Source organism: Ooceraea biroi, chromosome 9, assembly GCF_003672135.1.
Source record: "Ooceraea biroi isolate clonal line C1 chromosome 9, Obir_v5.4, whole genome shotgun sequence".
Lineage (NCBI taxonomy): Eukaryota > Metazoa > Arthropoda > Insecta > Hymenoptera > Formicidae > Ooceraea > Ooceraea biroi.
The window spans coordinates 1,514,793-1,801,794 of record NC_039514.1 but is presented as its reverse complement, the minus strand read 5'-3'; the positions used below and the strand labels follow the sequence as shown (position 1 = coordinate 1,801,794).

The 287,002-nt window shown below is 39.8% G+C and overlaps 17 protein-coding genes and 1 long non-coding RNA gene across 33 annotated transcripts; 12 read left to right on the top strand and 6 right to left on the bottom strand.

The window, feature by feature from the left end:
- Window positions 1-2,630: 2,630 nt before the first annotated feature.
- Window positions 2,631-23,813, bottom strand: LOC105276262 (sphingomyelin phosphodiesterase). 2 transcript variants are annotated; one of them, XM_011333757.3, is made up of 11 exons: window positions 23,436-23,813; window positions 16,644-16,756; window positions 15,769-15,977; window positions 13,924-14,220; window positions 13,257-13,649; window positions 12,755-12,927; window positions 12,076-12,438; window positions 11,782-11,974; window positions 11,161-11,345; window positions 10,754-10,939; window positions 2,631-7,751 (listed from the first exon to the last, which is right to left on the bottom strand). In XM_011333757.3, the coding sequence occupies exons 2-11, from the start codon at window positions 16,726-16,728 to the stop codon at window positions 7,682-7,684; spliced, it is 2,154 nt and encodes a 717-aa protein (XP_011332059.1). In that variant the 5' UTR covers window positions 16,729-16,756; window positions 23,436-23,813; the 3' UTR covers window positions 2,631-7,681. The 2 variants fall into 2 exon arrangements, 1 of the variants encoding a protein (XP_011332059.1); XR_002193057.2 differs by lacking the exon at window positions 2,631-7,751 and adding an exon at window positions 8,766-9,835 and having other exon boundaries at window positions 10,247-10,939.
- A 2,905-nt stretch (window positions 23,814-26,718) lies between these two features.
- LOC105276261 (larval cuticle protein 65Ag1) lies at window positions 26,719-30,496 on the top strand. The gene is made up of 2 exons (XM_011333756.3): window positions 26,719-29,285; window positions 29,985-30,496. The coding sequence occupies exons 1-2, from the start codon at window positions 29,112-29,114 to the stop codon at window positions 30,357-30,359; spliced, it is 549 nt and encodes a 182-aa protein (XP_011332058.1). The 5' UTR covers window positions 26,719-29,111; the 3' UTR covers window positions 30,360-30,496.
- Window positions 30,497-36,084: 5,588 nt separating this feature from the next.
- Window positions 36,085-40,062, top strand: LOC105276260 (endocuticle structural glycoprotein SgAbd-2). Its single transcript, XM_011333755.2, has 3 exons — window positions 36,085-36,249; window positions 37,728-37,894; window positions 39,477-40,062. The coding sequence occupies exons 1-3, from the start codon at window positions 36,238-36,240 to the stop codon at window positions 39,742-39,744; spliced, it is 447 nt and encodes a 148-aa protein (XP_011332057.1). The 5' UTR covers window positions 36,085-36,237; the 3' UTR covers window positions 39,745-40,062.
- Window positions 40,063-46,838: 6,776 nt separating this feature from the next.
- Window positions 46,839-48,938, top strand: LOC105276259 (endocuticle structural glycoprotein SgAbd-2). Its single transcript, XM_011333754.3, is given in 5 exon segments — window positions 46,839-46,962; window positions 46,964-47,009; window positions 47,544-47,674; window positions 48,036-48,183; window positions 48,418-48,938. Coding segments are annotated over 5 exon segments (627 nt in total). The 5' UTR covers window positions 46,839-46,909; the 3' UTR covers window positions 48,667-48,938.
- A 2,275-nt stretch (window positions 48,939-51,213) lies between these two features.
- Window positions 51,214-53,276, top strand: LOC105276253 (26S proteasome regulatory subunit 7). Its single transcript, XM_011333748.3, has 6 exons — window positions 51,214-51,458; window positions 51,578-51,615; window positions 51,697-52,179; window positions 52,286-52,450; window positions 52,531-52,697; window positions 52,770-53,276. Exons 1-6 carry the CDS (start codon window positions 51,386-51,388, stop codon window positions 53,146-53,148), a joined length of 1,305 nt encoding a protein of 434 aa, XP_011332050.1. The 5' UTR covers window positions 51,214-51,385; the 3' UTR covers window positions 53,149-53,276.
- LOC105276254 (cytochrome P450 302a1, mitochondrial) lies at window positions 53,190-55,861 on the bottom strand. The gene is made up of 8 exons (XM_011333750.3): window positions 55,661-55,861; window positions 55,269-55,509; window positions 54,893-55,071; window positions 54,611-54,815; window positions 54,354-54,504; window positions 54,033-54,281; window positions 53,718-53,951; window positions 53,190-53,467 (listed from the first exon to the last, which is right to left on the bottom strand). Exons 1-8 carry the CDS (start codon window positions 55,839-55,841, stop codon window positions 53,348-53,350), a joined length of 1,560 nt encoding a protein of 519 aa, XP_011332052.1. The 5' UTR covers window positions 55,842-55,861; the 3' UTR covers window positions 53,190-53,347.
- A 1,000-nt stretch (window positions 55,862-56,861) lies between these two features.
- LOC105276256 (zinc finger BED domain-containing protein 1) lies at window positions 56,862-58,590 on the top strand. Its single transcript, XM_026972542.1, has one exon. The coding sequence runs from the start codon at window positions 56,885-56,887 to the stop codon at window positions 58,418-58,420; it is 1,536 nt and encodes a 511-aa protein (XP_026828343.1). The 5' UTR covers window positions 56,862-56,884; the 3' UTR covers window positions 58,421-58,590.
- A 163-nt stretch (window positions 58,591-58,753) lies between these two features.
- On the top strand, window positions 58,754-64,875 carry LOC105276257 (retinol dehydrogenase 11). 2 transcript variants are annotated; one of them, XM_026972548.1, is made up of 7 exons: window positions 58,754-59,029; window positions 62,138-62,311; window positions 62,704-62,785; window positions 63,298-63,602; window positions 63,819-63,935; window positions 64,088-64,310; window positions 64,451-64,875. In XM_026972548.1, the coding sequence occupies exons 2-7, from the start codon at window positions 62,194-62,196 to the stop codon at window positions 64,599-64,601; spliced, it is 996 nt and encodes a 331-aa protein (XP_026828349.1). In that variant the 5' UTR covers window positions 58,754-59,029; window positions 62,138-62,193; the 3' UTR covers window positions 64,602-64,875. The 2 variants fall into 2 exon arrangements, with proteins under 2 accessions (XP_026828349.1, XP_019886240.2); XM_020030681.2 differs by lacking the exon at window positions 58,754-59,029 and having other exon boundaries at window positions 62,028-62,311.
- Window positions 64,876-65,656: 781 nt separating this feature from the next.
- Window positions 65,657-71,064, top strand: LOC105276258 (retinol dehydrogenase 11-like). Of its 5 annotated transcripts, none has more exons than XM_026972543.1 (7): window positions 65,657-66,280; window positions 67,514-67,644; window positions 67,764-67,845; window positions 69,096-69,394; window positions 69,483-69,611; window positions 69,795-70,011; window positions 70,089-71,064. In XM_026972543.1, the coding sequence occupies exons 1-7, from the start codon at window positions 65,991-65,993 to the stop codon at window positions 70,255-70,257; spliced, it is 1,317 nt and encodes a 438-aa protein (XP_026828344.1). In that variant the 5' UTR covers window positions 65,657-65,990; the 3' UTR covers window positions 70,258-71,064. The 5 variants fall into 5 exon arrangements, with proteins under 5 accessions (XP_026828344.1, XP_026828347.1, XP_026828348.1 ...); XM_026972546.1 differs by having other exon boundaries at window positions 67,438-67,644; XM_026972547.1 differs by having other exon boundaries at window positions 67,432-67,644.
- A 2,784-nt stretch (window positions 71,065-73,848) lies between these two features.
- LOC105276251 lies at window positions 73,849-86,120 on the top strand. Of its 3 annotated transcripts, none has more exons than XM_011333745.3 (4): window positions 73,849-73,903; window positions 82,423-82,682; window positions 82,777-82,896; window positions 83,059-86,120. In XM_011333745.3, exons 1-4 carry the CDS (start codon window positions 73,868-73,870, stop codon window positions 83,669-83,671), a joined length of 1,029 nt encoding a protein of 342 aa, XP_011332047.1. In that variant the 5' UTR covers window positions 73,849-73,867; the 3' UTR covers window positions 83,672-86,120. The 3 variants fall into 3 exon arrangements, with proteins under 3 accessions (XP_011332047.1, XP_019886228.1, XP_011332046.1); XM_020030669.2 differs by lacking the exon at window positions 73,849-73,903 and adding an exon at window positions 76,679-79,669; XM_011333744.3 differs by lacking the exon at window positions 73,849-73,903 and adding an exon at window positions 76,681-77,239.
- Window positions 85,690-94,981, bottom strand: LOC105276245. The gene is made up of 14 exons (XM_026972318.1): window positions 94,932-94,981; window positions 94,789-94,840; window positions 94,500-94,649; window positions 94,236-94,425; window positions 93,924-94,078; window positions 93,370-93,657; window positions 93,024-93,213; window positions 92,619-92,856; window positions 92,366-92,485; window positions 91,041-91,120; window positions 90,019-90,401; window positions 88,504-88,679; window positions 87,860-88,121; window positions 85,690-87,055 (listed from the first exon to the last, which is right to left on the bottom strand). The coding sequence occupies exons 1-14, from the start codon at window positions 94,979-94,981 to the stop codon at window positions 86,966-86,968; spliced, it is 2,424 nt and encodes an 807-aa protein (XP_026828119.1). The 3' UTR covers window positions 85,690-86,965.
- Window positions 94,982-95,674: 693 nt separating this feature from the next.
- On the bottom strand, window positions 95,675-101,618 carry LOC105276247 (folliculin-interacting protein 1). 2 transcript variants are annotated; one of them, XM_026972539.1, is made up of 12 exons: window positions 101,521-101,618; window positions 100,514-100,718; window positions 100,171-100,260; window positions 99,952-100,031; window positions 99,767-99,846; window positions 99,385-99,504; window positions 99,058-99,298; window positions 98,617-98,937; window positions 98,453-98,537; window positions 96,997-98,336; window positions 96,319-96,772; window positions 95,675-96,229 (listed from the first exon to the last, which is right to left on the bottom strand). In XM_026972539.1, exons 1-12 carry the CDS (start codon window positions 101,616-101,618, stop codon window positions 96,017-96,019), a joined length of 3,327 nt encoding a protein of 1,108 aa, XP_026828340.1. In that variant the 3' UTR covers window positions 95,675-96,016. The 2 variants fall into 2 exon arrangements, with proteins under 2 accessions (XP_026828340.1, XP_026828341.1); XM_026972540.1 differs by having other exon boundaries at window positions 100,514-100,857; window positions 101,521-101,539.
- Window positions 101,619-101,930: 312 nt separating this feature from the next.
- On the bottom strand, window positions 101,931-104,935 carry LOC105276249 (dnaJ homolog subfamily B member 13). Its single transcript, XM_020030670.2, is given in 7 exon segments — window positions 101,931-102,652; window positions 102,654-102,813; window positions 102,994-103,165; window positions 103,325-103,502; window positions 103,808-103,952; window positions 104,152-104,373; window positions 104,509-104,935. Coding segments are annotated over 7 exon segments (1,212 nt in total). The 5' UTR covers window positions 104,646-104,935; the 3' UTR covers window positions 101,931-102,454.
- Window positions 104,935-109,969, top strand: LOC113562624. Its single transcript, XM_026972550.1, has one exon. It carries the CDS (start codon window positions 104,960-104,962, stop codon window positions 105,731-105,733), a length of 774 nt encoding a protein of 257 aa, XP_026828351.1. The 5' UTR covers window positions 104,935-104,959; the 3' UTR covers window positions 105,734-109,969.
- Window positions 109,970-110,136: 167 nt separating this feature from the next.
- LOC113562623 lies at window positions 110,137-116,240 on the top strand. Its single transcript, XM_026972541.1, has 6 exons — window positions 110,137-111,308; window positions 111,560-112,101; window positions 112,395-112,539; window positions 112,706-112,923; window positions 112,998-113,336; window positions 113,436-116,240. Exons 1-6 carry the CDS (start codon window positions 111,095-111,097, stop codon window positions 113,946-113,948), a joined length of 1,971 nt encoding a protein of 656 aa, XP_026828342.1. The 5' UTR covers window positions 110,137-111,094; the 3' UTR covers window positions 113,949-116,240.
- Window positions 116,241-117,174: 934 nt separating this feature from the next.
- On the top strand, window positions 117,175-124,145 carry LOC105276250 (T-box transcription factor T homolog). Its single transcript, XM_011333739.2, has 6 exons — window positions 117,175-120,064; window positions 120,852-120,947; window positions 121,649-121,892; window positions 122,044-122,197; window positions 122,311-122,505; window positions 122,718-124,145. Exons 1-6 carry the CDS (start codon window positions 119,742-119,744, stop codon window positions 123,692-123,694), a joined length of 1,989 nt encoding a protein of 662 aa, XP_011332041.2. The 5' UTR covers window positions 117,175-119,741; the 3' UTR covers window positions 123,695-124,145.
- A 5,336-nt stretch (window positions 124,146-129,481) lies between these two features.
- On the top strand, window positions 129,482-286,559 carry LOC105276243 (putative polypeptide N-acetylgalactosaminyltransferase 9). 7 transcript variants are annotated; one of them, XM_011333723.3, is made up of 15 exons: window positions 129,483-129,844; window positions 144,740-144,907; window positions 160,771-160,980; window positions 204,139-204,209; window positions 214,347-214,457; window positions 227,817-228,808; window positions 230,593-230,791; window positions 267,477-267,646; window positions 271,263-271,576; window positions 271,747-271,945; window positions 272,176-272,345; window positions 273,295-273,423; window positions 279,215-279,325; window positions 283,057-283,185; window positions 283,358-286,559. In XM_011333723.3, the coding sequence occupies exons 6-15, from the start codon at window positions 228,550-228,552 to the stop codon at window positions 283,496-283,498; spliced, it is 1,821 nt and encodes a 606-aa protein (XP_011332025.1). In that variant the 5' UTR covers window positions 129,483-129,844; window positions 144,740-144,907; window positions 160,771-160,980; window positions 204,139-204,209; window positions 214,347-214,457; window positions 227,817-228,549; the 3' UTR covers window positions 283,499-286,559. The 7 variants fall into 7 exon arrangements, with proteins under 7 accessions (XP_026828129.1, XP_011332025.1, XP_011332028.1 ...); XM_026972328.1 differs by lacking the exons at window positions 144,740-144,907; window positions 279,215-279,325 and adding an exon at window positions 280,217-280,321 and having other exon boundaries at window positions 129,482-129,844; XM_011333724.3 differs by lacking the exon at window positions 144,740-144,907 and having other exon boundaries at window positions 129,485-129,844.
- Window positions 161,516-170,200, bottom strand: LOC105276242. Its single transcript, XR_893369.3, has 2 exons — window positions 164,963-170,200; window positions 161,516-162,108 (listed from the first exon to the last, which is right to left on the bottom strand). It is a non-coding gene; the product is annotated as an uncharacterized LOC105276242 (long non-coding RNA).
- Window positions 286,560-287,002: the final 443 nt, after the last annotated feature.

Genomic DNA, 287,002 nt, shown 5'->3' with positions numbered 1-287,002 from the left:
AATTTTAATTAAAAGTCTACTGCTTAAGAATGTTATTAACATAATTACTTTATTATAACTCTCTTTATTATAACTCTTATATCTATTATTAATGTCTACAATTATTATTACTAATTACTATCACTACTATTACTATTACTATTACTATTACTGCTACTACTACTACTACTGTACTACTACTACTAATATCACTACTGCTGCTATCATCATCATCACTATCACTACTGGTACTATTGTCATTATTACTATTATTAACACTACCATTATTACTATTATTACTACTACTACTACTACTACTACTACTACTACTACTACTACTACTACTACTACTACTACTACTACTACTATACTACTACTACTACTACTACTACTACTACTACTACTACTATTACTACTACTAGTACTAGTACTACTACCATTTCTAATATGACTATTGCAACAGCAAAAACAACAATTATCACTATTATTTCCACTAATACTACTATTACTACTACTACTACTACTACTACTACTACTACTACTACTACTACTACTACTACTACTACTACTACTACTACTACTACTACTACTACTACTACTACTACTACTACTACTACTACTACTACTACTACTACTACTACTACTACTACTACTACTACTACTACTGCTACTACTACTACTACTACTACTACTACTGCTACTGCTACTACTACTACTACTGCTACTGCTACTACTACTACTACTACTACTACTACTACTACTACTACTACTACTACTGCTGCTGCTGCTGCTGCTGCTGCTGCTGCTGCTGCTGCTACGACTACTACTACTATTGCTACTACTATTACTATTATTATTACTATTACTACTAATACTATACTACCATCATTGGTATAATTATTATTATTTCTATTTTTACTGTTGCTGGTGCTACTTCTATTATTATTATTGTTGTTGTTATTATTATTTTATTATTAGTATTATTATTAATTGATAGTGTGATTATTATTTGTATTATAATGTCTCATTAATATCATCAATGCCTTTAATATTGTTTAGCATTATTAATAATTTTGCTGTTGCGTAGTATTACATTTGAGATTAATTGTTATTTATTATATATCAATATATATTATTGCTGTAATTTTTATTTTAACTTATTATTATTAACGTCGCATTGTCAGTATTAATATATAAAATAATTGCTATTTCTTAAAATATTTAAAGCTTATTATGATAATGGAAAAGTGAAAAGAATAAATATTGAAAGTACATTTAAACCATTAGGATTAAATCATCTGAGAATGTGCATGTGACGACGCGAAATTAGCGCGGATGTGCATGTATGTTAATGTAGTATTAATAAATTGGTATTGGTATTAATAAATCGTAACGTTACACATTTTCTAAAAACAATAACGATAATTTGATATTACTATAATAAAACAGAAAATGATTCTAAAATTGAACATGTTCACATACATTTATGTATTAAAAATTATGAACTTTTTTAGGAAATGTGGCGTTCATAGTGGTTCGGGATATCTAAAATCTAGTGAAAGTTATCTTATTTCTCCCACGCGCGAAATGCATTACGGATAATGTGCATTTCCGTAAAATAATCTTTTAATATATATCTTATAACATATTGAACTATCGACCTCAATTAATTAAGTAAAAAAATGGAAAGTTTGCGATTGTAGACGAATATGATAATGTTTTTTTACGGAGTTCATTAATAACATATGTTTTGAAACGACATAATGCTCTCTCAACGCATGAATAGAATAACATTGTTTATTGACTTGCTAAAGATATATATTTATCAAGGTAAAATAAAATTTTAATCTAGTACGTCAATTATTACTCCTCCTTCTCATGTATTAATATATTATTGTTCTAAAACTTTTGCATTTTATTACCACAATCTAAAATATCGTTTACGGGTGATATTTATGTATGTCGCAAATTTCTCCATATTTTTTTTATTTTTAAAAATTCTGAAGAATTTTTGTGATACATGTGATACAAATATCACAATTAGCGCGCTGCTTTTAAAGCGTGAATGTTAAAATAATGTGCCAACTATTACAATAATGCACTTAGATATAGTGATTTAAGATATATTCATCCGAAACAGTCGCGCGCGTATAGAGTATACGGAAACAAATACATAAAAATGGATTATATAATAAGTAAGAATTAGATCTAACGTAATGTATAAAATAAAGTGAGCAGTTAAGTAAGCACTAATTTTAATGGTACAATCGACATAACACGTATATCTGTGTAACTAATATGCGTGGAAAAAATGTTATCGATGGTGTCTCGGATGTATTTCAGGATATTTTAATGTACTAAGGTACATATACGTACACACATAATTTAAACTTATATTCTTTTTATATAGCCATTGATCTCTACATTCAGTGAGCATTGTTCTTTTCGACAAAGAAATATAAGTTGTCTATTTATATTTATCAATTATATGTAACAAGAACAATTTGCGTCATAATAGCTGGGATATCTAAAAGTGTTTTACAAAAATAGCGTATCAAGTTGCCTTGAACCGAAAGTGCATTAAAAAATCGTTTGCTCTTCAGTTATTTAGAGAGTAGGTGCGGGGTTATATAATACAAATTCTACGGCAATTCGATAAATGGTTTTTATTCAAAATAGGAAGAAAGTGTAATTATCAAAGTTATTACGATTATGACTAGTGTACCATCTATTTACAATAAGTAAACAATTGCTTATAAAACATGTTACCTTAGTACCTATTGTCTAAATAATAAAACATGTATCATCATTAATATCCATTTAGATACGTATATGCATCTTTGTCAAGCATGTAAATAACAATTTGCAGTTGTTCCACATTTTGTTACACATTTGTATCGTAATTGTCTTGTGAGCAATTTTTGTAGCTCTTTAATAATCAGCTAAGGAACACGATTCCTCTCAATGTGCCTAGATACGATTGCTTCCGTATAAGAATAGTTTTATCTTAGTGAAATAAATTCTTTATTTGTCAAATCAAATTGTATAAATGATGGATTTTTAATAATATTAATATATCAAGATGAGAGAGAGAGAGAGAAGGAGAGAAAGAGAGGAAGAGTAAAGTTACACACGATTATAGCAGATTACTTATATAAAAACAATTAAGCAATTGTAATTCCTGTATAAATAGAACACAAATCATCGTTATCCCGAACCACTTATACATTATGCAAAAAAACAAATATACTTGCTTAAGATTTAGAAAAGAGCTATTATACATATAAAACAATTCATAAGATGTACTTGAAGAAAAACAAAAAGTGTGAGGAGACAATAGAAACAAATAGGAATTAAATCTAAAACTTTTGGATATTTTTAATGTAACTGGCATTTCCAATATAAACATAAAAAATTGCGATACAAGAATTGGCAAAAAATTGTTTGTACTGGTATCTGATAAAATAAAAATAACTGATTGATTATTATAAATCACAGATACATGAAGATATACAATAGATGTACCTCCTATCATAATGATATAACAATTCAGAATTTTACACGCCATATATTGTATTTAACAGAAGATAAAATTTCTAAATAAAAAAGAATAAAATATGCTTACATGTATTTATCAAATTCGCAAAAAGAAGGGGTAAGAGAAAAATGAAGACAAAGTAACGAAAGAAATTAAACTAAAATTTAACCAACGTTACAATGTTCTTTCAAAGATATGTTAATGACAGCTGTAACTTGTAACAATAGTAAAAAGTTATGCGTGGATGATTTCATTTACAAAAAATGCTATTAAAAACATATGTACTATACATATTTATAAGGATAATATAAGGATAATATAGATTTATTAATATAACAATATATTGAAAAGAGACAGAGACGGAGAGAGAGAATAGGAACACAAGACAGAGAAAGAGAGAGAGAGTAAAGGTGGGAGGGGGGGAGAGGGGGAGAGGGAGAGAGGGAAGGAAAAAGGAGTGACAAAGGGAAGCATAAGCAACAATTAAAAAATATTTTGCATCAATTGTACTCGTAATATTAATAAAGCCAATAATAATAATAATGTTAATAATAACGATATTAATAATAACAATAATATAATAATAGTAATAATAATAACTACAACGAAGGTAACAACAACAAACTAATATTACTCTTGTTGTTGTTATTGTTATACGTGTTACATATTTATTAAATATTTATTTAGAAAGTGGACACTACGCGTACGCTATATAGCATAGTATTGTTATAAAACGACGTGCATATGAATGGCATATAGAGAAATAAGCTAATTTGCTAAATGAAAGCGAGTGAACGAGAGAGAGAGAGAGAGAGAGAGAGAGAGAGAGAGAGAGAGAGAGAGAGAGAGAAGAGATAGAAAGGAGAGAAAATGGTGAGAGTAAAATATACATGAGAAACATGAGAAAATATAATAGATAAGAATTACTTTATGGTACACGATAAAGTCTCGATATGGTTGCTTCATTTTTCAAGGCTATAACTAAATAGGAAGATTTATATATAAAATAGCAAATAAATGAAAAAGCGTAAAATGTATAACATTAACGATAGTTTCTAATTGGTGCTAGCAGAATATTATGATGCAAGTATACACTACACGCATAAGGATATAATAAAATTTAATGTTTGGCATTTCTAGCACATTATATATATATATATATATATATATATATATATATATATATGCTTTAAGTAAACTTTAAGAATTAGTAAGATATCCATAACGTTTATTGGAAGAAGAAACAACCTTGCACACACATTATTTATATACTTTAAGTTAAACCTTTTGCTTGATACCTATGAATACTGGAAAATTATTTTACAAGAGTTTACTCGATAGAGTATAAAATGAATAATATATACAATACACGATATTTCTTCTAAGAATAAGCGAGAAAAAAAAAGAAATAAATCTATGAATGACGACTGCAAAGTAACGTGTTACATGTATATTTTAAACATTAAGGGAAAACCAAACAGTATTGTAAGATGAAAAAGTACATTTCTTTAATTGCGTATACTTTGTATGTATTATATCTTATACACACGCTTTTGTGGCTAAAAAAGAGACTAGTTATATTCTTCATATTTTCAAGCATTATTTCACTAACATTTACGCGTGCATACATTGCATTAAAAGAAAGAAAAGAAGCAATTGTTTTTGAAGACAAAGAAATTTCTTTAATATTTTCATTCTTTAAGTAAATATTTAAATGTCAGTTATACTTTTCAAGAGAATGATTAATCTTTGTTCTCTCTTGTTTATTTTGCGAAAGTATTGCTTGAGATCATACTTGATTACGCGATACAAGTTATAATTTGATGGTTGCAAAGCTCGTTATGATATAAGAATAGGAGAATTGCATGTAACAAATGTTGAAGAGACGCATTTCTTTATTGTGTTTTTTTATTATTTTCATCATTATTTTCGTTTTCTCACTATTACTCAATGTTTGAAAATCAATTATATCAATTCAACTCATCAGATGGTCATATTAAATATGTAAAAGTAGATATAGCATTCAAAAAAATAATTTTAAAGTACAATGTTCTTTTAATGAAAAATCTATAATTGTCATATGTATGTGCGTGCGCCTATGCAAGTCCCCCCCCCCCTTGATACATCTTATATTTCCGCATATTTTTATTATCTGACGATCTTTTTGTTTTCTTTACAACTGCAAACAATGTTCATGTTATATATCAGGGATTAAATTAATTAGCGTAATATGCTATTCGAAATGAGAGTAATAAATTTTGTAGTGTATGTGTGTATGTGCGTGTGTGTGAAAAAAAAAGATCACGGAGAGAAACATCAAGAGAAATAAAAAATGCTCACGGTGGTGATAGTGATGTAAATAATGCTTGAAAGAGAATAATATTACGTCGATATCCATAGATATTGTCGCTCCTGAGGTAAGCTATTCTCCTATGAAAAAAAGAGAAAAAAGGTAACACAGCTCCTAAAGTTAATACTACTGATAGCCGTAAAAGTAATAGTAAAAGTCAGTATTCATTCGGCACACAATATAAATTTAAGGAAAAACGCGATTTCGTTGTAATCTCATTAAGCCCTAATTACGCGTTGTGTCCATATACATACACACACACTATTATATCTCGATTAATATATTATGTATTATATATTCAAAATAGTAATTGATTATTAAAATTCTTGATACTATAAAAATATGTCGTCTTTCTCAACATCCTACAATAATGTATAAATCCTACCAACGCAGAATACGCTATATGTTATGCTATATTAAAACATTAGAGATAAGACTTGAACGTTAACGAAATCGTATGGTTACGACACTTGCTTGATTCTGCATGCAATACTATGCACGCATACATAAATACTGCATCATCGTATACAAGCGATTCAGTGATAATGAGAGATGTTATGGTGACTTTTTATCAAAGCGTCTTATCAAAGATACATATGTTATCTACCAATAAGTCTAAATACCCGCTAGAAAAAGATTCTTGACAATTTCAAACATCTATGAACAATTAAAACTGTTCAAGGACATAAGGATAAAGAGAGTAAGACTGAATATGTAAAAATAAATTTAATACAAGATAACAATGGTAATATTTTAGTTCGCTTGTGAATAAATTTCCCCTTTATATATAATAAACTTATCGAGACGTACATGAATTTCATTCTGTGCACAAATTTCACAATATCATTATTTATTCTATATTCTTGTCCACTCTTTCTCTCGAACGTCATATAAAAAAATTCTATTTATGTTTTTAATATATCCTTGTCCGTATTAGTACTAATAATTTGTAATTTCTCAATTTAAAATGATACACTTATTTCTAGGATTCCTCAGTTAGTCTATGAGAGATAATAATGCACGTTGATACACCATGATAATAAACTGCATACAATATATTATACAAAGAAATGGAGTAGTCAACGGTATCAGTACGCTTTAAGACTAGCTTGCAAATTAAGCAAAATATTAGGAACACACGGGCAACACTTGCGCTTTCCGACCTATTGAATGCATCTTTACATATTTTGGATGTTTCATCGCACAAATGACGAGGTCCATAATCACGTGCGTATATACACATGTATACATTCCACATTTAACTTGTATAAAACTTAACTGTAGATCTATTTGTCTTATATGAAAATCGCGTACTATATGTATATGTACAAGGTGTTGACAAACTTTATTAACAGAAAAAGAAAAGAAAAAGAGACTTATTTATTCATAAATATTCAATGGTGGAAATTTCAGATACTTTGCAAAGTTACAAGCTCTTTAAAATCTGATATCTCATCGAATTTCGCTGTAGAAAAATATTATGAAAAAAATTCGGAAAAGATCTCAATAGATTAATAATTCTATTTCATAAAATAAATTAATAGCTTATTGTATTATAATAATAGTTTGTTTTGTCTATTAATTTTTTCACAAAAATAGATAATTTTCTTCTTAATTCGTCTATTTCTTTAGAAAATCATTATTACTTTTGAAGGATTTATATGCTAAATTTTACAAAACTGGATATACCTACTTTGTTATCGACGCGAAAATATGCATCTTGAATGCAACGTGAAATGAGAAATGCAAATATTTTAATAATTTAACATCACAAGTTGAGTCACACATTTGTATTTGGCATCCGGTTCTTCGTTTTAACCCAGTCCTAGCACGTACTTTGGTAGATTGTACGCGAATCTAGGAATAGCCATGACCACGGACATTCTGCAAATTCGAGAAATTGTATTATCTTTTATTATTATCTTATTATTATCTTAGTTGCCAAGTATAGTAATATAGTAATATATATTTATAATTTAAAAGTTTTTCAAGATTGCGCGCGCGCGTGTGTGTGTGTACGTACACATGCATGCATGCACAGAGAGATGCGCTGCACTGAATATTTAGATTATAATTTTTCATATTCCTTATGTTAAATGTATAATTGTAAAGTGCAGATAAAAAATGAAAGAATAGAAAAACTGATTGTTACAGCTCATAAATAGCAGGATACATTGAAGCAACTAATAATCATTTCACACAGACTAAAATATTCAATATAAAATATTCAATATTATAACTTGGCAACTAAGAAAGCATATTTGTACCAGCCGCATATAAAAGCTACATCTCAATGATATATTAATATCATGACAATTAGTTTACCAATATTTCTATTACGAATTTGCTCGTTATTAATTTACTTTAACGTCCACTAATGAGCAAATAGATTAATTTGCAGTACTGTATGTGGAGATAATCTCTCTATTTTATCGAAATTTTTAATAAAATCTATATGACATACGTGACGTAATATGTCTGTCATTGAAATTAATAAATACGTCAACAAATCTTTTAGTTTACAATAATAAGTACCTCATAAGTTTAATATCTTAAAGAGATTACAGAGGAGGGAGAAAGGGTTATGCAGCTGATGCAAGTGTCATAAACGTAAGATTTTCTTGCAAATACTCTCGTACTACTTACTACAGTACGCAGTATCAGCTGTTACGTTCCGCCACCAACCAAGCTTATCACAGCTTCTGTTTTAAACATGTAACAATTTGCTTGGTGCTTCCGACGAGGAAAAAGCTAGCTGCAGTGTAGCGCTTACGAGATTAAATGCACCTAGAGATAACTTATATACATTTTCGCGAGATAAGTAATTAAAAGCTGCAAGGAAGTATTTAGAGCATGAAATTGTAGTTGTAGATTGATCAATAAATCTGCAATCCCAGCACCGTTTCATATTATTTATTTTATTGAAAGAATTTTTATATTAGGAAAGAATATGTACAAACAGCATATATTTCGATCCATGAGGCACACAATTAATTACAACGTAATCTTTCTACCTTGTATAGCATGCATTCCTTCTCTCTTTCTTTTTTTTTCTTTTTTATAATTCTAACTTCGTTGTGTGTAGAAGCCTAAACGGTAAAGTATAAAGGAACATAAATTTATAATGCCACATTGCAAAGAAACCTCTGAAACATACGAAGAATTGGAGATCTTATCATTATGTTTCTTACTCAAAAAAAGCTCGTTCGAGTGTGATGGAAATATTCGCATACATGTGTATACATTTCTAAATAAGTTGACAATAGATGTTACCGAATTGATGATTTGTTTGTTAAGCTTTTCGAGAGATCGAATAGAAATTGTATGTTGATTTCTAACAAGCTGCAATTCTCGAATGACATGAAAAGAATATAACTGCTACATACTAAACGTTGAATCGATTTTATCATGCGTTTTATCAAGGTTTGACATTGTGTGTGTGTACGTGCGCGTATAATAACATATATAAACTCTGAACGATTATAGAAAGACGGGATATGTCACATTAATTAATAGATGATGCACATATTGAATATGCATATGTATATGAATTGTGCTTAATTCTTACACAAAATATGCACGTATTAATGTATTAATTGTTAATATATATGTATATACAGGGTGTCTCTGAACTCAGTGCCAAAATTGATACAGCGGCTTTAGGACATGAAAACAAGTTGAAAATGTTAATAAACATATGTCCGAATTCTAACGAGTTTTTCGAGTATTAAGTTATTTAATGCCTCTCCTACGTTGTGCACATAACATATTTACTAAGGTCACACAAACATAACACATTAATGATAATGGAAGTGTATCGAAGTCGACGGAAGAATTTTTGAACATGTTTTGTAAAGCTTTAAACAAAATAAAGAACATTAAAAACATTTATTTCAATTTATATTGTCTTAAGAAAGCAACTTTATTACCTAAAGCCACTGTATCAATTTTGGCACTGACAAGGGAACCTTCACAACTGTCCCTCACCGATTTTGAGTGGCTTTGGATATGTTGTAGAGCATCGAAAAATATTAGACCCCTATTTTTTTAGCGGCGTATCTCAACATTTAGAGGCAACAATAAGGGGTGGGGGTAAATTAAAAAATTTGACATTTTCGAAAAATGTCAATACACCGTTGTAAAGAGTATAAAATACTATAAAACTTTTGTATAAAACATTTTTTCATATATCTTATATTTTCAAAGATATTCGCTAACAATGAAAAAATTCATTATCTTCGAGGGGCTGTTCAACCCCTAAACGTTGAGATACGCCGCTAAAAAAAAATAGGGGTCTAATATTTTTCGATGCTCTACAACATATCCAAAGCCCATCAAAATCGGTGAGGGACAGTTGTGAAGGTTCCCTTGTGAGAGACACTCTCTATACATGTATGTATGTATGCATGCACAAATTGATCAACAAGTTATTCAACTGACAATTGCAACAAATTAAATTGCTGTTATTGACATGTACATTTTTGTTAATTACGTATTACTATGGTGCGTAGTATCTTTACTTAATTAATCGTACTCAAACCGGAATTATCGTGTTAACACGAACACGTTCGATTATAATGTTACTACTACAATGCTATCTGATTTGTTAGTTAATTCTATTGTTTAATTGTAACTGTTCAAATTATCAAAGTTTTGGATTGAAACGCTCTTTCGCGTCATCATATGAGCCGTAATATCCTCCGTTCCCTATTCTTACGTCGAATATATTATCTATTAAATTATTGCGAATGAAGAACGCGTATAATAATGAATCACAGCATGGAGAAATTCTCCAAATGAGTAGCTACTACTATTTAATTGATTAATCGACTTCGTTAGTCTCAGTGTTGCCAGAATAAAGATGCAGCCACATATCCTTTACGTACGATAGTGCGAGTCCCTTGTAAATCCACGCTCGCCATCCAGTTCTCGTCTCGATGTCGATCCTCGCTTCGAGGCTTTGACACAGAGCCTTGCGATCGTGGCTACGCCCGCTGCGCAAGTCGCACAGCAACCTCTTACGACACTCATCGTTACACGCTGGTCGTACCGGTGAGTTCTTGTAGTAATGTCTGTAAAGATTTCAAGCAGGAATATGCAATAAACGTATATATTAGGTATTACTTTCAAGGAGACGACATCACGTTCATCTTATTTTCGTTAATCTTATCTTCCTATGTCCGTGTCAATCATTATGTTCCTGTGTCCGTGTCAATCATTATGTGACGTATGTATAAGATAATAAGGTTGCATTGACTGTTATACAAATAAACTGTAATACAAATGGAATTACTTGTAATAGAGATCAAAAAGGGCTGGCTCGTTGGTCATCTTATCGATCAGGGAGTCCCAGTCCTTTGGTAAAAGTGACGCCATTTGATAAGCTTGCCGCGCACTGTACAACTTGTGCCAGATCGGATAGTCGTACAAATTCGCTTCCTTGAGGTTCATCACCCAACTCTCGTGATCGACAACCATCTAGCATACGCGTGTTAGTCAGAAAACAATGAAAAATGATGAAGAACAGCAGGATAAAATAGGATAAAATAGGGTAAAATAAATATATTGATATCGTATAAAAATATTCAGTCGAGTTGGACGTTACGTACGTTGTACGTAATAGTTTGTTAATCTAAATCTAAAGTTAGCAAAAATGTTGGACAAATACAGATTTCCTTTAGGAACATGTGTGTATACTATATTGTACGCGTCACGTTACGTATCATTTCTCAAGAGTTTCGACAAACACAAGATTCTAATCATGAGTGAATTTGATAAATTCGAAATATACTACACTATACTAATAAAGCTACGATAAATGGCATATTGACTTATTATTAATTGAAAATTGTGATAACTGCAAGGTGGCAATACTAGGAGAGAAACTGATCGTTTACAGTTATTCTCGACTTACTCGCGTGGTCTTTGCATGATCCCCATCGACGTAGTATATCCTGTAGCCGGGATTAAGATCGTAGTAAGGTGAGACCGAGGGTCCGACATAGGCAATGCTGAGAGCTCTGCCGAGGTCCGATGTGTCATAGAATATCTGGAATTCGTCATAATGCGTGTGTCCGAAGAATTGGGCCGTGATCGTTGATTCGTAACTAAAAATGCATAAAAGTGCAACGTGTAAAAGAAAAAACGTTCGTGTGTGCGTTGTTGTATCAATCAGACAGCAATTTATTCAGACGATTCGAGTACGAACCGATTGATGATGTGGTAGTAATTCCTCGACCACACCTTAAGGCAGTCGGAATGTCCTGGTGGGATATGACCAATTATGTGTACCTTCTCGCCGTTGATCTCAGCGCCTTGCAACTCGTATACGAGCCACTGTAGCTCGCTGACTGGGTCCGTGCTGTTGATCAACAACCACCAGTTCTTGTTGTTGCAGTAATTCATATTAACCGAGAGAATCCTGAAGCCAGGACGCACCAAGACCGAATAAAAGGCGCCACGGCGGACGGTGTGCGATACACCGGCCGGTAGCCAGCGTCGCCAATGCTTGTCGAGCTCGTCGTACAGCCACGAGATGCTGTTCTCTTCAGGCACAAAAGGAGGTGGAAAGCTACAAATGGTGCATCTTATTCAAACTCTCAATTTCAACATCTCAATTTAGGCGAGAATTTTATGCATACTGAATCTTGGAATATCCACACACGAGTATACGTGGTGTGTGTGTGTGTGTGTGTGCGCGCGCGCGCGCGCGTGTGTATATATATATATGGTAATCAGAATGGAAGCCTTTTTTCTTTCAAGGGAAAACGCGATTGTTTAAACCACTGTAAATATAAGTAACCAGATGTCTTGGAAATAATATTCTTCGGAAAAGTGAAAGTAACAAGACGCTCGGATGAAACATGATAGATCATGTATGAATGTACCTGTTGACCGGCGCTGATTCGTGATTTCCCAAGGCTGGAAATATGGGTATACCAGGAAACATCTCTACCATTTGCGTGACCGTGTCACGCAATATTTTTAAATTCTCTTCTCGAGTTTGATTCCACACGTCGTGAGGCGGCAAATCACCCGTCCACAAGATGTAATCAATGTCCTGGAGATGTACCGGTCGATCAGAGTTAGAATTTTCATCAAGCTTTTGCGCACAGTAAATGTATATGAGAATTAATGATACTATAATATAATATGATATAATAAATTCCATCTCCTTTATAGGTGAAAAAGATCAATAAATATTAATTAGTCAAATTTGTAAAGTGATGACATTTTAGTTCCCTTGATAATGCCCCATTGTTTAATCGGCATTGCCAGATATATTCTTTCCAAGTAACAAGCAAGATTAGCTCGAAGAAAATAACAAAATCTTTCGTTTCGTTTCTTCCTTTCTGTGAAAGGAAAAACAATATTCCGATCTCTGCTCACCGAATGCGTGTCCACGATGTGTTTGAGCATATGGTCGATCGTTCTCTTGGGCGTGTCGCATTTCCTGTAATCGCCCCATCGTCCAGCGCCGGCCGAACCGGTCAACGGGGCACCGTTGGTCAGTCGACAACAGAGCGGCTCGTTGCACTCGGCGTTCGCACCCTCCTGATAATACGGATCGTAGTGCGTGTCGGAGATGTGCAACACCTTGAAGGTCGGCGCACCTTCCTGCGGCGGTATTGGCGGCTTGATTGGCGGTTTCTTTACTGGAGGGAAGGCCACTTCCCACTCGTGCAACGGATTGAACGCATCGTCGCATGCATCACCGATCACGAAGCTGCAAATCTGCGCCGGACCCATATTCACCTGCTTCAACACGTAGATCACCTCACCCTACGACAGATTCATCGATTTCGTCATTTCGACTGTTAACGTTGCTTTAAGCTCTTTAATGATAGAAAGTCTGATACAATATACATGCAGAATTAAAAGATCAAGTTTTTAATGTGTGAGAAACATTGAAGAATGAATCGCGAGTTCGCATTAATTGTTTCGCATTAATTCCAGAATCATTTCCCATCGATTCCAACTTTTATTTTTGATAATATACAATTATGCAAGTAGTTATTGCAAATCAGATTATAGTTTGCCGTTTTTTACAATTTACCCCGAAGAGCAAAGTGACTCCGTGACAAACTCGGGCACTCTGTATGTTAAGCGACACGCAGAACTGGTAGATGCTAGCCATGATCTCCTTGTCGCTCTTGCCGATCTTTATGTAGTGCTGCAGCAAACCGGCTCCGACTTTGCAAGCGGTGCAGGAGACTTTGGACATGACGGAGGTTTCCACCTCCATCATTACCTGTCTCAAGTCTAGGAGCTTGAGAGCTTTGTCTACGAATCCGGACAGATGCCCACTTGGTTGAACTGTTTCCATGTCCCACAGCATCCGCGAGTAATTTAACTGCAATGAAATATACAATTAACCATTCCATAAATAAAAAAAGAAAAAGAAAAAGAAAAATCATGCGCAAATTCCTTGTATTGTCTCCTTGTATGCATCTTCATTTGGTATTCACTCTACTTGTTTATGTGGCAATTTTTCTAAATATACGCTCGGAATACCTCAATTGAAACGTGGCTAGACTAGATATTCATGGAGATTCCACTGTGTGTAACGAATTGATAAAAATACTAAGTAGAAAACGATACGTACAGTCGACTGCGCAATGTCGCGGTTTTCCCTATCTCTTTGTAAAACAAATTACCATGCAAAATTACCATGCAAATTACCACGATGAATCAATTGTCGAGAGAGGGATGAGTATTAAGAAGATAATAATAAGGAGATACATGTAAGGATCTCGACAACAACGAGGTGGAAATCAGCGAGCTTATGTTATAATACGGATCTCCTCTTCGCTTTCGTCGCTTTCCGCCCTTCGATCGTGCACAACTTTCCTTGTTCGATCGCGGTTCCGCGAGATAATGAAACGTACTTGCTTTTTCCGAGACTCTAGGGAGTGAATGTTGCATACACTGAGCGATTTCTTTTACCGCGAGTGATGACGAATCGTATCGATGATCTCGCGCTCGCGCGAAAGTTGTGCGCGCGAAAGTCATTGACACCGTATTATGTGCACGTAAACACATGAATAGGAAGGATAGAAGGTACATACGGGTAATTGCACTTGCCAACGGTGTCCGTCACCTTGGTGAAAGTATTTCGGCACTAAAAGTGAGAGCCGTGCGGTACCACGGAAAAGAAAAAACGAAAGAATAAAAGAAAAAAGGAATGAAAGAAGAAAGAAAAAAAGTAGAATAGAAAGAAGGGAGGTAATAATATTCTTTTGCTTCGCAGCTCGAACAAATGATCGCCGCGGCTGTAACTCAACCGGCAAATCATTTCTTCGAGAGTACAATATTAAATATAATATTATAGAAAGTTGCAGTGTGATATTCTCTGTTTATTACGCGGAAGGAAGGCCGCTCGCGAGTCGCGAATCAAAGTGGTTGTGGTACAAAGAGTGCGACAGATGCTCTATCTGCACTTATTTCTTCTGAATCGTCAAATGTGTGCTCTCACCGGCTTGATAAGACCAACGACGACATACTGGCAAAATTTTCCAGCACCGAAGGAGATATTTCAAATTTAATCCGACCGATTAAGTGAGAGCATCGGTTTTAGATATTGTCGAAAAAGAAAAGGAAAAAGAAAAACACTTGCGATAAAATACAAATTGTGTGTCCTATATCGTGTCCAAGTGATTTGTGTCATTTTACATGAAAAATAACATGAAAAATTAACATAAATTCCTCGTATTCCGCGTGTACCACTCTCCAGAGAAAGTTTCCGATTGGTCACCAACGAGAAAGATGTTACGCAATCAACGCAATGACAGTGCAGATTTCCGGCTGAAAGATGGATGCTGCAAACATTGCTTGCGTGCATTCCGGGGGTAAAAAATCTAGAAGAAAAAAGAAAGAGGTCCTCCCTCTCTCTCTCTCTTACCCGTTCCATCTGTTCCGCACTCGTGCCGTTAACGACAAAAGTCTCAGCTGTAGGGGGTAGTTCCCGGAATCTCTCGTTGAACGGCAATATGGCAATGTCCATCCTTTCGGCGGCCCTGGCCTTCGCCGCGATCCATTCGTCGGCCAACGCGGTCCAGTTGGTCGACGCTACCTCCGCTTCGCGTCTCGTTCTGTATCGGACGGGACTTCCTGTAGAAACCGGAAGAACGTTATCTGATTCAGCCGCGATCAATCGAAAGCGAATGCCATCGTTTCCGCTCGTGCAGCCGGAAGTACGATGATGTTCATTTCTCGCAAATTGCTTTACCTCTACCGTTCGTGAAAAAATAAATACTAATTTTTCGTTTGTCGTCAGAAGAAACGCAATGAATGTAAGCGTTATAATGCATGCGTTATGAATGTAAGCCTTACAAATCGAAGAGAACCTTTTGGCGGACGATAATCGTACGTTATGTCGCAACTATTGGACTATCGCTCACGATTCCGAAAAATTGTTTCCAGTACGATACAAAGTATGTCAATTTTCCCGATAAAACACCGCTACGGCCATCAAAGGCATCGTGCGCCACGCATCGTGCGCCCTGCCTGAAGAAAACGTACAATTTCTCCGATACGCTCGAGATCATCTATAACTCGCATATAATTTCTCGTGGATATAATCGATCGAATCGCATGCAAATCCTAAATACTTTCTCGAAAAAAATAGGTTACGAGGCTGCGCGCTCGATGAGTCGCGCTCTGTTTTCCGACTTGAATCACGATCCGCCCGCGCCGCAAGCAGATTTGACATTGTCACCGAATTCGATTTATTTTATTCGCATTTCTCTTGCATAATATTCATGTAGTATTACATACCGACAACACTCCATATCGAGCTAATCAAAAAGACGCATAATAGGAAGAAGCAGCTCGACGATATCTTGCCCTTTTGATTTGGCATGCTATTTTGTACTCTTTGGTATCGTTACCTGTAATCACAAAGAACACAAAGGATTAAGGGAGACGAGAAGATCTCTGTTTCCCCTATCGACGCTCGCTACGCGATAAGAATCCACGCGACTATTATCAACGACAGCGATATCCGCGTACGGAAAGTCTGTCGCAATTGCCGAGGAAAATATTTGCATTCGACGAAGCGTAACTTGCACTTTCCTCGGAAGCAAACGAGGCGTCGAAAATCGCGTTACCGCGGAAATCAATGGACAGTCTATTACTACCACCAAGTTTTTTCGATCGCGTGGTACATACACGGCATATTCCATCCAATGTGATGAACCGATCGGTTCCGATCGATGTTACTCGTGTGAAGAATATCATTAGATTCGAAATATTATCAGCGAAACATGGTCAACATCGAAACGTTGTACGGGATTCAAAACCGATCAAAATACGCTTCCGCAATAAACACGCGTATTTGTTAGAATGGGCTATATAAGGAGGTACCAGGCTCGAGACGATAGAGAGACTATTGTGAAAGCTGAGGGACAATTAGATACGAGGGATATTGTTCGTGGTTCGGTCCGGATCTATTTTCGCTCTCTCCTCGTGTCCAGCCTGGTGCACATTTGTATTGTTTCAATAAATTCCGTGGTTAATTTAATTTGGAGCCTCTCAATCTGTTATTTCAAACCGCCTCTTACACTCGAGATCTTTTAGCATGGATCGGTCTACGTTTCTTATTGTTGCTACCAAGTGTGCCACAGACGGAAGAATGCTGCTCCACGCGTCGCAGGCCTCCCCTTATATAATATAAGTGAAAAATAATGTGACGACTCTCATCTCTATCGCGAACGCGCGACGAGAAACGCAATCTAATGGAACCCCTTCGATTGTTCGAGTGATGGTGAATCGTTTACAACGTATTGGTCACGTATTTTTATAAAACGTCAAAGGCATTCTTAAATTCACTATTATTATTATTATTATTATTATTATTAGTAGTAGTAGTAGTAGTTAATTAGAAGTGAGACTATTCAATTGATTTAGCTTATTCGTTTATACGTTTATACAACACGTATACATCGAGTAATTTACCGTTTCTGATTTATTACGCGACTTGGTGAATCATCCATTTCAGTATTTGGAATTCCCATTGAAAGTAGCTAAAACGGAAATGAGTTGTAGCCGACGAGGACATTTGAAATAAATTGACCAGATGAGTGGTACCGCGCTTGCGTGCTAAACGACAAAGCGAGCACGCTCATGCTCAAGGCTAGACGCGATTCAGCGCGAGATATGTACATCTCGGCAATTGCCGACTCACAAGCTGAGACTCTCTTTCCGTAAAGACCATAAATATAATCGTTCGAACGAGTAACGTTCGCACACTTTTATCCTTTGTAGTTTGAATGAGCAGCCTGCTGATCGATCAAACGAGCTGCACATCAGTGGGTCAGTGGAATCAATTTCGGTGAAAGTACGGCGTGCCGCAACTGCACTCGGAACGCGATGGACGGCGTGACGGTTACACTTCCGGATATCGCCGCTTTCCGTTTTGTACATTCCGTTTTATTTATCTACGTACATTCCGCCTGACAGCCAACTATCCAAGATAAAACAAAGAAGATAATAAAACGAATCTTTATCCTCTTTAGAAAGAGTGTAATAACCGTTTGAGCAATAAACGCTTTTAGGCTCGATCGAAGATAGCGACTCGCCGCTTGTTAGGCAAAACACTTTTGAACATGTTGAGACTTACTTCCAGGCTTTCTAAAGCAGATGTTATGCGATCAGGTTTCTAGTGTCGCTAATTTACCACTTTCTAGATTCAGGTACTGGCGATATTAATTTTACTCTGAGAAGACCATTGCGCGTTAGTCTATAGAATGTGCACGTAACTTTTGGCTGTCGTTTGCTCAACCATGTAACATCGCGTGTCTTTTTGGCTGGAAAACCTTCTCCTTTCTTTTCGCGAACGATTACGCGTCTGTGAGGTATTCTCTTAGATTTCCATCGGTGTTAAAATTACGCGCCAAGGCACGGTGAATCGAGGCACGAGCAGACCAAGTGGAATATGCGGCTGACCGTTATTTGACCCACCACGGCGCTCAACGAAAGAAGACTCACTCAAGTTCGCCGTACAAATTTACGTAAGAACGAACATGGTGAACAAACTAGTACCCAGATTAACGAAACGTCCAGGAAAAGATGCGCAAACTAATTATTCCTTTCTCCATCTTATTAATAATAAATTACTCGTTACTTGCTTCTTTGTAACAAGTTTTACAGTTTAGATTTTATAAGCCATCTTAGAAAATAGTTTTAAACGATTCGAAACGCGTTACTTTCTCAAGGCAGGCGATCGCGACGACAGCGACGATAAGAGATAAACGCTCGCACACTTCCTAGCATCTTTTCTCGGATGTTAATGATTGCGAATACACGACCTTCTCCCTCAATGTTACGCCGAACGAAAGTTGCCACAAACAGTGCACGCAAATTGCGCACAACAGTGCACGTAACAGACTCGTAATTTCCTCTTTCCGCAAAGGCACTAGCAAGGTGCATGCGTGATGCTTGATCGGACTTTAGGGAAGAAAGGCGCGCATTGCCTTCGCATGAATGGCCGTGCACATATAATTTGCGAGATAATTTACAGCGCGTGAAACTACGATCTTGTGTGCCACATATGCCGCCCCGTCTCTCCTTCTTGATCGGAGGATGAAAGTCGGCAGAATCGAAAAATTTGTCGGAACAACGTGTATAGTTAACGTGTAAAACAGCTGTGACAGCTGTGACTCTCGGTGACTTTGATCGATGATGTTTGGTCGTATCCCTGGAGTATCTGGTTCGTATCATTGTTCTGGTCATCTTCTCTGTTTTCTCCATTTATTTGACCATGATCCATTTTCGTTACCGATGATAATAAGAAATCATAAGAAAAGCTTTATGTAAATTGCAATTTTTCATAGTGAGATAGATTTTTTGCTGATTTATTATATCTAACGAAAAATCATTCAACAGTAAATATAACAATGAACATATTACATTTGCAAAATTTAGGAACGTCACCGTTATCGCAAATCAGACAAAGAAAATTTTCTCTCGAGTAGTTTCTTTCAGCCGAATTCACGAGCATTACGATACACAAAAAGGTCTTGGTGTGTAGGAGAAATTTCCATACTGAAAGAAAGGAGGAGAAACGGCAGCTTTATAGAAAGAATCATGCAGGAAAGATCACGAATGGAGACATTGAGTCGGTAGAACGCGAGAAACTATGCTCCCGGCTAGAAAACGCGCTTAATAATATATTGCATTCGCATCGGATCGATCATCGTTGTTGGTTGCTGTCGCGATAATTTGCATGTGCATCCCTCATCTCGCTAAACATTAATTGACAACAGATAATTTTGCGTTTCTTAAGTATAGTAGTTCCATTCGGACGCAGAGCAGTGGTACTTTCTTCGATGCAAGTTATGATTGATTGCATCGCTCATGATGCTGGCAAATGGTTTGCAAGATGCAAGGTGTCTATACTATGTTATGTCAGAAACAGATTTTTCATGTTCAACAATTTACGATTTTACAATTCATGCGACGTCACTAATTGATTCCGAACATATATATAATAAAGAAGAAGCCGTATTGTAAAAGTACTTTGAAGCCACGTTGCTGCTAAGCCGAAATTAATAAGTCGTGTAACGATAAAGAATACCAAACATATTATAGAAAACACACCCGCGCAAAAAGAAATTCACAGAAAGTAGAACGTTTTGCAACTTTGAATTCAATATTCAACATATTATCTCTGTTTCACCATGATATTTTTCGATCGATAATCTGCATGCATTAACAATGGGTATATTATGCATGCATGGTTTAGCGGCCTATTATCGTCGCAGCACACAGTTAGCACACTTGAAACTAAATTACTATCTGTATAAATGCGACATTATCTGCACGGAACTTGATCCTTCAGTTTACTACTGTAGTAGTTGAGAATTTTTGTAGTTCAAATTTCGATGATGTACATACGCACGTATTAGTAGCCTTAGAAGTTTGTACCTGCAAAGGTGTTCGAGGCTTGCGTTATTGCTCATGGTATGAACGCCTTGAATCTTAACGCGCGAAGCATACAAAGAGAGAGAGAGGGCGAGTGACCTAAAAATTTACGTAAACAGACATAAACTTGGGACCTCTTTCTCGTTCTTCGTAAGCCATCGAGTAAACTTGATTCGACGATTCGTTCATGACCATGTTCTGTGACCAATGGCCAATCGTCTTTCGTGTCCGTGCAGCGGGCATCTGGCCTACTTAAAAGCCTCGCTCTCTCTCAATGTGACGTCGGCCAGTGCCATCGTCATCGATAACTTAAATAACATCCTCGGAATCGTTTTCGACACTGTATATTTAGAGTATTTAATTAATAAACGAATGTTTCATTAAAAAATCAAAAGTAACTTGGTGTAGCCTCAAAAGATTTAACATAGAATATTCCATTTTTATCTGTAGAATGTGTAGACGGAAATCAAGTACTGACAGACTCGAGTTTCCGATAGAATTTTATCAAATGAACGAAATCACGTCGCACTTATTATGGATTATTTCAAATAATTGAGCTCGTAGATGAGAAGTAAAGAGTTAATTAATTAACACAAATTCGACATTTCGTGACACGACGAGTAGTCTGAAGGATTAACTGGCTCCTGGCAACAACAGTTCTGTCACCAGTCGTTCAATTGTTCAATCAAACGTGATTGCATCTCCCAGATACACGAAATAATCGTACATTGCTATTATATTATTGTCGTTCATCTCATCTCGTAAGTATTGAGTTTTTCCTTTTTTCATTTTTATCTCAACGATTTCAAAACAATTCGCGATATATGTAACAGTCTCTTTTGAGAGAATCTGTTTCTATAACACAGCAGAGAATCGTGGTATCATTTGCTATCGTTGTAATTGCACTTGCGCACGTAGCTGTTCTCACGAGTAGGGTTCTGCTAAGAGCTTACGTTATATCGTGCAAGCCGACAACCACGTGTGCGTATACACATGGCGAAATCGTAAAATCAAATTATTTCACTCATTCTTTTTTTCTTTCTTTCTCTCTGATGACGGAAACGTGCCAACGAAATTGATTCAAGCAGAAATAGATTGTTGATAATTGAACGATTCCCGTGTATTGTGTATTGGATGCAATCAATTACATTAGTAGAAAACGTCAAGTTAACAAGAAATTATTTATGTTTTAAAATATTTCGATAAAACCATTGAAGAAATAAAACTCATTTTATCACAAGTTTAGCCAATTGTTTTCGAACAAGAGCTCCGTTATTTTCTCCGCAGAAGATTCCGTTGAATTTATTTGCTGAACAGACCGGAACAACGCACAAAGCTCACAACTTGTCGAGTACTTGTCGAGAGAGAGAAAGAAAGAGAGAGAGAGAGAGAGAGAGAGAGAGAGAGAGAGAGAGAGAGAGAGCAATCATGATGGGAAAAATATCAAATCACAATAAAGCATAATACAGTAAAGAGTAAAATGAGTTAGTTAATTTACGGAAAACGACTTGTCTCGACTTTAGATTCCTAGGAACTAACTTAGGATCTAGACAACAAACGATATAGATGATAAAAGACTAAGACGAGTAAAAGAGTCACAGACCCATAGTGTCGTATCACGAAAAAAGATACAGCCGGATCAGAATCATACGTATACGCATAATCTTTCAGAGCGCATACTGTATCAGAGAATATCATCAGTGTTGTCGTAATGACATTTGTATACGGACGATAAACGAAACATTATCGTTTGAATTTTGTCATCGAAGATATGCTAATCGCGATGTTTTTTACTAATTAATCAAGAATCAAGAATAAAGAATAATCGAATTTAAACAAATAACACGCAAAACTTGCAACATGCACACATTATGTGAAAATAAATACAATATATTGATGTAAAAATTTCAGCACATCTTATCGGAGCTTATTGGACGTAATGGATGTATTGGATGTAACAAATAAATAAAACTGAACTTAATTGACATCTCCGGAATAAATAATCGCGCTTCTAAAAGTTCTCGACGCGCGAAACGCGAAACTGGATACAGCTTTCGGTAAGTTCGTTGTCCTCTTGTCCTCAACCAACTATTGTAAGCTGAACGAATCAGAGAACACGAAACGTTCACATCGTTCGTGTCGTCTGTACTCTATTCAAGTTCCGTTCACGGTTTAACACATTGTGGACGCGGGAGACATTGTAAATCGGCGTCTTTCATTTTCGGTATTTACATATATATATATATTCGGTATATATATATATATATATATATATATATACCGAAAATATGCGGGAACTGAGGCTCGATTCGTTTCGCCATCACAGTATACCGTCAACAATGTTGACGTTAATTAGACCGTTCTCGTATTGTCATCGTGTTATCATCTTTGTTACCGTCATATCATATTTTATTTAATGAACCAAATAGATAGGCATTGCTTCATACAACGTTTTCATTTACAAAAGCAGCTTTACAAAAACAAAAAAAAACAAGTTTGTGGCAACAAGTGGGCAGCTGATAACGATAATTGCCTTTGTCTTGGAGCTTCATCGCTAAGAGACACATGGATCGTCCGTCGTCACGCGATGACGACAGACCTATCTTACGAGTCTCGCGTCGTAGTGTCGAGTGATAAGATACTTACGAATTTCGCGTTTTCTTAAACTATGGCGAGTTCACGACGGCCAAATATCAGGCTGTAATTGTGTTCGATGATGTGGACGGTGATTAAAACTATCCCAGGCGTTTCACCGGCCGACAGTTAATCCGTCAGTATCAAGTTCCGCAACATTCCGCAGAATTTCTATGGATGATTCGTTCGCGCGTTGGCACGTCTTCTTGATTATAGATGGTGAAAAGAGATTCAAGTTACTTTTGACGCGACATACATACACACTCACACACACTCACGCATATACCGCGCGATATGTCAGTCTCTCGTTCGCGTATCACGCGCTACTACCTTCCAAACACACCTCTCGCACCAAACGCACGATGTAAACTGAACTGAACTGAACCGAATGTTGTCGCCGTTACGGCGTCGCGTCAGTCGCGTGCGTGCTGTGCTGGTGTGTGTACGCGTGGCTGCTCGCTCATGCGCAATTCCCGCTAGCCACCCACGCGAGCTCGATGATTGGAGGTCGGTGCATCGGACAATCGGCCAATCGGCAAATTACGCGGCAAAGATTGAAAACTACTGGAACCTCGTGCGCTTTCCTTAGAAGGATAGACGCTTGTGTACGTTGTACATATTATCATGCAACGTGGATATGATTTTCTTTCCGAGTAACTTTGACTACTTTCACACAATAATGATTTGTTGCAGAAATGCAATAGTTTTTCTCATTTTTTTACACACGTGATATATATCACAAGATGGATAGATTAAAATTTATGCAGAGCATTATAAGAACATTATACACAGTAAGTTGATTTAAAACAAAATGTTACTCTCTCGTGAGAGTGTACAGATCCTTGGGGAATTTGTCAGTCACGACGGAGATTCTTCGCCTGCTTCGTTCGTTTCGGAGAAACAGTTTGTTACTCGCAAACTGCTATTTATTGAACAGATTTTTAACATGTAACTTTGTAACACACAATATTTATATTTATTTGACAGTTATACAATTCATTATATTGGAGCTTGTAATTTCAATCCAGCATAAAGATAGCCGAAAAGAAAAATTCAGACAACGAAAACAGAAATTCGAATTAGGTTTCAAGATATTTTCTTACCATTATACATTAACGAGTTAATTATACGTAAACGAGTTTTCACATCTGTCGATGCCAGTTTTGTGCTATTCCATCGGAATCGTGATGATTCTCAAACGTCTCGCGAACCTCTCCTGTTTCTATGTAACCAGATCATGACGCTTGTATTAAGAGTTTATTGCATATTGATGCTATAATATGTTACACGAAATATGGTGATTTTATGATAGTTTGGAAATTTTTTAGCAACTTTTTAAGAATACATAAGGAGAAAGAGATAAGATTATTTTGTATCCCGTTACGTATGACGAAACTAGACAGAATACTGTCTGTCGGTAATTTAGCCATCTATCTTATCATCGAGTCAACTAAAAATGACGTTTAGTTTCGATTCATCGCCATAGCAACGCTGCAGAATAGAGACCCTGTTATAGGGTTTCTAGTTTCGAAATATTTCATTGATAATTTGATAAATGGATACGCGCGCGCGAAACATCCGAGATGTGATCTTTTCACATATTTCTATGATATGTATTTTTCGTTTCAGTAACCAATTATTCGAATATACTCCTTTTTTGATTATTTCTATTCTAGTTTTCCTTCTCTTTTTCTGGCTTTTTGTTTTCATATTTTATTTTCCGGAATTAAAGCAAAAAGTAAATGTACCTCAGTAGCCAGAAAGCACAAACGTGCATTTTTGTGAATTATATGTAAATGAGGATGAAATTGCGAGGCTGATTTCTGATGAGAGGTCTATCATTTAATAATTAAGGCTATCATATATATCTTGCATATGGAATCGTGAAATCTATGGATTTTATACAAATATATATTTTACAAATGTATAATTGGTGGTTCAATTATTGCGTGCCATATCACGCGAGTCTACGCTAATACGTTCGTTGATTGACATCCGATAATGTTTCAAAGTCCAATTATAATACGATCATCCTGAACAATTTCTTCAGGTTGAGCGTGTGCGTATACACACACACACACACAACTGTTTTATTAAATTACGATAATAGTAAATATTTAATTATAGACAGTATTACATAATTCCGTTAGTTTTCCGGCATAGTACGATCATGGTACAACATGGAACGGAACGAGGTCTAGAATATTATTTAAATTGTGTTTTATCTTTAAATTTATATTAAAGATACGTTGAGATATGTTATGCTTTGGTTAATATGTAAAGTATTGATATCGTAATTCAGAGATCACACGAAAGCGTGTCGTTTTGCGTGATAGAAGGTCCGTGAATTCCATCTTTTAACGGCCTTCAAGAAACTGGTCGCAAGGATAACAAGCTTGATAAGATTAGTATTAATAAAGCAAAAAATTCGGGAAGATTTGATTACTGACCGAACTTGACGACTTCTTGATAAAAAGTCTGCGCATAAAATAATATTATAGATTGAAATATGCGTATAGAGGTGGGTTATAGAGATTGCGTTATATACACGGTAGTAATTCATAAATTCCCATCTAATGAGGATTGTTGTTTAGTTAGGATATTATAGGATATAGTTTGGAGAAGAATAATTCTATCATCGTTTTATTATACAAATGTTTAACGCCGTGTTTATCGCAATCTCGTTACACGAATAATTATTTCATCATGTTGTAGCTCTTATTTTGTTTTGTTTATACCGCATACACGTAGATTTACTGCGATTAAACCATTTCCGTAAATTGTATCTATTGTAAATTGTAGGTTGCACAGAAAAGTGAACATGTAGATCCTAGATGAGGATGCGGGAAATTCAGCTTTACACAAATATCTGTAACATGATAGGATGTAAAGACCAAACAAAGACGTTCAAACTAATTACCACTTTATTAATAATTACCACTTGTTCTCTATATATACAGTCAGCGACTATGTTATATATTTTTCTATCGAAAACAATATATATGTTACATCTATGATTAATATTCTACATATTTGATTTTAACATTGAATCAGGTAACAATCAGATAACCGCTTTATCTCTTGTTATTTAGCAAGTATTTGATGCTCGATATATGTACATGTATTTGGAGAGTTCTTACAAGAAATCAAATCAAAATAATATAAAGTAAAGTAATTTTTCAAATATTATGTATCAAATATTGCGTTTTATTTCTATCACTGGTAAAAGCATCAATTTCTAGCAGCAGTAGTATCGTACAACTATCATAGTAAAGAAACTTGTGAGCGACAGTACGCACGAGGAAAACGAGACGGTTGAAGAAAATTAAAATTGCGCCGTCGCTACGCATCAGCACGGTGTGTCAAGTTGAGTACGAACGCTTAAAACGTTGATTGGCGTCGCTTCTCATCAAAAATGAATTATCAGCGTATCACGTAGACAGTTTACAAGATAGAGATTGATTCAAGGAATTTTGTGATATTGTAGCAATCTGTCATCGCATTGCAATTAAATCGTCATAATGGTAAACGTTTGTTCACATCACATCGTCTAACGTTGTCTAGCTCAACGGAAGAATTAATTCTCTCACGGTAACGAATACACAGACTTGTACGTATCGATATACCTGTGCCTGTTGCCTGTGCGAAACACCGTCGCGAAACGATGATATTTTCAAGCTTTAAGGTAATGCCGACGCGTTCCTGAGAGATGTGTTATTCAGTAAAAATGCGTACATGTTCGATAATCAATAACGCGAAGTAATAACGCACAAGATGGATTTGATCGAATCGCGTCGATAGTAGGTAGGAGCCAGTGAAAACTGGAGATGTAGGATAGGAAAGGTGACAGAGCGAGATATTGGTACGAAACCGAGATAGAGTAGCGTCATACGAAATCGAAACTAAATCGAGATTCTTCATTCGAACAATGCTACCGCAGGAAAATGCCGCCGAGCATGATACAGAAGTAATTTGTTTGAATGACGCGTTAGCCCCATTAGCGAAAAGGCTAAGAAGCATGGAATGCCGTCGTAGGAACAAACGTCTTAATTGTATTTTATCTACATTTTTCGCTTTGACGGTGCGCATCGAGCATCGTATCCTCCGCAATCGCGATTAATTGTTCTCGAGCGCTGTGAGAAATTCATCTCTTCCTTTCGTGTTGGAAAAGAAGAGGGCTGGCGGGCTGGCCTTCCGTGCTCAGAGACATTCTGTGCTTATAAGACACTCGTTCTTAGGCAAGGTCGATGTCGCAACGTTGGCTCGTGCGGACGCACCTCGCCGCGTGCGCATCTTTCTCCCGTACGAATTATCGAGCAACGGCGGATTTCCAAATCTAGACGAACAAACCTGTCAAATATTTAAAAAAGAAATGCTCATAAAATCGAAAGCAAACTTATCGCTTAACGATCGATAAAAGGAATACTTAATCTTTTGCCTTTTATTTTTATCCTTGTTACATATACACGTGTGCGTATCCTTCTGTAATGCGTGTCTGTACATACGCACGTGTGTGTATGCGTTTTGTCGTTTGTCCACACAATCTCAGATGAGATGAGAGAGATAAATAGATAATTGCGTTTAATGGATAAAATTTAAAATTGTTGTTTCCTTTGCTCGTCGAGTTTCTTGTTTGCATATCGTCCTCCTCTTCCTTCATAATTATTAACGCAATCGTGCTCACGCGAGTTTCGCTGAAAAGCAGGTAAATATACGTAATGGGAGGAGCCGTGGCCATGTGTCGAGAAAAACAGGAACAGAAAGAGAAGGAGAGAGCGCGATCGGCCATTAAAGTCTCTCGCAGCTTCCGTTAATGTGTCTTCTCTTGCGATCTTAACCGTAACTGCTTCTGGATTATACGAAATGTTTATATGAAATGTTTCGAAATCGAAGAATAGTAGTCTGAATGAAGGATAAAGCACGTAGATGTAAAGCGATCGATTCGCAAGCGACTCATGTACGAATCGTGGAGCGCATTTCGTCTTTGTCTCGTAGAACGATATAATGTGTCTAGATTTATCGAGATGCTAAGAGAAGGAAGATGTTGCACGCGCGATCATGCGTATGTGCGTTCGTTTCGCAAACGTTTCTTTCTCCTCGAGGAGAGTGATCGATCCTAGAGTATTTTGCGAAAATTTACAAGCAATCCAATTCCGTGGATTGGCAGATCCAAACAGGAAGAGGAGATAGATCGATATTTCTAAAGGAGACAACTTTTACATACTTTGAGATTCCGGGTGAATCAACGAATGTTCAATCATATCGTGTTCAGTAAAGTCAAAGCCTTTAATAATCTTTGCCAGGCTTTGCTCGAGTGAGATTTAGAAATTTGAAGAAATATCTGGATTTCCAAATCATAGAACGACATTCCGTCGTAGGCGCACTTTCTAACTTGTGATGCACGCTTGAGGCATTGTTGTTATCGAGATTTGTTTGCATCTAGCTGCTATTGCAAGCTACGTCGCGTGCATCATGAACCCTTGAGGACACACCGTGCTAGCATATAAGTCAATGCCAACGGGTTTCTCGACGATTATGCAACCGATCGATTTAGGCGACGCGACGCGTCAAAAGGTCAAATCGACACCTGGATAACTTTTGGCAGAAGATTCTGTTCGAACACCTATACTCTGTCACTCCCCCTCTTTCTCTCATCTTTCTCTCTGTCCTTCTCCCTGGCATAGTCAAATGAGATCCAGGCTTTTTCTCGTTTTCGAGTACCATTACGATCAGGGAAAGTGGGGTCTACGATTTCGTATAAAAGCGCATTCGGGTCTCATAGCAATCATATTCGAAATCTCATCGCACTCCTCCATTGGATCGGCAGATTCGAACCACTCGCACAACAAAATGAAATTCCTCGTGAGTCCATCATTTATCTTTGCATTATTTTCGATTCTGTTATTTCAATATTCTCTCTCTCTCTAATCAAACTCTGCTTGGTTCTTTGTCTTCTCTTCTAGAGATTAGCCTTTTCGATCTTTGAAATCTCTGTTAAATTCATAACTAATTTGAGCGTAATCGATATTTGTGAATTCACACTCGAGACGTTCCCAGATTCCAAATAGATCTACCAGTACATACGAGAGATTTTTTTGTATATTTTTTTCATATTTTTTTCTTACTTATATTCTTACTTATATTCTTCATTCTAGTTAATTTAATCCAGAAACGGAATCAATAATATAATAATAATATAATCTATAATATAATAATAGACCAAACGCAACAGATTAACGATTGGACTTGGTCGCGGAAAGCGGCGGGGTAGGCTTCAATTATTTGCCTGTAAATACGTGCGCATCGACAATTGATTCGTCCTCGGACTATTTAATGCTTTGGTAATATCTAATCTCGTTCCTCTTTTTGCAATTTTTTTATAATGCACAATGTTGCGCGCAAGATATAAGTCTTTTGCCTTCTGTATTTCTCAGCTACACGATGAATTTTATACAATCGGCGTTAACGTTTATAACGATGTTCGAACAAGGCAAATTAGTATTTTTTGCATTAATCCTAACCACGTTCGTTTCACTGGATGCGATGCAATTTCCGTTTCAGATCGTATCCCTCGCTCTAGTCGCGGTCGCTGTTGCTCAGCACCAACAACAGCCGGTGGCCATTCTGAGACAAGCGCAGGACATCTCGCCTGAAGGATCGTACAACTACGCCTACGAGACCGAGGATGGAATCGCCGTTTCTGAGCAAGGCTCGCCGCAGCCCCTGGGACCTAAGGGTGAAGCCGTGGTAACCGCTCAAGGTCAATTCCAGTACACCGCTCCTGACGGCACCCCCATCGCCGTCCAGTACTCTGCCGATGAGACCGGCTTCCACCCACAAGGTGCTCATCTCCCGGTCGCTCCAGCTGTACCCGAACAAATCCAGAGAGCCATCAACTACGTTCTGGCACACCCAGAGCCACAGTACCAGCAATAAACGATCGATGACATTTCGCGATATTTCTGGACAAAGCGCATACCTCACGAGTCACCAAATGTAGATGTATATATAGGTTTCTTAATACAAACGGAAACATTTCTTTAAAAAAAAAGAAAAAAAACAAACAAAGAAAATTATTGTTTATGCATTTATATTCAATTACCCGATAAAATCCGATAAAGCCTCTTGTTGGATTTCGGCGCTCCATTTTTAATTTGTTTCTTTCTAAATCAATCCTGACATTTGTAGCGGATTGCTGATCTTGCGCAATACGATGTAATCGCGTTACGTCAGCAAGTTTGTCCATTTCAGTGACACACGTGATAACACGTGGATATCCGTGTTAGCTTCCATCCGCGAAGAGGGGAAACAGGTAGATGTAATGCCATGCGACCAGGTAAAGGATACGGTCTTTCGCACGATCTTTTCAAGACTTGTACTTAAAAAAGGGAAAAGAACGTTTCTTCCGAGGAAACGTTCTTTTTGACGTTTTTCAAGGAACTGGTGTTACATTTTGCGTATGACGCGATTGCCTTGGAGTCGAGACAAAGAAACGTAAAAAGTCGTAGAAAATGAAGATGCAGGAAAAAACGTAGGCGAGAACGATAAATATTAATATGATCGAGACGATGACGGCAAAATTTATTATTGTCCGAAATTAGTATCAAGGCTAGAATGTCATTCCGAATGTCGTTCCATGAATTATCGTATGTAATTATCATGTATCCATTGTTAGGCACCAGTTGAACCCAATCAGCTGCTACAAATAAGAATTACAACGTATTCACGTTTCGACAGAAAAATTTCAAAAGTTTGTCGCGTAAGAAAACATTTTCGTGATCTCCGGAAATGTAGAGGAAATAGCGTAACTAATTGTAATAGGATCGTTTATACAACAGCCACGTTTATTGTTCTCGCGTAAAGAGCGCAATCAACGCTGATTAACGTCGATCAGACAATTAAGATGTAATTTTCGAATGCGACGTAATAAAACTCTGTAAATCCTGGAGCTTATCGCTCGGCATTATCTCAATCAACTTGGAAGATGTTTCCTAAGAAATCTCACGACTATTACGATATGCACCGTTCGCCAATAATCAGTAGCAGCGATTTTTCGCACTTACTTGCCTGCAACGGTGTAAGACTAGATAGGAAACGCAAAAATCGATAACATCCGGTTTTCCGGCGATACGATGGCTTTACGATAGAAGATGGAAGAAATCATCCATTGAGATCCTTATCCCAATCCGATCATGGCGGCAACTCGCTGCAGCGTAAGGTGAGCGCAAACTGTAATACATCGGTTGTAATATGGCTGTTTAGAGTTTGCGATCACTGGTAGATTTACATTATTTTCAGTGATCTTACATAAAATCATCTTTAGCGCATTTACATTTTCATTATTCTCGACTTGTAAAGTTATTTCAATTATTATTCCATTTACGGTAGAATATAAAGTGCAAATGTAGTGCTATACTGCGACTACATTCGGAAACTTATAAAAATATTAATCAATAAAATGTAAAATTAATTGACTCATTTCGAAATGTCATATTCCTATCGCGTATCACGATTAACCGACGCTGCTTGGCACAACAAGCGTTAATTAACAGATACGGGCGATCTTTTCCGAGAGCGAGTTGGTCTCTCAGATTCTCGCGAGAGAGAACAAAAGTGATTGGCAATAACAAGCTGGCTAGTATGGAAGGAGAGGAATTCCCTGCCCGTTCTCGCGCGCGTCTTTAATCGTTGGATCCCCCAGTGGGCGGTCCTGGTAGACACGGACCGCGGGAATAGGTAAAGATGTATGTCGGTGGGCGAAGATGCATCGCGATGCGATGCATTGCCGTGCGATGCAGAGAAAAACGATGCAGGGAAATTCACGATGAGAGAGATTATGCTGCTCGAGCTAATTCCGTTGAGTAATCCCTTCCCGACGAGTTGTTATTTATCAGGTCGTCACGTACGGAGGCTTATGGTTCCTATCAAGATCGGTGAACGTGATCGTTTGCATCCTATCCTTATTGGAACCTCTTCGACTCGATTAATACCTTGTTTTATGGCAGCACTTTAATATGTACTTGAATAAATCAACATTGACCATGTACAGTCTGATAAAATTGATCGTGAACGTGTATATTTAAAAACTAAACATTTTTCAAATTAAATTTGCTTTCTTCCTCAGTGATACGTTGTATCTTGTAAGAGATAAAAAAAGAAGAACGAAAAGAAAAAGAAGTTTTGTTTTAAATATAAATTTGAATTAAAAAGTATATGATTCAATCAATCTGACAGTTTAGTTGCATTGCAACTTCGTGAAACGCATTTGTACGAGTGCGTCAAAGAGCACGCGTTAATTACTGACGACAGTCAAAGTGAGTGTGCCTTCTGTAAAAACAAATCTTAAACTCCTCATCCCGGTTAACAAACGAGTCATCTCATAATGGTAATATGGAGGAGAGGGAAGATTCTCAAACGATTCTCGAAGATTATTACGAGAGCCTTTGGTAAAACCCCTCGCATAGGAAGAGTAGAAGGATTACAATTACTTCTTAGCGGCAAGATTATATCGAGGGCGGATTATAGATACCTTTCCTTAACGGCCAGGTACAGATTTGCAAATGCGCTGTTACACAATTATATATCTATAAAATATATTGGGCGTGACTATTACGGTGGCAAACTTTATAAATCCAAACCGAAAAATTACAATGTAATTAAGTATCCATATAAATTTGTCTACTAAACAAGAAAAACAAACTGTAATGATGCAACGCGTTTATGATCTCATGCCCGATAGCAAAAAGATGAGCGCAGAGACATTTCGGGCTCTTGAAAAAACCTGCCTCTTCGAGGAATCGAACTCTATGAACGATGTAAATCTCGGGGCGATTTATCCTCTCATTAGGTAACCCTCGCGTAGCAGTATAACTAGTGGGTGGTATTCTTTTCCGAGTTCCAACTCGGAGCTCGTGCACCCGGTGCACATCATCGCTCGCATCGTTTGCCCGCGATCGTACAATAAGGTGTTTCTCGCGAGAAGAGCAGTTTTTAATGTCAAGGCATCGCCTTTTGCCGAGATTCTCTTTGTGCCTAGCACCTTACTTCATTTTCGGGCCAGAGTTAGACAAGGAAGGAGACACACACACACACACACATATATATCATCGCAAATATATACATATTATCGAGGTAAATTCCGCAATCACCTACCCTACGAAACTCTATTAAACTCCAGAAATGCCAGAAACGCGTAACTGAAATATTTTGCAAATATTTATATAAAAATAAATACACGGTTTTATTTTTTTATTAATAATAATTGTATACGATATAATGGGACGCAAACATTTCACACGTTTTTCATTTATTTACAGAGACACAAATTGATTTATTTACGCAAAAGCCGGTGCTGTGTAATCCGTGGAGTTTATCGCGAGCGTAATTCTCTTCACGTGGTACACGAAACAATGCAACGATTCCAACTCGCAGAATGCTAAGCACCAAGACAAAAGAAAGGGTGGGTTCGTTCAATGTACGATAAAATCCTAGATATGTTGGTGTTAGTAGATAAAAAGACCATCATTGTATCGCCGGAATTACCCTAGAATGCAATAGATAATGGAGATGTAAAAGAACCACTAGATGTAGATAATAACGGTTAAGAATTCAAATAATTCTGTTTAAAGGAAAACACGCTTTAGTATAAAAATCGGCTGATATAATCACGCAAATAAATTATCAAGAATCAAAAGATTAGAAATATTTCAATTATTTTCAAGTCAAGTTCGATCAAAATGATTTCATCCATTTTCTCATTTATAATAAAGCAAACGGACGATTAATTGTTGCAATCTATTTTACGAAATTTTATCCACAGATATTTATGATAATCCAGAGATATTTTGTTTTTCGCGGAAAACGTCAATGTTGATAATCCCGCGAGCTCGCCTACGTTCGATGAACATTTATGTCCGCGGCCAGCATCACGTGCAATTAGAGATATCGCTGATAAAAGAGTTAACAGTCACACAGATCTACATCTCGTACATACACTAACGTACACACACGTAACGATGTCTCCGTTAGTCCCACGCGCACGTTTATTACATATTTAACGATAAGAATCAGTGACGAAACTACAAATACCAACGTGTTTGGGAAATATGAATGTATGAGGAGGATGCCCTCCTTGCATCAGCAATTCTGATTTAAATGCCATCTGTCAAACGTGCAGCATCAGCGTATTATCCTAGTCGCCATTTTGTACTCATCGTTTCTTCTATTGTCCTTTTCTTGATCTCGATCTTTCACGTTGATTCACGTAAAAGATGGAAAAAAATCTCCCACATGTTCCCTATATGTACCTATATGCATTTTAATTGCTCGGACAAGCAAAAGCTCTGATGCCGAAGAGGCACACTTTGAATGAACTGAACGATATACGTATGAAGCACTTTGTGTCATTTCCGTTATTTTTCAAATGTACGACGTATGTACACACGTATCTCTTCGTATAATAGCGATATCTCTTCTATTATTGACAATACATTGCAGAAATCACGCATGAAATATTTATAGGCAATTATTTTCTTATAATTATTTATTAGTTACACGCGCGCCTCTATATTCAATCGCAAGATACCCACGCATAACCAACGAGATCTCTAGAGAATGCAGAACAAATGCATAATCCCGTCTTTTGTCTTGTTTTCACAATCTTTTAGAGTTGTTTCTCTTTTATACAAGCTGGAGTGTGTTGAACTTTACTTGTGACGTTACGGTCCGAGTGCCAATGTCCCTCGTTTCAGCCTCGACGTTGGCGCGTTGGTGCGATCGACGAGAATGCGTACGAGAAAGCGTAAACGAAAATAAAAATCACATCGCCGCAGATTTTGTGATGATATATGTGACAAATATGTATATATGCATGTGCATACATCACCCGCGAGAAGTACAGTATAAACGACCCTCGCACGAGGAAAACGCTAATACGCATGTAGCACGAATTCAATTCATGGTAGAATGGCCCGCGCTTAAATATCTCGACCTCCGAGCGATGCGAACGATATGTACCTACGTGCAAGATACACAAGAATACACGAGAAACGCAAGAGAAAAAACGTAATGTTAAGTGTAGTAGATGTAGGTAACAGTTAGATGACATATGACGTACATGTGCGCGCCTAATGTACGCCTGATGCGCCTGATACCTAATAACCGATTCATTTTCATAGACTTGAGAACACGCATTTGTATTTTTCGCTCGCATACTTGATAAATTTATATTTGTTATTGAAAATATTCGTACAACTCTTGAATTCGACTCTATCCAAAGACTGTTGAAAGTTTTCATTCTCTATATATGTGTGTATTTCAAGCATAGATTGATTATACGTTTGACTGCGCGCACATAATCTAACGAGCTTATACGTGTGACACACGCACACAAGTTTGGATGGAGGATCGCGATACGTGTGGGCACGCGGATGCACGCGAGGGCATCACACATTGGTTGCCACTACCTACCTGCCCATCTAACCGAATAGCTCCGAGATTACCGATCCACCATCCACCACCCCTTACTCGGTGTCGCGGATTATGCGCGAGTACTTCCAAGATTTCTTCTCCCCTTCAATCTCCTCCGGAAAACGGCTAATGGCGGGGCAGAAAGGGGATAGAAACAGAGCGTTCCGGCGAGTATAAAGCCACACCGTGACTCACCTAAGCTCCGTATTTGCAATTGCAACTGCAGCTAGCACGAGAGTCTCTTACGTGGCTTTTCGGGAGATCCGAGTGTGCCTCGCACACGGTGTGATATTCGCTGGCACGCAAGTGTGCACCGAGTCGCCGATAATAGTCGGAGAGCATCGCTATGAAGACCCTCGTGAGTGTAACCCGATCGATTTTTTCCCCGGGATCAGATCAGTTGACCGTCAGTCAACCGTCAGTCAATTGACATTGTTTTCGATTTGTAATTGCAACACGTATATGTTTAAATTTGGCATAACGATGCTTCCTTTCGGTCCTCGAATCCGATAAGAAAGACAGAAAATTATATAGAGTTTGCCGCAACGCCGAGATTTTATTCCACATTGTAACAGTAATTCGTTTGATTTCGACGATCAAGCTCAGTGAAAAAAACTGAACTAATATCGAGAAAATATGAATAAATTTGCGAGATCTCTCTCCACTCTTATGACGGAAAATGTAAATAAGGAAAGAAATTGACACAATGAAAATTACATCCAACGGGCACAAGTATTTCTAGATTTTACGTATGATTACATGATTTACGTTCGATTGCAATGTACTTGTACGACCACGTTATGACACAGACACATTATGATTATCGTTATGCGTTTTTCCATTTTTTATGACGATCTTTTATGACACACTTGATCATAAAATCGTGCGCGAATTGCCATAGACGTGCTTTGGTACGACGGACAATCGGTTATTCAATCGCTCATGTGAACTTATCAAGATTCACATTTTCATTTACATCAGCGTAAATTTCAATGTATCGGTTGCAAAGACGATTTTATCGGAGTTTTATTTCGTCATTTCCGTGTGTGCGAATGCCGATTGTAATTTATTCTCGGAAGAACGAGTTGTGTGATTGCTCGTTACAATTGCGATGAGATATCGCGCGTGTATTCCAGTTCGTAAATATTACACGTGTATTATGTGCAAGAGTGTCATGCTCGATGTAATTGCGTCGTATCGTGTGAATGACGAATAATGAAATGCGTCGAGAACGCGATATTTTGATATCGCGAGTCGTTACATAAATTATGTCTCGTACTCTTTGTGTTTATTATAATGATCCTCTTTTCTCATTAGAGCTCGCACGAAGAATATTACGAGTATTGAGTAATGTAAATCACTCGACTTCATTTTTCGACGCATAATGGAGAGAGACTTCAATGTGAGCGTGAGATGAAGGTTCTAACGAGATGTGATTATTCATACATATATTTCGCAGCGGCTCGCGCGATCAATCAAAATTCTGCGTTCCAAACTGCCTACCCTTCAACCTTTCAACCTACCGAGCTATTTAAGAGAACCTTTTTTTATGAACACGGTTGCAAGATTATATAAATATATCATTCTCCGCGCGAGCCTGCAGCCGCACTAAATTTGCCAATGTTTACCATGACCATCTATTGTGTGTGTCATTTAACATCTCAAAAAATATTTCAATCTTTTAATGGCAATTGACACCCCGAGTTGTCGACTTTCCGATTCTGATTCTGATCGATGAGTAATTACACAATATTATGTACATATATATTGCTACACATCAAACTACTGACGATTCGACGGTTCTCAGGTGATGTTATACCAATCATTATTTCGCAGATATTGCTGTTTGGTATAACGACGATGGCGTACGCACAACTCAATAGGTTTACGACTCCGTATCCGCAGCCGACGCAATATTACAATCCCAACTACTACGGTCGACCTTACTACGCCATATTGCGACAAACGCAAGACTCCTCGCCGGACGGATCGTACTCTTACAGGTGAGATCGTCCTTCCGTCTCTCATCCTGGAACGGATGATAAGTGCCTTCTGTACGTCGAGGCGTTCGTACGAGGCGTTTCCTCGAGGGAACGATCTCGACACGCTCGAGGAATCGCGGTTGCCCTCGAACGTATATGAAAACACGCTCGCGCCATTCGCGCGGTCGATATAATCGCAAGTTAACACGCTCGGTGTTACTGCTAGCTTGTTTTTCCTCCATCATTTTGCGCCTTCATCGAAATGATTAACAGACAGGAAATGTAGTTGATGCACCGAAAACGCGAAGAAATGGTGACACGTTTCATCGTTAGAATTATCGAATTCTTGAACCATTGCAAATTCAAACGTGTGATGATTACTACGGTTTTCAACTGCACAGTCTCGATTTTTATATTTTTAGGGGTGTGTTTATATTTTTATGTGTGCGTGCTAAATTATCGACCTATATTTCGCACCGGTAATTATGCAAAATTCCGTACGAGACTGCAATTCACTGCAATCAAACGTGATGAGATTACAAGTTTATAATCATTATCGAATTATCTGTCAAGTAGCATGGCTATCTCGATTGCCCCCCGCAATCGATATGATAAGTATTTAACTGCACGCTACGATAGATCTGCACGCGGAGTATTTTTCACACGATTATGACTAATGACGCGATTAATGACTGCGACAAACATGAAGAATTAAAAATTGGCGATTACACTCAAAATTTATCAACATAATCAACATTTGCTTCTTGATCATACTTAGTGAACCGAGAACGATTTGTACCCACGTACACTAATCGTCCATAATCGTTCGAACATGTCGAGGTAGCAGAGCATTCGCGAGCGAGACAAGTCGCCCGTCAATCACTCGATTGCTTTCTCAATTGCTACTTAAAGCGATCCCCTTAATTGAGATCGCGAAAACCGCGAATCCTTCTCATGCAGGATGACCGAGGGAAAGATATCTAATTGGCTTTGATGTTAATCGTACGCGCACTACTCGGCTGCGTAGTTTGCAATAATGCGTTGCGCAATCAAACAATTACAATCGACCTACCTACCTACCTCTGCCAGCGAGCTGCCTGCCCACGTACTCCACCTTCCTTACCCATCCTCAGTGTCCCCGGAGTTGGTACCTAACTCGAGCCCCTCCCGTGACACTCGTCTCTGAAACATTGAGACTCGATCAGGCTCCACCTCGAAGGTGGCGTATATAGTACTTTCCTCTGACTATAGGCTTTTCTAATAGAAACTTCAATAAAAAAGTGAATGCGAAGAAATTATCTTGATCTTGTGCCAACGCAACATTAACAATAAGATTAAGACATCATTGCGGAAAATTAGGACTTACTTTTAGGACACATGAAGATATAGCGTATCTTTTTACTTCGGCTACTGTATACAGACGCGCGTCGTCTCGATCAGCCTAGATCGAATCTTTGACACTCGATTGATCACACACACATCGACGAGACGTTAAAACTAATCAGTTGTGATTATCCTATTCTACTATGTCTATTGTCAGTCTTTTCTTTGACAAATGATACGAGACAATTGTACTGAATTTGCACAATTTGTACCGTTACAGTTACGACACGGAAAATGGAATTTCCGTAGCAGAAGCGGGACAGCCGAAAAACATCGGGCCTAATCAGATCGAATCGGTCAGAGGTCAATACAGTTACACAGCTCCGGACGGCACGCCGATCTTGGTCACCTACACGGCTGATGAAAATGGCTTCCTGGCGAGTGGCGCCCACTTGCCGACACCGCCGCCGATACCAGTGGCGATACAACGCGCCCTCGCATATAACGCGGCTCACCCCGAAGAGGAGGAGCCTTACAGAAGATATTAAAGCTCGCTATGTCTACCCCTATGTCTACGTTACGGCCGCTCGACGCATCGATATATTAACGTCAAGTGCAATCAGAAATTATTTAATACGCAAGATAAACACAATCTTCTATTTAACAATAGCAACGAGAAATTATAATAAAAACTAAACCATACTCGCGTTGTTTGATATTCGCCGTAAACGTGCTATATTTCTTGTGTATTGTATACGAATAGATCTTATAATGTATATACGTACATGTATATTTGCGATGAGAACAATTATGCATAACGTCGTGTGTCGTCGTGATGTAATAAATTACGATAAATTGCGACACAATCTCGATAGATCGCACGATCGAATTGCCGCTTTTCAAGTATTGTATGAGAAATTGGAACTCGCGGTAAAAGCTAGTCTAGCCTGGACTTGTGGTGAGATTATTTGCATATGGATACTTTATATTATACATTGACCGCGTCACGTCGCAAGGCGATTGCTTAATCCGTTACATCAGTGTTTAACGGGAAGCATCTTGGGTGTGTCCTGGACCACATTGGATTTGGCTTCGAGGAGAGCGCATCTTTTCTATCGATGAGAATCGTCAGGGAGAAATGTTTTTGTGAAATTGAGCAACATCCATCTGCCTATCTTGACGATAACCGATTTAGCTATAGACATTTTAAAAACGATTAGTTAAATGAGTTTGATTTCCTGTTGATGAATTTCTCGATCGATGAATCTCTGGATCTTTCAAAAATCTTTTGACTTTATTGTTGGACTTTTCTAAAATCTTTGTACTTAATTCTCACAGACAGAACATTCGTTCGTTGATTGCCGATTTTTCGCGACCTTGTTATTGATTGTCAAAAGTGTCCGCTTCGTGAATGGACGCTGCTTTTAACGAGTTAATTTATCTAAAATCGATTCTCGCCCATCTTGACAATGCGTAAATCGGTAAATTGCCATGCGACACGTTTATGATGATTACGCCGTAACAATGTATGCGTGCAAGCGCGAAATTTTAGGCAGACCGGCTTGTCGTGGAAATGCCAACCAGATTAATGTTAATGGTAATCGTAATATCATGTTAAAGGTGAGTCAGTGAAAGCAAATCATCGGTCTCTTGTCCATTGCACAACACGCGAGCGAGCGAGCGAGCGAGCTAGCAAGCAAGTAAGCAAGCAAGCAAGCAAGCGCATCTTTCGAGATTCCTCGGTTTATCCGCAAGATGGAAATCACGGAGTACTTAATTTAGTGACTCTTTCAAAATTTTCGATATGGATATCGACAAAGCCTCGTCATATCAGATAATGAGCTGAGTCATAAATTAAGTCAGTAGTTGAAATTGATTCAACATAACATGAATTTTTGCTCTTTTTCAGACACTTGTTAAATTGTACTCCTTACGATCGCACAATAATTATCGATAATTGGCAATAACGATTAATGCATCGTGGTTAACATGGTTTACGTATTAGATCAAATCAGTCTTACGTTTTCCTAACATGAGAGAATGATAATCAATATGATCAAATTACATCCACAAATCAGCTGAAATAGTCCGATCTAAAGGTCGGTAGATACCCACATATTCGGTTTCTGAAATTAACGTTCTTTAATTTAAGCGGAATAAATGGAAACTGATTGTAAGATATTTAGCCAGGCCATTGCTATGAATGATCTCTGTGTATTTGGCAAATTTGTCACATATTTTACAAAGCCGTACATTATGAATTATCATATTAACTGTAAATTGTAGTTTGTGCACGGCGCGAGTGATGCAAATCTCAAAGGTCATTTGAACTACTTAATACCTAAGCTTGCAAGGGTGAAGTATTGTTGAAAATTATAATCGACACTTTGATAGCTAGCCATTACCAGCTGACAGTTATTAATGGTAATGACGAGTTACCGCGGCTAAATAGTTGAATTTGCTGTGCTCATGTACTCGTCAATTCTCGCGAGCAAATTACCCATATATGTACATGTACATATATGGATAAAGCTTTGTGTGTGACAATTGTTGAAAATATTCACAGAAATATCACACGATTATTGTATCATGTATAAATTAATATTTGTGAAAATTATTATATTTTTCAATTACTTAAAAATTACTTTAAAATCATAATGTAATTGTTTAACCAGTTAAAAGGTCACGCACGTGCGTACACGCGTGTTAAACTATAGCACGTGTTCTTCTCTAAATATCGAGGTCGAAAGATCCCCGCTTTCCACGCATTGCAGTTCTTGCCTTGAACCAACTTGAGAGCGATGGACGAAGCGAGAAATGAAGGTATTTCAATTGTAACAATCGTGAGTTAGAATTATTATGATAATTCCAGACGGTTCCAAACTTCATTCGCGCGTTAACCGTGATTAACCGTGTCCAATGTCATGGATGCTAAGTGGAGATAATTTTGAATTGAAAAAAATTAATAAATCTTAAAAAACACAAACGATCGCAGTGTTTTAATCGATGTAATGTCAATCCCGTTATTTTGTGGAGATATTGTGTATACGTTTCGATTGATTGTGAAAAAATAATGTAAAAAGATTTCGTACAATCGATATATAGGTATTTATTTCATCAATAAAGCGATCGAAATCGTAACATAGTAAACGAGGGCGAGATCCGCGACCGAAAAAAGTAGGCCGGGCTTCTCTAGTTAGCAGTATCGCAAGACGCGCACGATGCACGAAATCGATATTTTGCATACAATCGTGAAATGTTTTGGCTCGAGTCTCGCACCAGCGATATCGGTCAAGGAATTGGACACTTGTAGACTGGACATATATTCTGTCTCAAAGATCGAATGTATGTGTGCCGTTATTTATATGTGCCATTCCCGATAACAACGTTATCAAGTTGCTTGCATGATAAATGCATTTGTAATTACAAAGTAAAAAATCTCGTACGATACAACCGAGTTTTTATGTGACGTAGAAATAAAACTCGCAATAAGGAAAACCTACAATAGAAAAATAGATGCGGAAGCGAGAGGCAAAGAATTAATGAGAAAAGTACATGGCATGAGTAAAATTAGTCTCTCTGAATCGCGATCGTGGGATCCTCATGGCAAATGGATCTCGGTGATGACAGTTGGAGATGCAAGTCTCCCGGCATAAATTCCATTTGTCACTCGTCATCTATAACGGAAAGAAAGGAAGGGCATAATATATGGTGAAGAAAGGAGACGCCTCGAGTGCCAACAATGCTTTGCAATTCGTTCACGCAATTGATCCGAGTAGTCACGATAGAAACGATGCCTAATAAGCGTTCTCTGTCATGTATATCTACGATACTCGACGCCACACAACTTTATCGCTGCACTGGTGTCATGACATCATCGGCATAATATAGTGCGCTCTTTGACAAATCGCAAATCATAAAGTGCAAGAAACAAGATGCCACTTTGTTCTCTACGTTGGCCATTAAGAAGAAAGAGATTCAATTATTTCCGAATACAATGAGAAAAACAGAAAGATAAAAATAAAAATGTGAGGAAGATTGATCAATTGATGCGATTAATGTATATACATTACACATCGATTATTTGTCGCGATTTGTCGCGATCGACCTCACGATATTTTCAATGGCATTTCAGTGATAAGAGCAAAGAAGAGATGCAAGAGAGCTGACGAAAAAATTAAATGTGTTTAGATATCTCGTCATTAACACGTTCTCTGTCGTCATTTACCATTTTCGGTACACACTGAAACTCATTTTCAGGCCAAGTGATATTTTTATCATTGGTAGATAAAGTGCAAGAACATAATTGTTGGTATCACTATTCTAACAGCTACACATGTACACATGTTTGTTTTTGGTACACATGGCCTGAAAATGACTACTCAAAAACGGCTTGAATGTGTTAAAGATCACGAAACTCCTATATCACTTTTGTACATTACAAGTAGGAAGATGTCATAAGTTGAGATTACTTGCTATGTCCAACAGTGATTACGACGTGTCAAAAGCACAGAATGAAAAGTGGAAAGAAGAAACGCGAGAAATCTAATAAAGAGTTAAGAAATTTAAATGCTAATGTGCCATCGTTTCAAATTCCAGAATTTCTGTGTTAATTGTGTACGGCTAGATTAACGAAATCCCAAAGGAGAAAGTCCTCCCACTCCTACTAATAGGAAGTACTCGTCAATCAACTGACCTTTCAGTGCGACCAACTCGTCTCTGTCTCTGTCTCTCTCTCTCTCTGCCTTGTTTTAACAAATTTGACTCTCGGAAGACGCGAATTGCAAAGTGCACGACGCAACATGACATGGATCACGAAGCAGAATCGGATATTTTGAGAAAGGCAAGAAGGATTCGGGCGCTGCCAGAGTTCCCGGGCGCGGCACCGATCAGAATCGACTTGATCGCTTCGATGAGAAGATCGGAGAGGAAGAAGGGAGACGGGGGAAAGCATCACGAACCTCATCCAGGATAGTTCCAGATCTGGGATTTGCTCGCCTCGGGGTGTGCGAGACTCACTTGAACTCGGTCTGACCTTTCATGGTTTTATTAGCCACGTCGACTTAGGTATGCTTCGTCATCTCTCGGCGAGGCTCTCGGAACCTCATAAAGATATGCGCGCGGTAGAGAGGCACATACCTTTCGGGTCCTCCTGAGTGAGCATCCTTTATCTGCGAATTATGCAAACCAACCTCGCGCCTTGCGCCTTCTCCGTCCGCTGCTGAAATTGCTTATTGCATTGTCTCCACGGTCAAGATTTACGGTGGCAAATCTCTCAGAATTACTCTCAGAGTCTCGCTTAGTGACATAATACATTTGATTGCGCGTTGTTATTGATCACCACGTGCAGGACGCAGCGAGAACGCAGTGAGAACGCGCAGACTTATGATTTTGCAAAGTCGGTGCGTTGGATGCGCGCGTATGACGAAAGAGAGATTTCCGTCTAGAATGGCTTGAAAATTCTGAATATCACTTACTCGACGACATTTCGTAGGTATTACGAGTTATTTACTACAATGTACGTACACCGAGCAAGAAAACTGCTGGTACACGTCTGGCTTATGTGCCATATTAACTCGGGGAAGTAGAATTTATCTTATGCGCACGTTATTTTGCAATAACGCTAGCGATACATCATATACGCAAACATTATTTAAGGTTTGCTTCATCGAGTTTATGTGTGTAAATGCAGAGAAACGTATTCCGCTTGTGCGAGTGACCACGTGTGGTCAAACGAGAAAGAAGCCAGTCTACCTCGATGATGGATAACATGATGAATTACGTTAACACGGTGATTAATTAGTAGAAAAAAAGAGAGAGAGAGAGAGAGAGAGAGACTCGGTATTCTTTGATCATAATCTATTATATATCTATATATATCTCAATTAATGCTCTATTTCCGGATCATCAATGTCAAATATGATAAATTTCCGATTAGAACAAATATGGTAAATATTCGACTAGAACAAATTCCAGCATGATGTGCACGCGAGATTGGCATTTTCTGATAGTATCAACAAAATGAAACGATGCATTTTTCAGTCGGCCGATGATTGTCCGTGGAAAATGATGAATAGCCACTTTCCACACGAGCATAGAGCACAAGTATAGCATTCACATGTTGCATATGCGCCGCGATTCACCTTACGTGTTCTTCAGATTCATCGGCTGACGAATATCGTACGCGCAGTCTCAACCGAAGGAGATTACCGACTTTGCGAGTTATATACGCGTGCACGTGGTCGCGCTCTGAATGAAAGCACTTATTTCGTTCTGGGAGTGATCACGTCTTATGAGACAACATAATTATACATCGGTATATACTCTGAATGTAGATGCATCTTGATGCGCAGGTATTCTCAGAGAAAAATCCTATCGGAATACGATCGGAATTTTGATTTACTCTTTTATCAAATTGCTGATTGTTACGCACATTTGCGAAAATCTATTCTCAAATATTAACGCGCCGATTTTACGTAATTTCCCATGCGAGGCGTATATCGATGCGCGATAATCATAACACATAATCGTTACACGTAGCGAAATAGGATACATAAATGGGTATCTTATGGTACATTGTTTCCGATTTATCCATTTTGCAGTTACGTTAGGCATACGCAAGAGCATAAGCACAGACAGTAGATCCGGCGGACTGCCGGATTGTTTGGTAAGTGGTCTCGCGGGACAATGCGACGCGATTACACATTCGTTTGCGAGGAACAAAAGCTACGTGTAAAGTGTAAGGAGAATGAAAGCGTCGCTACCGATTACGCCGCGCCCGCTCGGCTGCTCGGATCGCTCTCAAATTAACTCGTTCGTTGCATCCGCTGTTGGCCAACGATCGCGACCGCGTAGGATTTATAAACGCAAATTACCCGTATCGCGCATTTCTTTTATGCAAATGCGCATACTATTCGTAGCCAATTGTCACAAACGGCATAACTGAGCGAAAACACTGCAAACGTTTGTACTACGTTTCTCTTGGTACATTTATATAAATGCGAATTCACATAATGCATTTGGCATAATGTTTAAAGATTGTCCGATAATTGGCACACGAAGCTCAAATGTGTACTATAATGTGCGTAACCATGCCGTTACGCCGCTAAAGATTCGCTACGTGATGCTGACTTGACTATGCTTGTGTTTAATCATCGATTTTTTAACCAGCTGTCGAAGGTAATCTTCAGCTATATGGAGGAATGGGGTCTCATGGGGATCGTTAGCAAGTCAAGTGCAAAACTACATATTTATCAGATATCATCATGTACGTACAATGACACCCACATCGTTGTCTCTCGTAACGACGACGAGATATACGATATACGCTACAAACGCGTACGACTCTATTAGATTGAAACAGAAGCCGACGTGGGCATTTATACGCGTACACGCGTATGTGTGTATGTGCCAACGCTAATTGACTCACTGGCAAATTGAATTTGTGCCAGTGGTTTTTTCGCGATCGGTGGCAATATGTCGGTGATCCGTTCGATCATTCGTAAGGAACAATCCTTAGTTGCGAGATACGCGGAGATGACACCGTGCATATAACGTTAGGGTTGGGGTGGGGCGATGATGCGAAGGCGCGACCAGGGATCCCCGATAGAGGAGAATGCTCTTCTCCCGACATGAGCGAGCGAGCGAGCGAGCGATTCTACGTAGAAACCGGGAGAATGGGAAGGGAAGATTCTCTTGGGCGTCTTCATATAAATGCCGGTGGTACTACCAGCACGGAACCATAGATTCGATCTTGCTCAAATCGATAGCCGTACGCAAATCACCGACAATCGTCGTCATCATGCAGTATCTAGTGAGTGATTCATCTCATCAAGACTGCTACCGATTCTTTGGATGCTCGCCTCTTCATTCTCTTTTTTTCTATTTTTTTCTTTAAACTCGCCGGATAAATCCGTTGGTGGGTGCGTGATAATCGACGGTTACATCGATGGATTGAAACGCATCTTCTCCTTACTCTGTCGTTAAATCGCTATCTCGGGATGTCATGTGATTTTTCCATTCTCACAAGATTTGTAATTTATTTGACACAGTGTTTTGCAATCGATAGGTTTCGCATAAAATAAGGCGAATAGACCGCGAATAAATCGCGTAATAGTTTTCATTCCATATTCGTTCGAAATTTTCGACACCAACGTAAATAATATATTATAAACATTGATATCTCATAGTTGTGCAGATTAGAATTAAAGGCCAATGTAAATACCCTATTATTTTAAGTTCTTCAATCAAATAAGTGTCTAACATGTAATGTTTCCACGAATATGTTTTGGATTAAATGTTAATTTATCGCGCGAATAAAAGTGACATTATCAATTTACAATTACAGATCTTGATCCTTGCAATCTTTGGCTCTGCGCTCGGACAATTTGGATCATTTCGTGGCTTTCCCAGCCAAAATGCGTATAGACCGACACCGACACCGAGGCCGTACCAACCGCAACCGCAGCCGCAATACACGTATGAAATTAATAGAAGTATAATTTTCAAATCAGATCTTGATAAAAGACGAGTGCTGCATTCCAAAACAGTCAAGTCAAGAATTGATTCGAAACTAATATAACGTAAATTTTTTAGAGAAAGTGAGAGGGACACAAGTTTGTTAAAGAAATGCATAAAACTGTAACTTGATGTAGCTATCTTCAATGTAAGCTAAAGCTAATCAGACGTTTCGATAACGTCAGATAAATATGTATAAGCATATGTATAAAGTCACGAAAAAGTGTTTGTGCGTTATAAAACAGAGATCGAAAATTTATTACAAAGTGTATCTTGAATTGAAGATTCTATACGGAATAATACGATTTTGACTTTTTGACAGATCTCCGGTAAGGCCATTTATAGCCATTCGAAGTCAGCAGAAAGACACATCGCCGGATGGATCTTACACTTTTAGTTATGAAACGGAAAACGGAATCTCAGTGTCCGAAAGCGGATATCCTCAAGCCGGACCTCAGGGTCAAACAGAGGTAACGGTCTTATATATTTGTGCTTAATATTCGACATGTGTATCTAATTTATAAAGTTGAAAAAGTCGTTTTATTCGTATTCCTAATTCCTAATATAATAACATAGCTAACAACATTTTACGCATCAAGTCGAATCGCTGTGTATAGAAAGCAGCGGCTCAATATGACGGCAATGTGACTTAAAATATTTAAATATAATTATATATAATGTTGTAATTATTTCATTGATCACAGGTAGTTCAAGGTAGATTTTCGTATCCCGCGCCTGATGGTACCCCCATTACGATCGAATATACAGCCGATGAAAATGGTTTCCACGCTCAAGGTGCTCATATCCCCACGCCGCCCCCCATTCCGGAAGCCATCCAAAGAGCGCTCGCGGCAAACCCGCCCGGACCGGACGACGAAAAGTACGATCGACAACCCTTCCAACAAAGATTTGACAGACCGACATACAATGCGAACCCATTCCGGAGATTCTAATTTCACTGCGCACTGTTCGATCTGCAAAATCCTCTCTACGATGCATCCCCGATCAGCACAGCCAAGCGAATCTATTAGAGGGAGGTTCGGCTAGGTATCGACTAGGCTAGGCTTCCAGCTTTCTGCTCAGCCTCTAACCCGAATCCAATAAGTGATTACGTGTACATAAGACATAGTATGATGTACAACAACAGTATCGACCCTCTACAGCAATATAACTGTCGTTATGCAATAAATCAATATAAATATATTGTTTCTATTTGTTCTCGTAACTTTTCTTCTTCTCTCATTTTGCCTTTCCCATCTGTGTGGTGAAACGTAACACGTTTTACCACACGTCAAACGTCATAACCCAGATAGCACAAAAGTACCAGAAATGTTCTAAGAACGTCCTACGAACGTTTGAACATTCTTTGAACGTTCTTAGATTGTCTCTGGAACTTTTGTGTTATCTGGGAATCTTTGAACGTGAGACACTGTACTTGGGTAGAGATATGCACATCTCATCGGAGATGTTATTCGGAGATGTTTCGTGGGAAGCGAGTGATGTGCCACCTGCCACGAATGGTTCGCATTTTAGAGAGCGTTTTTAACAAGTGTTGCGTGCTTCGTTCGATCGTATCGCGCGTTCCCACGCCAAAAATGCCAAATGGCATAGAATAACGATGAGACTATGATTCTAGCAAAACAGAGAGAATGCTCAATATTAATCTCCACCCACGTCGTGGCATATTGCGTAAATTTTCATTCGGAGTAACGGTTTCTTCGGTATTTTCTCATTTCTTAAGAAACACGTGATCCAATTTATACCGATGATTTCGGTATTAAAGAGTTTAACTTTTCAACGCCGTTTGTTTTGCCTGACGTGATAACATACGTTGCTGATGAGAAAATGCCAATTTTGCACGTAACATCGCGTTGTATCGTCTTACGTAAGCAAATTATTCGTTTCTATGCCATCGCTTGTCCTATAATTTACCGTATAGAAGTCCGTATAGAAGTATGAATCAAATCATTGATCGTAGTTTAATGTCTTAAAAAGGGAAACAACGTATTTTATCAATAAAGGTTACAGCGTCCCGCTTGTTCCTTTGCAAATTCGTGACACCTGTCGTAATTAGTTCTGACAATGGGACAAGTAAAAGATGGGACTCATAAAACTTACGATGACTCATTTACTTTAGGAGTGTATAATTACTTTTACGATCTACGTAAGAGGATGAATGTGGCGTGTAGGGTTCAACTTTGAAACTTTGCTCTTATTGATTTTCCATGAAAATCTTTCTTTCTTCTTTTTTAAACGTGGAGATTAGTTTCTAGATTTTAAAAGAAAAAATCATATTTCGCAGAGAGAGAGAGAGAGAGAAATCTTGCAGGAAGTCGAATAAGGATCGAAAAATCATTTGCGGTGCAAGAGGCTCGCAACAACGAGGCTACGGGCACCCTGACCTCTCTAATATGCGAGAGGATGAGAGAGCGCGTCGGCTGAAGTTCGCGTGCACCACACCTGCAACTTTGAAGGTGCATTTACACTACATGCAAACGCACACAATGCACTGCAGAAATGCACAAATCGTAATGATCAAAAATTACCATGTTACCGTGGTAGATATATATCGTACAGAGATTTCTATTTATTCATACACGTATATAATACGTATAATACGTTGTATCGTGATGTTATCCCAATCTCAATGTTAAACCTGCACTTTTGATCGTTATCTTTGTTTCTGAGTACTGATTTTTGAGTACTGATCAATGGTGTGTAACAAAGCGTTGCGCGCAAGTGTGTGCATTCATCTTAAATGAATCATAGCGAACAGACAGGGTGCTTCGAGTGCAGGTGAAAGTGTTGCATGCACAGCTCGTCCTCTCTTTCGTTACTTAACATTCTTCCACGCGTGATTCCGGTCAAGGACCCAAGGACTATCTCATGGACTTGGGTGGTGCACTTTCCTCGAAAAGTCCGATAGTCGAATCAAACTGATGGTCGCGTCGTCGCGCGTGTCGAGGACGCGACAAAGAGAAACAAAGAGAGAGAGGAGGAGAGAGAGATGAAGAAATCCGTTATAATGGCAATCTCGGATCACGATTTCTTCAATTTTTTACTCATTTTCCAATTTCATATGATGTGAATGAAACTTGCGCGTAAATGTAGAAAACGTAGAAAAGTTGTGCAACATACCGTGCATTGAGATATTCGTAGAAACAAGATGTATCCCGTAGTCGCAACACCTTTCGAAAAGTTTAACGTTTCCTTATGTAACGATGTATCACTCACATATACGCATCTCGCGCGTGTCTTACGTAATATTATGTAATGTGCACGCGTTTAAATAATTTCAGTCGACGGACGAAAATGCCGCTCGTTTTTCCATAGAGATGCGTGTTTACCACCATCTTGAGGAGGTAGCTTGAAGTCTGTGATCAGCACTATCTGGTTGGATCATCGGCCGGGTCGTTGGAATTTTCTTCGTTTGCCATCCGTTTACCATCCGTCGATCGTGAGAGAGGACGAAACTCCAGACGGAGGTCGCGTCGTCGCCTTCAGCAAATCAATTTCGCTGGTAATCACGCGAGGACGTGTAACCTAACCTCTCTCTTTCCGTCAAGACCAGTCAGTGTCAGTTTCTACGGTGTTTTCTACGGATTTGGGCGGATTGCACCGACGGAGACAGCGAGATTTAAAATATTAAGCGAGTCTGAACGCTATAAAACAATGCCGGATCACTTGGGAGAAGATATGCGGAAAGTGAAAAATGAGGAGGAAAAGGAAGAGAAGGAGATCAAATGTAAGTTTCGCCTTTTGCATCTTTTCGCTCGTCGTTCATTTTCGTCATCTCATTCATCCATCCTCTCTCTCTTTCTCGTATCTCGTCTCTCCTAAAAGGTATCTCTTGTGTTTTTCCAGCACTGGATGAGGGCGACATCGCTTTGTTGAAAACTTACGTGAGTTAAACGTGATGTGATTGTGGGTGGACGTGCGATGATGGATCGATCGTTTAAGAGTGTCGTCTTTATGTTGATCAGGGTCAAGGACAATACACAAAGAGCATCAAAGTTGTCGAGGAGGATATTCAAACGATTATCAAGCGCGTGAACGAGTTAACCGGCATCAAAGAATCGGACACTGGTCTGGCACCACCGGCACTTTGGGATTTAGCGGCTGACAAACAGACTCTGCAGAACGAGCAACCGCTACAAGTGGCACGCTGTACCAAAATCATAAATGCCGATTCGGATGATCCAAAGTACATAATAAATGTGAAGCAGTTTGCCAAGTTTGTAGTCGACTTGGCGGATTCTGTTGCACCGACTGACATAGAGGAAGGCATGAGAGTAGGAGTGGATCGTAACAAGTATCAAATTCATATTCCCCTGCCGTCCAAGATCGATCCTACTGTAACAATGATGCAAGTGGAAGAGAAACCTGATGTTACTTACAGCGACGTTGGTGGCTGCAAGGAGCAAATTGAGAAACTGCGAGAAGTCGTTGAAACGCCACTGTTACACGTTAGTATCGCGCAGCGATATCGAATTCTCTTTCGTTTTGATTTGTCGTTACGCTAGTTAGTAATATTAAAGTGCAAGATACTAACGTAACGAGGATTAATTGCAGCCAGAAAAGTTTGTCAACCTGGGTATCGAGCCACCGAAAGGTGTTTTGCTGTTTGGCCCACCGGGCACAGGCAAGACTTTATGCGCCCGAGCGGTAGCCAACAGGACAGACGCCTGTTTCATACGTGTTATTGGTTCGGAATTGGTTCAAAAATACGTTGGCGAGGTAGATCCGTAGACTCTCTCGTTAAACCTGCTAAGCTAAAGTAACCTGAAGCTGAAGTAACAGCTCGATCGTTTTTGCAGGGTGCCAGAATGGTAAGAGAGTTATTCGAGATGGCGAGAAGCAAGAAGGCCTGCTTGATCTTCTTCGACGAGATCGACGCCATCGGCGGTGCTCGCTTCGACGATGGTGCCGGCGGTGACAACGAGGTACAACGTACCATGTTGGAGTTGATTAATCAGTTAGACGGGTAAGTGTATCTATCTGTACAGGTATCTATCTATCATGGGTATAATTGAAACGCCATTTTTCGCCGTTTCAGATTCGATCCAAGAGGCAATATAAAGGTTTTAATGGCGACGAATAGACCAGACACGTTGGACCCCGCGTTGATGCGACCAGGCCGTTTGGATAGAAAGATAGAATTCGGCCTACCGGATCTTGAAGGGCGCACGCACATATTCAAGATTCATGCGCGCTCGATGAGCGTCGAGAGGGACATCAGGTTCGAGTTGCTCGCTCGTCTCTGTCCGAACAGTACCGGCGCCGAGATCCGATCCGTCTGTACCGAAGCCGGCATGTTTGCGATCCGCGCGCGACGCAAGGTAGCCACGGAGAAAGACTTCCTCGAGGCGGTCAACAAAGTCATCAAATCGTACGCCAAGTTCTCCGCAACGCCCAAATACATGACCTATAATTAGATCCGTATCCGCGAGCGACAAATTATTAGCGCTAGTCTTGATTATCATTCTTTCTATTATCTGTACTCGTATTAATGAGAGAACGATCTCGTTCTTACAAACAAAGTAATAAACATTGTTTTCCGATAGAAAATTCACACAAGTGGACAGTGTTATTGCAATTCCATTGCATAATTCCGCGTTTCCTCGAGCCGAAGCCTTACGTATGTAGGTGTTTGAAATTAAGTTGAACAGCCGCGTCGGGTTTATTGATCAACGACGAAGCCAAGCCGAGCGTTTCATTTTTTCCGCACCAGGTAAATTGCAGCTCTCGACACAGCTGGAAAGAAAGCGTAAAGCTGGAGACAATGCGAGGCGATAGCGATAGGAACAGGGAATAACCAATCGCGTTACACGATTTGAGTACGGATGACCAAATCGAGCAACGCGATTGGTTATTCCCTGTTCCTATCGCTATCGCCTCGCATTGTGTCTCCAGCTTTACGATTACGCGTATATTATATGTATTATCATCAGCAGACGATATTACGATACACGAGATAGAGATGAAAGTTTCAGCGAGTACGTACGCGAAGTAAGACGACTTGCATGTTTTGTTCCGCGAATCGTCTCGCGATGCACGATCGTGGCCCATGACCAAACGGCAGTACCAAGTACGGATGCACGGACCTCTCTCTCGTCGTTTTGCCTACGCATTTCTCGTAGGTATTGTCACGTAGCCACCGCTCTGGTACGAACGAGTTTGGTTCATCGAAATACTCGGGCAGTCGAGAAATCACTTGATTTTGGGTGACAACCAGAGTCTGAAACATGTCGGATAGAGATACTCTCACGCGCTCACCGTTATGCAGTGAAGAAGTTATGCAATTCAACGAGAATATTACTCCTTGAGGAACGTGATATCCGTTGAGAATGACGTCTGTTTGCAAGACGCGTCCTGTTCCTACGGAGATGGGATTCATGCGAAGCGCTTCTTTTATCACGGCCTTGGTATACGTGGCGTTCCTCAAGACTTGTGCCGTTACCGGAGAGGTACGATCGACTAACAGAGACGCAGCTTCCGATCTTAGCTTCTCTTGAACTCTCGTATCTCTCGCGAGATGATACAAAGCGAACGCCGTGCTGTACGTCGTCTAAAATGTAAAACGATAGAACTGCACGATGTTTCTTTTTCCAGCAATCAAGTTGGTGTTCCTGAAACTTACGGTATCCATCCCGGCGAGCAACATGTCACACGCCATGCCCACGATGTCTTTGGCATCTAAAGCTTCGTTTCTCAGATATTCCTCGAGAAGAGATCGTTTTCGACGTATAGCCACATCCTCGTTCCTCCGAGTGACCATTCGCGATGCTACCCTGCGTGCACCCTTTCAAGGATTAGTCGTGTCTCGTGTGGAAAGAATGTATCTATGGGGAGAGAATGTAACGTACACTCTTATATATATTTATTTTGTGCACTCACTCTTCCATATAATCCTGTGCTTTCCGCAGCTTTTTGTACAACGGTGTCTCGAAAAAGCGCCAAAGTCGCGGGCCATTATCCAATCGTAGTATCACGTCATTTGTCACGTATGCTGCCTCGATGAGTCTCGAAGTTTCGGAATTGGGACGTTGTTCCTCCTTCGACAGACTCTGCATTCTTACGTCGAAGGCAACGAGACACGTCACTGAAAATAGCAACGTACACTTTCTTGTTGAAACTTGTATACGATTTGCGCAACGGTGATGTACGGTGAGATTTTACGTTCAAGAAACAGACGCGAAAGTAATGGCAGGAGATCGGCATTGGGCTTTTCGCGGGAGCAGAGCTGTACGAATTCCTGAACAACGAGATCGGTATCTTCCAAGTAGTCAATGATGTTCTGAGGTTTGCTCAGGACTTTCTGAAATTCCCGGCGCAATTTCCACCATTCGATGCCATTTCTGAAAGTATTGAATTACATAGGTAAAGGTATAAAGGCGTTTCTGCGATCTATCATGCCGTAACAACGGAATTCGAAGAAACGAGCAAACGGAAACGTTATACGATTGCAATTCTATCGAATCCGAGAATTTATCGCGACGAAATGTACAGCTACGTGTACGTGTCGAGTTTTCTCACAATCAGAGAAAATTCTTACGTCGGTAAAAGCCCTCCGGTGTTGTAGACGTTACTTCTGTCCTTTCGATACTTGAGAAGAGCCAAGTGCGATTTTCTCTCGGGATGTAGACCTGCTTCGGCTTTGAAAATTTCTGCTATATCTTCCGGTCGAAAGACCCATATTATAGATTCACCAGGAACTATCTCCTCCCGCACTAGAGGCCCGTAACGTTTCAGTTTCAACAAACCGTTGATGTGCAACTTGGTGAAGCTGTATTCACCTGCGTCATTGACACGCTCGACGTAAAATCAACTCGATCAAAAATTATGATAAGCGGAAAGTTCTTAAATTCCAGATATATTGAAACAAAGAGGAGGAATATTATGTTTTTGTAACGAATCTCTACTGCAAATTATTCACCTGCTACTTACCGATGAGAGGTAGATATTTGTACAACGTGCCGATAATAGGTAACGATCTCGGTCCCGGTATGTCCTCGAATGGCTTGGGTCTGCTCGTCTCAACGTGTCTGACATTCGTCGAGCACGATCGACGAGCGTATAATTTCTTGATCGTTCCACGTCCTGCATATTGATTCACGAGTGCGTACATTACTATCCGTTTACCGAACGAATATTATGAATATATGCACAAATATGGCTTTATTATCATCGAATTACGATTTATGGTAAAGCCGGTAACAACAACGTATACACCGGAGAAACAGGTTTTAGCAGCGATACCGGCTATCCGTCGCGTCGTCTCGGTCTCTTCTTCTCCCCGGCCTTCCTTTGACTAGTCTCTCGATCTTTCGCTTGAAATCATTGGCATAAATTTGATTCTAGAAAGATAAAAGCTGCATACTGTCCGTTTTAAGCATACCGTTGTTCAAGGAACATGAGCACGGACTGACGTATGCTGCTGACTGCGCCACTGCGTTTCGAAACGACTATCTGATGGCATGACATATTATATCTGTCTACATTCAACCTCGAACATATGTACATTATCAACGTTCAAAAGCAAGCGTTTCAAACTCTTCTGGAAACAATTGGAACGCTTATAGATATCAATTTTAATGAAAATATTTATTTGCGAGAGGTATCATTTTGTTACGGTAAAATACACCGTCTTGCCATTCTGAAGCATTGTGCATTCTATTAGTACAACAGTTGACGATGAGTATTTACTGTCAGCTGTGCGAAACTCAGTTGCGAGTTGAAAAGTCACGAGTTGTCGCGCTGTTGATTATTACGATTGAGTCTGGCTTACGGATCGCAGCCGTGTTTTTCAATTTGGTTCTGCCATTTTGTTCTTTACAAAGAAGATTGTGACCAATCAAATCCTCTTCTTCTTGTACGAAGAAGCATGGATGTTTCTAATGAGAGAAGAGATAGCGCGCGCGCGAGAGAGGAACGGCGGAAGCAAGCGAATGTGAAATCACCGTGACCTAGAGAGCCTCTAGTAGGCTCCTAGAGGCTCTCTACCGTGACCGACGGACAATGGACGGTACAATGATAATTTAGCGGGTTAATCGCGCAACTTGAATGACCTCGTACGAAATTGCACGACGACTCGGCCAACGCAACGGTGTCTCTTTAGTGTAAGAAGATCGAGAGTAGAAGCGAAATGGAGTAATATATACATATGTGTATATGTATATGTATATTAGACATTACACTGATACATCTATTAGCAAGGAACGCAGTGAGAAGATCACACAGGCACTAGTTAAGTTAATCGCATTTAATCGACTGCCCTTCAGTTTTTCTTCTAGTCCTGCTTTCAAAACATTTATGAAAGAAATTGAGCCTAGATATAAGTGTCCGTGCAGTCAAACGATTCTTCGCCATTTACGTGTTATTGAAGACGAACTAAAGTCAAAGATCCAACGTACGTTAGATTTGTGCGAATTTATTGCTCTGGACACGGATTGTTGGACTTCTCGATCTCAAGAAGGCTATATGAACGTGAATGCTCACATTGTAAATAACGTATGGGAGCCACAAATCTTCACGCTAAGTATACAAGAACTTAGCGAAAGGCATACAGCGGAAAATTTATCTGACAGCTTACAAATTGTTGCTGCTGAATGGCAAATTAACACCAAAATTGTATCAATTGTTCATGATAACGCAAGCAATATTGTTGTTGCAGTGGATAATATGATGAACGTCGAATCCAATTCTAGTTGTGCAGCACACACGATAAATTTAGCCGTGAGAGATGCACTGAAACAAGATGATATTTTTACCGTGCTTACTAAAGGAAGTAAAATTGTTTCCCATTTTCATCATTACGTCATTGCTTCACAAGCTCTTGCAAAAAAACAAGAACAATTAGGTTTGCCTCAACTAAAGTTGATCCAAAGTGTTCGTACACGATGGAATTCAGATTTGCATATGATCGAAAGACTTGTTGAGAATCGTGGCGCTATCATGGCTGTTCTTGCAGATCGAACTGTTACAACTCACTTGCAAGTTAAAAATTTAGAAGTTACTGAACATGAATGGAGAATTCTCGAAAATTTAATACCAGTTCTCAAACCACTTGAATTTTCAACTGCGGTATTATCAGGAGCTCCAGCATCAATGGTGCGTCCGATAATTCGGACTGTGATTGTCAATCATCTTTCTTCTAAAACTGAAGGCGTATCAAAAACATTAGCAGAGGCATCATCTACTCGTTTTCAAATGAAGTCACAAGGAGATATATCAATATATCAAAAAGCATCATTTTTAGATCCTCGTCATAAAGATCTCGAAGCTGAACCAATTTTGCAACAGGCCGCAATTAGAAAGCTAATTGAATTGGAAGCAACATCTCTTGCTCCAACAGAATCCGAATCGAATGCGCAAACCTCTTCAAATAGCGTACTAGATTTTCTTTTTAAGAAGCCTGAACACGCGCATCTCTCTTCGGCAGCTCAGCAGGTTCAACTGTATCTTTGTGAGCCACAAATTGATATAAATATGGATCCATTTCAATGGTGGAAATCGCATGAAAAAAAATTTCCACAACTGACTCGATTAGCGAAAAAATACTTATGTATTCCCGCGACATCCGTTGCATCAGAAAGAACTTTCTCAACTGCGGGCAATATCGTTTCGCCACAACGGAGTTGTCTTGCCTCTGAGAATGTATCAACAAATGTTTTTATTTTTCAAAATAAGTTTTTATTGCAACAATAAACTCATTTAATTTATTTAATATCTATTTAATAACAACAGCTTGAATTTTTATTTAAAATTCTTCTATATTCTATATTATATATGAAATATGCAATCAGGAGATAATTTATAGCCGGCATTGTACATAACTTCAGCAATGAAACAGAATAATTAGATATTTTTTAAACACATATTAATTAGTTTTTATTAATTAGTCTTTATTTTTAGTATTCCTTGAATGAATTCCCCTCTTCGCATGAATATATTTTTCGAGGTTTCGAAAATTCGAATCTTCGAAATTAACTTCGAACTTCGAAGTTTCGAATATTCGAAGCTTCGAAGAATTCGAAAGTTCGAAGTTAACTTCGAAGCTTCAAATATTCGAATGTCGAAGTCTTCGAGGGAAATCATCAGCACTAATCGGTATAGAGAAAACAAGTTAGCAGAGCGATGGTAGGGCAAGTTAAAGTTACGTGGAGTCCAAAGTAGTGATTCACTTGGTATCAAGCTCTCAGTTAATACAGAAGCAAGAGACCGCTGATAATTCTGAAGGAGAGATTGAGGCTCGGAGAAAGAGGGACCGAGGAATCAGGCTGATTAGACAAGGAGATTATCGATAAAGTAGCATCGGTGAGACCATTTCAAATATAATTGGCATGCGGAGAACTAACTTTGTTAAAATATATATGTATATACATACATACACACACACACACACACACACACACACACACATATACAGGGTGTCCGACAAGTAACTTCTATCCTGAAAGGTGGAGGTAGATTGCGTCCAACTGAAAAGAAAAGTCATGTATCATTTTCCAAAATTCGCAATAATAACCGAGTTATTAACCGATTAATCTTAACATAAGAAACGCGAGAAGCGATAGGCGGAGTAACGCAGCGACAAAGAATTGTCACGCGTCGCTCGTCGCTCGCTGCTCGCTGCGTGACAATTCTTTGTCGCCGCGTTACTTTATGTATATATATGTGTGTGTGTGTGTGTGTGTGTGTGTGTGTGTGTGTGTGTTATATTTTAGCAGACCAACTTAGTGTATCGTATTAACTGTAATGATTGTAACGCAATGTATATAGGACAAACCAGTGACAGTCTGAAGGGAATTCTTGAGAGTAGGCGCTATTTTTTTTAGTTTTGGCTACTATAAGTGAAGAGGAAAATATTTTACAATATACGTATAGTATACTAATGTTCTATTTATGGGGAAGGGGAGAGAGCATATACATCACATAAGTTATCTACCATGCAAAAGTGACATTTGTTTTATTTAAAAAGGATTATCAATTAAGGAGAAAGATTATTAATTAAGAAAATTATTTTACTATTATTACTATTACTATTATTAATTAAAAGAAAAAGTATTTTAATATTAATCCATTTTACAAAAAACATATCTTTGAAAAAAGTCTTTGAAAATAAAAATAAATCAGTTAAACAATTTTTGAAAAAATAAAGCTCAGTTATCTTTTTCTGGCTCCGATTTATTAATACCTCCTCGTTGCTCATCACTAGCATTTCGATGGTTTTTTCTTGCATGATTTGATTTTTTCACTTTGCTTTCATGAGAGTATGCGGCGCATACTCTGTATTTTTCAAAAATTTCTTAAGAGTATGCGGCGTCTACAGCGCCTACTCTTTCAGTCTGCCACTGGGACAAACTAAAAGACAGCTTGAAACTAGAACTGGTGAGCATAGACGCAACATTAATGGAAGTTTGAATAACTATTCCGTAGTGAACATCGTCTTTCTGGCAATCATGATTTTGATTGGTCAAATCCGATCGTGTTGCACAAAAAAAAGCACTGGCATAAGAGACAAATTGCGGAAATGATTTTTATAAAAATGTTTGACAACACAATTAATTTATACAGAATGATACTAAAAATTTGAACTCCGTGTATGACAGTCTTATCTGACATTGACAATGTTTTTCACCCTTGACTTGTATTTATTGACGTTTGTTTCGTGTTTGCGGACTTGCTAGTGTGACATTTCTGGTTGTTTGATCTAGACGTGCTTTGTAACACGTCCTCTCTCCTAGGATGTTCATATTGTAAAGTCCAGTTCTTATGTTATTGTGAGTAAATTTGTGTGAATTTTTGTATTGTTTAACATCTACTATTATTTTTAGTTTGTAACATCATCACTTGATAAGGACCACAACCCGCATGGTTCAAACGTAATTTGTGAATAAAGAAGTTTCTTGCCAGTTTGGTCGCTTCATTTCTAATTAGTTCTATTTATACACTGGCGCATAGAAGAGTTTTGTTTGAATATGTTATATTTTGTTGAAAACAAAACAGTCTGGTTTCTTATATTAGGAATATGGAAATTGATATGTATGTATGTGTATGTATCATACGCGTTGAGTCTCCGTGAACCTCCATGAGCTAGAGAAAGACGGACAGATTGAATAAACTTTGATTAATTGTAATTGACCTAGATTTACACAGTAATTGATTGTACTGAAATGATGCGCTACCGTAGGATTTTTTCTCACGCGAGAGCTTCCGCGCGTATGCGTAAGCTGACGTCACAGCAAGATGTCAGCTGCTTCCACAGACATATATCTATTGTAGTTGTAACATTATGGAGGTATAAGAGTCACATTGATTATGAAACAACATGAGCGCAATAAAAATAATAAAAAAGTGTAAGACGCAACTTGTCAAGACTGCACGCATGTAATGCAAGAAACAGAGACAAGTTTTTATAAAAGTTATAAAAGTGATTAAATCTGTTACAAAATGCACATACACAGATTGTAATCTACTTCTAACTATTGCAACTTTTTCAACTATGATGCACAACATATGCATGTAAACGAACAGGAATAGCGAGAATTCTCGAACGTTGTTGAATGTTGCAAAAATATGGCAAGATAAATAAAAGACAGGTCCGAAGGCACACTCGAAACGGAACGAATATCTTTGAATAATATCGCCATAAATGGAGCGATTACCACCGACTAGTACAGCGGTATATGCGCTGCCACATCTATATTTTCTCTTTACAAGAAGCAACTCGAGTTATAATAATAAATATCGAGTTGCTTCTCTCTTTCTTTGATGAAGCGGACTAAACGTTCACGTGCAAAACTTGAGATCAAAATTTGCTTCTGCTCGAGAAAAGGTATGATTCCATAAATAGCCAACTATCAGAAATGAAGTCAACAAAATGACGTAATATTAGCTACAATTTGCTTTGGAATTTGCTTTTCATCATATAAAAATTAACAAACACATTATAATAATAATTCTTATTTAACTGCGCAACGAATAGAAAAAATTGCAATAAAACATGATTTGAAGATGATCTTTGTGAAAAACCTTTGAGATGTATAGACATTCACAAATTGTATTGTGTATAGACAGACACATTACAACACATGTAATTAATGTTTTATTAATGTGTCACGGGTCACTATTTTGATAAGAATTACGATTTTTCTTGCATATTACGATTACAAATACAACCCTGCATTCGCATCGTTTGATCGTGGATCTCTATTCTTGCTTTAGTTATGTGCTCGCGAAAGGTCTCGTTCAACATTGTGAAAACATTAATTATAGAAACTAGAAAAACTACTTATCTATTCAAGAAAAAACTATGCACTATTAATGTCGCGAGATCATATTACCAGGTCTCTTGATATTTATTGCGTTGTTGCTCGAGTCTGCAGTCATAGTTATAGAGGATTACCGACGTGAACCTTTCAGGGAGACTGAGGAAAGCCATAGCTTGAGTGAAATTGTACAACGACAATATTGTGAAAATGTGGCTGTTTCATAGTCAGTGCACCAGTAAAACGCGTCTCGTAGGCAAAACCGTGGTTATAACGGGAGCAAATACCGGAATCGGCAAAGAGACCGCCAGAGATCTTTATAGAAGAGGTAACTTTACAGAATCTTTAACTATTTATATAATTCCAAGACTAAATCAATTGTGTTATTTTCATGTTCTCCAATTGTATTTCGTCAAAAGATTTTAATCAAGTGACGCGGTAGCGTCGCGAATTTCATATTTAGTTTTAAGTTTTTATGTACTTGGCGTATATATTTTTTCTTTTTTTTAAAGGTTTTTTTAGGGATCTTTTATACGTGTGTACGTTTTACATACGCGTGTATGTTAACTTTTGTGACAAATCTGTATTCTTTATGTATACATACGTGTACGTACATGTATGTGTACGTGTACGTGTACATACACTATGTATTTCTTAAATTTCTGATTTATTTACTGATAATATCAAATTTATATGTAAGACATGTTTTATCTTATTTAGGTGCAAAAGTAATTTTGGCATGCCGAAATATAGAAAAAGCATACGACGCACTTGAGGATATAAAAAACAATCCGCCCTCGAGGTACTTTTAATTATGCGACTCACATTATTGATTAAAACAAATTCACGACATTCAAATCATCTGCAATTATTTATAAATTAATCATAATGTAAATCAATGAGGTACATTATTGATAATTAACAATTTCACCGAATAGTTGAGAGATTAGATTAATTATATTATTAGTATTTGTAATAAACCACAGAGAATAATACGTTACCAGCAAATAGTCTATCAATGCGTACGTATGGTACGTCCGAAACAACGGAATTGACACATCCATTGAAAGGCTCGTGCGTGTAAATTTATTTTATCCATAATGTGCTCATTTGGCATCACAACAGAAAATAGAGATCTGTGATCATTTTCCATTTTCGAGACTAAAAATTCCGAGAAAATTAGTGTGACGATACTTACGACACAGGATTCCATATGTAGAAAGTTTATTTATACAGAGACCGAAACTTGTGCAGCAGTCTTTTGAAAAAGAACAATGAGCATTACTTGTAATAAATCGGTTTTGTAACGTCCAGGCCTGACAGAGAACAGTTTCGAGGTAATCCAGGCGAACTCGCTATCTATCAGTTGGATCTCTCGAGTCTGACAAGCATTCGAGAATGCGCCAAGAATTTGTTGGCAAAGGAATCGGCCATTCATCTACTAATAAACAACGCCGGCATATTGACGACAAAGCAAGAAAGAACCGAGGATGGATTTGAACTACAATTACAAACAAACTACATCGGTCCTTTTCTCTTAACGCTCTTGTTGCTGCCAAAAATTCAATCCTCTACTCCTGGTTGTAGAATAGTGAATGTGTCATCGATTATGCATACTTGTACGGAAATTTCGTATTGTATTGTAGAATATATTTATTTATATATATTTGCATCACAAGTCATCAAAGTATTATACACAGTAAATTCATTATTGTACAAAAAAAAGAAAGAGCATATCGACTCTATTAACGGGTACGTGCAAATCCATGTAACATCCGTTAAGATAAACTGATATGCTACAGTAGAAAGAACGGGTTGATACGGTTGTGTTGCAGTTGGCGCTATACACGATGACTTAAATTTGGAGAACTCATACAATCCTATCAGAGCTTATATGCAAAGTAAACTGGCAAACATATTGTTCACCAGGGAATTGGTTCGTCAGTTAAAAGGTAAATCGTCTAATACACAATGTAATATACAAAGTGTCTCCATTGTAATGTCGATTTATTTAACGATGAGAGATAACACTTATTCTAAAAGAGATTGTGCTTCAAAGATCAAAGTAAATCATAAATTCACGAACAACACGTTTTTCTCTTAGAGACAAATATTGAGGGAATAAACGTATACTCTTTGCATCCTGGCGTTATAACGACCGAATTAACTCGACATTTTGAAAATGCGTTTTCTATTGTACGCTATCTTTACGCTATCGCGGGATATTTGAAGCAACCTTTCATAAAGAATCCTGAACAGGGAGCACAAACGACGATATATTGTTCGATAGATGAAACAGCAGCTTATGAAACTGGCCTCTACTACAAGTAAGAATATCGCGCGCATGTATATCCTACGTGTGATAAATGTGTGATAATAACTCTAGCTCTCTTATCTATAATCTATAATATAATGTTTTGTCAATAATTTTTTATGTTAGTCTAACTTTTTATTCTCAACTTCCCAGAGAATGTGGCGTTGCGACTCCAACCAGACAAGCGCAAGACGACCAAATGGCCAAAAACTTATGGAACCGAACTTGCCTGCTTCTGGGTCTCAAACCTGATCAAGATCTTGCTACGCTTTTAAAAGACGTTTCACGTCTGATCGCTGAATAACTATAATAATATAACTATTGAATAAATATTGATTTCACTTGTTGAGGCAATTAACTCTTTTGAAAAGCCCGCGTTATTATTTTAGTTACCACCTCATTTGTATTTTTTGGTTGAGGGCGTTTTATTGTTACCACCTCATTTGTATTTTTTGGTTGAGAGCGTTTTATTGTCGTTTTTGTTTTCTCCTCTCCTCTTTTCTTTAGCGCTCAAGAACGTGTAAACGTATATTTTACAAGTCTTTGTTCAGAAAATATATCGCAATTAACCACCATAATCCTTTGTGAAAACCGATTTCTATCCGAACCTTAACATCACTATTATAAATTAGTCGTTTTGTGGTCTCAAGAGAGAGAAATTATATATCGTGGATATTATAGGCGACTTAGATAATTGACAGTGCTGAGTTTCTATATTGTATTTCTGAAAAAAAACTGCAGTACAAAATTTTTAAATAGAAAAAAGCTCGCTGGTTTTCAAAAAATAAATCGTTAATCGAGCAGCACCAAGTTTTTTCTATTTAAAAATTTGGTGTTGCAGTATTTTGTTCCAGAAATACGACAGAAATTATGCAACAACCTAATATCACAATTTTGATTTTTACTAGAGAAATTATTGAATCGTCGGTCAGTCATTAAAATTGTTCATATTTTTATGGATAAAATCTGGCAATCATCTCAATGTTCAGAGATGAAACTTTCTAACCGAAGCAACTGTGCGCTAACGGGATTTATTAGAACACTTTTTAAAACACAGTTATTATTCAAATTAGAATAAATATAAATCAATGAATAAGTTATAAAAATGTTACCCACCCACTCTGGCTGGGTGAAATTTTTCGCAGCGAATATAATATAATTTATTGATTGATTCTGGTTTGTATTCTCAGTTGGCGGCGCTTTGTGATTACTTTAAAAGAAACTGTAACACGAGTATTCCAATAAAATTCAAATATGCTACATATCTTATCCATTATCGAAACGATCTTTTAATATCATTATTTTTATTGTTGGAACAATATTATCTTATCCGTTTTAAAATCAAGCAGCGTGTATACTTGGCATCTTTGTTTTCTTTGAAAAGATAAGTTTTGAACGAACATGTATACGTACGTCACTTCAATTCAAAGAAAGAAAAAAATGTTTTATTAAAATATTCTGTATATTGTACAACATTTTTACGACATTATAAAGACAATAGGTTTGTTCGCGTCGCATGCTCCAGTGTACACCAGGGAGCACTTGGGTCACGGATAACATGTATTGGAGCGCGTTGGGGCGAATAGGAGCATGTTGGAGTAAGCGACGCGAACAAACCTAATATCGCGTAATATTCTCTCTGCATTTGAGATTATTTCCTAGCCTGCGTGTTCTCTAGTGTGCATAGTTATCTATGTGTGTGCGTAGATACGACCACGGACACTTTTACGTGAGAGGACAGTTGATTACAGAAACTCGTTGCAGTTGGTTGCAAGTGCTCATTGACGATAGACGTCGTGGTGAGGACAGTTCATTCCATCGTTACATAGAGAAATCCTCTCCTCTATTAAGTAGGCTTATATGCGCTTTGTTTCATAAATTAAGATTGAACGTATTGTCGGGAATAAAGTGTTCTGTTACTGAAGAACGGTGCCCTCATTCGGTAACCTCATTCTGCATACTGATAGTTATACCGTGTTCACGGTAAGGTTCACAAATTATTACTACACAACCGGAATTAAACTCGTTAATGAAGAATTCATACTACGTCTGATGTCCGATGTATGACATTCAATCCAACAGGAGAGTTCGTTTTACGTTCTAGAGATTTTACACGTGTCGCAGTGTGAATTCTCCATTAACAAGTTAAACTCATCCGGTTAAAGTAGGTAAACTGGAAAGAACTGGAAAGAACTGGGTCTTAGAGGTCATTGACTCAACGACTAAACCTTTATTTTAAACACATTTTCCATCTTTTTTAAAAATTTTGAATAAGAATTTAAAACAAAAAACGATAAATATCGATTTCTTGTTTTTCAATGAAAAATTGTATTTTTTACACTTTCATTAACATATAGTTGTGCTGCTTCTCGTTGCTCTTTCTTAAAATATTAACCTTTTTATTAATGATAGTGACTACGGAAATTGTGTTGAATCTAATATACCAACAGATATACTCGTACATACAAATGTAACAGCATCATCATCAGAAAGTGATAATGATTAAAGTACCTAATTTTTACATACATTTAATAAACAATATTTTAAATATTTATTTCAAAATAAAATAGATTACATGTTTTGTTTTATATATTTTAAATAATGTTAAAATAATGTTAATTTTTATGTTATTATTATGTTTATACTAACATAACGAAGAAAAATAAAATTTAGTTGCGTTAAATTTGGAATTATGATTTTTGAATAAATTTCTTATGTATGCGTTACACTGTGCAACGGGTCGAAATAACTGAACTGTAAATAATTTCAAGACTTACCTACCGTCTATTCGAATCTATCTTACAGTATTATATTTTGTATTGTATTAAAGAAAAAACTCAAATAATTCAACATCGCAAATAAAGAATAATTCGTATGCTTTTTGAATTCTTGCTGTTATTTTATTGTATAACATAATGTGATTATGCAATGAGATAATTCAGCAGGGGCAAAATAGAAATTTATGATGATGTTTACATCATAGTTATATATTATAGCTTACAACGTAAGCCTTACGTAACTGTAAAACATACAGCAACATCAACTTATCTTCTTCTTTTTAATGATCCCCACTCCTGAGAGTCTGTAGCTGTAGAGAGTCTAGAGATATATCGGTGATTTTTACTATAGTATAGTTTCAGCGTTTACTACAGTAGTTTCACTCAAGTGTACAGTTGGACGACGGAGCGTTACATGTAAGGTTGTAAAATTGTGCAGAAAAAAATTCAAGATGTGGACGTACAACAGGCCATGCACCAGTGATGCACGTCTCGACAATAAAATTGCGGTAATAACTGGTGCGAATAGCGGAATCGGTAAGGAAACCGCTAGAGATTTTTACAGAAGAGGTAAATATTTAAGCGTAAATTTTGATGTGTAAGATAACAACAGTGATGTAAATGTGCGTGAAGATATAAGACGTGACGTGTACGAATAATATCGATTTAATCGGTTTAATCGATTTAAGGCGCAAGAGTGATTTTGGCTTGTCGAAATATGGAAAAAGCAAGACTTGCGGTGGAAGATATAAAAGATAATCCATTTCCGAGGTAAATTTAAAAGTGACCGCAATCGTTATAGGACTGATAATTGTTTGTTTGATATTAGGTGTATAAATTACTTTGGTGCCTTTTGAATCAATCATAATTCTGCTTTACTGAAATATTTTTCTGCCGTCTTGGGATTTTCAAGTGCCAATCTTAACATTTAAAACACAAAGCATACGATATACTTTCACAAAACATCAATGAATACGATGGCGTTCAAAGAGCAATATATTAAACAATATATTCTTTTCGCATTTAGATTGGAGCAAAATACTGCTGAAGCTGCGGATATGATTTGCTTAACTTTGGGGGAAAGTTCTGTGATGCATAAAATTTGCAAAAAGCGATATTGGAGGTCCCATAGTGGTGGTTTCAATCTTTCCGATGCGAAAGAAGTTGTATTATTGTGTATTTTTAATGATGTATATTAAGGATGTAGTATATTATGAATCGCTACAATTTAATCAGACTGTTGACTTCAAGAGCCAACAATTACCAACAACAACACTCATACGTTGAGTGTTGAAATCGAACAGATAGGACCATTTACTGGTCACGGAACTAGGCAAGTCATCCCGCAGTATGACAACACTCGGCACATGTCGCGAAAGGGACAAAGGATTTTATCTGTTCCTCGGGCTGGGAAGAGTTCTCCCTCAATGCCCGGCGTATTCACGACGGGCTTATAGCTCCATTGAATTATCGCTTGTTTCACAGTCGCTCTAACATCACCTTCATATACACGCTTTAAAGCAGTGGAAGAAATCCGAAAAAGGATTGACGACTTTGTCGACTTAAAACCGTTATCTTATTTTCGAGAGAATTCGTCGTCGTTGCCCGTAAGAGATGGAGAAGAGTGATTTTTTGTATAATGAAATAGTGATAACTAAATAGATATTTCACTTTCACTGTAAATAAATGTTCAATCTCGTTAAAAAAGGGCACCGAAGTTCTTTGTACGCTTAATATTATATTTAATATTTTTAATAACAGATTTTTGTCAAATATCTCATCTTGACCATTTGATAATTGATTTTATAAATACATTGTTACGCGATAGAAATTTATGCATCATTATTGCTCATAGCAATAGCTGCTTTATCATTATTCATCATTGTAATCATTGTAATCACATCTTTTATATTACGTAGTACCTAATTGTGCCTGAAGAGCGAGAAAAAAACATAACAATAATCATTTATATAACAATATAATAATATTATATAACAATAATCATTTATGTTAATATTCAGAGGTTACGATTGCACAGGCAAGCTAGGCGAGCTCGCACTTTGCCATTTGGATCTCTGTAACTTAAAAAGCGTAAGGGAATGCGCTATGCATTTGTTAACGACAGAATCGGCCATTCATCTGCTAATAAATAATGCCGGTGTGATGATGTCTCCGTATGAGAAAACCGTAGATGGATTTGAGTTGCAACTACAATCGAATTATCTTGGACACTTTCTTTTGACTCTGTTGTTACTACCACGAATGCAATCGTCCGCTCCTGGTTGTAGAATAGTTAACGTATCGTCGCTTAGTTATATCTGTGAGTCTAAATAAAACACAGAAATAAAATCTGAAAGATGGATGAAAAGAACTATCATTAATTATGCATACATGTACCATTGTTGCAGTTGGTAACATACATTTTGCTGACATGAATCTGGAAAGATCGTGGAAAATGATAACACCATTTAAAGCATACACACAAAGCAAACTGGCAAATATATTGTTCACTAAAGAACTCGCACGCCGATTAAAATGTAAGAAATGAAATATATTGCCGAAGAATCAAGAGATTTGCTTGCATTTAACGCGTAAAATTATTTCAATTAATTCTTGGATAGATAAGATTATCTTTTGCACGCTAATAAATATATACTATATATATATATATATATATATATATGTATATAGGATTGATAGGAATATAATGTAATTTTTAGTGGCGGGAATTAGCGGAATAAACGTGTACTCTCTGCATCCCGGTGTCATAAGTAGTGAATTAGGTCGACACTTCAGTAGAACGATAATTCCGGGTGCATCGTTCATCTTTCAGCATGTTATGCGTCCATTCATCAAGAATGTAAGACAAGGAGCACAAACGACGATACATTGTGCTGTAGATAAAAAAACGGCTAACGAGACCGGTCTCTATTACATGTAAAGACATAAAATCTATTTTACAAATTAGCGATCGCGATGATTTATCTGTTCTCAATATATGACCTTTTCAACAGGGAATGCCGTGTTAGCAATCCATTGTCGAAGGCAAAGGACGATCAAGCGGCCGAAAATTTGTGGGATCACACTTGTCGACTTCTCTCTTTGAAACATGATGAAAATTTTGTTGCGTTTTTGGAAAACGTTTCGCGTCAACTTAGTACGCCAAATAGTACGTTATTGTAGAAAATAAATTTATGAATCAAAAGTAAGACTTGCGCACGCAAAAGTTTTTATAACATAATTGTTTTACAGAATTAATGAGATTGTTCTTAAATATCTCTTCAAATATTAAAGAATAGCGTGTTTATTATTTTCGCGCTGATTATAATCGTGCTCAGTCATGTGTCATTTTGTATCATTATTGATGATCTTTTTCTTGAAAAGATTCGTGTCGCTTTTTTATAAGCAAATATCAATCCGATCTTTTAACAATCGTATTCTATAGTAAAGTAGAATTAGTAAATTAGAATATGATAAGCGTATACCTATAAATAAAACTATGCTATCATCCTTAAATATAACATTTTAATATAATTTCGCTCACTGCTCACAAGATTATACATAACATTATTGGAATTTTGTACTTTCTCCTAAAAGAGGTCGGTGACGGGTAGGAACATCCGCTCTCAATGTGTAAGTTGCCGACTGCAGGCAGATCACCAGCGTACAGGCAGTGTAATAACTAATAAGTAATAACTGTAATGCATCACAAAGACACTTTGATACTTTGTGCACTGATATTTCAACATTCGAAATTGCTTACACGTAAGAGCGTAATAATATATATGTATATATATATATATATATATATAAATTTTCGCTATACAGTCTTCTCCATTTGTTATTTTAAAAGGGAAAAATTTGCATTTTGAAAATGTTAATGCTTATATATTTAATTGTAATTGTATCATGTTAAAGGATTGCCGATATTTCTGGAATAAGAAGCAACAATTTTGAAATTTGAATAAACTAACAACAATGACAGCGTAATTCTCGTTAACTGACATTAATTAATTAATATTCTCCTTGGTTATATTCCTAAGAACATACTAATCGCGTAGGTAAAGATATGCGTGTAATATCTTATCACGAATATCAACACTTTACTATCGCCTCGAGAAAGAAGAAAGCATTTTATTAACTCTTATGCTAAATTTCGATGTTTCGACGTTACATGTCGATAGCATTTTTATATACGGTTTAAGAGCTTACTGCATTCTATTAGTCGTGAAAGAAAGAACACTTGCGTCTGATTGAAAAAAATTGAAAATAACGCGTATATCCGTAACTGCGAGGTTCCCTTGCTTCTTTCCCTGCAACGACAAGCGGGTCTAGGTGAGCGCGAAAAGCGAGCAAGGCCAAAGTGAAGGCAAAGTCCGACGTGGAGTTGATATTGGATTATATTGAACGTGGAATAACGATGATATAATCATTGATACACTCTAAACTCGAAGTGGTGCTCGAAGGCTAAGTGATGCTCGATGGCTCCAATGATCAATGCCTGTTATGATAAATGCCTTAAACATATGCGATCCATACGATTTTTCCATACTTTTGACGAAGGAAAGATTGCATTTTAAATCAGTAAACAAAATATTTCGATGGATCTTTTCACAAAATTATTCGAAATGTACAAACTTGTTTTCATTGCTTACGTAATACAAGTAAAATGTTTTCTTTTGTCGTTATGCTTTCGTACTTGCCGTATCTGTATGTGAACCAGTGTTGGAAATAAATAGAAATAAATAGTAGTTTACCCGAGTGCCAAAAAGACGGATTGCCTCTATAAGAGATATTAAATCAAATATTATAATTATTATTGTGAAAAATTCTCACGTGTACCAAAATAGTAACTACATCATCAGCCTTAGTATCAAAGTCATCAGAATAACGTAATTATTTGTTGAGAGAAATCGCGAATATTCGAGCATCTGATGATTTGCTGCGTCTGACATTTACTTTTGATTAATCCGAGTTTCAAGCGCAATAACGAAAATTTTCATTGCCAATTGAAAATTGTTGATAGAACAAAGATATCGATAAAATATTCTTCAAGTATCGCGACTCTAATAAATTTCTTGTGATTTTGTCATCTCTGGTCAACGATCCCGGGTGAACGTCCGGTGACGAGGACATGCGGGCGTCTTCGTATACTACGATAAAGGATTCGTGCGCCCACGTCACTTTATCTGGCGCAGTTCCGTGTACTTTGTGCGGTAACGCTGCGAATTGTTAGGTCCAGCAATTACGTCATCCGAGGCTTGTCATGGAAGGCAAACTAGATCTAGTTCCATCTGACAAGTGGGCGGTTATCCACAATGTTTTGTCGTCCAACCGTAACAGCGCACGATCCCACTTGCATAAATTACCGCCGAAATTGCTGAATTCTCACAATTATCCGCGTTACTTTAGCAATAGTCTCACGATAAAAGGGAAAATGTTATCTACATTTTCGTAACATTATTCTTTTCGTTGAATCTTATAGCTTTACTAGGATTGACAACTAAAAACAAGAAAGATACAGCGTATCGAAGCGAGTTTTTATTTGCTATATTTCCTTTTCCTTTCTTTTTCTCACAAATTTGTCTAGAATGTGTGTCTCAGTGTCACGGAATTTGATATATAAAATTTCTATTCTTTAGTCTTGAGTATTTCATGCGTAGCGATCGGTCGATGCTTAAAGATACGTATTTGGTAATGTGCGTACTGCGTAGCGTTCACGTAGAGTGATCACAAAAGCAATCATTAAGCAACGTTTATTCCCTCTGCAATCTTGTCGTCGTGCGTGTGCATTGCGTAGAAAATATATTTCCGGCGTTTCAAAACATTTCGCACAGTCGCTGCTATTCAGACGTAGAGAATGTACCTGCATATTCCTGAGAATTCCTCACATTTATTATTACCCACCCCGATTCCACCAGCCTCTCCATTTTGATGTTAATAAAAAATACAAAACAAAGAATCATGCCTACCTGTGTCCAAATCTTACAGGCAGGCGAAACGGCATCCTTCGCGTGACGCGAGGATATCCGAGAATTAAAAATGACAGAGCATCATCGCTGTCATTAAATTGATAAATAGATCACTAGAAATTTCTGATTCTGGTAAACAGATCATTACAAATGCCACGTCTATTGCCCTGTTGTTTTAATATAGAATATTATACGTTATACAAAAATACAAAATTTAACAATATATTTTCTCTGAAACATTCTTCAAAAATCTTGCCAATTGTCGAACGATTACTTCAGGAACACTTTTTCAAGTATTTAGAAAAGGGAAAAGTGAATTACATCCGATTCTACGGATATCATTCTACGTATATCACATGTATCTGATATCTGACAGCAAGAAATGTCTAATGACTCCGTTGAATTCTCGAGCGCTCGCGTCATAGTTTGTATTAAGCAAATCGTTTGCAAATTTATACTTAAAATTACGTAATTCTGAGAAATGTGTATCACGCGAAATGATGATGCGAAATGAGAGGCTATCGACGAAGGCTGTTGGCTGTTCAAGAGATGATTGTTTATCTATCGAAATCATGGATATTCGACCCATGGTCGACAGACATTCATAAAGGAAAATCGCGTAGGTCCAGCCTACTCTGCCAACTATGGGGCCTTGGTTCGCTTCACGTGTAGGTTGCAACTGTGATCCGGCTTCGGCCCCGTGGGCTTCGATTCGATCAGTGATCGGGTAGAATTAAGCGCGACAGGATCGCCCGGGATCGTCCGCGGTAATTCATACGAAATAATTTGATCGTTTGGTAGTCGTCGTTATTCGAGCCAGAATGCGGCGGAGACTCGCCTTTGTCCTGCCACTCGTGGTGAGTGCTTGCCCTCCCTCTCGCGATCGCGAGATCGCTATCTCTTATGTCGTTGTAATCTGTCGTTGCGCTTCTAATTGTAAGAGTTGTACTAATCAACGACACCATTTCATTAATGCGAATTAATCAAATGATCAAAGTGCCATCTTGTAGATGTTGTTCGATATATTATTATAATATGTTTCTGTCAGTTTATGTGCTATATACAACATATTGCATATATTGCGCACACAAAGATGTGAAAAGTGTCAACTGACGGATACGGGCAATGTCAGACAGATATATCGCATTCGGAATATGAATATATATATGATTTTATCAATTTCTTGACATGTAAGACTACATATACCACGATTGCATATCGTGAGAATTTACTTTCGTGATGACATTCTTTGACGCGATGACGAGGCGTTTCATCGCGTTCAAGACACAAAACTGTTGATTTGTACCGCGCGCGAAAGTAAATAGCGTGAGTAAATCTTTTAATTGTTGCACGTATCATTTGCGTATCATTTGCTTATCCTGCTACGCAATATGATATGATCGAGATGTAAAGCGGTTCAACAAAAAAGATATATATATTTTTTTATAGATTTTATAGATATCGATGCATTAATCAGATGCATAAATAGTAACTTGACAAGATAGTTTTTGAAAAAAATCTCTCCATTTTCTAGGAATAGTCTGATAGGAAATTTCTTTTCTCGATCTCTGCACGGCCAATCTGTCACGGAGAGAAAGAAATAGAGAAAGCGAGAAATTATTGCGAGAATAATCTGTATGAATATGTTTAAATAATTAAAATACGTTGTGGAGTATTTATCGTATACGTACACGTGTATCTTGAACCGTTTGGACAGTCCGAAAATTTCACTATCGAAAATCATGGTGAATGATGATACACGTACACGCAAACCGGCGCCTATCCACGTGGATGTGGTTTGTGTTCTCCTCCGCTCGTAAAAGTGAAAGCGCTGCGTCATAAGCGCGGCAAGCGAAGGAGAAAATACGCGGTAAGCTTGCTCGATCATCAGATCGAAGGCGTAACGCGGACTCGATGTATATTCCGCTGTATATTCGTTATCGATCAGAGTCTGAGATAGACAGGTTCGGTGTCTAAAAAAGAGAGGTAACACGAAAGGAGATTATGGTCAGAGCTGTCCCGTTTGAACGTTTGCTTCAAAGGGACGCGAATGGAGTACACTCCCACGCGCTTTCAACGAGATCGCGAGAACAATCTTGTTGTCGCTCTCAGCGGCTCTATCTGTAATGCTAGTACGACGTTTTTGACAAAAAGAAACGGAGGCGTCATGGTACGTGAAAACTCGATGCCATTCACTGTAACGCTAGGAAATAATGATTCCGCCGCGATCCTCGAGGAATCGTTGATTTCATTTATTTATCGCGCCACTTCTCCGATAAGATTTGCATCCATGCATCTCGTTGGCAAAAACGCTTTATACACTTTCTCGAAACGCGATCCGCCTGATATCTATTAAGTGAAAAAACATGTTCTCCATTCAGAGACGGATCTACAGATACGCGCGGTATGTCTTTCTTGGAAACATTCTTTCTTACAACGAGAGATTCCCTGAATGTCCAAATCCTTTAAAAAAGCACGTGTGGAATATAAAAAGTTATAAATTTAAATTGTCATTCAAAACATTTGTCAAATAATCTCGGACGATAGGAACAGACGACCATGTTCAGCTTTATTTCCAAGAATTGTAACATTATGTTTGCAGGATATTTTTTACAGGACTTTGGATTTATTGTGGAAACATTTGTGTAACATACGTTAAATGTGCTAAGAAAACGGAGAATACAAACGTTCCGCTATTCACAATTCTATGCACAATGTTCGTAGTAAAGTAACAATGTAAAGTGATGCATGTGACGAGACGCACGCGATTAGTCATCATTCGTCGCGATTCAACTGAAGGAAACGTAAGATTAATGGCGTTCGTTCTATTAGATGATGATCGGTAATGCGAACGATGATTACGGAACGATGATTGCTGGCCCGAAGATGACGCAAATACGCAAGATGACACAAAGCTGCAACGTTTCTTCCGGTTATTGTCGAGAACGCTGTATCGAGACGACGCGGACGCCGACGCAACGTGAGAAGTTGACGTAACGCTAAAGCTAAAAACTTTTTGAAAAGAATGCCATGTAAGAATGCCATACACACACGTACCAATTCATTTGGACTTGACGCAAATCTTAATGCGAATCGCGTACGTCGACGTTACATCGACAATAGACAATTGAAAATTTTACACGAATCGTACAACGATGAAATTATATTTAGTTATATATAATATCGTCGTAAAAGTTGATGCAATTACAATCTGTCATCCGCGTAAACGCCGTAAACGATATAGGATAGGATATAGGATAAATCGTCCGATAGAATCTCGGGAAAGTAAATCGATTAGATATGTATATATGAACGCGTTACGATGAAAAGTTTCGATAAAAGACGTTCCATCTTATATGGGCTGAATGATTCGCTGGTCTACGTCATTCACGAGAGGATCGCACCGTGGATCACCACGTGCGGTCGTGCAACGATTACGCATGCTTCAAGTTAATAATTCCAAGCTCGTCCTCTATGGAACATGCGCATCGCACGAATATGGAGTATTCTTGCGTGGCGCGATGGTGGGCGGGCGCGGCTCAGTCGTCAGGAAAAACGATCTCGAGTCTCCGAGACGGAGGGGGATGGTCGCGCGAGGGAAGGAGCGTAGATCCGTCGTACGGGCGGATCTGGAAATGCGGAGACACCGTCGCTTCTCAGTCATGGTGTCCCGTGCTGCCGGTCCGCTTCGACGGTATTGCGGCATTCGATGACGCAGCTTTGACATTGCCCTCTTCCGCTTTTCTTCAAGTAGACATCCGGTTGACTCGCGCGCGCGCGCGCGCTCGCGCGAGCACGAAAGTCGGTGCTTTTTACTTACTTCCTCTCCGCATCTTTAAATGTCGCGATATCGCGTTTCTCTCTCCTCAAAGAGTTTCTCAAATTTCTCAAGTGTGTATATCTCGTCTCCAGCTTTGGATTAAGAGGATATCCCCATCCGATTTTGGTTTCTCATCGTTGCGTCGAGAAATATCTTTACCAAGCGAACGACAGTGGGTAACTGCAATGTATGTAAATGAGCGACTTTTGTTCGAGAAATAAGGGAACGTTTCGGCTCGGCGAGCGTCGTGACTGCTGCAAGACGACGAAAAGGAAACCGTGGAGGAACGCTTGTCACAAGGTTGCACCGTACTTGGTGAAGCATCGGCACGACCATGATTTTGCGAACCTGTTTTTGCCTGAGTTTCTTCACGGTAGGATCTATATGGAGTATAGTTTTCTTAAATAAACCCTTGCGATGTAAACCCTTGTAAACCCGCACGTGCAGAATTAGTAATTAAAATCAAAACGAATCCGATAATCCGGAATTGAAATTCGTGGAGATGCATAGAGACGATAGTGTTATTGACTATTCCGTAAATACTCATAAAAGAAAAATACAAGTGTTTAGTTAGATGATATTGATAGTGAAATCCTTTTTGTAACTGAAAAGTTCGTTTCGTTGTTACAATAATGTACGTTCAAATTCGAGGAAAAAGTAAAAATAAAGCAACTAGTTTACGATCGTAAAAACACATGCTCTACCGTCATGCGCAACGTGACATGACGAAAGGCATTGATAAAACATGATGATCGGAGGATGTACTTGTGAAGAAGGCACCGGTTCTATTTCTACTGTGGGAGAAGAGTTCGATGCACGAGCGCGCGTAGCGTGAAGATCGCGTGAATAAAAGTATAACACACGGAGGAGGACATTATTTTCTGGTCGTGACCACTCGATTACTCGATTACTCGATTACTCGATTACTCGATACGGTATACGAGTTAAAATACACGTCGTAAATAATGATATAACCTTATTAATGTAAATTTAACAAATGGAATCGGCCCCGTTTCTATATCTGTTTCCAAAGCGCGATGTTATTACACATTTATACTGTAGCTAATTTTATCTTTTATAATTAATAAATATATCACTCGTTTAATATAACACGTATTTGAATGCAACAGCTACCGCATATTCATTGCCAAATACGTGGCGAGAAAATTTACGGAAAATTACGAGATAATTTACGAACTGTAAATTACCAACCTAGGAGAGCTATCGAGTTTTATGAGAATAAAACGGGATAACAACTATCGTATTTTTCATTGTACAATAAGGTAAACGTCCTAGTAATTGAACATGTACCAATGATTGAATAATTAATAATATGTTTGTGTTTATTACGATATGCGTATCAATAAATGAGACAAAATTATATATTTAATAGAAAATCTGACATTTCTTTTTATGAAAGTAAATTATAAAAAGATATAATTTGACTGTAACTCTCCGAAAACATTATTCATTTTGAATATTACAAGGACAGTCACATTTTTATTTAATTTCTTACCATCTTGAATAAGATGTAGTTTCTATAGTTTCGAATTATTTTTGAAAATTTTACACTACTTACATTATATAACATATATTGCTTTCTGTAGGTTTGAACGACCAAATAATATATTTAAAAATATTATTCTATTCAAACGTTTCTTTTTAATTATAAATAAATTAATATTCAATTAGGTACTAGTACAGTCAAAATGATAATGATCTATTGATTGAACATATGTTCAATCGAACATGTACAGAAGTATTTACATTCATGTCCGATTGATGGAACGAATATTTATTTTGCTAAAAATGTAATAGATTGTAGATAATTTAAAGACACGAAGAGTGAGAATTCTTACTTTTTAATCAAAGTAATTTAAATAAAGTTATTACAAATATATTTTTAAGTATATTAAGAAAATCACAGCGACAGCGTGGAGATAAATAATTACTCTAAAACATAACATAAAAAAATGATGTAAAGAAACGCAATGTAAAGAAAAAAGTTTCATATAAACGTTAGTCTTCTTAGTACTTCCATTAATTATAATTTATTAATAAAAATGTAAATTTGATCGTGCTTTCTTATTAGTTCAATTATTGGGACATTTACCTTAACATAGAATCGATGATAAAAAAAAACAAGGGGATATTTAAAATATCGACATTTGAAAAGAATCAAAAGATCGATTCTTGTGGCGTAGATAGATGCAAAATGTCGAGGGAGATTTGCGTAAAGGTAATTAATATCGCGCACTCCGAATATCAATTAATGCGCGTTCGTGCGAAGGCCGCGAAGCGCGTTCGTGCAACATTGACGTCCGTCGAATATCAAGCGTGACCGTAAACGAGATCGCGCATTACGCGATCTACGATTGTGATCCGTGATATTATACAATGGTGTACGGAGATGCGATGGGACCGCGCCAGATCGCCAGAACAAGATTATACTACCGACGATGACGCTGTCGCGCCTTCGCAAACTCTACGCACGTGTGATGCAGCCTCAGAGATTCCGAATTACACTTTATAATTGGTCTAATTGAATGAGTCGGGCGATAAAAATGTGTCACGGTTGATTTTTAATTAACTCGAACGAATCTCGAAAGTCATCAATCTAATTATACTCCATCGATGTCGCCAATTTCTCCAATGTGACTAATTATAATTCTAGATTACATTACGTGATTAAGCACGTGAGAACGATCCACGTGAAGCGTGGATGTTTCTAATGAGAGAGGAGATAGCGCGCGCGAGAGGATGCAGAACGGCGGAAGCGAGCGAAAGGAGCTCCCGTGCAAAGGTGAAATCACCGTGACCGACGGACAATGGACGGTGCAATGATAATTTAGCGGGTTAATCGCGCAACTTGGATGACCTCGTACAAAACTGCACGACACTCGGCCAACGCAACGGTGTCTCTTTAGGAATATGGAGATTGATGTATGGCGAGATAAACGCGTGCCAGATATTTCAAAACTTGCGAAAAGTGCGCTCTCGCGATCATGAATGAAATTTCTATCACTGTGTCGAGTCCTTGATACATACGCATAACGCAATTTATTCCACGTCTCGATTGTTTATAATCATTACTTGAGATTACAATCATTCATGGAACAACTCTTTCTGTGGCACAATCCCAGCGAAAGAATCATTGTTCTCGTCTAAAAATACCAAATTACTTTTTCAGCACAGATTGAGTCTCTCCATGAACTTGGAGAAAAAGACGAACAGATTGAATAAACTTTAATTAATTTTAATTAACCTATATTTACACGGTAATTGATTTCAGCGCAGTTAAAATCGTTTCTCCGTAAAATTGCTATAAACAATTGTGTACATAAAGTAATGAGTAACGTTACATTACGCGCATTCGTCAGGGTAGCACTCATCTTAATATCTTTTTGCGATATTTCGCATTTTTATGTCGTTGAGAAAGAGAAGCTTTCGCTTGGAAAGAAATTAATATCTGCCTAGGAACATTGTAATTTTGATAAAGACAAAAGAAGGAAAAGCGTCCACAATCTCGTTCGAGAACAAAAGCGAATGGTGGAAAGGAAAACTTTTCTTCAACCTACAACGTACAACGTGTATGAAAGCTATATTACTTGAGACGGTATTATATCATGAGGCATGCAAATTTTATTAATTTTTTTTGTTCGTTTTATTATTTAATCTCTGAAATTCCAAAAACTTGCACACTTGCAATGCTGAAAGACAAGAAGAACGGAGTACATCACTCTGCATGTTATATTCTTGAGAATGGAAAATTTGCGCGTCACAAGGATACCGACAACTGCAATTTCGAATCCGACCCTAACGATCATTTTTCAAGTTAGACTGCCTTGTAGCAATAACACTATAATAACGCGTGAACCAGTTTCAAGGATACTAAAGCAGTCTTGCGAGTGCGTGTTCTCCTCAACAAAGATATGCAGTAATACGTGATGTTAAGCATACATGCGATTTATGGGAAGGTCCAAGGTTGACTGTGGCATACCACAGGATAGGACGCCACGTCCTATCAAACGAAACTTTGCAAAGGAATCCAGTTAAATATCGCTTAAGGGAAATTTCATCTTTTCTTCTACAGCGCGTAGTAAATCTGCGAATAATTAAAAAAATTTTACATCTCGAATATACCTCGCGCGATCAGTAGACGTTTTTCATTGTTATTCTGTAAAATATTATCTTAGTACGGTATATTCCGAAATAATATGTTGTGCTACGCTCGGTCGTTCGGTCCGGCATCTCTTAATATGGAGCGGCGAGAGGCAGACTTCGTGGTCTTGGTCAGTCCCACGCAAAAGCCGCAATAGAAGGGATAAGTATCTCTTACGTGACCATCGTGTACGTGCGCGCAATGTTTTTCGCTGCAAACGATGCTACGATGAAAAACACTACGTGATTCTCCGCGTGATTGAAATTATCGTAACACTATAGCGTGTGCGTATTCCATCTAATAGACAGCAAATAGGGCTTCGATACGTTTCTTAGTAAATGGGAATTTTTCACAACTTTTATCAACTTTACCTTTAACTATCTCCGAACCGGACAGGCGTGAATGATGAATCGTCATACTAATCCAAAGAAGAATAACACGTGTGATCGCACGTGACGTAAAAGTTTCAAAAGTTGTATCTTTGCGTAAACCTTAATAACTGACGTACACCTATTGTTACACGTATTGTTTTCATCTGAAATTGTCATGTCAGAATAATAGGTAAGAGAATAAATTACGCTATAAAAAGCGCAGAAGAAGTTGCAATTATGCAAATTTGCTAACTATCGTGTTTGTCGGATATCTTTGAAGAATATTTTCCTGTAATCAAATCACTCTCGTGATTCTTTGCTACTCTTTGATTGCGAACAACCATGAGCTCAATAAAAATAATAAAAAAGTTAAGAGCATCTAGCGCGTAAGAGTGTAAAAAGCAACTTGTCAAGAGTGCTCGCATGCAATGCAAAAACAGAAATAAATATTTATAAAAGTTATTTCTTTAAATCCGTTAAAAAATGCACAGACTCACAGATCGTATCGTGATCGACTTTTAACTGTTGCAACTTTTTCAACTAAGACGCACGGCATACGCATGTAAACAACCAGAATAGCTCGAGAATTCTCGAGCGTTGTTGAATGTTGCAAAAATATGGCAAGATAAATAACGGACAGGTCCGAAGCCACGCTCGAAACGGAACGAATATCGTCTTTGAATCATATCGCCATAAATGGAGCGATTACCACCGACTGGTGCAGCGGAGTATGCGCTGCCACACCTATAAATAGCCGTGTAGAATGTAGAAGAAAAGAGACGAGTGACTAGTGTGAGAAACGAGAGAAGAAACTGACTAATCGTTCGAGTTTGTTGAAAAATAGCTTGCGTAACTAACTAGAAGTAGATGCTTCTTGCACCTTTGATGATTAGCATGAGTAATTGAGGTATGCATATGTGCTCCTGGATCGTATGTAAATGACTGGTTGATCTTATTCCCTTATTAAACTAATAATTACAGTAGCATCGTAGCAGTAATATGTGAATTTATAATATATTGCAGGTTTCAGCTCTGTGCCTGACTGCGGACGAAATAGAGGCCCAGAGAAGCGGCTGGAACCTAAATCCTAATACACAGTATCACATTCAGACTGATGAAGGTCCGGAGAGATACTTTCGTTTTCAAACGGCAAATGGCCAATATAGAAAGGAGAAGAGATTAGCCGACGGTACGGTGATTGGCACCGAAGGTTGGTTGGATCCTCTTGGATATTTGCGGCTAAAGGATTACATCGCTGATCACGAGGGATTTCGGATACTACGGTAATTTAAGTAGAAATAATCAACATCAATTAACATGTTCGGTAGTCCGATATTCATCCAGAATAACAGAACCGAATTGCCGGAATTCTTTTAGATCAAAGATGGTTTATGTTGGTAAGAATCGACCTATTCAGGACGCGGTGGCAGAAACGAAGAAGATTCCGGCGCAAACTGGAATCTTAGCGAGGCCGAGAAGGCCACCGAATCCCTTCAGGTAAAAAAGTACAATTAACGTTGAAAAATTCACTCTCTTATCGTAGCGTAGGTATATAAAAGAATATGTAATTTGTTAGAGACACTTATTTACTTACTAGTGTAAATGTGTAAGGTTTCTTTCGATAATAATCTATAAAAATATATCTACCATTCTTTACAGACGGCCAAGTTCTGCTGTCGTGCCGTTATCCGATAATGAAATCACTTCCGGGTATTATACCCCGACGACTATCAGACCACGACTGAATTATTCACCGATTTCAAGCAACGATTATTACTCGAATCGACCAGGCTACTCTTCAGCAGGATTGCAAAGTTTAAACAACTATCGCCGTCCTCAGGCGACTTACTACCGTGGATCTGTAGCTGGTCATCGGTCTCCGACTCGTATCCTCGAAACTCCCTACGATTCTACGATCGGAGGATCGTCCGTTAAGCCCAATTACCTATCTCCGATTTCTCGAAGCGATTCGACCGATTTCCCACCTTACGATGGCATTCACACTACGGCAAACGGTTTTCAGTACTATCTGAGAAAGCATTACCACGAGGAAGAACGAGGATCCGATGGTAATAATGTAGGCTCATTCGGCTACATCGACCCATTCGGTATCAGACGAGTGATTTATTACAAAACGGATCCGCTTACTGGCGGATTCCTCCACAAGAAGAACAATCGATACGTCGGCTTCAATGCAACGCCATACGATCCGCTTCCGCCCGATCTGACCAGGATACGCGCCTCGAGAGCCTCACGGACGATCGCCTCGTAACAGTTCCCTTCCGTTTGTTCATCCCTTGGCCACGTTCATTACAGTGCCGTTTATTTGCAAAGAGCACTTCATCATATCCCATATCGCGTCGACGCTGAATCTCCCCACGCTGAACGACCTCGGTTCGATTCGATGATCTTGACAGCGAACAGCTCGTCGAATCGAACTATTGCCCGCTATTAATGTTCTCTTAAGCTTCTAATTTCCGTTGGTTGCCGATTTTTCGGCAGTGATGGAAACGTGCAACGTTGAAACAAGAAAAGAAGAACGATCAGCAGAACAATTAGGTGAATAGAAATATCAGTATTCTGATTATTTCGAATTTTTCTCGAAATGAAGGATACTTGATATTTCTCAAAGTGTCACGATTGATGATTTCCTCTGATTTACGACTCCGTTGTGTGTCGTGAATGTTACTCCGCTGTCAGAGTATCATCCCCAAGATAATAGCAATACGAGTGTTGCGAAGAAGAAAAACCGAAAAAAACGAGTGCGGTAGTAAAAAGAGAGTTCCAGGATAAAAAAGAATAAAAAGTAAACACAATGAAGCAAGATGAATACAATGACTCTCCGTCATCGTGAACGGCTCGTGGCGGCTTGCGGAGTTGCGGCTTCCTGATTCATCGTTTTGCCTTTGTTCCGTATTATCGCGAGGAGATGATCGGATATCGCGAAGAGATGACTAGATGCCATGTTGGACTGTACCTAGTTTTCAGGGAAGCGCGGTGGGACTTCCTTGAAGAAAAGAAAATCATAGAACGCGTCGGACAATGTTCGCCAACTTTTCCAGTTGCGTCACTGATCTATGAAGCGTGCGAAGACCTCGCGGTCGCCATTGTTTCGCACATAAACTTGTTTCAGCATACAGGCTACATTTCCTCCGAAATAGTTTAGCAGACATTTATTTTCATCAAAGACGTAATTAAAGCATCGAATTTAATCGTTTAAGCGACATCGATTTATAAAATGAAAATTATGCAACTTTCTCTATATAAAATGATACATAGAGAATTATTTTTTTCGCTATTGGCGAATATTAAGCTACGACACGAGAGTCCCACCATGAGAATCAAAATAGAATGGCTGTCATTTTGGCGTGAGCGGATCCAACGTTACTCCCATTGCGCTATTTTGCTACGTGCTATATTTTTTTTATGCGCTTTACCAGCGAAATACGTCACGATCGTATGGGCTGATGATTTACGTCTGTAGAGTTACCATCTAGTACCAAATTGTATCTTACACTCTTGAATCTGCAAGGTAGCGATACGCGTCTTGTTATGTCCTGCAGAATTAACTCTCGACGTAAGTTGGATCCAAGATGTTTAGTAGCTAATGCTATCGCCTCAGCTGATGCTAATGTATAGTTTAATATCTAATACACGTCCAAATATACTCTTTACGTACTTACTCGCAAACTACCGCCGGAGGATATTCGCTCGTGCCAAATGACGAAGGAATCGCGTAGCCTTAGTTAATCATTAAGTTAAATCTTATTATGTCGCGACAATAATGCTGACTGTTAAGTAAAAACGGATACGCCGCGCACTTTCCGTTCTTTTATGACGATGAGAACCGTGCCGCTCCACGCACGTAGGATATCTATCGCAATTTTCGAATTAAATGCAGTTTTTTTACAAGCGATATTAATCTCTTAATTAATCAACATATTTGTTAAAGTTGAGGATATCTTTAATTTATTTTATACATGTGATAAATGCAATAGCAAACGAACGTCATACATGTGATAGCAGTTTACGAAGATCAGACAAATAAAAATCCATATGAGAAAGAAAGAGAGAGAGAGAGAGAGAGGGAGAGAGACGCGTATTTTTCGTAAACAAGATTATAAAAATGATTATGAAAATCCTTGAAGCTAAAATATCAAATACCTTGCTTCGCTTCGATAATTTGTTGATTACATCAAACAACAGAGTGGTTATATACATATGTATATATGTATATGACAATTATATTTCACTCTGTAAATTTATGTAAAATTTTATTCTCTTGCTTTACACATCAGCTGCTTTTACGTAATTATTTTTAAACGATATTATCTACAAAATGCTATTAAATGCTATTAAGTAAATATTGTATTGTAATATTTTTTCGATTAAAAACTGCAATGTTATTCTGCGTGACATATACGTATGGATATCGAATGTGAAACATTTCCACGACATGACGTAGATTGATCATGGAACGTTGTAGTAGCCAGCCAGCGTACCTACATCTAGAAGAACTCGTTCATCTGATTATTGTACCTCATTCAGAATTTCTCTGGCCTTGACGCGCTACCTCGTGAAAAGTTTCACCAGCTTGGAATGTAGTGTACGTTGTGTGTGTACGTGTGTTCTCTTTCTCACCTCTCCGAACATAAAGACTGACGCTCTTATAATTTTCTGTGTGTATACGAGACTAACAATAAAAACGCTTCGCTCCACGTTCAATACACGTACCTTCCTGTATCTTCTTTTTTTCCAACTAAGCGATTGCAAATCAATCGACAATTTCTCGACATTTGTATATGTGAGAATATGTATTCGCACGTTATGCATAGGCAAGAAGTCGAGAAGTCGATTATCCGAAGGAGAAATTTGGCTTCTAAAGTGTATATAAGGAGAATATTGTGGATGGTATGTTTCTCGACGTTCTATATTTGATAATAATAATAAATTATAACATGTATCTTTTTGCAAAAATGGAAAAGGGAAATTAGATTTTTTTATTTTACATATAGTACTACTATATGTATACAGAAGGTATAGAAAAAAAGAGAATAATGAGGAGAATTGTCACAAGCTCTCGCATATTAAAGAGAGAAATGTCCTCTATACGCAGCGACGTATAGAGGATTTACAAGAGTAGAAAAGTGATGCCACTATGAAGGAACATAGAAATGATCGCGAGTAAATTAGTTGGCTGGTAGGTGGTGACATTCTTCCCTATCGTGACACAAGGAGAAATGTCAGTTGCCGGTACTCGAAGAATATAATTAGGCGACTGGCGACGCTACGACGGAAAGAGAGACCAAGAGAGTGATTAATTATTAATGACGCATACGGAAATGCCAAGATCTCACGATGAGGAAGATTCGACGATGCAGAACAGAAGAACATAGTCAAATTTGTGTGTCAAGCGATGTCTCTTACTACAAATGTACATACAATGGAGAACGTAGTTGAGAGACGCGAGAAAATAACGTAACTTAACAACTTAATTGCTACTTCGTAATAACGATACAGTGTTGCGAATATGCTATATTGCTGGCGCGTCAACAGGTTCTCACTGCTAATACTTTCTGTTGTAGTCGTCCCGCCTGTCGACTTGTTGGCTCAATGGTTGCTGTGCCTTTTGCGCGGCTGCACGAGCTTCTTCCTCCTAAAATGCAAACGTATCGAATTTTTGTAAAGCATTCTCGCACATACGTTACTGTATCATGCACAACAAAATATATGATAATGTAATCGTAACGTATGATACGTAGTGTCAATTATCACGGTCTTATGGAGCAGTTTTAATTGAAGCGTGCAGAACTTTCAGTGCACGAATCCATCAATATCATGCTTCCTTATAGAAGAAGATTGTAAATAGTTTCGACGTAAGCGTAACAACAGAAGAAAACTGATGAATGCGATATATTTTGCTGATTATGACAACGAAAAAGATGCGAAAGGGAAAATCGCGTAGGGGAAATCCGATAGCGCAAGTAGCTGTCTCCTCCGTTCGCTTCGTGCTTTGCGCAAGTCATTCATACGATGTAGCAGGCTTTAGCCTTTGCATCGATACGGATCATGTTATTTCGCAAGTACGTTCGTAGTCTACAGATAAATGAATGGCTCTTCACGAATCCTTCTTGGAAACCATGACCTATGTTGGCTGTGGCGAAACAGAAGTCTTACCGTAAGATCGTGGAGAATGTTTCTCGCACAAAGGTGAACACGGCTGCGAACGAAGGTGCGAAGTAGCGATACGAGACCAAGGAAGAAGAGTCCAAGTGGGGATAATTGAGAATAGGAAACCGTGAATGGATCTTAATGTGCAATGCAGTACCATAAATTTCACGTATTGCTATTCGTGTATATCGCTACTTGTGCGGAATCGAGTATGACGCGGCAAACATGGGAGGAGTATCCCGAGAGAGGGATCGGATCGGGACGGAAGAAAGGTCATGGATATACGTACCTCTTGCTGACGGATGCCCGCGTAGATGAGGTCGAGGCCTTTCTGGATCTCCTCGCTAACGGGTGGTGGCGTGGGAATGTGATCGCCCTGCGCGTGAAAGCCAGTCTCATCGGCGGTATAGTGAATGGTGATCAGCTGTCCCTCGGGACTCGTGTACGAGAAGGTGCCTTGTTGCACGATCGCCTCCGCTCGCTCTTCACCTTCGCCAATGGTCTTGATGTAGCCGCTTTCTTCGGCAATGATGTTGTTGCCCGTTTCGTAACTATGGGATTCATATCGCCAGAGTGTTAAATAATCGATTGCGCAAACGTACGATTCAGAAAGCCGATCAATTCGCGTTATGTAACGTTAAAATGCATACTGGTCAAACTCGCACACACGAATACACACGAATTACATGTCTGTAACGGTTCAGTATCGCGTCGTCGATGCTTTTGATACCGGATTACGTGAAACTCACATATGACAAAGGTTTCAACGACATCACGTAATGATGTCAAGTATGAGAGAGACATGTTGAAATTATTGGCGAAATCTTTGCACGTATCGCATATAAAAGTAAAGTGAAACGACGAGAGATGTTATTTGTTACATTTTTAACAGTTATCTCTATTACAAAGCAGAATTAGAATTAAAAGACATACCTGGTCTTGTAAGTTCCGTCGTGCTCCTGTTGCTTGTTCCAGTGCAAGATCGGGATGGGCGTAGTGGATGTAGGTCGTCTGTTATCAGTCTGATGTTGTCCGTCATCCTGCTGATAGTTACGTCCGTGATAATTTGGATCTTGTGCCAATGCTAATCCCAAAATCGTTATTAACACCTGAAAAATGACGAACGTAATACATTCCTGGTTTGACTGGTAAATGTATAGATCGGCAAATGAATATTCCAAAGGCAACAACGCGGTCAGTACAATTAAGGACGAGCGTTATATCATGAGCTTTGGATTACGTCAGGGCATTTCCTTTCTAATCGACATCTTAAGACTAGACAGATTGGCGGATCAAATGATCGACGAGGGTAGACACGGAAGAGCATCGTACAAATTCCAAAGTGGATTTATCGGTTTCTCTGCTACAAAATCGAACGATGTGCTCTCTCAGGAGATGAGTGAAAGTGAAAAGCAAATGCCAACATGGGTCGTTTAACTCCTGACCCGCAAACTCGCAGTCTGGGATCGTCCCGTTTCATTCCAATCCGTCGCTAACCCCTCCTGTATTCTTTGATGCCGCGTTGCTCGTTCCGTTGCGACCCCCCCTCCCCCTCCCCCGTTTACATTTATCAATCTAATATCTCGTTAAAAATTATATATTTATTTTACTATACATTTTACGAGAGACTCATCTTAAAACCAAACTTTTCTAAATAACCTAATTTGTTTATATTATACATTACGTATAGAGAACGTTGCAAAGCAAAATCTGTGATGCGATACATATGCGATAGATGCGAGATGCGAATGAATGAATGCAAAATATGAAAAATTAAATACATGCATGTGTGCGTGTAAAGCCCCAGAATTGTAATCCTACGTAGTTGTTTCGTCACTTCAACGATGCATCTCGCGCATATAAATTAATAAATGCAAGATGTCGCAACATCATCGGAATGTGTGTCAACGCGACAATAGTGGCGATTTCTTAATATACATCAAGAATCATATCTTTGTATATTTGATATTACTTTTTTATTGGCAAACAATATCTTTCGTCAAATGATCGCTTTAATTATTTCGTCATTTGTTTTTCGTTTTTAGACTACTTCCTAGATATCAGATTCTGTCAAATTTGAACAATTGTTATAATATCATAATTACGATTAAGTTGACGATTAATACTTAATATTATTAATGTACTTAATAATTTTACACACTAATTAATATACACTCATTAATATACACTCGTCGCTTTTTCTTTCCTAAAGATAAAATAAATAAATTTTATACAAGAATGAATTAAATAAAAAAATAAGAAAACAGTAACTAACGTTATTCGGCTTTGATTAAGTGAATGCATATTCTTTTCAATGATTGCAATGCGATAAATATAAATCGTGAGTGAAGAAGTGAAGAAGCAGCGAAGAAAATGTATTATTCCTTCCCTCAATCCCAAAAAGTGCCGAGACGTGAAAATCGGAAGATGATCTTCTCAACTACTTACCACGTATTTCATCCTGATTCGCGACAGGTACACCTCAGGTAATAAGGACAGATCGATGTAAATGTGCGACAACAATGCAATAGCAAACGCACGAAGATAGTCGCAAACGAACGAGATCGACTGCGATCTCAGGAGAGGAAAGAAATCCCCTTTTATACCGACTCTCACTTTACCCCTACTCGAGAAGGCGATGGGCCTCGAAAGACGCTTGTATACTTTATGGCAAAGAGCCGACATATGTATCTGCTGAAGTAAGTGCGTGTGTGGGATTGTGTCGCTTCCTTCGTAAGCCATAGCATCGAGATCTCCCTGAAATCTTGGTACCAAGAAACACCTTGCTCCGATTATCTCATCGCCAGAGGCAAACTTACTTCTCCTCCTGGCTAAAACTTATCGCGAATTTTTCTCAATAGTTTATTAATTGAATACCATTTCCATTACGATATAGAAAAACACATAGTCGACTTGTTCCGTGGGAAAACTGTGGCACCAGGCTCCAGCGTGTGATGTAATATGTTTACGTCTGTATCGATACCACGGGGGTGCGAGGGGGAGAATCAGCGATATCTATGACATTAAAAATTTCACGAGACGAGTATTCGCTTGAAGTAATTACAGAGGTGGTTATCGTTTATTCGCTTAACGCGAATTACTACATTATATTCGTTACATGAAATATTTCTATGTAAATGCTGTATCATAAAATATATATTATGCGTATAATCTCACGTATATATATATAATAGATAGACAAAGATAAGTTAGGTGGGTGTAATAGTACTGAAACGCGAGTAGGGATTTCCTTGGTTATATTTCGCATCGTCATCGCAGATAATGTCTGTATACAAAAGTTTCGATACAGCTATCCGTACAGTCGTGGAGTGGGTGCAGATTCCTTTGGATCCATGTAGTTTCGCAGTTTCGCGGGTTATGAGACCAGCAAGACAATGGGCCAGGAACATATCCTAATATGCATACTTACATATGCATCAGAATGCGCGTAATAATCCCATCGCAACAACCCACGATCAACGACCTGGGACTTCGACCTGCGCTTCCGATTAGCGCAATGCGCTTGTTCTTGCGCATACTCTTGTCTCCTCTGAATCGTTCCCAAATTGGGAATAGTAAGTAAAATCCATCAATTTTAATTTACATTTATAGCAATGTTACATCTTATATAACGATATAATGCAATATGATATTGCTCGATCGCTCGATTATATCAATCGAGATTTTACTGCAAAGATAAAAATTCGTGAAAGTGGAGCCGATTGTATCAGTCACGTGAATAAGTTAATAATTGCAAGAATCATCGAGTCATCTGGTCATCCCGTCTTGTTTATTCTAAACAACTGTACATGCGCGCAATACATTAACATTGTAATAACATTGTTAATGTTACAGATTATACGAACATTGTTCGTATTAGGCAAATCACATGATTTCTTTTTTCGCGGAATTTAATTAATTGCAGAAATTGAACAAGTTTATGAACGTGCCCTTCTTTGATTCTCTCGCGATTTACCACTTTTACTGTTCGAAGGCGTATAAAGAAGACACCCCGTGATTATTACGTAAACGAATAGACGTGCTAACTACTTTCACGTAGACCCAGCGAGGAGAGCCGTTAACTTCCGACGCGACATAAAACTTGCATTCTTAGACGCCTAGAGGTGCGTCTCGGATATTATATATACGTACATATATTATACATGCATGTATATAATATAACATAGGTCGATGTTACAAGGCAGCTTTTCGCACGTATTACCTGACGAGCACACCTCTCGTGGAAAGACTGGCCGCGAATAAGCCGATCATCGATTACCGCAGAATGTCAACTCTGTGATGTAACGTTGTACCGCTTAATGCCAAGCGTTATCGTCGTTACATTCAATGACGAGTACGTTAATTGTAACATCTCATTATGTAACTATTGCTTTCTTATATGCAGCTTAATTAACCCATAAGTACACATTCATGTTGTACGAATACTATTGTAAAGTTTCTTTAATCCTCGATTTTTTATCGCATCTTTCACACGATATAATAGAAGAGTCGCTTGATATGCAAGAACATTTTATTATTAGCACAATGTACATGATCGGGACATCATAAATGCTTACATTTGCACATATTTGCTTATATTCGCGTGCTCCAATTTCTGTGAAAATATAAATATTAATATTACTATCATCTTTTGTGTGTGTATGGTATATGCACACAATATATCGCACATACCTGCACAATATAGGACATCGCACTTATAATCTTTCTATTTATGATGCGGAACAAGGCTGTTGTGACGACACTAAAAATATTAGATGACTATCAATTATATCACTCAAAGTAAGAAATATTATCTAGTAGAAAAATTGATAAAGATGTACTTTTGTAAGTGTTGGCAGGGGAGCACGAGGCGGAACAAGATGATAATGGAACAAGTGTCCCTGGCGGAATATAACTGACAAAAATGCATAATCTTATTGTATAAGTCGTTAGTTACTAATTTGATGAGGCAACTCAACAAGAAATGTAGTCAACAATTGTGTATGACTCAGAGTTTGAAATGGACAATCAATGATCGGTATTATTACCTAAGATTGTACGTGGTACAATCTTCCATGGTATTAACGGGTGGATAGTAAGTACTGACAGTCCATGGTTTCTCAACTCGATCCGCTGGCTCTACGGGTTGGTAACTTAGCCGCATCGTGGTCTCAGATTCCATCGAAACATCCGATGACTGGTACTTGCGTACGGGCGCGAACGATTTAATAGGTAATAGACATTCGTGATCGTTTGGTACGTAAGACAATTTTTGAATCGTGCAGGCTGCAATCATCACATATCAAAAATGATCAATTAAACGGCATAATCGTGTAGCTTTTACAAACTTTTGGATAACAAAGAAATTACGCTTGCCAAAGTATGCAACAAAAACACAATGTGTGAATGTGTTCTAGATAGAGTTTTTCTCTCATAGAGAGCAACATGCTCACATTCTAACGGCAAGGGCGAGAAAGTAAGATTGTTCTCCGGTCGAAGCTCTGTCGCTGGTAGCACTCGCTTCCAGGTGTAATCGTGCTTCTGCGTAGTTTCATCCTGTATCGGGCCTCTACCTAACAACTGTCTGTCGCAAGGTGTAATGGGCATTTCTGGTTTGACGCACCAATTCCCCAGGAAGCTCAACTGTAACGGAAATAACGACGAAAATATTGATCGAAGATGTTTAATAGAGAGAGAGAGAGAGAGGGGGGATAAAAGATTCTCTCAACTGGAATTAACGTATGATTTGATTTTCGAATCAAATTTATCGCGCAAAGATACGATTTCGTGTCTGCTCACTCGATTGACGGTGTCATGGGAGAGTGGACATGGTGAAAAAAGTATATTGCCAGGCTGGTGAATGGGATCCGGCGGCTTGTCACCACCGCATCCGAAATAGCTGAGTCGGTACGTGGTATCGTCGTTGAAGCAGCAATCAGCGTTCAGCAAGTTGTCTGTCTCCTGTCGGCTAAAGGGTTCGCGAGGCTTTTCACAATGAGGCCAGTAGCTCAGTTTATAAGTAGTACATCCATCCATCGGCGTGACTGGACGACAATATTCCCTCTTTTGACTCCATGGTTGTTCCTCCTAAGCACACAAGTGAATAACGAGTGAAAATAATGTTATATCCGATATATATCGGTATATTTATTCGTTATAAAAATTAAGTCATGTTTAAATTTGATCTTTCGTTGCCATTCACTCATTCATCATCAAATTTTCGTGAAAATATTTTTTAATGTGTGATAAAAATTTTTCACTAAAGATATAAAACATAAAACCCAGAAAATGTATAAAAAGTGTAAATGTAAAAAAACAAGTTTGAAGGAAGTTTCACTGTTTGTGTAACTCACTTTTACAGAGTTTTCGTTGGGCCAATAACTAAGCTTATACGTCGTACAACCTTCCATCGGTACATCCGATTTGACATATTTTCTAAGGGGTGCGTAAGAGGATACCGGAAGCAAGCAAGAAGAATTGTAGTAGCTTGACCGATACGTCGTATCGCCTGTTTTATACATTATTAATTGGTTAACAATATTAAGCAGATGTTGTCACAATTATTATGAGAGATTCAGTCTGTCTGAAAACTGAAAGCTAGTAAATTACAATAGTATAGAATAAAAAAGTATTATTCTTATGTAGCGACAGAGCGATAGAGATACCAGACAAAGCAGCACAGGGAGGATACAAATTATTCCGTGCTTTGAAAGGTTCAGAGCGTTTCATGCACTTCCACGAATAATCGTGCTTGTGCGTCGTGAGATCTTCTATCGGACCTCTACCTAACCACTGCCTGTCGCAGGGTGTTATTGGTGGATCTGGTTTTACGCACCAGTTACCATAGTAGCTCATCTGAAATAGTGATAAAATTGCGTCCATTGATTAACTAACGTAACAAATGTCAAAATGCCGTCGTATGTAAATGCCTTGTGTGTTGTTTCGTCGGACATTGGTGCGTCACTGTACGTCAGATTATCTTCGGGACGAATCGGTTCGGCCATGGTGCCCGGACCTTCCCAGTAGGAGAGACGATACGTTGTATCTTTATCCATCGGTACACCCGATTTCCAATAATACTAAGAAAATGAAAGGAAATGAAATCTTTGCGGCAATTCAACAAAAATATATTTCTCGGATACTATACGGATACTATAATGAAATTAAGCGTTATAATTACGAATAGCCAGGAAAACCATTGCTTGACGAATTACTTACGTGAATGGGCGCAAAGGATTTTGGTATTTCCGGTTGAACATATTTCTGTAAAAGTTATTTTTCTAATAAATTCCAACTAATAAATAAGCGAATAAAATGAATGCAATAATGTGCTGTGTGAGACGTTGAGACATGTCACTCACGTAACACGTGGGCTGCGGTGCACAGCAACAGCAGCAACTGCAGCATGCATCATGGCCCAACTGAAATACGTTATCTTAATTTAGGAAAAGCCAACGATATAGATAAAATGGAAAAGAAGACATTAAATACAATTATTTAAGTATTATATTTGTAAAGAAATCTCGCGTTCCTCGTGTGACATCAACGCTCACCCGAATTTTATTTTTCGCTTCAATAATCGATCGCTGCGGTATTTGCTTAGGCCTACGGTGATAAAGTTAATAAGTAATTAAAGAAAGAAGACTCTTCGTGAAGACACGAGTAAGAGATTTTGGATATGAAAAGTATCTGTAATATCGAAACTAAAATTCAATTAACGAGTTATTGCGATGTCAGCTCACGGATCACGGGGACAAATCTCCATGATTTTTGCAAGAGTACGTTGATGCTTTGCTTCAAATATCGTAGAGGTACTACAGTAGAGGGATTTAATTAGACCATCATAATTTTTCAAGATTTAGGCATTTAGATATTTAGGCAATGGCAATAAAAAAGCGATCGAGGGGCGTGACGTTGTTCATTGTCATTAGTTATCGCCTCGAGAGTCGAGACACCGCTGAGATTTACAGGTGACGGAAAACGGATAAATTCGCTTTGTTAAAATTTGTCTCTTTGGATGTATAATGTAATCCACGTGTGATCAGTACTATCAGTAATCAAGGTTCCAATATGAGACTATGAGAAGAATGAAGAAGACTAAAAGGATAATAAAAAAGGGCGGTTATTCCGAATTTTATTAATCAAGTGTACAACGTCAAGCTCGTACGAGTCGTGTAAAAAATTCGATACAAGTAATATGTATTACATTAGTGAGAATCAATCGCCGATTTGGAGCTATGCAAGAGCTGTGTAATGACAGGATATTGGGAAAGAGACATAGCTAAACACGCGAATAAAATTATATTCTGTAAGTTTTTCAAGATGATATACGGTTTATGTTTAGACACATCTTATGTACTCTGCGAGCAATCAAATTCTTCTAATCCTAATCCTAACATTGACTCTCAAGTGTTTGCATCAAATCAGTTAAATGTATCGAGGAAATTCAAGTTAGGACAAGGCCAAATCGTTGTGCTATTTCCGGCGAATGAGTGGTCGCGACTGCGAGTAAAAGTGGTATGTCGGCTGCATCGAGATCGAGAGCATTGGTCAAGTTGTTCACGTTGGCGTCGCATTCTTCCACGGACATCATCATCTCTGCTAGTACTTCGCTTCGCAACCATAATTCCCTTAGTTTTGCTTCCAAAATAGCTATACACTGAAACAGTTCAGTTTCGGATTAAGAAACACTAGCTCGTTCTGAGAGAGAGAGAGATAAGGTTGTCAAGTTGACAAAAGAGAGCTCACATGAGTAGGGGAGTGGTATTTACGCCATACATAGGCGAAGCATTCCAACATGTTGGACACCAGACGCGACATTCCAACTGGCAAGGGAGAACTTTGGCAAGGTGCATTATTCGACAAGATTCCAACGTGGCACGTGTCTAGATCGGCCAGCACGCAAAGTGCTTCCGCGACTGGTTGATCAATCGTCGGCAATCGAGCGCTTGCTACGACCTCCTCCCGCATGCACGACCACCACTTCTCGTCCGGCTCGGTTTCATTGTCTTTTTCGTTTTCCGAAGGTTTCTTCCTTTTTCTCCTTTTCTTTCTCTTGGTAATGCCCTGTAACACCAAACCCCACGTGTAGCCCGCGTCGCAAATGTTGCCTTCGTCGTTCGTTATCCTGTTTTGCAGAAGGGTTTTCGTGAACCCTATCTGCTCGGCCCAAGTAGATTTGCTCGCTGAGATCTTTCTCGACCTGCAACGATATATTATTGTCAACGATAATATTTGTCATTAAAGCAAAACGATGCGAATGCTCTTAGAAAGTTTAACAAGTTTTCTTTTTGCAAGATTAGTTTTAATGGGTCTCGAGTGGACAGTTGAGAGATTCGTTTCGCAAAACATTGAAACATTAATCTTTGTTTAATCCTGCAAAACCTCTTTTGACTCGATGTTACCTTGCATCGGCAATATACTAACTGTGGCATTGGTAACTCCACCACGCTGCTGGCCTCCATCAGAGCTTCAAGGCTGTTTGATCGCGTCAATTCCACGTTTCTACCTCCCTCGGAATTTCCGCAGGTGCGCAACACCTCGGTCGCGTTTGTCGGTGTTTCCAATACCTGCTTGCTACCGTCATAATCCTGCGAAGCAGCGTATCCTTGACCATTGCACTTGAGGCAGAAGCCTATAGATCTGCCGTCCGTGGCGGACGCTGCTCCTGGGGGTGGTTGTATACCCTTTGACGATTCGGGAAAGTTTCGTTGGATGATCTTCCTGAGAACGCCTTCCGGAAGTTGCGCGGACGTACTCGGCACTCTCGTAAAGATATAAGAACATTGACAGTTGTTACCCAGCCGCGGTCTCGACGGTAATTTCGTAGATTTATCTTCACCTCCGAGAGTAAAGAAAACCTGCGATTCCTTGAATTCATCAAGGAATCCGTGATCCGCGTCAAACGGTAATTGCGATTTGTTGTAATTAAGCGTTTTAAGCGGGTCGATAGGATCGCTCCGCAGTCGACGATGTTCGGACTTGCCGGTCGCGAGGCTCTCTTCGATACCGTGCGCATCCAGTTTTTTCTCCAAGTTTTGCAACGGATCCTCCGAATGATCTCGCGGCTTCGGCGCCTTCGGCGTGATGCTCTTTCGCGATTCAATTTCGCCAACGATTATTTTCACTCTGCTCCGCGTGAAACTCTCCTGCTTGTCTTTCGCCAATCGGGCATCCTGCACCGATTCGTATTTTTCGCTCACGCGATTCTCGGATAATGGAAACTCTTTCACTGGAAACTTCAAGTCCGCTAACGCCTCGGTCGATTTCGTCATGAACGCGTCGAGATCGGATTTTACGGTGTCGCTACGCTTGAAGGGGCTGATCGATCGCGAGATCCTTGGCCGTTCTTCCGAATATCGCGGCGCGTTAACGTCGTTGATCGCAGGATCGCCGGACGAGCGTATCGGCTTGCGCGATGGTGGAACGCGCGATCTCTGGATCAAGGTATCGCGATCGTTCAACGTGCACGCTGGCCTCCTATTGCTAAACAAGTACGGTCGTTTGCTGCGCGCTTGTTCCAACAGATTCGTCGCCTGCTGCACATCTTGCTGCGACAGACAACGATATTCTCGGCATTTCCGTATCGCTCCGCTGCGGATAAAGTAGGATAGAAACGACAGGACGGAATTAATTAGATCGCTCTTCCGAGAGTCGCCCGTGACGACGGTATGCACCACTTTGAGGGGATTGCCTAGTGCGCCATACAGATCACCAAGCTGTGCCCACAATGGATTACAAGAGTACCAGCTGCCCAATTTCTCAATCTAAAAATCAAAATAAGATCTTTATGTATCGTTTATCATTAGTTAATCTCGGTAATTGTACAATAATTGTGCAGTATTATTTATTGATTCTGGTAAAATCGATTTTCGAAACTCACCATTTGCCGATCACGCGGGGATAGCACGGTGTACACCCAACCGAGATGATGCGTTAACACGGCAGTCACGACGGTGCTGAGAAAACTGAAACAGCGATAGTGAAATGTGGGACGTTTGTTGAGCGTCTCTCTCTCTCTCTCTCTCTCTCGAAATGTATACTCACAAATTTGTGGACTTTGTGTCGAGCTCGTCGAACAAATGATACATCTGCTGCAAACCGCGATACAAGAGCGATACGTTAGTCTTCTCCTTCATCATCGCGGAGTTGAGTAAAACGTCGTGCCACAACAAAGGAGCGCGGATACCGGTATCGGAATTAACGTCGAAAAGTATGCGCAACAACGAAATGACAAATCGTGACGTTCCTCTGGACAATCTATCAGCCAGCTGCATCCCGTTGCTAGCCTCGATGCAAAAATATCGTATTCGATCTAGCATTCCTTCCAAGAGAGCCATGTGTTCCAAAAGACGCGTCTCTAACTGACTAGAAATTATCAATATTTTTCATCTAGCAATCGTTTAATTTTCCGAATTACCAATGTTTTCCTTTCCATTATTTTGTAATACGTTTTCGTAAAAATTAAATTAAAAATACGTGGCATACCTCTCGTGGCCTTGAGCCAGCCGCACTAACATGGTTAAACCGAGTCTGGTTTTGTGACGCTTCGCGTGTCCATCGCGTCCGTCGGTCCCGTTTTCACTGCAGTGCTGCATCCCGAAGACGTCCCGAAGATCGTCCGAGTCCGATCGGCCGAGCGAAGTCGAGACCGCCCTCAACCATCTTCTGCGTAAGCTGGTTAGACTGCCAATGCCGGACGATCCGTTACTCTCCAACGATTGCGAACCTGGACCAGCATCACGTTACAATGCGGTGATGATGGCGCGCCTTTTTCGGCGACAAATCGCTCTAATCGCTTCCGCAGGAACTTACTGCCCATCGGCGGAGCTACGTCTATGTCCCAACTGCTGCCGATACTCGAGCACGTCGAACTTTTCCGTGCACCACCGTGCGAGTCATTACCGGACAGATTACCGGAACTCGGTCGCGAGACTGCAATGGAAACCTAATCAAGATTTATTCCACCGCTATTTTCCGCAACCCTTTCAACTTGAATATCGAGTTTAAACGATTTCCCTTCTTCTTGGAACAAATGATTACTACTACAAGATGTTTCGCATGAAAAATGGATAGTGTTGAAAGGACTAATTCTTATTGTTACATTCTACATGTTGTATTCTATTTCTACATTTCGAACCGATGAGCTCGCTCCTTAGAGGACTAAAGAGTAACGATAACTTACGGTTATACTTACAAATAGATGGTCCGCTAACGTTACTAGAGGCAGAATCTACATGCATCGATCGTCCTAATCCTTCGTCGGAGACTCTTTCACTGTAACGTAACGAAATGACGGGACAAGACAATATCTACATTTTTGTTTTCCTCTTTTGGTTCATGTTGAAGAGATAATCACGGATAACGAGGAGCAGTTCTTACCTGGGTTTGCACGTGTTATGTTCCGTCGCTGGAAAAATTTTGGTGCACATGATGCATGGCGGGGAACTCATTGAATGAACCTTAAAATTTAAAAAGAATATGTTATACGTTATATCAGTTATATATGGGCAAATGGCATGAATATCTTACACGCACACGTACTCGAATTCGTACTCTCTGAAAAGAAAGACTGCAAAAAACAATTGTTTTGAGATTTACCTTGAACGACGATCCTCTGTACGTCATCGCCACGGTGCCAAACACCATTTCACTCAGCAAGTTTACGTCATCCTCGATCGTTTTATCTCGCTAAAAATTTTAAACGCTCTCGGTTAGCGATATCCAATATTTATAGATGGAAAATGTAAGCGCGAAATAATTATAGTGATAATTTTGTTGAAAAGAATTCTATACAATGAAAGATACGTAACATGTTTACACATGGAAAAATCCCGTTTGCAATATGCAAGAAAATAATTGATTACGATATATACGAGTAATACACTTATACACGCGTAATCACGCGATACGGAAAACAGAAGATTTGCATGCGTTTAATTACCTCGAAATCGCGAGCAGTCTTTATGTTGAATGAAGTCTTGCAGTTTTCTTCCCCATTGTCATTCACCGCCGTCCATATAGTTTTATTCTTACTTTGGTACTTTTGCACGGTCGTCGAATCAAATAGAAGTTTTCTACCGCGCCATTCGCATTCCCGAAATAACAAAATTCGCACTTGATCCGTTCCGAGACGTAACACATAATCTCTACAATGATATATATCACAGAACGCACATTTTTAATTGAAAGCTCTTTTATTTGCTTGCGCGTGCATTACGAATAATTTTCAATTACACGCAGTGCATGTAAACAGTGTAAACGATGTAAGTGTGTAACTGCACAGAGCTTCAAGACACAAAATTTCATAGATGACATAGATTCTTTTATTCGTGTCTCGTCCAATTACGTCACGTCGAGTTTCTTACAACTAATATCTTGTAAGCTCCATACATTTTGCACGTATGCAGCGTAAAAATAAAAGAAAAATAGCATATAAATTGTGACGAAGCGGTCGCGTCTCTTCGAACGCGAGGAGAGAGAGACGCGCGGCACGAGAGACGTCAGACGTCGCGTTGGTAAAACAGCCGTGAGCCGGCAGCCGCCGCGATCAATCGTGGTACAGTCGCAGACGCAAGAGAATGGAGTCGAGTAATCACATTGCCAAGCAGGTTAGAAAGCAGTTCGAGCATCGGCAAACCCATCTTGCAAATCCGACAATCTTTTCAACACGATCTCGACGTTTCTGTCTCGGTGATAGAAAAAGAAGAATGAAAGAAAAATATATTCTACTCCGCCTTACGCCGTAAAGTTCCATTCGTTTCTCCAGCGCGAACACAAATTGGCATTTGGCGATAGAGAAAAGATCGACGCGTAATCGATACGATCGAGGCAATATCGCGATAATGGTGGATGCTGCGCCAGCCGCTCGACGGGTGGCAAAACGCGCGGCGACGTGGACCGAATATACGCAAGTCTGACATGGAGCCGCGCGCGATCTCTCTCGCTCACCCATCATTCTCAGCTGTTCGCGCACTGGACACCAAGTTCTCGGCACTGTCGCGCGGACTGCTCCTCCTCGCAGGCAGGAGTTTATCGAGCAACGGCATTATTAAGCCACGGGGCCCCCGTCGTCTATAGTTACCGCATCGTAACGCCGAACTCGTGTCTCGCGCGGTCTATCATGTCACGCGGTACTGCACCATACATGTTCGCGCGGATATATGTTAACTGTAAATAAAGTCACGTGCAGAACAGTCATATGATTGCCCGAGATAATAGCTCAGCGTCGTGGCTGGCCGAGACGAGGTCACGACGACGTACTCCGTAGCTTATTTACGGACGACTTGTCCTAAGCGCTTCTCCAGTCAAATCAACTCGTCGTTCCCTCCACCTTCTCAATGTCAATGTCTGTTACATCATTTTTTTTCCGCATGGAAAAGTTCAATAGAATAGATCATTACAAGGTCACGAAAAGTATCGGTGGAGGGCCCTTGCTAGATCGATTCCGACCACCGTCGGAAAGACTGTCGCTAGATCCCGCAAGATGGAGGCACTCGATATATCGGGAGCGGTCAGCTCGCGCCTCGCGTCGCACATCCGAGGGCGAGGGTCAATGGTCAATCGGTTATTTTCGTCTGTGACGTCAAAGCAAAAATCCCCGCAAACCATTTTCGTAACTTGTACTTTTGCATAAATCCCGATGCCTCTCATGAAACCGCTCTTAAAGATCTCGACGAAATCAATAAATATAAGAATAAACATGCAAAACGTGTTGTGGTATATAAACTGAATAAACTAATTGTAGTGTATAAATTATATAAAAGAAACTGTTGCTTGCCAAACTGCGTCGTTCGATGAACATGATCTTACATTCTCAGATGCTTACGAATTTATTACCGCGGCGAGATATCTACACTCAAGTTTTGCAATAAATCGGTCATAATTATTGCGTGGATACGCGGAGAAATAAACACGAATCATGATACAAAAGTATGTTTGTGGGTGCGATTATTAAATTACATGTGACTTTTAATCGATCCGCTTCATCGTTCGTATTTCGTCGGAGTAAAACACCTTCGTCGACGTTCATTTTATTGGCCAATATAGGACGATTAATATATTCAGCACCTTCAATATTCTTTGACACGAGACACTTTGAAGGCTCTTTTGATATGATTCTTGCTGGATATTGGCATATAAACCGGAAACTCGATATTAAATCCGAGTATTAGATCGCCTCTTCGCTTTGGATTTGCGGGAAAGGGCATACCTTCGCCTGGCAAACGTTTGGTGTAATCTGGCCTGTGAGATGTGAAAAGTAAGCAACAATTTAAATAACAGCTGTATCTCAGTTACGTAATGTTAGTTTCAAGCAAATACAAAAGTCAAGCGATACTGACGAAATTTTCTTTCGCCAACTTGTAGAGCGGAGGAATATGAATAGCGGTCTAGCGGATCGATAGAAATTGAGGATTTTCGTACGTAACGATCGACGTTATCGGGATCCGCAGGATTCTATCATCGATGGTATCAAGCGTGAGCACTGTTCCGGTCAGCGCCTCCCTCAAAAAGATATCGACCGTCGTACGTAGATCCGAACCCTCTCGCCGGAATGTTTTGTGAGGCCGATCCTCCGTCACGAAGATTACATCCGCTACACTGACGTATGACTCGGTACAAATATCAAATTCCGTTATAGTTTTGTTACAGTTAATATTAAACTTTTAACTCGTATTCTTTAATTGCGTATAATATTCGGTCGATCACGATCGGTAGGTTGAAAGTCAAGATCAAGGAAGATCGACGGGCTTACCGGGTATCTTTGTGGGCCCTTGATCACCTTTTTCTGAAAAGACTATTTTAGTACCCGCTGGGATTCCTGGCTTGATGGGTACCGTCAAGATTTTCCCCATCGATACCGTTGTTGACTTATCATCGCCAGCTAAGACCAATCTTTGTATCTTTATTTTCTTTATTCCACCGAAAAATACCTAAAACGCGCGCAAACGCTTCTTGCTACTCTTACTACGCGACATTACAGTTATTTTTGTCTTCCGTACCGTACTTTTGTACGTTGCAACGTTTATCGCACGTATTTATTTACGATTTTCCTTCTTTGGTAGAAAGTTTAGTAGAACTTTGTAAAAACTTGGATTTGACAATATTAAATTCTTATACTTCTCAAAGGGAGAGAAGTCGTTCTCTCGAGTACTTTGTAATTAAAGATAATTTTTCGTAAGATAGACAACGGAGCACAAAGAAAAATTCATAGATATAAAAAATGAGGGTTGTAAACCTCCGAAAGAGTTAGAAACAAGATTTTGATCAAGGGTTCTTCCTTCCGTTTTATACCTCGACCTTCGGGAAAGTCAAACAGAGGTTGAGACTCTGTTAAAATATTCAAAAGATCGCCGTATGGATTTTCATTCGCAAAAAATTCCCTGTTGAGAAAATTCATGGTAGTTGTTAGTTTTTTAAATATCAAAAGTCTTTAGTGATAACTACGTATTCCGAAAAATTGCAAATAAAACAATTCTTTGATATTAGTTCCATCATTGAAAGGATATTAAAATCAGTTGTAAATTTGCGATCGCATTCTCCGTGGAAAAGGATGAAAAACTCGATAGTTTTTCGTTTGACCTAAAGGTTCGCATCGGCTCGCCGTGATAAACGTAAGGTTTCACAAATCCTTCTGGTCTCGGCACACCATTTTTAAGACCCTCTTCACCGTATTGATCATACACGGCCCTTCTAAGAGGATCTGAGAGCACGTCATACGCTTCAGCTGCTAAGGCGAAAATCGCCTCGGCACCTCCATTCTTTTCCCGTGCGGGGTTATACCGTATAGCGCATCGTCGGTATCTCAAAAACAAAGTAACAATTTAATTATTACAATATCATTTATCAATTACAACAGCAGAATGGAAGGAGACAATGTATCATTCAAACTTGACGAGAACTAATCATCTTGTTCTCACAAAGAAAACTTTTACTTACGCCCGTTTGATCTCTACGTCGTTACAATGTCTTTCCAGTGACAATACTTTATAATAGTTTACACCATGTGTAGCACAACTGCATTTATTACGTGATGCAAATATATCAAAGTCTCTTTTGGAAACTCGAGAAATCATGCTAGAAATGAAAAAAACAAACAAGAAAACGAAGAAAAATAAGGCAAATCTTTATTGAAAAATGACACTTGGCCATGCGTGGCGTTGCGATCATTGGAAACAAGACGATCGGATGCATGATGCATCGTTACGCAGCGACAATCCGTCATGTGTTTTCAACAACCGATGCCGACGACAACGGAAGGTTGTCTACGTTGCTTCATTATCAAGAGATTCAAGTGCATTATTAAACGAAGTGCATAACAATAAACCGAATTGGTACGGGGCAGCGGAACGGGCAGGAGGAAACGTCCACTCGAGAAACCCTTACCATCATGGAATCTGATGAAAGCGTCTCAAGATTTGCCGAAAAAAGTAAGCACGTGAGACGAGTTGATCTTCTAAACAATAACACAAAGATATATATGCGCATACACATTGTATGTGCAGTTGTAACGAAAAGAAATGTCAAAACTTTCTATCTGTTGGCAAACACAGATGAAGCGAGTGAAATTTGCAAACGGGAGAGACGTACTCGCGACAGGACCGATCGCGGAAAAATCATCGTCGTGGTATCAGCGGCAGAAACAAAACCACCCGCTTCTAATAAGAAATTGAAGAAGAAGATCGACGATGACGTTAGTCTCTGCAACGTTACTTCCTCTGTACATTCTGTACGGATGAAGGATTCTGTGGATGAAGACGGCAAGGAAAACACGGGGGAAAAGCGCATTCCCAGCGAGTCAAAGCTATCGCGTGGCAACTGCGAGACGGACAAGATTTTTCCGCAGCAACAGCAGCGGACGCGGGCGAATCGATCGCCTAGACGCGAAAGCGCTGCTATTCCAACGTTGTTATGCATCGACGATAGACTCGTGGATGCGGCAGCGACTGGAGTCAAGCCCAAGATCCCGAGACCGGCGAACGCCTTTATGCTCTTCGCTAATGAATGGCGAAGGAAACTTGCCGCCGAGAATCCTCGCGAATCCAACAAGGATATCAGTGTTAGGCTAGTTGTTCAAAAGCAGAGTTTATCGAGTTTACTGTACTTTTTATTTTTTTCTTTTTTATTTTTTGTGATACGTGGTGTCGCATGTTTTGTAGATTAAAATTGTTGAAAAATTCAAGAATTACATCTTAAGAAATAGTGCTTCCTTTTCTATTATTTTAGGTTAGGCATCTTCTGGAAAAACATGTCAAAGGACGTGAAAGAAAAGTACTTTGCACTGGCGCGTGAGGTGGACAAGGAACATAAGAGAAAATATCCCGGTATGAGTTTTGTAATAACATATTTTCTTTTAACATTACGCTATTTTGTTTACACGCATCGGGCAAATCATCAAAGTTTCCTCCGATTTATCGGACATGTATAATGTTATATGACGCGCGTTCCGCACAAGCTACTGCACCCTCGGAATGCGTCGCGACCTATCGAAAGACAGGTCGCCCAAATCGAAAATCCTATCACACTCTCACGCGTCGTGTGAAACGACGAAAGTTTCGACGAAACTGTCGAAGCGTGTTCTATAAATAGCTATGAATTAGATAATATCGATCGCCAGTGATAAGCTGCGACCCGCGTTATCAGCCGAGGAAAAACGAGAAGCTTTCTCGTCGGAACCTGACCATCTTACCGGACCAATTTATAGCGTAATGTCGTTCGAAAAGAGAACTAGCAAATACTTTCTATTTCGGTATCACTGATTAATCATTACTATTATACGACGATTAATCGAGCGTTTTTATAGTTTACGTGCAAAGTCGCGAATTGAAATTGAAGGTTTTTGCAATTGCTTGAAATCCCTTGATCGAGACATACGTGTTCCAAGTGGGTAGACAAAATTTATCTCGAGAGGAAATGAGAGAAATCGAGAATCGGTGTTCCGCGAAACCGCGATTTTAGGTCGCTGATGACGGCGACGGCGACGACGAGGGTGAGCGATTCTCGCGGGGCAACAGAGGAAGGGACGCGGGAGGATGCGAGTTTTGCGGGTCGAGGTACATGGTGGCGAGAGGAGAGAAATATTCTCGGGTGAGTGACGCGGAGAGAACGCGCGCGCGGGTGGGAACGGTGGAGAGAGAGACCAGAGGTATTGATTGCGACGCGGGCTCTAGGAACCTGCCCGATACACGACCGCCGGCTCTGCCTCTACCTACTACCTACACCTACCGAAGCCGAGCGAGCAAACGCGCGATTATGCTTCGTATATCCCGCGTTGCTGCCGAGCATTCGTGCGCGAGAGTAACATCGCACGCCCGGCCGCGAGTGCATACGGACCTAATGCCCATCACTCTAGTGTCTCGCCTCTGACTTTTGCGTATTTCTCGCTTTTTCTCCATTCCTATAATTGTGCGTATAATTGTCATTTTTTCCATTCGAATTATATTCGTCTGAATATCGAAATTGCAGTCTGCTCAACGAAATCTTTTGCATCAAAAGGTCTTACGAAGGAAGAAGAGGCGGAGGAGGAGGAGGAGGGGGAACACACTTTTGGCGCGGTTTCAAATGTTTTCAGATATATTTGATATTTTTATTGAGGTTTTCCCATTTCTATAATATCAAAATGTCTTTTTCAACCGGTAAAAACGGTTGCCAAAGTTGCGAAAAAGACAGTTTAAATGGCAAATTTTTCATACTGATTTTACGTAGCCGTGTCGCTGGACACGGATAGTAAAGATAGTTAACCCGTCAGATCGATACGTATTATTTTTGTCCGTATCTCTCGTAACCAGCAGTGTTCAGAACACGGATCCTTTTTTCTTTGAGCAGACCGTAGATTGTCCTTGTTATTCTCGCAACTTTGCTTTTTATGTTCATCATATCCGCATCGTGTTCATGGTATGACAATTGATATTTGTTGCATCCTGCAACAGTTTGAGCTTCTTTGCAGCGTAAGCCAAGAGAGTATATATGAGTATAAGAAATGACGTATGTAGCATGAAAGAACCATGCGTGTAATAATGACATTTCTCATACATATAGTAATATAACATCAAATTTCATGATGTGTAATTCCCGTATATTATATTTGAACATTTAATCGTATCTCGGCTCACTCGCAACAAGCACGGCGCAATTTTGCCCGTCCTCGTTTCCAACCGTCTGCCGATAATGTAATCGATGCCAATTTCAGTCGGGCCGGGCGTCCCGAGTGGTCAATTAAGATCACCGAGAAGCGGCAAGACCACATCGATGTGTCCTGCGCCGTCGAGCATCGACGACGCGTCGACCGAATTCACGTGCATCTGCGCGCGTGCGAGGGATAGCTGATGGAGGGTTAAAAGGCCGAAAGGGGGTGGCGCTCAGTAGGTCGCGCCGAGAGAAGCCGTCAAAATGTCGAGGCCCGTGCATCCAGGCAGCCACGACGACGAGCCGATGGTACGCGGAGGAGTGTCGCGCGGCGTGCACCGAGCTGATCGCCGGTCATCGATCCACTGACGTGCCAATGTGAGAGAGAGAGATATATGAGAGGAAAAGAGAAAGAGTGAAGGTACGAAGAGAGAGAAATGGTGGCTCGCCGATGCACAGGATCGCCTTTGGTATGGGCGGATCAGCAGATAATGAGAGAATATTTAATCGGCGACGGAAGCGATCAAATTAATCGGTCACCCATACACACACGCGCGCGCGCGCCAACAGGATAGCGGATATCGTGATGCGTTTCTCATTAGAAGCATGACCACTTTGTCGCGCATTGGTAAGCGCGCAGTAAAAATAAAAATTTTAACGAATCGTGTGTCGTTTTTCACGAGCAAACGCAGACATTGAGCATCCAAAAAATGTACTCGTCGAAACATTTGCTTCCCTAATGTGATATAGCTTGTTCACCAAGCAATCGACTTGATCTCCTTTGACCTTTCGGAATTCTCTATACTGGTCTGAGCATCATCTGTCAGGATGCACTCGCAAATCCAATGACCGGCGTATGAATACGAAAAACAGAGGGAGAGAGGGAGAAAGGGGGGGGAGAGAGAGAGAGAGAGAGAGAGAGAGACGAATTATCGACTCGAGGCGAACGCCGCTCGCGGAACTGCGTCGATGCGAGAACGTTGCACGAGGGCTCCAGCTTGAAGCCGTTGAAGAAGGCAACAACCGTGGACGGAAAGAGGAGAATACTGCCCCGGCGCGTCTCTTTTTCTCCACTTCTTTCTCCTCTATCCCTCTTCTACATCTCTTCTCAGTGACGGAATTACAGTTTCAAGCGCCCTAAACGAAATGACATTGTACGTTACAACGATCTCGTGCGATGTATAATTTGAAAGAGTTTTCTAATCATTATTGAAACGATGGAAATTTCTTTTTGTAGATCGTTGTATATTATTCGCAGCCATTCATCTGACATTTGAATATTAATGAATGTAACATTTACACAAATACAACATTTACACAGCTAAAAAGATGCAGAAAATAGGATTGTTCGACAATCGAGATCTTGAGAGCGAGCGCTCATCGGTAAATTCGTTACTGCCTCCTTCACTTTTACCCGCGTCCCTACGTCCTCGCGACGCCCGCGAGAAGGTGTGGGGAAAGGCGCCCTCCATGCTCGTCCACCCCCTTTCGCGCCGACTCGTCGATGACGAAACGCACGTAAATTCGTCGCGGCGCCGTCGCCACTGCCGCCGGGTGAAATCAGTGCGATCGGAGTGCACCGCAAGGGAAGAACGCGGGTCTCCCGTGTGCGGCCCGCCGTTCCCGCTTGCGGCACGCGCGCGCGCGCGTCCGCCCGCCTGTTCGTTCGTTCCTACGTTTTTTCGTGTCGTTATCCTCTCCATGCGAGTATAACAGCCAAGTGACAGTGGGAAACGGACGAATAAATAGGTCGTTGTGCGTGATATGCTCCGAAATGCGAAACAGAAATCGCTGCAATTCCGCGAATTATTACGCGAAATGCTTCGAAACTAAAACGGAAAGTGCAATCGTGTTCGTTATAGCAAATGCACCAGAGCGAGCGTACTAAATTGTTTGTGATAATAGCGTAGATCAATGCATCGTGAGATAAACGACCAAGCAAGAGAAACGTGCTTCTCATTGAGTCCCTCATTGAGATCTTCCATTACGATCGTTTAGCGAAAAGAGATGCGCGGCCTGGGACACCAGCTGGGAGGAAAGAAACATCGTACGGAAATAAAACGGAAGAATCGCCTGGAACTGTCTGATCGATGCGTCGCGTGGTCGCTGGCTCGAGTAATTAATTAATTAAGAGCGAACAGCAAATTAGAGCAAGCGTGCAAACGGAGAGGAATCGGAAAGAGTTACCTGACGATTTTACGTCCAATCTCGTCGTCGAATTTCGCCCGCAGGAGCGAAGATTAATATCTCGCGAAAAGAGATCCATCGACTGAAATACATTGCAAAAAAAAAACAGATGTAAAGGCGACGTTTGTCGAGCGGGAGAACGGTGTCAACAGAAACACAACGGCAAAAGATCGAACTCGTTCATCGAGAGTGCAGGAGGGTGCAAGAGGGTGCAAGAGGGTGCGAGAGGTGCAGCAGGAGCGCAGCTTCTGTCATCGATCTCACCGTGGCTGCAGCGAGCATGGCGCGGGTCGCCGGACCACGTCCGCATGCGGACATGCGACAATCCACCACCAGTGAGCGCGTGGCGATCGACGATGACTGGATGATTAATGGACGTGATTGCCAATCGTGTTGCAATCGTTAATCCGTTGACTGTCATTATCGAGAAAAATGACGATGATGTCGCTCGCGACAGAATCACAGACCCTGGAATCTTCTCGACGGAATGCGCAAAGTCGATCGAATGAGTGTGTCGACGCGTCCTCCGGCAGTTACGCGGTCCTCCTCCCACGTAAACGTCTGGCGACCTCGCAGTAAGGGCGAGGGTACGAGATTCCGCGCTCGCGTTCCGCCTCCGCGTGCTTCCAGAGCAGGGACGAGAGCAACTGCTGCGCGATTGCGCGCCTTGTCCCGCGCGCGCGGGTGATGCGTACACTCGCGAGACGCGCGAGTGGTCCACCTAAAGAATCGTCAATCGTATCTGGCTGACAAATGATACGATGAAACTTTGTACGTGTCGCTAGTGTTGATAAAATGTGTATTCATGAAATTGCTAAAGTGCAATTTAACGACGATTCGCTCGCGCAATGTTGCATTTCTCTCTCTAGAGCGAGACTCTAGAGAGACGGAAATTCGAGCGAATAGACACAAACAAGCGATCGAGTTAATTAACGATCAAACAAGAACCTGATCGCTTCTCGCGCTCGCTGTCATGAACAATACTAGGAGAAATCATGAGGAACACCGAGGGAAAATAAGTAATCAAACGATAGCGTACACCTTTTGGTCGATCGGAGCATCAAAGTATGATTTGCGTAATCGAGAATAAATCGCAGTCTTGCTCGATGTCTAAGCGCGATAGCAGAGAGCCTGAGGGTGTCGCGTGAGTTTTAGAAATTAGATCGACACGAAAACAATTTCAGGTAACATTCAGACGCGTAAAACCGTAGAGATGGACTGCTGCAATTATATTGAAGCTTATGCGGCAAGTGGTCACTTTTATCCGCAACAGCAGCAGCAGCAGCAGCAGCAACAGCAACAACAACAATATTTCTGTTACGACAACGGTAACACGGCATACGCCGGCTACGATGCCGCTCCGATCTCCAACACGATCAATATTAACGCTCGATACAATGGGGCGATACTACCCACGTATCCGACAGGTAGACCTTCGTCAACTAGATTCACATTGCATTTCAAGTATTAAATTGTAAAAAAATATTTGTCTTATTTTTCAAACATTGCGTACAGAGAAAAAAAAAGTAAATTGTTACATCTCTTTTATATGTTCTCTTTTTTCCTGATTTTAAGATATTTAGTTTAATGAACAAATGAAATGAAAATTTAGCTAAATTTATATGATAGATTTATGTATATAATAAAGAATGAAAGAGATTCATGTTGAATTCTGCAGATTACGTGTACAATCCGAAAGAGGCGAGACTACGAAAGGCGATGCGCGAGCAGACTCGCGAGCTGTCGCGACGGTCGATCCTGCAAAGCGCGATCGCGAACGCAAATGCGCGCACGGCCGCGATCGGCGGCACTGTTTCCGCGTCGATGGCTGGCAATTTCCTGAACCAGCATCATCGTTTTGATTGTTCATCCGTGCCTATGAGTTCAAATGTGGATCCTCATCAAAGGATCGAGCCCTGGTTTCAAGCGGTACATCGGCCAAAACTGGTACACTCGCCGCGAATCGGTGACTGGTACGGGAACATGGACGACGGTCCGATCGAGAGACTGCAAGCGATGGGCGCGATACACCAGCAACAGCGCGATCTCGACAGATCCATCAAGGATCAAAGGACTCAAGCGGCAGAATGTGCCGTGTCATCGTTCGCCTCCAACGGGTATTTGCCAGCTTTCGCGGTCGCGGAAAGGGAAATCCGCCGACAAGAATCGACAACGGAATACGTCGACTTTGTCGACGGTCAGAAATGGCATCCTTACCAAGTAATACATCTTTGTTCCTCAATGCTGTTGTTGACAGAGTTGATTTCGACTCGTAAACTTTGCTCTTTAATTTCACGTAGAATCTGCTTCCGCTTAAAAGTTCTTTCAAGAGTTTTCCGTTTCTTTATATGCGATCTAATTCTTCGTAAACGCGACGCAATCTTATTTCTCGGCAACTTTTCTTGAAAAATACGCATAAAATACGTGTTTCTGCAATTTATGTAACGAGACGCGAATAGATACTCCTCTGATTGGGTTACCATGTGTTTGCGAAAATCGCATGACGTTTGCAGAACAGCGCGAGTCCTCATCCACATGCAAGGACGTCTCATCCATCACCGCAAATGAGCGGCATTCTTCACCCAAATGTCCAGAGTACGAACGCGCATGGACACGCACACGGTCTATGGGGCCAATTTTGTCACGGCGTGCTACCACGTGAGTCTTAGATACGATATTTTACTCTTCTCCACGGTCCGTATCCGATTTTAAAGCATTTTCCATTTGCTCGATAACATGAGAGCGTTTCACTCATGCGGAATGAACGTTGCCATTCTGCAACATTTCTCACAAGACTCGTACAAGTTGTACGTGAATTTTTCAGACATGCCGACCATGGCTTGTAACGCTGCAATTCGAGGTCCGCGGCATGCAGTTTTTTTACGGGATCGCACGCCAACTAGACACCGTGGATTTTTGGAGGACGTATCACAGATGGTCTACGCTCCGGACAAGATGCACATTGGCATTCGCGCATCTTATCCACCATCGGATCATCGGGTATCCATTATTTGCGACCAACAGATTGTAAATTCAGATAAAGTATGGAGAATCATGCGACAATCAATGATGAAGCATGAATTTATCCGAGGATTAATATGAAATTATTTATGCAGATGCCGAGGTTGCTGGAATCAACGGTGGAATCTGTCGTAGACTCGACGACGGCGACAGCAATGACGACGACGACCATGACGACGACGACGACGGCGACGATGGCAACGACGACGACAACGACGACGGCGACGATGGCAACGACGACGACGACGACGACGACAACGACGACGACTACGACTACGACTACGACTACGACTACAACTACTACGACGACGACGATGGCGATGACGACACCGACGACGACGACGAGTCGACGTGAAGAAAAGGATGGAATTAGATGGGAACGAAAAGCTGTCACTACCGCAATGTCCCTGGACGAACTCGTGCCAACGTCTATGGTAAAACGCGCGCATCTTCGTTTCTATCTTCTATGAAATTATCATGCATCTCACATATCTCTGACATATCTCTGAGCCTTAAGGAAATTTTATCCGCAGGAAGGCACCGTTTCTCGCGAGAAAGAACGAGGCGAGGCTCGGCACTCGAGCGAGCGATTCGAACCAAAGAGAAAATCCGTTCCGAGGCTTCCGGGTTTTCATCAGGCTTTTGGCTCCACGGAGATCGGCAGATTTTCCAGATCCAAGTTTTTCGTAAACATGGTGGGCGAGAGTGGCAATGGCGGTGACGTGAGCGACGGCGGCGATGGCGGTGATCGCGACGTAAGTAGGGAACATTCGCTACTCAAGACAATGGAGAGCGCAGTCGCGAGGGCGGCTGCGGCTGCGGCTGCAGCGACCGCGACAGCCACGGTAGCGACCGCAGCTGCGGCGGCAGCTGTCGTAGCCACCACGATCGACGCTGACAAAACGTTCGACGCCGACGATAACCGTGAAGCATTCGCCATCGGTGACGGCGCGCCGACGGCACCGTCGCCGATCAGCGACGCGTACTCCGGACAGCCGCACAGCTGGCACAGTCCACACGTAGGTGCTATAGGTAGCGAAATTTAAGCGAGTTCAATGGCGGTATCGCGCCATACTGTCTCTGCGATGTTTGTCCATTACTTTTGCCATTAAACAGCCTCGGAAAGTGATTACATTCGCGCTGAATGAAACGACGAAATTTTATGTTTCATCGATACAAGCGGCACGTGGAAAATGATGTTTTCACTCTCGAGTCACTGACAGACCTCGTTGACACAGTATGGAATATCGCTGCAGCTTGACTCGAGTAGGACGTTGACGTTTCTTCTTTAGACTAAAGTGATCCCCGTAGCGTTTTGGCGCGTGACAGACTCGCAATGTGGTTGAATGGTAATGGTAAAGACCATCTCTGGTCTCTTCGCGAGAAACGAGCGTGGACGGTTTGCGGATGCAAAGTTTCCGATGAAAAGAAACTATTCGTGCTTTGCGTTATACATGCAGCAACATGCGGAAATATTTTACTCTACGAGCATTGAAATTGCACGATAATTTCGGTATGTTCGAATAGATCGTTTCCGTAAGAAAGTCTTGATTGAAACGTATGACGCTGCTCGGAAAGAAACAGTGCGTGTCACGTCGAGCGCAATTGGTGCAAATCAGCGCCGATCAGCGGAAGGGGGTCAATGTTGGCGTACGAAACGCGCCGACAAACTGCGAATGTTCGTCGAGATTGTGCCTTCCAGAGGATCGGGGACGCGTCGGGAATTCTCGTCGAGTTCTCTCGCCTTATCGAGAATCAAAGCAGCACGATACATCGCGTCTCGTATGCCAAAAGGAAGATGTAATCAAAAAAGATTGTGCCGTGCTCGATCGGCATTTTCCATCACTGTTGTTACGTGTCGTCGGCGTTGTACACATCGACGAACGATTACCGCGTGTGACGAGGAGAATAAGTTATCTAGTAGATTTCTTAGAGGCGAGGTTATTATATATACGTATTACCGCGCGGAGAAACGATGAAATAAAAGTAAACACTGCGCGAGCGTAGGAAGCCAAGAAGCCGACAGGTAAACGCTCATCCGCTTCTGGAAGATAATCGCGAAGGGGAGTGCACGATGGTTCGTCTTAAGAATCTGCGTCTAAACGTCACTTTGAAGCTTTTACACTTTTTTTCGCTAATTGCCCCAAGACTCGCTTGTCTCATAATTAATAAAACTTATCTCCAGACCAGAATGTTATGACTGCAACGCTATTGATTAAGTTTAATTGGTCGACGTGGATTGTCAATCAGTCGTCAACGTTATCAGGTCTCGTTATCTCGTTACACCAAACGCAGATTAAACGCGATTTTTATTATAACGCGTGGTGTTCAAGCTGGTATATTTGGTACCCTGATCCCTGATTTGGTCTCTTGATCTCTCTTGACGTTTCGCAAGCAGCTTCTTAGTACGCGCTAGTATCCGTGACTTGCGTCTAGTCTATCGACCAGTTAATTCGAGATAAATTCGTGCCGAATACCCTGTATACCTATAATGGGACCAAATTAAACGAAAAACTTTTATGTCGCGTTCACCGTCGCGCTTACGTCCTGCGTACGATCACGTATAAGAAACCTTCCCTCATTCTGTTTGCGCGATCGCTCGCGAGTGAAAGCAAACTGCTATACAACCGCTCTGAAACCGCTCTGTGGAATATATTCTACCAAGAACAGTTTGTTGTGACACACATGAAAGTATAATATAATTGGAAATATATTCTACTCTCTTTGTTTTTGCTATACGGAATAATTACGCCTTAAAGAACATATTTGGACAGTTGTCAAATCGAAGCGTGCGTAATTTTCATAGCGAGAGAATGACGTTACGTTATAGGAGTAATCAAATCAAGTAATCTGCGACATCCAGGAAAAGCCGTTTTCTCGACGTCAATCGTATCGGCGATTATGCACGTGAGGAGATGCAAATAATCCTTACGCACAGTAGGGGACGAATTCTCTTTAACCAATCGGACGAACATGAATGTACACTGCGTGATACACTGCGTAATATTACAAGTAACGGTAGCTAAAGATAATAAAACACACCGACCTACGATAGACCTATGGCGTTTTATCCAAAATATACATGACGAATCAAAAGAAGTTTTCGATGCCGAGGACATCAAAGACCATAACATAATAACGTATTTTCAAAGATAAATCAACATTTGCGATCTAACTGTCCTGTATGATACGAGGTTGACAAAAATTCGTCGTTGTAAAATGTATACTTTACTCTCATTCGATTGGGTCGATCGCGAACGGTATGACAAAAATGAACGGATGTCTGTGCGACAGTAAAAGAAAAAGAGAAAAAAATAAAACAATCTGTCTTTAGCGTATTTTCTATTTTCCCTAGTTGATCCCGGAAGCTTATATAGCGACTCCGATGCTGCTTCCTTTTCCATCGTCCCATAATATCCTAGGACCCAACCAAGTCGTTCAGGGAATCACACGGAACGATCAGCTGATGTCGCGCATTTTGCCCAATGAGTGTTGCTGGCTTGCTCAAGGTGAACACACAACCACGACCAGGATTCCTCACGAGTTTCTGGTAACGATATCGATTTCGATAATTAATCGCGATTAAAATTAACCATGTCGAATGATGTCGTTTACATCAAAGCCAATTTGTACTGCCACTTTCTTATAAAATAATTGAATATTTCGATGTACTTTTAATCACGCACGCACGTGTAAGCAGTGCTACTTTTCAAAGCTTCAACTAAATCTATACGATGAATTTATGCAGACCTGCGCAACATTACTTGACTGTTCTCGTCGTTCGAGCGAGGGAAGATGGATCCGGCGGAACGCGACAGTTGCACATCCAATAAAGCTTCCAGTATCGCTCGCGCGGGATAATCCAAACGTGAACTACGTGCAAAGAGTTATTAACGATTGTACGCAACGAAACTGTGTCATTTTCGGTGCAGATGGATTTGGAGACGACGACATTCGACGACAACACCTCGGAAACGAAGCTGTCAATCTCAAGATTGATCAAAAGAATTCACTCGCAGTTTCGAGCGTGAACGAATTTACACCTTTGTCTGAATAATTAACTGCAGTTATTTTATTCAATCTTTTTATACGTAGAATACTTAATTTTCTTCATCAAGCAATCTGCGAATTACTCATGCACATAATAATATAATAAAAGAATAAATATGAAAGAAATTCCCTTATATATTTCCCTTATATTACCGTGTCTCGCAGAAATCAACTCTCAGAGTAACGCGTTGATCTTTCGATAGATTTTAAATTTGGATTTAATTGACAAAATCTTTGAAAAAAAGTCATAAACCATGCCTGAAAAAACTAACATTTCTACCAATAAACGCAATTAATAAATACAATTTTCCTGAAAAATTAGAAATTCAAAGAATTTGTATAGTTTGTAAACAATTGAACGGAAACGAGTCCGGTGCAGTTCAGATCAAAGCAATCGTAATAGCGGCGGTTTTCTTCAAACGCAACAAACGAAGACCTCCCGTGTCTGAAGACTACCTAAGGTAGCAGGTAGCAACGCTCGAAGATATCCGTATCGTAAACGTTTCCCTGCTGTGTTGCAAGTTACGTGTATATAGACGCTGTCCGTGGTAAAAATTTTTATGATACGCCACCGTGCAGCAGACAGGACGGATGTAAAAATTTGCCTTTGTGGAAATCTCCAAGATTGTCGTACGGAAATGAGACGTTAGATGTTAGTTCTCGTTACATCGACATGTATTGATACGTTTACCTAATTCTATGATGTACACCTGCACGTAGCGTTAAAACTAATTGAAGAAAATTTGCAAGTGGTCACACGACGACAGAGAAACGGTGCTTGATACCGCGTAAAAGTAACTAGTCTCAGACGTTTTTCGAAGATATGATACGCAGTACAAATCTTAGGTTGAAAGTTATATGGCCTAAAGGTCTCCCTTTTTATCATTACCGCCGTTACCAAATATTTCTCTCCTTTGAGGATATAACACTTTCGTTTTCGACTCGGACACTTTTAAGAAGCGTACAATTGATGTCATCGCGGAGTTTGTACCTCAAGGACCGACGGGAATGTTTGCGAATAATCGCGGATCCAGTCGTGCGCGAGAAATTGTGATTACCTTCGACAACCTCGCAGGAGCCGCCTTCGTTCAATAAAGATGGCTACGCCCAGCCTACGAGATGTCACGGTACCAGGACTCCGAGACTCTCCGTCTTCTCCGCACGAAATTGCTAGCATAAATAACCGATAGGGTTACGGCTGTTTCGCGTCGTACGCGACGGTTGCTGTCCGAAATGCTGTGCGCGATGGCAAACAAGAAACGGTCCTGCTCAAATATCTACTCGTGATGCATCGTACGTGGTCGGTCGAACGGCACTCTGTTGATTTTTGTCATTTGACTCGACAGAGAGAACCAACACGGTTCCGGACAGTCTCGCTCGTGATAGCGCAAGCAACTCCATTTTCGTCAAATATCATATTTGGCAAATATCTAAATTACCGCAAGTAGCCTTAGACCTTATCCCTCTCGCCAATTAAGAAGAAGCCATGTTCCGCTACGTCTAAATTGCGGAGAGAAATTATGAGAGAGAGAGAGAGAGAGAGGTAATTATTTTTCCTTGACAAGAATGAAAGAAACAACACCTTCAAGCGTGCCGCATTTCACGAAACTTTTTGCCAAAGAGCCCAGATTGAAAGTAAAGTAAACGGAACAAGTGATTTCTCAAGTTGTTGGCGGACAATAAAAAAGAGACAGAGAAAGAGAGCATCTTATCTCGCGAGGAACAAATACATGTGTCGCATACTTTCCTGAGCGCGGCAGACGCAAATATTAACTCGAAGGAGCGTCAAGTCGGTAACTTGGTCGCGCGAGCAAACTTTGGTCCGCAACAAGGGATACGCACTTTTTTCTCAATTCCGCTCTCCATCGAAGCTCGCGATCGAGACGGATTCGCATCGCGACATCGACATGAGGCGGCGATGAGAGCGGCGATCACGGCGCGCGATTCGGGGTCCGGGGACCGAACCACGTGCAGGTTCGCGTACGTCGTTCGCGAGGACTAATCGAGAACCTGGACGATCGGCGCGTGGGCGGACTGACGAAAACTCCGTTTGCCGTCCGTTTGTCGAACCGACCAATCATGATGGAATCGTAAAGTCGACCCGTTCGTCCATTGGTCGGCGCGAGTTGCGGAAGGCGGCACTCGGCGTCGTAGCGACCGTGTGACCGGTCAAATCGTTCCCCGGCCAATGGATACCGCCGCGGTACCGCCATGCTGCATCCGTGAGGCTCCTAATTTAGCGAGTAATTAGCACCCGGCAAACGCGAACGCGAACGCGACTCCGACCGGTGGGCCTCTCTCGGCACGACCGCGCACCCGCCGCGAGAAAAGAGAGGACGCCGAGTGAAGACACAGCGAGAAAGAGAGACAGAGATACTCCGCCGGTCAGTCTTCGGGCCAGTCTTCGCCGGCTAGTGTGAAATATCGCGCCCAAGTGTCACGAGCCTACGGCCACGCGACGCGGTCTCTCGCGACTCCGCCGCTGACGGAGAGCTGTCTGTGGTGCCACGACGATTTTCCGTCCCCCCCTCTGTCCCTCCGTCCCTCCGTCGTCCCTCGAGCGAGACTGCGTCCATTTTTCTCGCGACGTATCGTGAATTCGGTTTGCGAATTGATCGTCGCATTGTGATCGTCGCCAGGAAAAAACAATCTCTCTCGGCTCTCGTCCCCACTGTATTCTTCGGAGCGACGCTTTTTGTGATTGTCCGCTCTCCCGTAATTTTTCCTTTGATTAACGCGTTCACGCTATCTCGATCGAGCCTTGCTATCTTTTGGAGAACCGAGTGAAGATGCAACTGGCGGGCGCATCGCGAGCGACGGGTTCTCCAACGCGTTCTTCGTGCCATGAACGCGATCGGGAGCATGAGAGGGAACGCGAGCAAGAGCGAACGGACGAGCGAGAGCGCACCGGAAGACAGAGTCGGGTGAGCGATCCTGAGGAGGATCGGGAAGATCGCGAGGAACGTGGGTCGATCGCGAGACACAATCTCGCGCCTCCTGCCTCGATCTCCGCTGCTCAAGGACTACCTCTGTCCTTGTCGTTGGAAGATCGAGAACTCTGGACCAGATTTCAGTGCATTACGAATGAGATGATTGTCACGAAAAATGGAAGGTGCGTTCATGTGCGTGTGCGTGTGCGTGCGCGATTGACTGGAAATTTTCGCTCCTTTATTCTAATTATTATTATTGCTATTATCACTATTATTATCACCAGTACGTTGCATGATCGACGGTGACAATGTCACCGGAGGTAGTTTTAATGAGTTTAGAGACCATCGGAATTGACTCGATATCAAGTTTTCGATGATATGTTGTGTTTAATAAACACAAATAATTCATGAATTAATCTATTATTTAGATGTGACATTCTAGTTATTACCTAACATATATTTGATCGTCTTTGCCGTAAATAAAGGAAAAGTGTCCGTCTGATTAGTATTTACCCGGTTGACAGAGATTGTCAAAGTTAGCCAGGGTAACAAAAGACAAAAGCATGTACGCGTATAAGTAAGCATAATATACCTACAGTTGAAATATCGAAATGAAAAAAAATTTCATGCGTGGAAAGAGTTTCCTAGGATTATTATTGTGGGAAAGTTCCAGCTCAGCGTCGGCAATAAAACTTTACGATGCTTACGATCCTCTTGTAAAACGCGTTCTCCAGTCAAGCTGATACCTGCGAGCAAGCACTTTACCTGCACATCCGCAGTCGACAAACCGTAATCGGTTTTATTAATACGCGGCTCGTAAATGTAGTCGAGTTGAAGACACACTGTCCGCACAAGGCGGTTATCTTTTGATCCGCGCCGTGAATCGTTCTCGACATCGATCTCTCGCGCGCGCATACTTTTTACGACCGATGTCTCGATGCGTTCCTGACATGTCATTTTCGTCCGTAGGAGGATGTTTCCTGTGGTAAAGGTTGTTGCACGTGGTTTGGAACCAGCAGCTATGTACACTCTGCTACTGGAATTTGTGCAAGTCGATCCACACAGGTAACGAGATGTTGTCGCAAGTTTGCATATTTAGCTCACAAAGTGAACTAGTCATTATCACATTTGTACTTGATACTTCCTTTTTTTTATGCCTCTAACATGACGCATATTCTTATTAGGCAAGATATCGATAAATTTCCCTAAAAGAGGGACCGCAAATATATCATGAAAAGAGCATTATCGGTTAAGGTTGCAGATAGATAGGTTGTATAATACTGGAATTGTGCAAATTGTTAAATTTTACTAGAGACAATAGAGTAGAAAGTAAAGGATAGGATCGACATGTTGCGTAGGTGGTAAACGGATGAACGCGTTACTGATTTGCGTTGATTTATTTCATGAGCAAAAGGAACGATGAGGAGAGGGGCGCGAAGAACACTAACAGGTCGTAATTGCCGTACCCCTTTCGTTCAAGCGTCGCGTAACGTTGCTAAACTTGATTCTAAACTTGTTAGAGCATTATTTTTAACTCGACGATGATTCGTCATCCTTGTTGAACGAACCGAAAGATCCTCGGGAGTAATAGCTTTCGCAAAACAATCACCAAGTATTAAAAGGAACAATGCAAATTGATATGCACGATTAAAATTTATGAACACGAAAAAAAGTGAGGGTCGTATATTTTTTATGCATCCCTCTACAAAAATCACGTATAAATAGAGGAATAAACTTTACTTGAAATCCATTAATCCTGATGTCAGGTGGAAATACGTCAACGGAGAATGGGTACCAGGTGGCAAGGCGGAAGTAGCTCCGCCCAATCCAATTTACATACATCCGGAGAGCCCAAATTTTGGAGCGCATTGGATGAAGGAAGCGGTATCATTTGCTAAAGTCAAACTAACCAACAAGTCAAACGGTAATGGACAGATCATGCTGAATTCGTTACACAAGTACGAACCCCGCGTTCATTTAGTCCGAGTGGGTGCCGAAGAACAGAGAACGGTATGTTTCTTTCTTTCTTTTCTTTCTTTTCTTTCTCTCTTTCTTGCAATTTTATTTCTACTCAGCTGATTTTAGTATGAAAAGCTTTTCATCAGTTTTTTATCATATACGTACACACATTATATGTGTGACTACTCTATTATTTGTGCAGGTTCTTACCTATCGTTTTCCCGAGACACAATTTATCGCCGTAACGGCCTATCAAAACGAAGAAGTTACGAGCTTGAAGATTAAATACAATCCTTTCGCAAAGGCGTTTCTCGATGCGAAAGAGAGGCCTGCCGATCCGCAAACTTATCCACAATGTAAGTTGACGCATATATCGGACTAAAGCGGACAATGAAGAAGAATTCTAAAATAATGATTCCGTAAAACGATACCCTAACGGAAGTAGTGCTTCAGTATTCGAATCTTGTAGATGCAGGTGGATTGTTTCTACCGCAGCCTACAATGGGATATGAATATAACGCTGCATCGGCAATAGTTGCCGCGAATCAAGTATCGGCTTGCGTTAGCAATCATTTTTCTAATGCATGTACCGTCACCACTTCGGGGCACAGAAGCGCTTGCAGGTCGGCGCCGTACACTTTGAGGCACAAGTACGTCCAAGATGGTACGTACAATTATCCTATTACATATTACTCAATTCAAATCATTATTAAGTCTTGAAATATTCTTTTAAGCGCAACTCTTCATTTAAGCGTAGTTACCTACCTGTACAAATATATAATACGTATTTGTAAAGAATCGTATATATAACGTACCATCGAAAAGTAATATTGTACATACATATATGTATATATAAATTCTCTCGTGTGGGTGCAGAACAACACGCGGATCCCTATGCGCCGATGCCGCTTCTGCATTCCACGGCTTACGTGGCAGCTCCGGCTTGGTCGCCGCGAAGTCCGGAATCATTGCAGAATCTGAATTCCGCGTGTTTACCGCCGGCCACATCGCAGGAGTGGCCGACGTCGCCGTCGCCATCGCCGACATCGTCAACGCACGCAGTACTCAGCAGAACGGTTGGTACTGCGTCCGCCGCAACTACCGTCGCCGGATGTACCTTATACGTGCCGTCGAATTTACCATCCCAAGAACAGCACAGTGGACATTGCGCTGATTCATCCTGGATTCATTCCACGACGTTAGAACAGCAACAACAGCAGCAACAACAACAGCAATCCTATCTCAATGTAAATCTTCATCTGCATCATCAAATGTCCTCTTACGGTTCACATGCAGGGCTGCACCACGGTCTGCATTCACAAAGCGAAGAATCTACCGTTCCGACGGACGCGACTGAATACGCGCACGAGTATCATCATCATACTTCGCCGGTGCAGTCAACCACTCCCGATCAGCATCGTCATCATCATCATCATCATCAGCAGCAGCAGCAACAGCATCATCCTCAAGCGCAAATGTTACATTTGCAAGCTCTACCGCAGACGGACACCCCATCGCCGGCGCCGGTTAGAGTACAGTACGACAGCCCGCCTAAGGAGCACTCTCACATTCAAATGAATTATCCTGAGCAAACAACGGATACGTTGAACGACGTACAGCCCGATGACGAGAGAAGATATCTCACCACGATCGTCGATCGGCATCCTCCTCCTGCTCCTCCTGCTCCTCCTCCTGCTCCTCCTGCTCCTCCTCATCATCATAATCATCATCATCAGCAACATCATCATCATCATCATAATCATCATCGGCAGGACACGGAGATCACTAGCGAACAACCGACCGCTTGGACACCATTGACGCCACCGCCGGTGCCGCAGACTACAGCCATTTGATTCGAACATATCGCATACGGGAGATTTCGTACCTTAGACACGAAAAACCGCATGTTCCCTCTCATATGTAATTATAAATGAGGTCGATCACGTGCGATATATACCATAGCGATACCGAGTTTAAAATCTGACGGCACGATTGCTGATTTTATCGCGCGCTATATAGATATATATATATCATAGAATATATCAAATTATATTTTGATCCGTCCTAAACATCATGTAGTAATCTTGATTATTTTTAGTGGCAATTGCGAATAGTTATTAGCAAATATGTTAGTGTATCACATGAGAAAGGAAAGTGCAAATAAAACATTCTTGTTTCGCACGACTCGTGCAGAAAGAAACGTTTATTAAATTATGTCCTACTTGGAAAGTTATAAAATTATAAACATAATATGCTATTTATGTGTAACCGTCGATTTTAATAAAGCATCTTTATTTCTATTTACACGAATGAAAGTTTGTTCTATTCTATATTTTATAGTTAAATTTTTTATCGATAGAAGATTTGTAAGTATCGAAACAGAGCTGGTGTCATTTGAAATATTTTTCCAAGTTTTGAATTTTTAGCAAAAGATCAAACAACTCGTCGTTAAAACTTAATAAATGTAAAATGTAAAACATGTCATTCCTTCTTTTCCTTCTAATTCATTATTAAATTTACAGAGAACTTATCCAAATTGTTATTTAATTTGAATATTTAAAAATAAAAGCTTTGTTTAACTTATCTTTGAATCATACTGCTTGAGAATAAACTGTATCTAAGTTGCGAATATCTATTTTTCGATCAAGAAGAGTAAAAACTTGTAACGGAGTTTTTTGGAACTAATAAATGAGAATTTCAACTTGTGAGAAATGCAACTGTAAAGATACACGGTTCCTCTATTATCGGTAGCCGGTTAATCGCTGGCAAGTCACCGCACGGTCAAACGTTTGTGAAATGACGATTCGAGGCCAAACGCCTGTAGAATTGCAACCCAGCATATAGAGGAGATATAAAACAGGTATGTTGCCATACTATAGACGCTGAACAAATTGTCATTTATAATATAAATAAGTTACAACCTTACATGGCACTCCCCGGCACGGTACATTCATTTATTAATTCGAAAAACTTTCGCTACGCGTCTCTCCACTTGTGATCGAAAAGTAAAGTTAAAATAGTTAAGTTAAGTTTAGATTTAGTTAATTTTTGAATTTTTACTTAAGTATTTACTCAGATGTTTCATCATTATTATTATGTCTATGATTTCTTCTATTTCGCAGTATATCGAGAATAGATACAGTTGTGAAAGTGGAACGTTTCTATAGCGTCATCACTGTAATGATGTCAGATTTGCAGTACAGTGAATTTCGGAACCTCTCTGATGACTGATCATATAAAATTTTGATTTGTGAAATTTGATGCTCACAGGATGACTTGGACAAAATTGTTTTTCAAATAATGACAACAATGAATTACAAGTTTGTTTAATTTGTGAGTAGATATTGGAAAGAAAAGATTGTCTAGACTATTATTTTCTTCTTTTCGATACAACAATAGTTTAGCAAGCAAAACAATAGGTTTTTTTTCAGAATTTATGAATATTTTAATCAAGTAGATTAAGGAAGATAAAAAAATTCAGTTTCTGCTTACAGTAACGTGCAAATCATACTGTTTTACTATCATTTAGCAATATTTAAAAAATTATTTAACGTAGAAAAGAAGAGGGAATACTTGAGAATTTATTGCACGTATTCGCCGATGCTAAACATCGTTTCCATTCCCAATAAAATTGTATAATATTAGGACATTTCCATGACTTCATTAATATTTTATTTAATAATGTTATAGGTAGAGATTATATATTTCATACATATATGCACACACACACACACACACACACACATGACGATAATTTTTAATTTCTTTAGTCAGTTCACCGTACAAGCTATTGTACCGATAAAGAGGTGTGTACTCAGATTTCTCTCGGACAGTGCTCGACATGTGTTACTATTGTATATAAGACTATATTGTTATATTGTTATATAAGACTACATTTATAGGGTACTCATTTATAGGGAGAGTAAGCAACTGTTGCAGCACGTACTTTATTGCAATTTATTGCGATACAAAAAGTTATTATATGCAGTTAATGTAGCACTCTGAGTATTAAGCGCGCGAACAAAACATGTAAGTTTGTGCCACGATGAAAACAAGATGACAAAGATGAATCTTTGCGGTGTGCAACGCAATGCAATAGATGAATCTGCATGAATACATGTATAGCATAATATGTATAATATAATAAAACTGAAGGAATTAGTTTTACGCCGTTGTGTCACATCCGTATTTCAAATAATTTATATAAAGTGATAATGATATTTGATGTACTTAATGTCAGCTGCAATTACATCATCGAAAAGATGAGATTCAAAACTTAATGGAAGTTAAAGCCATTTTTAGTTCTGACTCCGATTTATAGTTCCACGCGTATACTCGAATATTTTCTTTATCTGTTTGTGGAACGTTCTGTGATGTTACAGAATGCATCCTAGTAACATTCTGCGACACGTTGTTCGTCGTGTCATTAATAGGATTCTCAATATCCTGCAATACTACGCGTCTCTGATCATGATTATCCATACATGTGCGGTTTTTCAGATGTGGAGTTTTCTTTGGATCTCTTTCCAAACTTGTGGTGTTTGGTTGCATGTCAGAAGTAACACTGTTACTTAACATATCGACTTCTCGATTTCTCGATTCAGTTGGTATTTCGTTCTGTCGAGACGAAGATTCTCCAGTTTCCTCATTTAAATACTCGAACTTGGAAAGCTTGTCTTTCCATTGCCTGCCGTATCTTTTTACGTCATTATGCATCTGTTCGCGATGGTCATAGTACTCGCCTTTAGTAGAAAACATTTTCCCTAAGAATTAGAAAATAATTTACACATTATACTTTACACATGAAAGAAAATGATGAAAGTACAGTATTCACGAACGGCAGTTGGAATATTTATTATATTCGTACACTTTATGACAATTTCATGAAAAAATATAATGTTGCATGTAACATGTCATTATATAATATTAGATTATTCTTAACACCTTATTTTATAGAAATTTATGAAAATAAATCCATTTAAGCCAGATGCCAACATTCTCAACTTATCCTATAGTACAATATTTACGTCAAAAAAACATAATTTTGGTTACATGCATTTTAAATGGATTTATCCGCTTAATACGCTATAATATAATAAGTAATGAAAATACACTTACTGCAACATGTTTTACATTCAATGCTGGTGTGAAATCTGTCAAAGTGTCGAAGACCGTTATAACGACGATCAAATACATTATTACATATTGTACACTCGTAATTTCCCTTACTTTTCTTGATCACTTTTCTTTCAATAGCAATCTTGTCATCTGTAGATAAATTAAGATATCATTATTATAATGGCATGAGATCGTGTATTCTTGTGCCTTAACTCTTAGATTTGTATTCCACAAGAAAATTGCACTTGTAACGTCGAAGAAATTTTATTCATTCCACTAGCGAAAGTGTAAAAACATAACAGCTATTACGTGTCACATGTATAATAATCGCAGCATCTTTTAGCAGAATTTTTCGGTTTCAGTTACCAATCTATGCTAAACTTTTGAATACTCCAAGTTCTCTTGCTCTTGCTGTTATTTCGGAGAAAATTAAAGCAGAAGCAGAAATAAGTGTAACAGAAATGACAAGAATTTATACAGGGAAAGAATGTTTCCCCTTATGCAAGCGATAAACGAGTAACGACCGAAAAGCGACGAAATTAAATAATTGCTGCAGCGTTTATACGCAGTAAATCAACCCTGTAATGCGTTAGATCAGTTGCGTATAATGCAACTGATTGTTATAATCAGCGTTAGGAGCGAAACAAGTTTTGCAAACATCATTATAAATGTATTAAATCGGCAAAAAGTACAATAATATACAAAAAAAACTTACCGTTTTTTAGTGTAAACAATTTAGGTGGAGTGTTCCCTTCCATCTTCGATTTGTTTTACTTGTTCTTTGTTTGTATTAATACTTGTTCTTAACCTGTTGCTATGAACTTTATATCTATATATCTTCTACTAACGATGCTACTCGATGGACGACAAGCACAAGACTAGGAACTAGTTGGAACGAAAGATACGAAAGAAATGGCAACTGAAATATAGCAGTACTGATGCCTTTGTAGCTCTCTCCGCCTATGGCGTATAAACGTGTCGCGTGCGATTGTCGGCACCTTTGATCGGAGCGCTTTAAGTATCCGCCTATTTTGATCATCCAATATCGAACAAGAACATATATCAATAAGACATTTTGTTTTAAGAAATATAATTGAAGTCACTTGAAGCGAATTTCGATAGCTAAAGGGGAATAGAAGAACGCTGCTCCCGAATAATAATCACCATTAATTCATCCATGCATATAAGCCTTTCTTCTGCACGTTGTGTTTGCCATTCTGCTTTTCTTGGAGAAAGCTAAACTTATTATATAGACTCAATAAACTATATTGTATACACATTAACGATAAACAATATAGTAAAGTGTTATCATTACGTTATAACTAAATAGTACATATCGATAAGTTAGTCTTCTATAGTCGCGCGCGATTGTGTAATTTGAGCTTTTTGATTAGACAATGAGAAGAACCGCATTTATCCACGCAGATTTGCATCCCACGGTAACATTTATCAAAGGCGCAATGAGAAGCGAGACTGATTTCCCAGGTGAGATTGTAACATAGCCGCGCATACGAACATAGCACTTTGTGCACATATTCGTACAAACGAATAATAACGTTTGGAGTTATCCGTTTGGCCCTACGTGTGCAATGCACTGTTTTTACGGCTAATATAATATCTAGTGATAGAAATTGTTCTCATGTAATTTACGACTGAATGCTTCGAAATGCTTCCGTCTTGACCGAATCCTCGATTTGATTACTTGTGTGTTAACACAAAATGTGCAGTCTGAATAATTTAATCTTTTTTTCGGTGAGTGTTTGTAGAATTAGTGTGTCAGTGCCGGGGCCACGGATATGGAAAATGTTACGCGAATCATTTCTTCGTGACGAATATAGTGGCAGAGGATTCACCATGGATTACTACGAAAGAATTATTATGCGAAAAGTTCCGCGCTCCTCCTCGTTTCTTCTCTGATGGACGATTAAAAGTTCCCCGCTCGAGTCGAATTTACAAATTCCTTCGTCGGGGTCGTTTCCACGTCTGCGCGAGGGAGTCGCTACCACACGAGTCCAGCGAGATTAACCAACGAAATCGCCCGGCTCAAATTGGAATTTAAACTCACGAAAACTGTCGGCGTATTGCACTCCGTAGGATGATACTCCGTAATTCGATGCCATCTGAATATTCCATCCCATTGGGTTGGTATTTCTCCATCGCGAACACCGTGAATTTGAATTTTCAAGTGACACAAACGATATTTATACGACGTGACGACGTGTTTTTCAAAGTCGTATTTTTGATCATCGATTTAATCGAATTCTCCATCTTCTCGAGCGCCTTGACTCGATACCGTACTTGACTTCCGTACGGGCTCTTTTCCTTTTTCCTTTGTCGAGGAAGAAATTCGTCAACGCGAGTTCATTGTACGCACTGGCCGTTCGACTTCGTGGAAACTCGGTGATGTTCGAGGGTGCTCGGCAGTCGCGCCGGTGCATCACGCGGGGGGTTGCCCGCGAACGGTCAAAGGGTTACGTCGTCGTGGTGGTAGTATCACGATTGCGGAGGCGAAACGCGACGAAGAGGGCCGAGCTCGCGTGTCGGCCTTGATAGTACCGCGGGTGGTCGGCAGTCGACAGTCGGAGCCGGTCGCTCATCGCACGAGTGTCGTTACGTCGGCGGTTTCTCTCGCCCACCACCTGAACGACGCCGAGGCCCGAGCTGTCCGTCATCCGTTGTTGCTCGCTTCAAACGCTTCAAACGCTCGTTTATCCCTCCATCGCGTTCTCGCGGTTGTGCTTTCGTGGTGTGCGTATCGCGCGGCTATTGGTGTCCCAGTGTCAAGTGTGTGATTAATAATGAGCGCAACAGAACGAGAGGGAGATAAGACTGCGTTGCTCTGATTGATACGCCGTGCCACGGATGCAGAATTTCTGGTGACGTCGGTAAGTTGAACGCATTCATTGATTATGATTACACTGCCGTTCGTAGCCACTCGGGGCATTATTAATTGGAAAGTCTATCGACGACGACGTGATTTCTATCGACGTCACGTGCCACCTTTTAGCATACGTGATACGTCACAATGACTCCATTTCGGAACTGCTTCGGTTCAAAATTACTTTCATCTTATGTTTGATCGCGATGTTTCTATTAAAATTTATCAGAAAAATACACGGAGCATGTATTCTCCACTGAAATCGTAATTCGAACAAATTATTCATATTAAAATTAAATCCTAACCATGCGTTATGCTCTTTAAACGCGATACTATCGATGGCACTCTCGCAATTTATCTGCCCAAATGCCATAGAATTAGTTAGAATTTTACGATCGAGTGAATCTAGAGGATCGATGGCGAAAGCTGGAAGAAAGTCAACCTCTGTCGCGGTCTGAAAACGCACCACGATACATCTATATATAAAGCGTACGATCATACATTGATACGATTCTCTTAGGACTTTTTCAATAATAGTTGAAACTTTGATTAAAGTTTAAGCTCTGTTCGAGCACATTTGACACATTCTTCAATACAAGGATCAATATAAAACATACATAGCTTATATTCCATATTTATTTATTATAAATTACTGTCTTGACATAAACAAATCGACATGCATAGCATAAATTTATTTTGAGGTTATGTGTTTGCATCGAGTCTGCGCAAGATGTTGACAAGTTAAAGTTTAACCAAAGTTTTAACTAAAGGGTACTTCAACGTACAATGGAAAAACGAATAGAACATAAAATAGTTTATAAATAAAATAGTACAGAATAATACAGAAAACAGGTTTTATTATAATATATTTTATTGCAATGTCCTCTCTTCTTTGACACACATACATATTATTTTTATTTATTACTGTAGAAATTATTGTGGAAATCTTTCTTTCGGGTATCCAGTCGGATAGCATTAAACTATGAAAGCACCGAACTAATATCTACACCTAACATATCCGTCGGCTTTTATATCCGATTAATAGACTCCATTTCGAATACCTTACACTTGACTGTTTCCTTAAATTACCTTTTCCTTTTACCGTTTTCTTAAATTATCAGAGAATAGCCGAAATGTCGAGAAACGTTAGCAACTGATCTAATCACGTACACTTTAAAACGAATTCGTAAAAGCGTACGGATCGCGCAGCATTTTCCGAATTATTGCGTATCTATCCGCTCGGAATTTAATTAATATCAGGCGTTTAATTAATCCAAGTGGACTCGGAAACACGTGGAACAATCGAATGATCGGGCACTGATAAAAAAGGACGATGAAAGCACGGCTAAATTTTCTCGATTACGTACGGCGTACGGCGAGCGCGCTCTTTTGAAAGTTCATTGCTACGATAATTCCGCGGAAATAACTGCCGGTCAGTCGATTGCAATTAATTCGCGGCAAAGGCAGAGAGCGTAACATCGCGGGGCAAAAACAAAGTTCGTGCCTTGCCTACGGATCCATCGGTTAGGTTGTTCATCGGCGATATTCGAAAGGCAAACGCAAGGGCAGAAAAAGTTTAATTGATATCGCACAGCCGCGATATACGCACGCTTCATGGTGGAGAAAATAAAATGTATACGTGGCGCGATAGGACGTAATCAAGGACGAGCCCAAGTTCGCGCTGTTGAGCTTCATTCAACTTTAGAAACGAAGCGCAATGCATCTTTAATTAAATCTCCGGTTGGCTGGTGTGCACCAGATTGAAATATATTCTACGAATCCCCCTCCCCGCGCTATCTCTTTCTTCTGTTTCTTCGTGCTGCAAAGAGTAGGACCATAATTCGGCAATCGGTGTATCACTATAGGAACGCGATCAAAATCGAGATTGGTCACGCTACACCGTTTCACTTTGCAAATTTAATTTCAACTTGTAGATGGCTCTTACTTCCGAAAAATTCATTCTTCCGACGCGATTAGATCTGCGGAAATGGAACAATTTTGTCATCAGTTGATCGAGGATCACGATTTCTCTCGTGATGTATAGTAGTAGAGGCTACTCGACGCTACCGAGAACGAAGCGTCGTTCTCCGTCAAACGCGTTTTCGTTTTCGTACACGTTCACGTACACGTAAAAAATTCGAGATGCATAGTCGGAGTTAGTGGAAATTTCAAAGCGTATTCCCGTGTAGGAGGCGTAACAACTCCATTTTCCTTCTCTTTTCTCTTTTCTGCTCTGTCCACGCGAGATGTGGCTTAGCTGCATATCCGTGTCCATGTGCTCGTAGCGGTTTGTCCTGATGCAGCTCTGCTCATACAACTATTACCCCGAATCTCCTCTCTCCCTCTCTCCGTTCTCTGCCTTCGGGCATCTTTAGTTTCACCAAGTTTATATCATTTCCGCTTTCCATTCCGATGGTACCTAATGATTTGCGCGCGATAATGTTGCCGTCATGTCGATAAAGATACCGTCGATGGGTATAACGTACATGGATACGTTAATAATTGTTCACTGGTTCGATACATCAATTACATCGTGACAATAAATTGCGCGCGACATTTTCAAGAGTTTTGCTTGCACCTATTTTCGAGACACTCATTCGGATATCGAACGAGGGACAAAAAAGTGACGGTGAGGAGAATCAAATTTCGTGTAACCAATCATTCGTCGTGGACTTCCAATAATCCACGGGCAATATATCCGGCTGAACAACGAAGCTGTGCGAGATATCCGAATGGGCAAATATCTAGCCCCATTCCGGATCCGATCGAACTTTAAAAACGACGGTTCGAGGGGTCCATATATGTGTATGTGTCAGGGAGTGAGAGGGAGGGGTACACAGGGGGAATACAGCGAATTACAGCTATCCGACCCGGAGCGTACGACACAGCGCGTACGAGTACAACGGTATGCTGTCTGGTCATCTAAAATTTAAATGTTGTGTGCTCGATGCACTGTAAATATGTCATCGATGGCCTTTTGTACTCGTGAGTACTCGTTGTCGTCGTACGTGTATGATGCATGAATATTGTAAATGCAAATTCTGCGACGGCTTCTTTCTTCATTAAATACATGTGCGTGCATTGTTGATGTACGCAATACTATCTTAATGCTTTAAGCCGTGCCAACGCATCGTTGCATTTTTATTCGTATCAAAAAAACGAGCACGAATACATGTGCATATTATAATTATCGGTGTCAAAGAATATGCGCGTGTTTAGATCAATGATATTCCCAGGACGAATCTATAAAGCACTTTAAAGTCTCTTCATTTTTTTATATTTTATACATTACATACACACACGAGCACATGTATATGTATTGATCTATATGTATTGATGAATAGCAATATAGAGTAATTCCGAGATAAATAGTCACACGAGAGAGGTGACCAATTGCTCTAATTTCGCTACTGGCTACACTGCTGTGTTATCACTTAATTTGTGGTGAGCTTTAGTTGCGTTTGCAAGAGGAAGCTTAGCGTTCTGCAGAAAAGCATCATAATTGTGAGAATAATTTCATTTTAATCTTTATTGCCTGCTGAAAAGTTTTTTGTATGTTATTAGTATCTGGCATAAATTGACAGGAACCAAAGTTTCAGGTTTATTTAGAGCTGTATTGTGTAGCCAATTTGTCGTACAATTTTCATTCATGCCCGCCACGATTTATAAGGTGCTGCTGTCATCTGTCTCGGTTAGCAAGGATAATCTCATAATAGCTCCGAAATAGTTGATCATTTATGGAATACTATTATACGGTAGATCTGGAACACCCTGTATAGTTCTAAAAACAAAAACATTTTATGAAAGAAAACATTAAAATAACTAATACTAAATAAAATACTAGCCTAGTTTTTTAAAATTTTTTATTGAAAAAGAGTATATTTTCGGCAATCAAAAAAGGGGGAGAGCGAGAGAGAAAACTATGACATCTATCTATCCCAGACTTGCCCTATATACATTCATAATAAAGAACTTCGCTTATGAATATTTTAAGCGTGATACGTATAAACAACTACTCATGCGATACGTTCTTGTTCGTTCGTGATCACGCTTCCCGTTTCCTCTTGAGGTAGGGACATAGAGTTTGGCCTATATTCGCGAGGGTAGTATTTCACGGATTGCGTCCGTTTTCACCACCGTTGCGTGTCTTTGGGAAATCCGAATCCGAAAAGTCGAGTAACACAAGGGATTAAATTAGGGACCACATAGGACGTTTGCAAATGCGGGTATGCTGGTATGTTGAGAGTCTCTTTGTGGTACTGATCACAGCACGGATAAACGTCGCTCTACGCCTGGATCGATTGATTCATTCTTTGGTGTAAATGCGGCTTAACGGAGATTGCTTACGGTTCTGAGCGAACCCCATCCGGTTGCATAGCGACTCGCAGGCAAACATGTGGTTAGACCGGTTGACTCAGACAGGTCGGTTTGGTTCTCTCGCTGCTTACTTGTTCTCTCTCTCTCTTCTCTCTACATCTTCTTCGTTTCTCTTCTATTCGATTTTCTCTCAATACGACAATACCACTATATAATATATGGTATGTACCTACGCTACCTTGTAGCCAAACTAAATACTGTCACCAAAATTTCTTACCTCTCTAACAAGCAAACATAATTTGAAAAAGCAATTAGATTTTTCTAAGAAACAACTAAAATAAATATTTTTCTGAAACAATCGCCATTGGAAAATTGTCCTCACAAAACGTAACAGTTATATCTCTTTTCTTTTTCTTTTTTTATAATGCAATAAAAATTGTTGTTATTACTACTAATTTGCAAAATATTGTTTTTTCGGATAAATAAGAAAAATACATGTTTTGAACATATATTTTATTAGAGCTTTGAAAGACTCTGTAGGTGCGTGACCTATACCTGGTGTTCCGTCTGTTAAATATATCGATTAGCTTCTATATCATGGAATCGCACGTATTAGATAGTCATTCTTCACTTGACTTTATTTAACTAGGTTATCGATCGTGTCATATGTCAACCGTATGAGAAGGTATCTCTGAAATAGTTTTAAATTAAATTAAATTACATTAAACGTGCAATGACCTTTCCGTTCAACTGTGCATTTGTTATTTTACAAAGCGATCCGTTTTGTATTTTATTTTGTAAAATTAAACCATAGTAATTTTTTAATATTTATGCGTGTTTTATTCATAATTACGTTTATATTTAGAGGGAGTTTATTTTGATTTTTAGCAATCTGAAAAGATTTACCCGCTTTGTAAAGCTTTCATTAATTTTCATACACATAGTTTCATCTGATTTTTACTGCACAGTTGGAAAATTTGTGTTTTCTTGTTAAAAAATGTGCCGGTTAACATTTTTGTGTTAAATATTTAACACATTCATGTGTTAATTTAACATGTTGCTGTTGTGTTAATTTAACTCAAGTGTTAAATTTTTAAAACAACTAAAAAAAGTGTAAAAATTACACATTGTGCACCTTTTTTTAATTTTACACAATAGATATGTTCCGTATTATTAGTGACAAGTTTTATCTGTTAAACTTTACAGAAAACTATGTTGAGAGTAAAGATGTATGTAAAAATAACTTTTTTTTCGAGTTAATTTTATCATTAAAAATATGTTGATTTTACATAAAATTTATTTCAAATTACTTCGCAGTTTGCTTTCATTTTGGGTTAAAATATTAACATAATATTAGTGTCACCATTTAACATATCCATATTATGTTAAATTAACACAAAAATTTATGTGGATCGTTTGGGACATGTGATATCTGTTAAATTTAACACAAATTTTTCACCTGTGTGGTAAGGTTGGTAAAATCTCGTATGTTTTGCGCGACGTAAATTCGCATGATGATTGTGCACGGTAATTAGGTATAATCATCGTACATATGATGCTCGGATTTGTAATCTGTATAATATAATTAGAGACTTTACTATCCCAATGGTGAACGCATAAATAAAAAGTCATGCGTGCATGATTCTTAGTATTTAACCATAATGTGATTCGTATCAATATTTTTCTACGCGATTCGTAGCGTGTCTTATACGAGGGAACGATTTAATGTATTTTTCTATCTAAATTCTTGATGAAAATATTGGACGGATTTGACTCGACAAGTTAGATAATAATACGAATGAAACGTACTCACGATAAAATGAGAAAAATCCAGCAATTACACGGCGACAGTTACACTATCGTAACGCCGGAACGATTTAGATTTCGCCCTGCAGCATCCGTTAGAATTGTTTACTCCAAGTGTTAGTTTTGCAAATCCTTACTCTACCGGACGATGTTCTCTAAAGAAAAATTATATCAATTGCTAGCTGAACATAAAGGTCCATTTCACTTCGTTGATATCGCAGGAACGCGTAACCGCGAAGCGTCGCATCCGATCGATGAAATCTGACAAAGACGATGGTCTTGGAAAATGCGAGGAAATGATACGATCCTCAATAGGTCGACGACCTTGTTATACGTAGACGAGTAGTCACGATGAATACCTCTTCGCAGACCGCTCTCAGCTCTAATGATCATTGTCCGCTTCCCGTTGGGCCGTTACCAATATCCTTATTATCGGTCCAGCGTTCCCCAGACGTGACATGATACACGCTCAGAAATGATATCACCTAGTAATACTATGGTGGCATACGTGCGCGATAGATTGAACGCGCGCGTTCGCGAATCCACCTGTCCGTAGAACCGGCGTGATGAACTTTATAATTAGTGTACTTATCGATGCTTACTGCCCCTGCGAATTATATCACGTATGACGGGCATAATAATGTGCTGCTACTAGATAATTTTACCGTGTGAAGACAAATTTGTAGCGTGCGATTACAGCTTATCATAATGATCGACATTGTACTGAATCATATCCTTGCGAATTCTTTGATTCTTTCCCCTGGATTCATTCGCGTCACATTACTGCGCATAAATCCTGTCTAACAGGATCGAATGCACCATTTCGGTGCGTAAGGTGCTTTTACAGGGACACGTACTGTGAGATTTCTCCTTTTGATGTGCCGTTATTGACAACCATACGATAATGGTAATTAATTGGGTTAATAGAGACTCTTAATTCCAGAGCATGTCGCCGGTCGATATTTGCCATTACTGCGTTGAGTGAGATTTTATATCCGGAGCGTTCTCGGAGCAATAAAAGCAAATATAGGTTCCATTAAAAAAATTATTCATTTAATCACGGTGCAGAGATTTGATAGGAAAATATCTGCAACGCTGTTGTGCATGTAAACTTGTTTTTTGGCAGAATCTTTTTAAATTTACATAGACACGTGCGTAACACATGCAATATCATAAAGATATTAAAAGATTTCAACATAATTAGGTAAATGAAAATATTACATTAACATTACGTAATTATTGGATGTCGATGTAAATACTCTTCTAAATATTAAATTCTACCGCCACTACAGCATAGTATGTTTTTTCATTTGGTTAAGATCGTTTATCTCGGTATGAGATTTTTAACATTTTTCATGGGGCGCGGGGACTTCAAGCGTCAAGCTTATCAAGGAAGTCACGAAACGTTGGCTTGAGCTAACAGGAAGTTAAGCATGATTGAACGTTGCTTGAGACGAAAGCGCGTCGCTAGATAATATTTGCAAGAAAACTTATAATATGCAAGTGATTGGTAACCCGGTGAATGTTTCTAATTAAAATGGTAGCAGACTCTACTACTATTTTTCAATATTTTCTCGTCTTTAGCTATATAATTTCAATATATATAGTTTCAATAATATCGCTCTCATTTTCTTCTGTTTTAATTGTAAAAGCAATATAACTTTAAACGCTATATATTAGCCGATACACATATATCTTTTGGGCGCAGGTTTATTACACTCGCGGATCTATTGCCATAATTTATGTGGGTTCTTATAATGGACGAAGATGTGTTGGCGCGCGCAATCAAGTCCGATTTCAAAGAACAAGGAGAGATCGATTGTGACCCAGTTTACATGTTCCGGCTTGTGCATGCGCGATCACGTTCGATCCGATCTTATACAATCTAGTACACATAACGAGATTGCTATCGTCTATCCTTATTCTCATCAGCTGTACAGTATTACACATCGTACAAAGAACATTATTTTCTACTTTTATGTCACACGGCAAACGATAAAAGTGACCCCGTAAGAATGTACGAGACACGTATAATACATGTGCATGTTTGCACATTTGAGAATGTTTCTTTAAAATCGTTTATTATAATACGAGTCTAGTCGATGCACACTATCGATACTGCTATTGTTATCTTATATTGATTCACAGCTGTTCCAAACTTTCTGAATTGTGTGTAAATGAGCGAAGAGAGCAATATTCGCAAATTAGAATGAGAAACGGAGTGAAATGAAATGACAGACATAGAAACATAGATGCGTATTCAGTTCGTATTCTCATGCATCGCACCACCTTTCTCCGCCTTCTTCCGGAAGTTGAAATTTTACGTCACTCACTTGCTCCATTGTTCACTCTTAGATAATGCGCTGTTGTTATCAGCAGTTTCATTTCTTTTTTTTTCTGGCAATAATGAGCACGATACGATGCAGCTATTGCATTGTTCGCACTTGAAAATGAAATGATCACTCGGTATGCATGTATACGACATGGCTACAGTGATAATTTTAACTATGCTTGATACGCCAAATTGTGTAATGTTTTATATCAATATGTTGCGTTGTTAATTCACAGACAAAAGCAATATGCATATCTCATTTTCCGATCAATGTATTAAACTAAATTGAAGCTTAATTGCGGGATTTGAAATTGTATTTAATTATAACGTCATTTGCATTGAACATCGTTTATGAAATTTTGAACCACAAGATACATTATTCCAGGATATTTTACAATTTTCATTACAATCGTAATGTAGAGAAATTGCACATTAATTTGTAGAAATTGAGAATCATTTCGTTAAATAATCACGGTAAATGTCAGAGATGGCTATGTCATCTATCATGTGAATCGTGAAGCACAGCAAACTCGTTTGTAAATTTTTGTGCACGTATTTATCCATAATGAGCAAATAGCCCTTTGATGCAGCCATCGATAACTCAAGAACTCAAGATCGAACAGGCGTGGAAGAGATGAGATATCCCTGAACCGTAGATCGATACCATAAATTAGGAAATCAAGCACGTGCTTCAGAATCGAGATTCGGATCTTTCTTTGTCGACTTTCACGAAAGTGAATTATGATTCCTGCTAAAGGAGATCTTGATTGGTTTTGGCGAACGTGACGGATTGTGGGAATCGAGAGATTTCCCGAAAAATTGACTTGTCGCAACTTTTCTGCCACGTTATTGCCAGATTACTATAGCTCAATATTTTGGACCGCTCTTAATCCGATCACTTGTTGTCGAGCCGATTTATTTTTGCATGATCTTTCGTATGTATATAATCTTCCTTCGATTAGTACTGATGGCTTTTGGATAGATACCGCGTTCCAGCTTGGTGCCGACGTTTCGCAGACATTGCAGTCCGCATCATCAGGGCTGAGCTCCGATACTGAGCTCCCTTGGTTTGCAATAGTCCTTGTATATGCACAGTAATTAATTGATTAATCGATTCGATCAACGTTTCTCTCTTCCGAGTACGAGGAAAGATTCTTCTCCGAATTTTCGTTAAATTTCATTCGGGCTTGTTTTAATGTTTTTTTTGTCTGATGAATTAATGCGAAAATGCTTTTTATGTTCGAATCGGAGTGGAGGGTGCAGGTTTCAATTAAAACATAAAAACAATGTTATTATTAAAATAAAATGTTTTTATGTTTTAATTGAAATCCTCCCCGATCCACCCCGATTCGAACATAAAAAGCATTCTCGCATTAATGCATCAGACAAAAAAGTATTAAAACAAGCCCGAATAAAATTTAACGAAAATTCGGAGAAGAATCTTTCCTAGAACTCGGAAGAAAGAAATGTTTATTGAGTCGATTAATCAATTAATTACTGTGCATATACAAGGACTATTGCAAACCAAGGGAGCTCAGTATCGGAGCTCAGCCCTGATGATGCGGACTGCAATGTCTGCAAGACGTCGGCACCAAGCTGTCATGGAACGCGGTATCTATCCGGAAGCCATCAGTACTAACGTAAGTAATAGCCGTGAAAGCCTTAAAGTCAGAATCTTCCTTCAAGATTTTATAATTAGAACTCTTTTCGCCGATAGGACGATATTTTTATCGATTATGCGTCACACAGTTTATGACCCGAGGACTATAAGTCAGGATCGTCCCTACTAAAATAAACGATTTTCATACGTAATGCTTGGATTTATATAGAAAAATATCGTATATGTCGTTTTATAGAAGAAGATTTGACGAATTGACGCATTGTGATGCGTCGGCGACGCGCACGCAACAGTAAAGTTTTATGCGACACAAGTCATTAAATTTAAAGCGCATCTACCCCGTGTTCTGTTCCATCACCACCGTCTCTTCCTTGTCCCCCTAAATCCGCGCTATCGTAAAACTGACGTGGATAATTACAAGTTCCGGGCGTAGTTAGCGCGTAAATGGAACCAGACGCCCATAGGAAAGAAAGGAGAGGAGAGCAGGAGCGAGAACCGGAAAGTTGCAAACTTTGCGCGCGTAACATTTTCCGGACGTAAAAATGCAGTTTGCACTTTTTTGTCGACATCACGCAGATTTCGAATCGACGTGTCCGCAGTCATATGGGAAAGCCATCTTCTAGCTCCGTTAAATTTTCGATTGCTTACAAAATAAAAAGCAATGCAAATATTTTGTTTATATTTTTCATTTCTTACTTATTTTATGTATCAACTGTTAAATCTCCCACAAATGCAGTAATAAGAAAGAAATATTTTTGCATCATATACATATGTACATAGGTAGACACGCAGGTTTATGTATGCGCCCTAAATAAGATGAGCGCTGTTCGAGGATCATTATACCATTTTCTCAAACAATTTGTCGAGCTCTTCAAACTAATCATTTCCAGCATTGACTGTACTTTACTATCGTCAGAAAATTTGTTTTCTTCTTTTTTTGCTATTTTTTGCTATTTATTCTTTGAGAATAGATGAACGTGAACAATAATAAATCGAAGTAGAATCTCGATGGCTTAACAATCACGCGTTTCATCAGCCGAAACGAATTTATGTCACTTATACGAGCCGCGTCGGTGAATTTCGATTCAACTTTACAGCTTTGCCGAAATGGTAGCGATCGCTACCGATAGCGAGGGATCACCAATCACCCACCGTCGTTGGCCACCGTCAGTAGTATAGCCGAGATCTACTGTTTTTTTTTCATATTGCCGCAACAATGGTTACGGTCGCTGCCATAAATTTAATCGAGTCCGTGTTATAAAGTTGACGCACAAGTCGGTCGAATCGATACACTTTCGCGCGTTTGTGCAGTTTTAGTGTACAATAAGTATTTCATTTAAATGTCTTTGAAATATGTAAAATAAAAAAAGAATTTGTTTTTTAAATGTATTTGTTATTAAAAATAATGTGTATTTGGTATTAATGTAAATGTTTTCTTATACAAAGTGCTGTTGCTCACTTGTAAAATTAAATTTTATTCGCTGTTTGGCGTAGAATCATTAAGAGAAATACTCTTCCGCGTGCAAAGAGATAAATCTTTCAATTACATTCCCTCAACTTCTAGAACAGCGAACGAATCGAGCTTTCATCAGTGATAAACCCTTTCTATCGGAAGAAATTAAAGACCAATCGGCAGAGGGCGATCCAAATCGTTTAAGCAACCGTGACGTTCTCTCTCACGATTAATGACTTTTCCTGGGCAATTGTCACCGAACGATTGCAGTTGGTCCTTTCAACGTTGTATCCACGTAACGCATACCTTTAACGTACGTGTACCTGTGAGGAGGTACGTTCGCCTGTCGCACACACCTGTTTACCAGCGTTTACGTGTGTGTCCATTGTGAGTGTGTGGCTCAGTTTATATGTACAGAGACGCGCGACGCGCGACGCGCGACGCGACCCACGTAGACGAGAGACAATGGCATTGTGCGTATATATCGGCTAGGTATATCCGTCGTCCTCGGGGTAAATAATTGCACGACGGAGAACGGCTATTGTCTAGACTATCGGCATGTTGCCGCGTAGAAATAGGACAGCATACATAATTTCTCGTATGCGTTGTGGCGCGTAATCTGCCGTCCGATCAACGCCAGAGTCATGTCGCGAAGTTGGTGAAATTGACTAGAAAAAATCAGTTTCCTCTCCTTTAAAATGAGATAGATGCACCGGATCCTTCCCGTCGGGAATTTTGTCAAGGACATACTCGCCACTTCGAAAGGCCGTTTTACCGGCAAGGAAAGAAGGCATGAACGTACATACGCGTGCGCGAAAGTGACAGTAGGACAGTAGGAAGGAACGATAGAGGAGAGAGCTCTGTTATGAATTCACAATAGCGCGCCGTGCGAGTCTCCTCCTTTCTTTCATTTTCCTCTCTTTTCATCCTGCGGTCCTGCGCGAGTTCTGCGACTCGCATCGCACTTGCATCTTTCTCTCTTGATTTTTTATTTCTTCTCTTTTTTCCTCCTGCACTTTCATCCTCCATTTACGTTTCACCGAGTCCCTGCGCTCATTCGCTATCCACTCCGCGCTCGCGCCTACCGCATCGCCATTAATGGTTTCCGCTTCCGCTGTCTCAATCTCGCATTTTCCTTTCTTTTCGTGGTACCTGTTCTTCTCTTCCTCACCGGTCCTTTCTCTCCATCTCTTTCTCTACGAGCAAAGTCTGCATTTCCGCCCTTTTTGTCGACTTAGGAGCTTTCCGTGTCACGGCAGGTCTAACGAGTCTTTCTTGAGGGAGAATGTTTCCGGGTCGATAATAATGCAAGCCATTTAATTTGGTCGCGATCGCGGGCAATTATCACGCTAGTTTCCCCATTCGTAGCGACATTCGGTCTTGCCAAACTTTATCGTAGCGTCATTGTCCGTCGCAACTCGGGGAAACGCGACGAAATAAATAACCGTTGGCGCAAAACACCGTGGCACGAGATGGCCTTTTTCACGGCATCTAGTCTCCGTAAATTACCAGCGGTGTTGCCCAGCCGAGCCTGGCGTTTTAATTAACCCCGACGATTCTTTATGCTGGAAAAAAGCGAAACGGGTCTGGATTCATTATCGGTGCGAGACAAACGCTGCAAAAATCTGATATAGTTTCGCGAACCTGAAAACTCGAACGTCACTGTGAAAGACATTTCGATAGATTCGAGATCTGCGCATCATGTCATTCAGCGAAATGTTCGGTACCTCCAGTTTCGCAAATGTATCGCGTCTGGATGGAACGTTTTACGAAGAATGAAATTCTTTTATCATCACTAATTAACTGATTAATAAATTTGATTTGAAATTTTTATAATATAAGTTATTAAAACTTTTTTAATGTTAAATTCCTTGCTTTTTTGGAATACTCTGTGTACGGAAAGTACTACGCGCGGATAAGTGCTAAAATTAACCTTTTGTTTCTCCTCGACGAGGAGAAGAAGGGAATGGGAAAGGAGAGTAGCCGGAGGACGACATAAAACAAAACAGCTCGAAAACCGGAAATACCGCGACTGCTACTTCCGTCCTCCTTTGATGCGCGTCTCGTCTATTTCGCTGGTTCACTCACCCGCGCGAGGCCGCATTTTCTCGAAGGGTCGCGTTATCCGCACGAGTTTGCGCTCCCTCGCTACAGTTACTCGGATGATAAAGTGCTCCCGGATACCAGATCTTGGCGGATACGATATCCCCCTCAATATCGGAGGAGGACCTTCTCGTTTTTGAAGCGATGCACGGATGGCGATGCAGCGCCGCGACAATTTTTGCCAGCGAAATTGCCAGAATGCAACGGCCGTTTTATTTCGATCGAACCCTGGCCGAATGTGCGCCAGAGCTGTTGCCTCCAATATGTTGAACTTCTTCTTCTTTTTTTTATTATTCCTATAACCACATATTATAAAACTGGTAGTTATTTGCCATCCGTGTGCACTTTTTTGTCGTGCTTATTTTTTAAATAAACGAGCTGTAGCGTGCGTTACGTACGTAACGGTGCATTACATTTAAGCGTTTTATATCAGTATGTTTGCATGCTCGTTGTTTCTTTCTACATACTTCTCTCTTGTAGATATTTCTCTCGTAGATTCGTATTTTATGCATCTCGCTCGCGTTCATTGTTTTCAGATACACCTGCAACCAGAATATAGAACGCCTAAATGGCTCGTTAGTTTAATCTTATAATGTATAATCTTATAAACCGTTATACACGCGTATTCCTCCCGATGCACGCGCGAAAATCTTTTCGTTTCTGGATTTCGCCATACGAGAGAAAGTATCACGCAAAATCAACAAATTATAAACCTTGATAATTTTTTTATCACATGGAGGCGCAAACGTGCTGTAAAAGGCATTGCACGTATCTTTTCTCTTTTTCACTTCTCACGAAGGTGAGCCCCTACCACAAAGTTTTGACATCTTGTCTCTTTGAAACAAGATTGAAGTACAAAGTGACGCGTCATATGTCCATACATTTCAAGATTTTATCCAATTGTCAGGAATCAAAAATATACGAATGTATCAAAAATATACGTAGGAGATGCTGAAATCGGAATATCTAAGACCTCTTTCTACAATACATGCGTGTGCTCTTACGTGTAAGCAGTTTTGCGTGAGCGTGCGCGTGCGCATGTATGTACATATATGTATGTATATGTATATATGTATATATATATAGAAGCATGGTGCGAATGACAAGATGAGGAATGCACCTTGCATGCAATTGTGATGGCGAGGTCGCGTGTTTTCCGAAAGGATGCCTATTCAGTCTTCCTTTATGTCATCTCCACCCTTCCTCCCAGGGCGTCTTCCCTTTTTGGTTCTTTCCTTGCGGTACATCGCTGAAATTTATGGACTATTCGCAGGGAACGCGAGAAGACGGAGGGGGCGGGCACCGAGCTGGTTCGATAAATCGCTGCTCGTAAAACGTCTTCTCGACTGTCGCAAGAGGGATGAGCAGCGGGGAGGGTGTGATCTACGTCCGATGGCGAAATTTTTGTCGGATGCAGACTGCTCCGGCCTGTTGTGGATGGGTAGGTTATAGCAAGCTCTCCTTTTGCAAGGGAGAACGCCGACAGAATGCCCCCCGGACCGTGAAAAGAAATTGCGACTAATCTTTTAAGGGAAGGATCATGCGAATGCGTATTTTCCGCAAAGTTTTGCAAAAATGAAGGTTCAAAATGCGCTTGTAAAATGAGAAACAGCGACAGAGGAGGGCCTATTCCCGTAACTTGATGAGAGGTTAACGAGCTACGGCGATAATTACATCAGCAGTGTGAATTATACCGCACCTGTTATCATGTAATTAGACTTCTGGCGTTACTTATTAAATAGAATGTAGTAAGATAGTTAACCGCGTTCCTAATTTCAAGTGTTTCAGTGACGAGTGTTTCAAATAGTGGTTTGTCTTCTTATTTTATCTTGCTCCCTACTATCAAAATAAATCTTGATATCTTTAATATTAGTTATCTTGTATAGCGATACATTAACCGCTTGCGTTTAGCTATTCGAGTATGCGTCACCCGTTTGACGTCCTTTTGACAGGAAACGTAGAAGAGTTGAATGGAGCGAGCTAGTTCGATAAAGTGAGGGTGGGCGTTCGCGAAAAGGCAAGTAAAATAATTGAAACGATTAGAAACGCGCGCGTAAGAACGAGTGAACGTTTCTTATACGATTGACCGCGATAACCGCAATAAATTGGACCGCGAGCAAACGAAACGGGAGATATTTCGCAGTTACATAACTGGCATGTGGTATCCTAATCGAGAAACTCGTAATTCTTCACCCGTCATCCGCCAAAGGACGAGCCACAGTTTTAGCAAAACATGTGTCTCGCAAGAAGCAATGGCTTCCATGTCGGAGATTTCGCAAATAGTTGTTACTCGCTGTTTCTTTGCTGATTAACCGATTCAATTGCCATGGCGGTTTCGTACGAACGAAACGGAAGCGTCATTCGCGAAAATATATTCAACGTTAACGCTGTCAACGAGGATATTGAGGGACAGTGAGAAATTTGCCATTGCACACAAACTCACGGCAACGACATGGAGCTTTATGCGTTGCAGTATGAGCATAAATTCAAGTTTGTAGCGAGCCCTTCGGCTCCTGTTCGTATTAGGTGCCTGCCAAGCGGATATCTATGTGCTAGCATCACCCCCGCGCGTACCCATGTTACATATGTACTCGTTCTCTTTTCGTCCTTTTCGATAATATCGATTCCGACGTCAGCCTCGCCACCTGTCCTTTTTTACGATGTCCGATTGTCCCGAAATGCTTAGCACTTGACACGTTTTTTTCGACTTTACATCATCATTTCTTATTCGTGATAACGTGGTAACAATTTTTTGCGGATTCTGTTGATGTAACGGTTAAAGAACGTGATTTTGTTTAAGTTGACCAAAATAACGTGTACATGACTGCATTTACAGATCTAATCATTATACTTATTTTTCTCTTTTAACTCTGCAAATAAATTTCATCAATTTCCAATTTCAAGGAATTCTAATAAAAGTATTTCTAAGCTTTGGGCCAATTTTTTATTTACCATCGAAATTGTCAATGTTTCAATTAAAAGCCTATCGTACGTGAATGTACTCGCATGAACACGTCAACTGCGACTGCACGTTATAACGTTGATTCGTTTAGCGTCGCTAGTGTTGATCGAACGTGATATTGTACCTACTGGCCAAATAATATTGCGCTGCTATCGGCAAATACTGAATCTATAACCCATTCCTCTTTTAATCTCGCTTTTCGAAACTCTGTTACTCGACGTGAATTTATTAATAGGATGGTTATTGACCTGCGGTAGTGTCCTTGTCTCGAAACGCTTCGCAATCCTAAAAGCTCTCAATATCTACACCGGCACATGGGTTATGATGTCAGAAGCGAGGAAAGTGCGAGGGGACAAATACACGCGAGTGATTCTAGCGAGTTATGTCCGCATAAACGGCTCTCACGTAGAAATGTAAGATGTGATTAGATTGATATGAATCTGGTACCTATCTTTTAGAAAAGACAATATTTCGGACGTACAATATGTTTGCACGTATCGTTTGTATTGATTTTTTGCATTGTTTAAATCTAAAAACTAAAAAATATGTAAGACGCTTTAGAAAGTGTAACCAGCACTCAACTACAAGATGTCTCAATTTAATGCTTAATTATATTTCAAGAAAAAGAGAGAAATCATTTGCGTTTCCAGTTAGTTTACTAGAGTATTGCGATTCGATTAAGGTGTGCCAAGAAACATAAGCTTGCGTGTCGTTGATTCGTGTATACGTGACTGTAAATACATGAGCGTACAGCGAGCGCGTTTTGTCGTAGCTACCAGTAGTTATTGTCGGTTAATCTCAATTTGCTATTATTATTATTATTATTACTAGCGACCAACAAGCCATTAATTTCATTCTCATTAATTCTTTTCTACCCGCTAACGTCATCTAACTATGTAATGTTATTGATAACTTGTATATTTATAACAGTAGAACGTTGACTTGATTTCGATCTTTATTATCGTAGAAACATTTTGATGTCACTGATCGATCTTGATCGTATTGTAATTGGACGATTTTAATCGCGTCTAAAATCTAAATTGTGATTGAACGCCCGAATAATATGCGAGTACGATTGTCGCTAGTAGTGGTAACTGTATCAGTTATATGAACGATTAGACGGCAAACCACGTAACTGCACGCGGTTATGCGTACGTTAATGGTGCATGGACACTCGAGACGACCCGTTGCACAGCGCATCGAATGACGGAGCGACGGTGAACCGCGATTACCTGACGGATAGCCGCGTCAAAACAGTCACCGTGCGGTTCGGGCAGTCACGTGTGTCCCGTCCACTGACACCTGTCGCAGACTACACACAGCCTGCGTCAACCCGAGTAATGGGATCAATAAGGAACATAGGAAGTCACGAGAATTTCTATAGCTCGTTAATCGTACGAGTGATGTCCAAGTCTAATACGTTCCTACGCATGATGGTCGTATAATGGAGATAGTAATTCGTTCCCATTATTAAGTCTGCCATTCGTAGAAGCAGCATGCTAATGTTGGCGAGTTAGGGGAATTCTAAGTCACTTGAATATTGCCTGTCGAAACCAGTGAGAGACTTAGGTAGAGAGAGAAGATGAATCAGGACCAATTGATATTGCAATTTGTTCCCGTTTTTAGCTCGTCGTTAGTTCGAAAGTGCAATTTAACAAACAACAGTCTTTGATAGTCATTAATTCGAATTGTTTTCTTTCTTTTATAGGCCTTCAAGTACAAGTATGCCAAGAATTTTACAATTTTTTAAAATTATAATTACAAATAGTAATTTGGAGATTAATCGTGTTTACGTACTACGTCTCTCCAAGTGAATATTTCAAATTATAGCTCGAAATAGAATGACGATACTTAAACAGTCGTGGCATAACGGCGAGAGTGATCATGCCTGGTAAAACGATTTTCCGGATCCGCCGATTTCAATTTTACGACAGCTCGGACGAACATCAGTGCCTCATCGATCCATCTATTGACCGACGATAAACATTTTACGAGCAGTACGAAGCTCGTCCTATCATGGATCGCGTTCCGTCTGCAGTGTCTATTACTTGCTGTCGCAAAAGATAGATATAGCTTCTCTCCTCGATTTTTGCTTGATCAATTTTACGACAAATCTTTCCTCTGGTGTGCATTCATTAATTTAACAAACATGACGATTAAGACAGACGTTTGAAACGTTGAGAGTAGCATAATTACAGAAATTACAAGAAGAATTAAGGATATACATACGCTATTTCGTCAGTATCTTGTTTTTCTGTCTCATAGTCACGGGTCATGTTAAGCGGTCGCGACAAAAGTAATATACAAAGCCGGACGGAAACTGTCGTGCGATTCCCAGAGCTCAACTTGACTGATCCGGCTTTGACGCGTGTTGTTTCGGAAACGTCGATAGCTCATCCTCTCTTCTCCGGCGTGGAAACGGCCAACATGCTGAAGTAACTGCACGGGAGACCCTTATCAGGGCGTTACCGAATTATCACGTCGGCAACGAGTTAACGCTTCGACTTCTCAGCTCTCGAGGAGTTCGCAAGTCCCGCGAGGATCAATACCACTCTGCGGTCGTTATTAAATCGCCGACATTACGAGCCGCTCTTGCGAGTCAAGGTACAGTGCACCCACCCAAGCACACATACACACGAATGTTTCTCATGGCACGTGTGTCGAGAGGAAATACGAGCACTCGAAATTGAGCACTCGATATATATCGTTTCGCGAGAAGTACAGGCGCGGTATGCTTTTGGAAAGCCAGATTGAGGTCTCCCATGCATTTTCCGATCGCTCGTGCTTGGAGGAGCAAGGCTCTCGTTAAGACGACTCGAAGGAACGCATGCTACACGACACGTTAGACGTCGAACTATAAAAAGAGAAAACTAAACTTGAAACGAACCATTAAGGTCAGAGGAAATCATTACGAGTACACGTACCTATGTCACGCAAGCCCATACGCTCATCGCACTTTACTCGCGATGAAAAACTTGCGAAAGCGACGAGGTATTCTTGTTTACTCATGTATTATGATACTTTATGGAGAAAGTTAATTTTGTGCATGGATCAATAATTTCTTTTTTATTCTCGCGAGTCACAAAAAAGAAAAAAACTGCAATTGTTGTCACTTATTCCCCGCTCACGGCGTTTTTTCCGGATCAAATTGTGCAGAAAGGGACGATCCAGCTTTTCTACTACTGAATCGCAGTCCACGAGCACCAAGATTGCGAGTTGAATCGAGCAAAAGAGAAAGAGAGAGAGCGTTCAACGTTCGAATTGTCTTGGACTCGTCTGCGGTCAGTATCAAGAACATTCTTCGAGGTCCGAAGGCTTTAAAGCTACTTGCCTCCGATGAGAGGGCATGGAATACAACATGAAAAGGAGATTCCAGAACCGCAGAACTCCTCGTTCTGTCTGTGAAAGTCCGATACATGCATTCTCGAAAGAAGTCTTCACTCATTCTTCGAGTAATTCTTTTTTCTTCGAATCATCGTCACAGAGCGAAATATTTTACGGATAAAAACAAGAAATCTTCTGCTATTCATGATTTGGACGCCATAATTTGTAAGCAAAAGCTTCAAAGAGAAGAGTGCGAAATATAATTACGATGCATCATCTTTTTGAGGAAACGTTATTGAATACTGCAAACGTAAAAGAATAATCTTCAGATTTATTCCGTTGGATTATAGAAACTATATTTATGTAAACTGTCCCAGTACTACAAAAACTATATTTAATCGTGGAAGAAACATAATACGTTAATTCGAATAAATCGGAGCTGAAAAGAAAATTGAATATTAAATAAACGATATTTATTCGTGATGATTCGTTATATGGATGGCAAAGATACAGCAACATCGAATTGTCAATACCTGATACAAATGCAATGTAAAAATATAAAAATAACAATGCAAAAATAGCGTAATGCAATATGCGATATAAAGTGATCTAGTAAGCGCGCGGTGTGGCATTCGCTCTGTCTCCGATATTTTCACACTGTGCTCTCGAATCCTTTTATAAATATTGAATGCTGCGTATCGAGAGAGCGATGTTATCGCTGACATAAAATGGCAGCCGGGAACCGCGACTCGTAAAAGTTCGGTTTACGTGCTCGCGCAAGTTCATTTTACCCGTGAGTTAAGTGTGGATATAGCTTTGTCGATGTCAAAGTGAAAAGTTTCACCTGGTAAAGTTCACCGAAGAACTGTTGATTTTAGTGAACATTTTCGGGCGTGAATTGTGTAACGTTCCTATCGCCATTGCTAAAAATCGGACAGTTGGCAAAAAAGTACTTTAACAATTTTCGCCTTAATTTTATGTACTTTTTGAATGAAGACGGATTTCGAAAGTCAAAGTACTGCGAGGTTGCTAGTTAATGGATGGAGAAAAAGAATTTTCGCGCTGAAAGCGCTGGCGGAATTGCATTTGCACAATCAGATTTTGGGTCTGTAACGCGATTAAGCCGACCAAATGCACCAGCATACCCCAGGATACCGTGCTTGAATTTGCCGGTGATTGACTGACGCTCTCATCCAGAATAATCGGCTATATTGTTTACATTATTATCATCCGGTGAATAGTGCAAAATACGGTTTCGTAACGCAAGCGTTTTAAATACTTTTCATATTATTAGATGTATCGTATACGATAGTATGCCTTTCGTATGCGCTAGATCACTTGGAATATGTATTTGTAATTATACAAATAACAATATCGCGTACGCGTAAAAGCGAAATAAAATGATTATAAGAATATTATTTTTGCAAAATATTGGTCTTTAATGATGATTCTCTAACTTTTTGTCTTGACAAAAAGACTTTTCTCCTCCATTTAAAAGCATAATATACGAGCGTTTTATCATTTTATTGTTTGTATCGCATCAAAATTGTCTCGTGACAAATTATCCCATTCACAGACGTCAGCCTTCTTGCCTAGTCTCAGACTGATTCGCAAACTTGCCGAAACTCACCATAGGGTCATTCGTTTGGTTGCTTGTCCGCAAATTGAGCGGTTTGTTTCCAACTGGCAAATCGGTCTGTCTGGGAAGTCCGGAGGACCTATGATACAATAATCCAAATGTCCATTGTTCATCACGTTAAAAGAAGAAATGTTCTCGCTATTCTCAATACGTTAGCAAACAACAAAGAATTTCGGTATTGCTGCGGGAACTTTAACGAATATCCTGTCTTTGCTTTTACTTTGCAGTGTAATATTTTTCTCGAAAAATTTCATTACGTTATTTCAAAATTAGAGAGTTAGATCTTTCTTGTGACTATAACATTCCACATTCTTGTCGATTAGATCAATCTTTCTTTTCAATTAGAAATAGTTTGCGTTGCTTTTACTTAAAGGATTAGAAGGAATTTATCCTGCGTCGAGTGAGAAAGAACACACACAGATATAACTTATCATTCTAGAATTCATTTACGCATTAATCTAAAAGATGCATGTACAATGTACATGTTCGAGAAACGATACTAACAATTACACATTGGAATTGAATTGTACGCTTTATTCCGTGAATAATATGTGAATGAACGTTACGTTGTCTCGCATTACTGTCGGCTGCTGTCGACTCGCAATCGAGATCGAGGCGTACAGAATCAGCGTGACATTCTTCCAGATATTCGACTTGAATTCGAGGCACGTAAGAGACGCGTCGCCAGCCAACCTTGACAGCGAACGCGGATGGAAGATCCTACGGGAACGCTGTGACGTTTATCCGTGTGTGTGTGTGTGTGTGTGTGTGTGTGTGTGTGTGTATGCGCGCTGAGGAAACACGGTAAATTATGTCGATCGGGTGTGTTGCTGTATTCCGCCTGATCCCACCTATCGATACTGATGCCCAACTGACAACGAAAATGCGTATTCGTGTCTCGCGAAGATGGAGGAATTGCTGCTTCATTCCTCGCGTTTCTCGCTCCGCGTCGAAGACGAGACGGATTGTCTATCTCGACGGAATCGTATGCACGACGAAATTTCATACCTGTAGATTTCAGCTCGGTTTATCTCGGAAATCCCGGATTTTGGTGTACGAAAACGAATATGTTGCATGTGTTAAAAGTGTGCATAAGTTGCCATCGTTCGTATTTTGTTGCTGTTAGAAATAAATTCAGTGAATTTTCTCTACCATTGTTTTCTGGTCGTCAATACTTTCTTAACTTTAATGAGGAAACAAGGGAAACTTGTGTTTTAAAATACAGCTTGTTTCAGCTTTTTTTTTATTTTTATTGTTACGTACATTTTTTGTTACATTTTTATAAACATATAATTAAATAAAAATCGACCCTCATACAATCTATTTTAAAACGTTACACATAAGAATACACATGAAAATTTACAATAAAATTGGCTAGACGTAAGTCAAAATAAATTGCTGCACTTAAAATTGTGAATCTTGGCAGAAGGCACGAGGCTGTTTGCTGAATGCGCGGGAAAGTCCGTGGCAAAACCGAAGGTCGATAGAGAGCGATAGAGCGGAAGGGACGAGGGTGAGCGCGATTTACGTTTTACCGAGTTAATTGAATAGACTTCCTCTGTCTTTCTCTTTCTCTCTTGTTCGTACCACACTATACATACACAAACGTGCGTGTACGATGTAGAGAAGGAGAGATTGTACTCTGTCGTTTAAGATCGCTCGCGATGTGAGAGGGAAGCCTATGGAAGCGCAAAATGGTTATTATCTCCAGCATCCCAGACATAACTGGCTGAGCTTCTGATTTACGAGGTGGCCTCTTGACTTAATCCGCACATTGACTACTCGTTCGACCTTCGCGACTCGTTCAACCTTATCGGTGAAATTAACACGGACGAAAGACGTTTCGAGATAAAATTTCGCGATTGGTGTTTAAGTAGGTAGTACCACTCGCGCTTGGCGTAATCGGTAAATAAAGTTGCCGTAATCGGTACTAAAGCTGCAATTTACGTTGTGATCAAGAAATGCAAAATGCGTGTTATAGCGCGCGATCTAATCACGTTGCGAATTTTCGGAACGCGTTTCGACGCACAATTTGTCAATGCTTGATAGAGATACGCAAAATTCTCGGCAGGATATCACGAACGACGAAACGACCACGTCACGTCCTGAATATCTCGCGATTACGTTGAGCTCTCGGCTTCGCGACGTCGTAAGTATCCATCACATGGTAATCTGCTCCAAGAACGCGACAAAGTTCGTAACGCGACAAGGGGACCGGAATGAGAAATACCACGTTCGCGTAATATTTTCGGGCGTCCCTGTTTGCTCCTTAATATCGGGGATTCTGGTCCTTTTGACCAGCGTCTTGTGTCTCGAAGCGAGATCTGAGATGGAATCCGGTGCAGCGTATGGCTGTGCAGCTAATAGTATCGATAGCGGAGTAGCACTCCGTCTACCTGTCTATCGAAGCAGCATTTCCTACCGAAACAGAAAAGGATACTCCCTTGATGGCCAGCTAGACTCAAATGCCAATGTTCTTAAGGGTCCGTGTGCAGAAGTTGGCGTTATAACGTCATAAATGCAGTTCGGTGTCTGGATAGTCACGCGTAGCTTTTCGCTCACCCTTTTGATGCAATATCAACGCCAATATCAGCGATCGCGAGATACGCATTTAACCCGAGAACCCGTACACGAACGTTGTTGCTTAATCTCACCAGAATGCGCAAAGACGGCTCGTTCTGGAAGGTTGCGTCTGCTAGGGCTTTGCTACGGTGTTGGTAGCGGTCTCGGTTTAGGGTCGTTGGAGATGGTGGTAGAGGATTCCTGCCGGATCCCTTGGCCGCATATCAAGCAGCTTCAGGCATGGCGTAAGATTAATGCGAGCTCGTCCCGATGGTCGTTACGGACCTAAGACGATTACATCCTCCTTAAGTTCAGGAGTCTTCGTCTCTGCCGTCTTAATCGTCAGGGCCCCGTCGTATATACGCATATACCCATTCTAATTAGTTAATCCACCTTACCTGCGCGTCACTGTCATCTCGCACTCGCCAACTCGTGAAGCAGATGTTAACGCGAAACGCGCGCTAATTATAGTTGCCGTGATCTGTTACGGCATTACGAATTTCTCATATCACGTTTCCTTCCACGTTATCACGGCGCTCCTCATGTCTATTATCTATCTATCTGCAATTGTTTTGCAATTCGTTAGTCGACGATAGATGAAGCAGTCACGATCCTAAACTACAATGTTTTCACTAACGAGTGGCTCGGTAACGCAAGTCTGAAAGCGTTTTCGAGGGACATTGCGTTTTCATCTGCTCCGAACGAAAGCGTGCCAATTTCTTCCATCACGCGTACGATAGCGGTAGCGAGAGATACGGCGTATTTGTTTCGCTCAACTTATCCTTCTCCCTCGTGAGCTCGTGGCTGTGTAACGTCAGGAGGTTCGCTCGTTCGTACGCTTCTCGTACTTTGCAAATTTCTTATTCGCAAGGGATGATCGATTCCTCGATATTTCCTTCCCGTGAACTTGCGCAAGATAAAAAACTTGGACAAAGGAGGACATGATGGAGCGGAATAAAGAATAGGAATCGCATCAAAGTTGTCTAGCAAAGAAGCGGGAAAAATCGAGTTTCCTGGTCGTAACGAAAGATTTAGGATTCAGGATTCGGCTTTGGCGATATACGCGTACCTGTATGTATACGTGTTAACGAATTTCTTCAAGATGGCAATTTAAATTCCTGTTCCTGAAAAAGAGGATTAATTAAATTCCTGAGTGACTTATTATCGACTGATAATGCAGCAGGAAGAGTGCGAAAGACAAGAAAGAAACAGGAAAAGCGATAGCTTCGTTTGAAACGAGCAAGGAGCAATTTCCTCGCGTTTCTCGTTTCCGTGGTTCCGTGAAAATTTATAACGGTGGCGAATGCGAGACATAAAACATTTGTAAAAAAATGGGGAAAGTTACTATTAACGTAAATCCACGGAATAAAGCAAGTGCCATTTTTATCCGAGGTTTTATCCTTCTATCAGCCGGTGTGCCAACTCATCCACTATTCATTCTGATATTCCTCGGCGGAAATGTGGCATACGGCTCGCTTAAGTTCTGGCAGAGTTCCTCCGTTTGTCCCTCGTCCGTTTACCGTCTACGCTGACTATGCCGTGATGGGATCGCCGCCACGAACGGCCTATGGCCGTTACCGCTTTTTCCTGGTTGTTGCACAATGAAACAGGGACGAGACGATGACTGAACTACGTGAGAATTGCACTTGACGGAGATGTAGCGTGTCTCGTGCGCGATTCCGATTAAAACTTTATGAGCTAGCTGTGAAATAGCTCGGCGACGTCGGGCCAGCTAGACTTCAGCTTGCACTTGGACCTCTGCTCGACTTAAATATTTTTGCCTTGACGCGAAAGACGTTTTATCCCGTCGTCGTTCTCGCTTATTCGTCACTCATCTCTGTTCATTTATGTACGTATACATGTGAATATACTCGCCCTCTATTCCGATTGCGTTCTGCCTCTTCTTTTGAGGAAACTGTTACTCTCGCGAGTGCCTTCGCAAACGCGACAAATCATAGGTCGACATTCCAAAGTTTATCTGAGGGGAAATCAAGAATTTGTTACGTTTGACGACTTGCCGTTCCTACCGGCTTGCCGGAGGGCGCAATATTTTTACCAGACGTATTTTAGGTTCGCCACGTAGAGGAAGCAATGTATATTACGTACCTGTCATGAAGATATTTCGCCAGGGAAAATAGTATCTTCGCCCATTACACGGGAACGCGGATAGATTAGGTGTACCGTATTCGTCTTTCCCCGGAACTCCTCGTTTTTCATCCCTTTTGCCTCGCGCACCATCCTTATCTTATCCCCGCTTTTTCATGACCGCCAGCTTTTCTCGTACGCGCCTACGTAAGTCTACATAAGCGATGCGCGTGCAGTTTCTCGTCCTCCGCTCCGGAAATGACGCCTCGTGTACGCGGGACACGAATTTTTCTTTATCCCGTTTTCGCTTTCCCGACGGTCTTCTGGCGCGCAGCCTACAAGTCACAATTAATTTTCCGTCCGCGCACTCGCGTCCTCCTGGCGGCGATAAATCAAGCAACGGAGTTTCAATTTGGTGCAACGAACCATAGCCACGCCGAGAATTCTCATTACGAAACGCATGTCGTTAATCAATGAAATCGCTCCTGTGTGTTGCTCCAGGTGGAAAAATGTTTGCTGGTTTGTACACTGTCGCACTGTACTCAGTGATGTGATGTGATGGATGTGCACTTATTTAATGCAGCTTAACGATATTCCAGATGTGACGATAAAACGATTACGCGTCAAATAATCCGATTTATATTTGCATTATTCTTCTTTTTTATGCAGTTTGTATAGATCATTGCGGAATAGTAGCGAACGTTTCTCACTTTAGTAGACAGTTTCCGGAAAATATGTCACAGCTCTTTCTAAATGCTAGCGAAACGAAGCAAATGTTGAAAAGTTTATTGTCACATTATGTGATAACCATATTTGGAAAAAGTGTACAAACCAGTGGTGGACGGTTTTGTTACAGTGCTGTGCTGATCAATTTGTCAGTGCGGCATGCACTGTTTAATCTTGATATCGGCGATGGCACGGAGAGGTCGAAAAGTTTCGCACGTAGCGCAATGTCAGTCGGGTAACGAGATCGTTTGCGCCCGCTCGCGCGCGCTCGACCGGATAGCTTACTCGGCATCTTGCTTACAAGACACGTAGCATCGGCAGAGGTTATCGAAAATTTAATAACGTTCGGATTAATAATGCTGGTGCTGGGCGCAACGGCGCGGGTGTGAGAGGCGGAACGCTGCGCCTCACTGGTCGGGAGAGCAATCGGGCTAATAACGCACCGGTTGGAGCGGACGGATAAATTAAATTAATCATGCATCAGAAGTTTCGAGGCGTTATGTTCGATCGTACGTTGACCGGATAAGCCAAGCTAAATCTCTTCTTTGCCGGACATGGCTGACTGAAATAAAAAAGAAACACTAGCTATTCCGCACAAACGGAATTTATATCGCAAATGGAAATGTTTATCTTGACATTCGTCTTCTCTTCTCTTATTGTTAGTTATACATAAATTTAAAGTTGAGCTAAAAAATCCTTTGTATTCCCACGAAAAAAGGATAAATTATAGCCGTAAATGAATATCTTTTTTATAATATTTCTTCGAGCTTTCTAATCTCTGCTGAGACTCTGTAATTGAACAAGATGTGTAGCGTTGACGGGTATACTTCCAAGCGTTGTAAATCATCGGGGAGTCATACAGAGTGTGGGCGATAGCTGCCGCTGCGAAAAAGATATTCCTCTGGTCATTAACGTCCGAGCAGGAACTTTCCCATCCGGCAGTCGTTATCGCCATTCGGAAGCTCGCTTTTACTATTTTCGTGAATGCACCGTTGCGTTCATTACAAAGATATAATATTAGCATTTAAGGTATCTTTACTTTATCTATCAATTTTAATTTTAACTGCAACTTGATCAAGTTCCTCGGATGAAGAGAACCTAATAAATATGTAAATCTCATGTCGTTACTAATCCCGAAAAGAACATCTTTTTAATCAGATTAACGACACTTTAATTTAGTTTTTTCATATTATGTAAAAATAAGCGAAATGTGTTTATTTAGCAAACAAGTTATCAACAGTACTTTGTAGCCAGTGGTTTATCAGTGTACCTAATAACGCTCGAGAAAAATGGAAAAAGCAATTTTACGTGACATGTGAATGTATGTGTAAAATTAACGTAAAAATGAATGAGGTTTGCATATATTGTTGTACCAGTCTCGGCGGTTGGTTCGGTAGCAAAGTTATCTACGAAAATTTTAATTGGACAGCGCGTATGAATATCGCGCGTAATGCCATACTGTCAGACTAATGAGATAATCTACTCGTCTCGCTGAAAGAATCAACGTGCCTTTTAGCTTAATTGTTTCTCCGTGCTCGCGCTCGCCTGCCTTGCTAATATTATTAGCTCCTTATAGTCTCAACCATTAGAGGTTGATTCCATCGGGAGGGATGATAAGGATACCCAGTATCCAGATACCGGCAATAGCACGTTGTTATAAGGACGTTGTTGTTCGATTGCTATCCTTACTCTTCCAAAATTCATTATTTTTGGTTGTTCAGTGCAGAGAGTGCAGATTAGATCTGATTCAGCTTTAAAAAAAAATATATATATATCGATTGACCTTTTTTTGATTTAGGGAGCTTCTAACATCAAATGACCTTTTCAGAGTTTCATCGTTGATCAGAGTCGGATACCAATGCGCAAAAGAGCTTGTAATTTCATTCGTTTTGAACACGATGTATCTTTAGCTGTCCGGTCTTTTTGTGTTCAAGCAAAAACGAATGTATCTCCACTGAAGAACTACACAAATCCTTGCGGAACTTGCGCATTGTTCGAATTACACAGAATTCTTAAACTCAGCTGCGGTCACGAGTAGCGTAGTAGTGTAATTACAAAAACGCGATACAACAGTAATTAACAAGAAACCGTGATGTTAGAGTTAAATGAGATATTGTTTTTCGTGTTTGCATCGTACCATCCACGTGTTATATCTCCCTTTGCTGGAATGTTATTTTCATTCATGAATTTAAATATTATAGTTTTCGCGGAAGAAAAGTTTTTCATTATGATTTAACTGGAAAATTATTTTATATCATGTTTACATTTGGGAGATTTGAATATACATTTTTGAATGTGCATATACAAGCGACATTGATTAAATAAAACCTCGACATCGAGTGATGAAATAGAAAATTGATTATTATCAATTAGATAATCGCATGGATTATGACGGAACGAGCAATCTCAGAATAGCGAATATGTCAAACGATCGTAATTAATGCGTGAGAAGGTGAAGCTTCTAATCTGTCCCTATCGCGGCACATTTACGACATAGATTTAATCTGCATTGGATTTAATTAAAATCAAGTGCTTCCACAGTGGTATAGTCTCGTTGACAATTGCATGCAGATTGGATTAAGCTTGGAATTAGAACGGAGGGCGAATTCACGCTCTACACGAACCCGAGTGTTCGTTTGTCCATATTAATATCCGAATCCGTGGAACTGGGACAAATCACGTTGTAAACTTTCGTGATAGAGATTGTCAATGGTGGCAGGATAATCCGCTGTGTAAGCCCGAGATTTTCCATATAAGAAATCTCTTATATATATATATATATATATATAAATATATATATATATATAAAGCGTTTATAAAATAAATTAGTTCTTATATAGAGAGATTTCTTATATATATATATATATATATATATATATATATATATATATATACAGGGTGTCCCGGGTTTTAACCGACAAACTGCGGGAGCATATTCTACTAGTGGAAATAAGAAAAAATTTTTATATTGAGTTTGCTTAGAAATGCTTTATTACAAAGTTATAAACCAATATTGAAAAGAAATATGAGATAAGTAACAACGGATTTTTTCACAAAAATAAAAATTATGTACGCAATGATTTAGTGACGCATTTCAAAATGTTGTTCTTGCACATCGATACAAGCTAGACATCGACGTAGTACAGAATTTGTTACAGTACGACATTCCTGAAAATTTCGTTGCATCTCAGTAACTGAATTAGTAATTCGTTGCTTTAAATCTATCTGGTACTCTCCTGTTAGGAAATCTACGTTGATACTCTCGTACGGCAGCTCGTGCATTTCCGTCACGGAATCCGTACACGAAATGAATATCAGTGTATTCCTCATTTGAAAACACTTTTGGCATTCTGATAGTAATTGCTAGTTGACACGACGATTGAAATCTAACAGCTACTGTTGTGAAAGTAACAATCATACTGAATCGTTTCAACATAGTGAACATGAATACATGTGAATACACATAACATAAACATCTTCGACCTTCCAAATTCTACACTATGTTCCGTTGTTACTTATCTCATATTTCTTTTCAATATTGGTTTATAACTTTGTAATAAAGCATTTCTAAGCAAACTCGATATAAGAATTTTTTCTTATTTCCACTAGTAGAATATGCTCCCGCAGTTTGTCGGTTAAAACCCGGGACACCCTGTATATATATATCACACTTATTTCTTCTTTAATACTACTATACATTACATTACTTATCACATTATGATAGATTAGATTATTGTAGACTGGTATTGTAGATTACACAGTAAAACTATCTCTCTGTAATATATAATAACTATAATGCTGCTTTCAATCTCAACGAATAGTTTTACGTTTTATATCTTTACTTAATAATACGTTTTCATCTCCGATTACTCTTCATGAAATTTTCGACAATGTTCTCGCACTATTCATTACTGCAAATCGCGATATTTGACGACTAAAGTTTCCCAAATCCTAAACTTTCGAATAATTTGTCCGTACCTAATCGGAACTTTCATTTCTGTTGAAGATCTAGACTGTTGCTGGTTTGGAAATCTTGAAGATCTCTCCCTTTCCCGTGCACATACCCGGCGTACGTGGCAAGTTTTCGCCGATAATCCGACTTGGCATATGTCGCTTAACAAGGCGAGTATAATCATTGAAGATACGGAGAAGACCGTTTCACTAGCAGATATCCGCCTTGTAAGGAGTGTTCCAGATAGCCTGGTTAATTTCTGAGGTATGTATTTTGAGTCTGCTGTTCTCTTAATTGCATTCATGGATAATTATGTTAGATATGGTATCGTCCTTGTAACGCATCGTTCCAATCGAATCCTCAGCAGATTTGCCGAGATTTTATCTAGATGTTATCTATATACGATGATAAAACCTAGATTGACGTCACCCCTGAATAGCAAAATCGAGGCTAGAGATAAGAGACATTGTGACAAGTACGCTGATAACAAACACCTCGTTACGAAGTAAGAAAGAGATAGGGAGGAAAGAAGAGGTAGACAGATTTATAGATATCATAGATATATTTATTATCCAGACACTGTTTAATTTGTAACGTTCAATTATCCGAGAGAGGTGGTATTTGACAAACGGAAATAAATGCTTCATACAACACATGTGTGTTACTAGATTACATAAATATTAGATTACATAAATACATTAAGATATGTGTAAGAGAATGACTTAGAATCGACGAAATGATTTATGCGAAAATTATTTAAGGAATTATGGAAATAAAGAGACTAATATAAAAAGCTATTCGGGGTTAATAAAGATTTTATTGTATTTAATTTTTTTCTAACAATTTTTATCACAAATTTCTTCTTGTATAATATACTCGTATTATTTGCCACACACATACATAAGTAATAACGCTTTGTAGTTTCCACGTTTGTTTTTGATAACGTTAACATGATAATACCGCACAATGATGATATGACATGTATGATGTACATGCAAAAAAAAACGTATCGTCGGAACGAATGCATTACTGTATTTTGCTCAAATCATATCTCCAAACTAGGTGACGACCAGAGTTTAACAAATAGTAAAAAAAGAATTTACACTTGTTACCTGTGAACGAGCATATGAAAAATGCATGACGCTGAAAGAATTGTTATGCTAATTTCTGAGGGATACGATGGTTTCGTACAGAGAACCTGTACGTAATGTGTACATGACGGATATATGCACATATACGTATATAGTTCTTTCATACATATACATGCCCATTGTAATTAAAGCTGTCCATTAGATTGGCGTAACAAGCCGTTTCTTCGTTTGCTCGATCCATTTCCATCGCATGTCACTTTAACTCCGTTGCAAATAGAGAAATTTCCAATTCGATTCCAACCTGTGGGCACCATGTAATAGGGATAATTTTACGCATAATGGCGATAAGACTGTTTACAATACTAGTTTGGTACGTGGCTTTGATTATTAATTCTTATACTATGGATATTTGCAAATTACATTTTTTTACATTACGTGACTTTTGTTTTACAACACCGCTTCATTTGATAAACAATAATGAACAATGTGCCTGCATTATTCCTTTGTGCTCTTTGTTTTTCATACATTTCTGTCGTTACATTTTCGTTACAGTTCATAAGAAAATAAATGTTTGAGTAATCATGTGCACGCAATAACAGCGGCGCGAAGTAAAAAAGAAATTGCGTTTTCCTTATCGTAAAAAAAGACGATCAATTTTTTGTGATACTATGTTGGTCTTGAAACTTCTTCATTTCCTCTTCTCATTTGAATTATACTTACAATTAGCGAGAGTAACGACCTTTTAATTATTCGACTCTAATTGCGAATGCTACTTGTTTCTGGAACGCATGCACTATACGTGCGACGCATGTTACATCCGTTTTCATGGCCGTTTACATTACTTTCTCTCAGTAAGATATAAATGTTTTAAGTATGTGCATTTATCAAGTATTGAGATGCTGAATATTAAATATTAAAGTGAGAATAAGATATACTTTAAATCTTTTTTGAAAAACTATCGTCTGGATCTTCTGGTACGTGGTGGTGAATGAAATGTATTAAATGTTCATGTGTTACTGTACTGTCGAACTTACAATTAGCGTTAATTAGTTTTCAATTTGTGACATACATAATACTTGATATGATCAAAGCGCAATTGTTCGCATCATGAATTATTAATATACATGCGATGTATATAATAATAATAATAATAATAATAATAATAATAATAATTCACTTTGTGCTATATGAATAATTTACATGGTTCTTTATTTGGACTTACTAAACGTGTTCTCTACGTATTATTCTCTGCGTTACTGCCAATTGGATTAATTTGATAATAGTATGAGGAGAATATAGTGCGTTATAACAAAAATTGGAAATATAATTCTCTAATCACAATGACGTAAAGTAGGGAATTGCGTTTCCATATAATTATTATGTAATTACAATGTTGGATGGATCACCATTCATTATCATGAATTATTGCTATAATTACGCTTATATTTAAATACGTTAATGATAATGTTCAAATATTAGATTTAAATTCAGCATGCAAACGATACGGCATGAATTATTGGATATAGTGACATAATGATATTCTATTAATATAATTATCCTTTATGAATATATTGATCACGTTAACTCTATTTATATAATTTTGTCGTATAAGTGCTTCCGTTTTTCAATCGCATGAAATATTCGCTTTTCTCACGTCTGTCTGCCGACAAATCTAAATGATTTAATTTCAAATTTAAATTACTACTTTTCGTTTTATACGGTAGGATTCAAACTGAAAGTGCTTTTCGAGTATGAAGTAGTGACAGGAACAATGAGGCAGTGTGTGCGTGCGCGCTTCTTTTCACGGGAATGCCATGACGACGAGTGACCCGAGGGTGACGGAATTGTTCGCACTTTATTCCCCATTCCATTATTCCGCGGATCGTGGAAATCTCATGCATCACAAAAGAACGACCGACCAATGAATTTACCTTGCGTACCATTCCGCCTACGTATTACTAATTCATCATTCTTCGATGTGTTTCCGCTCCTCTCTCGTTCCGCGAAATTGCAAAAGTCCTAAATACATGCGTTCAAGAGAAAGAGAGAGAGAGAAACGAGATTGCATGTTGAGATTAAAAGAGAGAATTCCATTTGCTGAAATAGTTATTTTAAACAACGTTATTTTACAAAGAGACCGATATGTAAAATTAATTGGCATAATTACGATGATAACTGCCCGATTAACGTCAACTACTTTACGGTTGTAAGATAGTCCAATTATACTCAATTAATATCGTTTATTTCTACTTGTGGTCTTACTGACGCGTGACGTGTGATTCCTACTTTAGTTATCTGCTTTTCGCGTTTAATTAGTTTTCGCATTTGCCCACTATCAAACACTTTTATTCACGTTGTATTAATCTATGCAGAAAATATTTGCACCGTAAACGTAGCAAGCACAAAGTCAGACAATACTCGGCTGAATCGGAAATCGCGTGAGCAGGATGTTTACATAAATCTGCTTAAAGACGACCGCAATTAGCCGCTCTTTGGCATTGCAGTCATGCCGCTCAATTAATAAGCCGCAACATGCTTGCAATGCGTCGGTCCCGACCGCTCGTCAGTTTTATATTAGTTGTAACATAGCGATAGAGCCATTTGCGCGACTAACGACGTAGTTATGTGTTCGTTGCGTTTCAATTCGTTATTGCACCGTCGTTTGAGTAATACAAAGGACGCAATCGATGAAAGCGAGTGCCGTGAGATTGCGCGTATATAACAGCAGCGACACAATTAAACGTGTTCCAAGGGCTGGTATGAAGAGTACAATAATTTCCTGCAAAATACTCCATGCGGTGTATAGATCGTGAAAAATCCGCATACGCTCGTAAACGTGGTTTTTTTGCAACTCTGCATGATCATACAAAATATACGTTCGACGAAAGCAATTATCGTCACAAAAATCGTCGGGTAATAGCGACGCGATCAATGGACGAAGAAAGCACTTTGGTAAAAATATTATGGAGCATCGATCGCTACGTAATCGTTTCTTAATTGTCTCGGTCGTCGAATCTCACGACGATTGCGACGATATCTGTGACGTGTAATTACTTCGTTTGATATCACGGTGACTGTGAAGAATTTGAACGCGGAACGAAGCGAAAATGCCTTTGCAGATAGACGTAAATGCATCTATAAAAGTTTGAACGTACCATGCGCTGTTGTGCAGTGCGTTGTGCCCGAATTTGCCATTGCATCGAACGAAACTGCAATTAAAAGGAATCTATTCGTCGAATGTGGCAGGCGTATCGAAAGATAACGAACGGACTAACAGTTACGTGTTAACGATAACGTTGTAACGATGTGCGTAGCGCCGTGTGCATGCTCACGATAGTCCATACAGCGATACTGCATAGCGCGATTATTTGTGGCCTAAGGTTACGTTGCCCATTAATTTTTATCGTTGCGCGAGCTTATATCGCGAATTTTGTGATTAAACAAACTGTTTCCTATGATAAAGTCGTAACGATGTACTCGATGCATGGGTAAAAATTTCAGTTAAACTTTATAATGCACTATACTTACTTATAGCAAACTTTATTGATATGTTTTACACATATTTTGTGTGTGTGTGTTTACAACGTTGGACGTTAAATGTGTAAAAGTTGCCGAAATGCAATCTCTGTACGTAATACTGAAACGCGATGATACTGCGCGAATTATGAAAAAGTTGCGAGTGCGAATGATCGGTCTGTATATTTATACGATTATTCCCCGCCGTTAAATTAAATTACACGTCGCGAATAATGCCGTGAAATTTAAACGAATTTCAATATCCTGCAAAGCGTGGAAAATAACGTGGATTACAGAGGCAGACGATGTCAACCTTTGTACTTTACATTGTCATACCTACCGCTACGGATCCACAAAATTACGTGCGTTATCGGAATGTTAACGGAGCGCGTTTGTCGAACCGAGGCCAACACACATGTTATTAACCCTTTAAAATTAATCCGTGCGACAAATTTCACGTCGGTCTCTATGTAACGGTGTATTTATACAGCGTACGCCGCTATCATCGAAATGTTACTGTACTGTTAGTCGAGCTAAAGCAGATATTGGCATAGTACAATAATGACGATTAATATTGAGTTATCAAGTTCATATCGAAACGTCACAGTTGGCTGTAATATTGGAGCTTATATTTTACGATACTTATACGATAGTTTTGTTTACAAAATGTATGAAGAATTAAATCGTGCATGTATAAGCGACACTTTATTCGTTTAGAATGTCGTAAATTAATAGGTATATCTTTTATTTTCTTTCCGTTTCTTTTTTTTTTAATTGACTCGCGTGCTTACTTCGTACTCGTTTGCGATACTCAATCTATATTCAGCGACCGTTAGAATCTTGACATGACGACAGCTGTCGATAATCGCTGTTTCTCGTTATTCTGAGAGTTTCCTAGACTCGTTCAGGTTTCCCTTCAGTCCTCTTTTGTCACCATTGTCTGACATTCATACTGACATTGATACCCGCTAAAAATAATGTGGTCTCTTAACTGAATTTATGTCAGTCAATTCTTCGATGTGAAACAAATGAACTTATTCTTTGGTGATTTACTGACACATTATCGCAAACTATTTAAATATATATTTGTACAAATTAGGATACGACACGGCAATTGTTAAACCTTTTTTTTATGTAGATCATGTATTATATCGGCAATTGTCAACTGGATTCGATATGCGTACATTTTCTCCGTTTTCGTCTGCGAGAGCGAAGAATGCGATAGCACGTGGGGTTGAACGAGGAAAACGAAATCTCTTGGGGTCTATAGAAGAACGAAAAGCGTAGGTTGTCACGCCCCAGCGAGGTCAGGGTCGCCTTTTCATCGTCGATAAAGTTGCACGAATGCTGTCTCTTTTTCCCGATTCCTTCGTATCCTAGGCGATCCGCTTAAAATTTTAAGGCGTGGCGTCAGGAAGGGACCGAAATGAAACTTCCGTTTTAGTGCTGCCGACCGACCGACCGACGAAATCGAAACTCGAAGAGGAGAGCTTTGTACGATTGAATGAGCAATTGCGAATTAGATGTACTGGCAGAAATTTGAGAAAAAGTTCGATTAAATAGAATATGACTTAAAATAAGTCTGTGAAGAAGAAGAATCATTTTTTAAATTTATTGTTTTACTCTTCTCAATGCAACCGTTAATCCCTGACGACAGGCAGCAATTCCAATGAAAATCTCGGTACAACGCGCGAGCTTGCGTTGAAAACTTTATTTAACATTTAGTATTGTGTACATGTGAAATTGTCAGAAGTCTATATGTGCGCCGTCATGCTCCACACCACTCACACACACACACAGGTCACACAGTCGAAATTTTCTCCAGCGGTTTACTCGCTTTTGATAACTATGTACCGTCACAGAACTACGGTGGATAGTTTGCTGGGAGAGAGCTGCGAGGCGGTTTTCAGCTCGTTGGGCGCCTTTGTGCTCCGAGGTCAAGAGAACAGTGCGGGCAAGATTATCCTCCTCCTCCACTTCTCGCCACCACTTTGCTTCGTTGTGTGCACCGCAGCCTGGCTGAAGGCGACTCCTTCCTGTTCCTCAGTCATCGTTTCCACGGATTCCTATCGTACCCTCTGCCTCCGCTTCCTATCGAGTCACGGATTTATCCTTACATCGCCGTATCTTCTTAGGCCCATTATCAGCTTCTCCTTTTGGCGAACATCACACATTCACGTTCCTTTGTTCGGATCCCTTTATCGACTGTTTTTTCACTCTCACTCTCGCTCTCCGATTCATCATATGCAGTCACGCGTTCTTCCAGCAGCTCCTATCCGTTCTATTTGCATCCGCGTCTATAGACGCAGTCGTTCTCGTCCTGTAGTCCATTTCTTTCCAGCTCCTTTTTTCCAGCGTCTTTCCATTTCAGTCTTCATCCTCTCTTCTTATTCTTTCGTTTTCACCCTCGACTTCTTCCTCCTTCACGACTCGATTTATGAAAGCGTGCGATATGGGGTAAGCTCAACGGTTATTTGTCTCTGGAGACTTATAATAGGCGCTTTACTGCTCTCGTGAATAAGTACTTTCTACTAAATAACATCCGCGAGAAAAGAGACGGCGCAATGCTCGCGGTCCATTACGCTCCGCCGTAGTTTGCCAGGTTAAACGCGAAACCGCGCCAAGAGAGGAAGATGATGTGGTTTACCTTCTTGCCAAGGAGAGACTGCATTTTTGCGGATAGTTAACACCCAAACGAGAGGGAAATGCTGGTCGCAAGTCCAGCGGTGTGATTACGCAAATAGTCGACTTTTCGGATACGCTAATGACAATAACGGCGATGTACGTGACAAACGTACGTGATAGATGTATTGCGAGATACTCCGTATCTTTCGGACGATATTATGTATATCGTTAATACACATTGCATTCTCTTAATTCGAAATACTCTTCTTATTTCTCTCGTCGCTCGTTCAATCAGGCAAGGATACATTTAAATCGTTAATTTATATACAACGTGACCTACATTATCGGAAGGGCTGCACGTCGAAATCCGTGATCGCGATGTTTCGCAGATGGGATCGTTCGTTCCGTGGTTGGTACGGTAGGAAAACCCAATTTGCGATTCTCTCGAATGCTGTGCAGGGATTGTCTTCCCCTTTCCCGAACTGTGTAACAATCGTCTCCTCGATCTTGGCGAGTTTCGATGCAAGTTGCGCGCCATATTGCGAAGTTATGGAATACAAGGTTACGAACGGCGAAGTGACATCATCTATCACGTACTAGGATGCAATTATTCCGACCGAGATTAATCCAAGAGGAAGGTAAGGTCGTTGCGCGCTCGAAGGAGCACCGTCGTCATTTTGTAACCGTGCATCTTCCATGAAAGATGGATGCCGTCGGGATGGAAATGCTCAGTAATAATAACGTTGCTTCGGTCAGTCTATAATTAGAGAACGAAATCAATACTTCTCTTTTTTTAACGTCTTAAAGATAGTATCTACAAAAATTGGTTAATAATTGCTGTAAAAAAAATATGATAGGCATAAATATAATTGGCTATATGAATGACTGATTGCTGATTTGTTTGTGATGGTTGCAAAGTAATTTTACGCGAAATTTGCATTACGCAGTAAAGAAATTAATTAAAATGTAATCTTGTAAGTGGGATAATTTGATAAACATTTTGCGCTATGCAAGGACTTGCGCCAGCAAACAACTGGGTATTATTTTGAGTTAAAAGCCGACAAAAAAAATTGATTGTCCGTTTTAAACCAATATCTTCGTCATTCCGTAACGATCTTCGTGTACAGTTTTTTGCAGAAATATCGTTTTGTACCGATAAATCTGCATTACTATCCCGATCTTGTCGGTGCAATGCTCTGAGATGGCGAAGCCTGGACCGTCTAGGTCGTTAAGCTTTTCGACGTCGCACATGTGAGTTTAAAAGCATCGTAAAAACGGCATTATTTGATCGAACGCGAGACATTACTTATCATTACCGTGGATACATAGTGGATATAAAGGTTTGAAAGCCGAAATGCACCATGATGATTTGACTTGGTCGATTATCACTTGAGAGTCTACTGGGAGATAATTTTTATCATTTATTGATAAAAGACAAGCTCGGTTCAACGATGTCATTTATGAAATATTTTTTAATTTCATACAGGGTAATGCTTTTAACTTTTGAAATAACACAAAAATGTATTTCGAATCGAGGTAATCGAATAATTCTTACCGACATTTCAGGAGAAAATTTAGACCGTTATTAACGATTTTCATTTCGCACAAGCGGCAACGTGAAAACTTGATAAGGTCTACAGAGTCGTCTGTCACGTCGTATTCTGATTATGATGATCGAGGATATTCCTGCTCCCAGCACTTTCCTTAACGCCGATAATATTTCAATGCTGGGTCAGATGGCGGATACGATCATACGACGGTGCTGGAAGGGCGAAGGTTAGAAGAAATTGTGGGAACTGTCGATAGTCATTCCCCGGAAACCTGCCAACGAATCGACCGAGATTAATCGTCCAGCTGCGTAAAGCGAAATTTCACTGCAGTTACGTGAGCGGATTTGATGCGGCATTTCAAATTTACAGAATGCAAAACAGAACTTTGACAAGATCTTGTAGCGGGTTATACGAACTACAATCTCATGTCTATTTTTTATTAAAAAAAACTTATTTATCCAAACGAGAAAATGTGTGCCAACATGTTGGTGGCATAATGTAGTCTGTCAATTTTTTTATTACATACATGTACCAAATAATACTATAAAAGAAATCAAAAAAGTACTTGATCATAGAATCAAGTACATTACACAGGCCGACATGGTTTTTGCTGTTTGAATATAAGATATCATTTTCGATGTATTTTTTCACGCTGAACACGAATCCGGCCGCGAAATTGCTCTATGACGTCAGGTTTTTGAGAAAAATTAGGTTAAAAGTGACGTTTTTTGCCATTTTTATGAATTTTTCACTGGTAAAATAAATTTTATTTTTTACTTTCGTTTACGTCATCTTAAAGTGCCAACTTTTATCTTTAAACTCGATTTTTCGAAACTCCGTAGGATTTTTTTCGCCGAGTTAACCACTCCGCTGTCAGACGAACATTTCGTGCCAAAAATGTACTTGGAGAACAAAACTTCAGAACTGGATAATAATGATTTTAATATGAACGTTTTTGAGGTCGCTGAATCCAATTCTGAAATAAGATTTTAAAAATTAAAACTGGCCGATCCAATATGGCGGACCAAAATTTGTAAAACTATTAGAATTTCAATAAAATTTGGTATATACTGTTTTTTTTACTTCTGGGTGGGTTACATTTCGCTTCCCCAAATGAGATTCTGGCATTTTAAATCTTCTGTGTATAATGTACTTTACACGAGCAAAAATTAACTATACCTTACTGATGCAAACACAGTATCCTGCACCATGTTCTTTGTTCGTAGACCGTTTAGCCGCAGTAGGAGCGATTTTACAAACCTTCTACGTTTACCAGAGTGCACCACGTGAAGGCAGCCTACATCACACTCTTTTGATTTTTTAAAAATGTTTTTAGCTTTATTGTTTTTAAATTGTTTTATCATTTTTTATCATTTTCATTTTCATTTTTTATAATTTCATTTTTTTTATTTTTAAATTATTAAAAAGATATTATATAAGTACATAGGTACATATAAACTTAATAACTTAATATCATAAATACTTAAAATCGAGTGCTACGGAGGCCGAAATGTTCGTCTGACAGCGGAGTGGTTAACTCGGCGAAAAAAATCCTACGGAGTTTCGAAAAATCGAGTTTAAAGATAAAAGTTGGCACTTTAAGATGACGTAAACAAAAGTAAAAAATAAAATTTATTTTACCAGCGAAAAATTCATAAAAATGGCAAAAAACGTCACTTTTAACCTAATTTTTCTCAAAAACCTGACGTCATAGAGCAATTTCGCGGCCAGATTCGTGTTCAGCGTGAAAAAATACATCGAAAATGATATTTTATAGTTAAACAGCAGACAAAAAATCTAAAAATGTCGGCCTGTGTTATTTTCGAGGGGTTGGTCACTGATGAGGTAATCTTTGTACAAGGGCTAGGTAATTCTTAGGGTAGTCTCAGATAATCTGAGGTAATCTAAGGTAATCGTGATACCATGCGCGATATATATTTAGTATATCTAACCGCCGAGAGACAACCAAATATCGGAAACGCAACCTTTCATATGTTTTCGGGTCTATATGTCCGCCGAGCTGCCTACTCTGTGCTTGATTCTTTTGCTCTGTGCTAGTTTATTATTTTTTTCTGGTTTTATTATCGAAATCGATCAAAATGGAAAATTCTGAACAATCATCGAGGGAACTACCGGCTGAAATCAATACGGAAAATACGGCATTAATGAATTTTGACAGTAAATTGAAACTTTTGCCAAGTTATTTGATCGAACTGTTGTAGTATTAGGTAATCTTAAGGAATCTGAGGTAATTTAAAGGTAATCCGTATCAAGGGTAATTTTTGTACACTATAACCGCTAGTGACCAACCCCTCGATTATTTTATTACATTATTTTACCTGCAAGTCACATCAGATTACTATCTCATTCATAAATTCGCATGCATTGTTATTTTGCTTTTCCATTGAAAATGAGATGCATATTTGGATCAACGAATCAACTGTTTCAGAATGCATGGGACGAGATCGATTTCAATTAATGTAATGGAATGCCAAAAAATTGCCAGGTGAAAACGTGACAGGATGTCTTCTGCTTGGTTGCGCAAAAAATATGAACATATTTAAGTGGAAATTTTATGATTATTAAAAATATACGTGTAAAGAAAGCATAAATGAGTTAGTAACGAAAGTTTGTAAAAGTATTCCGTTTGTATTATCTTCATTTTGAAGTTGAATTTCAACTACCACCTGCATTACTCTTTGCAAATACGCGCATTGGTAGCTTTTAATTGGTAACTTAGATAATTATTACATCTGATAATAAAAAAAGTTCTTTCAAGCAGAAAGAGTAATCAGAGTTATTCGTGAGGAAAAATCACGTAATCGAGCGAACAACATGGTATCACGTTCAGAGAAGGCGACACGTAAGTTTCTTTCGCGAACAACGACGACGCCTTTGGTTGGTTCTCGTCGAATATCATCCTAAATAATGCATCGTTCGTCGGACCGTTTGGCCGGCCAGAAATATGGTGAGCATAAAAGTGATGTAAGACCGAGGAGAAACGGTTCGTTCGATCGGTGGCTGGTAGCTCGATGCTTCCTAGGTTGCAAACGATAGAATTCCAGGGATGGGAGGTTCTTCCTTCCTTGGCTGGAAGGGTTCCTTCTTCGTCGGCGAATTTAACTCGCAGCCGGCAACCGATACGGATCGATAGCTTTGATCGTTATGTCAGACAAGAAAAGGAGTTCGCATAGCGATTTTTCAAAACAGTACAAGCCTAAAAAGGGCAAAATTTTTGAACGGGTTATTTTTCTAAACAATCTTGGATAACTTCTAAAAAGTGTTTGGATTAAACATATATTATACATCTTGACCGAGAATTTAATGATCAAACGATGCATTTAAATTGCTAGATAGATATTATACGCAAGAAGCGTGTTTAATTATTTCAACAGATACTTGTTCAATCAGGAAAGTAACGATTAACATGAAGGAACTATTTTGCTTCTCGCCGAGACAACGTCTGCAAATAGATTATACAGGTTTTGTTGCGCTGGTAGCCACAGTGGAGTTGGGAATAAATTGCTTTTACCGTCGGCAAATTTAGTTCCCAACGGCGACCGATGCGGATCGATGCCCATGATCGTTGCACTTGTCGGAACCCTTCGGAAATGTAGTAATTTTTCGTGGAGGGGAAAGAGAACTGCAGCTAGCCGTCGAGAGAGCCTTCCGAGACCATTTTTTACGTTACGTGCTGAACAAGCCGGAGTGGAGAGTCGAAAAATATGTTTTCTTCAAAAATAATCGCTTTCTTGACTCAATCGAGGCAAGTTTGTGTTCTATCTTGTGGGATAAGAAGTTACGTCGCGGCATAATACGCTTCCGGAAGTGTTGCATTACTTTAAAACGATCTTGTTAGTTACGCGCCGCGCACTTCCGCGTTGGTTTAATACAATGCTGAAGAAACCACTCGACGCTAATTTTGTCTTAGAAAAAAGCACTGCAATATCTATCTATAAATTTTGCTAAATGTCATCATCCATTACTTCACGGTTCGTTTGACACGTTGACATCTACTACACTACTACTGCTCTACTACTGCCCTCCAATATTCTTGTGTCACCGATGTGTGATACTCATAGTGGAGTACACAACCCACAAACAATGGCGCGCACCAACACGATTACGTATTAAACTGCTACTTGCTTGTCGATGATGCTTGGAAATTCAGTTACAGCCAACTTCTTAATTATTTGCAATATCACGATGTATAATAAAAAATGTGTCATCCATCGTAATATGTTGTACGTGGTATAAGATATCGATCGAAGAATCATTTGGACAAAATCTGGGACGTATTTTTTCCGCATGATTAATACATCATTGTTGTATGTATGGAATCACCATTAATCACGAAACAATCGAGACAGTACACAGATGTGTTTCAACAAACATAAATTCTAATACTCGATTAGTGCATCGTCAATGTAATCTGTGGTTTAAAGGATTAAATTCTCACTAGAACTTCGATGATGCACGATGTATAAAGCCAAGTGACGTTGATAGTGTTCGGGAATATCGATAAACGGTACACGAAGCTCTCATCTAATTCCGCAGGGAAGTTCTTTTTATACACGGTACCAGTATCTTCTGATACGTAATAAAATATACGAAATAAAATTTACTGGAAAATATTAAACGTAGATATAATTACATCTTAATCTAGAAATTTGTTAAAATCGCTCGAAGCAGTATCCATTTAGGAAGAAGAATTGTATTTTCCAAGTTTTATCGAGCGTAACGTAAGGTGACATAATGGAAGAAAGAGACGAAAAGTGGAGAGGCAGGCAGCAATCTCTGATCGTGATTAAATAAATGTCTCGTGTTGTCCGCGGTATAAAGGCAAACCTATTTGAAGAGTCGATGCACTCGATCGAAGCGACCTACAAAGAACGGCGGTGGCCTTCTCTCACAGACTCTCGCGTGCCTTCTTGATGATTTATTAATTGTTCTCGCAGAAAACGGAAATTTGGAGTCTGTATGCATCGCAAAGTTAATTATAAATTCATCAAGTGTACAATTGAGAAACGTGATTTCCCTTGCCGGAAATCTTGCTGAATAATTCTTAGTTTTATTCTTGCCGCAATAGAGTATCTCTATTAATGCATTATATTATTATTATATAGTAGATTATCGAGTGACGTAAATATGTTGAAAATGTTATTCAATTTTTTTCATTCAATTCATCGAAATTTCATTTGGAAGGATATTCTACGTGACTTCTCTCTCTCTCTCTCTCTCTCTCTCTCTCTTGAGTAAGATGTGAATTTTAAGATGTGTCCGCATATATTTCAAGGAAAAATTCTAAATGATTTGTAACTACAACTTTTGCACATTTCATTAATCAAGTTTTTTCTCTTCCGTTAATGCGTTAAAGATGACGATGATAACAATTTCGACTTGCAGATACTTATCACTTATGCAGTCTAGAGATGCATATTCAAACATTTGCATCATTGATTATTCTTACCATGACTTATGACTACGTTTAATGTACATTCTTGCTTTTTTTATATTTTTTTATCATATAACATATTGCATCTTTATATCGTACGTGATATCATTCACGTAAGTACTCATGCGAAAAACACGCAGAACATTCGCGTAATGGAAAGTCTTACAATTAGAAAAGGATTTGTAATGATAGTTGTCGTGATATGGAATATAGATGCAGAATCCACGATGCTATATAGATCGAAATCGATAATCAGCGACATGTGTAATATGTTCGTCGTGGATGTTCGTTTAAAAGCAATATCCATCTAACGGGATCCAAACTTTCGAATGGTAGTAGCAATCGAACGGAAAATCCTACCGCTGATTAGACCTATTCTATTCTAAATGAAACGAAGATCGGCCAACCGCTTGGATTATCGATGGTCCACAAGCACATTCTTAATTCTGATTAAACGTAATCTTTGCGAACCTGGAGCTCGGCGCAATCCCGACTTTCCTTCATTCTCGCAGTGAAACGGAATGGAAACTTTTCGGATTCGTAGAGGATGAGAGTTTGCGAGATCGAACGGGACAATTCCGAATACCGTCGATCGGATATCGCGACTGGAACTCTGCTGTCTTTGTTGCCTTCATTACAAAAATTTCCGATTTCTCTGCATTTCTCCAGGAAGCGTTTTACTGTAATGGAAATTTATGCACACCCGTGATACATGTATACCTTACTCATACCAGTACTCATTCGAGCTTATATCATAAAGAGTCATTTGTTTGTATAAAACACAATATTCCCCAATTATTTTTATCTGAGTGCATCTAAAGGATGCATTTAACGCATCGTCGGTTTTTCGCGCACCAAACGGTTTCGTCCTGTCGACACGTTGTAATATTGTATTGGCAATCGAACAAATTGCTTCCTTCCATACAGCTGGTTTTCGAATTACGAAGCCCATAAATATGACTGTATCTACGGGGAATTTGTTGGCAGGAATATCGGCTAACTGCGACCGCGACCATAACTTATCAGTATTGCACGAACAAAATTCAATCGCCACGAAATAAAACGGTAGAGGACCGCCAGTTGACGTTCCACTCGGCTTCATATAGATACATTTATCTGAAAAAGAGAAATAAAGTCTTTTTAAAAGTGAGTTTTCCTTACATTGTTTTTCGATAACGAGCGTATAGACAGGTATATCGTATCCGTGATGAAATCGATTACCAATTTTCATAATTTCAAGTTTCTCGAAATATTCTTGTCGTATAAATATTTATCATATTTTATAATAATAAAGCGTCCATGAACATTATTACAAAATTTTGCGCATATACATACTTATATAATTATATAATAATTATATAATTTATTTAATAATAATTATATATGTATAATTATTTATCTCCTTAATAAAATATTATTAAATACAATTATATAATGTAATTTATATCTAATGATATATTTTAACAAACTTTTTCTTTGTAATAGCCATTAATCTATCGATTACATCAATTTTTACAATATTATAATTGTAAAGAATGAATATTATATTGACCAAGTGTGATCAAGAAACAAATAGCTAAATTCCTAAATTATATAATAGCAGTAAAATAAAATAGATACGTATAATTTTCCGTGCATCACTATGTTGGTATTCGACGCGCTTCAGAACGATACAAGAGCCTTACATCATTACACGCTAATTACGTACCTGAAGATCTGTAATTTACGGAGGAAAGCAGTCAGTCGCTTTATGGCACGTATCGCTTAATCTCTCAACGCTTTTGATTCACAAACGATAACTGCTAGTGATTATCCTATTCTGAATTCTCGCTACTTGCTACTGTCGTGACAATGTGATACCGCAAGGCCGCATGTATCAAGTAGACGTGACGATGTGCAAAAGAACTTTTAATGACATATTCTTATAATCCGGATATACATATACGTGAATTACATGTGTGTGTGTGTGATACACACACACACACACACATATATCTGATTAAAAGAATCAATCTCGACTTGGCGAGAAACTCACATTTGTAAAAGCCAACTCTGAATCTAATTTTACTTTTTTACTGCTATGTCAAGCATAATTTCAATTACATCGATTAAATCGAAAATAGTACGTATCATTTAGAGTCACTAAATTATTTATCACGATTTATCGACGAATGTCACATGGTCGTCGATAAATCATTACAATACTGTATCGCTGCTACGAGATATGGAACTAAAAATAAAACATAACTACATACGGTTTCAGACGGTAGCTTTACTTTGTATCGCAACCAGATGCGAAATGCAGTTTACGATATATTCCAAGAGATTGGCTTCCGTGATTTTTCGAGAAATTGAAGCCGCAGGAGCGCGGGATGTCTTGCACGGATGTTCTTTCACGACACAACTGAGAAGCTGCGTTTCTTTCGTCGAGGAATAATTCAACGGCGCTTTTCCTTCGCTTCTTCTAAAGTTGTCCTCAACAGGTGGACACAACGCAACTCGCAGCTTAATTTCAGAAAGCATGGAAGACACGACGTAGCATCCAGGTGCTTCTTGCTCAGCGAGAAGATCGTTGAGGCACGTTGAGCAATCACTCGGACGAGCCGAAGGTTCTGCTTTCGCGCAAAGGCCATCGAGTGTATATGCCTCCGCTCCTTCTTCACGGCTCACCTTCTCCTACTCCAGAACCTGCAGGTCGCAGGTGTACGAGCCGGCTATCCTCACTGCTTGGCCGCCGTGCCGCTTTCAGTCAGTGCCTGGTCGTCGCCGGGTTCAGCGGCTTTCTCGATACTGCTTTTTGTGACGCGTCTGTGCGATGAAAATCTGCTTGGTACGGGCAAGATTTATCGTATCTTATCGTTAGCGCCGATCAATAATTTCTTGCTCATAATGACGAGATAATCTTTGACGAGATTACAGTGATACTACAAGGAGTTTCTTCGAGTTTTCTGTAATAGTATTTTATTTATTGTAATAGTATTCGCTGTTGGGACAAAAATTCGTAGATGAGGTCGGATCGTGTCAACGTGGTGCATTTTATTCGTGAAGTGATTTGGATGATACCTTTTGTTATTAACTCGGCATTGGTGTGTTGGTGAATGTGGATTATTCGTATATGTATACGTATTATATATCTGAGTGTAACATTTATGTAAAAAACGGTAAGTCACATGTACACGTTGCTTGTTGGTTATAGTCTTGTCAAACGATCAGATAAATTAATTCTGTTTTACGTGATTTTATCAAATTACGATCAAATACGTAAGACTGGTACGATATAGTCACATATTTTATTTTAATAATATATTCTCGTTATCTCTGCTGCTACTAGATTACGTAAACTACTACAGTCTTGCTCGTTTCAAACCACTTTCACCGGTATACACTATGTATGGTCGTATTATTACGCAACGGGTAATGACCTTTGCTAATTTAGTCGCGATTTTATGTAATTTATATAATTCAATTTTATCGTGACAACTTGACTTTTTTCTGTCGGTCATATTAATGCAGTTGCAAGTTACACTAGCCGTTATACTGGCCAAGCACACGAAACCCGGAACGTGTTGGACGAAACACGCAACAGAAGCGACACGCTTTAAATCAATTTTTACTGCTTTAAGGTGATCCTGGAGTGACTAGTGAAACAGTGTTGCCATTTGCTCAAAAATGACAATTAAAATGCTTAATATAAAAATTTCGCAATTTGTACACACAAAATCGCAGTTTCGCAAGGTGGGGACACAATTAAGGAATATGAGGATGCTTATCGAAGTGATTTTAGAAGCATAATAAAAGAGAATTCTGTACAATCCTGTCAGAATCCTGTATTCTATAAAGGATTGTACAGAATTCTTTTTTATTACGCTTCTAAAGTCACTTCGACAAGCATCCTCATATTCCTTAATTGTGTCCCCACCTTGCGAAACTGCGATTTTGTGCGTACAAATTGCGAAATTTTTATAAAAAGCATTTTATTGTGCAAATGGCAGCACCATCGCGAAGAAATTCCCTGATCACTCCAGGATCACCTTAAGCAACAGAGTTCACAGTAGCTGGTTCAGGTAGAGAAAGAGCAAACCTAAGAAAGGACCCTTACAAACCATATGCACGGTGACGTCAGATATCTTAAATTGAATTTAAACACCGTGGAGCGCGTGGAGGATATTATATTAAATTAATTACTTTCTAAATTTCTCTGTCGTTATGACATTTCATTTTTACAAATGTCAAGTTGTAATCTTATATTCTCGTAGTAGAACATGAATTATTGAGGATGAAAAGCGTTAGTGTGTGTATGTGAATAAAACGCATGATCCGATTACAATTCCGAAATTCCGAATATCCGATTACAATATCGAAATAGTCACTGATAAATTGGTCAATACTCTTTACTCTTCTCTCTTTTCGTTCCCCCTCGCCCCGTATCTCACAAAGAAGTGGCGAACAGTCCGGAAAATCAGCTCTTCAGTCAAGTCGAGGAATTCAAGCGGTTTACATGTCTGCCCTTTCTATCGCTATGCGGCTGCTTCCGGTAACGGCACAATACGAGAAAACTGCACGATGCAAATCGTGCACAGAAAAGAAGTGAGAACGGAAGAACATCCCAATAATCTAGCTTTGATTTGCGACTTGTGAATGACGAATGACTCGAGCTCCTTCCCGAAACCACTTTAGGAAATAGGAACGCTCCGGTCAGCGCTCCGAATTTAAATGACGAGCGGTCATTCGCTTACCTTCCCGTTCGTCAAATTCCACTTGCTACTCCGTTGTTCGGCAATCTGTGACGATCTGTAACGAATCTGTATACTCGAATGGAATTTAAATTGAAGTACGAACAGTGGCATCGCGATAAAGTCGAGAACTATGCGCGCGTAGAGAGATTCTTCCGCGCGCCTTTGTTCGCACCATCGGCAAAGTATGCAGCGAGTTATGCGTAATCCCTTGGGTGAAATCAATCAGATTGATTGGCGATGCGCGCGGATCAAACGACGCATATTCGCGTTTTCCCGACCTCGTCTTTTCCGCGCGAATGCGGATCTGCTAAATACACGTTTTGGCGACTGTGTTTCGCGGAACTGATTATGCGCCTGTTGCGAATCCACGCAGCAATAAATAAGTCGCTTATGCGGTATCTAATCCCGTAGTCTGTGGGCTCCTCTCCTCTGGCGGACGCGCATAACGACGCGGAATGTCGGAGCCGGAAAAGAGAAAGGACGAGACTGGAAGACTGTCTTGGAGATTGTCTTGGATAAGAGCGCCAGTGGAATGACGGTGATGCGAACGACGACGATGGTATCCCGTAAGGTGAAAGAGGAGAGGTGCCAGCGAGTCGTGGAACCGGATACACCTCCTCCTCGGTTGATGATACACCGGATTTGACTGATCACGACAACGTAGCGTTGCGCATTGATTTCGCGTTACGTCTTTGTGGAATTCATGCTCAATCTCATCCCGCTTCTCGTCCTTGAAGCAATCTTGCTTGCAACTATAAAGTGTAGTCGTGACAGATTTGCATTAATTTGCGTATACATATAATATCGCTTATATCTTTATTCACAGTTGTACTTTGTGGTAGGGTGGAATTGAAATTGCGTCATTCGTGCTGGTACACTCCGATACGTGACAAGCTTCGCTGTTGGCTTGTCTATCGTAAAACGGCGGTCAGTACTAGCTACATCGTTGTATTCTGACCGCTTCCCGTTACCGGGTGCAATCTCTTAACCTTGCACTTCAGCCACTGACTTCCCGCCTTCACTTATATTGGCACGGACATGCAACACACAGTCGAGAAGCGCGCGCGTGCGTTCACTCGAGCCAGGCGGACAAGCGGCAACGCAAAGCTGCAGTTTCATTCGAGGTTTATTATATCGCCGAATTAGGTCGAGGCTTTACGAGGCGAATTTTACATCGCGCGGTTGACGATGGCAGCCTCTCGTAGCGTTTACGAGTATCGTTCATCGGACAGAGCACCGTCCGGTTCATGACATTCCCGCAAAATTTCATTGCTGAGAATGCACATTCGACAAATACTTTGTCTCGCTTGTGTTTCTCCTTAGTCGTTCTTTCCAAATATCCGCGCAAGAAATGCTAATGCCAGATTTCTTCACTTCAGCGATCATATAAAGATGATGTTAGCCAATATATGAATCGCGTCATCGTTATTTTTATAGATTTATGATAAATAAATGCTTTTTTACGTTTAATAGCTTGTAATAATAACGCGTCCAGTGAATACGATTTGATAAACAGCCATACCTTTAAATTTCTATATCAGCAAGATTGGTAAAACTCATTGAGATTGTGTTTGTTTGCCGTACAAATCTATCAATTTTCATTCAAAGTCTGGGAGATGGGGAATTTATGAACATTTCTTGTTAGCCGAGATACATATTGGCGTTACACGCGAGATTGCCAGGGATCGTTTCAATTAAGCTGTAGATTTATTTCTCGTCTCATTTATGTCGATGGCTGAGCTTCCTCGCAGAGCTCACAATTACGTGCCTATCCGAGCGATCGAACTATGAAATAATCCATCCCGGTGGATGCCAGTTAGCGGACTTTTATCGTGCTTCCAGCTGCGCCGATCGATTCGGAACGGGAAAGTTCTGCTTCTTCGTACTGGCAAACGAGATCATTACGAGAGGTGCTTTACGTAGATTACTCGATTTCCTAAGTAGATTTCTCAAATTAGACAGTATAATCAGATGGAAGCTACATGTCTTCACGACTCTGTACTTTTATTCTATCCACTTTTAGGAAGTAGTTTTGATTATTTTTGTGAATAAACTAATCGCGACGTCACATATCCTCCAAATTTCAAATGATACGCGATTAGTCGGCAGAAGCAATGTTTTTCGCGACGTTTTTCCGTCGCGTCGGAAAAAAGTGTTCTCGGCCAACCGTGGATTATCAAGAAATTCTAAAAGACATGGTGAAAGGAATCATCGTAACAAAGGTAGCGAAACGCGTTTACTCATCGGGAATATAAATCCACCCACTCAATGTCACGAAGGAAGAAAGAAAAAACAAATAAAGCGAGCTCTTGGTAAGCTTTTTGGATATTCGCCAAAAACTCCAGGTCCGAGCAGAACTCCGCAATGGAGTTCGACACACCAAAGGACTTTGCGATGCGCATAGCGAAAGAATACAGCACTAGCAGTGATCGTCCTCTTCTGGAATGGAGTTACAACTGGTGCATACGTACATTTAGTTTACTTTAACATATAAATTTGAAAAAAAATCGCATCAAAAGTTATTTATTGCTGTTACTCCATGCACGATATGTACAATCTCTCGGTTTTCAAAAATGCAAGAGAAATGTAAAAATAACTGCTCATGTATTCAAAAATTCAAAGATTCTTTCGAAAGCTAGTCATCGTCCGTACATATCCTTATTTGTTTACATATTAAAGACGAGAATTAAGGAAAAGTTGAAATTATTTACTCTCTCCCGTAGTAACACAAATCGCGAATTTTATTTACGTGCTAAGTAGAGAGGTTACTAATTACTACATATACATTACTAATTTACATTACTAATTTAAACAATCAAATTTGCTTAACTCAAGTATGATTATAAATTCTATTAATACATCGTTCAATGATTTTACAATATTATAATATACTGTTGTACAAAATATGTTCCAAAAAGGAATATTTTGTTTTACGTAACAATTTCGAAGCTGTGTAATATTGATAGCACGAGTACAATACCGGGTTACTAAAAATTATTGGCAATAACTGCTGAGAGATTGATCTAGTTACATTGAAACGATGGTGCGCTTCATTACACATTTTTCTGGCGCTGCGAGCGAACAAAAGGGGGGGGGGAGGCGTTTTGCCATTTGTTCTTATGAAAGAGAAACGGGGCGGACAAACATTATTTAAATTGGGCAATCTCTCCGGACGATTACGTCCTGCGGTTTCGCTAATTGCACGACCATTGCACCGCTATGGTGAAACGTGTCGCGGCGTCGGACAAAAAACTCCAGTACACGATTGCAGTTCGCGGAAAGCTCAAAATTTCCGCGCGAAATGTCGTCATTAATAAAGCGCAACGGTGGTACCAACTTGCGTGACGCCGATGATCATTGGATAATAACGATAATTAGATGGAATTCATCGTAAGTGCCGCAACAGCGAGAGCGCGAATAAGCTCGTGGCTTGTTCAAGGAGATGTCGTTTGACATTTAAATATGACCAGCCACTTCGAACGCGTGTCCATGATCATCCCTCTCGCTTGCTCAATCAACTACGATTTATGTAGTATCCTGGTTACTCAATATTACGTTATAGCATATTAAAACGCTAATTGAATGCATATACAATACTTTCTAATAACGATTTATTTTTCATTTGCTACATTTGTGAAATGCATAATGCTTTATTCAGCTGAATTTATTGCCCACGATCTTTCAATAAGTTCTTATTAACGACAATTACTTTTGGTTTGCGTTATATGTTCCGCCATTGGTTTAGCCAAATAACGTAGGATGGGGCTTGTTTACATATGAAAGAGAAATAAGCGTCTGCTTATTATTGCATCTGCAGAATTTATAATATTATTGGTATCACGGTCTCACGAGTGGGGGCAAAATAATCACCAGAAATAATCAGTAGTTCGGTATCAGCAACGCGTGTTAAACTTTGCAATAATTTTAATATAGCGCGTTTACCGAAAATTCCCATGGATTAATATTGCATTACACAATATTTGAGCCACGTGTATTTATACAAATCTTCCCTTATCAAATTAACAACTATTATATCACGTAATTAAATTACGTATTTTGTATTAATACATGTATTACTTTTCTACGTGAACGCGCTATCAATACAAAATTATCAACTATAATAATTTCATTTTGATCCATTCTCGAAAAACAAGATTTCATCGATTGATCAATCATATATAACCAGTATCGTGAATGACAATCTGCACGGATAATTAAATTATTAATTCAAATAATGAACGTTTATCGGCGTTAATATAAAAATTGCTTACATAAATATTGCCGCTCGACATTAAATTAGAGGTAATGCATTCGCATTACTTTGTTATTAGATTACAGTCCGATAACGGAGTCATGGATATATCAGGCATTTGATTTAATGTGAATATTGAATTGTTAGCGATTATTTTACTCGCGATCCTTTTATCCGTAATGCCTGACCGATCGATGGATTAAGTACATCTGGCTGAAGCGTCATCGGAATACTCTAGCTCGCTATTTGCAGTAACGCAAACGTTTGCTCTGACGACGCGATAACATCGAAGATAACGAGCTGGATCGCAGTTAATGCCCATCGGAAGCCTGTACGTGACTTCGTGACCGATGCCGCTTAATTTCGCGGGGATCGATCGGCGTCACGCGTGACTATCGGTTACCGTTTGTATCGGGGGTGGGAAGAGGCTCTCGAGAATGAAAAGAATCGTTCGTATTGATTATTGCTGATTGACGCGGAAGTTAACAAACATTCGCCGATATTTGTGAAGCATTATGTGCGCGTTATCACAACGCGATTGCATGTATTCCAACTAGTGTGAAACAGCATTTTTTCCGTATACGAGAACGTACGTATCGTATACGGTGCGTGAGAGAAAAATACACTTTCTGCGGTTCGTCACTCATGATTTCTTTCATGAGTTTTTTCTGTCCGATAAATGTTTTATCGTTAAATTATCGGAACACCAATTTTCGCGACTGTGCAACGAACGGTTCGTCGGATTTGCGAAAATTCGTGCGTCTCGTTTTCATAAAACTCGACGGTCTCATAATATGCTAATGCACAAACTAATAAAAATTCAATAGTACGACGAGAGTACCGCGAAATTTTATGCGGCGATTCCGAATGGCGCGGTAGCGTTTCGGCGCTACGTGGCGCGTCTTAGGGATAGTGGCTGCTTAAAGGCTGGTTTTGCATAAGGGAATGAGAAGGGGTAGACGGAGATGCGACGTTTTTACGTTATTCCTCGTGGGGAACATTTTTGTTTGGCGCGGGGTAATGGAATGGAACAAAGTCGCGGAATTTAAGACGTCTTCTTATTTTCACTCATTTGCGCCACCACTTTTTAGCTTCCACACCGCTCGTTGACCTTTAAAGCAGTGAAGTTCTATTGACGTGAATGGTACATGGTCGAAGCTTGCTCGAGATGATCGACTTCATTGTACGACACGGATTATGGAAAGTTTCCAAAGCGTCCTGATCTTTGTCATATAAGTGGAGAAAGTATCACATAAATTTCAAGTCCTTGTAACAATCGTGCCATATGTTCCTATTCGCGCGCTAAGTTTCTTCAGACTATATACAAGTATCGGAATAAAGATTTACATGAGATCTCGGCTTGAATCTTCTCTGAAAACGAATTACACAACGATATTTCGCAACGACCAAAGAGAAACCACGCGTTGACGCATCTTCGAAACTCCGCACATTCCATATGACACGTTGCTCGAATGTTGCTCGAATGTTGGTGAGGATTATTGCAGAATGTGATGGCTTGGATCTTGAACTATGTGTGCCGCGCTGTGTGACGAGGCGAGAAAGGACGCGAGAGATCGCTACGGCGAGATGAGAGGTCTTCCACGTTGCCATTGGGAAAGTATGCCGTCGAAAGGTCAGCGTTCATTCGATGTAAAGGCACGAGCTATTACCGGCGCTTCCTCTTTCCTCTTCGCATTTTCTCGCTGACCCAATGTCAACCCGTAATTATTATATTAGTACGTAATAATGAAAAATGTATCTTGTCTATCTACAATAATTTTATCAATTGCGATAATGGTAGTATTACTTATTATCAAAGACAAAATTGTACACGTCATTGTCTCACTTGTCACGTATACGTTGCAGCTTTTTTCTACGGCTAAAATTAAAGTTTTTTCTTTTCTGTGTACATTTTCGGAAGATTAGAATTTCAGCGAGATGCATACGATTTCTCCTGCCGGTAATAAAACAGCTGCCTCCGCTTTCAAGTTGTCGACTCGCGCATGATGGAGCCTGTGGATTATTTACTTCAACCGCAAAGACGCAAAGGTTGCATCGACGAGACAAAAGTAATCCTTTTCTTCTTCTTCTTCCTTTTTCTCTTCTCCCCTGTAGGTTGAGAGAGAGAGAGAGAGAGAGACAGGAGACGTATTTTATTTTATACACTTGGAGAATTTTATGTTTAAGTTTTTCGAATTTCAAAACACCTACGAGGCGATATCTCGCGTTGAATTATTCTAATGGACGTGCGTTTCAACAGTGCTTCGTCACACACAAAATTACGTCGTTCGAATGTCCCGTGTTGAACATTCCTAAATATTTTTTGTAAAGAAATTACTGATAAGAGAATTTAACGATTAAAGTGATATACGGAACTCGAACTGAAATTGCTCGAGACCAAATATTAATTTCTATTCTATCCTACACACACACGCACACGCACACGCACACACACATACACACACACACGTCAAAGTTATTCTCCCGCGAAATCAAATCCTATTTGGTATCGACATCCTTTTATAAATGTTCCTACGTCGTCGATACGTAGCAGAATTACTTGGAATATCGCGAGCTCATTCGCGGATTCTGGCCGATCGCCAAGGTCGATCGCGCTCGAGTGGATTTACACCGGAAGCATTGTAAGTCCTTAACGGATACTTTCCTCTAATCCCACATCGTACGAAGAAGACTCGGTAAAGTGCGCTACTATCGGTTCTGAATGACAAAATTTATCTTGCGCTATCAGATATAATAATTTGTCAGTTTCTCGTGCATGATGTAAAAATATATCGAAAATAATATTAATTTCCATTTGTAATTAATATTATTTCGATAATTCATGCGATAGGTACATTGTGAGTTTTGCAACGCATATTGCTGAGTTTTCTTAGGAAAGTCATTACGTAAAAGTCGCTCGATATCCGGGACAATGAAACTCTTATTGCGGTACGCAGGATCGCGCAATTATCCTCGCGGTTAACGACTCATCGCGGCACCTCTCGATTTCGCAGTCGCGCAAGTCGCTTAACTTAATTTCGCGCTCACCCGCAGTCGACGAAATTAGTCTAAACGTCCCCGCAATTTGTCGCTTTGTCGCGTACGATTGGCCAATCCGCCAGTTTCTGACAGTTACTGATTTTCGTGATTTTCTTTACGTCTTTCTGGAGCACAATCTTTCACCCGTGCCGTCGTAACGGTCGCAACAACCGCGAAACCGCAATGGATCGCAGGCTTATTCGCGTGTGCGACACGATCCGACGCGCGGAACACGCGCTCGATAATAATTTCAGTACCGTTTGCTTTTGTTAATGATTAAAGCGGGAAATGCGCATAATAAGGTAAGTGTTGCGATTAGCTGGCGATATTGCCTAACGCCGTACATTATTCTGCAGAATTCCATTTAATCCAACTCGGATTACGATTTACCATTAAATTTATCTGGAACGATTGTAAAAGATGGAAAATTTATATTTACTTAAAAAAGAGCATTCATCCTCATCGTTTAATTGTGTCCGCTGTAACGTTTATCGTCGAAACATGCGTTTTTAAAAACAGACACTTGTGTAGATGTATATAAAGATAATCCTGGCCCCGTTTTATGTTCCTTCGTTCGTGTCTAGATACTCTCGGTGGAATTTATCGCCTAGTCTCTTCCTCGCTTTATCACCCTTTCGCGCCGGCAACTTTTCAAAGATAAAAGCAAAGTTTCGCGGGTCTCTGGACGACTCGAGTTTCTGCTCAGTGTCGTCTGCTACGCACACGCATAAATCTGCGGTCTGCATTGCGGTCTCGCGGAATTTATTCCCTTCTGAAAGATATTCGATAAAAATGGTAATGAGAAAATATTTTTATAACTAAAAGAGCGATTTTTTGTATCGGGTGACTCAATCAGGTAGAGCATCTACCACATATCTAATTACGTGTCAGCTTTACGTAAAGCCTATCTTCCGGTAGGCACGATAGGCATAATCCAGTCCCATACTTTTTTAATAAGATTTTTACGTGAATCACGAATAATCTCGATTCTTCCATCATCACGATGGAGTCATGAATCAGATATTGAAAACTCTGCGCCACTCTGCTCCGCACGTCTTTTTCCTCGTTAAAATTGTGAATTTTAGATCGATCGTATCGGCCGGGCGACCGTTCATTCACGGAATCTCGGGGGCGGAAATTACGCCGGTGAAGATAGGAGAAAAAGCGCGGAAATTGCGACAAACAAGACGCGTCTTGCTTTACATCTCTAGCTCGTGCATACAGTTGATGAACAATCTCTGCGTAACTCGCACCGCCACAGCTGAGCGTTCTCTTTCTTCTCGCCTTTCGCGCGCCGCCATCTTAATATCCCCATAATTCAAACAGGAAGAAAGAGTAAAGAGATTACGTCGGCCAGCAGCAGTGCAGCAGCTTTCTTCTGTGAGAGTACAACCTCACTCAGTTGTAGAGAGAGAGAGAGAGAAAGAGAGAGATGCATCCGTAGCTAGTTACAATCTCTGATGTACTACTGCTTGGACAGATGAAAATAAAATCACTTTAAGACCACCAAAAATTACGATTCTAATTTCTTTGCTTGTCTACATTATATCTAATATTATTACAACTCGATTTCTACATATATTGCGTATAATAAAACATAACAGGACAATTGACATTTTTGGAAATTCTGAAATAATAAATATTTATTATGTAAAAACTTTTACATATATAATTTTGTGAACAGAGTTGTAAGCGTATTTTCTAATTTACTCTCTCAGATCAAAATTATCGCTTAATTATATACCTAACTTTCGAGTATCGTAATTCACGTAATTAATTCCGTATTATAGTAATTTGACGTTGATGAAGATAAAGTATTGAGTCGAATGTCTCGAATTTCCTCCACGTCTCTTTCGATGACAGAGCTAATTTCGTGCATCAGAGTGTGCATTAACTCGTAACATTATAGATCAAGGAATTAGATGCACCCTGAGCGTCCCTGATTTTCACTTCGCGTGCTTGCTAGCCGTACAACGTTCCATAAAGGTCTCTTATTTTACCCAGCGCAATCCCTTAATGTGATGTAGTTAATTGCTGATTCGATCAAAACAGATACGTCTTTCTATCAATCTATTTTTTTCAGAAAAGAGCCCTGCCCCTGTTTTCGATTTATACGATAAGCATGCATATCACCGTGTACAATCATTGATCTTTTATTTTATAGTAAAGTAACATGTATAGAACATAGAAATTTAGTAAAAATTAGCAAACAATTTTGTTTATTGTGAGACCAAGTAACGTAATAAAACACCTAGTTAACAAATTACTGCAACTAAATGTGCCTGAATACCTCGAAAAAAGAGTTGCTATCAGAGGTGGAACACGATAAGCGGGGACTTGCTCATTAAATGACACAAAGAGCGTTGACAAAGCCGCTGCGACGAGTCGGCTCTCAAAGACAAGCATTTCCTCTTTGTGACGATAACCACGTATTATATTGCTAAATGCACAATAGGATTTTGCAACACGGAAAGCATCACTAGATGATATTGTATTTCCTATCAAAGTTTTTTGTTCTCTTTTTCTCTTTTCGTCTTACAAAGTGTCATCGTTTAAACAGTACACGTTGTCTTCCTTTTCACTTCTTAATACTAAATCGCAATCCATCGGTTGCGAAAAAAAGAAGATTATAAATTGTTCATAAATTGTTCATAAATTGTTCAATTATTAGTTTAAATACAATATGAACTTAAACTGAAAAACTTGCTAATTGTGTTAATAAAATATTTTTTACTTTCTTTATTTTCTGCATGTGCATGTGCTTGATTTTAGGGATTATCAGTATTTCGTCGTTATTCACAGAAGCATAAAAATGCTTTTAAACGAGGAATCTTGAAATCTTGCGTAAAATATCTCGACGTTTGCTGAAAGTATCACGGAATGCTTATGCGCGCGAAAAAAGTCTCGTCTGTAGAAAATAGCATCGCTCTCGGTCTCACGACGATGTGCTCTTAGTGAAGCGCGAGCAACGTTGAGGTCTTAATTAACTCGCTTCATTGGCGAATTCTACGGACGTTCTCTTCTTTTCTCCACAGCTTCCATGCCTCAGTGCCTTATAAATCCCTCTTATATCCCGGGTATTCTTCACGGGCAGTTTTCCGCGACCGAAAAACTTGGTGCTACTGGATTCGCTCAGCTTTCGGCTCGGCCGTTAAATCCATTAGCCGTCGCCGTCGGCAGAATGAAAAAGAGATGGCGAGATCATGTGTGACCAATAGCGGTAAAATCGAGAAATCACACGTGCATCACGTAACCTAACCGAAGAAACTTTGTTATGAGAATTCGTCGTCGTGCAACGATTTCTGTTGGGTCAGGCGTTTTTCCATTTGAAAAGTCCGTGAGGCCTCACACCCTCATTCTCTCCCTTATTTCTTCCGCCGCTTTTATACGTTCTTTGCACTTTCTTCTTTCATAAAAGACTTTTCAACTGCTTGAATCTTGTTTCGATGAAATTTGCATTGATCGGCTCTGTGATCGTCGAAATGGCATTCTAAAAGTAGAAGTGGTCAGGTGAGTTGGTAGCGAGAAAACTTGCCAAGAAAATAAAACTGAACAGTTGTTCAATTTAATCTCTTAGGTACTGCTTATTTCCGATTTGTAATGGGAAGACAATTCTTGCTGGTATTCGGCATTTATTTTTTATGAGGCGCAACCTTCGTGAATAAGATAATGAAAATATGGTAAATGAATCTTCAATGTTTACTTTTATGATAGAAATTATTTATTTATATCAGATTATCTATTCCTCGTGCATCATCGTTGTAATGTTTAACTTAATCATAAATTTGCATCATCATGCAATGCGTTCAAATGGCATATTATAAGTTTGTTGATTCAACGTCCAGTTATAATGTTGACTGAATATCAGATAGAACGTATGCAAACGGATCGCTTCAATTTGGTCAAAGTGATTACACAAGTGGTGAACTTGAGTAGTGTTAACGAATGTTGGAAAATAATATTTAGATAGGAATGTTTCCTTCCTCTGCATTCATGAAACTTGCATTGCCATGCGTATCCATGAAGAAAATTGTCGAAATTTCGCATATAATGTTTCGTTACTAACAGGCTTTCGAGCACAGTTGTAAAAAACTGACACTGCTCTCGGATCTTTCATTTAAAAACGCCATAGTAACTCAATATGGATTAGCGGATACTATATACTTCAGTAAAAAATAAAATAAAAAAAAAGTAGAACAAATATCTCTCGCACGTGATGTGTTGGAAGTTATTGCTGCGACAAAATCGACAAAATCGGCTGAAATGAAAAAAAGAGAAGAGAATTGTCATTTATGTCGAATGTGTTATTTATAATAGTAATATCAACTTATATTTAATATTACGATAAAACGAAAAGACACATTGAAGTAATTGTCACATTGACACATCATGTTCTATTATTTTGCTGTCTCATTTTCTGTAACGTTGAAAGTTTTCCTCTCAGCGCTTATACGAGAATTCTCAAATGTTAATGTGTTATTTCTCTCGTACGTAAGACAAAAGATCAGTTCTGAGAAAGTAGCTAAAGATAGGACACGACAATATATCCTTGAAAATTGCTGCGAGAACGTGAGTAACGGTTGCTTTATGTAATAAGAAACTTCATGAAAATGAGTATCAATTTACTGCTATTAAATTCCATAAGGAAACTATAAGATTTCTTATTTATTTTGTTACATCTTACATCTTTCAATTCATTTTCGCGAACGCGTATCATTTTGAACTTACAATTTATATGAGTTGACTTAATAAATCCATACAACAAAGAGAAGAGGTAATAAGCCGTAAATTTGATTTCGTAACGCCAGGAAACTTAAGAAATGTAAACCTCTTTAATCGACCAGACTGGCAGTTTATTAATACTCATAAACATAACGTTTCGATCAATATTCTGATCCTTATCAAGTGTAACATATGTTAGTTGTTGATTAATCCCTTCCTAAAAACGTGGATAAATTAATATAATAAAGAAAATTACAATTACAATTAATATTTAACTACTTACTGATTAAAAGAGATTTGAAACCAAAAATTTTGTGACACAAAATGGACTTGTACGAAAAACACATCAGCTCGTGGTGGAGATCTCCAAACAAGTGAGATAGAGGTGAAATAACCTAAGTGTTTGTCAAAACGGTATCATAAATACAAGGCAGATTCTCAATATCTCTTTGCTGGTGGTAATAAGGTTCAAATATCTATGTTTATTACTTGGCTAACAGATTTTCGTAAGATAATTTTGCATACAAGATGAAATAATTATATTATTTTAATGAATTCAAAGATATTTTTCTAAATACTTTAGACATTTTCTCCTGGCACGTAGATTCCAACATTTGAAAATTTCATAATTCTCATGCACTCCTGTTTTGCAAGTTCCAGGATTTGTTGTAACATCTTAACACTTTTTAACAAGAGTTTCGCTCGTTATATACTTTCCAAACTAGCCAAAGTCTCGGAACACCATTGTATACTTTTCGCATAAGCGTTCGTAATGGCCGCGGTTAAGATTGTTCGAGCTTTTTCTTTAGTCCAAGTATTCAAACTTGGGTATCCTTTTCTACCATGGTTGGCAGGTGGTTAATGTTACTAGACAAAGTGGTGAGACAGGTAGTAGATTGCATCACTCGCGTCGCGAGAGCACTGACTGTGTCGAAAGTGCGAAATGTGTTTGCAAAAAAAGGTGACACGTTGTATGAGAAAAGCAGTGGTAAACGAAATCAGAGCAAGGAACCAAACGTTGTTTGTTAGAAATTCTCGCACCTTCTCTAGATCTAACTGCGCAACTTTGCAACGTTTTACACGCTTGTAAATGCTCCTTGTTCTAGCTTGCAGCGCGACTTGGTCCGCTCGAGAGTGTGTAAGGTGAACCATTTCACTTTACGCAGTCTACGAACTTTCATTCTCTCGTAATGTACTTACGGAAATTGACTTGCTGTAATCCTGCTGTAATCCAAAAAATTTCAATTTCATTGAAATCTCAGTCCATTTATAGTAGCAAAATCGCTTAGATGTTTGAGACGTAATTTTATCTGAATTTCTAAAATTAAAAACTAAAACTTGAAACTAAAAATAAAAAAATATAAAGAATTTGATCGAAAAGATCATGCGATGAATTATTCTTCTGCGGACTTGTTATCCGCATAATCATGGCCATTGATCGCGATACGCGGTAACGACATTCCAGGAAGAGCATCGTGTCCTTGGCACAGGAGCACCATGAAAAACGACATACCTGTCACAAGCACGTTTACCTTAATCGATAGAGTTAGCGGCATGTTACCAGTAACGCGCGTACAAAAGCGGCCTTTCCGGTATGCGACGGCGATCAAGTCGTCTCTCGAATAGAGCTCGAAACTCGGAAGGAAAAAGAAGAAGAAAAAGAAAAGTGCGCCAGGCGGAAAGGAAGCGATAAAACGGAGAGCGGAAAAAAAGGCAATCGGATTGGTGGCGGATATAGGCCTTATAGCGGCGCGGAAAAGCAGAGTAAAGGAAATTGCGCTCCATGGGAAAGTTTCATAGGGGTGGCATTTCTCAAGGAGCGCAATGCCGAATTTACACTGTCGTGTAAAAAAAGTGGAGCGAAGATGTTTCATTCGTTAATTTCGATTCGTGGAGTTTACTCAATGCCCGTCAGAATCCTTTGCACTCTGAAGGATCTTTTATCTCGGACGTGGCTCCTTCCTTTCAGAGGAAAACCTGTGCAGCTTTTCAGCGCGTTGTCCGATTAAACATGTGTGCCATAACTACTGGTATTTGAGCTCATGTTCCATTTGAGCCAAGTACCATTGACAGTTGACAGTTGCAGTGAAACGCGTCAAATATAATAACAGTTTGAATTCTTTCGATTGCGCCCTGTCGCTGTCAAACTCAAACTTCCTGTCCGGCAGGAAAATATTTTTTCTGCACATACTCTCGCATATACATACATCCACGGCGCGATAAACGCTAGTGATCTTTGTCGTCCCGAAGACGTGCACATCGTACAAAAACATTTCTCTCGTCGGTTTGCTAGCGGGTAAGTACGTGCGAAAGATCCTGGGACTGCGGAGATTACCGTTACAAAACGTTCAAGCTATTAAGCCATCAGCGACGGGATTTTATCCTCATTTCTACGACCGCGTTGACGACGACGACAACGACGAAGACGACGAAGATGACGACATTACCGTTCTTTCTGCTGTCGTTGACGTTCTGCTTAGACTGTAACTACTGCGCTTTGGCTCTCTCGTTTTCCTGATACTGTCACACAGATGATTTATGATACCGTCTTTAGCCACGTCTACATCAGAGCTGCTATCAACAGGTACGCGACAATATGAAGGGAATCAATTTATTGATTTTGATAATGGTCCCTATCATTAGTTGTCGTACGATGATAATCTCGCCGCTGTAAACATGAATATTTAATAAAATTAATGTATGCATGAAATAACATATAATATTCAAGGTAAAAACTAGACGAACAGAGCGTACGAATTAAGGAAGAAAATTCGAGCTGTTAATGTACAGTTTTAATAAATAAATAATATCACTAAAAAGTGATCGATATCGAAATTTACATTATTTATGCGAATAATAAACTAAGGAAAAACATTAATTTATCGGAAATATAAAAATGTATCTAAAATATGTATAATACATAATACGTTAGCTAAATAATTGTGAGACTGTTACAGGTGTAATTTAATTTGTTTATGCTGTTATATCACTACTTTCAACATTTCAACGTATTCGCGTATATTTTCGCAACATGTGAGCCGTTGCGTTTCTCTCTCTTCTCTCCTTTATCTCTTTTCCCAATGATATTATCTGTTATTCAAAGAAGCTTGGAAGGATTTGTGATGCTGACGGAAAAACATTTGAATTTTTGTCCATGTATAATCCCTAACGTTTCTCTTTTTTGCTCTATCTCACTGTCTGTCTTCTTCCCATAATCTCTCTATCCTTCTATTTTCTCGCAAAGTGATATGTGTTTGGGTATCTATATATCAAACTTGTCTGGTATTGGTTTTTATTAATGATTTTACTTTTGCTGATGTATATTATTCACTGCATATCGTTGAATTCTTTCTTCTTGAGAGTGATCTACTTTTTATAATTACAATTAATTATATTAAAGTTGTTTTGACGCAACGGAAATGTTGGAATCTTTATGAAACTTCAACAATTTAGACCAAGAGATATCTGCAGTTTTTTTTCTGATTCTCCAGCGATTTCAGGAGAGCATTAGAGACAAAAAGGAGGGAAAGAGAGAGAGAGCACGAGCATTTGCAATTTTCGTATTATGTCGATTTTTCTGCGACAATTTCTGAACGAAAGGTTTTTTTCTTCCCGATGATGGAAGAGATGCACTTCTGCTTTGCGGGAAGTTATTGTCTTGCAAGCGGATGCAGCTGCATTTCCCATGGTGCCATTGTCCGACCGAACGTGGATTATTACTACTATTTCCTTCAGCGAAACCTGTAATAGCCTGGAAGCGAGCTTACGAGACGCTGAGTCACGGAACGTTTGTGTTGAAGATTGCTCGCGAGATCTTAATGGATGGATTTTCTTAACGGATCTCTGAATGATATTTCCAGAGAAAAGGCTTCGCGCTAGAAGTCAGAGTAGAAAGAAAATATAATAAGATTATTCGCGGTCGTTATATATATGTGTATCGATTTATGTTAACTCCCGTTTCAACTCGAGCAATAATTTCTCCAACAAAGACTGTTGTGACTTGCGAAGAATTCTATCATTATTGGCGATACCGCGAGCCGTTAGCAGCGATGCTCATATTTTTTCTCGCCGTTATCGCTTTTATTCGCCATTTGCTTCCACCTTGACAAAAAATACTCATTCATTTTTATTATAATTATCTATGAACATGTTTAAGATTCTATTTTGTCGCACTCTTCCGTTTCACCAATTTTGTGTCCTCGGTGACAACGTGTCGTACTGGTCTGACTGGCCACACATTGACTAGCGTCACTTAACGACTACGAGAAACGACGCGCGCGTCATATCGATACGGCGGCGCAAGGGTGTCATCGCACTTGTCGCACTGCGGAAATTTTCGCGGCCAATCACGCGAGGACCTGCGAGAAATTATCTCGAGATGTGGAAGACGAGAACTGGTGGGTCGTGAACTCGTGGAAGTCGATTGCCTCGCGAGATCGGAAACTCGGTAACGAGTCCGCTATCACAGCTGCAGATCGCTTCACTCTTGATGAAGGAATCCTTCTGCGCCCAACTATCAATTCCACGACGATTTATCTTAATAATGTCACGAATTCACTGAATTTTAAGAAAGTCATTGGCATAACACAATATCGCGACATCTTTCTCGATTTTTATTTGCCATGTTATCTTGTTTTAATATACCTGCAACTGTAAATGTACGTTTGTGATATGATGCATTTACTTGTTTTAATGTTAATTATATCAGGTTGTCTCGTATTACTATTTGCGACCGACAGGAAAGAGCATCTCAGAGTAATAAATTCGAGCATTTGTACTTGTGCATATGTACCATTGTTTATTGTATAATTTGTTGTTGTCACAGTTGGTGTCCTGAACTTAATGTATGACACAGTATATATCGTGTGATGGAGATTTCGGAGGTACTTGGTGAATAGAGAGACTGGTTTCCTCAGCTTATTCGTATTCTCAGTTGGTTAAATTACTTAGTCACATAATAGCCAACCTTTGTGGTTCAGTGACATTTATCTTGTTATTTAGCATCCCGTTTTTCTCTCTCACACGCGTTTATTATTATTCGCGGCCAACTAAAGAAGATATTTACGTGAAACTTGCGTTTAGATTACAAACTAATAATAGTCACTCCCTATCTTTTTCTTTTTCTGCTCGATGACACATTTTATTTCCGAAATCTCTAATTAATTATTTCCCGAGTTTCTTGCATTGCGTACAATCCATTTTCTTAATTAATCCACACGTACAACATGCGAGAGAATTCGCTGAGTAACAAAGTATCAAACGCAATGTTTGGTTCGTTTGTACTGGAATGCAATTAACACGTCGCTTTGAACCACGACGAATCGATGAATCTATGAAAAATACGCAACGAGTGCAAACGACAATGTAGATGTACAATATTAACATTGTAACGCGCAATGTGCGGAATGTTAATCGCGAAGAAAAGTCTTTCAGTATACGAGCTAACTTTCGCGATTCTTTTCATTTCTGATTTTGCATATCGCGTTATCAATTACGTGTAGCATCGTTTGCACAAATAGAATGCCGAGCATTCTTGTGCCAACCAGCTTGTTCTTATCCACTCTCTTTCGTTCTACCTTATTCATTCCGCGAACCAGTTAAATTACTTAGCCGCACAATGGCCGAGCGTCAGTGGTTTGATGACGTTGGCCTGTGTAATCTCAATCCGATGGTGGGTGCGCGTGTTCTGAGACAATGGGGCCGTCGTCTAGACTGCCGCGTATCCAGATACACATGCAGGTGTATTCAGGTGCATTGCTGTACCTCTTGCTCAAGTACACGCGCGCGCGCGCGCGGAGATGCGCGCGATATCATGCACGTCGTTAGGCTCCGTTTGCACGCCTAACGTACCCCTTTGTGCTTCATAGACAAAGCAACGTAAGGGATGGAAGGAAGATTTCGCAAAAAGAAACCAAGCGTGGTATCTTTAGAGATTGTGCCGGCAACTCGTATGTAGAACGATCCATTTTTCCGCATCTTTTTGACGAGCGATGATACCATTGCGAGTTATTAACAATGTCATATTATTAACAATGAAAATAGACCTGTCACGCTCACCAACGATGTATCCGTGATATAACTTGACTGTCCATGGTAAAATTAATCTGACGCTTAACTCGAAGTAGCTTCAATTTCTCTCCCGTACATCGACGAAAGACAAACATTTGGAAAGGTAACAAGACGGTTATCTCGGCCTGTCGTATGTAACTCGCAATAATATATATCTTTGATTATAATTTAATTATAAATTTACCGCATTACATTTCATAGATACGAGAACATTTCAATTGATATTCTGCTGTGACATTCGAGGAAACGCCTACTTCAAACTTGTCACGAATATTATTCTAGAAAATTTCGCATTTCCGTTTATTGGAAGCTTACAATTTAAATGTTTATTTTAACGAAAATTAAATTCTTCTCTTCTTCGTCTGTTCTGATATCTGTGCTTTCTGTACTCTTCGGCTATCTGTGTTTCCAATTAACGCTTGACGTGGTAGACGTTGCAGCTTTTAGGACTGAGAAGGCTGAAACGATGTTCCGTTTTCTTCTCACGGCTAGTTCGGCAAATTACTTTTTGAATGTCTTCGCATTAGCGGACTCCAATGTCGCTTAATGACTGTTCGATTCGTTAGCACGTTCATGAAGCTAGCAAAGGATAGAAGATGTAAGGAAGATCGTACAGTCTCTGAAAGATCTTAAAAAGGAACCTCTATAAAGCATCCGAAAATTTTCAAGAACAATATTACGTTTTTGAGCCAAGTTTTTGAGGAAAGTTTATATGATTTGTTTATATAAAATAAAAGTTTAAGCGGCTACAACAAAAACAATCGTTAACAAATTATTCGTTCGATTTTATTGTCTTTCTTATTAATTCTGACGATATTCATGATATTCATGACGATATTCATAGAATTAGTCCATTTTTATGCTTTGCTTGTCTAAAGTTTAATTAATTTGATGTAGCTAGGAGCAGGGATCAAGACAGGTCGTCTTAGTAGTCATAAGCAGACTAATCCTCTTAAATATGAAGAATGGCACCATATTACCCTCGAGACGTCTTCAAACGTGCTGAGTCATCGACGGTAAAAAAGTGCCCTTACAGCACAAATCAATCGTCCAAGTCGTTTTTAGCTTACAAGTCGTTGACTCATCCACTCGGATCATCCACTTATGCTGTTAGAGAATTATATAATAGAGTATATTGTGTAATACATATTTTTTTATAAAAAGGCATGGAGTTGAATGATTGAAAACAATACATATAAACCTAAATTAATAAATAAATATATAATAACTTTGTGACATAGTTTTATACAATGGGTAAAAATTGGAAATTTTCTTTTGTGAAAAATGGAAATAGAATGGAAGTATTATTTCACATTAACGCAAATGTTTAGTCTTCGTGCTAGTGAATTACTTGCAATATTGTATAATCTACTTTGTGTAAAGCCTACATTGTGTATTATTCGTCTGAATAGTACAACATTATTCGAAAATGTCAATTAACGTTTGAAGATTGATTGATAGATGTGTAAGACTTTTGAAATACAGATTTACACAAATGTAGAACGCAAGTCATAGATATCGGATATTAAAATATTTAGTAAAACTACTTCGCTTGATGCAGAGTTCAATTATATTTTTAAAGTGCTTACTTTTGTTAAGTATAAAACTCTGGTGATTTAGGAACTTGCGCATTAACACGATTGAAAGATGCACTGTAATAATAAATCATTTCAATGCAATTAAAATTAACAGTTGAAGTTAATGATCCAATATAAAAATGTAGCAATAATTACTGATTTTGTAACTTCGTTCTACCGTAGTACCAGCGAGTCTGATAGTGGCAGAAAGTCAAATAATGTGCGATACGGAGATTCAAAAGTTCCAGCTGCCAGCTTCAGCGCCGCGCGAAAGAAGACATTCGCCGACTTTTGCCGCGTAATCCTACCGTTATTCATAGCCGCGGCATTATCCGAGTTCCTAAGTAGGATTACCGGAAGGGGTGCTAACCCATCCACCACCCTCTCCCGCAGAATCGCAGAAAAAACTCCGAGGGAAAGTTCTTAACTGCATGATCCTGCCCGGTGGCGGTGCAAGCACCTTCTTGTACTTTCACCTCCTTCTATCCACGTTCCTCGTTTTGTGCAGCGTTCGCATAGTAGTAGTGATATCCATGAAACGTCACCGGCGCATTATATCCGCGGGGATATCTTTCCTCTCTGGTACCGCTGCCGGGCCATCTCATCAGCGAGGCGGAAATGAATGAATCGCGTGGACGAGCAATGTTGTCGCGCGGATAGGACGGCAATGCGACAAGCGACTGCAATCTCGCTGGCAAAGGGATCAGAAGAATTAACTTGGCTCGTGAGACGCGAACGGGACATCGAGTAACTTTACCCTCACGTATACGCGGGTAGGTGAGAGTAAACTGTCGAATTCAAGTCACGTCTACATACGCGCTTATGGCATGTTTTATCGTTCCTTAATTGTATTTCTTGTTTCTTTCTTGTTCCATTTATGATTGCTCTATATTTTTCACAATTGCACGATTACACGCGCTCTTATGAAAGAGTAAAACGTCTATCGTTATTAATGGCCCTGGACAATTAACAGGATTCGACCGACGCGACGTGTTATTTAACGCGCGCGCGCTGGTCGCGTTACATCGTCGTAAAAATATCACGTCCGGCACGGAAGAGTCGGGAATTGCATGCAACGCGACTTTATATCGTCACTACGATATGGTCGTAGTAATGCAGTAGTTACTGCTAATCGCGCGGTGGATGTTCATCAAAGTGCCGGACACGCGCGTAACAATATGAATATTTTGCCCTTGCAATACGCGGAGGATATATGACGTGGTTCTGAACTGATCTACCGCAAGAACTTGATGTTATTTGTCACGTGTGTGGCAAGCCGTTGACGTTAACGTGTTACTATTAATGTCACGAGTAATTAGAATGATTTGCCGAACATGGTATAACTTGGCAGCCGTATTTTACGACGGAGGTGTGCAACGCGAATGTCGTAAATGTTAACGTGTGGTGCGATTAATAAACATAATGTACCATCGAAGCAACACGCAAGTTGTTTATTACGATAAAGATGCCGCGACATTTACAAGACAGGCTGAGCTGATTATCATTGTAGTTTGTAACTTGCAATTAGTTTGTAATCTGCGAAGTTGCGAGACATCTTGTTATCGATTCTCACGTCTGCATGAATTCAAATCATATTTTACGAAGCCCTCTCATTTGCTTTGCGATGTTCACTGATAATTGGAGAAATATTGTGTCGAGAGATGTATTGTGCAGGAATGTGTATAATTAACTGTTTTCGTGACGATCTCGTGGCGATATGCATTGCAGTTGACGAGTACTGGATCACAATCGCTGACGCTAAAATAATTCTACTACATTTTTTAAGTCTGCCAGAGAGGCACATTTGACGTAACAGTTTCTATCGTGAACACATTCACCAACGTCGGAAACAGTTGTCTCCCTCTGCATTACTATTATAACGTGTCGTTACGTGTTTCGTATTAAGATGCCGTCGCGAGCTCGCACAAAGTCGTGAACGGCTGCAAGAAGGTCGCGATCTAGATCTTGACTTTTGCTAAACCAGTTTGCGAGGCCACGAAGTCGCTCGCTGCAAGCATGCCCGAGGCTACTGACCCTTCGTGCCTACGAACACGCTGCGAGATCTCGTGATGTTGCACTTGTGAAAGATGATAAAGTCTCAGCATTCCTCGCTGTCCTCGATGTGGACAATTTTCTTGGATCCGAATTTTTTGCATCAAAAAATAAAACGTGTCAAGAGTCCATATGTATATTATATATAAATATATTATGAAACGCTTTAAAGAAAATGTGATAAAGTGTGTCTCGTTGAAAATATGTCCTAGGAGAGTATAGATACAAATTTGAATTAATTTTAGCAAAATATCACATCAAAGGTTGTTCTATACAGAGCCTGATGTGGGGACATGTTAGATTAATGCCCGATTCCACCAACGTCGCTTAATTTTAACCGTCGTTTAACTCACTCTTTGTCTCTTTCTAAGGCAGGTAGTTAGAAAGAGACGAAGAGTGAGTTAAACTACGGTTAAAATTAAGCGACATTGGTGGAATCGGGCATAAGTAATGCATATCGTTGCTACACGACCGATATTGACTGAATTGACAGTCTTCCGCTTGCATGCATGCGGTCCGCCGGTACGCATCGCTCGAGAGAGAGAGAGAGAGAGAGAGAGACTCGGAAAATGAGTGCGTTACAATGGTGTCGGTAACGGAGATGTCATCTGTCCGAACAAGCTGACGTTAGTTGATCCTAGAAAAATTTCAAGTACTCAACATGCGATACGTTACTTTGGGTGAATGTCCGCATTGATCGAAATAGATAGATAGATTGTCACACGCACGTTCGCTCGGTCGGGTAACTAACTATTTCATTGATAATATGTCTACATTATGTTGACATTCTGCATGCAGGAATTGCAATCGATATTATACGTGTTATAAGTATTAATTTAACGTTCATGTAGCATCCATAATAATTTAACGTCCTATACAATATCATGCCAACTTTATTCAGTGATATTAATTTTTACTTTTCATGTAAAATTTTAAATAAACCAATACTTTTTCTCCTTTTTTATTCAATTTCTTAAATTGTCTGTTTCAAACAAGATTTAGATTTTCAAGGATTTTTATTGAGACATTTCAATGTTAATCTTAATATGATAAATTCATATGAGCCGGTTTAACTCATTCATGTATAATCTGTTATTCGTCCCTGTAAGAATTCGTCTCCATTTTCTTACATTGAAATTTCAGTCCCCCAGACCGACGAGATGACGGTTGAGGATGACTATTCCTTTCTTAGAACGTCTTACAGTTCCATAAGTCGTGGGATTGAGTACCTCTATGGAGAGAGAACGATATGCGATTAGGAGGCACTTTGACGTCGTGTGTTTCTCATCCTTATATCTTGGCAGGGAAGGTACTATTATCCTTCTCGGCTTCAGGATAAGGGTCAGGAGGTTAGATTGACCTTTCTTGCCTTCGCTTCTTCTTCTTCTTCTTTCCTCCTCTACTACCTTCTTTACATTTCATTCCCACTCTATCGCCCACTTTACCAAGAGCGACGTACGTTGAAAGTAGTTAAAAAGTTTTGCTCTCAATCTCACGATCCGTTCTCGCAGTCGTGTGGATGCTAAAGCACGAATGAAGAGACGGTGAAGAGAATATGGGTGAACAGGGAATAGAAAGGTATGCGGGAATCGCGCATGGAACTCTGAACGCAAACACGACGATTGTATTACATCGAACGTCCCATTTCAACGAGCCATCAGACATGCATACCAAACTTCTTTTAACTTTATCCAGCGCACGAGCAGATTGCGTTTTCACAAACTTTTATCGAAGTTAGTAATTTTTTAAAGCAATTGCGGTAAAAACTGACAGTGGTTTAAAATGAAAGAAATTTGTTATATATTTATAACAAATTTCTTTCATTTTAAACCACTGTTATTAGCTATTGCTAATAGCAACTATTCCAAGAATAATAATATTACTTTTGTATAATAAATTGATGTACGTGAATAAAAAAAATGCAAACGTCTATAAGTAAAAATTTGCAATTATGTTAAATTGTATTACGGAGGTTGAATTGTATTATTGCTTAATCGATATTTTCAAACAATCATGCACATGAAGTACCCAGAATTCATTATAGCAACATATTCAAATAACAATCGATACTCAACCTGCTACATAAAATATTAAATTTACATAATTAATACGTCTAGTTTTCTCCTATTGCAATTATAGCATAAATAATTAATTAAACTTATATTTATTAAATAAATAGTAAACACAATGAGAGTAAAAAAAGATTGATACGAAATACCACATGTGGCAAAAAAACAAAAGTATGCATGCTTAATTAAAATATCCGCAAGTTGTTACTCCGCATCGGTTAAAATTCGGCGCTAGAATACGTGCGAGATTTTGTTAATTCGATTCAGTTGGCAAAGATTTGCTAATTGGAGTGTCACAACTTGCTTCCGAGAATTAGATCGGGGATTCGTAGTTCGTTTCTAGGCGCAAAGGTACGTTCCTTATTACAGTGCAACATCTGGTATCACCGCTTATTGTACTTCTAATTCGTCCGACGATATTGGAATTTAAATGTTGAAACGCCAGATTTCGTGTGCACGATTATCAAGTGAATCTGCATCCACTTTTAGCTTTGTTACGAATGAATAAATTTTGATATTATGCGCGAGATAATTTCAGTACAAAAAAAAATAAAAGAAATTATAAATTTGAAAGGGATTAATGTGAAGAATAATATAAAACTCATGCATTCGTATCAACTGTAGTTTCTATCCGCAAAGATAAAATTATACTTTCTTTCATGTTTACAGATTAAAGCTGATTGTTTTTATGCGGTATTTTATGCGGAGACGCGTATTGACTCATCGTACGTGATCGAAAGGTAAGTGAAAATCTTTGAAAAATTGTGTTTTGAGAAAAGAAATCGCATATAAGTATGCGCACGTAATTATTCAATTATATGATTTCTCTTGATTTATAACGTGATTGCCTATATTTCTTTCTGATGAGAAAAGTCATCAGAAAGAAATGTTGGCAATGTAGCAAATAACTCGAACATCGATATCAATCAATATTTTACGGAGTATGTTGTCACATCCATCACAAACGAGCTTAATGAGTAATCAGTCAGACGAACTGTCGCTATACCGTCAGTGTTATTAGAACGGAATGCGACATATCGATCTCCGAATGTGCTCTCAAATACGTGCATTTCCGTTCGGTCCGCGAATTCTCGCGGCATGCCTTCGACATGTGGAGCGTGAAGATGCCAGCGGCATCACGCAAGCACGCGGTTTGCAGCAATTGAAATTAGCCGACCATTGTGCTCACCGCAAATAGCTATCGCATCAAGTATTCGACTGTATATTTACGAGTTAATTGTAATTCATGAATATTTTAGATTCATCGCACAACCTCATGAACGTTGTTCCTTGCAAAGTAGTAAAATTTTTTCAGACTTTGTTTCAGTAAAATTTTAATTGTACTTGAAATTGCGAAGAAGAATGCTTTGCATTCTGTCGCGTATATACGGCATAACACGCGTTACACCTGCATAGACTGATACGAGATACAGAATTTCGTAATTAATGGGAACACCATTAGCACGTATCTCTCCCGATGATAATCACATTACGAGGTACTTTTACCGTACCTACATCACTGTAACTACATCTACACTGTCACATTGCTGTAACTACATCTGATTGTGCACTGCATTCACATGTTAAATTAAATATATAAATGTCACGGGCTTTATAGGCTTTACATTGCATTTTAAATTAGCTATCAAGAATAGATTTTTTATTAATTCAGTCAAAATCATTAATGAATGATTATTAATAATCGTTGCAATACTTATTTCACAAAATTTCAAAAACTTAAACTCGCAATCAGATTTACGTTTTTTGAATAAATAGCATTTTTTTATAAATAAATAGTAGATATCTAGCTGTCGTGATGTCAAAATATTGTACGCAACGTGTCGCGACGCATGGAAAAACATATACGTGTGTATTTATTTTTAACATCAATATATCAATATTTGATTAATATCTATTGCAATCTTGTATTATCCATATAGTTTGAGTAAAAGCATATGCTTGTATAAAAGATGCTTCATACAAAAGATGTAACGAAAGATGAAAACACATTCATCATGGTGCTGAGTATGCATTGAGAGAGCAATTTCTTTTTTTGTTGGTTTTATAAGAACCATGTATCCTCATTTTATTTGCAAATGTTTTTATAAATAACCATCGTTAAAACCCTGTTCGGAATGCAAATTATCGCAAAGGCACTAACATTTATTCATACAATGTGTATTATTTTTTTAATAGATATAGCACAAAAGGCGCCGAAACTCGCTATTTGAAACCTTGGCGAAACGAGCAAAGAAATTTCTCCGTGTACAAATTCTTGAATAATAACGCAAGCGTTCCGAATCTCCAAGCATCGGTGAACTCAGTGGAAAAGCAATCGATATAATACGAATTGTTTGTCGAAAGAAGGGCGACGGGGGTGAACGATTCGGCAACGGTTTTCAGTGCTCCCCGATAATCAGAAACAGATGCAAAGTAGGCAATTAACGGGGAAGGGATCGCGCAGGGAAAATCGCGTCCGCGCGCGATTGGCTCTCAAGCGGTAAACGATTTTGAGGGGTTCCTTGTCGTTCGCACGTGGTGTGCATTCGGATAAATTGCATTTCGATCGACCCAGTTTTTATTTCAATTTGTCGTGAATTTATGTGCGAATTATCGGAAAAAGAACACGGGAAAGTCGGGGGGAGGTACGTTGAGAAGGAACAGCAGCAAGAGACGGTATGAGAAAGAAGCACGATTTACTTGCGTCGTTTCTCGGCACTTTCTCGCTAACTACGATTCAATTTGCATTTCATCCAATAAATCGCGCCACTCGTCGCACCTTCCCGACACACGTGCCGACGTATTTTCCCGCGAATTCTTCATCTCCTTACCTTCTCTTCCCGCCACGGCGAAGAATGTTCTGCAAATTTCCCCGGTTCTCCCTCTAATGACGAGTATCTCTCTTTCCCTTTCTTTCTCTCCCTTTACCTTTATTTTCTCATGTCTTGAAATCGATAAAATTGCTCTTGTTCCTTGTTTGTTTACGAGGCTGTTTAAGTAACCATGGGGTACTCGGCAACGCGTTCGTTTATGATAAGAAACACGAGATTTTTTGACACAAGAGCATGCACATTCTGTTCATCAAATTTAATAGCTAGTTAGATACTGCGTGTATCAACAAAGTCCAATCGCGATAAGAAGCATGAAACGTTTACACGCAAGAGCGCACGTGTGTTAATTATTAGCGGTTATAATAGATAGGCGCTCAGAATTAAATTTGTGTCGATGCAATTATCTTAAAAGAAAATAAAAAGTGAAATTTAAGCAATTCTTCTCGAAAATGTAAATACATGAAACACTTTTAAAAACTTTATGACTGATTAATAATAAGGTTTGAGACTGCTTATATTTCTATTTGTCATTTCAATATCGTTGATGTATGAATTAAAAGCTGTGCTTTACAGATTAAAACACATATGAATGATTAAATATATATGAGAGTAAAATTTGATAACATGGTTACATTACTGACTAAATAACATTATCAGCGGCGTTTGCATTAGTGTCCACCCAGCTATCGCGACATTTCGATCTCTGTCCAGCTCTGTACAGCTTTTCCCAGAATGTCACAGAGTCTTTTAAACGACGTACAAATAGTCGGTATTCATTGTTCGCGTGACATGAGCATGCTAATGCTTCACCGACTTCCCAAGCAACGACTCGCTCTCCTCCGCTCAACTATATTGCAATCGTAACCCTTTTCCTTCGTGCGTGCGACACGGAAGAAGATCCACGCTGATAAAAAGTTCCGTAGTATCGGTCGCTGGAACGAATGCATCCGCCGGTCGATTCAACGCTCGTAAATTTCATGGTGAACGTTTACAACGCAACAATGTTACGTTAACAGGCCCACTAGCGATAGATTAAGGTACCTAGAGGCCGCAGGCTGAAAAGGACTTTGTCCTCGAAGATACGTTTACGTTTTACGTGCAATATGTTTTACGCAAAAAATGAAAAACTCGCGCAAGATTTCACGAGAAACGTATAAATACGATCAGCCACGTAACGAAGAGTATCTATCTTTTCTCTCAGGATATTCATCATTGGTTTAAATTAAAAACTAGAAATACGATCGTGGTATATCGTATACGCACGGAACAAAATCCGCATTAAATATCTCTGGCGAATATTTTTGCCGGACATATTTTGCGCACGTATTAAAATTACCAAGCAGCCCAGAAATTTGTCATAAATTTCGTTGAAAAACCGTCGTGTAAAAAAAACGCTGAAGAAAAGCACGGGCGCGGAAAGTATCGCAGCAGCGTTACGTCGCGTACTCTTGCAACACCGGAAAGCGAGAAGGGCAGAGATAGCTCGCGCGGTCATCGCGCACGCACCGGGAATATTTCGTCGGCATGCACAAGCCACAATCTAGATTACCGGGTGGGTAGTGCGCTCGGGAAAATGCTGGACGTTGAAATGGGCAATTTTTCTCTTCCATCACGGCGTCGCAGCCACGTGTCGAACATTTGCAAACACGTCGATTCGCCGTTCCGCGCGCGTGTACCACCCTCCTCTCTTCCTCTTTTGGTCTTCTCTCCCCTTCCGGTACCTCTCCCATTCACCCTTTCGACGTGGCGATATGAATTTTCGCATGCGTCGAATCGAAAATTGTTTCTGCCTCCAGCATCTCCTCCTATGCGAACTGGGAAATGTTTTTTACCATTTCTGACAAAAACGACCGTTTCCTCTGATCCATATATACATGCGCACGCTCGTGCCAGCGCGGCCGCATATATCTTCGTGCGCCAGTGTTTTCTTTTTGTCTTTTTTTTTTCATTTTCACTCTCTATCGTCGTAAATCCGAAGAGTACATTTTGTATCTCGCGACGCGTCTACTCCAAGCGAGTTTTTTTCGGGCAAATAGGCGCGTTGAAAAACGCGCCGAACGTACGCGCTTCGTCTACTATGCGTGATCCTCGGGCTTAGTGGAGAGTCCGCGTTTCGTTTGGCTCGCGGCTTGTGTCATTGCGTATGCGTGCGTGGAACATAACGGGAAACGAATCATCATGATGCTGGAGGAATAGTCTTTCGTATTTTCCTTTCTTCTGTTTTCTTCAAAACGATTCTTTCCGCTTGAGACACTCTGTTAAGATCGTCAATTACAGAATATTCGCAAAAATAAACGTTAATTTATTATAATAAATGGTCAACTGTTGTGCATGTAAAGCGAAGAATAAACTCTCTTGGACATAAAACAGAGGTGAAATATATCTTCAGCTTTCCATATGTTTCCTATAAGACAAGAAAAATTATATATCACGCGATGAAAAGGGGGAGAAAAATGTGAGAGGGCGAGACGTAAATTTTCATCGATGTCAATTTTATTTCCCAAGGGTCCGCATGCGACTTACCTTCTTTTATTCAGCAGAGGCACAATTGGTCTTTCTTCATCCATTCGTACACCTCGATTCCTAATTTTAGCATAACAACGGACGGATGTCACCATGGAGAATTTCTACGGCTTCGTAACGGCAGTGGCTTCGAAGGAGTCTTCGATGCGAGATGCCAATTTTTCCGAGAAAATCGACATTTCACCTAGTAGATGTTTTTCTTATCGTGGATATGTAAACGGTGTTTATTGTAACGTGCTCATAACTATTATTTATAACATTATCTATAATCTTTTGGAATCTTATTAAATTTTCTGGAATATCTCTATATAACAACGTGTTTACTTCAAAGAGCATTTTCCGCTGCGCGCGTTCTTATCTTATATTCCAGTTCAGTTGTTTTGAATCCTTTCACAGTATCTTTGCTTTACAAGACTTTTCCGGCTACTTGGAGTAGTAATAAAACGAGGAGAGTGGTTAGCGAGATCGTCGCCATTAAAATATTCGAATGAATAATTATTAAATCTTACTCACTTAATAAAATTAAATGAGTAATTTACGCACTAAAAGTATACATGTCTCTTTCTTTATTATGTTATTACTATGTTAGATTTCTTTAGTTTGTATTGTTTTGTCGCTCTGCGAATAAACTCGTCTCGTTCGAGTGAAAAGGGGGATTTTGCGAAAATACAGACACGCGTTTAAGCGCTCCATTAATCGATCCAACAGGGCGATCTCGATTTAATTAATCGAAAATGGACGCCGGATCAGTGCTACGCCGATGTCACCGAAGGGAGGCGCAATCGTCCCGGAACAATGCAGATGCGACAATGTAACGGCGATGTTGTGCCAGGCGCTTACCTCGAGAACAATGAAGTTTATGCGATGCCGAGTGCCGTTATCTTATGACGACGCGCAGGATTAAGTTTCAAGCACCAGCGGAGCTTGCACTCGTAGCGGCTGGTTATGGTGCTTGCAAGCATATTCGTGTGGAACGTTTGTGCTATATCATCGGCCCACCCTCGCAAGTTTTGTTCATACGCGGTTTCCGCCGCAACACTTGCGATAACAGCGTATATCCGTGTGAACGTTAATCTCTTTATTTGTGTGATTGTCGTCGCAATTGGCGCTCGAAAGATATCCAGACCGGTTAAAATTAAGGCTTGCGTTTGTGCAGCTGGCGGAATTAATAAATTTGACATTGAATATTAATCATATTTATCATAAGATAAAGAGTCAAGATAAACATGAGAACGCGAAATTGTAAAGGTATTTAAACTTTCACGCACAATTTTACCAGTTTAAAGAGATAATGTTCAAACATTGAGAAATACGAATTTCACGTTTCCGAAATTTTCCAAGTTGGAACTTACTCGAGAATACATCATATCTAGAACGTATACTCAGGTCACGCGTACGAGCTGAGCTTCTCACTAGGCAAGATCGTCGTGCCTTTCTAATGCTAGAGATCTCGACACGATTATTAAATAAGGCGCGGCGAAAGTGGCGGTGATGCGGATGGTTAGCGACTGTATAGTGACGGCCGAGGGCAGGAAATCATGCATAATTCAACGGCGAGAACTTTGGTCCACAGTGGCATGATGCTCCAGGAGCTAGGAGTATCGCCGATGCATCTTGGCGCAAGGAATAACGGTACTTTGTTCTTTGCCTCTTTCTCGTCGCGGTTGGTCGTGCCGCTTTGCGGTTCACGTAATCGTACCGACCTATTAACATCGGCCAAGTTTTTGCGACATTTCGAGGACTCGACTACTCTGGCTGGATTGTTGGAGGATGTTTCAGCTGGAAACTCCTGGGAACTCCTCGAAGAATTTTAATGACGCAAAGACAAATTGTCGACCATTGGACGAATGTTAATTCCGTTGACGTAATTCCACCAAGAACTTTTGAAGCGTTTGCGTAAATTGCGAAGAAACATGACATCGTCAAGAATTAGTTGAACAATTTGTTATTAAATCGCACAACGGGAGAATTTTTAAACTTGTAAGTTTATTGTATCAAATTTTATGCAAAGTGTCTCAGAATGATAAAATGCATTTAATGCAGAATAATAATATGCATATATATATATATATATATATATATATATAATTGAAGAAACACTCAGATCTGAAAAATGGAATAACTCACGAAATGCTATAAAACGGATTCGATTTATTCGCGTTGTTTTGCTTTGTCTATTCATGTGTTTATTTTCTCGATCCACATTACCACATTACCACATCGTATTTATCGTGCTTTCACGCGTTCGCTTTCGTTCTATTGTCCATAAAATCGTGCAACGCGAATATCTCTAGTACAATCACATGGAAAAGACAAGAAATAACATTTCTGATAGAAAACGGGAAATGGTCTTGTAAATCTATCAAAATTGATATGAATCATTAACACTTAATACTAAACATCATATATACATGACATTATATTAATAATTTGTTACATATTAATATCCAGCATTAAAAAATGACATTTGGCTTACGTTTCCTACAATATAAGCGACATTATAACAGTTGATAATCGATATTTCGAAAGATTTATTAAAAGTGTGATGATAATAATAATAATCGTCTTTCGAACAATGACTGGTTTTAAGGAGAGGAAAATGACAGAGATATAGAATATTATATCATAAAGTTCTTAACAAAATCATTAAAAAATAGATATTGCTGCATTCCTTTTCAACGTACAAATTTGTGAATCGCAGCTTACCGATGATGACAGAAAAGATTGTACACTGTTAACACAAACTGCGCTTTGGCGAATTGGTCCGGTTCATGTAGCCATAGGTGCTCTTAATCCTTTTGATCCGCACCGTTAAATGCACCGCTGCGACAAATTACTAGGATCCTACACGAACAGAAACGAGAAAGCTCCATAAATACACCATTAAACGATTCAACAAGCTCTGTAGCGAAAAAGAAGGATAAAGTAATGAAACTAATGCGAAATATCAAGAATAGTCATAAAAATATGACTTTCTTTCGTTTCTTGAACTTTTTGTAACGTTGCAATACTATTTTCGGATCGATTTAGAAAGAAACAATAAACATGGAGCAAAATACATATACATATAATACAGTTTCTTGAGCGAATAACAATAACGACAGTAATTTCGATATAATAATAAGATCTTAATAGATCACAATTTATACTGAGGTTTCAACATTGAAAGCAATTTGCGCTCCAATGTGAATCCGGCAAATATGTTTGCTCCGAAATTCGAAATGAAGCTTCCGCCATGCGCAATCATTCCTCTTCCTCCTCGTGCGTTTGTCAACTGCAATTTCACAATTGCGCCAAAAATCAGTCTGTAAATTAGAGCGTGACAGAGAACGGTGGTGCAATGGGAGGAGGGTGATAAAAATCCATTCGCTTGTACCCGCTTTAGCCCGACAGCGAGCTCCTACGGGATTTAGGAAGCGAGAAAGTTTGCTCGGACGATGCCGCGTTAAATTAAATTACGACGAAATTGCGGCACGAATTTGCGCGTCGCGAGCTCGTACCAGTACACAGAAAGTAGAGAGAAACGAGGACGCGTAATAAGAGGCTCGTACGACGGATAAGATACGAATTGCTCATTTTTTTAATTTCATTATCTTTATAAAACTTGCACAGCTGCGTCAGACAGAGATGTCATTTGCGTAAATTAAAGATTAATGAGATCCCTAGAGATATTTTGTAATTTTTTTAAGTATACTAAAAAGCAACCTCTCCTGCAGTTTTCATGATGCAAATAAAACTCTAGTAACGAAAAAGAACTGATATTACTTATTTTATATATTTTTGGCAAACGGATTTAATATCAAAATTTGTAATTTTATTTTTGTTTGCGCGTTTCATGTTTTTTCGTATTCATATTCGTATTCGACAAAGAGAATTTTTGGAATATCTAAACATTATAATTGAAAAAGAGACATTAGATCTATTACAGAGCATTTTAACGATGTTACAATGACAATGAGTTGTATCTTTCCGTCGGTATGTTAACCGAACATCAACACTTTGCTGTTCTCTAATGATCTTGCTGGATTTATGTCCACAGCAAATGCAGTTCTTAGCGAAACCGATTCCTATAGTGGTCTGCTATTTGTATCATGTTACCCGTTTTTCATCTGTGAAAATCTCCTTCATGTTTCTGACAAAAAACACACACTCGCGCATACGTACATGTGAGAGCAACTGCAAAATGTTGCGTAATTAACTGCAGAATATTTCTTGCAGTGAAAATCGAAACGGCTCAAGGCTACTATTTTACACTTGAGTACCGCGAGGAGGAAGCTGAACGTCAAAGGACACGATATTCGTTTCTCGCTTCCGTACTTACCGCGAGAACTTACCTTCCAGCAAGTACTCGCTCATTACCACGAGTTATTAGTGATGCATTAATGCGAGCCCCGAACACGCTCGTAATCAGTGGTCCACTTCCATGCGCTAACAGCTTGCCGTCCTCCTTCTCGGGTCATCCGAGAGAAATGGAACAATGTATCATCTATACTTTATACATTTTTCTCTTACAACGTAACGTTGTTGTCATCATTGAGCATATTACCTGTCATTCAAAATTTTTTTTCTTGTTAAACGAGCTTCTCCGTCGTCTCCATTTGTCTTGTCTTCTACATCTTCCTCCCGTCGTCATTCCCGTCGCGCTTCTCCATCTCATCTTCCAATGCGAAATTACACGAGTGAGAAACTGGTGAGAAACTATGACGACACATGCACGTTGCGAGCAACAGTGTTAGTGTCATGGAATCAGCTTCTCGGACGTACTTAAGAGATGGAACATGCGCAAGTGCAATTTTTCATTACAGCCAGAAGGCCCGCAAGGGCTGCACTCTGCGAAATCAGGAAGACACCCGCTACAGGAATTACTTCCGCGTGTCGCGCAGGCATAACTCCGGTGTCGTCCGTCTTCCTTGTAGCGCCGTGTCCAACGCTCTTTTTACATCGTAGAGCGCGAATTGCTTTACATTACCTTCGTATAATAATCTACACTTGACATACTTGTACACATATTAAGCAAAACGTATCTCTTCTTTTTTTTCTTTAAATAAATAATATTAATAAATAGAATAAATGAATTATTTATAACACGCTGGAAACATAATCCACTGGATGTAATTCATATGGTTCGTGTTTTTCTCATGCTCTAACTCGGCAAAGCCGGCACAATTGCATGACGCGAGACTCATGACGCCACATCTCACTGGCAATTTGTCACGATTTGTTTTATCACCGGTTTAGTCGAACGTATAGCGATGTGCTCGTGTAACCGACTATACGATTACACGCATGATGCATATATCATCACGCAAGAAAACATTTCTGCGGCGTGACTTCGAACAGCAGATTACTGGCCATTGTTGCTAACCTTTAATATCGCACGCACCAAATGAATTACTTCCGCTTGTTATCGCAAACAAAATAATGCCGTCGAAAACCAATGCAATACACAATCGAGGTATTTCTGCTCGACATTGTGGAAATTCTTCCAGAGCTTGTACGCAACGATACCTTTTTCCTTTGCAGATCGAGGTAATTGACCAACAAGCAGTGAACAAGCAGTGCAGGAACAAGCACTGAGGCTTCCACCCTATTCAGGAAGTATAGAAATTCCAGTTGGAGCAAGTAGCACGAGTGGTACGTACCGGAAGAATCTCGAGGTTTTGCAGATCTCAGCTCCAAGTTTACCAATGTTAAAATAGTACCAGGCTTACTGGTGTCTCGCGTGGTGCAACCGCGGTCTGAATGGTCGCGCTTGATAACAAAACGCGTTGCGACGAGGATATTAATGCCTGCGCGAAGACGCCCTTAATAAGTCCGCGTCGTAATGAAAACCATTCATATAAAAGTTTTCCGCGGACGTTGACGCTTTAATTGAACGAGGAGGTCGCGTCGCGACGCGGCCGCCCGCTGGCCTTCTCCGCTTTTCTTACACCGCGCTGTAACAAGATGTCAGAGATTACCGGAGCTTTCTCGCTTCGTTGGCTCGTCCGTAACTTTCGTAGCCTCCCTAGTAACTTTCATTAAAAATTTTCTATCTAGCGAATCCCGCGACGAAGTCCACCAATTTGATACCGAGCTCGCCACTTCATCCGGAATTGAGAGTTATTCGCTTGTTCTGCCATCGACGAAGCAAAAAATAGAAATTTGTCCAAGAATGGACAGGACTCTGTGGGATGATATAACAGAATATCAATAATTCGATCGTAAACGATCGTACAACGATTGTCTCTCGACTGAAAAACAACAGATAGCTCAAATAAAACGAAATTTATCATACAAAATAAAATAGAAATTCATGCTTTATAGTTGGTATGTATAATTAATGTTATCGAGGACGTTGCAGAACTTGCGTACGTTTTTCGCGCGTGAGCACTTTCCCGTGAGACATTGATTAATACATCGCAGACGCGCGTCGAATACCAAAAGTGGCTGTCGGTGGAAAGCTCCTCGTGGTGGATTTAATTTACTTATTCCGATTGATGGCAACTGCGCTTCGCTACAATTAATTTCATTTGTGATCGCAATCGGATGCATAAAAACAAGATGGCAAAAGTTGGACAGAAGTCAAATCCGGGAGAAAACTGTCATCGTTTTCACAGATATCGACTATTCTTCATTCTCCCAATGATTTCATGCTCTTTTTGGTCGCTCGATTGTGGCAACCAGTGGGCTCATTAATTTTTCATCGCCCGTCTCCGTCATATAGTGCTAATTTCAGAGCCGGCCGAAATAAACGGGCTAGCAATTTTTGCGACACTGCGTTGGCCGCTTCGATTTAACGAGCGTGATTTAATCGCACCCCCGAGCTCACTCACCCCGCGAGCACTCCACTGCGCCACTATCGCTCTAGTCCGACCCCGTTTAGGAGTAATTAATCCACCGGAAACGCACGGGTCGATCGTACTTTGACGCAGCGCAGCAATTGCTGCCGCGAGCTTCTCAACATGGATGATACGCCTAATATTTACGATTATGCGTTTTTCACAATATTCGACTATGCATTTTTGTATCAAATAACTGGTAAATACATTATTTGAAAATATGTCTAACTAGATATACGAGCAGACGATAAACGAGAGATTCCAACAGATAATCTTTGCACAAACGAATTCTGGAATTTTTTCGACAAAGTAGCCTATTGTGCGTGGGTTATTGGAGTGAGTAGGTGTTACGTGAAAGAAAGCTCGGTATGGCTGCGCGTAGGCATCGTATTCTTAATCATTCGTGTAGGAATAATCGATCGCGAGATGATGAATGCAATCTCATTGCGTCTAAAAATATACGTTCTATATTATACCTTAATACTTTCTCTGCTTTAGCTGAATCATTATTTCTATTCCGAATATATTGTTATTATTATCACATTCGGCGTTCACATAGAAGAGTCATAAGCAATATCTCTTCCCAGCGGAAACGCTGGGCGAAACGTGTGACAGTAGAAGAATATGAGGAATGTTCTCACAGTCAGCGATAAGATTGAAATTTTCTACCGCGCATCTCTACCGCTGCTCGATAAATATGCTGCTGATGACAGTGCAGTATCACACGTGCTGTAATTTAAATCAGTTGCGAAGCGATTCACGCGTCTTATGTCGGTCTCGGCTCATTAAAACTGTGCTCATGCGAAACACTGCTCGTTACTTCATTATTTGCACGTACTGTAATTGAAGAGATCATTTGAGAAAAGACTCGTGAGAGAATATAAAATTTATCAAATTTCTTGCTTTCTTGCATTCTTGTCTCTTGCACTTTTTACATCATTTTTCAATTTCATTTCTAAGATCTCATTTTTCAGAATACGCTGCTATTTTATAAATTTTCCAGAGTATTGCGCGTATTTCTTCAAGAAGGAACATGTCAATTACGATGTGTATCATCAGATTTCTGATCGAAATGTTAGATTAATTTACGGCCATAATGAAGGGATTTCTTAAAAGTGGATCGCGTCTCTCGCGAGATCGGCCCGAGTTTCCAGTTTTTGTAAGATGTAGGAACGGCAAAGTCCGACTTCCGCAGACGAACAGCGGAAATGGAAAAGTTCCGTTAACTGCTGCCGTTTTCTTGCCGCAGTATTCTCCGTGTTTATTCGAAAACTTTTGGAACTTGATGCAAATTCACGATGAGCGTCGTGTGTGCTATGTCGTTGAGGGGAATCACCCGAGTATTTCTCGCAACGCTCGAGGGCACACTCGCCATTGTTTTGCGCGAGTAATAAAGAGCGTAGGGCGAGACGAAAGTTCTTAGATGTACCTTCATCCGGATTAATTAATTGCCCTTATCCTTTTCTCGCTTCTTTTGCGAGAAAATGAATGGTGGCACGATGCAGTGTGACGGATCGAAAGACGTCTGCTTTCTTCCTCCATTTCTTCGGCACACTTTTTTGCGAGAACTTATACGATTAATTTTTTAAGCATCTTCATTGTTGCGTGAAGGGATTTTTTAATATTTCAGTGACTCGGAAGAGAGAGAGAGAGAAAATTGTGTAAATTTGTGGAAACAACTATTGCGGATAATCTTTATTGAATACGTATAATTCGATGTAAATAATTTTTTCTCTCAGAGTACTTTTCTTGAAAAGACAATAAAAGTGATCTAAAGAAGCAACTACTTTGAATATGATATCTTTATTTCTTTCTCCTTTTCATTTTTGTTAATGGTTTTTGTGCTACGATACAGATACAGCTGCACAGATTCTGGCCCGCTACAGAAACACTACAATGTGACTAGCGAACTGTAAGTCGTTCCTGACAGTAGGATTGCTTCTTTCATCGACTGTTTTTTTTCCTTTTTTCATCGTTTGTTCTCTTTTCATCATTGTAACGTCGAGGTAATCTTTGAAATCTTCGACATAAAGATCAATTGTCTTTGTAGGATACGTTAGGCGGAATCCACTCTTAATTTGGCTTTAATTTGGTTGTAAAAAATGATGAAATTAAACAAATTAAACGAAAACGAATTTTTATACATTTTCGTGTACTTATAGATCCTAAAGCATTTTGTTTATAGAGTTTATACATTGGCCATTTCATACCTTGACGCTGTTAGAAGTTGATTGTGTTTACCTTCGTGCAAACACGTGCAGCTCCGCGAGGTTACAGCACGATGTCAGATTTTTCCGATGCTTTTCTTTACGAACTAAGCTGTATAAACCGAATGAGATTTTTGTTTACAAAAGATTATTACTTTGCTGTCGATATTATGTGTAGCCTATCCTGCCCGAAGAAAATCGTTTTATAAAGGCGTTACAAATTCAATTGTAGTTATGTAAATTAAGTATTTATTTTTTAGTTAGTTTTTTAATGTTTCTAATGAGCAAAATGTTAAATTGTCACTTTTGCTAAATTGACAAAGCTTGAATGCACTTGCGCAAGCGTCTCATGATTCGTTGCACAAACTCAAATTTCCTGATGGAGCGATATATTCCCGGAAATTGGCTACATAATTAAAACTTGACCCGAATGAAATAACCGAAGAAATATAGAAAGGAAAACGAGACCGTAAATTGTATGTATAAAGAACGAGATATTTATAGACTAAAATTTTATATCCAAACTTGTTAAAGTTTAAGTTGTTAAAGTACTTTCGACTCAGATGACGTATCGTCTGTTTTTTGTTGATGATGCAAACAGCTCCGCGACATTTAGCTTGCATAAAGTCATCCTGCAGCATCGCCGCACCTTCTGTGTGCGTTAAGTCATGCGGACTTGACAGGCACGTTGCGGAATTACAGCGTGTTGCCCAGAGGTACAACGCCGTTAGGTCTATCCAGCATCCTCCCTTCCGTCTCTTTCACCCCTTTCACTCCGCTATGTGTAAACGGCAGGTTCTCCACTCTTCTCGTTTTTCTTCCCTCACGGGATGTCAAGGTAACAATGGTCGCGCGGACGCGCACTCTTTCTCTCTCTGTCTCTTTCCCTCCGTGTATCAGAGCGGAAAGACGCGTGTATAACGCTGCACCGGAAATCCAGTCTTGACGTAACGCCGCTGCCACGCTAGGTGCACCAGGTCGCTATCGCGCGCGCTGCATTTTTCCAGCTTATACTTTTTATCCGTGCGCGCAAATGAGACAAAGCGACGAAGTCCTTAACGCGAAAAAGCACCGGAACGATAGCACCGAAACGCGCTGGAAATATCACCGTCTTTCTTTTCCTCTTACTTCGTGCTGCATCTTTCCGCGATGCGCAACTTGATGCGTGTATGTACCGCAACCGCAATCGCATGGAACGCAAGTTAATTTCAACGATTCGTTCGTAACGATGATGGTCCATAACTCGTTGAGCAAACTGCGCTTGTATGTCAGACGACGAGTTATAAACTATGTCTAATCCTAATACCAATGAGGGTGACGCGGTGGTGCGGCTGCTACGTAAAGCGATATTCGTTTGGAATGATTCGTCTCACAAAGGACTCGCCACGGTCCGCTCGAAGCTCGATTCTAAATACGGTCCTCTGTAGTATCCCAGTTTACACCGGTTTACTCAACGGAATTCGCGCGCGCATTTGCGAACCGCACTCATCGCAGAGTGCGGGTCACTCGGTTACAAGAACCGCGCGCGGAACATTTCGCCGGGACGAGCGCAGTTGAGAACTCGAACGGCACAAATTTGGACGCGCCAACTGTGCTACGCTACGAGTTGCCGTGTATTTTCGACGAAACGTGACCAGGCTGCGCCAAGCGTTTCCTTTTCAATGGGAAAGTCGGATGGTTGCGTTCCGCAAACATTTTAAGGGGGACGCGTGGATGCAATCGCGGCTTTTAATGGAGCTGACGTCGTTGGAAACGGTGTTACCAATTGGGGATATTAAACGGCCACCGCAGCCACTCGATAAACTTGCACTTGAATGTCAATGGGGATGCTTTAGTGGCATAATATGTTGGAATAGTTTGTTAAAGTGTGTACAATGTTTCAGGAATGGAGCGATTTCGGTCACTGATGAATCTAAAAGCTGCAAATTACGTGCGATGGTTTTGTTCAATTTGGACAATCCTCGTATTAAGTCAAAATGTTGCACGAGTAACGATTCTATTCTGTCATACGCGATATATCGAAATATGTGGTATCGAAAAATAATGTTACTATTATCGACACGCCAAGGATGCAAATTCGATACGACGCATATCTGTCTCCGTTCGAGGCTGACCTGTACACGTTAATTAAAAGGCGCTTTGTCCTTCACGAATGGCAACTGTGCAAACGCCATATTTTCATGTCACCATGGACACCGATACTAGTTATACATATATTACACATCTGACAAAGAACGTTGGAGAACGTAGGAACAGCGACCGATTCAGAACGTGGTAATAGAACGTGGACACGGACATCGTAAAGTTCGCGACTCCGATTTTGGCTTCCAATCACGTTTGCGACTCTAGTCTCGCGAGTAATCAAAACGGCGGGCCGCCGTTGCTTCGATCGAGTCACTTGACGTGAATGGGCGCGATGCATTGCCGCGATTTACCGGTTTTGCGAGTTTGAGAAACGATCTCCGTGACTGACGCGAAATTTTCTCGAGGAAAAGAGAAGAGAATGAGAGGCGACGTATCTAGTTTCGTGATCGTGAATAATATCACGAGCGACGCAACAGCCGTTTTCCTATTTCAGTCTCGATTTTGGCAAGCACGTCGCGCGAGATGTCAATCGACTGTGTCTGATATTGGTGTATCGGAATGACAGCGGAATCCTCAGAATTTCTCTTTTCGGAAAAGTGACAATTTTCCGCGATATCGAACCTCACCTTCGTTTCCCTCGCTGTCCTTTTCGCTATCGCTCGTCACCGTGAAGATGTTCAATGCGACACTTTTTCGGAAAAGAAGCCCTCGGCTTTCTCTCTTTCGATCTTGTCGTTGGATGTTAATGACGCGTCGCTCGCGTCTCGCCAAGTTTAAAACGCGTATCCGTGGCCACAGCGTTATCGCGCGTTGAATTCGCGGATCTCTTGATTTACGACGCATGCCTCGCGAACCGCGCGTATCGATTCTCTCATTCATAAACATTCCACGTAGAATCGCGGTGCAATGCCGCCGCCGTGTTGCACACCCCGCTCGCGCGAGCCATTAATTGCAGCGAGCCAATAAATACGGGTGCGTCTCTGACGGTATCCGAATCGCGTGCGACTCCGCAAAGCCCGGCGCGATCCACCCCGGCAGCGGTTTCCTTTGGCGTTCGTACGCGCGACTCGGCGAGCATTCGCGTTAATTCGATGAAAATTAATTAGCATCGGCCTCGAGGAGCTTCGGCGCCCCTTGTGAAATCGAGCGCGAATCGTCTCACAGGTGAAAATTTGATTAGCCGCGCAGTAGCGTCGCGCTTGGCGGACCCGAACCGAATTTCCACCGAACCATGAAATCCATATGACTTACATACGTATGCGTCGCCAAGATCTTCTACGTACAACCTTTATATTCAACAGTCGGCAGTGGCAGACGTCTTCCTCTGATACAAGGACGTAACTTTAGAAAATTCACTTTTCGCCTTTTAATAAATTAATAAACAAGTATTGCCTAGAGTTTCTTCTCTATTGCGAGAAGAAAAATGCGATCGGTAACAACGAAGCGAACATTACCGTTTAATTTCCGACGGTAGAATACATAAAAGATTGCATCACACTCGAAAAATTGCACTCTCAAAGTTGCAAGCGATCGATCGCGGAAATCCAGGCCACGGTTCCCCATAATCGACTGTAAAAGACCACAAGGCGTCCTGGTTGACTGAAAAATCGTTAGCGCTTTTTGCTCAACCGCCGCCATTAGCACGGTTTACGGTAGCGCGTCGACAGGTTCGTAAGGGTTCTGAGTCACGTAATAACTTCTTGTGATGCGGCCTCCGATGGCCTCGTGACCTCTGACCTGACGAAACAGGTGCGCGTGACTCCTCACGCATCGCGCCCGAACGTCGTTCAACCGAGCGATTATCTACGTGTGGGTATCCTTCGAAATCAAAGCTCGTGGTAAGCGATCATTTGTCATGAAATCGGACGTGGCTTGGGCAACGTGGCCCCGAGTGATGGAAGATTATCGTGGCTTCGTACCGTTCGTTTAAATGAAACGACAATTAGCAAAGGTCAATTACCTCGGTGTCAAATTTTTTAGCATGCTGCTGAACTAATATTCTTGATGAATTGTTGTTAAATTATTAATCGTTTGTTTCATTAACGTTAATCTTTTTAATCTTAATATAATGTACGTTAATTTTGCTTTCCCTCGCAGCCAGATTTGCTATTTTCTTAACTTCCGGAAAAGAAGGAAACACGATTAAATAACCAGTGTGGAACAAGTAAAATATCGTGAACCAGCCTAAATTCCTTGTAATACTGTAGTACTGGTATTTAATAGTAGTTTCGTGTGAGTTCGTCAGTTTAAAAGCGAATCAATCATAGTCACGCACACGTGTTTACTCTTTACCGAGTCATAATCTTTAAATTACACCCTCGTAAATCACAGTATCCGTCACTGAAACGCATAGCTTCCACGGCATTTAATTCCATGGTAGATTCCAAATCTGTTTTCTTCATTGAGAATATCAGAATTAACGACGGCACGCTTTATGAGATTTCCGAGGCCTCCAGAAATCGACGCAACAAATAAAGAAAGAAATAAGTAACCGTACGAACGCACTTGTCATGGAGGATAGAGAAAAGAAGTGGACTAGAAGTATCAGGCAGTATTCCCTAGAAGAACGTGCTCATTTGGCGCAAGTCCAGCCGATGTCTGCATGCTCGGAACGTCCGTTACTCCATTAGCGGTTACCGCGTTAACTCTTTATTGCTCCACGCTATATGAGCCAACGCTCTTCATTGTCGGGGTGGGGGGAAAAGAGGGCTTAATGTTCACATTTTCCCGAGATTACCGTAAAACCGCTCCCGGATACTGGACCAAGTGCAGCCCTGCGACAAGCTAACGCGAGCGTTAGCGATCCGTATTTTCACATTTGACTATCGGTCTTTTCACGCCATATCATGTGTATCACCACGACACATTTACAATAAATAAAATTCTGTAGTTCTTTACGATGAAATTTGCAATATGTAATTAATAATTATATACTGCGCTGAAGGTATTACGCGCAGTTTCTCCTAAATTGACAAATAAGAATAGTTTCTAATTACTCGTTGAGTTTATAAAAATCATACGTGTAATATCTTGAATTTTCCCTTGAACGAAACGGTCGCTGCGTAAAGCGTCTTAGTAATCCGTGGTATAACGCAATTATTTTCTTGATTATCGAATCGCGATATGTGGTCGTTTCCGGTGACGCAATTTCGTGCACCGTCAAGCTCGGAAAATTTCTTCGCCGTCGAATATGTTGCTTTCATCGTACGGCAACGTGCAAGCAGATCCTGCACTAGGTTTTGCATAATATATGAAGTGATGCATCTTAAGGACGTATAACGGTGGTAACGTTCATGCAAATTTCCATTGCTAAGCGGCATGGCACAGAATTTCAAATTTTCGCTTTTACAGTATTTCCATCATGAACATTACTTCTGCATTTGTGAAACTGTAGTTTTTCACTCATTTAATTCGAATAAATACTCGGTGATATTGTATTGTTAAGCTCACAGATGCTATAATTTTTGTCTAACAATAAAACGAGTTTCAAATGGCATCAAGCAATAATTATATTTGCAAAATGTACTTTTATATTCACAAATTCGTTATTTATTTTTATCGATCGCGTTGTTTATTTTCGTTTCGTTACAATTTAATAAAGCAAGAAATTTCCGCTGTCTGATTTAATTATTGTATCACTGAATTGTATCAGACAATGCAGTTGCACTTGCGACGAGTTCCAATATTCAATGACATTATAGTCGGCATTTTATTTTGTCCTACTTATCTATGACCGGATTTACTATATTATTATTATTCTCATCGTTCCTCCATCCATCGCGGATTATTTATCTCTTTTTTCTATTGTATCTTTATCGTGGTAACCACAAATAGATGCAATACTGACGGCATAGTATCACGCACTAAGAGTATATACTCGAGATATATCACCTATTCTTTCCAATTGTTTTTCTGATCTCGCTTACCCTGGATACGAATGTTATCGGTTTGAGGGCTCATGCAGATTTGAAATCCTCGTGCGTCTTCCTGTGATTCCTTTTCGTGATGCTCGCTGCTGTATATCCCGCGCTCATACGGTATCGCCGCAAGGGATTCTAGCCGGCTTATTTTCCTGGTGCGATGCACGTGGACCAGAATGTCGGTTCTGTTGCCCATCCACGGATATTCTTCCTTCGTCTTTTTTTCTCGTGTATCCTCTCGCGGCTTTCTCTTCTCTTGTTTTCGAGCGTGTATAGAGAAATATTTTGATGCTGCACGCGTCGACATTTGTCAGCGCGGTTCAAAAGCAATGCAACGTCACACTATTTCACGGACGCGCGGAAACTCGTCGAATTTGCAGTCTTAACTGATTTGCGGGAAAACTCGATTGCAAAACGCATTTAAGCGCTTTTAGCGAGGATCCAAAATTCTATCATCCAACCATTAGCGGTCGATATTTGATTAATCTGTCGGACGCATTTCATGATGGGCCGTTTCTGTCTGTCAGAGATATTATTTATTGCCACATTGCCGTATACCTGTAATTTTTATTGACTGGTTGGTACGTTTATCACTACAGAAATATGGATGCACGTGAATTATAACAATAGTAGAGCGAAAAGATAAATGAACAAAATGAAGAAAATTGTGCGCACGGAAATAAAAAAAAATATAATCTCGTCCAGTCATCAGGGAAGTAATTTATATTTAGACATAAAGACGAGATGAAATGTGATTTGAGCGAAAAAGTGCATTGTCATCGTGCCTAACTATAAATCCACGTTCGTCACGTCAGATATGATGCACGATGCTGATGTTATCCAACCCGTGATTGACACTTCTTTCCCTTGCCGAGCATTTCTCAGATGTTTCTCTCTTCCTATCCTAAGCGATTCATTTAGCGGCGAACAAAGAGTCCAACTATTGTGTTCTCGTTTCACGTAGGTAGTAGTAGACCCGTGGCGAAAATAGAACTTAACCCAAATAAAACAGTGACACGCGAGCTCGATGTTATCCGCAGTAGCAGCTCGATGTAACTTTGGTCAACACGAAAGGGTAACGGAGCTTGGGACTGAAATTTACGTAGGCAAACTCTTGTGGATGATGAATATACTCCATTCCCTGTTTGACCACCTGACATGGTTAACACTCTTAATCTCAAGATACTGATACATTAGTAAGGCCCATTTCTACCATTGTCTTTTAACTTTAACCGTAGTTTAACTCACTTTTCGTCCTTTTCTAACTACCTGCTTTAGAAAGAGACGAAGAGTGAGTTAAACTACGGTTAAAATTAAGCGACATTGATAGAAATGGGCCTAAGTCTTATAAAATTATTGTTGTAGGATCAAAATAACAAATATTTTTATTTTAGCGAACGTTGCGAGATTTTGTATTTTCAATTGACTTTGATAAAAGAGAGAAGCAATATTTTACAAGAACAACATGTAGTTTATGTTTATAAATAAATGAATGAATGTGGTTAATGTTTTATAAAAAAACAACAGAAGCAAAAAAATGAAAATATGTATACATGAAAATTTATTCTATATGCAGCTTATTCTCTAGTCCGAGGAATATTTTAATTCAGAGTCGAGCCACAGTAAAAGTATAGTACACGCGGTACAGTCAATTATGGCTTCCCCTTTTAAAGTTTGGTTTAAAGGGCTCATTTAATCTCACTGTTATCGAAGCTTTTTATTTGAGATTCCATGGTAAATTAAATCCGCAATTCTACAATCTTTATTTACGTTATTTTTGCATCGCGATCATTCTTCCTTATCCTTCAATCATGTTCTGCATTTACGTTTAATCTGGTTTGAAATATTTTGTTTTCGGCGTCAGCGACATCTCCTATGGAGAACAATCCATTCCGTAACCGAATAAATGTTTCGTTCATTTCTCTTTTTGTAATGGCAAGAAAGAGAGATGTGACGATGGAGGATGCCCGACACTTATGCTACTTACAGTATATTTACTGCTCGGTCGTAAAGAAGAGAAAAGGGAAGTTTTTCAGACCGATACATCGGCTGGCATCTTAGAGACGAGGAGCAGTAAACTCTTTTACGGAAAAGTGTCTCCGATAGTAACGACCACTAAAAAGCGACCACGCCACTTTGCCACGTACGGTTCTGGCAGAGGCAGAGCCAGAGCCAGAGCCAGAGCCAGACTACTCTCGTACTAACGTTTCTCCAGAGCGCACACTGCTTTCGCACGTGTGTCTACTCGAGACAATGTTCCCTCCGTTCGCTGGAAATGGAAGGCCTCTCGTGCCGTGTTCGAGAAAGATAGGATGGTATGACGCGCAGAGTTCTCTCATGGTACGGCTGAAGATTTCTTAGCAATATCGCCAGATTGTTCCTTTCGCGAACATCTTTGTTCCAATGTTCATTTACGAAAAATTAAATTAATAGCTTATTTAGCGCTGTGCAAAAGGTGTTTGTGTTTTCGGTTGTTCGCTTATGCAAACAGCAAGCGATGCTATTTGTACTTGCAGATGCAATTTTTCGTGAATATCACAGTACTCAATCTCGCGATGAAAAGCTGGCTTAACTGCGCTCTCGTCACAACATCCGTCGATGCGTCGATCCGCCACGAGACGCATCTCGCGTGGTACACGGTTACGGCTCGACGCTACGGTAAAACGTGCATGTGCCTTTCTCCGCCTATGAATAGCAAACGTCTCCAGCGCGCCGAAAGATGTGCGGAGCTTTTCACGTCCCATCCCGAATCTTTGGAGATGCGCGCGTGGCCGGGGCTTTTTCATCGTTATCCCGCGCCAGACTCCGGTCCTTTCGAATGCAGCCCTCGATTCTCCGATACGAGCAGACAACTTTGCACAATCTGCGAGATTGCGTGCACACGACGACGGCCAACTTTTCCATAGGGGCGATGCATTGCGCATAATACAACGGTCGCACCATGCACGTCCACTTATCTGCGTCTGATCGCGCGCACACGTCAGGAATATAATCATCCCCGCGCCAGTAATAGGCGCCAGTGGAAATGGTGGATAATGCCCGGTGATCGTATCGCGACGTCGGTTTAATTTACGCGACTTGCGACACGCTGCCTTTCCTCGATTCGTTTCTGCGATTTCTCGAACCGACGATATTTTCCACGATAGAAAGAAAAAAGAATCAGTATCGAATAAGTACGTCTGAATTATCAGTCGCTGCTTCCGCGTGCATATGTATACCGGACGTCCGTCCTAACATTGTTAACAAGTGTGCCGTTGCATCATCGCTGAAAGTTCCTAATTTCCTAATTTGATACAAAGTTAATAAAGTCCCGGGACGCGCGTATTTTCCTATTACTCGACGCCGGGTTACTCGCGAGAACGTACGTTAGATACACGCGCTCAACTCTGGCTCGTAGATCGTCTAACGAGCGCGCAAATTTACTGTGTGATTCACTTAATTGTGAAATTTTCAGCTCGATCGTATTTTCTGATTATTTCGTGTTATGCGTCGTCTTATTGCTGAAATAAATTCATTCAGGAGATATATATAAATATATATTTCAGAGATATAAATAACATACTTGTGTAAAGATAGTCAAGTATGATAGAATATCGTATCCATACAATCTTTGCATTCTTAGCTGCAACGCTGGAAAATGGACTTGACGAATTGTTCCAGCAAGTTTCCCAAGCGTATCACTGAATAAATAAGGAATTGAAAACTCTTCGATGAGATGAAATATATCGCGAATATTCGTTCTCGCGTCGGTCTTGACATTTCAGAGATTCGAATGGTTAATAACTGGAAAAGTGAAATTTATTCCGTTCGTTGCCTCAGTTCTTTCGATATATGTATAAAAAAAAACATTTCCATTACATCTTGTGTGCCACAGTTGGAACATTTTGTTATTTTATCTGACTGTACACGTTTACACGTAATACTCATTTGCATAATACATGATTACTTTTTTGATTGCAGATACAAAAATGCGGTGGTATCAAGAGACCTAAGAATATACATATCGTCAAGACATATGTGGTTTGTTAGTAGAAACATTGAGCAGACATTATTCATACAAAATTTTTTTGAAGATCCACGTTGAGACAACGGCGAAAATATAACGCGACATATCGCTTGCCAAACGTATCATGTTACATAATTAAAACTCCGTAAACTCTGCTATACGGTACATTTTAAATATAATCGAAAACTTTATTTTATATAGTCTAGTGTTCTACTTTCTTCGGTTACTTGTGATATATTGAAATCAACGTTTCGAAAAAACTATTCTTGCTTTTCGAAATGGACACGATGGCGCATGCACCATCACGAAGAATCATCGACTTTGCATATCAGTGATATCGTTAGTCATCTCTTCGTCACAACACGACGTCGTTCTTCGAAGCAAACTTCTCGCTGTGAAATTTCTGACGCGACTACCCGTGAGAGGAACGCATCGCTTGTGGATCTCCTCTTAAGTCCAGACGTTTAATTAGCGTCCTCGATCGTGTAGAAAGGAGGAACTAGCCTAGCCTTTCGACGAGCCGATCGGAGAGAGATCGAGCAGGAGCGAGAGGATGTTGTTGAGGTAACACGACGTTTCGAGGCCGCACGAGAAGCACGATAATCGCAGCGCGCGCGACGCAGGACGCGGCGGAAGGGTGTCGATCACAGCAGGCGCACAAAGGAAGGACTGAAAAGTGGCGGCAGGATGGGCTTTCCCCGGAGAAGGTCTCTGTGGCTGAAGGTGGCGGTTCTGGCGGCCGCCGTGTGGGTGACCGTCTGTTTCCTGCTCTACACCGAGGATCGGGCAGCGGCGGCCGCCGTTCAGGGTTTGGCGCCGTCGGGCGTCGCGGTGCCACAGCAAGCGGCGAACGGCTTTGTGCCGCCCGCGGCACCATTCAGAAAAGAGACATCCGGCAATGTGCTTGGCAACAGGCCGAAGATTAATCAGGCTGGACCGGAGCAAGGTAATCTCACGGAAACTTTATAATTGTTCTCTGCCATTCCCTCGATTTTTTGATTAATTTGTCTTGATTCGTTACGACGTTGCGAGATCCGTTGAGAGGACAATTCAGATAAGACTGATTGGAGATGTTGCCGAACGGGACAGAACCGTTTTTATTCTGCTTCTGTTCATACGATCGAACGAGTATTATTTTCGCTATTCACTTAAGCGTCATGACGAGTTTATTTAATTTAGAGAGTTGGTATGACGCGCTACTTCATCTTTTATACCAATGTAACGTGGGTGCACCGTGGCTGCATGAATCACGCATGTTAGGAAATGGTTAATAGGTTGACAGACCACGCGAGTTAGATGGGAGTTAGGTCTTAATCAGCTGATAGATGTCCCTTCTGGAACGTGTATGGTCCGTGCATGAATCATACCGAGAATGTTACGTTACTTCGCGAGCCACCTGTGGCTCAATGCGTCCGACATTTCGAGTAAACGTTTTGCGTGAGTAATGTGAATTAAAAAATTCATCATTCATTAAGTTGCGTCGTTGACACATGATGTGTTTACTTAATCAGTCATAGTCACGCTTTAATTTGAAGAGAAATTATTTGCTCGGTAGAAATAAAACATTATTTATTAATTTTTGTATTCTTAAAATCTTTTTAATTTAAGACTAATATTGTTTGCACCTCTCGCTTGTGAGCGCGTGCACTCCAGACGTCGAGAATGAAGAGGAATAAAAGCAAATCGCGTCGAGGAAGAATATAGACACGAAGATGTAGAGGTATCCATGGAAGGATCCTCAAAGACGAAAGTTCGTTCTCTCGAGTTCTGCCACGGGCGCAATAAGGAACCTTTGATAGTTCACCCGCCACGCATCCCCTTATTGCCAGACGCCAAGTACGAATAGGACTCTCATAGTACATGGATCATCTCGGTGATATTGTCGGCGTTCACGCTCGCGAGCAACGCGATATATTAAGAGGGTCGCTTGCTTGTAAGCGAGGATCTCGAATGATGAACTTGGTCGTTTCGCTAGTTGGTACCGCTCGTGAGCTCATAGTCAGGGTAACTTGTTCATGTACGCGCACTCGCGCGCGCGAAATGACGTGCTAATGAATTTAGACGCCTCCGTGCGCGTAAACGGTGTTCGCGAGGATCGGTGTGAGAGTAAACGAGAGACGCGACGCGCGCGCTTGCGAATAAAGTAAAAGGAGGCCGGCGGCGATTTCCCAAGAAAAGCTCGTGGTGTAACGTGGTGGTCGTGATGCACGACGCGAGTTTCACCGCCGAACTTCGTAGCGGGCCGGGTCGCGGCACTAAAGCAATTTGTCGTCCTCTTTATTGCCGCATCGTACACACCAGGGCCCAACTTTGTCGACCAGGATAAAATTATTTTCAGGACAAGCGCGGGCGAGCGCGCCAGCCAGCCAACCATATCGCGAAGCGTACTTACTTTCTTGGCTTTAGCAGCTATGCCGCGGCAATATGGCCTCGGCAAATAAAAGCGGAGTTTATGCGAGAAAGCTCTTAGAAGCTATACCTCGGCCTCGGTATGCCTGGCGGATGTGCTGAAAATTCAATTCCTGATGTCCTTTTTCTCCGTCGTCGCGTCGCCGCTGACTTGCTCCTCTATATGCTAACGTTAGGCACTATGCTCCCATCATTCAGGCAAAAGGATTAAAAATAACTCAAAGACAAACTCGATTTATCGTGTTTTATTGCAGTCGATTCATTTATCAACATGTCACTCATTTGTAGTGTTGTTTGATGATCTTTGGAAATCTCCCACAGGTGGTGGAGTGCTGGCTATACCACGGGAACCGGATGCTGTCGCACCCGGCGAGATGGGCAGACCCGTCATATTGCCGACCAATATGTCTGCGCAGACCAAGAAGTTGGTTGACGATGGCTGGCTCAATAACGCGTTTAATCAGTATGCCAGCGATCTCATCTCCGTGCACAGATCCTTGCCCGACCCACGTGATCAATGGTAAGTCGACGAGCTGCTAATTTCGTTTATATAATTTCTGCTTTTTTTTGCACGTGTCATTAAAGTTAACCGGTTTTGGTATTACTTAATATCACAAATCTTTTTCTTGAAGGGAATCTTTTTCTTTTTACAGAAACGATAGTATAAAGATAGTCCAATGACACTTTGCTATCTTTTGTTGAGATAATGAAGATTTCGCTGCAAAGAATATATTTTGCAAAATATTTCTATAGGGCTCACGCTTTATTACATACGGTAGATGCAATCTGTCTTCGTTAGTATGACACTTGTCATCCAAGAAAACGAGAGATACGCAAGGTGATCGTAAAAAAGCATGCGCTTAAGTATAACGAAACATCTCTGGAACACGCGTTATATCCGGCGTAAAAAGGATACGTCGCTCCCTAGGGCAATGGTAACGGTCTAGCGACATTTTGCCGATCGAGATAGATAGGTTGCGGTAATGCGTCGGAGAATTGTACTCGTAAATGTCCCACGCCATTTTCTTTTATTGCGGATAGCGTTATCATAACGCGGTCTTTGATAAAACACCGCGCATCAGAGATCGCCTGAGTTGCGCCTCGACTATCCTATCTTCCCATTTCTTTCTTTGACGAAATACGGGAATATCGTCGAAAGGACCGTCTACAGTAGCAGTAAGCAGTAAGAATTAAGTTTCCATTGATCAGTTTTTGAAATAATCGATTTCGATTGATCACTTCTTACTGCTTACTGCCATTGTAGACCTCAAGAGACCCGATGTAACGATAAGCAAAGTAAAACTTATATATTGATACAACTTCTACTAAACATCGATGTATCACATGTGCGATCGCACATTATGTTTCTTTATTCGCGCATGTTTCGTTGCACCGAGATGCAATCTTCGTTCAAATGCAAACACAATGATCATGATATTAAAATTGGTTCTTGTCGGGAACGTTTCGTTCAAAGCAACCGCGCGGATGGTGTTCTCGTCTTGAGCAAAATATGCAACGATGTTACGCGAGGAACGTCTCTGGAATAATATCATAATGCAATGCCTCATGTAATTTGCATTGCGTCATTATTTTAATTACGGCACCAAGTTAAACGCGCCGCTATTATATGTAAACATTTTCCCTTCAACGAAGAGGAACCACCCCGCTAATGTATATATGTATATGTACGCTACATGTGCAGCCAAGCTATGCTAATGACTCCTATTCCGAATTCTTGTTAACGTTGCAAATTATTTTCCGTCTACGTCGCAAATGCAATTTCACGGAGAGCGTCCGCGCGCCGCTAGCTAGTTGCGCAAAGTACTACGGTACGTGTTACGCGTTGTTTAATTAATTGCACAGTGCCTAATTTGTTGCGCGAGTTGACCGTAATAGTCCACGGCGAAAGGAACGCGTGACGTAGTTCGAAAATTTAATCATCGGAAAATGCGTTGCCGGAAATTAATATGTTGCCTTTGCCCCGCCGCCGTTCTTGCGTCACGTGGGAATTCTGAGGTTCCTGTTATGCGCTATATACGTGTATATACGAGTACATTTACGCACATTTCCTGCTGCTCTTTTCTACTTCATATACATAAATATCTATATCGATTGTCCCTTATGGTGGACAGACAAGCGCTGCTTTCTCTCTCTCTCTCTCTCTCTCTGGACAGCTTTTAATCCTAATTAGAAATTACTACGAACAAGGCGATCGATGATTTACGATCCACTGGAGATCAACGTGATTCATTTGAGCGAGACTGAGCAGGGCCGTAAGCGTACAAGGCCTGCGGTACGTCCGAAATATGTTTCGCGGTGACCGTAAATTTTCGCTAAAACTTCGTCCCGACGGCGGCGGTGGCGTCGGGCCGACCGCGGCGGCGAATTTAACCCCATGAATATTAATTACAATTTACATGATATTAACCGACATTAGCAGGACAGGTGGGCAAACTTCGTGGGGATGCCTGTTGTTAGTGACGCGCCGCGTGTCGCGTCCGTAACTAACGGCTTGGATAAAGGTGCAACCACACCGGCGCGGCGCAGCTGTGCTATATGGGGTGTGCTTACGAACAGGTGTCCCTGATTTAGAGCCACGGGGGATTGTTTGAAGAAAATTCGTGATCGTGTTAATATCGTAAGAAGCGATTATGAAATTTTCCCGTGCTATGATACGAAACTTTGGACTGGAAATGCCCATTTGTAGCATGTACATAAATGTATATATCATGTCGTTTATAAAAGGGCCATTTTATGAAATGGGATAAAATGTAATCGGTTTAAATGAATTCACACAACTGATAAATTAATCGTGAGGAAAACGCGGTGAGAGAAATAAACATTTATCCAATTAACAGGTAACAAAGAATAATAATCCAATGTATTGGTGGTTTATGAATTCTTTGTTGCTTTTATATTATAGTACACATGTGTTTGTCATTTTAATGTAACTTTGTGCTTGCGCGATTTTCTTATTACTTTCTCAGCAAATGCAATGCGAAATAATTGCTGCAGGCCTTTTTACGAAACGAGATATAAATATTGCTTTCGCTTTCACCGTTTGTATGTACGTTTTATAACGTCATGATTGTAGAGTATACTTCTGACAACTTAAGCAGTTAAAGTGAATTAATTTTGCGTTTTATCGAATTAGCGGTCGTAGAGTCGAAATAATTAGCGATTATGGTCGCGTTAGTTAACAAAGGCATAACGCGTCGGCGGTTATTAATTAATAAATTAAACACCTGAGGGTAACTGTAATTACTGCGATGGACCAATCATTTAAAATGGTCGTTATCTCTGCCGCTGTACATATTGTTTTTTGAATATTCAATTAAACGACGTTCAACAGTACGGCTCACCGAATAACGGGGAACCGTAACGAATTGTTTAATTAATTTCACACAGTCGGTACGATAAAACTATTATACAAAAAAAAGGATCAGTTTCACGGGGGATAACTAAGATTAGATTATTGAAATTACTTGTGAGTGAAGAGATTGTAAAACCGTTTATCAGTACATTAAAATTTCTAAATTATACAGGGTGTCTGACATAAAGCGAAAAACCTCTCGCCCACAGGTAGAGCTCGTCAAACTGAATTAAAAAGTCTTGTACCATTTTGCAAACAACCACGTAAAATTTCGAGTAATTAAGTAAAGAAAGTTCGCTAATTCAGCGGACGCGATTGACAGCGAGGGAAGTAGGCGTGCCTGTGGCCGAGAGATTTTTCGCCTTATGTCAGACACCCTGTATTTTTATATTTGAATAACTTAAATTGTGACAAATCTCTTAGTATATTGTACATAAGTAATCTTGAATAACATTGTTGTGACAGTTGAACAAAAAAAGAAAAGTTAGGAGAGTTCAAAGATAAATAAAGACTCTTGAGCAACGTTGCAACGCGAACTTGGCGTCGCGAAGGCCGGAGAGATCAATGCTACCTTCCGTGACGATAACGGGTACAAAATGAGATAAAGTCACTTTTCGCGATTTTTCCATCCGACTTGGTGGCTTTGCTCGGGGCAGAGCTCCGCGGAAATGGAAATTTAAATATGCAAATGGCGAAACGTACGTTTAATAAGCTGCTTCTTCCGCGACTGCGAAATTCGCTTGCGCGAGGACTTTGCTTAATTATCACATTACCAAACAGTAAGGGCTACTCTAATGTTTCCGGTATTTGGTTTCCCGTAAATTATTGTTGTACTTGGATATCTCCGATTTCTCGACATTTCATACACTCATTATTCTCGGCAGAACGTTTCACATAATGGTAATATTTCACTTGTTAAATTGGATTAAATTATCATATACTTTTAGAAAATCTACGATAATGTGAAAACTGTGGTTGCTTGAAGTTGATGTTACAATTTCTGCCAACAGCATAGAGAGTTATTTCTTATTAAACAAAAAGTTTCCTCCTCTATGAGATATATCTTATTTCGAAAAGGTGAAAGAAAATTGGCGATGTCGTTCTACCAGTCTGGTACGAAGAAAAAGGTAAGAAAAAGCGATATCTAGCAAGAGTTTAACAAGAACTTATGAGCAAGCTGGTATACTGTCCGCCAGTTATTTCTAGGGAGAAGCTCACATTGCTGAAGTTGGCAGCAACTATCATCGTTTTGCTCGCCGTATCTCATACTCTGAAATGTTGAGATTGACAAAAATACTTTTTATTTCCGCTATGCGAAAATAGTGCGCTCGATATAATTTTCAAACCTATACAATACAATTTCCTGGATCGAGTTTTATTCGTTTATAAATTTCAGTCTTCATTTGTGTCGGACTTTGTTTATCGCACGATTAAACGATTATATTACAATAAAATGTTCAGTTGACCGCGTTTTCACAAAATTCTATTTAAAAATATTATATTACTCCTCTTTCTATATTAATGGTAGGTACGACGATGTACGAAAGGATTTACTCGTATACTCGACACCCAGATTTCGTATGCGATTGCTACGATCAATAGTTTCCTTTTTCTCTCTCACTTTTCCACCGTCTGTGGAAAAGAGCCGAGCAAAAACATCGTAATACGATTCCAGCGCGCCGGCCGCGTAGATGGGAACGCGCGCAAGGGGTAATGAAAAAATATGTGTCGGATCCGGCTGGTCTCGCCGCTTGATTTCCGCATTCGCCTAGCAGGTTAACGTGAGGCGCCAATATTTTTCAATTACCGGTCGGCCTGACTTTATTTACTTTGCTTGCTATCTTGCACTTAGATTAGACGCGCGCTATTAAACGCATCGCGGTTTCGCTGACGGCGCGGCGGTCGGCGAATTCAGTGTACGGAATGAACGCGATTGATTATTCCATCATTATCGCGAGTGTAGGATCGGTTTTCGGTAGGCGGTCGGATAACGTCCGATGAAATGATCCCGTTAGCTTTCATCGCTCGTCAGATCGAGAAACAATGGTCATTTCGTGCTTGTTTCATTTTTGCCGTTACGCTCTCGCGTTTTGGTTTGCGGCAATTAATTCTCCGTAATACCATAAATCTACAATTCGCCTGCGTCATCGCGGTAAATTGCTAAGAAAGGGACAATGCACGGAGCACGGGATAGTTATCTGCTATAGACGGAAGAGAAACTCGCGAGTGTCCGCGACCGTGCTCGAAGCCTCGTTCCTGACCGGAAGGAATAAGTTGGCGCAGGAGCCAAATCGTGGCAAGAGTGCAAAACGATTTCGACCGAGGCTGTGAGGCCATTGTGCAGTGGCTGGGAAATCCACTTGCGCGGATCCATTGTGGCCAGGCCGCTTCCACTGGATCTCATCGCTTCCACAGGAACGCCGGCAACGACTACCGTTGACGTAAACGTATTCCGGATCCTGGTGAAGATACGGTTGAAAGAGCCGGTAGTTGTTGCTGGCACTACCACAACTCGTTGTCGACCGATGTGTCGAAAACTGGCGGATCGCCCTCAGTTGATGTTTGCGGAGCTTTTATCACCGGCGAGAGCTTGACGCTTGAAAACGGCCGAGGGCGCGTACATTGACTCGAGAGAGTTTTCGATTGCCCGTCAATTATTAGTGCCCTGAAAATTCAGGTCGATTTCGTGGATGGAGTATCGTCGTCGCTTGAAACTTTGAACGAACTTGCGATCCAGATTCGTGATAACGAATCCTTCCAAGATGGAGTCCATCTTCCAACTTGGCTGGTATTTCAAGAATCGTACGCGTAATCGTCATACGCAAAGTAGTCTCGCGAGCAACCACGAACCGATTCAAGTTTACCTCGAGGATAAGTCGAGGAAACCTCGCGCAAGGTACACAGGATTCGACCGCGCGGAAAGTGGCGTGGCGCGGCACGAAACTTGCGACCGAAGAAAACTTTCCGAGTTACGGCGAGGGAAGATAAGGACACGCTGAAGAGCAAAGAAGGGCGGCCGGGTTAGGACGAGGAGGAGCTGAATATCGTTCCAGGGAATTAAAGTGCATATACGCGAGGACGATCGCCCGCTACTTTCGCGTCCTTCTGCTCATCGGGCACGCCCGGGTCACGACTGCGGTTCGCCGGTTCTGCACTCGCGTGTCTATCACTCGGTCCGAAAGTACGTGGTGGTTTCCGGAAACGCGTGGGCATCCACGCTCGGCAAGTTTTACGATCGCCTAACTACCAGCTAATGTTCGTGTTCACGGCGCTACGTTGCCCGTTCGTTACGCTCGCCGAACCCGATGCGGCTTCGTGCGGAGAAGAGTTAACTTTGTGCCCGCCATCGGGACGCCGCGCCGTTGCTTCGAAAATTGCGAAAAATAGCCGCGCTGCGAAAGGAATTAGTTAAACTCGTTAGACAATTAACAAACAACGTTATTAGAGCGTTTTGTCTTGTGTTACGGCTACATCTACGTGCCGAAAGTTTCAAACTATCGAGAACTGGCGTATTGTTTTCCATTCTCATCGACGTATAATATGTATAATAAATACTTTCTAATGATTATACTAGTTTCTAATGGAAATATACTAGAATGAATAGCGGAAATCGATTGCTGATTGTGAAAGTTTGGGTTGAATGGACTTGTAACATCTCTAAATTTCGCTAAATAAAATGAAAAATCGTTGGCTGCGATGTTAATGCAGCACACACAATCTTCACGGGACGTAAGAAAGTTAAAGTAAGATCTGAACGGATGAAATGGATAATGCTCTTCAGTTTAAGAGCATGATGCAAGCTGAGCCAGATTATATGTCCTCTTCGATATATGACCCTCCACTCTTAACGAACTAATTCACCTTAATACCCGTTATCCCAAGGATTAAGTGAAGTGAAAGCGCCTTATCGCCTTAACGATGATCGACGTCTATGATCTCGCGCCCAAGATCGTCAAGGCTGTGTATCAGCCTTCGAGATCCCATCTGCGTTTATCGAGGGTTAAGGTCGGCGACAATTTGATTATCGGCGTTTCGCGAAATTTATTGGATGCATTTTAAGCCAAGGGCTGCATTAATCGCCCCAACATCCACCACCTTGAGATTATTGAGTTAGAAAGGGCCATATCAGGGGAGCTAGAATAGCAATTATGATGGTTATTAAAGAAAATTAGCCAGCGCTCGTCGATTACCTGAACACGTCTGGCTCACCGTTTAATCATAGCCTGAGATTATTCTCACAGTAAATTGAGTAAGAGAGCGGCTTTTATTTCGTTCATAAGCGTACTATACGGAGCAAATGAACATCGTAGGGTGGAATGAAGTTTAATCAATTTTAAGACGAGGAAGAATGCATCACAAAGTAAAATTTGCATTTAGTTTTTGTTAAAAGCTCGTGTCAAGATCGTTGAAAACAAGAGAGAACGCCGTCCGTTAAAAAGCGAGCATGCTCGCAACTCTGTTTTACGAGAAAGTTTATATTCTCTTCTCTGACGCTAGAAATCTTTTCTTTGTCGTATGTCGACGTTAAATACACATTGTTTGTGCGCTTTTTAAATGCTACAGTTTTAAACTGGTACTCATAGAGAAAAAAACAATATATACAAAGAATAGACGGACGGAAATTGGAAAAATTGGGAACTTGTTAATAACTTTTTTGAGTGACACCTGACAAAATTCGCTATTTTACGACGTCAAATTGCACGTAAAAATACTATTCGTCAATACCTGTTTGTCACTTTAATAAATGTCATCGCTGAACGTAATAATACTAACTAAATAAAACATCGTTCCGCTACGTACTCCGTCACTCCGTTCAATGATCACGTTTGATCATTTCGTTCGAGTGGGAGTGCTCGGAATCTCTCTAAAATCTCAAAATGTCTCTTTAACGATCATCGTCAACGATACTACGTGTCACGCGATGTTAGGGGTTACAAACGTCCTCCATCCTTTTGCAGTTTCTCGCGTCTCGCCCCCGGCAAACCCCGCTCGGCTCTCGCAATACCGCAAAGCCCGTAATTCCGACAGGAATCGGTACAGGCTTCGACCTTTTTTCCTGTATCTCTCGTGAAACGCCTCGTATACATCACTTTCAGGAGTCTCGGAGGTAATTGGATTTAGTGCGATTCCATGAATCCTGTCTCAAGCTTCCTCCCGCCTCGTCGCTTCGTGCGCACCCCGATTTCAGGATTCGAAGACACTTTCGAATCGATGGGCCACGTCGAGCGAGTATCGTGGAATCCTCCCGAGACGCGACGAACGACGGACGGAGGATGCTGGCAGGGGTCAGACTCAGGTCGAGGGTAACGGGGGTGACGGGAGGCTAGCCAGCCTGACAAGGGTATCTCGTATCGCGCGGATTCGAATCGGAAGCTTTGCGGGCTGCAAGTGAGCGGGGAGTTGCGGGGATAGCAGAGATTCGTGAGTAGACGAATCAAGATAGTCGCCTAAAGAATAAAGTGTTGCGACCCCCGCCGACTGTCGGAGAGCTTTCGTCGAGATGGTTAAAAGTGGCTGTGATAAGGGAAGCTGGTCCAGCTCTTTTGTTTCTTCGTGAAGGAGCAGGTTGAGAGGTAGCCGGTGATGGGACACGCGCGAATCACCCACAATGAGACCATGAAATTCGTACTTTGCAAAAAAATCAGAATCATATGTTGCCCAATATAAAATGATTTATTACAATACATTGAAAGAAAATATACATACATATTTATCGCAATAAATATAATGTGTTAACATAATTTTTCAATCATAAATCCAGCAAGAGATATTTTATCATAAAAGTATGATAAGTATGATAAAGTTTGAAGATAACGGATTACGGAGAGAGAAATCGATATGTTTTTCATCAAAATTTATTACATAACATAATAATTAATAACGCATCAAGTAATGAGAGACTCGTGACTTATCTCTCGCGTAAACGATCAATTTGACGCATCTGACAATATCAGCAATGCGGTGAAAGATTGCTTCTCGGGAACTTCTCGGAGTAAATTGCTGAAAGCGGCGGAGTAGGGACGGTCTCAAACAGTTTCAGACCCGCAGAATTAACCCAGACTCCGGCTAATTAGCATTATCTGCCGCCAGGCCGGGAAATTTACTTTGCGAAACGTCCAATTAAGTCGGCAGGACTTAAGGATAGACAATGGTCTGCGCGCACCATCGCGGAGAAGCGTCTTCAAGGACGCAAACAATCTTTCGTATGCCCGACGACATGCGGACGAAATTGTGAGTGGTCACAAGTAGAGATGAGGAGGCAGACAGCGAAAGAGAGAGAGGGTGTCTTTCCAGGGTGGAAAGACAGTACCGGAAGAAAAGAAACTGTTATTCGCGCTCGGAGAAAGAGAGAAGAATGGCTCGCGGGAAAAAGACACGACAAGAAGACACGGCTAGCAGACGGCTAGCTTTTGTATAAAAGCGAGACATGTGTGGTGAATAAAAAGGATCTTGCGATGCGTGAGATATATCTTTCCTATTGCTGCGAATGAAAGAAAAGAAACACACGACAGAAAAAGAATAGTTACTTTTCTTATTTGATCCCAGGGATGTGCAGTGCACTGCTCTTTCATGTTGTCATTTCCAGCGAAAGAAATTAGAACATTCCGCTATATGTCTTCGTCATGCGTGTCATTGCTACGTTATCCAAGTCCAACTTATCGTAACAACGATATCTTGTCTTTTCGGATTGTTGAATACTCATGGCGTTATCGAGAAGTAAAACTTAAAGGTAAAACTTAAATTCTAAGTTTTAGAAAAACTCGCAAACACTCAATTTGCGATCAACGAAAGCCGAATTGACGCGATTTCCGCGATTGTTGGCACGGGAGATTAATTTTGTAACATTCGCACTTCGATTTCGCCATTATCCGCGATTATGCCATCAGCCAATTACAGCACGGCGTACTGTGTACATAATTATCGTCGAAGTGGCGATTTCTCGTTCCTCGCTCCGTCGATCGATCATGGTTAATCCCGTGGCAGCGGAAAATAACAAGAGCAGCGGTGACGTTAGCGGCGATGGTGTTTGTGATCATGGCGTTATAGATGGAAGAGGGAACCCACGTCGCGTGTCCCCGTCTACATGCATGGACACGCAGCGGATGAATGATTCTTTTAAAGCTGCCTTATATACGATAATCTAAACACAGAGAGTTGCACGGTAAACTGCGCGAATTTCCATAATGAAATTAATGCGGTGATACGAGGAGCGCGGCTGTGCGCAAAAGCATCGCGAGCGACACGAGTCGACAGGGATGATCGATGGTTTATAGACGCGATGACCTGTACGGCGAAACTTGACGTATAACTGTTTACCACATACTTATTTCTTATTAACATATTGTTAATAAGTGTTGGGCGCGAATATAATAATACGGTGTAATCTTGCGCGAGAGATAATTCTGCGTAACGCACTTCCTAATTATCGTAGAATATTAAAGGAATTTATGCGCGATCGCAAGAATAAAAGATAACATTTGCGTTATATAATAATGACGTGACGGTACAGAATGTTACATTTCGATACGCGTTATATCGTGATACTGCAATTTCATATTTATGCGTTCTGTAACATATTTTCATAATGATCGCGTTACGTGCTTTTTTTCTCCGATACGCTTTTATCGTGTTCAAGAGTGCTACGTGCTGCTTCCATTTCATTTCGCGATGCTTCTAGTCGCGCGGTATGTCACGAAATAGGTCAACTCTATAAAATAAAAAGAAGGAGAGAGAAATAGAAGGGGAGCACGGTTCGTGACAGTCCGTTGGTCATAATACTCCTGTCGGAATGGACGACGTTCGTTTCGTATCGTTGCGAGCGGTCGCAGACACGACCGACGAGCGGATGCAGCGCGATAAGGGAAGCACCGTATCCGCAGATAGATCCGGTGTCCACTTTTCTGTGTGTGTGTGTGTCAGCACGCTGGATCCTTCCTTTAATCTTACGCTTCAGAGAGACTCGCTGTGTCCGGTTGGCATTAGCTCATGTTCCATCGAAGAAAGTTTACCTGTAATCCCTCGACTCATCTTCTAATGGTCCGATCGACGTGTCACGAAAATCGATTGATTCGCTCGAAAGGAAGGAATCTCTTCGCAATTTTTGCTAATCACTTTTACGTTTCGTTCGTTTTCAGTCCGTGATCGTTAAACTGAGTAAAAATTGCTCGAAAACTTTATCTCGCGAGAAAGAGAGGTGGGAAATGATGGGAAGTGTCACAAAGCCAGAAACAGGTCGCGATTCCCTCTTGGTCTATCTGGAATATTCATGTTTCTCGCGTTGGGCATCGTTGGCGCATACGCCAAACTCTTGCAAGCTATTTCCTTTCGTCTACTCGTCCGTGAAGCCGAATGCCCTCAGAAGTGAATATTCACCTGACTTTTCGATCTTTGTCTCATTATCTTTATTATCCTTCTTATTCGTGATAAGCAATTAGCAGAAAGTACTCATCGATCGAAGAGAATTATCTACCGTTGATAATAACTTAATTCCGTTCATCGTAAGTCGCTTAGGAAGCGTTAATTAGCTCCGTCCCATTGTCCGCCAGACCAGCCGAGAACTCTCCCGTTGGAAAGTGAAAGAATAATTTCTCCGAGGGGTGCGAAACTCTCGTGGCCCACAAATAATGTGAGGTAATGACTATTAAGGCACTCTCTGTAATTACTAAATTAGAGGTTACAGTGAATTAATTGAACGAAATTGCGTGCTAGCGCGACATTTAAAATCAGAAAAATTTCTTGGCGACACGCCATCCCAGACATTGTACCCTCGAACATTTGACGTTTGGTTTGTGCTCGTAAAGAAGAGGCAGTGTACCCTCGTACCATGGATTACATGGTTCGATATTCTCGACGGTCACGTAATCGCCCAATCACTTTTTTCAAATGGTATACGCACGGGAGGATTATATTGATGTTTCCCTTTTCAATTACACGTAATGGCAAAAACACAGCTCTATCTGTCATAAAATCCGAGACTAAACTTAACGCCGCCGGCTGACGCTAATAAGTGGGTTACTTAGCCGCAAACGTACCAGTAATTGCAGACTTGTCCTGAATGAAAAGACGATAGCGGACATGCGGAAGTTTTTTGAAGCGCATTGAACGCGACGAGAGTAACAACACCATGTACGGTCGCGTACGGTTGCGCTAAATTGCCCTTGTTGAATTTCTCGCGAGAAGACGCTCGTCCTGCTCGATTGAGTTTTACGAGGCGTGTACGTCACGTGCAGGTAAAACGATAGTAGCCACGGTTACGCCTCGAGAAGCTGCGGATGCCATGTAAAAGGCGGGAATGGAGATTTCCGAAAACGGGAAACGGGATGTGAGAGAAATAAGGATTTCCATAAGAGGTCTTTCACCAGACACCGTATATGTCGCAACCAGCTATCAAAATGGAAACGCTTCAATAAATTATTGCTTGTTAGTTTCTTCATGTGATACAACTACCACGTTAAATTTAATAAAGATGTTCCATTTCTATTACTTATAATTTTGGCTTTCTCTTCTCATAAATCGTCATCCTTTCCTGCTCCTGTTTTCGACCAAAATGCGCTTAATTAAATCCCATTTCGTTGCGGTCTCGCCAATGTATATGCTTAATTAGCTAATTACTTAGAGTCTCTGCATTCATCTTCACGGTCCTTTTCATTCATCTCACTCTTCCTTTTTATTCCGACAAGGCTTTTTAGCTTATATATCTCCTCCTATACCGTTGTATACGATTCTCAATGATATTTGAAAAACTGGTTGATTTGTGGTGAATTAATCCAGCAACTGCGACTTTTAGCAACTAACTTCATTAACTTTTCATTTAAAAAATTGCGGTGCGAGAAGTTTAAACGCGACGTTTGACATATTTAGTAGTACAGACGGATGCTTTATCGCGCAGAGATAAATTACTCTCTTTATATTTCGAAAAGAGCCGAGAAGAAATATTCGTTTGCCATGAAATTTGTGATGGTTTGTCTATTAAATTCGAGAAATGCGGAATGTAATGTATGTAGAATCAAATAAAAATTACGGGTATATGCGTCGATAATTTGATATGAATTTTATTGATTACGCTATCTCACGTGGAATCTGAACGCGAAATTCCGTTGGATTATACGCATTTATTTATTTATATTCTCTCTACATCATATGCAAATTTATATCGAAAGTCATGCCGAGCTAACAATCGAAGCTTATTTAAAAATAAACGGTACTACCATGATTAATATTTTTGTTCTACACGGATACGTATTGATTGTTATTTTCCAATATACTAGGTACACGGAACACTACAACTTCATTTATTACACAATTTTATTTTGTTCAATACATAAGATAAAAAGTGGTAGTAAGTCCGTACAGTTTTGCGATAAATTGGCGACTTCAAGTATCGCTGATTGGACATCAATCACCATGAAAATATTTCGCGACTTTGGCATATTTACAATTCGTTACGAACGTAAATAACAGCGTGCAGTCACGCTTCGGCAATACAAAATATAATTATGCTCTGCTAATTTGGTATATCTGTTGTTTGACGTTTGCTAGTTAACAAGGCTGCATTGTGTTACTCAGAATCTCGCGTTTTTGAACAATTCACCTAACGAAAAAGGAATTAAAAATGCACAGATTCTGTCTCTCTCTCTCTCTCTCTCTCTTCCAGTTCTGATGGTCAGGGAAAACAGATTGCAATTGATCAGCCGGCGGCGACAAATCGGTGGCAGTGTTAATAACACGATTTGTAAGGTAAATGAGCGATTTATGGGGTGCCAATTAATCGTATGTATATATGCATACATATCCGCATTCATCAAGTCCTCTGTTTGTACGATAAATTTCATCGTTGGCTCCCGGCTGATTGGCGATAGAGGTCATTGAAAGGAATAGAATATTAAAAACTCGACGATGTATAAAGGCAGCGATATACGGAGCCTGGAGCATTTTCATGCAAATTGTGACATGATTCTCTAATAAAGCCAAGATTACAGGGAACAACAGTAATACCGGAATACAAAACAAATTAATTGCATTTGTTCTCAATTTTTTATTCTCGCTGACCAAGTGTGATTGTGCGCACAATATTTCAAAGTTGCAGTTCTTTTTTACATTTTTATGTATGTCAACAACTCACGCACGTAATTAAACTTTTCAAATTAAACCTTTCTCGGAGCAAAAAATTAGCATATTTCATGATTTTTTTCTGGCGAAAAATATAAAAGTTATGAGGATCAGGTTTTTCATAAATGAAAGTACACATTTTAGATTGCGTTTTCTGTTTTTTATTTATTATTTATAATTGGAAGTGTTTCCCTTACAGCCCCTCGTCCTAGGTCCTGCATGTTATACAGCGGTTTGCGATACAAGCAAAATCTCTGACCTGTTCATCTGAAATAAAAAAATCGAAAAAGGTCTTAAAATTTATGATATTTTCTAGTCCTTATCGGATGCGATTTTTAAAATTTTGAATTTTAACGACATGGCGGATGTTCAAACTGAAGACATCGATTTTTGGTCGACATTTTCATTTTGTTTCTTAAAAAAATAGAAATAATTAAAACATTGCAAAAAGCATCCGATAGGGACTAGAAAATTTTATATACTTGCAGTAGCTCAAAACCGCTTTCAAATTGGTTGAGCCGTTTTCGAGTTTTGACTGGTACTGATTTTGAAAACATGTCGAGAAAAACGCTTCTAAAGTTTTAAAACAGGTTTACGCTATAATAAAATTGATTTTGTTAACTTATAAAATCATCTATACCAGGCCCATAAAATGAGTCCTCCTTAGCCGAATTATCTTCTTTCAATTGACTTTTGACAAATCGGCGATGAATCCTAGCCTCTCGAGTCGCGTGTTGCGCGCGAATGTTCGTTTGGCAGAATCGGCGAGTATCTTGCAGCTGCGAATTGCGCTGCATTTCGCCCAGGTTTTATACTCATTGTGTTTATTATTTTTAGTAAAGATGTGGCTTCTTCATTTAATAAGCAAACTATATAAGTCGCTGTTTCTACGACGCGAGCACTACTGTTTGTAATTTTTGGAACCATTCTCCAAAAATATTAAATTATTGTAACTTTCAGTGTTATTTTGTGTACACCCGCCGAGACAACGATTTAGTAACGTTTCTGTAATAAGTACGTTATGCTACATTTGGAATAGATTCAAAAAAACAGGTTTTACAGGGGCGCACCGCTCCACTAAACTACCGTATGCCTGTGCACCGCGCAGTAAAAAGCGCTGTATCTTCTATAGTTGTTCGAATTTCAAACAACGGCTTTAGGATTTCATTCTTAAGACATTAAACATTCAAAATATGCAAAAAAATCTAGTTTTCAACCCGAGAAAGGTACATACCCTCTTAATCCGCAGGTTAGGAAACTCCTGAAAAGTTTGCTTTTATTACAAAGCGATTTACAGTATACGGAATCCTAAATAACCCGTTTGAAAGATCGGCATAAGTAAATACTAAAATTCGATGATTCGATATTCCTCTTTTCTCTTGGCTATCTTCGAGGTGACAAGTCTCGGTTTCTCGCCGAGAGACCTCCAGACGCCTTTCCATTATTCAACGCACATCGTGGAAAAACGCACGCTGTAAGCTAGATGCATCTACCCATCTTAGCGGGGGAAACAGATGCTATCGGATGTTATCGATGTAGGTGTCACGTGGTGGATCATCTAGAGAACGAATCTTAACTCGTCACAGAGCCCTTAAAATATATTGAGAACACGATATAATTTTTTTTCTCCACAACTGTAATTTTATACGAGTAAGAAATGTATCACGTTAACGTAGAATTTTCCGCAGAGATGCGCGAAAACCACTTATACGGAATTGTATAGAAGGTACTTAATATACAGATCGTGGGCACTTCAATTGCGATGCTCCAACTAAATGTTATGATACTAAGTTTCACGACTCGTTACAAGAGTGTAAGAAGACTGGAGTTGAAGTTTTAACGACCCCCTTATTACAAATTTGCTTTATTTCGCCAAGAAATATCGCGAACACGAAGGAAACTTTCCGTGGCTATACTTACTCTTGAAATACTTTCTCAAGTTACGAGCGCGGTTTATGACATTTGGCAGCAATACTGAGAGAAAAATGTTACATATATATATGTTCTATTTAATAAAAATAGAAAATTATCTGTCTAAAACTATTTTTCATTCATATTGAAAGCAAAATATGATAATGCGTGTAATTTGTCGCGATAATTAACGTTATGTACATTTGTAAAATGTAATTTTATGCATATTGAATAAGCTGATCGCTGATATGTTTAAAAGTAATGTGATTCAAAGTTAATATTATCAACATAATATATACCAAATACCTCGCGATATCGAAACGATTGCTCGTACCTGAGCTCCAGTATCGAATTTCTCACAGATAAGAAAGGAAAATTATACTCGAGAAATTCCGCTGATATTGTTTCTACCAGCGGTTGCTAACCAATCACGATGCCAGACATAGCAAAAGAGAGAGAGAGAGAGAGGGGGGGGGAAGAAAGAGAGTAATGCCTTATTAAAGGTAAGCACGTAAACTCTCTCGTCGAACTTTTAACGATCTTCTGATTAGCAGTTTTCTTTATCTTGTGAGAGAACGATATACACAAGTATCTCATGGTACGAACAAAACTCGCACAACTTGGACGAGGTTCACTAATTATTCTTACTGATTTTTCGCTTCACGAAGGAACGAAAACTTGTTTTTCTCGATAATAAAAAAGGGGAGCGAAAACTTGATAGCTGTGAAAGAAAGGGAACGATATTTTCTGGCAAAATGGACAATTTTATCGCAACGGATTTTACAACTCAATGAAAGCGGAAGTTTCCGAAACTACGATGGTTACGCTCGTGATCGTATTTCTCGAATCTTCTGATAAGGATGAAGTTTACAATCACGTAGAATATTATTTTATTTCATGTTGTAGAACTTCAGACATCTCGTCACGAACCTGTAAAATTTTTCAACGGGAATATTGTGTTTCACAATAGAATATAACAAATTGCAGTTATGCAATCTCTACTTTTTTTCATTTTTTATATTATTAAAAGGATCAGAGAATATATCAGGAATATGAGATGTCTAGTGCTTTCTTACATATAACATTGGGTTAATATTGTACTGTCATACTAAATACGTGCAAAAATTCTCGTTGCGATATCATCAATGAAATCAAATTTGAGCGAAACGCAATACTGTCGTTAAATTGAGATAAAATAGAAATGAGAGAAGTAAAACTCTTGGACAAGTAATTATACTTATATATTTTCTAATATATCGAGAAGAATTTAATGCGCTCGAGCAATGCGTATATTACATTTTCTACAGCGATCGGTAGAATGAAGGTACTCGGGTATCCCGGTCATGGCTCGCGTACTTTGCTGATCAAACGGAAAGCGACGAACACTCGACGGACTTCATCAATGAAGCCGATGCGAGGTCTTTGAGTACGTGTCGCTCTAATTACACGATACCGCCGCGATGTATCAGGGTGTATGTACATGTGTACATATGCATCATGTACAGCATACAAAAGACTTGATAGAGAATAGTTAAGAACGTTTATTATTTAATGTACGAGGGGAGTAATGTAAGCAAATTTGATGTTATAATAATCATAAGCTTCAGATTGTGTAGCAAATGTGGAATCGATTATCTAATAACGATTAATATTATAGTTGAAATAATAGTTACGATCAGTTTTTATATGCTAACTTTTTCTGTTCCCGTTTTATTTGCTTTCCTGTTTTCGCGAAAAATATTACATTCTATCTGACTTTACTCAATAATCAATAAATTTCAATAAGCAAATACACGAAATGGACTTGCATATACATTATATGTACATATATGCTCTCTGGCGCATGTCGTACAATATATTGCATAAAGTTCATAAATGGGAGTAGAGATAAGTTCGTTGGGAGCATGTACTCCTGTACATTTGACTACAGAAGCTCATCAGATGCTTGTGAAACGTTTCCGGATACGTTAACGTACGCGTCAAAACGTGGAATTACACGATCATCGTCAAAGGGCACGAATTAACTAATTTGGGATCGAGCGATACAAACGACGTCGTTCAGAGGAGAGAGATAGAAGGAGCACGATTATGCGACTATTATCTCGAATATGGAATTTCGCTCCAATTCGTCAACAGTGATACTGCTTCTTATTAATATCTCATTTAATTTCCTTAATATCTTATTAAATATATTTTCAGTTTAATATCGGATTACTATCTTCTGACGAATTAAAAATACATCTACGTCACTGCATCGTATTAATATCTGCTTTTTGGATTTAATGTAATACTAGATAATGTAGTACTGGATAGTAATGAATTGAAAATAATATCGTTAATGATTAATATCATTTAACGTACATCATAACAGTAAGCATTGCTGAGGGGTCTTGGAGAGATGCTATACATTACAACATACTTGAAGAAAGTATAGAAAGATAAACTTTCTTACGTCGCGAAACAGCAATCTCGTTAAAAACTACACGACCCGCTCGCATATCGACTTATAAAATGGACTTTAAAACCTGTTTATCATGTATGCACCGCATATTCAACGTCGCTGGAGGAAAGTTGAAGCAAAAGTTTTAGTCCATATCAGAATATCGATAGAAAATCTGTTTCATTTTTGTTATGAAATCTCATCGTGATTAAATTTTCTTGAAGATTCTCGCAAAAGAAAATTAATTATAAAATTGAAAGAAATTGTATCTTCGAAACATTTCTGCAGAGATCTGGGACATTATATTATACTATGTATATCGTGAAAGAGCAGCAAGGATGCATTAGACTCTAATCAAATTCACGCTATCAAAGCGAGAGACTCGTCTGACGCAAAATGGAGTGGTTTCAGTAAATTTTTTCGTCCGCTTGATATTGCTTGATCGATTATCAATATTGCATTTATAGTGCGCTCGATACTCGATATTAAATTATTTCCCTTACGCAATATATTACGATTGCACGATTAGTTTGGAATTAAACGAAAGCAGAATGTGCGAAAGCATGCGCAGCATTATTAACGCGGACAATAATACGAAGGAATCTGAAGAATTCCTGCACTGGCAACTTAATATAATCAGCATCCATAGGAATCCAGGAGCTGGGCTAATAACGTGACTTGCGGCGAAAGGTTGCTTCCATTTCACATTTCACATTCTATTTTTTACAGCTCTCACGCGCATAACTGCAACGTTACTCCTGCCGATGAAATTTTATCGGAACTGATCGGAACTGCGATGCGCGAGCAATCGTTCCGTTTAATCGAACACACCCAACTTGGTCAGGATTTATACTGAATGCGATCGAACGAGCGCATAGAAATCGCAGTCGCCCCACTTCTCGTGAAGGCAGATCAAATTTTTAAATGACATGGCTACACCATGCTCGTATCTCTCTCGGTCTCTCATCGAAGAGGACATCGAGAGGAATTTCGGGTTATCTGATAACGAGTGCCATTGACCTTTCCTCTCCGATTACCGAGCGATGGCGCGATTCAAAGGACCACCGTATTTTTATTCTGTATTCTGTATTCCGCGAGCGCGCGCTGTGTGCTCTGCGCTCGTTTGTTCCCCTTTGACCGATCGCTCCGTCGACGATTTTATGAAGCAGCCTCACGGAAAAATCACGGACGAAACGCCGCTTCGCTCGGTTCGTCGTAACGTCGCGCGAGCAACGCGCACGGCCTGGCATCTCTCGACAATAAAGCTTGAAGATAAAGCACGCTCACGAGAAAATTAAATCGCGATATGCGATATCTGACAAGGAACAGCAATTTGCGCGGATCATCTCGCTCCGGGCACTTTTTCGTCCATCAGCGGCAGATGCTTGATTATTACGTTCTTCATCCTGCGAGTGAGAGCGTAAACCTTATTATCGCGACGAGATATTAATGTATTGCTCAAAGCTGATACATCTACATCTGAATAATATCCAGTAAAATTACTTTTAAAATTACTTTTGCGCGTGTAAATATTGTACGCGGATGATTGATACGTCAAAGATATTTAATTAATTCTCGTCCATTTAGTTGCAAAAGACCTTTTATTTTGTTTTAACATCGTGATACTCGAGATACATGTAAAGGGACGATAATTTGTCATTGATATTCCTTGGGAAACTTTTGTAACGTTTTATATCAATTATAATTGAAATTGTACGTATGCCACGAGTACGTATTTTAGACAAGAAAAACTAAAATGTCAAAAACATATTTGTCACTTTCATTGGGATGAGAAAGATCTTTTCCACGTGTACACAATTCATTCCGTGTTTTCCGTGCTCGGGGCAGCGACACATTACAAACTGCAAAAGAGAGAGCATTTTTTCACTGTGATCCACCAGCATACGCGTCGCTTATATCGCACTACGCCAATCTCAAAGAAAATTGTACAACAAAACTGGACTTTATTCCATCTGGCAAAGAGAGAAAAGTGGCAAAAGGAGAAGAACGAGATGACCAACGTATATGGCGAATATATGCAGCCATTTGCATTTGTTTTTTATTTATTTCCTAGAATAAACGAGGCCGTGTGTAGCGCATTTGGCCGCCTTCTTTCATCGTCGCATTCGCAGAGAATAATTCAGCTACGATGGAATTGGACCACGTGAAGGTGAGGGAGGAGAAAGGAGGAACAAAAGGGAAAAAGAAAAAGAAAAACGAGCGAATTGCTCCGATGTGGATAAATAAATGGCGGCAGTTCTGGATAAGACTGTACTTGTACGTAATTGCTTGGGTAATCACGAAATGGTGCATGCATCGGAGAGTCAAGAGCTCTCATTCCAATACCGTGGCTTTCCCGGATGCATTAGTGTTTTATGTCTTTTGCGTTCTCTCGTATCTCTGCATAGATTTGTTTTCAAATCTTTCTGCAGATCGTGCAAGCGTTATCGTAAAAAAATCTCTAAGAAAAAGAGTATAAGATGTACCCGTGAGACGGCACTCGATGGCAGTCAATGACGATGAAATACGACTGTACTTGGATTTCACGTATCCCGCTAAATCCGAGTCTTGTCGAAAGTTCCTGGCATTACACGCTTTTGAATCTCGACTCGCAGTTGTACGAGTTTAACGCGGCTATGGCGAGTCCTGGAAGTAATCTCGTTTCGAAATTCCGGCATAGCCTCGCGCGACGACGACGTTAAGTTCCGTTCATAAGTCAACGAGCTTAACGAGCACGAACAATTTCCATACATCGGCGTACGACGTTTCGTAGTCGTGGTAACCAGCGACGACGTCAAGCTTTTAATATGCAACCATCAGATCCACTCGCGCAATCCCGTAAGTTCGTTAACGTTCGTTCGAACTTGTCGCGCAAGTGTGCATACTTCGCGGATGCACGCTTGTCTTTGCCGAAATAGTTTTGCACATGTTTACACGTGGGCGTCGAGCCGAAGGATCGAAAGCGGGCGGAAAGTCGATAGCCGAAGGGATCGTGTAGTTTGTTGGTCGGATTTAGCGTTCCTAATTCCCTCACTCTTCATTCTCTCCTGCGTTTTGCTTGAATTAATAACGTAATTATGTTTCTGCCTGACATTGATCTACAGCTCGGAAATTTCCAAGTGTAATATAATTTTAAAGTTTTAACTTTGAAATCTAATCTCAGTTTATAATCACATACACATCAAACTAAACCGTTTGACAGATGATGTGATTTTTATGATTATTTTGTTAAGCTTGCGTTTGTTTCATATCAAGTGATTATTTGTGATTATTCTGTATGCAGGGCAATCCTTACAATTATAATTACTTATGAATCTGCAAGAGTGTATGAGGCAAATTTCATCGTCGAAGCCGTACAAATAGATAAGAGGACGAATCACTTGAGAGAAGGGAGAAGGCAGTGGAATCATTTCCTACTTTCGCAAATTCGCCAATAAACTGACTAAGTCGACCAGACTCAGCGAAATCGGTCTTACGAAGTCTCACGAAGAACACGAACGCTTGGACGTTAAATAAAAATTTATTTATTCTAACATATCACAGTATGGTATTACAAATATACATAAAGATCCTGATACAAGTCTAGATATTACAAGCTCAAATGTAATGGAAATATTTCCATTCCAAGAGCAGGATACACGACAAGATTCAAGATATGAGAAATTTTATGAAACGAAAGAACATAGCGTACTTCCTTCTTCTCATCGAGCCATCTAAATGTCGCAATCAAGCTGCGTAAAAAACACAGAGGCTTTTTTCGATAGGAATCGAAACGCGAGTTTCACTTCAGCTCATGGCCGTCACGAGAGTCTTATTATTGGTGTCTGTAACGGTGCCTTTGAGTCCGTGTCTACGATTTCCCCGCGACGATACTGATATATCGTAATCTTTTGATCTTCCGGTTTTGCCCCGTGGGTCTAAGCGGAGAGACATCTAACTTTAGAACTAATGTCTCTTCTCTGTCCTCATCGATCTTTTCTGCAAACACAGCTTTCTCCTTCCGTTTCGATAGGCGAAACGCACTCTTCCTGACAAACGCCAAAATTATGCAAACGGCAAACAGTACCAGTAATAAATAATACCGGTTGCGAGTAAGAACGTTCAAACAGGGACCTAAGAAGAAATTTGACCGAACAATACCCAGCTCTGCTATCGGAAATGTCAGGGCAGATGCAGCGAAAAATGCCGCGGTCGTTGACCGCGTTTCTTGGCGTTGCGCTTTTATCGAATTGAAAAATGCATTGGATTTTTCGCACACAAGAACTAAAGGATGCATATCGGCATTTCTAGATGTAGCTCGAACAGAAATGATGCATTACAGTCGCTGTTATTATTAATGAGCCGTCGTCGGCAATTACCAGGTTTCCTCTGGAGACAGTAACACATCCATACTTAGCGTCGAGCCAAATGATCTCCTGTCACTATGAACGTTCAAGTGCATCGGAATGCATACCGAAAGTGAATGCATAATGAAGTACCTAACGGAAATTAGCAATCTTAATTTATTACCAAGTAGTCAGATGAGAGAGATGACAGTTCCACAATAAATCTTAAAAAAGTATCGATTATCAAAGATAATAGTTAATTTAAAGAATTTATCGGCATTGGATATGTTGAGCTTTTTTTTGTATAGGTAATACTATCGAAATTCCGTTTCACGAGCAGGGAATAACATTCACAAAATTCTGTCGTGCGTACAATGTAATGTTTTTGAAATAGTTATTGATTCAATATCATAAATCATAGTTTATTATAGAAAAACGGTACAGTTTAAAAATGTTTATTTCTTTTATAATCTGTCAACTACATTTGCCAGCATAGTTGTACGTATCAGAATACATGCGCTTTAAACGTGACTGATTTTTATGTTTTTTTTCTTCAGATCGACCGAATTGTGCAGTACAATACTTGGAAGAACTAAGTATCGATTATCATTACCAAATCCTGTTGACATTATTATTCATATTTATGTTGAAGAGTTAATTTAATGTTGTTTCAACGATACTCTCTTGTGATTATCTTAAGTACATATACTAAAACAGACAAAGTTAATACCTTTAACAAATACCTAAGATTTAGCGATTATTTCAGCAACGTCTAGCAACGATTCAGGCGATACACTTAAGCATTCTAAATAATATTTCTCGCAACAACGGGTTTTAAAGTTATTTATTTAGTTGCGTACGTCTTGATGTCTATCTAACATGTTCAAGATGACAACTTGTAATAATTTATGCTAATGTAGATTATACGTATATCGACATAAATCATGTATGTCGCGGATCCGGTACGATGCAACTTACAAACTTGTGTTGGATCCGCATTAATCGGATGGTGTACATATTTAAATATGCGGATGAATTTCGCATGTGTGGAGTTAGTAGTATCAGTACCAGTGACTAACCAGCGACGTGCGTTACGCATCGGACCCCGTTTATGATTAATGCTATGTTTCTAGTTGGAGCAGATATCACGCGGTTGCTATGCTCTGCAACGATATAATGCACACGTTAATTAAACGCTACTGCTTGCATCGTTGACCGCACTTCTACGAAACATCATTGGGGAAAACCGGTTACGTTAACGACGCGAAATAATTCACGTGTGTCTGAACACTAGTCGGTTTCCGGAGGGTGCATTCATCTGAGTGTTTAACAAAACGAGCTGGGCGACATGAATTTAAAGTTTATTCGCCCGTTGCTACTTCTATTTTAAAACCGGTGATATCAGTCTCTGATCTGTCTTCTCTTTCGAATGCGCTTGCGTTTTTAACCATCTCTAAAACCTCGAGTCATTATTTTGACAGTTATTGAATAATATATCCTGTGGTATCTTAAGTCAGAGAAAACAGAACAAACGAATGTCTGTGTAGATTAAATGACAGTTAAATATTTTGTAATTGGATTCGATGAAAAAGCACTTTTTTAAATTTCAAATACAAATACAAATGTACAGACAATATAAACGAAGTACCAAATGTATTGAAAATTTGTATTTTATTTAGTCAGATGTCTCAGATTCATATTCGTAGATTTACTTTACAATTTATTAATATATATTTTATTTTACTTCTCGAGCAAGAAAATAAGTGGGAAAAATATTGCGGAAATAACTAGCGTATTTAAATTAATATTCGATAATTTTGCCGTTATAAGATATAAACAAAGGATATTTAAATCAAATAGAAGCAAATCGGGAATCGATATTGCTTCAACATATTTAAAATTTTAAACCAAGCTTTTGTCGACATTCATCAAACGTTTAAAGTGAGAAAAGTTGAGGTATCTGAATCAATACATAATATATTAATATGATCCTATTATCGCTAAAATTGATGCTTAACTTTTGATAGAATTGACTTTAAAAGTTGATAATGTTACTTTTGCAATTTTATTTTACGTAATCTGGCGTTCTGAAGTATACTAACACAAAAACACTTACAAATTCGTGAAAGTTTCAAAGCATAAGACCCGTTATTCGCATTTCCTCTCGAAAATCAAGTAAACTTTAGTTTATAACTAGCAAATCACTTAACTCGACTTAAACTTTATATTTTCCTAATGGCAGTTGTTAAAAATTGCGAGGATTTAATATAAGAAGATATCCCAAATGAATGCAAGTTCTAAATAAAGTATACTAATAATATAACGTTTTATGTAGCCGCCCGAAATTTACTCATCTTCTTGACATCTTTATATTCGCACACTCAGCAGTCGGTTCCTTATATTTAACCGTCAAGATGACACATTTATTGATCCTACGAAGACAATGTTAGATTCAATCCTTGAATGGATACTTCTCTACAGCGTAAGAATGCACGCTACATTCTTTTTCGATCAGAATGTGAAAATATCTTAATCTCCGGAGAACCTCGATTTCTCATGATCGCGCATAGACATGGTGCTCGATCGAAATCTGTCGTTGATTCTACTCGAAGCGCAATGGGAACTTTTGAAAAAGGATTATACATCTGCACGTGACAGCCACGGCTGGGTGCCGGCTGCAAACGCAATAGAGAGGCAAGGAAATATAGGAGAATTCGGACGGCGAAATTCTGCGGTGACAAACCGTCGTCGCTGTATTAAAACTCTCCGTGCAGGGGAGGGAAGGGTCTGCGTTTGTTGTTCGTTTCCTCTTTCCTCCCCTTTCCATTTTCGTCGTTATTAATCTTCCGCGGGAAAGTTGGCAACACCAGGATATTAATCACGGTGGGGCATCGCGGTAATTCCGTGGGACCTACTAATCATGGGGCAAGACCAATTAATTCGCGGCTATATTGCGGCCGAGAGCGAGATGGATACGAAGTGGTAGAGACATACAGTGGTAACGGACGCGTATACACCGACATTTCGAGCTTTTTCTCGCCTAAGTTATAAATTCTTGCACTTAAATCTTGGCGCTCATAATGGTCTTTTGGTTTTATTTTATATGCTGTTTCTACGAACGTCTTTCAATTCATACCGAGTAATTGTGAGGCAGATTCAAATTCTGCGACAAAGATTATACAACACAGCTATATATTCCATAAAATTTGAATATTTTTATTTGAGTATGCGACAGCGCAAGCTCCAGATACTCTACGCAGAGAATATTTCAACGGAAATTTAGATCTTAGGAAAGTTGTGCGATACTTTGCAAGAAACCACAAGATTTCAAGATTTTACGAGAAATCTCAACACTTTGGAGAAACCAGATTCCCTACGTTAGAGAATATTTTTGGAAACGGCAGAATCTTTACCGAAAGTACACATGCTGACATCGTATTTTTTGTCAAACTTCATTAATTGAGATTATTTACAGTTTATTGGGGGGTAATGTATTTTTATATATTCATTAAATAATACATTTTAACAAGATTTATTTCTTCAATTATCCGCATTATCGCACGATTATAATGTCGGTTTTGACTGAAGGAAGAAGAAATAGTAAAAATGAAGAAACAGATAGAAAATAGACAGACGTAAAAATGCCTTCCCACTAAACAGTCAGAAACTTGGACAACGTCCAAATAGGAAGTAATACCGGCCTTCTCGAAGGCTAGTAGTGTGTTCGATAAACTGAAATCTGTCTTGAGCAATAGTTAGCGCAGCGGCTAACGAGCGGCATTGTCTGGGAATGCCGATAATTATGTGAGTTCGGCCAGTCCAATGACAGTTTCGGACAACAGATAACGAGAGTTCTCTTCTCCTCTCGTCGACGCTATATAGAACCAAGATCGATCATATAATAACCGATGCGAATCACCATGCGAACAATAATTCCGTGGAAATCTCCGTGAAACCAAACATTGCCCCTGGCCATTTCTCATTACGGTTAATTAAAAGCGTGTGCTAATTAGATGATGATGAATCGCTATTATATTCTGTTACCTAGAGATGTTGAATAGCATTGTGCTTATTCATATACCTATTCATATCTTCCAAAAGCAATAATTGAATATTGTAATTGAATATCTTACCTATCGCAAGATGATTATATCAGAAAACAATTCAACGAATGTATACTTTCACGTTCCATTTTGCAATTAAAAAATATATATGTATAATGAACTTGATTCTGGTATGATTATAAACACAAAAGTGTAAATTGTTTAATAAACTTTGTTTTATGTGGCTAGGATCTCTCTGAGCCAACGTGCTATCATTTTAACTATTTTTGGTCAAACGATTTTTCGGACGAAATTAATTTTATTTTCACATTCAGTTGATGTGATATCTCATAGATTAGTTACTCGTAGATTAAGTACCGAAATAAATGATTGCGAGCTTGTTGGAAGCATTAAATTCTCAGCTTTGCAATGAAAGTTATTTCAGCACGCTACGATTTTTTAATACAAGATATTAATTTGTAATACAAAGATATTGATAATTATATCGATTCTCACGATCACGATCTAGTGATAAAGTGGGAGGGCGGCATCATGTGGCAGTCGCTCGACCAATACTTGTTGAGCATGTGCTCATACATACACGTACCTACGCCTACACATACACAATGAAACATATTGCTCTTACTATTTTTAGTCAGCTGATCATCTGAATGTTACGTACTAGTTACATAACAGATCACGTGCATACACGTGCACGTGCTTGCCGCGTCCGCCGGTTTTGAAAGATTACAATTTAGCGAAAAATTAACATAGCGACATGCGACAAAAACAAATCATCTGTTTCTTGCATTTCGCATCTATGCATATTACGTGTGATGTTACCATAGCACCTTTTAGATTATTGCAGTAATATACAAACATAAGTATAATAAATGACATATTAGATATTTCGTCGAGTAGTTTTCCATAATTTTAAAGCGTAATTGCGTGATAAATTTTAAGGTTCAAATTAATTAATACTGTGGACAAGAAATAATATTAATATTATATGAAGCGTCGGGTCGGAGGTGCATCAAACTGACCGCATTATATGAATTATCAATTAATCATGTAGCTGCATAAAGACATAAAGACATAAAGGCATAAATTGTAAAATAAATTGTAAATCATAAATGATATTCCGAAGCATATCCTAGATGCGATATAATCTTGTCTCGACGTCTGTTAACCTAGTCTCGCCTTCGTTCGTGCCAGAATGTTTTATCAATAACGTAATTACCGAAATGTCAGTTATCAATTATGAATGTAGCATGACATGATGAGATATGTGCGCGGACTTTGTCTCTAGCCATACTTTACGCGCACATGTAATGGCACCACGAGAACAGCACGTCCATTTCTCGGCATTAGTCCAGTTTAATTACATTCGGACGATGTTTCAATTTGAATACATAACGCCGGTATTATTTGCACAATACGATAATTACCATAGAGTATACCGCCTGGAGATGAGAATATCAGCAGTCGAATTTCGACCGGCATTACTGATGCATCAGGTTCATAAAGCCCGTTGTGCTTCCGGCCACATCTCTCTCTCTCTATATGTATATTGTCTGTGAAAACAGCAGTAGTTAAACTCATAGATAATCCCGACGTAAACCTAAGCAGTTGTGTATACAAATGAAATAAGTATATATTGAGGTATCGATCAGAGATCACTACATAGTATATTAATATATTAAGGCAGATAGAACGTACATGTGACAAAAAGTAACTCTGTGTGTGTGTGTGTGTGTGTGTGTGTGTGTGTGTGTGTGTGTGTGTGTGTGTGTGTGTGTGTGAGAGAGATATAAAACTTTGTCATATTCTTTTATAATTAGATTCTAAGAGCATAAATTGGATAAAACTAAAAATAAAATATTTTAGCTTTTTTCTTTTATATTATAAAAAAAATGATTTCTTTCTAAAAAAAATCTATTAAAAAATCTATTTCTAAAAAACTTTATCACGTATTTGTCTAATCAAAAATTAACATTCCTTAGTAAGATTCTGTATGTGTATTATATTGTTCTTAACATCAATTCGTGCCATTGATTTATGCATGCTTTTCGTCTACTTGTATGGATACAAATCACATAGAATCGCGTATTCCTCATCGAAATATTCCTACAAATTCGAATTCAATGACTGTTAGCTTCATCGGTGTTGGTAATAACGCGCGTGTATGGAGATTTTACGAAAGGTATAGAAATAGGATGCAAACGAGGATGCTTGTTAGCGAGTCAGTATTAGCACAAACCATTCTCCCTTCCGACACTCACCACGAGCGATGGCGGCGTGCAAGGGTGTTTACTCATTACCGGTAAACACAATCCATCATCCCCTTCCAACGCTTTCAAGCCACGATCGCGTCCAGCAATGCGCGAGAGGTTCGCCATTGCGGTCGTATGCGACATTAAAAATTAAGATACAGCGTACGTTGAATTAGTTTATTTATTATTTTTCTCTCAGTCACGTTTCGCTCTTTTCTCAATCGAAATATGCAATAACTGCATTAATTAATTGTTGCACAACGATTATCGTAATAATAATTATATCATGATTTGTTATTGTAAACTTTTAGTGCATTATTAATCACATAAATTATCCAATCAGCTGGATATAATACATTTTAAAAACAAGGTGGCCAGAGAGATTTTTCAAATCATTAATTATCTTCAGTTGACCAAATAAATTTCATACTATAATAATCCACATTATTGGATCACGCGATGCAACTAGAAACAACTGTGTAAACTCCCACTATCGGTATACGTAATATTATATGGTACAGTGAAACACTGTAATAAACTGAAAAACCGGGATCTAGAGGAGGACTGTGTGCGTAGAATTTTCCTTCTGCTATGGAAATCCCTCAGTAACATAAATCCGTAGGAGTACGATCGTAACTGCAATATGCGAGTTACCAGCGAGAGCACGAAGAGAAGCATCCACGGAACTGGAATAGTAGGCGTCTCGCATTATGTCTCCGAGGCGATTTCACTGCTGCCTCGAGACACAAAGCTGTCATGTTATCGCTGTCAACTGTCGTATGTGAAATTTTACGAGGTGTATGTATGCGGAACTTGCGCGACAACATTCGTAAAGCCATGCATTAAAGTGACGAATTAAAATCACTTCGTTTCAACGGGACAATTTCTAAGCGATATAATTGAAGAACTTTCAATTTTATTTGTACAGTGAAATATTATCTATCTATCTTAACGCAATTTTCTTTTACAAGTATTCGAAACACGCAGATTGAGCAGATTTATATAAACTATGTCTAACTGCGAGGATTGCAGACATAAATCAGAGAATCCAACAGAAGAAGAAGAAGAAAGAAATCTCGGAGGTCGTTCTTTGTATGCGAGATAGACGCCTTATCTTATATATATTCCAATGCTTCAGAAATGGAGTATGCAATCAGAAATCTGTCAAGTTTTAACGAGTTTTTCTGATGTTCGTGAAACATCATGACACGTAATGATATTTAGAGCGTATTTTAAATATTCCCATTTGTATTTTTCAAAATAATTTTTCTTTCAAACACGTGGAAGAGACTTTTCCGACTGACAAACTATGAATACAGATTCTTCTTTCTCTCAATGCTGACAGTCTCAATTCGGACGACACGTAGAGTATAAAAGAGTGACTTTACAATCTAACACGTGAAGCATGAAATCACAAGGCTATTGTTTATCTGCTTATCCTCTGAATAAGAAGATTAAAAAAAAGATTATTACATTTTATTTTTACAAATCTCTCTAGTTTGCTTGCAAGCATATTTTTACGAAATTGAAGTCACCTATAGAGCTCGGATAGACTTAGTGCTCAAATCTGAATGTGGAAACTGAGAATTCTGGAAATCATCGCGTAACAAGAACATTCTATTTTTCCTTTTGTGTCCCACTAGGGCATCCTGATGTCACTGGTGCCATATCGGGATACAAAGCTGTCGTTGTGCAGCCAAGCTCACTTGGGATTTTGCGTACATGTATGGAATCTCCATGCCTATGTGTATCACGCTCCTCGTAGAAGTTCCCATACGCGATCCCAACAGTTGTCGTCGGCAAATGACGGCAAAGCATTCGTTTTCGCACGGCGCGACACTGTCAAAGCACGTTATCAGACGTGTCTCGTTAAGATTGAATTTCAATCAGTTTCCTCGCAAAGCAACTCGTGCACAGAGCGCAAATCCTTTGATTCACGTGTGTCTTGCGTGCCAAGAGAGCTTTATATTTAAATGATCGTCGCTCTACAATGCCTCCCTTTTTTTAGATTTTGACTCGTTTTACTGCCTTCGTTTTCTATGCTTCGCGAATCCGCGATAAAGAGCGCGAGATCCACACGCATCCGCCGTTCTCATATTTTTTTTTCGTGCGGTTACTCCGCTACGTAGAAGTTAATGTGCACAAGGGACGTGCAATAGAGGGATTCTGCACGGAAAACTGTGCGCCCGTATGAAAACATGTCGGGAATTTGCATTGTTGCCATTTACGTATACGATCGATGCAAGTTTGTTGATAGCTTACGATTGCATGAGAAAGTTTTGGAAAAAAGAGACAGAATAATTAACTAAGGTAACATTCACCGACGTTGATGAAACCGGCTGGTTATCAAGCAATGCTGTACTATAACGCGGAACTATGTTTCCGTGTTCAAGCAACATTCATTGTTTTATTCCGGTCAGCAAACAGGAACTTTGACGTGTACGTTCCGTGTTGCTGGAGCCGCTCTCATATAGACTCACGAAGATCCCACGAAATTAAATACGATGGTAAACGAGACAATAATTCGCGGGTTAACTCCGACGTTCCGAGCGTATATATCGCCGCGCATTCTGCTCACGCCCGTGTGCGAAAATCCTCGTAACTTAATGGCGGTCTCGCGCGGCTCGTGCACGTGCACACGTGCGTGTACACGTAACTTCTCCACTACCCGGGAGTGGTGAGAAACACTTCATCACGGATATCCTCGTTTACTCCTACCGCCGAAAGTCCGCGCCCCACCGGGCCATTACGAGTCTTTACGACACCCCACGGAGCGGATGCGAGCCTGCGAGTTGCGATACTCTCGTACAATGGACTAATTGAAACCGCGCCTCTACTTTTCACTCCGCACGACCGAACAACCACCGCGAAACTGAAAATGAGGATGCACGTGCTTGCGAGATCGCGAGAGACAGCGTTCTGAAAAATGCAACGCATGTTGGTACTCGTTAAGGTGCTTGAAATTCATACGCTTGTGTTTTGTATCATGGAGAGAAACGTTTCATGCGTTGGATAATTCGTCCTTGGTCAAAAAGTATGTACGCTGCATTCTTTATCATTTGATAGGTGATATAAAGAAAACGATATAGTTGTAACTGTATTCTGATATTACATTGCAAGTACTATCTCTATCTTTCCTTTATTGCTGGGCATTAGATTAGAGTTACGTATATGGCTAATCCCGCGTTATCCAACAATGCGAGTGCCAAATTCAATTTGGAATATAATATATCGCAATGGGTATGACTTTGCACCGTCGTTACCTTCCAAGCAATTTCAACTTTTCTCGTATAAATTTTCAGCAAGTTTTAGTTGCCTTTTCCTTTTGTTATTTGATTTTACTGGCGACATTTGGCCGAGTATCTTCTAGACTAGGAAACTTTGCGAGGTGCGACCCTTGTAATGACGGAAAATCATCTGGAATTCGAGTTTACGCGACTCGTGCATTTTTATCACGTCGTTCGCACTATTCCGGACTATCTGCGTCGTTCTCCTTAAAAATGTGAGATCTATTCCCCCCCCCCCCCCCCCGATGATCCTATAACCCCGCACAAGAAAAGCGCTCTTATCCATCGGTTATGACGGGAATTCGCGGATATATCTGGATTCCTTAGGTTCCTTAGGAGACATTTGCCAAGAGTGCCAAATGTAGCGTAACTTACACGAGATATCGCAAAGTATCCAATTTTTCCGTTTTACGATTTCTGAGGTTAAGATTAAGATTATTTCTGAATACCGCGAAAGTATATTATAAAGTCAATATTATCACAGCTTACAGAATATCGTACCATGTGTAATCTGTGATGTCATTATGCTATTAATTAGAACTTATGGTAAATTAAAGAAATACAAATGAAATGTAAAATTTCTAGAAAGAAATTTGCAAAACTTGTAAAGAAGTATAGCTAGTAGGAATGTAAGCTTGTCAGAAATGTCAGCGTTAAATATTCTAGCATAATCGTAAACTCTGTAGACAAACGATTCTTAAGAGGCAAGAAAGCTGCTCACAGAAACCGCAATTAGCTTCACGAAACTTTTATTTATCTTTCTGCAAGACGCTGAAACAGATATTTTGTAATAATACTACACTTGCAAAAGTTTTTCTTTAAAGATATAATTACGCTGAGAAATTAAATTACATTATAAATCTTGTTCTGTATTTTCTGATAGCCCCGTAAGTTTTAAGATGATTTTCTTGCATTTTATTGCGGCACCGAGCACAGAAAGAAAAGAAAGGCATGAAAACCTGGATAGTGCAGATCAATAAATAACATTATGTTATTTATTGTCCGAGTTCTTCTCAGAGATTTTAAGAAACAATTTACATTTTTCAAGCTTTATCAACTTTTGATAATAGCTGAACAAAAATCGTAATACTTTATCAAGTTTAAGTACTGCAATCGGTATTAACGATATCAACTCGAATCCATCGCGTGACAATTGCCAGAGATGTTCGCGTCATGAAAATTATGGAAACTCGTCGCGAACAAAAGAGGGACTTGAGCGCGAAAAGCAGATTCCTCTCGCAGCGCAATGTCGTTTCTTAAGCTCAGAACGCGTGCGCTCACTTTACGGTATTTGACTTTCACTCACTTTGCACACGCCTATTTCTTCAATTTCCGCGAACGAAGACAAGTCAAGACTCCCGCAGACGAGATGCCTACGGCGAAGAGAGACTTGCAAATAGAATTCTACGCATCAGAGATGCGGTTCCGGCGGCAGGGGAAGAGAGATGCGGTATGAAACGTGACGCGTTTGATCGAGTGCAACGCCTCGCGGGGTTTAGGCGATTGGGATGACAGGAGGGTTGGAAGCGGTGAAGTAAGGGGTGATCGCCGAATGTGCTGAACGCGCCAAGGAGCCCGCCTCTCATTCGATATCCGTGGCTGATTTCGAGGTGCCCATCCCGAGTGCCGTCCAACAATGGAGTCTCTTTTGTCGACAGGAAAGAGGATATCGCTGTTGAACGTCAATCGACTGGAAACGATCGATGCGTTTACCGGCTTAAGCGATTTCCCACTTTGTTCGAACTGTGCCGCGCGCGATTTATATTCGCGATCGTTCATGATATTAATACGATTGTAACGATATTGCACACTCGCGATATTAATACGATCGTAACGATATTACTATGATTTACTTTCGCGTCGTGCGAGCAATATAAATATATATTGATAAACAAACTTTCATTCTTCCTTTTCCTCCTCCTTTTCCTCATCTGTGTAATAGAATAATTTATTATATCAGATTTATGGCGTAATGCGTTTAACATTTTACACGAGAGACGCGATGATCTTTTTAAATTGTTTTATCGATTTATACATATATATATATATATATATATATATAGCATAGTTAAAATGTCAGTCATTATAAATACCTCACGTTAATTAAATGAGCTTATTAATTTATTAAAATTATTAAGTTCATTAATATAAAATTTATAATATAAAATTATTAAGTTAAAATTTCATAAGCGTCATTACTCTCATATAATTAAAAGTCATCACTCTCATATTATTAAAAGTGACTTTTGGGAAAGAAGATAAAAAAAGCTTATTATTATTGTAAGAATTATATGCAATAATAATGACAATCTGCCAGTAAAATATTCTCTGCAAAAGCCGTTATTATTGCAGAATTTATCGTCGTTATTGTTAGAGATACTAAAAATGTAGAGCTGCACTAGAAAATGAGAATCTCGTCATTTTTATTGCCAAAATGAACTAATGCAAAACCAGAGAAATGCAAATAGTATTGATCCGATTTGGATGTTTGCGAATCCCTTTTGCTTCTCCAAGCTGAGTTTATCTGATATATGTTTAAAGTCATGCTTAAATGCATCAGATAGACGCGATCGATGATAACATGGAACTGCATACATGCACGTAATGTACTGATAAACCATTATTTCTGAGAATATACTAAACGTAAAAATCGATCAATTCTTATCAGCTTTTTCTACGCGATTACAATTATTCAATTATTTTGTTGGAGTCATTAATCCACTTCTCAATTTTTGCAAATTATTGCGATCTTTTACGCATTAAATGCGTGCTGTATGAATAATATGTATAAATATGTAGTTGTGATAGAATTGCTTTCTTATTTCTTTTATTTCATGAGATATATGTATTATAATGATATCCATTTCTAGGCAATGTATTGTAAATAGCACAATATATTTAAGACATCTTTCATTTATTTTTTTGCATCAAATATAATAGTTGTAGTATTTCCTTGATAACAAATCTGTAAACGGAGATGAAAAAAAAGGTCAATTGGATAATATATAATACATATAATCAAAATGGATTAAAAAGCAAGTGTTAATATTTGATCGGTTGTCTGCGCTAAAATTACGCGAATCGTATTTCTGAGTTAGACATTTCTAACTATTCCAGCCGTATTAAATCTTCATTTAAACCATCGTTCTCCATCTTAATTGAATATGACGTTATCTTTATGAATTTATGGTCACCGGTAATGCAGAGCGGCCACTCGAGACGGTAGTTGAACTTCTGCGAAAATGTTCTCTTTACTATTTTAGTACGCCCTTTTCCATAGCGTTAAACGAAAGCTCTGAATTTATATATTACCTCAAACTATCGTTTTTTTCTTCGTAATTACATTATATAAAACTTCCTCCAAATTACACGAACTATCTAATCTCAAATGGAACTTGATTAATGCAAAGTTTTAAAGGTAAAGAGATATATTTGTCTCGATGGATTAGGAGAAAATGAAAATTACAGCTGATGAAGAGTAACCTCATAAACGAGGTATTTGCTGGCAACTGTTAATTGAAATAATTCACGAGTGGTGATGATAGTGATGGTAATTATTGAATAGTACTTCCCGTAATCGCTTCATTAGCGATCACACATCACAATCGCCAATGTATATAACTGATTCTCGGCTGTAGTATAACGTGTTAATTACAAGTGGATACTTGAAATTAATGTATGATAATTGCTTTGTGAATGAAACATGTGTCATCTACGCCAAAATTAATCACGGAAAGACCCGTTGTAAATCAAAATGTATTTGCGTATTAAACGGCTCATCAGATGATAAAATATCGCGAATCGTAAATATCGCGAATTAGTCGTAAGTGTTGAGTAAATGGATACATCGCAGAATTTGACGAACATACGTTAATAAATAGAGAAACACACAAAGATCTCGCGAATATCCGAGGAAACAGAGAAAGCACGTAGAAACTTTTGTTTGCTGTATCCATAAACCGCGACGTCTGTGATCCACTGTACATTGGTGCATTAACCAGATCCGGAAATCGCAATCCTGCACCTCTGGAATTCATTTTGCGGTAAGCTTCAAGCGAATATACACCTCGTGGGCATTTAGTCTGCAAACATTCTCCACCCTAATCGTATTACCTTATTTTCCTGACATATCTTCTGTCATACATATCGGTTCGGCATAATTATCCCTATTGCGATTTGCAGATCAAGATCAACTTGATTTGAATTGCATTACGTGTGCAAACCGTAATGTAATCAAATATGCGCGTTTCCTTCGTAAACAATCGCGCTATCCATTATCAATGCTAATTTTATAGACAAGATCTTCATATTTATTGTAGGAATATATTTTACCTGACTTTGTTTTAATATTTATACATGAAAGATATTCTCAACGGAATACCTGTGAATTTGGCATAATCATATTGACAGTTTATTTAATAATTATCTCGGTATTGTGTTACAGGTGCAAAGAGCCTGGCAGGTATTTGAAGGATCTTCCACCAACAGCGGTGATTATTTGCTTCCACAACGAAGCCTGGTCCGTATTGTTACGTACAGTGCACTCGGTGCTGGATAGATCGCCAGAGCATCTGATACAGGAGATTATTTTGGTCGATGACTTCTCCGATATGCGTAAGTGTTTTTTTTTCATAATAAAAGAAAATTTAACGAAACACCGTTCGAAGTTTTTGTTCGATAATATAATTATCGCTAGAACGTAATAACAGGATGCGGAATAGATCTTTTTTCGCGTACGTTTATTTTAACTTTATTTATGGTACCGAAAAATGCAGAGAAAATTCCATACGAGTATTCATTATGGAAAATTGAAACAAAAGTTACGTTACGCGTACAGTGCGCGAATATTTAAAGTATTTCTTTCATATAACGAAAACCGTGAACCAATTATTCTCGCATTATCACCAAAACCTCACTATGTATTTCGGATTCAAAGCGAAATACCGTCTATGCGCGATCGAAGCGGAATAGCATATCGCCTGCGTAGCGTCATAAATTCTCGCATAACTCTCATCGTTGAGCGATGAAAAATCCTTGGTAAAACGTCGGGAAACTCGTAAGCAGAGAACGAACAGAAACCACGGGCTATTATATTCCTGTACTTGCTCGTGCAACCGCGTCTCCATTCAGCAGGGTGGGTGATTCGTTATCGCGACAGTGTTTCGTAGTTTCACGATAGATCGATTAATTGCGATCCATCTCTTCACCATGCAGCTACGACGTGAATAGAAGAGAAACTCCCGACCTCCTCTACAGACGCCCAGAAAATTACGAGAGGTCCATGCAATTTCAGCGACCGACTAGGTTTAACGTCACCATTTATTTCCCTCTCAAAATCGAGCATAGATGCTATATCATATCGAAAATTACTAGGTTTTGACAAATTTTGATAAAGAAAATGTTTTGAAAAGGGGATCCTTTGAATTGCTTTAATATCTCACATTCATAAACGTTGTTAGTTTTGGAAAGCAAGGAAGTCAAAATTACGCATATAATGCTCTTGCCAGGAAAGCTATATACATTGTCATTTATTTAAATTGTCATATCTTTATTAACCCGGTAAACTACGTTTGCAATTATTCATTTCATATTTCCCATTTATTTATTGGCGTAGCTGTGGCTGTTTTTCACCTAGAGGCATTTACGCCAAGTTGATAGAAGTATATCAAACATGCAATTTTGCGAATGCTGGCGAAACGAATATGTATGTCCATACGCATTGTTTGAATGCGAAAAGGCAATTAGAGCTTCAACGTACCTGCATGTTTCCAAATAAATTGACGTTCGTGCAACAAAGCTAAATCGTTCGCTAAATCGAAATCTAAATTATAAAATCTAGTAAAACGAGAATTATTGTTAGTGAAAAGTTTGTAGTTGTACGCAAAGTTTCAACTATTTACTTGCGACTAGATTCGTATTTCTTGATACACGCATGAAATGTCGATTTAGTAAGAGATGAAATCTTGCGATAACATTTTCGTGCTAAAAACACCATATCACTCAGCAATTTAATTATCACTCGGCCAGTTCGGCAATCGTAATCGCGCGAAATCCTACTGCATAATAAAAGCGGATAAGCATAAAAACCCCAAGAGAAAGAGTGTCCGAGATTAAGCTTGGTGCAGAAAAATGCGACGTGACGGAAACAGTATAGCCAAGGTGGTTGCTGGCAATCCCTATTAAAAGCTGGAGATAAGCCTTCGTTCCGGCCAGAAGTTCAACCTATAAACATAGTCACTTGCTTCAGCGATCTCCTGGCCAGCTTGGTGTGCGCTATTAACAGGCAACTGATTGCTTTATCACTGAAATGAGATCATAATACAGCCACACCTTATACAAGTCTTTTTCCCTTTTTTCCCTTCATGTCAGGAAAATAAGCCAAACTTGCTGTTAACAAACAGATTTACATGTGTCTGATTCTAATTCGAGATTAGGTACATTCCTACGCAATCCACGGGAGACCCAGTAATAATTTTTCTGAGCCACACATATCAGGATTTTTCACATATCGATTTTATATGTCGAAGGAACATGTTCTGCCTGCTCGTCGAAACGCACAGGGCGGATTAAAATGAATTCAATAATTAATAAAGCCCGCAAGAGAAAGTTGTAATGAATTTTACAGTGGGTACTTTAGTCCCCTTGGCAAAACGCATGCACGATAATTAGCTTTATATAGGAGATTGGTGACGGGGATTACGGAGTTAATTATGAGCGCTCTCGACAGCGACAGACCAGTGCTCTTTGAGCGTTTCCATTATCTGCGCCTCATAGTGCACTCAGCAAAATCATAATGAAATTTGCAATAATGGCCACGGTAGGTTTATGCGTGCCTCTGTATTCAAGGAATTCATTAGAAATTAATTGAGGTTGGAATGCGCGCGGAATCCGCGCACATATGCCAATTGCGTGCACGTTAAATGTCTGACCTCTGACCCCTTACGGTTCATCTCATCTCATTTGAGTGCAGTTAACGGCGTAATGCACCTTGTTCACAGTACTTTCACATACTCGGAGAGGGATATTTTCCCGATTTGTGATTGTTAGAATGATCCTACGTACAATCCTATCTACGTTCAACCATTCCTGTATTTTTCCTCCCACGTCACACGAGATGATGAGATGCTTTCCGACATTAAATCGACGCGAAATTCCGAATTGGAGAAAGCAGGATAACAAGAAGAATACGTCGGTTGCGTTGAAGTCAATTTATCCGAAGGGTGCGTAAAATTGAGCGGACGTCTCTATTGTCTCTATTCCAAGTACACAGCACTCGGTAATCATTGCGCTTGCACGAAACACGCTCTGATCCGTAGAATCCCTTTATACTATCCATAGTTAACCGAGCTTAGAGGGCAGAGGCTTAGGATTAGTGGCTCGGTCCCTCATAAAGCCATCCTAACGGAGAATAAATCACGGATGTCTGTTAATTGTTGCCGCCGACTCGTATTACTATCATTGGCGTTCTACAAATCTATAGATCTCGTCTACGATTGCCGGAAGTAACGCAAGGTAATAGAGGCGAGACCTCAAAGTTGTATTGCATCCTCGCGGATTAACATTAAACGGAAAAAGTTATTACATTCTCTCTTGTCTTTGATCGCTATTTATGATACTTTAACGGTGGTTTAAGGAGTAATCTGGCACTTTTTATCATACATGTATAATATTTATTGGAACTATTAGCAACGACCGTAACCACAATACTTTTTACTAGATCAACGATAAAATGTTGATAATTCGGATGAATATAGGGAAAGCGCCGTTACGTAGGATTATATCGTTGTTTCTACCTGGCATACAATTAAATTGACTGCGGTTGGGAAATGAATCTAGGAAGACGGGGGAGAGGTAATCGTTGCTGCAAGAGCTTGCAAATGACATCGTAAATAAACCGTAATCTGACATTAAGAACGTAATCGACGTTAGAGAAACCTAGAGAAACAAGCATGTCGGTGGGTTTATTGTTGCAATATCCTCCGCCGGAAGCATACGTCCTCTGGGCAACGTATATACGAAATTAGCGGAAATTTAGCAAAAACAAGAGAGAGGAAAGCCGCAGGAAGTCTGATGCCGGTACTTCCGCCCCAACTTTTGTCTCAAACTTCCGTCGATAATAGCTTGTTATGTATTAGGAGATTGCGTCGTAAATTATGCAACTATACATTTTATTTTCGAAAACCGACATTGGTTTGATAAAAACTTAGAAAAATCCTTGATCATTTCACAGCTCATCTAAAACGTCAGCTGGAGGACTATATGATGAATTATCCGAAGGTGAGGATTATTCGGGCGAATAAACGAGAGGGCCTTATCAGGGCACGCCTGTTAGGCGCCGCGGCGGCCAAGGCGCCAGTACTTACGTATCTAGACAGTCATTGCGAGTGCACGGAGGGCTGGCTGGAACCTCTCCTGGATCGGATCGCACGCGATCCGACAACGGTAGTTTGTCCGGTGATCGATGTTATAGACGACACAACCCTGGAATACCACTGGCGCGACTCGGGTGGCGTAAACGTCGGAGGATTTGATTGGAATCTTCAGGTAAACGAAATCTTCGATGCGACATCGGGGCGACAGAAAACGCGAAACGTAATTGAATTTGCGCGTATCAAGATTACAATTATGATTCTTAACGTTTCTCAAAGTCGTCGAAAAATTTTATGCATCTTGCTTTTACGTATGCATTTATGTAACGAATTTCTGTTAACAAGTTCAATTGGCACGCGGTGCCAGAGAGGGAGAAAAAGAGGCACAAAAATCCGGCCGAACCTGTTTGGTCACCAACGATGGCAGGCGGACTCTTTTCGATCGATCGCGCCTTCTTCGAACGAATCGGCACATATGACAGCGGCTTCGACATTTGGGGTGGCGAGAATCTTGAATTGTCATTTAAGAGTTGGATGTGCGGAGGTATGCTTGATAAGCAATATTAATGAAAGGAGAATTATGTCTTCTTTCAGATTAGAAAACTATCTCCCAAATTCACCAATCTTCCTGCTTTTCACGTAGAATGAAATTGCTCTTTTTACGTTATTATATTATCGTTATCATTACTCATTTGGGATGAAAAGCGCATCGAATAAAAACGTATAAATATATGCGATCGAAAATATTAATCTGACAATTCGGCACGCTCGCAGGCACTCTGGAAATCGTGCCGTGCTCGCACGTGGGTCACATCTTTAGGAAACGCTCGCCCTACAAGTGGCGTAGTGGCGTGAACGTGCTCAAGAGGAACAGCATAAGGCTGAGCGAAGTGTGGCTGGATGAGTACGCCAAGTACTACTATCAGAGGATAGGTCACGATAAAGTGAGTACTTGTGCATTGTCGCATGCATAACTTTCCTTCCATCCACGTACGATCCTTCACTGCGCGCGCTTCACTACGAGGGAACAATTAAAATGGAGCGTTATCGCGGATGGATCAATACGAGACTTTTGTAACTCGCAAAAAGCAAAATAAACAAGATTTTTCACGATTAAATGGAAAGTAATATAGAGAAGCACAGGAACAAATATAAAAAAACGTTTAAATGCATTTTATAATATCAACTTTCTTTCAGCTTTTCGTCGCAAGAAAGTAATTACCGATCATTTATCTTTGGTCGTAAAAGTTTTGTTCCATGGCGTGCCATTAAAGCTTCAACCATGTATCTTTAATCCAAGTTTCTCGTAAACATTGGCCATTGCGGGTTGGTAAGAATGAGATGAAGGATAACGATAAAGGTAGCCGATGATGGAGCGAATCGCGTAGACGGCGTAGACCAAGACTCGTCGTAAAAAAGGGCCATAAACGTGCCAAGTGCTCTTAAGGCTCGCGCGCATGTCCTCGCTCTCCTAAAGGACGTTTCTTTCGTCCCCTTCTATAACGATCTGTCATTTATCCTTGATACTTGTCCGCCCTTTCTCTCCTGTCGAGATCCAATCGACGAGATAAATCGAAGCCTAGAGAATAAATCGCTTCCGTAAGCACACCGCTATGTGTAATGATCGAGTCTATCGAGGATGACATCTTCATGGATGGCTTCATAAAATAACGAGATAAATCGCTTTCGCTCTTATGCCTCCGTGTCCTTATGTGCAAATAATCATTCAGTGCAATAATAAGATCAACCTGTTTATTTTGTTTTGTTTGGTTTAGAACATTTATTATTGTAAAGATGAAATTTTCATATCTTCTTTTGTAATCTTGTAATCTCGTATCGTATTTCTCATCTTTATCACAAGCACGATTCTGATTGTACGTTAAACTTTTCTAGGGAAATTACGGCGACGTATCGGAGCGTAAAACCCTTAGGAAGAAACTGGGGTGCAAGTCGTTCAAGTGGTACCTGGACAACGTTTACCCGGAACTCTTCATTCCGGGCGAAGCAGTCGCCTCAGGAGAGGTAAGACTACTCCACATTCTTTCGTTGAACACTTTTTTCAGCAGGTGCTGACGTTGAAGGCCTGAGGAATACCATCAGCCGGAATCAAGGAAGGAGAAGCGGAAACTATGAGAGAAACGACTGATTCCTCTTTTAACGACGTTGTCGCGGCTTTGATCCATCAAGGTGTCGGATTACGACATTCGAAGGCTCTTCGCGAGAGAAAATGTAGTCAGATAGATAAAGTTGCTGAAAAAGTGTCAAATTATTTCTCCTTTGTATCGCTTTCTTATTTCTTACATCTTACAAGTGAGTCGGGTATACTTCTTCATAAACGTATTTCTCTTGCCTCTCGGCGGTATTTTTAATACAAAATGAGAAATAGCATATTCTCCTTGGCGAGTGTTTTTATTAGTTGGTGATTAAGTACGAACTAATTGGAAGCTTAGGGATTACAGGCCGATAAAACCATGAGGTAATCTTCGATGGATCATACCTATGTTTCCTCGGGTTCGAATGTTGGCAGCAGAGGCGTTGATCGATGTCAACGAGCTCGCGACACTGGAAACAATGCCCCTTTGATTGCGAAACAATGCGAATCGTGGTCTGGGTAATCGCGGTCGCATCGCGGATGAAGGCTTGCTCGACATCCAATCGGAAATCGATTCCCACGGATCGGTACTGTGAATTCTTAGGTTACGTAGCACGAGCGATTTTGCCGATGCAACTAGATTACAAAGTGAACCCTCTTACAGAGAGGAAGTTATCCTCCGTTCGAAGAAATATCGAGCTTACAGTCTATTTCTGAATTTATCTCAAATTGTCTTAAATCTTGAAGTAAAACGACTCCACATGAAGATAAAAATGAAGTAATCTGCCTTTGATTTTATTAACTGATAGACCAGTTCGTTTTACGACGGTACACCATAGCGCCAGAGTTTTACGACAATGCCGGCTGTCGAAGTCTATATCTCAGGGACTCGTGAACGCACCAGGAAAGAGAAGCAACAGAATGAATGAACAAAGTAGAAAAAAAAGCGGAGGGAAATCGCAATGACAAATACACGGCTATATGCCGGCACGCGCGAAATTTTCGCACGGGGAATTTGTCGATTCACGTCGTTTATTCCCCTGTAACCCTTGGTTCGCTGCGTAAAATCGAACGTATAAATATCGGACAGAGGCGACGAGCGACAGAATCGTCAAAGCTACACGCGCGGTACATGCGAACCATTCGCGTGCAAGCAAGCCCGTCAAAACTGATAGTGCATTAATATCGTTCAGCGCGCGCGATTCATAGCGGACGATCAATCACGCGGAGATTTATTTCAGTCGTGTCGTCCCTGCTTCCTCCTCCCTTCACCCGTCTTCTGATCCTTTTACGTTCCGTCTCGATGCATCCATAATTGCGAAATGATATCGATTGTCGGATATTGTCACGATTACGTCGATAACACGGCATAGAGACCCAAATCGTTACATCCATCTACTTAATGGCCGAACCATTGGAAAAGAAATGGAAAAAAGTTTTCCATAAATTTTTATCAAATTGTTTCTAGCACCGGAACTCTCGTGTTACATGATTGTTTTCCACGTCGCGAAAATTTATTTACGACATTGTCATTTATTCGTGCGTGATTTATTCCGAGTTTTTTCCCCCAGTTACCGTTCACCGTCTGCATTTAATAAATCTTTTATCGGCATCGCCGCCGCCGTCAGCGTCGATATTATTGATGTGTTTTATTAATCAATTCATTTCAGGATATATTTTCGCCGCTCAGGGCAGATTGTCAGATTATTTCGGAATGTATTTTCATCGCGTTGGCCGCCGTCGCCGTGCTATTCCGCTGCATTCGTAATTGCGAAATGATTGCAAACGCTGTCGGGAATAAATCCGCCTTCCCCGCTTGTGTACCTTGCATTTCCACGCGGATCGTTACACGTCCTCTCCTCACATGTAGCGTGCCGTTCCGTGTGACAAAGTCACGGTACGTAGTCACCGAGGGTATTAACGACGTTGCACCAACGGATAAATTGCACCGTCACGTGACACGAATATTTCATACTTCATCATTCTTCCTCTCCCATTTTCCTCCAAATTTCCTTTTGCTACTTTAATTTTATCACGAGCCGACGGTGCATTAACCGTCATACCTGGTAACCATGTTTAACATGCTGTTCAACGCAACCCCGCAAAGGAAGTAAAACACTTGTAGCGTAAAACCTTTTTTCGCAGAGTTTTGCTCAAGGAAAATGCAAACCTCAAGTAGGACACGCCACTTAGTAAAAATACTCGGTAAAAATACGAGCACATGTTCCCAATAATGTACCATTTATAATTGAGTGACATACTCGCATGTTATTAATAAAGTTAAAATTTAGCGATTGTTTTTTTTATCGTTACGAAATGTGTTGGCTACTGAAACATATAATATTAAGTAGACATATGTTGATGCGTTTCAAACACAAAATTTCGTGTCATGATACAAGGCTCAATTACGTTGTGAATTAATCATGTCATTAAATAATTCATTCGTGCATTCTATTATTATCATCTCCCGCCCTCCTCCCCCTATTATTCCCAGCACCGTGCAGAGAACTTTAATGTTCTTCAGAGAGGCGAAGGAGTTAAACCTCGGCTTGCATTACACGTGTCACAATGTCACGCGATTCAAATATTTCGTGCCCATGCCTTCTCCTTTCCCTCATTTATCTCCGTCTCCGTTCCGTGCGCGCTCTTTCTCACCTTGGCTCTCTCTTTTTCGCACATCCGTGCACGGTCTCGGCGCGTCTCGTTATCTTCACACTTCACTTGGATTTCTCGTATCAGGATAATCTTCGTCCTCATGCTATCTCCGTACACGCCGTACAAGATAACCGAGCGCACTCAAGTTCGCTGTACCGGAAATTCCGGGTAAGTTTCGAGCGCGCGACTCGTGTTGCTCCGTTATCGAAGAAATATTTTAGCTTTTAATAATGCCGGAAGCGCCACGGCGTATCATCCGGATCGACCGTACAGTGGATCCAAAAAATCTGGCGCGAAATGATTCGCTCCTTTCTATGTAATACTTGATACGTAACTCGTGACAACAAAATTCAAAAAGGAACAGATTATTCGCGAAAGGAAAATCGCTGATTATGATACAGCACGACTTCTGGCAAATCACAATTTTACACCACCGTTAAGACAACACGCGGCACATACACACTTTTCGATCGTGCAAAGGCAATATTCCAATTGAACGTGATGATAAAAAGCAACTGGAATCCGAGAGCTATCGAATGCTATCGACCAACCCTCTTTTTACCTTATCCAACCCCGTTGTCTTGTCGTTTGTTACGATCCACTCACGTTTTCCCCCGAATAGAATGCAAGGAATGTGTTTTACTGTACTCTTCTTTTTTTTCTTCTTTTTCTGTCCAAGCACACTGACACTGGCATCCGCGGAATAGGGAAACTAAAAGAAAGCATCGCGAAAAAAGCGATGGAAAAAGGAGGAATGTATAAAGGATGGGCGCACATTTTCGCGAAGAAGCATTCACGCGGCCGAGCACTTCGGAATGCGGTTCGTGCTATATACGAAATAACAATTTCGCTACTCAGTTATACCTGGCATGTCGGCATAACTAATTGTTTTGCCAATTTGAATTATTGTGCGTGGCCATTTATTCTTTAGCGTTTTTATTGATATCATTCCGATATGTAGGGATTAATCAACTTGCGTATAATTGGGTTTTTCCAATCTTGTATATGTAATATATTGCTTCAAAATATTTTGTGTACACAACTCTTGAAATCTTTGGAATTTTTAATATACCTACATATAAAATATGCAAGAATACACTGTTTGTGTATTGGAATCGGATAATCGATATTTTTCATCGAAAATCCAAAACTTTGTACTTTTCTAACAGAATCGAAATTCCAGTTATTCGCACTGTTCAGCGTTAATATCATCAAGAATTATACAGTTACGTGAAATAAAATTTGACAGAGATTTGATAATTCGTTTCGCGTGTACAATTTTGTTCGTATATTTCGGCAAAACTTATGCTCTTACCATTTCCACGTCTAGACGTCTCACCTTTGCCTCCTTCTACAGTGTCTTCTCCTTTTGCTCTTTATTTGCTTCTGCAGAAGCGGCTAAATCACGTCCGGTCTTCCCTATCGTAGCCAAGAAGGAATGACTGGATTTATAGTTCACACGATTCTGCGATGGTCCAGAAATAGTGCACAATGTGAATAATTTCGGATGCACGTGTTTCTACATACGTGCACGGACAGAACGTATATTTCTCCGGAGGGTATATATGATTTTTGAGTTATTCTATGCGCGAATAGAAGGGATTTCTTATACTAAATCGCATGGGATGAGGAGCAAGCAATACAATGCGCAGTTTTGCACTGCATTATTATTGCATTATTAATTCCATATCAAATCCCATGACAAAGTGTTTGTAACGTAGGTACATCTCGCATGGAATTGCAAAAATTACAGATATTCTCAGAAGTTCAGAGCGTTTCGTTAACGCTCTGAAAAACTGTCTCTTTTCGCGTACAGATAAATGTAGAAAACTGAAAGCAGGATTGAAGGAAATATCCCCTCTTTGGATTAAATAAATAATCCGAATGAGAAAAATGTAATAATAAATATGAAATAACGAGATATGAAATTCAGAAAATGCCCGAAATACGTAATTTTCCGCGATATTACTCCGAGTTCCAACTCTCCGAGTTCCAACTCTCCGAGTTGGGACCATAAAGTTGTCTAAATACCAGATCATATTTCTCATCGAGTTCACTAAGAGCCTTCGAGCCGCCTTTAATAACGTCGACGGAGCTGGAGCTTTTGAAATTTTATCGACCTCCGGGATACCCGGTTATAAATCATGAGTTTTTATTCCAGTCGGCCGACGAGGACGCCGACAACGAGAACGACTTCCACGAGAAGGAAGAGACGGGGAGTAGAGACGGGAAAAGTGGGATGAAGATGTTCGCGTTGAAACTGCAACGACCACAGAATTCTTGCATGCAGCGAAATCAGGACTGCTGACCGAGCTCCGTAACTGAATGCACCTGCTGTTATACGCAGGCACATGTGCGCTCATACTCATAGAGAGTGTATCCGCACAAACACACGCGCGTACGCACACGCACGCCGTGCATTCGGTCGCGACACGTACGTCAGACCGAACAAAATACGAGCAGACCTCATTTTCAATTTGTTTCAGTCTATTTGAGAAATGGAGAACGCAATCTGCGGTCTGTGCGGTCCTGCTTCCCCGGGCATGCCGCGAATCTGTGATCGAAAAAAATATCACGCAACAGAGGGTCATACTTTATGCCCATCGCGTATTCCATTTCAGAATTCTTGCGAAAGGCACAGATGAACAACGATCAATCTCGTTACCAAAGTGTTGTCGCGTTTTTATTAATCCAATTATTACCTTCCAGATACATCGCGCCTCCGCGCACGGAAGGCGTATTTTTATATCCTGATATTTGAAAGCAACGTCCATGGCTTTTTTACATTGAACATTCGGAATTTAATTAAACTCATTGTGTTTAATTAATTCGGTCGGCAATAATAGTTCACATAAATATCTCCTATAATGAAATTCAAAGAACGCGAGAAAACGTGCGAATCAGAAATATCAGAGTCGTTGACGATGCTTTTTTCCGAATAACTTTTATTCCTGTTCATATTATACGTACATATATATATGTAAATATTCCATAGAGTATATTCTCCCGGGTATTACTAACGGTACGGTGGTGCGCTCACTAATACTTCCAAAAAATAACAAACAGGTGCGAAACCTCGGTGAGGGCGGCAACACTTGCCTGGACTCACCCGCCCGTAAGGCCGACTTGCACAAACCGTGCGGACTGTATCCCTGCCATCGACAGGGCGGAAATCAGGTACAATAGACACCGCGCACGAAGAAATTCCTTCACCACAAACGCATTGTCCCGTAAAACTGCCTGTCCATGTTTGATGTGTGAAATTGTGTATGCGTTCAGAGTTTCAAACGGAAACGCGATTTTCGTTGAATTTTGTTGATTTTCGCCTGGCTGTAAAGTTTCTTTTCGTTCTAGTACCACTCTGACTGAAACTCTAGTTGAAAATGCAGTTTCGTTACTATGCTTCTAGACAATAAATACTCAGTACAATAGATTATTCATCGCAGAGCGGTCCGTTTTTGTTACGTCGCGAAACGCGATGCAGTGTCAAAATAGACAATACGTGATAAGAATGGAAAGAATAAAAAGCTTCGACAGTCAGACCTCGAGTCAACGAGTCAACGAGTTAATCGGTAAAAGCTTCGATGCAGTAACCGCGTTAAATGATACATTTATGATGCTACATATCAATGATAACACAGATGGATTGATCGTTTTAGTTCTCAGCCACGAAATGACAGCGCTTGTTAGTAGCTGCATCCTGTCAGTATATTCAGTCTAATTATTATCGTATAATGCTGCACGAGTAAACAGTGCACACACGGGTCGGACTCGTGAAATGTGCGACCCATAATTCCACCGCGAAGCTAATCGAAGCTACATACCAAATTACTAGAAAATCGAGTTTCCGTCTCATCGGCGATATCGATCCATTGTCGTTTCCCCAATGACGGCCGAGAGCACCTAATCGCGCGCGCGTTCGTGTTCATGTGTGTTCGCGCTTCCAGCTGCTTGGATTCTCGACAGGGGCAACGGATGAAACCCGTGCGATCGCACGAGACGCGGAATAAGTAATAACGAGTCTTTATCTGGCAGTAATCGTGTGAAATTCTGTCTATTCCATCGCAGATAAGGCAAATCACTAGCGGGATGTGTATAGATTCACCAGGGAAATCCGAAGACCTACATCAGCCGGTGGGCTTGTATCCCTGTCACCGTCAAGGCGGCAATCAGGTACACCGATAAAGCCGCGACGACAGTATATATCTCGAATTAATCCAAATAGGGGAAGGAACATTCACAAAGTACTAAATCTCTCGAGGCTTTCCTAATTGGTTGATGGGTGACAGGTGCATCTAATTTTAATACGTAGTTTTTTAGTCGAAAGTCAAATGCAATTTGTGTACAATTTCATCCCTTGAAACGCCTGATCGAGGCTTTCCTAATCGATTGATGGGTAACAGGTGCATCTAATTTTAATACGTAGTTTTTCAGTCGAAAGTCAAATGCAACGTGTGTAAAATTTCATCCCTTGAAACGCCTGATCGGCTTGCATGCACGCTAACTCGGTATTAATCGCGCCGCGTTTCGGCGTGACTGGTAGCGTCGCTAATCTGGTGTAGGTGCTCATCAGTCCACGTCCCAGGTACCCCTAGGTGCGATGACCTCAATCTCGCTGACTTTTGATGTGGTTACGCGCAGATTACTATCATTTCTTAACATTGACATTTCTTAACGCTGATCAAACGGTCGATTTGGCCTCTACAATTCGTCGAGAGATATCGAAATGCCACGATGCGTAACCAGATGCTTGCGTTTGACATTTTCACGACTATGTGCCGTTCCTGCCGTCGTTGTTCTTTTCGCAATTTAAACTTCATCGTTCCGGTTTGACGCTTTATCGTATAAATTTATTAGCGAGCTACACTCGACAGGATCGAGCGGGATCCATGCGGGAATCACGGTAAATTGGCGCTTTATCCCGTTTCTTGCATTCATTCGGTCGGTCTGTTGTTAAAGCCTATCTGCACATACGCGCACACGGAAACGTTGGCGTTTAACAACCGTGGTAACCGGTTACAGCCAAAAACACAATCAGTCGGTGCTTGCTTAGTCCGGTAAAGCGCTGCTTTAATTTAGCTGTTTGCCCCTGCAATTAAGCCGCGGTTTCACGGCAATTACGCTTTCGGTCGCCGCCCTGATGACTGACGCTGATAAAGTTGCGATCCTCCCCCTCCTGCCCCCGCGTGCGTGTACCAGGAGGCCGAGAGTACGAGGGATACGCACCGATGATCCAGGATCAGTCGTGATCGCGGATGATGGAAGGTGAATAATCGCATCAGCGGATGGAAGGCGAGTGTATCGCACGAGATAGCCGTTGCGGTTGCCGAGTGGCTCGTTTATGGCGACTACAATGCGTATCTGTACCGCGCGTGTGTACCGAATTATCATCGACATTATGCTCAGGGGTTCGTGATACGAACAGCGTGTCGCGTCACGCTATAATCTCGATCGTACGGAACACGCGCATAAATGGCGATGGCTGTTCCATTTCGCCGCGCTCTCGTCCGTTCTTTCATTATTCGTTATCTTTCCAGGTGTAAAAGGCAACGTGATTTTTTCACGCGATTCGCGCGGGGATGAAAGAATGCGAAAGCATGTGACGCGAAAGCGGTACGTTTTAGGTGGCGTGGCAACATAACGCACGCTTCTATCATGTACTCGAGACAGTGTGGTATAATGCACTCTGATTTGAGAGTTTCCGGCAGAATGGAACGCGGGTTGTGCATGGCTAACGATGCTTGATGATGCATGTGTGCAGTGAATGCTTGTTTCTCGTTATCCCGTGCCCACTATTCTCTAATTATACTTGTAAAGCACTTGAAAACACTACATTGTCGACCCGACGGTTCTGACAGTCGCTGTCCCAATTTGCGTAGTTCGTGTTCATTTGCCGTGTTAAATTGTCAATAATTATGACCGCGCGATACGCGTTTCCCTATTTCTCGTTTCCTTTCCCTCCCGTAAGAAAGTGCCTGTAAAATGAGTTTTCACGGTTGGAACGTTCTCCCAGATTCACGCCTTTGAGTCTGCCGTCAATAATCGATATAGACTCGGAATCGTGGAAACTCCGAGGACCAAAGTCGCCTTTATGGGCGACAACGCGCGACTCGTTGGTGTTCGCTGTCAATTCCAGGCGGCTGGAATTGCACAAACAGCGACCGTTGCCCGGTCGGACGAGTGCAATTTCGAGGACCACTGGACTCGATTATCGGCGATCGGCGCTCATTACGGAGCGTAGACCGCGTCGACGCGCTTCCGGCACGCGTGTTCCGCTCCGCGCGAGCCGAGCGTTTCGCGCGCGCGGTGAATAATTGTTAGCCGCGCGCTCGGCCGCGCGCACATGATCGTTTCGGAACAAGATATTTTACAAGCGGAGGTGTGTAATCGATCGACCGTCCTGCTGTACCGCGAAAATCCGCATCTGCCCGCAGTTTGTCGCGCACGATAATACTCCATCGCGCGCAACGTCATGCTGATTTTCGCGTCCCGTAAACACAATACGACAGATTAAACGCGAATACCGAACGGTTTTACGTTTTTGCATTCCTGCGGTTTGCAGATTCCCGGCTGCGGATATCGTTGTTTTAGAGAGAGAGAGAGAGAGAGGGAAAGAGGAGAGGGAAATCGCAATAACAGGGGCGCGAACGCTTTCGTAAAATATACATAGGGAAATGCATACATATTAAAAACCAATGTTTTATTCACGTCGAAGCTACCCCCCTCTGATGATAACATTCCCGTATATCAGTTTTATTGGTGGTATTTTTTTCAACTGAGTCTCTCTCTCTGCAAAATCGTGCTTGCATTTTTTTTATTTTTGTGATAGCATCTGTCAGAATCAGTGGTCGTAGGCAAGCCTGTGATGTTGAAATCCTGAAAACATTAATCGAGATCATTTGTCGCAGTACTGGATGCTCAGCAAGACGGGTGAGATCCGTCGAGACGAGTCGTGCTTGGATTACAGCGGCAGCGACGTCATCCTCTATCCTTGCCACGGTAGTAAAGGGAATCAACAATGGATCTACAATCCTCAGGTAATAGATTGTCTTCTGGTACCGTTCTCCTACGAACCGTCGCGAGCGAATCTTGAAACGAAATCAAATTAGAAGAACTGAGAGCGAGCGAGTATTTTCAGAAAATTTCACGAAATTGATTCGTTGAATTCGTGATCCGCGCGTTACTCAAACTCCATTTCTCTGTTTTCAGACTAATCACATCAGGCACGGCAGCAGCGACAAGTGTCTGGCGATTACGGAGAGCAAGCAGCAACTAGTGATGGAGGAATGCTCGGCCAATGCACCGAGACAGAGGTGGTCCTTCGAGAATTACGACCCGTCGAAGCTGTGATACCGCACCTCCTCGCGTCGTCATTCGCACAATCTCGGTCAGGGTTCCGAGCGCGCCGGATCTTGGCTACCAGGGAAACGATACTCGATCGCCAAGACCCGTTTCGGCAGATAAATCTCCGCAAATCCGAGATCGCGCCGAGTCTCAAAGTTACTTCTGCGGATCACTGCTCGAGATCGCCTCGGGACGATCCAGACGCGAATGCTGCGCGATTCCACGACGTTCGTCCGGGAACAACGAGAACGGAAATTCAACGAGATTCTTCCTACGACGAGATCGGCGAATGTGATCGATGACGACGCGGAAGATCGTGATGCAACGAAATGTTCGCGAGGACGATATGCTTAGAGAATTTTGTACTCGGAATATCGCATTTAATTAGAATACTTTCTGAGCGTTGCGCACGATTGTTTATCGTCATTGATTTTTCTAATTCTGAGTTCCAAGAGATTCTATTGCGAGAGATTGAACCGTGATGGGATCGCGGACGAACGTGATCGTATCGACCATCGAGTAGCTCTCGATCGTCACTTTCGTTCGCTGATCATTGGCGCTTCCAAGAGTATCAAGGAAGCGTGATACTCGGTGCCATCGCAGGAGCCACGTATCGCACCGATTCTTGCGAGTGCATTTAATTGTCGATTGCATTTAATTTTAGACGACTAAGCGAATTATGTCTCCTTCTTTCTCTCTCGCGCGCGCTCTCTCGGCCTGTGGCGCCGATCATTTCAAGGAACAAACTCCAAAATGTCTTCGATAGATCCGTACAAACGCAATTTTATTATTTTCTAGAAAGTCAAGTGCCAAATTTGAAATATTACCATCCTAAGCTCTCGCGCTAAACACGAATGGCGATTCAAATGGCGGACACGTAGCAACGTAAAAGGTAAACGTTTACTTGCGTGCACCGAATGATTTACGGAGATCGTACCGAACAATACCTGCACAGTCATGCCTTTCTTTTCACTCTCGCAGTGTCATGTGCGAGTTTGAAGGAAACGCGAGAGGAATTACAACCGCATCGTTCTCACAACGCAATTCTCACAAATAGCATCTCGTAGTTGGAGATGGTTTATCATCAACGGTTGTTCTTGCGTTTGTGTCGGTACTCGGAAAGTTCTCAAGAGACGAAACTGTCCGCAGCACGAAATTGCCGACAGTGGAGATGTAAACGATCCTTTTTTTATTATTATTATTCATCTCGCTGCGACGAGATGTATACAATATATCCCTGTCGATCATTAACGTCATTCCATATGATAATTATGTGTCGCGTGCAGTCGCCGATTTGGATATTCGCGATGGCATTCGTTGATGGTAATCTCTTTCTTGCCGCCTTTTGGAGATGAACTTTGCATTCCAGACTCGCCGAAATGATGAAACGAGTACGAATAGTGGCGACATTTCCATTCGCGTACAATACAAAACATATTTTTATTTAAAATTTAATTTAGCTATTGTTCATAGATCAGTAAGGGAGAGAAGAAGAGCGGTGGAACATTCCGAAGGCACAGGCGAATTGTCTGATTTCGTTTGTACATTCATGTGAGCGTCTTGATGCCAGTGCAGAATATAAGTACCGCCTAAGTAGGTTTAAAAGAGCGTCTAAGTATAAGAGTACGAGCGTGTATGAGTTATTAAACCGCGGATTGTCTTCGCTTTCGATGAAACTCGCTATCGCGATCGCGACTTTGCGATTAGTCGAATGTGTAAATCTGCTAACGAATACTCGACGAGAGAAAGAAGTGGAGTACACTTTTATAAGGAAATGTGAGTCTTTTTCTATAATTGTAGCTACATATCATTACATAAACATGACTGAGAATCGGTATAAAGAAATCATACAGTCTTCGTATTGTAATAGAGATTTAAAACTAAAGTCGTCGATAATGAGTCTCTATCTGTTAATTACATGTGTTGAGAATCGCAAGACGTCTTTTTTCTAAGCACATGATTCAACGATTCTATCTTCATTCGGTACTTTACATCCTCACATCTTACGATCCGTAAGAATGATTTCTGCGTGCCAACGAAATCGTAAATGCTGTCACATGTACCAAAACGCGTGGTATCATTGACGATTATTAATTTTGTAAAGGCACTGCGTTATATTTTTAACTCCATCATGACAAATCTTATCATATCATGTAATTTTATACATATCTTTCTCTTCTCCGAAAATTCAGATACTATTTATGGATTTTTTTTCTGGAGAAAATCATAAAAAGGTATACATATACTTCGTGTTAAAATCGATCGAATAAGGTATTTAGAAATCAGGAAATAGGTGTGAAAAACAGAATGTGAATGTGAAATAACAGAAATGGGTGTACGTTCGGATTTGCGATTTCGCGTGTAATTAATCGTGAACGATAATTAAATATAAATGCGTTAATGTATGTTTAATGGTGTAAGGGAATCCGCAGAGGAAGGAAGCGAGCGAGCGAGTGAGTAAGTGAGTGAGTGAGTGAATGAGTGAGGGAGAGAGAGAGAGAGAGAGAGAGAGAAGAGAGAATAGTAAGCAGCGGGTTAACTCGTGTACGAATGTGTGCTTAATTAGATACGACTAATTAGCTGTTCTCGTCTTAGGACTAATCAAGTTTCTCGAAGCCGCAGTTTTGTCAAGATGCGAGATACGAGAACACGTCGAATAGTTCAGAGAGCGTGACTGTTCGCGGATGGTCCCGCGCTATCGCGAGGATTCGTTTAGCGATTTGCGATTCTGGTGGTCGATGCAAGTATGTATGTGCACGCGAATGCAGATGGACGAAGACCATTTATACAGATTATATATATACGACATTTTTTACATTTGGTAAGGACATTACATATAGTAAGAGGGGGGAATATGATTGATAGTAATAATAATCGTGGATAACGCAACCGCCGGGACATTGTATGTTCCCCGCGCACGGCACCCGTCGCGCGTTTAATTAATGTAATATCGAACGTGCCTTATTTCGTGTATATATGAATATTATTATCATTATTATCATTACTACGAACCTCTATCATAACGTGCAAGTATTTGTGTTGAATAAATCGATGTTGTTTTATGTTACTAATAGTTTTCAATAATTCCTTCCGATTTTCGTATTGTATTAATTCGTATTATCGTAATTGAATCCCCCTGGGATTCCGAAATCCGAAATTATAACATCTACTTTATTGTATGTTACTTGCCGCAGTATTAAAAATTACTATTCATTCACGTGTACATTACACAAATGTTATTCTTGATACTCGTCTACAGGACGATCCATATATTTTCAAGAGAAATGAAGTATACAAATAAGACGGTCTAATGAATGAGAGCTGATGCGTGGAAATGGAACGCGACACACTTTCAGTTGGCCCTGACCCAATTCTAGCTGGTACCCACGACTGCCATTTCGAGGAGCAAGGTAACGACGGCCCTGTCAAGGATCAATAATGTCGGAAAAATCTGATAAGGGAATGGCAGGACGAGATACCGTCGTTTCACTCCATTGCGATTTGGCTCGT

What these genes read in the sequence shown, in the direction of transcription:
- LOC105276245 (XM_026972318.1), bottom strand. Translation starts at nt 94,981, where the DNA reads ATGCATGCTGCAGTTGCTGCTGTTGCTGTGCACCGCAGCCCACGTGTT. An exon ending in CCCATGACACCGTCAATCGA is followed by an intron (nt 93,214 to 93,369) that starts GTGAGCAGACAC and finishes TTTCCGTTACAG; the next exon opens with TTGAGCTTCCTGGGGAATTG. An exon ending in GATAATATTTCTTACTTTGA is followed by an intron (nt 91,121 to 92,365) that starts GTGATATAATTG and finishes GGAACGATTCAG; the next exon opens with AGGAGACAAGAGTATGCGCA.
- LOC113562623 (XM_026972541.1), top strand. Translation starts at nt 111,095, where the DNA reads ATGGACTGCTGCAATTATATTGAAGCTTATGCGGCAAGTGGTCACTTT. An exon ending in ACTACCCACGTATCCGACAG is followed by an intron (nt 111,309 to 111,559) that starts GTAGACCTTCGT and finishes TGAATTCTGCAG; the next exon opens with ATTACGTGTACAATCCGAAA. An exon ending in TTGTCACGGCGTGCTACCAC is followed by an intron (nt 112,540 to 112,705) that starts GTGAGTCTTAGA and finishes TGAATTTTTCAG; the next exon opens with ACATGCCGACCATGGCTTGT.
- LOC105276260 (XM_011333755.2), top strand. An exon ending in GACGGATCGTACTCTTACAG is followed by an intron (nt 37,895 to 39,476) that starts GTGAGATCGTCC and finishes GTACCGTTACAG; the next exon opens with TTACGACACGGAAAATGGAA.
- LOC105276261 (XM_011333756.3), top strand. Translation starts at nt 29,112, where the DNA reads ATGAGATCCAGGCTTTTTCTCGTTTTCGAGTACCATTACGATCAGGGA. An exon ending in ACAACAAAATGAAATTCCTC is followed by an intron (nt 29,286 to 29,984) that starts GTGAGTCCATCA and finishes TTTCCGTTTCAG; the next exon opens with ATCGTATCCCTCGCTCTAGT.
- LOC105276258 (XM_026972543.1), top strand. Translation starts at nt 65,991, where the DNA reads ATGTGTGTGCGTAGATACGACCACGGACACTTTTACGTGAGAGGACAG. An exon ending in ATAGTTATACCGTGTTCACG is followed by an intron (nt 66,281 to 67,513) that starts GTAAGGTTCACA and finishes AAAATTGTGCAG; the next exon opens with AAAAAAATTCAAGATGTGGA. An exon ending in AAAGATAATCCATTTCCGAG is followed by an intron (nt 67,846 to 69,095) that starts GTAAATTTAAAA and finishes GTTAATATTCAG; the next exon opens with AGGTTACGATTGCACAGGCA.
- LOC105276254 (XM_011333750.3), bottom strand. Translation starts at nt 55,841, where the DNA reads ATGTACGCACTCGTGAATCAATATGCAGGACGTGGAACGATCAAGAAA. An exon ending in CAAATATCTACCTCTCATCG is followed by an intron (nt 55,510 to 55,660) that starts GTAAGTAGCAGG and finishes TCAATGACGCAG; the next exon opens with GTGAATACAGCTTCACCAAG. An exon ending in GCACAGGATTATATGGAAGA is followed by an intron (nt 54,505 to 54,610) that starts GTGAGTGCACAA and finishes GGGTGCACGCAG; the next exon opens with GGTAGCATCGCGAATGGTCA.
- LOC105276262 (XM_011333757.3), bottom strand. Translation starts at nt 16,728, where the DNA reads ATGCCAAATCAAAAGGGCAAGATATCGTCGAGCTGCTTCTTCCTATTA. An exon ending in CTCGATATGGAGTGTTGTCG is followed by an intron (nt 15,978 to 16,643) that starts GTATGTAATACT and finishes CGGTTTCTACAG; the next exon opens with GAAGTCCCGTCCGATACAGA. An exon ending in CTTTTTGATCTCTATTACAA is followed by an intron (nt 10,940 to 11,160) that starts GTAATTCCATTT and finishes AAATCTTTACAG; the next exon opens with ACATTACTACAAGAACTCAC.
- LOC113562624 (XM_026972550.1), top strand. Translation starts at nt 104,960, where the DNA reads ATGGAATCTGATGAAAGCGTCTCAAGATTTGCCGAAAAAAGTAAGCAC.
- LOC105276256 (XM_026972542.1), top strand. Translation starts at nt 56,885, where the DNA reads ATGTATATGTATATTAGACATTACACTGATACATCTATTAGCAAGGAA.
- LOC105276250 (XM_011333739.2), top strand. Translation starts at nt 119,742, where the DNA reads ATGCAACTGGCGGGCGCATCGCGAGCGACGGGTTCTCCAACGCGTTCT. An exon ending in GTGCCGAAGAACAGAGAACG is followed by an intron (nt 121,893 to 122,043) that starts GTATGTTTCTTT and finishes TTATTTGTGCAG; the next exon opens with GTTCTTACCTATCGTTTTCC. An exon ending in TCCGCAAACTTATCCACAAT is followed by an intron (nt 122,198 to 122,310) that starts GTAAGTTGACGC and finishes CGAATCTTGTAG; the next exon opens with ATGCAGGTGGATTGTTTCTA.
- LOC105276257 (XM_026972548.1), top strand. Translation starts at nt 62,194, where the DNA reads ATGTGGCTGTTTCATAGTCAGTGCACCAGTAAAACGCGTCTCGTAGGC. An exon ending in GTCATCGATTATGCATACTT is followed by an intron (nt 63,603 to 63,818) that starts GTACGGAAATTT and finishes GTTGTGTTGCAG; the next exon opens with TTGGCGCTATACACGATGAC. An exon ending in GAAACTGGCCTCTACTACAA is followed by an intron (nt 64,311 to 64,450) that starts GTAAGAATATCG and finishes TCAACTTCCCAG; the next exon opens with AGAATGTGGCGTTGCGACTC.
- LOC105276251 (XM_020030669.2), top strand. Translation starts at nt 79,589, where the DNA reads ATGTTTCTAATGAGAGAGGAGATAGCGCGCGCGAGAGGATGCAGAACG. An exon ending in GAGGGATTTCGGATACTACG is followed by an intron (nt 82,683 to 82,776) that starts GTAATTTAAGTA and finishes GAATTCTTTTAG; the next exon opens with ATCAAAGATGGTTTATGTTG. An exon ending in AGGCCACCGAATCCCTTCAG is followed by an intron (nt 82,897 to 83,058) that starts GTAAAAAAGTAC and finishes CATTCTTTACAG; the next exon opens with ACGGCCAAGTTCTGCTGTCG.
- LOC105276253 (XM_011333748.3), top strand. Translation starts at nt 51,386, where the DNA reads ATGCCGGATCACTTGGGAGAAGATATGCGGAAAGTGAAAAATGAGGAG. An exon ending in TTCAAAAATACGTTGGCGAG is followed by an intron (nt 52,451 to 52,530) that starts GTAGATCCGTAG and finishes TCGTTTTTGCAG; the next exon opens with GGTGCCAGAATGGTAAGAGA. An exon ending in TTGATTAATCAGTTAGACGG is followed by an intron (nt 52,698 to 52,769) that starts GTAAGTGTATCT and finishes TCGCCGTTTCAG; the next exon opens with ATTCGATCCAAGAGGCAATA.
- LOC105276243 (XM_011333726.3), top strand. Translation starts at nt 228,550, where the DNA reads ATGGGCTTTCCCCGGAGAAGGTCTCTGTGGCTGAAGGTGGCGGTTCTG. An exon ending in AGAGGATAGGTCACGATAAA is followed by an intron (nt 272,346 to 273,294) that starts GTGAGTACTTGT and finishes AAACTTTTCTAG; the next exon opens with GGAAATTACGGCGACGTATC. An exon ending in AATGGATCTACAATCCTCAG is followed by an intron (nt 283,186 to 283,357) that starts GTAATAGATTGT and finishes CTCTGTTTTCAG; the next exon opens with ACTAATCACATCAGGCACGG.
- LOC105276247 (XM_026972539.1), bottom strand. Translation starts at nt 101,618, where the DNA reads ATGCCGTTGCTCGATAAACTCCTGCCTGCGAGGAGGAGCAGTCCGCGC. An exon ending in CGAACAGCTGAGAATGATGG is followed by an intron (nt 100,719 to 101,520) that starts GTGAGCGAGAGA and finishes ATATCATTGTAG; the next exon opens with AGATTATGTGTTACGTCTCG. An exon ending in ACAGAGGATCGTCGTTCAAG is followed by an intron (nt 100,032 to 100,170) that starts GTAAATCTCAAA and finishes TTAAATTTTAAG; the next exon opens with GTTCATTCAATGAGTTCCCC.